Source organism: Lepisma saccharinum, chromosome 9, assembly GCF_977018435.1.
Source record: "Lepisma saccharinum chromosome 9, izLepSacc3.1, whole genome shotgun sequence".
NCBI classification, from domain to species: Eukaryota; Metazoa; Arthropoda; class Insecta; order Zygentoma; family Lepismatidae; genus Lepisma; species Lepisma saccharinum.
In genome coordinates, this window is record NC_139237.1 from 73936553 (window position 1) to 74224910 (window position 288358).

The 288358-nt window shown below is 39.0% G+C and overlaps 3 protein-coding genes across 3 annotated transcripts; 2 read left to right on the forward strand and 1 right to left on the reverse strand.

Moving 5' to 3' along the window:
• The first annotated feature begins 2029 nt into the window (after positions 1–2029).
• LOC145992147 (uncharacterized) lies at positions 2030–16834 on the forward strand. Its single transcript, XM_083128417.1, has 5 exons — positions 2030–2272; positions 4471–4541; positions 6314–6617; positions 14237–14382; positions 15537–16834. Exons 2-5 carry the CDS (start codon positions 4494–4496, stop codon positions 15615–15617), a joined length of 579 nt encoding a protein of 192 aa, XP_082984543.1. The 5' UTR covers positions 2030–2272; positions 4471–4493; the 3' UTR covers positions 15618–16834.
• Positions 16835–20600: 3766 nt separating this feature from the next.
• On the forward strand, positions 20601–28378 carry LOC145992731 (uncharacterized). The gene is made up of 4 exons (XM_083129116.1): positions 20601–20713; positions 23352–23427; positions 26633–26927; positions 28112–28378. The coding sequence occupies exons 2-4, from the start codon at positions 23368–23370 to the stop codon at positions 28204–28206; spliced, it is 450 nt and encodes a 149-aa protein (XP_082985242.1). The 5' UTR covers positions 20601–20713; positions 23352–23367; the 3' UTR covers positions 28207–28378.
• A 428-nt stretch (positions 28379–28806) lies between these two features.
• On the reverse strand, positions 28807–160832 carry stw (laccase). The gene is made up of 11 exons (XM_083128418.1): positions 160671–160832; positions 57451–57787; positions 51313–51433; positions 49309–49519; positions 48429–48649; positions 42736–42940; positions 41455–41639; positions 40107–40302; positions 38274–38486; positions 32549–32779; positions 28807–30601 (listed from the first exon to the last, which is right to left on the reverse strand). Exons 1-11 carry the CDS (start codon positions 160783–160785, stop codon positions 30462–30464), a joined length of 2175 nt encoding a protein of 724 aa, XP_082984544.1. The 5' UTR covers positions 160786–160832; the 3' UTR covers positions 28807–30461.
• Between the last annotated feature and the right edge of the window lie 127526 nt (positions 160833–288358).

The window sequence follows — 288358 nt, forward strand, 5'->3', positions numbered from 1 at the left end:
GACGTTAGGGGAGACCATACACTGTACTAGAGGAGAGTTGCTTTAGTGTTTGTGTCTGTTTTTGTGCTTTTTTTGTGCTGTTCTACTGATGCTCTAATTGTCATATCGCGTCACATGTTATTAATGTCATTAACATTAGGTATCATGACAGCATATCTTGCTGTAACTAATCTCAGAATGAAATAAAGGATCTGGTATTAGTATGCTTACATAAGTTTTGATATCTGGTCTGATCCCCACGATGGGCGAAACACCACGAGTAGCTAGCGACAGCTATATCAGGTATTCATGGTCTGCTGTGCGAAATATGCTAACAGCACTCACTATACCTAACCTATTCACTTGTTCATTTCTGCAGTTAGGCGAGTAGGTTAGGCGGATCAGGCTTGGTGCTGTCAGCATAGACTATAAGTTGCTATGGCCAGGATTGTTAAAGGTCCAGGATCCCATAAATTCTAGTGGATTCTATTGGGTTACGTAATAGGACCGGAACTTTATTTTGTCGCAAAATTTAAATTCGGTCCAAGTTCGGAACTTGGACAATATTTAAACCGATCCGGAAAGCAGGTTCCTGGAGCACATTTACATTTACCTGGAAAAAAAAGTTCCTCGACCGTATTTAGATTCATCCGGAAAAAAAAGCTTCCTCGACCGAATTAAAATACTTTACACATAAAAAGGTTCTTCACGGTCCAAAACAATTTACGCTTGCTGATTTTATCTTCTGGACCGGAATTGAATGTATTTAAAATTCCTGTACCTTTAATAACCCTGGCTATAACTGTCGCTAGCCACTAGTCGAAATACATACAGGGTAACAGTTTCATGCATCGGAGACATATTTCTTCAATTTTACACAAGAAACTACTTACGGAAATGAGTTTCTCCAAGGTTTATAACCTCCGTCGATATATATTCTTCCTAAAACTTCATCCTACAATGCAGCAGAACAATAAATAATCACTTTTCATGTAATAATATTGCGCATTTTGTGAAAATCGACAACATCATGCCGTTGTTTCCAAGATGTACCTGCAGATGGCTCTAGCGTCGGAAGTCACGCGATTTCGCTAGTGGAATCAGGGTTTCCAAACGTGTGATTTTTTTCGAGAAACGCGAGATTTTTTTCTTCGAGAAACGGGCGGTTTTTTGTCGAGAAAGGAGAATGGTTTTTCAATGAATTTAGGGGTGAATTGAGTGCTAATGGAACCTAACCTAACACGCCTAACCTAACCTCGTGTGAATGGTTCGTGGGGCTACCCGTGGATGGTTATTGGGGCTAACGTCAATGGTTTGTGGGGCTACCCGTGGATGGTTTTTGGGGCTAACGTCAATGGTTTGTGGGGCTACCCGTGGATGGTTTTTGGGGCTAACGTCAATGGTTTGTGGGGCTACCCGTGGATGGTTTTTGGGGCTAACGTCAATGGTTTGTGGGGCTACCCGTGGATGGTTTTTGGGGCTACCCGTGGATGGTTTTTGGGGCTAACGTCAATGGTTTGTGGGGCTACCCGTGGATGGTTTTTGGGGCTAACGAACAATGTTTCAACGAAATGTACAATTTCCAGACGTGATCCCCGGTTTTTACAACTTTCATGCACAATAGAGTTGGAAACATTGATATTCGAAAACAAAAGAAACGTTACAATTCGCAAAGCAAGCGATATCGCACCGTGACGTGCTTTCCGTAGCATTAAGGAAAATGGTTTATTTTAGCAGAAAAAGTGTTTGTTTTCGTGCAAAAAGCATATTGGCACCTTCCACTATGTTCCGCAATACATAATTGGTAAGTACAAACCGCGAGAAAGACAAAATATCCGATTTAAATGTGTCTCCGATGCATGAAACTGTTAATTACATACAGTTCATGCGAGAAGCATTAGTTGGTTAGCGACAACATATCAGTCGAAAGATTTATCAAGAATTATTCCGGAACCTGCGTCAGAAATGCACCGTTAAACGAGGTACTAAAACGAAACTGGAAAAAATACCACACAATGGTAGTGATGCCGGAATAGCATTCCACAACATCGTCAGAACTCTACATTGTTATCGGATATTATGTCTTGGCCTTTGTGAGCGAGATTTTTCATACTAGTTATGCACTCTCAGTTCTTATATTTTCACAAGTTGAATGTTGAAGGTTGCCAGGTCCAATACGTCAAGACCGTCCTTGCGCGGGTTGAACAAGAGGAAAGCATATGGCTACAGTGCATACGCTTGTTGAATTTGCTAATTTACGATTGTGAATCTTTATAATCGAGGAGTTTTGAAGGTAAGTCTGTTATAGTTGTTTTGCAGGTTCTGAAGTTAGGTTAAGTTAGCATGGCGTTGCCACTAGGGGGAGAGGGTGGTTTCTAGGCCAGCGTTAAATAATTTTAAATACCCTTTTGATATCAGAATCATTTAGCAGGGAAGGAATCTCAGGTAAGGATGAAATAAAGAACGAGAGGCAGAAAAATAGCGAGAAAGAAATTAGTGAAACAGAGGAATAAACAACCAAGATAAAAGAAAGAACAGAAAGTGGAGAAAGAAATAGGAAGAAAGAAAGGAGAAAGGAAGAGTAAAGGAAAGTAAGTGAGAAAAATAGTGATAACCTTACCAGCTATAATCAACATAGAGCCCGATACCCGGTTGAGGCACATGGCATGGCACACCAGTTCAGATCTCACTTTAAACTGTACGTCCAGTCCCGATTAGCCTATCTGTACATAAAGCGGACCTTAAAAACCAACAATTCAATACGGCGCTCACTTGAAAATGATCCGTCCGGCCAACTCTCTGTCTTTTCTTTTAATCATCTTTATTTAAGAAGTGTAGGTGATTGGCCTGCAGCTTCCTAGCATAGTGAAGGGGCTGCCTTCTTGTTGCTGCTATGCCAGCAATGGGGTTTGGATGTTTCTCCCCTTTTTCTTTTGTGGGCTCTATGCTCCAACCTCCACTTCCTTGGAGGACCTGGGATTTTCTGATAGGGGTTTACTCCCCTTAGAAGGATCGGCTTCTCTATGCCTAAGAGTTCCTTCCACCCTTTGGTTTTCTGTAGGGGTGACCTTCCCCTAGCCTTTGGAGATCCCTCTCCTCCCTGCAAGGCAGTAGTGGCAGTGCTTATTTAATGGCGGAACTTTCTCGCCATGTCGTAGTGCTGTTATGGGGCTTTTCTAGGATTTTATGAGGATGATCAAGTATCTTGGAGTAATTATAAACAGTCAAGGAAAAGAAGAGGAAGAAATAAGAGATAGAATCATGAAGACAGGAAAGCTATATCAAATGATAAACCGAGGATTTATAGGCAAAAAAGAAATATCTACCCAAACAAAATTCACTGTATATAAAACAATTTATATACCAACACTTACATATAGCAGTGAAAATTGGACAATGACTGGAAAACACCTGCAAAATGTACAAACAATGGAAATGAGGTACCTTCGAAGAATAAGTGGGAAAACCAGGAAAGATCGGATAAGGAATCAAACTATCCGGCAATCTTTAAATGCTCAGCCACTACAAGAAACAGTTGAACATAATCAACTCAGATGGTTTGGCCATTTGAGCAGAATGAGTGAGACGAGACTGCCAAAGCAGATATGGGAAGCACGTCCACAAGGAGCAAGACCAAAAGGAAGACCAAGAAAGACATGGAATATGAGTGTCAAAGAGATTTTGGAGAAACGAAGCATAAGATGGAAAGAGGCACAGGAAAAGGCGATGGACAGAAACGTCTGGAGAACTCTGTGTAACCCCTCGACACCGGCAGGTAGAAGAGGATGCGACTAAGTAAGTAAGTAAGTAAGCTCACTTGAAAATACTCCGTCCACCCTTGAGCCTACCCGAACTGAATTATCCGACGTGAACACCATAAGTTAGAATTCAGTGTTCAAAGGGTTTTTTGTATCCACGTGTGGTCTAATGAACTCAAGTTATCAGAAAAATTTAATACCTTTAGTTTATTGGTATGAAACAAGGAAAGAGAGAGAGAGGAAAGGAGAGAGAGAGAGGGAGGGAAGGAGAGAGAGAGGAACAGAGAGTATATAATTAGAGAGGGGGAGAGAGAAAAGGGAAGAGAAAGGAGAGAGAGAAGGAGAGAGAGGAACAGAGAGTAGATAATTAGAAAGAGGGAGAGAGAAAAGGGAAGATAAAGAGGAGAGAGAGAGAGAGAGAGAGAGAGAGAGAGAGAGAGAGAGAGAGAGAGAGAAGACTTAAAATGAAGTGAGCTCCTCAGACAATGAAAACTAACATTATTCTCATAGATCATTAATGGATATCATTTTTGTGCAATAAACCGGAATTTACACATGGTTTGTTTCGGCACTCATGTTATCAACAAGCCTTGTAACAATTCATTAGCAGGTGAAAACTATGGAAATTTCAAAATTATATTTTTCCTTGCAAATGTTATTATGATACTCATTTTATTGTCTTGTCGGAGGTACTATTACGTTCAACTGAAATTAGTTTCTTCCTTCCCCTCAGGTGTTCCAATGATATAGTAATTGATGGACTCGGTACTTCTTGGAATATTACTTGTTTCAATTGCATTTGCGGTAAGTTATGTTACTTAATTATCTATAGAATTCTTATTTTATTATTTTGTTTAAAATTTTGATTATATTTTATTATTATTATTGTATCTCCAACTTCAACAGTGTTCGGGATGTTGGTGGGGGGTATTCCTCTCTTTTTCGAAGAACAACCTTGATATTCAAATTCTGAAAATTACATCCGTTTAGAATACCTTTTAGACCATTAAAGTAATTTTTTGTGAGGGTTGCTTTCGTCGATATAAGCATACGTTCAATCAGAGATATCCAGATTATTGGCGTATCCAGCAAGGTGCAAGGGGGGGGAGGGTAAAGTTGCAATAAACTAAAATAATTTCGACAAATATAAAATAATTAAAACTTTTTAAATGTGTATTAACTAGCGGCTACATATCTTTCTATGGCAAAATTTATAAACCGTATACATCTAAACACTAGAGTACTGTATGGGACCACTTTCGCTCTCCCGTACCCGTTCGAGCCTCCCACGCTCGAGCGTTTACAATGGAATATCATTTTAATGTGGCATTGTATACACACATATCTATATGTAAAATATCCGTTCTGGCAGTTTCAGTCCGCAATCGTCTATTTAATTTTCATGTAGCACCATATTGGTAAGATAGACAAAACTACATTTTAACATGGAGATGATGACTATGTTCACTTAAGTTTCAGTTTCACTGCACGATACATATTTGAGGGCCCATTACCACAGGCAAATTACGGTTATACGTGTACTACAGGGGCGTGTCAAGTATCTGAGCGCTCAGCGAGCAACGTGATTGCTCAGCTACTTGACGGCCAAATAGGCGTTGCTCCGCGAGCGCTGCTCACTTGATCGCTGAGCGAACTTGAACCTTGCTCGCCTCAGATTTGAGCCACAGAATATAGCGTTTTTGTATTTCGATCTCGTGAGACAAAGGGAAGAAGAGGAAAACTGTAAGAGGATGGCTGGGTGGCGAACTAACGATCAACGAGAAAATATTCATGATGAACGGCTTGCGATATAGCAATTACAGATCAAGTTCAAGTAACAGAAGATGATGTAATATTTCAGTTTTTGTAATTATTTTAAAATGAAGTGTTGTTTATTCCAAATAATAAATATTAAATACACGCCGTATTGTTGGAAAGTTGTGCAAGGGTGTGAAAATAAAAATTGTGATAGTGTTGTTTACATCAACTATTCTACTTCTATAATTAACAGCTTTTCAAACACCGAAATCTTGTCCACTCGACGCAGCCACATTGATCACAGACTATTCAAAGGCACTGATATTATGATCAATGAGCATAGAGCGTCAAGTAAATGTCTGCTCAACGAGCGAATATCTTGCTCAGCGAGCATCGCTCAGATACTTGACGGGCTCCTGGGCTTCGAGCGTATTCCGCTCGTTTTACCTGTTCGAGAGTTATTCCTGGAGCGAAGAAGCTGTCGATTCCGTACGCGTGCGTGTCAAATCTCCTGCATATGGCGATATCCAATAGAAGCGCACCTCAGCGGTGCCATGTCGAAATCTCACACGGAGAAGAGACAGCGTGGTTGAGCGAAACGCTTTGTCACGGAACTAGGCAACGCCGCACGTCTGTGATTCGTTGGTTTTGTTCAGCCTTTCAAGGCCATATGCAGGAGATTTGAGGCGCACTCTAGCGTCGACTGTGCGAACTATTTGGCACTCGAGCGAAATCGTCTCGCTGCATCACTCTACTGTAGACAGTATACAGTTTCCTTTTAAGAGCTAGGATAAACTTTAAAAATCACCTCGTTCTAGGTTGAGAAGAACTACAATGTGTTGAAACTTGGTACCATAGGACTTGAGGACGTCCTGCTCCACGAGTCCAGAGTGCTGGTTCCTTGGGGATACGTGCAAGCGGCCAGAAGACGGTTCATTTATCCAGAGAATGGAACCTCCAAGGAGAAAATTTCTGGAGTCAGGTTGTACAATCATGTGGGACATAACAGTCTTTGCTATGGCGGGATAAACGTGACTGAGGACCGTGTGGATATGGTGCTCACAGGGAGATTTCACTACGGACTTCGATTCACGATTCAAGTGTACGGACGACCAGATGATGGTGAGTCATTTCTTGCTCAATTGTTGAAGTTGTTCTGTTGCAATTGCGGAGCTTGAAAACGGAACAAGAGCACATATACAAGCGAGAGTCTAATGAAAACCTTAATCCTTAAACAGAAACATCGGTCTGTGAGACCTTTAGTGTTTTGTAGTTCTACAGTGTGGCAACACTGATTGAGCTGTCTCTCTCCCTCCACAGTACCTTTTTATCAACCACTTGCCTACACTCTGCACATGTTACTGCTCAGTTTGTGACTGTTTGTTACGAGAGATTTATTGTTGTTTGAAAACATGCAGGTCTAACGGACCGACTTTTTCGCATTACGTATTCAATGCCAAGGTTGGAAGTGATTTTCTTAGTTTTGTTTCTGTGTAATTTTAGTTTTCAATAAGTTTGAGTTCTTAGTCATGATATTGCTCTTTTATTGTCTAAAAAACTTTAAAAAAATGTAATAATAAATATTAAAAAATAAGGTCTCTCAGACCGGATGTTTCTAAACGTAAACACCTATGTTTCTGTTTAAGAGTTGTTCTTGTTTCTTATTTAGTAGGTTTCTGCATGTAGGGTTGCACAAGTTTGCTGCACATTAGCACAAACTCAGGTTGGAAGAGAGGGGGCAGTTGCCCCTCACTTTCCCCAAGTTTTTGAACCTTGCCCCCCGGTTTTGGTACCCAATCGCCGCCACTGCTGTTCTACTTATTATTGTAACTTTGAGTTGGTGCCTGTATACACACAGAAAATGCATCATATCGATTGATGCCACTAAAGTGTGTTTTATGGCTTCTTGAAAGAATGAGATTCACATTTGATGCATTTGGGTGCATTTTGAAAGAAACACCAAAGCGCATCATTTAATTCAAGCAAGGATATATTTCAGTCGAGATGCACTTCAACGCATCAGTTGATGTTCCTTGATGCACCTTCCTGCATGTTTTTGGATGATGCACTTAAACGTTTGGTCTGAGCTACAAAGTTTATGTAGGTTTAAGTGCATCATCAAAAAATATGCATTCTGGTGCATCAAGACGCATGAAGGTGCATCAAAACTCATCAACTGATGCATTGAAGTGCATCTCGACTGAAATATATCCTCACTTGAAACAAATGATGCACTTTGGTGTTTATTTCACGACAAAAAAAATGCACCCAAATGCATCAAATGGGAATCTGATTCTTTGAAGAAGCCATAAAACACACTTTAGTGCACCAATCGATGCATTCGGGAGCATCAATCAATATGATTAATTTAGTTCTCTGAGTGTACCTCGAGAAGAACAAGAACAAGTCACTTCGAAGGGCTTTCCGCCCATCTGCCTGCGAACTGAGGCCATTGTCGAACTCTCTCGTCCATTAGTAAACTTGCTGGTGTGGTAAGCATGCACAGAGATATTGAATTTTCATTTGTCGATACATTTCTGTAAGTTTTAAGCTGGCAGAGGGCAAGAAACCATTCCCCTTCACTGGTGCAAGTATGTAGAGGAGACACCATCTCTAAAATGACAAAAATGGCGTATTGAAGCTTACTTGATCAGTGTTGCCGCCTTGAGGTTGTTTTGCAAATTAACAGTTGATACCTCATGTAAATTTGAGCTGTATACAGTCTGCCCTAAACTTTTTATTGGACTTGTAAGGTTTATAAGAATTTAAAAGTTTATAATGTTTTAGATGGCCAGGAAGAGTGGATAAGAAGGTTTTTCAATCATTTCTCTTGTGTGCGAGATCAAGTAATGGAATCTATTCTGCAAAATACCCATTGATGCACTGATCAGTTTTCAATAATAGAAATTTTTGTGTCCACTTCACTGATAAACTAGGTCAACGTTGGTCCCTGTGTATCGCACAGTGCATATGGGGCTTGTACCGAAGCTGCAACATCTCACTCTCAATCGTATGTGTGCCTGATGTTTCGGCTTCTGTAGTCAAGCAGTCAGCTCTCGAATTGCAATTCTGAGATAGAGTGAGAGAGAGAACAAGAGAGAGCGTATGGGCATGAAAGAGCGGTTTTTTAAAAAGTGCCAGCCTTTCGTGGATGAATAATTAGCGTAGGAAAGGTAAAGTTCCCTGTCCATGTAGCATGTCCTCGGACATTTTGGAGGTGATGTGGTGAGCACCACGCTCCAGCCTCCTTTACCCCCCCCCCAGTTGGCCCCAGGTCCCATTGATATAATTTGGTGAGCTAGAGAGCCGCTTTATGCAGGGACAGTCAGAGTCAGATGCCCTACCGACCTTTTATTATACTATTATATTATAAAAAGAAATAAGCGGTAGTACTGTCTGTTTTTTTTTATGTTTTATTCACTACTACCAGTACTACAAATAACAAATATATTATGGTATATATCGCAATGCACACCGGAGCTGCTTTTGCATAAAACGTCCGAGCAGCCACACTGTTCGCGAGCTCTCGCCTGACTGGCGCAACGTTCTTACTGGCGTGCGTATAAAGAAAACAAATGCATGTTGCTATGCGCGCTAAACGCTGTGTTCTTGATGTGACATTTCAATGAAAATAACACATGATTATCATACATTCTCCCCCCTCTTGGTCGTACAATAGACCAAAATAATATACTGTACTTCTCTGTGACGTGATTACACTTAATCACGTTATAACTGCAAATTGTTATATTGACACTGAACTGCACTAAACACTAAACTATTGTTCAAAATTATCTTCGATGGGAAGTGGTACAATCTTGACGACTGGTCTTCTGTATACACCTCCTTTAGTCTTGACGTCGACGACGCGAACAAGTCCATCCTTACCAGGATATACTGCTTCGATGATGCCGAGATTCCAAACAAAGGGAGGAAGTCTTTCATCCTTCAGTATCACAACGGTACCTGCTTGAATCTTCTGCTGACGAGTCCACTTGGATCTCTGTTGTAATCCATGTAAATATTCTTTCGACCAACGATGCCACAATTGTTGGTGAAACTGCTGAATTCTCTGCCATCTTGTCAGTCTGTTGACTGGTAATTCGGAGATGTCTGGCTCGGGTAACGAGGATAAAGGATGACCTATGAGGAAGTGACCAGGTGTAAGTGGGGTTGGATCTGTTGGATCTTGTGAGATTACAGAAATGGGTCTTGAATTTAAACACGCTTCTATCTGGCACAATAACGTTGTCAATTCTTCAAATGTTATCGATGACTTGGTTACTATTCTTATCAAATGATGTTTCATCGATTTGACTGCTGCCTCAGCGAGTCCTGAAAAATGTGGTGATCCAGGTGGCATAAAGTGCCATTGTAGACCTTCTAGCGATAAGTAGTCCTGTAATTTCTTATTAAATGCTTCTGATTGAAATAGTCGTAAAAGTTCTTGTAACTCTTTGTTCGCGCCAACAAAGTTGGTTCCATTGTCACTGTATATATTACTACTCTTCGTGATGTGAAACGTCTAAGTGTAGCAATAAAAGCCTCGGAGGTGAGATTGCTGACTGCTTCTAAATGTATCGCCCTTGTTGATAAACAAATGAATACGGCATTTGGTAACTGTTTTGCTTCTTACGGTTCCTGTTTTGACATGTATTGGACCAGCGTAATCTACAGCCACATTGGTAAATGGTCTTGATGGTTGAACGCGAGCTGCGGGTAATTGTTCCATCAATTGCGACGAAGTTGTGCTTTTTAGCTTAAAACAGATTATGCATTTATGTAGTATTTTCTTAACTACCTGTTTGCCACGTGGAATCCAATATTTGTCTCTTAAAGAGCTTAATAATAGCTGTGGTCCTGCATGTAGAAGTCTTTTGTGCTATGCTTCGACAATCAATTTTGTAAGGTTACTTTTTGGTGGTAATATCATCTGATGCTTGCTGTCAAATGATGATAATTGACTGTTATCCAGACGTTCTCCAACTCTTAGCATCTGATCTTTGTCTAAGAATGGATACAATGTTTTCAAAGAACTTTTATTTGAAAGTTCGTGGTTCGAGTTGAGTTCTTCGATTTCCCTTGAATAGAACGCTTATTGTGCAATTTTTATACATGTGTGTAATGCACGTTGCACTTCATTGTGTTTGAGATGGCCAATCAGCCTCTCATGAGAGATCTTGAGATTGTAAATAAACCGTTGACAATATGCCACGACTCTTAATAATTTAGACAATTTTGAAAATTTGTCAATGATGTGAGTCTCTTTGCTCTGTATGAACAATGACAATGTCGATATTCGTCTCATTTCTGGCGCTTCATTTTCAAGCTTTATTGATGAATGAGGCCACGAATTTGAATTCTCTTTCAACCATTCGGGTCCTTGCCACCATAATGGACACTGTTTCATGATGTTTGCATCAACACCTCTTGATATTAAATCAGCTGGATTATCGTTTGAAGGTACATGTCTCCAATTACTGATTTCTGTTAAATCCTGAATTCTAGAAACTCTGTTTCCTACGAATGTTTTCCATTTTGCAGGTGAGGCTAATATCCAGGACAGAACAATTTGAGAATCTGTCCATAAATGTATGCTTTCAATTTGCAAATGCAATGCGGGCATTGCCTTATGCACGAGTTCTGCTAAAAGTACTGCTGCACAAAGTTCTAGTCTGGGTAATGTTACTTTCTTTATTGGAGCTACGCGTGACTTCGAACATAGAAGTTTTACTGAAACTTGGCCTTGCTGATTGATGGAACGAATATATAAGCATGCACCATATGCTTTTTCACTTGCATCTGAAAAGCCATGCAATTGTATTTGTGTCACGTTACCTTCTTGTAGTACAAATCTTTCGACGTTTATTTCATTGATGAGTGGAAGTTGCACTTGCAGTTTCTGCCATTCAGTAATTAATTCTGGTGACAGCTGTTGATCCCAATCAACTTCTTTCTGCCAAAGACGTTGAAGAAACATTTTGTATTTGATGACTATTGGACTAACAAGCCCTAATGGATCGAAAATGGATGAAATGACGTCTGTTATTTGGCGCTTAGTGGAAATGCTGACTGTTGTAGAACTAGAGGTAAATTTACTGCTAACGATGAATTTGTCTTCTACAGGATTCCAAGAAATTCCTAGCGTGTTTACTCCTTTTTGCGAATGTAATTGGACTGGAAAGTTATCTTCTCTGTATTCTGGTGGAATTGATCTTAATAACTCAGCGTTATTACAACACCATTTGCGTAATACGAAGCCTCCTTTAGCTAGTAACTTGATGAGTTCGGCTTGCAATTGTGCCGCTTGTTGTACGTTTTGAGATCCACTAGCTAAATTGTCAACATAAAAGCTCTCTGCTAAAATGTTCGTTGCTTGAGGATAATTAAAACTTTCTTCTTGTGCTAGCTGCTGCATACAGCGTGTTGCTAAAAATGATGCTGGCGCTGTCCCATACGTGAGAGTTTGTAATTCAAATATTTTGATCTCTTCGTTTAGCGTGTCTCTCCATAGGATTCTCTGCAACTGAGTATCATCTTGATGTACTTGTATCATTCGATACATTTTTTCGATGTCTGCCGTGAAAGCGATTGGATATGTTCTAAATCTTAAGACTATGGACATCAAATCAGGTTGAATGGTTGGTCCAATCCTGAGAATATCATTCAATGATTTTCCGTTGTCTGTCTTCGCGGACGCGTTGAATACGACACGTACCCTTGATGTAGAATTGCTAGGTTTTACTACAGCGTGATGAGGCATGTAATACGTGACTCCTTCTCTGAGGTGTGACGTTCCTCTTCAACTTGGTTCATGTGTCCAAGTTCTTCATATTCATGCATAAATTTTACGTAATCTTGACGTAATTCTGGTTCACGTTGCAATTTCGCTTCAAGTTGATGAAACCTGATTGAAGCTAGGTTGTATGATTGTCCTAACGTTTCTTTAGCTTCCTTGAATGGCAAATGTACCGTAAAAGGTCCTGTATGGTCACGAGTGGTGTGGTTTACAAAGTGCTGCTCGCATGCCATTTCTTCTCTTGTTGTCACCGATGTTCCTAATTCTTCAAGCTCCCAAAAAGCTCTTATCTGCCTATTTAGATTGTCATCTGTCATTGTGAAACATGAAGTAATCGATGTGCTGGAGTTACATTGTTGTGGGATGCGTCCTGATAGAATGAAGCCCAATTGCGTGTCTTGAAGTACTGGGAAGTTCTTTGGGTGAGTCATACGTTCTGGCTTCAATATTTGAAAGAAAACATCTGCACCTAACAATAACTGTATTTTGCCTGGGATAGCAAACGTAGGATCTGCTAATGCGATATTTTTTGGAATGTTCCATTCTTCATACGGAACCTTTTCTGTAGGTAAATTGCCAGTGATGGTTGGCAACACTGCACATTCTATGGTTGTAGAAAAATCGTTTATTGTGGATTTCAAACATACTTCAACACTTGATCTGGTTTCTGATGTGACACCATTTATTCCTCTTATTGGAACGACCCTTCTTTGTTTCGCGAGCCCCAGTTGTTGAACCATATCTGAAGTTACGAAATTCGATTGAGAGGCACTGTCTAGTAACCCTCTACATTTTATCCATCTTCCTGTTCGATCTTTCAGTTTAACTAACACCGTTGCTAGCAAAACTTGTGACTCCTCCCATCTCATCCTGGGTGCCAAGGGAGCAGATTATATTAACGCCGGAATTACAAAAAAAAGGGGGGGGGGTTCACATAACATTTATATTTTTTAGTCCCTGGTTCGTTACACATGTACAGAAAGTGAATAAATATTTGATTTAAAATAGACAGTACTGTAGTTCTTGGAGTTAATTCGTAAATCAGAACATTCCTTGTAGGATTATATATATGGGTTTTATTATACATTGTTTTATATACAAATTTACGTAGCGTTTCCATGTGTGCATTGACCAAAACAACAAACTCTTAAATCAACAAAATTGCGCACCTATGGCTTACACCATCGGCACTTCCTTTACCGCAGGGTTAGCAAAACTATCTCAGCGGGCCTACCCTCAGCTTAAATTATATTCCGTTCATTACAATGCGTTTCCTTACGCCTTTACTCTTTTCTTTTGGGCATCAATTTTCGATACGGAAATATTCAAATTCAAAGCTTTTCTAAAGGAGACTCTGGGACAGCAACAGGGGTTGGCTTACACCAAATGCTACATTCTTATAATCAGTCTAGCCACTAAAGCCCAACTGGCCTTTTTTATAGTCGGGGTAAACGCCCGAGAAGTATTTATTTTACACGAGAGCGCTGAACTAAGCTTATATTAAATTTCTTGGATCTGAAGTGACGCATGCATCAATTGTGGGAAAAGAATTATTACTTTCTTTCACTTTAGATCCAAGAAATGTAATATAAGCTTAGTTCAGCGCTCTCGTGTAAAATAAATACTTCTCCTACGTATATGAAGAAATCAGAATGTAGAAATGCTCATGAATGTCATCGCAGAGCAAGCTGTCCTTTTTCCCACAAAAGACGCATGCGTTCACGAGACACCTCTGCTTACATGTAATAATAACATAAAAGTACACTCATGGAAACATATTACTTAACCCTACACCCTGTAGCTGGCCAGCAATTAATTAACACAATAACACAAAACCAGTAATTGTCAATCCGACCATTACTTGTTATGGATTGTAAATGATAGCAAAGTATACATTTTATAGTCAATGGTAGACTACCTAATTTAATTTGTCTTATTTCAGACAACATTCTCAACTGCACGTTCCTTCAGAGCAAGATAGATGTCGCTAACGCAACCAGCAAAAACAGCAGAAGGTCGAACGCCCGTCACTCCACCTACCGAGGCTTCAGCAGGAAGAACTTTGGAGGCATTGAGGGAAGAAGCGACGTGAGTTGAAATGTTCTATGATATATAAGGAGTGTCGAAAAGTACATTGCAAGGTTATTGATACTGACTAAAGTTTAAGGTTCTGAATTAGATATTACTTGATAGGAGTAATAGAAAAAGATACCAACCTCTGTGGCGGAGTGGTTAGCACACAGTGCTATGGCGACAGGGGTCTCGGGTTCGGATCTCGGTCTTGACGTGGATGCTCTTTGTGGGTGTCACTTCATCAATTTCGTCATATCATCACTCATCCTCATCTTCGCGATTCGCCAAAAGTGGTAGAAAAGTGAAGTAAAATAAACAAAATCAGTTTCTATGACAAAAGAGACCTTCTCGAGGGCGTAGTGTTAATTCCATTGCCTTGTCATCAAGGTGTCTCAGATTCGATCCCCGGTGGAAGCACATAGTGGTTCGGATCTCACTTCAAACTACAGATCCTGTCCCGATTAACCCATTCGTTAACTTAAAGAAGACTTTATCGCAAGACCGAGCAGCAAGATCTATTTCGCAACTGATTCAAAAAATATTTATATCTTTCTCGGTCTTGTTAACTGACATGGAATAATATAATGCCGTCGCCTTGTAATTAAGCACTCCAGGATCTGAAGTTTGTCTGAAGAATAGTTTTATTCCGTAAAATAACAATATTTCTGCACATCAAAATACATCGTTATTGTTAAGACGAATGGATGTATTTTAAAAATTGAGACAAGTTTATCAGGGCGTCATCTATAAGCTGACGAAGCTACATATCTCAGATCTCAACGGTTATAAAGACAGATTTCATGTAACTCAAAGTTATTTATGAGACTCAAGACAAATAAAAAGTACATGAACAATCAAAACAAGAAACGTATGATTTTCCTTGACACGGTAGAATTAAATAACCCAACCTCTCTTATCTCCTAGCTTAAACATATCCTACATATACCTTATGTTACTTAACCTAAGGCTGGTTTATTATATAGATATAACTAAATATTTCATGCTTGTGTGTGTGTCCTATGTGAGATTTATAAGTTAGCCTTAAGTAAAAATGAATGTAAATTACTTCAATCAAATGTATTGTTGCAGCTTTGCCTGACCTTGTAATTAATTTCATGCTTCATTTTAGTAACGGTGAACGTTGAAAGTAAAGAATGCTTTTCTTTCAGAACCCAGATGACGAGGCAGAGGACGTGGAAGATGAAGAAGAAGAAGAGGAGGAAGAAGAAGACAGCCAATTTTCTTCTTGATCTTTATTGAACAATAATGATATGTTTCTGTATGTGTGTTTTTTTGCGCTTTGAATATCCGAAGTTCCTGCAACAACTCGATCTACTTCTACTTTCTGCAAGTACTTGTGGCTTAGAGGAGAAATGGAAGGAACTGGATGTACAGAGAAAGAAAAACTTCAATTTTGGGATTGTCCAGGTGGACAGAATTAAGGCGGTACAAGAATTCACTTCACTGCAGAGGTTCTATCTGTTACTGTTACATTATTTTATGTTGGGTAACGTGTGCCTTATGTAAAATTATAGAGGACCATCGCAGCGTGCTGAAGTCCCAAACGTTTCAGAGGGTATACGGCAAGTTTCGTGAAACGTCAAGTGCAGTCCATGTTTCCATTAAATATATGTCATTCATGGTCGAATATTGATAACGATGACGAACCCATAATTGGCATAAAAGAGGCACAATACAATAGAGAATGCATTGTTAAAATAAAAACAAATAAGAAACGCTCATTTTAATGATCGTATTTAAGCAAGAGGCTGCAGCCAGTGATGTGCCAGACTATAAGTTTACGTCTACATGCGTTGTTTACACGTAATCTACGCGTAGATTACATTGGGTTGTAGTTTACATAGACTACGTAGACTATATAAAGTGCATTGAAATTAATTATCAAGGGTTTCATGAAAGGAAAGTGACACTTTCAACTATATTGGTTCCTAACGAAATGAAAAGAATCCCATTTACAACAAAATTTCTCTTCTCTTCTATTATCAACTATGGAAGAGGTTAAATAGTATGCAAAAAACAACAACAGATGGCAGTCGTTAGGCAAAAGTGGTCTTTTTCTCATAAAATACTAGAATATTTCCTATCTATTAGGTCTCTTCCTAGGTGAGAAGTTGTTCGAATTTGGAAGAAAGAGTATGAAAAATTCTCCTCACACATCGGCAACTGATAGGCAGTATAATTTTCTTTTAATTCCACGGCTCCCTTTGCTAAGTTATCACCTTTCGCCATGTTGTTTACATAGATTACGTAATCTACGTGTATAAAATAGTCTACGTGTAGAATGTAGACTATCGTTGTTTACGCGTAGAAGCCCATCACTAGCTACAGCACAGCATTTTAGTATAGGCTATTTTATTTTTCTTGACATTTCTTTGTGAATTGTTAGTTGGTATACTGTTAATAACTTTAATATAACTTACAGTGAGCAATAAAATCTTCTTCTGGAGTTGTTACTGTATGTCTACCCGAAAACACTCCAAAGTGCTTCATTTGACACGTCATAACTAGGACTAGGATTTTTATGACTTAGCATAATTTTTTTTGTAAGTGTGATGTGTTCCCCAAACATATAGAAATTCATATTGTGAAGAAACTAATTAAGTTAAGGCGCTTCTTAAGGGCATATTTTGGCATATTTGGCCATTTTATGCGTGATATAGCATATATTGATGGATTTTTGGTCATATTCAGCATATTTTTACATTTTCGAAGTGCATCTTACTCCCATAGTCACTCGAGGGTTTATTTTTTAACTGCAGCAAAATCTTTTTCATTTTTATTTGAAAATTTAGAGAAAGCATTCATTGTGCATTTCAACTCAGGGCCCATAAAGTGAACTAAACATAGTACGTATGTGAAAATATCTCAGCATTTAGATATTGATGTTTGAAACAGTCCAGTTGTAAGGGCATATTTTTTCAAATTATGGTGCATATTTTGTAAACTTTTTGGTCATAAGAGCATATCTTATTTTGTATATTTTGGTGATTTTTAGGTCATAAAAATTCTTGCCCTAGTCATAACACTTGTCACTAGAACGTCTTGCACAGACTCTTGAATTAGTGTCATTTGGAGCATCGTAGTTCTTCAGGTAGTGATTCTGCTACAATCTTTTCAAGCATTCTCATTGGCTGGTAGCATTTTGGGGTAGTAAATATGGTAAGGTTAGGCTAGTTGGGTTTGGTTCTCTTAGAAGAAGAAGAAGAAGAAGAAGAAGACGAAAATGGTTGTAGCAGCAATACCGACCTTCCAAGAATATATTCACGTATATCTGATTCTCAAACTGATTAACTATCAACATCATGTTTCCAATCACTTCAAATCTTAAGAATTTGACGGTAATAAGCTCACTGAAGTGATGGCCAGGCGCCCGAGACTCGTTAGCCTTCAACACTGCTGTACTAGGCGGCCCGGATTTCCCAATAGACCTCATAGGCCCGGGCCTAGAGCGGTACTTTGGTAGGGGCGGCACGATTATTTGTTTTAAATTTATAAGGAATACCTAATTCTCGGATTGCCTCTTTTTTTCTTCGGACACACGAATGGAATGACTTAATGTAGTTGTATTGTAAATATAAGTTAACGAAGAATATTTCTTAAGAGAGATAGGGTAGCAGGGCTCGGAACTAGTTTACTAATTTGTTGTTTTAATTACAGACTTTGTTGTTTCGAATGTACAGTATTGTGCTGAGCCGGGTCGGCGATTGAGGCAAGAACGTGGAGCCTGCCGCTTGCTTTTGAAAGACAACACCAGCTTGGCTGCATTCCAGGAACGCCGTTCCTTGTTACTGCCGGCATTGGCCGCATATCGAAAGCATGATTCGCATTGAATTGTTGAGAATTAAACTGTCGGCGCAAGCATTATTAAAGAGGTTTCGGATTGTGCTATTCTACTGTTAGTTGCTCGAGAATATTATTCAAGAAGTAGGTGGTGTGTCGCGTCTCGCGTGTGTCAGTGTACGACGTGCGTTTGTTGGGGGTAAGTTTAAAACGTCATTACGCTCATTATGACTGATCAAAGAGTAAGAGTCGGTGGGTCGCAATACAAAAATAGAAATGCGGAGAAAGATGAAAGCATTTCTGAAGAAGGTTCCGAAAATCAGTTATTTTTTTATACAGAAATGCAATCAGGAAAATGTGAGGAAAGTGCCGTTGATGAGCCCAGTGTATGTTCTGTCCTATCACTTAAATGAAGTAAAAATAAAAGTCTTCTCTGAAAAACAAGGTAAATGTTAAAATGTAATTTATATAATTAATGTCATATCGTTTTGTTACATTTTTTGTATGTAACTATCATTTAATTAATACTGCATGCCGTTAATAGTAAAAATAGTAATACAGAAAATAGTGATTTTCTTTTCATTCTTGATAAACGGTATGGGGGCGACAGAGCTTGTTTGGCCTAGGGGCGGCAAAGACGTAAATCCGGCCTTGGTACAAGGTGGAAGAGAAGTTGACTCATGGGGGTGTCTTCTCAAAAGATCACCAACATATCAAATATCGCCTAACCAGTGCTAGGCAAAAAAAACAACAACAAAAAAACATGTTTGTGTAGTATAACTTCTGTGATGAATCAATTGCTATACAGTGGGATGTATAAGTATTACCAAGAAAATTGTCCACCACCATGTTTATTCACTTAGTTCTACACAATGCGAGGTTCTAGTATTGATATAAAACTTCCAGAAAACAGCCGGCAACCTCCGTATCAGAATCAGTAAATTCCATTCGTTCAAAACAGTCGTAGAATATAAGAGAAAAAGGAACGAAAATATCGATGGACTAATTTCCTTGTAATATTTATGCACCCCAGTGTACCACCTACTACAACGCAATGTATGTAATTTCCACAGTTTAAATCTATGAGCCATAAGTCGTGTGTTATTATTATTGGAAGTCCATTTAATAACTAACAATATGGAATTAAAACAAGGGCGTGCCGAGAAGGGGTTTGGGGGACCAGCCCTGCAAAACACCTTTCTAGTAGTGTTGGTGTACTAAAATAAAGTAACGCAATGTTTATATCCCGGTGCTCACAATTTCATGTCTATAAATGGAGTGGAATTGTATTTCGAATCTGTACATGAACTTCCAATTGTACAATTTTGAATACATTAGATACTTGAGGACTAAAAGTGGTAAACGTTGTAAGTGTCAAAAGCGAAAGTGTTGGGAAATCTCATCGTCCCGCACATCAGCCCGTAAGAACGTACACACTAGTGACATCTTTACACGCCCTTTGAACTACTTAGAGGGCTACCAGCCACATTTACCACATTATAAAGCATGGCACATTTCACAGTTTAATGTGGAAATTGGTGTTTGAATTATTGTGGCACTTACAGCGTTTACCAATTTTAGTCTTCACTTCTTTAGCATGTGAACCTGTACAACAATTGGTGAGATACCGCATCATGGTTGTGACACATGTAGGATACTATAGAATGAATATATTTTCTTCATTCACCAGACATGTTGACAAACATAACTGCATGGTCTGTTTCAGAAACACAAGAAAGTGATACTATTCATAATGTACCGTATAAAATATAAATGTATATACGAATTGTGCCAAACAGCGCTTGACAGCAAGAGAAGATATGTAAAAGATGTTTAGAATAAGAGAGAGAGAGAGAGAGAGAGAAAGAGAAAGAAATCAGACAATCAGAAAGAAAAGAGACAGATGGACAGAAATAAAGACGTGGCAGAAAGAGCGAGGGAGAAATAAAGAAGCAACAGAGAAGGAACAAAATAGAAATATAGACTCAACAATAAAGGTAGAAAAAAATAAATAGAAGGAAACAAAGAGAGATGTAGAAGCAAGGCACAAACAAACACACACACACACACACACACACACACACACACATATATATATATATATATATATATATATAAATATATAAATATATATATATATATATATATATATATATATATATATACATATATATATATATAACAAAAGAAGGGAGACAGCATAAGTAAGCAATTTAATTTTTATTACACTATCCACCGCATTAATGTTTTGTCCCGAAAAGGTTGGAGAAAATGCAATAATTGCACACCTTCCTGTCATTTAGGCTTAAAACATAAGGTAACCAATGGTGCATGGTTGAATTCAAAAGAGCAGGATGTCCCAGAAGCCATTTGGTCAGTATTAACTGGGTAATAATAATAAAAAAAAAACACAAACTTTCAGGATATTTTGAATCAATTTCACTGTGATTGGTTTACTAACTACAGACCATCACGGTTTCTGTCCAAGGAAGAAATCAGCTGCACATAGTTCTGTTCATTAGGACAGTTCAAAGTGCAGTTTCAGGTTTGTTCGTACGACATAGAATATACTAAGCAAATTGTAACACTTTTTTCATTGTTTTTTATTCTACATTCTGTGTTGTTTTAAGGGACGAAATTATGTTGATTCCAAGTTGATGTTGTTCTCTGCCAATGGACATATTTATTTCAAATCTTGATCATTATATTGTGGAAAACAGATTGTGTGAAAATTATGGACAATTCTCATACTATTTAATTTGCAGCTACATACACAATCTTACATACAATGAGCCAAGAGTCTGTTAACATTTTTCTAGCCTCTTCATATTGGCTAAGTGCATATATAACCACAGATTTATTTTCTTCATCTTTAGATTTTTACAATTTTATAAATATTATAGCTCTGTGAAGAATGTTTTGTCTCTCAGAAAAAATTGGACTAAAAGTGGTAAACATTGTAAGTGCCAAAAGCGAAAGTGTTGGGAAATCGCAACCTCTTTAGACGCCCTTCGAACTACTTAGAGGGCTACCAACCTCATTTCACGTTTACCACATTATAAAGCATGGCACATTTCACAGTTTAACGTGGAAATCGGTGTTTGAATTATTGTGGCACTTACAGCGTTTATAAATTTTAGTCTTCAAATATGTAATTTTATTCTGCTGTGGTCACATATTAACTAATTATTTATTATCTCAGATTTCAAACGTTTAGAAAGTATATCATCATGCCATTGATCTTACAAATAAGTTAATTTTTGTAATGTAACTATAAAAGTAATTCCATATTGTAATTTGTAATTACGTGTAATTTATCTACTTTCTGTTAAATTGCCCTGCATAACATAGAAAGATTACACTGGGGAACAGTGAAATTGCGGCACAGTGTTTGAGAGCTAATTTAGGGCAATTTCATGCTGCTGCATAATGATATATTTCCTGAATTGGCTCTAATTTATGAAATAAATGCAACTAAACCAAAATGGCGGACACATAAAGACATACATATAAATGAACTTCCAAGAACAATTTAATATTTCTTTTTGTGATTACAATCTTTGTACCATTAAGAAACTTATTTATTTATTTGTAAATTGTTGCTAGGCCTGTACAAGGTTGATTGTATTTGTAATACGACAATGGAAGATGCAATTCACTCTTCACTATTCGGTTTCCACCACATATGCAGCTATTACATGGCTGTTGATTTTAGTCCCCATAGTAACGCAAAATTCTTTATTTTATGTTACACATTTTCACTAAGCACTGTATACATTACGTAAAATTGAGAATTTTGAACAATTTCAGCCCATTATCAAATTTTGATATTATCAAGAAAAGCGTGGAGTAATTTTACCTCCTACATTTTCCATGGTGTGTTTATTTTTATAACTGGAGTCAATTCAACTGAACCAATACAATTGGCAATCACAGCTGTTTTGTGTGCTGAAACTGTTATTAAACTTTATGCCACAAAATAAAATATTTTTTTGTTCCCCAGTGTTATCCATTCAGTACAAATTAATGTCGTGTAGGAAATAATCGCCACTAAAATCTATAAATTAAGGATTCTTTTGTTTTTGTATAAAATTTCAATTCTATTAGGCAAAATTTAGGGAGGGACTATGCCTGGCTACGTCAATAGTGTGGGAAGGGTAAGACAAGCGAGAGTATAATGTAGCAACGTTTAACATGCAGTGTTGCCTTGCTGAACCGTCAATTCTGACTTTAAAGGAAAATAGTCCGTAATCCTTCTCAATGTTTCTAACAATTATTGATGTCATGTTTTCATCACGCCTATTGCAAAGACGGGCTGCAAAACGAAGACATGTATTGTCCAAGAAATAGCCAATACTAACAATATTTAAAAATGGTATTATTGATTGATTGATTTGATTTATTTTACTTCGCTTTTCGGCCACTTTTGGCTAATCGCGAAGATGAGTGATGATATTATGAATTGATGAAGGGACAATTACAAATAACACCTAAGCCCACGCCAAGATGGAACCCGGCTAACCACTCCGCCACGAAAGTTGGCCCTACTAATGTCGACAATCAGTTTTGAAATGCATACACAATTTATCATCAATGTAAGTGCACACATGTACACAAGATGTAGTACATGTATGATCGTTCAAAAAACAATTACATAATTTGTTGAAAAATAGAAATAAAAGATAACAAAATGTGAATACTAAGAATAAGATAATTATACGATTACTTACTCACATTTAATGTTAAATTAGGAATCAATAACTACGATAATGATTTATTTAAAATGCTAATATATTTGAACCAGTGCAAGGTGAACACTTATAACTGTTGGCCACAGAATGCTACTCTAAATATGCCCCCCCCCCAAAAAAAACTTAAGTTGTGCCTTGAACTGCATTACCTAAAAGATTTTGTATGTTAGCAATACATCAAATCTCTCAATAGATTCAATACCAACTTCATTATTGTTAGTACCAAAACTGGGGAGGCAAGGGAAGTTTACCTTCTCTTGGTAGACAGGTCTTAGTATTAAGAGGCCATATTGCGGGGCAAGGATTGGCAAAATTTGGGAGGTCACCTGCCCTCCTAATCGCCGCCACTGACTATTGTCTATTTCAAAACTACTTTTTTTTTTAACTTGCCTTTACGTATGAACATTATTAATTTATGTTTTTCACTTACAGATTAACCTCTGCCACAATGTTCAAACTTTTGCTTGCTCTGGCGTGCGTCCTTTTTGCAGCAGATCAGATTTCTAGTGTAAGTGCAAGTGTAGTCCTCGAATCCTATTGTGCAATGAGGAGAATAGTTATTAGTAAGTTAACAAGTAAGTCATAAGTTACCATTCCGTCAGCCTGCCCCCGTGGTTCGAATCCCGACCTGGGCATGGATGTTAGGAGAGTGTCCATTCATCAATTTCATCACCCATTCCCATCTTCGCAAATTAGTCAAAAGTGGCAAAAAAGGCGAAGTAAAATAAAGCAAGTCAATCAACCATTCCGTTAGGTCATGTTTCAGAATTTATTATGGAAGAATGTAGGCCCTATTAGGCTATAATTGGTAATAATTACTTTATGCAGCTTCAAAAAGTGAAAATGCACACATATTTGATAGATGTTTTTCAAAAGTTGAAAACAGAAACATAAATAAACAATAGAATTATTGATAAATTGTTAACAGCTTAATGATGACGATATTAATAATTATAATAACTCTTTAACAAAAATAATCATTAACAACAAGCAGTTAATACAAGTGGCCAGTAATGAATCAATCAAAGCAACTTATATGATAAGTAATACCTCGTCAACAGTAGAGGTCCTGGTTAGTGGATGAGAGGCGTCGGCCTCCGTGGCGGAGTGGTCAGCGCAGCGTGCTACGAAGCCAGGGGTCCCAGGTTCGGATCCCGGCTAGGACATGGTAGTTTCTGTTTTTCCATAATGAGAAAAACCGAGAATATAGTAAAATAAAGTTATATGTGTGAAAGTTGAGAAAATGGGTGAATGACGGGGAATACTACCGCATAAGGGAAATTTTAATTTTAAAAAAATAGTAGTTTGTGTTACACGTTCACGTTCTATGTGATGTGGTTAGAAAAAAAAGCCTTCTTTTTTGACAGTGTAACTTTAAAAAATCCATAACTATGTAGATTCTCCAATAAATAGGATGTGGAAAATGTGCGGCATGCATTTTCAATCAATGATTTCACAGGCTAATTTCGGAAAACATTTCTCATTTACTTCTTACAATATCTTTTTACGACTGCGGACCAAACATGGAGCTATAAGACCATACCTACCTTAAGTGCGAGTATTATTATATATGCATTTACAATCTCTATATTTTTAAACTAGAGATAATTTCGAGTTTGGTGGCACAATTGCTACTTCTTAGCATGCTTAGATTAGGTTAGGTTAGGTTAGGTTATAAAGATATATTAGCATTAGAATTGTTCTGGAAACCCAGAGTAGGAATGAATCAAACATTTATCATTTAACACATCTTATGAATACTATTAATGTAAATCTAAACGATAATGATTGACCAAAACGATGTGCTGAAGGTGGTCTTAACTAGTAACAGCGTTTCACTATTCTTGCGCATGATTTTACAACAAAATGTCAATGTTAACATCGGGACCACTTCGGTCGACTTATACAACATAATATGTCCCTACCAATTATATGTTTCAATTTGTTTTCTAAAACACCGGAATATATACAGTGTAAGTTCTATTCATAACTTAATCAATTGTTTTTCAACAAGAGCTCCAGTTTTGACGTGGTTAAGAATTTTTACATTAACGTTCAGTCAGATGGCCTACCATTTCTATTTTATTTAAGTTTCCTCTGTCAATCTATTTCTCTATTGGTCTTATATCAGTTATACTCATTTTCTATTTTTACGTTCAGGACAAACATCCATCTCTTATTTTCCTGTAGTTTACGGTTATTACAAGCATAAGAAAACAGTTTTTCGTTGTGAGGTTTCAGGAGAACACACGCTCCCTTCATCAGACATTTATTTTCATTTTGACTAAAGATACAGTTATAACAATGGTTAGCCATATTTTAAACAAAAAGAATCCGTTATATAATGGATGTTGTCAATGTTACATTGTTGTAATGTAGCAACTTAACTGTGAAAAGAAGCAGTCTGTTTTATTTTTATTTCAGATAAAAACATTTTGATCACATTATTTTTTTATTTAAAATAATGAATCCTAAATATCATCAGGTAATTCAAAGTCATCATTATTTTCACGAAGTCCCTTGATGTTTTCTGTTACATTAAATTTTAAAAATGGTGGCTTACTCCATTTGTGAAAAAGAAAACTCTCTCTTGATGTTTTCTGTTACATTAAATTTTAAAGATGGTGGCTTACTCCATTTGTGAAAAAGAAAACTCTCTCTTGATGTTTTCTGTTACATTAAATTTTAAAGATGGTGGCTTACTCCATTTGTGAAAAAGAAAACTCACATTAAATTTTAAAGATAGTGGCTTACTCCATTTTTGAAAAAGAAAAACTCTTACATTAAATTTTAAAGATGGTGGCTTACTCCATTTGTGAAAAAGAAAACTCTTACATTAAATTTTAAAGATGGTGGCTTACTCCATTTGTGAAAAAGAAAACTCTTGGAATAACCGTAAACTACAGGAAAATAATTCTACAATGCAAGAAATGCGTACATACAAGGAAAACTATCCTCCATCTCTTACCCAGGATTCGAACCCGGCCCCCCCAGTGCCTAGCGGGGTGATTACCACTTCGCCACAGAGGTCGACACGACTGGACCACAGAGGTTCCGCATTTAAGAATAAAGTGGACTTAAATTTTGTCATCGTTTGTCCTCATATTTATTTACACTTCGCGGTTCTGCCACTTTGGGTTAGTTAAGAAGATGAGGATGGATGGTGATAAGTTGAAATAGTTGAAAGGGCAATCAGAAACACATGACAGCACATAACCCAGGCCATACAGAGGATTATCCTGGCTGCAGGTACATGCGCCAGGACCTCGTTAGTCTGCAAATGCAGTCACGTTGAAGTGAGGTTTACATTTGGGTGTCTATCTCCCAGTAGCTTCAGTGGTAGCCTCGTCGTGGTGGTCAAGGAGTCCCGTGTTCGATTACCGGTGGAGACACATAGTGGTTCGGATCTCACTTTAAACTGTTGGCCCAGTCTGCAAAGAGGGTCACCCTTCACAGTTACGATTAACGAAAAGTGACAGAAAAGCCACGTAAGATATATACAGGTTATAGCAAAACACCACACAAGACCAGGGCCGAACTGGCCCACCGTGACACTGGGCAATATCCCAGTGCGCCCTCTCAGTCCCCTTCCGAAAAGAAACATATTTTTTCTCCAACTGCTCGCAATCGCCGACCTGTCCAGGAAAATTTGCCCCCGCCTTCTTGGTAGTTCCAGTCCGGCCCTGCACGTAACGTCACTTCTCATGTTACAGACCAAGAACTTCAACGTCCTGAGATACGGGGAGAACGACGCGGAAGATGAGGTTCTGGACCAAAGGGCGGAAGTGGAAAACTTCAAAGGTGCCTTCAAGCACTACAGGTACCCGGAGAGTGGGAAGTCCACGAAGCTGATAAGGTCTGTTCGTGTCTACAACCACGTGGCAGAGGATTCCGTCACTTACAACCTCGTCAGGATCAGCAAGCGCTCAGTGGAGATAAATCTTCAGGCGAGGGAGGATCATCTCCTCAACTGCACCATCCATGTGTATGGATACGAGGAGGACTCGGGTACTGTATGCCAAGATATTATTATTTTGAACGTTTATACTACCGTGAACAGTATTGCTACATAATTACTGCAGTTTTACATAAATACACTGCTCCACAAAACTTTTGGAACACCAAGGGAACAGAAGGAAGCATTTGGTGCCGAGTTCCTGTTTATGGATGACAATGCTCGCCCGCACCGCGCACATATTGTGTCAGAATTCCTGGAAACAGAAGACATCACCCGTATTGAGTGGCCTGCATTCTCGCCGGACCTCAATCCTTTCGAGCATGTTTGGGATGCTCTTGGGCGATGACTTGCGCATCGTAACCCACCACCACGGACCCTTCCTTACCTGAGGAACGCCTTCTTACAGGAGTGGAACCGTATCCCTCCAGCTTTGATGACCAATCTGATCCAAAGCATGGAGGCCAGATGTTGTGCCTGTTCGAGGCGGCCACACACCATCTGAGCGCTCTATACTCCAGTTCCATCTGCTGGGGTGTCGTGCTTCTCCAATTTGTGGACACCCTGTATACCATTCAGCAATGTTGCATGTTGCATCTGTACCTTATTGGTGTTCATAAACCCTGGTGAAACCTGTTTTTGTGTGTGTTTTCTTCTGTTCGCTTGGTGTTCCTTAAGTTTTGTGGAGCAGTGTATATTACATACAAATGCAGATTATAAAGACACAATATATTTGATAAGACATACGGTAACATGAGTAATCAGTGGCGGCGATGGGGGCAATTGGCCCCCAACATTTCGCCATTTTTGCCCCCACACTATGCAAACGGATATATACTGCCTTTGCCCCCCCCCCCCCCAGTTTTTGCACCTTGCCCCCCGGTTTTATAACCCAATCGCCGCCACTGAGTAAAATAGTTTACAACTGAACCTAAACTAACCTAAAGGTAATAGAATACGATTGAATATAAATATTGACACCTTTCAAAAGATATACAGAAGCAACATATTTACTTATAAACATACAAAACAGTAATTTTCCCTGTAGTATTTGGCGGCTCTTTTGCATAGGACGTGTGAGTGGTGAAGGTTTAGAACTGCACAATTTATATTCATGTCCATATATTATTAGAATAATTAAATCAAGAAGAAGTTAGTAGTTGAGTGTACCATACATATATATTTTGGTTGTTAATAAGTTCGTGCTGAATGTACTCATCTTTCTCGTATTCTACAGAAAGCAAAGGTGATACTGATCCAAAAGCATGCAAACTGAGTGATGAAGATAACGACAGTCCCGGACAAAGGTTCTTCTTCGAATTCTGGAAATGATAGCTCCAAGAAGAAAGATATGCGAATCAGGCGATTAAGCATAAGTGCATGTAAGAAGACAGTAGAGAGATTTCCTCTTTAATAATAACGTTAGTTTACTGGTTGCATTTTTGTCTTATTAATTAACAGTAAAATAAATCTTGTTTCATTGAATAAAATAGATTTAATTTATCGTTCAGCTTTTCATTTCTTCTCCAGTTGAATTTGTCTTAATTCTGCATTACTTTTCTGTATCTTTAGGATAATCGCGACGATGATGATTAAAAATTAATGGGCACCCGCGCTCAGGAACCGGAGATGGTAAGATCGTGAGTGGACCATTTAGCCACTGAGACGGCTAAATTTTCTTCATAGTCACTTATAAGAAACGTTTAGTTATCATTTAGAGATCTAAGATGAATCTTTGAATAGTAAACACTTTAAACTGTACATACACTCACACCTGTCTGGCGAAACAAATTCTGGGCATAAATTCCACTTCCTTCTTGCATTCATATCTGTAATATTCGCAGTCACTAGAAATTAGTGAACTAACGTGAAGATCATATGCACTACATATATACTTACATGGTACCTATATTAAGAAATAAACTAAACAGAAAATTTCAACAAGTTTATTGTCTCGCAAGATTCGGATACAAAAAAACAACAAATCATACAACCATTTATCACAACCCTTCTGACATAGATTTACATAAGGCAATTCGGTTGCATATTCATCCTATAAACCTGGTTGTTGATATAGTTGTTTAACTGGTGCCGGCTTTTTCCCCTTTAAGAACTAACACAACAGCAAGACTAGTTTGGTGACACCAGAGAGCTTTTCAATCATGGGTTCCTTTCCATGTCAATGCAATATTTTAACATAATCATAATGTCCAAACAGTCAAAGAAAATTTACCACGTGATGTGACAGGTTGTGTGACATACTGTACAAATATATATATTTACAAAATAATCTGAAACGTGTGTTGATTTTATTATAACTGCATCTTTCTGTAGGAAAAGAGTTGTGCATCTATTAACGCAAGATGCACCATTTCCCTAAATTACCGAGTTTAGTCGTTAGTATAGTGATTGAGAGGATTTTTATTATAAATCATGTTAGGAGTTTAGTTTAATATATACTTTCACACACTCACAAACAGTTATAGAATATGAAAAAATAAACCATCTATAATCAGTAAAAACAAGCACAATACTGCATTGGTGTGTAAATTTTGGTTTAAACATTTCTATTTTAAAAAAATATAGCAGGAACAATGCTTAATATGCGTGTGTTACAGCTTCCTTTTTCGAGTTTATTTCTAGGATGATGTTTTCAGTAGAGAATAGTAACATTTACGTCGATTAATGGATTTTCCAATAGGTCTTCCTGCGTATGATCCAATGGGATTATCAAATTAGTTTAAATTGTTTAATTAGGAATGAATTGAACTCTTTTGCAAATTTGCATAATTATTGTCTTATTACCTGTGTAGTCTACAGTTGCTTGTAACGATCTTCTTCTCCAAAGATATCAACAATGTTTCGTTCAAGAAAAATATAGTAGTCTTTTTGCAACTTCCTGAGACAATTACTATATATTGCATTAAATTTGTACATCATTCAACTGGTAAGAAGAAATTAACTGACATATTGACATTATAAACAATATTTTTAACATGTACAGCATATCCTTGTTACAACAATAAAACATCTAAATAATGAACTACTATATTAAAATATGCAAAACTGCCACTTTGTATTATGAGCAAAATAAAACATTTTTATCTACAATATGTAACAAATGTTTATAGGTTTGAGAAAATTTCAGGGAATGACCTCGAAGTTCAGATTGGCTGTGAAATATCACACAACACTTTTTTCTTTAAAGTCGCAAGTGCGTTTGATTCTTAAGCAAGATATCAAAATGACACATAAGATATATCACGCATAAATACACACACAATAATATATTTACACATACAACAAAGTCAGATATGCAATGTTATACAATTAGGGATATTCGGTTTCTAGAAAGACTAAAAAATGCAGGCATATAATAAATAAGTATAAACCTTTTCTTTGCTACAACGAAACAGATCTTACTCGTTGATGCTTCTGTCTTCTTCAATTCATGGAAGCTCTGTTTGGTTGTGAAAGAACGTGACCGGCCCAGTGCTCAACCTTGGTTCTCGAGAAGAAATAGTATATTCTGTTCAAACAGATAACAGACGAAACTGTACAAAAAACGCAAAAATGATTCTTAGGATCTAGATAGGTGGTAAGAAGTCTCCGCATGTTGGAAAGCCATGTGGTACAGGAGGCAAATCAGCTTGTTCTCCTACATGTACTACCAGACTCATGCCAATAACTATATGGAACAAGAAGTGACAGTGGAAAAACCAGTATCCTGAAATAAATAAAAGAAAAATGTTGTATTTACCTTAACTGTTTATCTGTTTGCAAATATATTACAATTTTAGCACTACACAAAGAAATCATACTTTTTTAAAACCATTTTAGGAATGTTCCCCGATTCCCCCGCTTAGGTCGTCCATTGGAGTATGCAACCATCTGGATGACATGGTTCCTTGCTCAAAAACCCTGTCTTGTTTACAGCGTATCACTAGGCTATCTGTGTTACCTCCTTGCCCTTCATAGCAGAAGTTCCTAAAATTGCACCCTAAAGCTCACAAACACATTAAGACACCGTGTTACTTAACTTTTAACACACTTTTTGCTTGGAGAGTGATTATACCGTACATTGAGATTCAGAAGAATACAAGCACACAAAATGAGTATACAAATACATGTTATTATTATTATTATTACTAATACTAGCTGTAACAACAAATTAAAATATTTAAAACCACATAATGACTCAACATATTCATTTCTTCATACAAATATTTTTCCTGGAGGTTCACTACCAATGTTGGTCCTTACATACGTTTTTTTTAACAAATTGTTATTGCTTCTTGCAACGCATTTCTTGTTCTGCGTCAATGTTTTGGAAACAATTTTAAATTACATTAACATATTTTGAGCTCTTCCTTATTAGTGGAATACAGAAAAGAGTTCAACTATGTCCTCTTGTGCCAGAATTTAAAATTAGCATTATAAAATGAGAAGCTTTGCAATGGTGAAGACTTTCCCGTCACACAAACCCATTTACATTACATTTTACTTTCTTATTTTGGTCCACATTAACTAATATTTAAAACATTGTTGAGAAAAATTAATGAAATTTTATACATCTCCCTATACTAGTAAATACGTGTTTGTTTCTTAAAATGTCTATCGTAGGAAGAAAAGAGAATAAATACTAATACTAATTATGCATTCTCGGTCTGAATTTTAGTAAAGTAAATTATTTATAAAGTTCGTGTTAAGAATTTTCACCCGCCAGAGTTGTCCTGTAAAAGAAAATTTACGGTTTGAATAAAATGAACAAATGCGATAAGACTGGTCCTGTCATTGCTTCAGGCCATGATTAAATTATGTCGTAAATCGTGTTTTATGCTTTGCATCTGTCTTGATTAAATAATCACGCTGGTTGTTTAAAATTAGCCCCGAACCTCGTACTGCGGTTATGTGGATGCTTTACAGCTACGCCCGGAAACACAATATCGTAATGTAAACAACTAGAAACCAAGTCACAAAACTTTGTAATACCATAGAGGCAGAAAGGGTAACAACATGCAATAAGAGACATTGTATTTTATAATCTCTTAAAGAAGAAAACGAACATATCAACTGATGTTTCGGAACATGCATATAAATCCAGTATTCTGCACCGTTGGTCAGATATCGCTAATAGGCGGTGTGAGCCAATTTTAAGACGACGGCGATGTTTAGATTTATCCCGTACGGAAGTGTCAAGCGATAAAACCAGTTACAGCTGAAAAAACTAGATAGATATTTAATTTATCAAAGGAGATTTAATATAATTTACACTCCTAGTTGCAAATACATAAACCAAATCATATAACGTACAATTTAAATTAGTGCTAAAGTACGTACAGCACTGAAATCCCTGTGGTACGGGTAAATTTGCAATAGTATCTGTTCAGTATTAATCGTGTATTTTTGTATTGTGTTTTGCTGTAACATTTTAAAATCCATTAAACATTATGTTAAATCATCCTTATTAAAACGACATCAAAGGCTCGGAAGCAACTGCATTGGTAAGTAGTAATTATAATTTTAATATGCGGTACAGAAAGAAGTAAATCCGTTGCATTAGAGTGTTACGTTGTTACCTGAAATTGATTATGCTGCACAATTCAAGCATTATAAATAAGCAAATTTTTCGAGTTTTTACTTAGTAAAATTGTAACTAGCATAATACACTTACCTGGATTATCAGCTCTAAATCGTAACACAACGTATCCATTGTTAGGTACTGCGATGGTATCCTTTGCAGGTGGTAGATTGAACTGACGATTCAGTAAACCTCTACGATCGAGATCAATGGCGTGTGCAAGGTTGATCTTCTGTACATTGGCGTCAGGCGACCGACCAATACCAATTACCTTGAATGCATATCCATGTAAGTGGAATGGATGACTCAAGTTTGGTTGTTGTACTGGAAAGAAATGATTTAATGTGATTATTTTTTGTGCACCCACTTGCACGCTGCAAGTTATAAGATTACGTTCACTAGTTGTAGCTAAAAAAAACGTACAAGGGCAAACAACCTGACCCACCTTTTTGTGAAGTCTACAGATTTAGGTCAGTATAGATAAGATCTTTGGAAGCTCACAGTAGCGTGGTGTAAAATTGTAGTATTTCAAAATTACATGCGTATTGCCAGTGGCGGCAATTAGGTGGGGCAAGGAGGCAGTTACCCCCCACTTTTTGCTACTTAAACTGTCCTTGCCAACCCAGTTTTGGCATCTTGCTACCCTAGTTTTGGAACCCGAGCGCCACCACTGCGGATTGCTTGTGTTACAGTACAAAGTGATAAGATTTTCTCAAGTACAGAGGATCAGGATTGCTTAATTGACTGTAATCCCTCGAGAATTATGTCGAATTCCTTTTTAATTTATATATTTCGATGTTTTATGTGACATAAAATATGTTTCAGGGCGTATAAACTTCAAATAACAGATATATTCAATCCCAAAATGTGGCTCGCGTAAGTAATAAACGGTGCTTGTGATCCCGCTAGAAGGTGAAAAATTTTACGTGGTTTATGAAGAATGTGCTTGTAAATAATATCTACTGTTGTTTTCAGCTCGCGGATATGCCTTCCCGATAGCGCAGTGGTAGCACGGTCGCCTTGTAATCAAGGGGTCTCGGGTTCGATTCCCGGTGGAATCACATAATGGTTCGGATCCCATTTTAAACTGTAGGTCCAGTCCCGATTAGCCATTCTGTGCATAAAGTGGACTTAAAACATGAACTCAAGTTCGCGGAGATGCGTTATAATCCAGTAATTGGTGATTTTATGTAGTATAATTTGTGACGTCTTGACGTCGTTACCAACTGGGCGTGATACGAACTGTAGGCTATATGAGAAGTTACTTGTTATTTTATTTCATGTTGTGCATAATATTAAAGAATAGCAAATGTATTGGAAAACAAGGTGCACGTGATTAAGTTGTTTCATTGTAATATCGTATTCATGAGTATAAGGCTTTGAAAGTTGGTATGAGTCAACGACCCAGCTGTAGCTCGTTATCTTCCAGTGAAGCTCGCAAGAACGACAGTGTCAGATTGTTCAGTAGTTTTGAAATCTACGAATTGGGTGTTAAGTTTGATACCGATAGTAATTTTACCTTCTTGGTAGGTTAGGAATGTTAGGTTTGATGCTCATTGTAGTTTTACTTTATTCTTCGAATTTGCACGTACTTTGTGTTTGTAGAATGAAATGTGAATTTCAAAAAGGGGTCCACGATACAAGAATTGGACGTACGTAGGTCACACTTCGGGACTAAATCTGTCTCTTTTTTGTGGTTTCCGCATCTTGAATTAAATTTCTGGCTTTGAAAAACGTTGAAATCTGTAGATTAAATTTTAAAAAGTCGAAATTTTCGAGGGTCTACGGTCGGTGATGGGCCCTCCTAACCTAACAAAAACGTCGAAAATTGATATGAGGGTCAAACCTAACACTCCTAACCTAACAACGTAATACACCCAGTGGCGGCGATTGGGTTCCAAAACCGGGGCGCAAGGTGCCAAAACTGGGGGGGGGGGGCAAAGACAGTGTATTTCCCTTTGCAGATAAGGTTTAGCATAGTGCGGGGGCAAGACCAGTGACCAATAAATGTATCAGGAGTTTGTGCAAACTTTTAGAGAAATTTTGTGGCTTAGATAAATCATTACAATTATAGTAACCCACATGAAATATCAACTTTCTAATTATTTCAAAACGCAACTAGATAGTAAAGAAAATATATGACTAGCCTACTGATCAAAAAGTTTGTATATAGAGGGCATGGGTGTCGCCCGCCTGGATATTGGCATCGTTCATTTTATGTTACACACGAGCAGAAAGCTTGTACTGTTATTGTAAGTAGAAAAGTTCAGTTTGTTACTATTCGAACAGAATAACCAAAGTAAAGTCTGCGTTAGATCGTAAAAAAAAAATGAGTGAAGAAATACAAGAACCAATTATATTTTCCTATTCTACCATTTAATCCAAAGCTTAAAAATTACAGATTCATGTGAGATGTCAAAGGACAGTAACTTTATGACCAATATTACCCTAACTTTTAAAGGTTATTTTTGAATGAAATAATAACACAATAGAATAACCATGCATTTCAGTACACTGAAATGTAAAAATATAATTTAAAACAAAAACAGTTGTGGATCCACTCATCGGTGGCTCGAGTAGAAAAAACCTCCCAAGAATATAATCATAATACATTTGGAATAAAATAGATTTATTTTTATTAGATGTTATTTTAGTTATTTCATAATAGTAATAATAATCAACCATGATAATAATACTTAGGATTAATATTTCTACTAAATTGGCCAGACACCCGTACAAAAATTTCTGGCGACGCCTATGGTAGAGGGTAAATAGCACACACAATATATGATTGATTTCTTATTATATTTTACTTTCATGAAATGAGTGAGGATGTTGAAAATGCGTGTGACGCGTAATAACATACATGCAGAGACTTCCCCAGCACTGATCCTCACGGGAAATCTAATGGTAGAAATAGATATAGAAATAATCTTATATAACACTTTCGCCTTTCAATCTAGGTTTATTGGGTTTGATTCCCAGTGATGGACATTCTTCACGGGCTCGAATGCTGTTAGACCTAAATAGCCTATACTATGTAAAGCATAAAAACAAGAAACAAAAAATCTAAAATTATTTTAGTACTGCCGTGAACAATAGGTCTTTTGTACTAGCTCTTTAAATGTAATTTGACTCGAAGTATTATTCTGATATTCATATGCACACCCATGTTTTTTTAATGGGGGAGGGAGGAGGCAGATTAAATTGACGCCAGGGGTCACGAGTTCGAATTCAGATCTGGGCATGGATGTTCTTTGTGAGTGTCCTTTCATCAATTTAATTTAATCATCACTCATCCCCATCGTCGCGATTAGCCAAAAGTGACAGGAAAGCGGCGTAAAATAACCTAATTCAATCAATCAATGCAATATTGAGTGTGAAAATTGGGCGAGTCATTTAAATTACCACACTTTCTTCAGGACTTCCATAACCGGCATTTGAGTGTGGGGAGGGAAATGAGCAAGCACTAAACACTCTTGAGTGATCGCCGCAGATTCCATGTTTGACTGGAGGACTGTACATATATGTTATTTTGTGCGTATGTGTATATTAATTTCCTCTAATCATGCCGTGGAGCCTGAAGAGGCACACGCCAAATATGAAAAAATTAAAGAAAGTAATAGAAATAAAAATTTAACAACAAGGAAGTGGACGAAGGTGGTCTAACGTAGTAGTTCAAGGAAACACCACAAGAGTGCACTAACAGTATGTTGCTTCCACCATCTAGCGGCAAAAGTAAGAACTACATGAAGTGACGAAAATGCATCGTTTGTAATGGAGTGGTGCATATGCAAAAGCCGTATTGACCAGTGATGTTTGGTTTGGTTCGAGTTGATTTTTTTAAGTCCACTTTGTGCACAGTAAAGCTAATCGGGACTGGAACCAGTGATGTATATATAGATAATACAAGATAGCCTTTACAGAAAAGCGACGAAATATTTCTAAGATACCATAAATAGGAATACTGAATTCATGTGTGGTAATCCTATTGTAATAGAATTAGATAATTATTAGCCTATCGAGAATATTCATTTCGTTACAGTGAGAATTATATTTTAAAATTATACCAATTATGTGCCAAACTATTTCAGTAGTTGTGACTTTAAGGTCACAATTTAAATATTACAGGGATATTATTGATGTATAATTTACTTATTTGAAAATAATTTCGTTAATAGTAGGTACTTTGGATCTTTGACCAATGCCAGCAAGGGCCATTTTCAAGAATTCCTCTCTTTTTGAAAAACAGATGTGTTATTAAAATTCTGAAAAATTGCATCTCTCTAGAGTTTCTTCTAGAGCATTCAAGTGAATATTAGAGTCATTTGCTTTCGTCATGGTCTGGGTATCTGTGATAGAAAATAGACCTGCAGTGTCCCTAAATCGTAAATAGTTTTCCAGGGGTGGGGAAGCAAACGAGGCATATTTTATCCCATAATAGCACACTATACTCAAAAACTGTCTTTTAGTTTGAAGTTATCATGGTCCTGCAACACCCTTCAATAATTTCTCTAAATTAGTCCGAGTGAAGTGAAATTATGTATGTGAAATATATTAATTTAGGTTGACATTCATTTTCCAGGGAGGACACTGTCCCCCTTGCCCTCCCCCCCCCTTTCCGGACGCCAATATCTTCATGGACTCTTGCTCGTGTAAGAACAAGGGAAGAGCTGGAGCAAGCATCAAGAAACGGGACCGGAATCAGTGGTGCCAACTTATATGGGCGCCTTGGCGCTAAGTCCACCCAATAATTTATCGCGTTATTATTGTTGTTATATTTCTTATCGTGTTTCGTGGTGGAGTGCTTTTTTGAAATCGTTAACAGATTTAAAGATGCATTCTTGGTGTGGATTATTATAATGATACAAGAAGGCAGGATATTTTTTGTGAACTTATAACCAGTGATGTGCCGTAGACTATAAGTTTACGTCTACATGCGTTGTCTACACGTAATCTACGCGTAGATTACATTGGGTTGTAGTTTACATAAACTACGTAGGCAATCTAAAGTGCATTAAAATTAATTCTCAAGGGTTTCATGAAAGGAAAGTGACATTTTCAACTATATTGGTTCCTAACGAAATGAAAAGAATCCTATTTATACCAAAATTTCTCTCCTCTTCTATTATCAACTATGGAAGAAGTTAAATAGTATGCAAAAAACAACAACAGATGGCAGTCGTGAGGCAAGAGTGGTCTTTCCCCATAAAACACTAGAATATTTCCTATATTAGATTTCTTCCTAGGTGAGAAATTGTTCGAATTTGGAAGAAAGAGTATGAAAATTTCTCTTCACACATCGACAACTGATACGCAGTATAATTTTCTTTTAATTCCACGGCGCCCTTTGCTAAGTTATCACCTTTCGCCATGTTGTTTACACAGATTACGTAATCTACGTGTATAAAATAGTCTACGTGTAGAATGTAGACTATCATTGTTTACACGTAGACGTACATCACTGCTTATAACTCAAGTGTTTTGAGGTCGTCCAATATTTTTGAAAAGAGAGAATAGAGGAGGAAAGAAAACCCAATCAGTTCTTGGAGGCAAGGCCAGAATGAAGAAGGGTCAGCGGTGAACCAAGGAAGTCATATGAGCACATGATAGAAGAAACAGAAAGAAAAGGAGATGACATTCCATGATGATGGCCAAGAACATAGAAGACTGGAATTGGAAATAGTGGGTCGCGACATCCCCAACGCTGTAAAGGCATAAGGAGTAGAGAAACAAGAAGATTAGATAATGAATGCAACCTGTTTACTAGCAACGGGAGAGAATCCGTTTAACCTTAAATATGGGTAAACTTCCTTACCTTCATCAACGAGTACAACCTCCACGATGGAGTTGAGAGGGATATCCACCTTGTGGGTGCACTCGCAGCCTCCCTCGCAGTTGGCCGGCCTGTTGTCTCCGTTGCAGAACTGTGTTGGTGAGAGGTCGTGCAGCTGGCTGATTGGTGGAGAAGGCGGTGACACGTATGAGATTTCGTCGATCAAACTCACCACGTGATCGCCAGTTGGAGCCACTGAAAAAACATGAAAATGTTATATTTTGTTACTTAATTTAATTAATTAAGTAATTATTTAATCCATACAAAAATATCCAAGCCAATCATTTAGCCGACGGAGTAAATAACTGTTTTGATTTTATGAATAGTTGGGTTGCGTACATCCTTAGTGTAGGCCTAATTGGACCCATTATAATATATATATATATATACAATTCGAAACGCAAGATAATTCCACTCTGCTTTAAGCAAAACTTTATATATATACACATTTGGACCTATTATATATATATATATATATATATATATATATATATATATATATATATATATCGAATTTTTGTAGTTATGAACAATTTTCTACCAAGCATTAGACGCAAAACGCTATGTATAAAACATTCTTGTGGATTTATAAGCATGCCACATATTTTTCTACTGTACTTTGCTTTTCGCAACAGTTTTGTAAAAGATTCACCCAACACATGAACGAGATGTTTTAATAAAGGTTCTCTTTCTGCGGTCTGTCTACCAAGAAACACCCCCGCCCCCAATACAACACACACACACACACACACACACACACTCTCTCTCTCTCTCTCTCTCTTTCTTTCTTCTCCTGCTCTATCTCCCTTTTTCTTTCCATCTATTGCTTTTTCTCTTTCTTTTTCTCGGGTGTTCTCTCTACCTCATTTCCCTGTTTCTCGTCATCTTCCTCTCGCCTCCATCGCGTAACCTCTCTATCCCTATCATTTTGTAGGCATTAAATGAATACACAACTACTTAACAGTAACACTTCAAGCATTTAAAAATAAGACTATTATTTTTACTTGTTGATACCGTAAATATACAGCATGGCCATATTTTATATTGAACGGTTGTGCTACCAAGATAGAAGGTTAGGAAAGTTCCGGTAGAAAGTAGATGGGAGCGCTAAAAATCCACCTCGCACAAGTAAAACTTATTTTATCTTGAGCTTGCCCCTATGTGTTGTGTCCTGGCCATAGTATTTGTAACTGTCCTTTCATCAGTTTCATATGACTGTTCATTCTTATTTTCGCGATAGCCAAAAGTGGCTGAAAAGCGAAGTACAAGAGAGCAAGTCAATAAATAAATCTCCCTTCAATACCTCTCTGTACGTGTTACACATAGCTCTGCTGTAAATTACTGACATTTTGCTCGTGGGTTAATGCGGGCAGGACAATGATATCACCGTTTGCTACACTTCACCCATAGAGGCGCCCCTGAATAGGATTCTTTCAGTATGATATCTGGCATTTTTTTAAAATATATATTCCCTCCAAAACGTTGCTTTGTGGTTTCCATTGTCTACGTTAGACGTGATTTCCGGCACGTACACGTCCAAGCAGATATAATCACACATTGGATAATAAACATTTTCTCGAGCAGGCCTCATCTCGAGGAAAATATCAACTCGGGGCAAGCCACGACACCTATTGACCTGTTGGGTGAGATGAGTCAAGGCAAATGGATAATAAACCTTTTCCTACTCTCATAAAAATTGGCAATAGTTAGGCTGGAGAGTTCAGTGAATTAACCCATCTCTAACTAGGCACTGATAATGATCATGATAATGACACATTTTAAAATTAATCGGGAATCATGCGATTCGTTACGTACCCAAATATCTCTGATAGTTGTGTGGACGGAAGAGCTGATCCTCTTGGAAGAACTGGAATCTGAAGGGAAGGAAGATTTTGACGTCAGCGTGTTGCTGGAGAACGCCTGGATCGACGTGTTCGGCGTTTTTCAACTGTGACACACAGATGGCATCAGTTCTGTCCGTATTGCAGATTGCATCTAGTGGATTCAATACCTAATAATGAAAACATATCAATTAAGTTTTATCTCACGAAAACATAATTACAATAAAAATATTAAACAAATGGCACACGAAATAGAAATTATAGAAAAAAGAATCTTTGATTTTCAAATACCGCGGAAAATATTGTTTAAAATAAGTACATGATTCTATTGAAAATAGTGTGTTTATGTAGCACGTACTGCTTCGAATTTTCATAACTTGCTATATTAGCACAAGATAATGGTGCTCAAGTATATAGAGGTGCAATATTCTCGTGCAAATATAGCAAGTTATGAAAATTCGAAGTAGTATTTGCTACTTAAACAAACACTATAGAGCTTGTTGTCGAACTTTGAACCGTAAGAGAGCGGAGGGAGCGTGGGCGATGCAATTAGCTACTTACCTTATAATCCTGCCCCTGTGTTGCCAAAATGTGCGGCATTCTTTAACGCATGTATTCAGTGCCAAGTGTTTTTATTATAAAGGGGGAATACTTTACTCGGTGAAAGCAGAGATGTTATACATTACATTGTTGAAGTTGTTGAGAACGAAGCAAGAGAAGGAAATAATGTATATGGCGGCAACACAGGGCAGAAGAGAAAGGAAAGCGAAAGGAGAAAACAAATGACTGTTCACTTTAGTTCATGAATATGCTAGAGTTTTCCTTATCTTTGTTGAGCTGTACGTCTTGATTTTGCAACGTCCGCATTGTTATTTGTAGTGCCGAGAGCGCTACGACGCCAGGGGTCCCGGGTTCGAATCCCAGCTTGGGCAAGGCTGTTCTTTCTGAGTGCCCCTTCATCAATTTCATGATATCATTCATCTTCATCTTCGCGATTAGCCAAAAGTGGCAGAAAAGCGAAGTAAAATAAACGAAATCAAGCAATTAAAACATGCCTTTGTAAAAATACCATGAGAGTAGAAACGTCACTAGTTTTAGTAATGTAGTGGTTGTGACAAAAATCAGGGTTAACTTTATCCCAGAATGTCACTGTTGGGTGAGGAACTATCGAAGGGTTATAATTAGACTATGATGACCGATGCTATGTTAATCTGTGATTTGCAACGAACAAATATGCAGCGCTTGATGAGTTTGGGTGACGTATCGCCTTAACTGGCAACACTATCAGGTCGAAAGATTGTCAACAGAGGCAGCCAACTTACCACGCCCTGTGGCAGACCGAAGTCATAAGATGGCATAGCGGTGAGTGGAGTGTAAGGTCCTCTTGCGTAACGCAGCACTGCGAGCTGCTGGGCTCTAGTGATTCCGCATTCGCCGAGTCCACGAGCCTGGATCCAGTAGGCTCCAACGGGTTGGTCGGCTTCGATGACGAAATCGTAACGTTCACCTAGAAAGATAAAAAGATAACGCAAATCAAGACAAGCGTTTTCGAGACACATATTTGCGAATCACCCTGTAGGTGATCTCGTACATCATGAGCGGGGGCAAAATTTGTGATCCAGCCGAAGGGGGCGTGGTGTGTAGTTCATTCGAAACACAGCACGACCACGATGTCTGGTTCAGGGTCCCTTAATAAATTTAGTGGTATCATCGCTCACACTCATGGTTGCGATTAGCCAGAAGTGGTAGAGAAGCTACGCTAAATAACAAATATACAAAATACACTCGCCTCACTACGTAGCATTGTTGTCCAAGGTGCAGTGCGATCGACACTATCATTTGTTTTATCGTGTATTAGTAAAAGTTGTTTTTTTCAGTTAATTTTACAAAATGCTATACTCCATGAGGCCTTAAAAATATCGCTCCGCGGGCTTGCAGCAGGCGACAATATTGGGGGGTGTCTGCGAGAACCAATCAGATCCGCGAATGAGCGAGCCCGGTTGCCACAGCTAGTCGCTGCACCCTTCTGGAAGGGTGAGTGGCCTCTGCCTGTTGCTACCTCGGCCTGTTTGTTCGCTGAGGAGCAGAAAGTATCGGCAACAGTGTGCGAGCGACTTCTGCTGTTAGCCCGCGAAGCGCTCTTTCTAAGGCTTCCCGCAGTATAATATGAGTACATGAAAATTGCGCTGCACAAATTACATAGTACTACCAAATTCGTTTATTATAGTGCAGTACTTGATTATTCAAAATGATTATCCTTATTGATATTTAAAATGAGCATATGTTTTGCGCTCACAGCGCCTCCTACGATGTGCACCTATAAGTGGTAATGATTTAATTTGTATGAATTACATAGCAACGCATTCTGCTTGCTGACTTGAATTGTTGTCCTTCGTACATTGACACGTCTATATAGTATGCATTGGCCGCTAATAGAAGGGTTCTGGGTTCGAACCATCTAGGATGGTGTTCTCTCCGATAAATAAGGTTTTAAACTAATGATCCAGAGGCAAGACCCTTGTGAAAGAACATTGTTTACCTCTTTTTCGGAAACTGATTTGAACAAGGTCGAAATTATTTTCCCCGGAGTCCCGGAAACTCACCTGTGAAGAAGATGATGGTGTCGACCGGAGTCGGCTGCACGGACTCTCCGTCTGAAGCAATGACCAGCATCCGGTGGTTCTGGATCGTCACCTGGAAGGGGCACACGGTGCTTCCGGAGTTGATCATTCTGAACCTGTACCTCCTGCCCGGAGTCACCTGGAAGACCTCCATCGGGGTGTTGGTGGTGAATCCTGTGTTGGCGTCCTGGGAATGTAACGACATTACATTTTAAATAATTAAAGTTTCGAGTTAGTGACAATTTCAGAAGTAATGTAAGAACTTGAAGACTATCATTAACTTTAATAATCAGAACGTATGATGATATCTTACAATAAAGGGGTCATCCAACTATGAAGAACCTACTATTCCTGTTGTGACTGTTTAGCTTGTTATGTACTGTTTATTTCTTGCTTAACATACATGACCTATAATACATTTCTTGTCATTAATTTCAATTTTGTTATAATTCGTGAAAATATTATGTTGAAATAATATGATGTATAATAATGATCACTGTTCACGTAGTATACATCCTGGTAACTCTTTCATGCAGGTCAACGAGGCTCTGGCGCCTGGAACCACGGCCAGGATAACCCTTTGTGTGATTGTGTTATCTCGTGTTTGTCCCCTGTGTTGAATGCCCCTTTACAGCCTCAACTTTCAACCTACTTACGGTGATTTTATATTTTACTATGCAGAGATAGTATAGTTTTAGTTTTTGCTAGGTAATGAATGAATTAGTTTGAGTAAGGAAGTTTTTAAGAAACATATTTTATTGTCAGGGGCCTGTCCTCAATTTCATTTTAGTTAAGAGGCTTATCCTCATATTGAGTGACGGGCAAAAATAGCCTATGTGCTGATGTACCCATTCTATAAAAATCAATCAATCAGCAGGATTTATTCCAATGAGGAGCAAGAAAGATAATTTCTTTCCAGGCGGGCAAAGGACGAATATTTTCCCCCAAAATAGTGATGCCCCCTCAAAAAACACTATTTCAGTCTGAAATTATATCATGTTTCTTCAACGAATTTATAATAATTAACATAAATTACTGTGACTGACATGAATTATGTGTGAAATATATAATTTTTAGGTACACATTCATTTTTCAGGGGGGGGCGTGCCCCCCCCTTGCCCCTCTTCCGAACACACATGTCAATCAGTCACATTACTGTTAATGTAAAATTTAGCTGCATAAATTCTGTACATGACAAATTAATTAAAGTAAATAAATAAGTGTGTTAATATGTGTAAGATTTATAAAATTGGCATCCAAGTTTTTGTTGAAGTTTAACAAAATGTAAGCAACTATTTGATATCTAAGATGGCTGCCAGAGTGTAGACACGTAACAAATCGTGCTCTGAGTTTTGCTCCAGTGTATGAAGTATATACAGTATTTACGTACGTTGTGTGGCGAAATAACAACTAAGCGAAATCATATGTTATGGTTTCATTGTAACGTTTGCAGTGTAATTCTCTGTGTATTTGGAAGTGGGACGTAACGTGAGTTTTTGTTATTTTGATAGCATGACGCGTACTCTCTCTGGCAAGACAACTCACGTGATCAGTTCCCCAGGAACAACAACAACGGCAATAAGCAGCAAGAACTCGTACAACAGGTATGTGAAGATGTTAGAGCAAGAACTCGTACAACAGGTATGTGAAGGTGTTAGAGCAAGAACTCGTACAACAGGTATGTGAAGATGTTAGAGCAAGAACTTGTACAACAGGTATGTGAAGATGTTAGAGCAATAGTACAAACCTCAGAGATTTTATCGTCGATTATATCATAGAGTCGGTGACTAAGGTAGTGGTAAATAGGTAATGAAATTTAATGTAGTTGAAATGAATGACCTAAGGAAGAAACTGAAAAGTAGAGACGTGCTGATTTAATAATTACAGGATTAGATCGTTGAGTTGGAACAGTATCCAAGGACAGATGACCTTCGTATTTTTGGTATAAGTGAAACACAACAACAGGAGGATACTGATAGTCGAGGAATGACTAAGTATAGTAGTAAACCCAAATGAAATCAGCCAAAACCACAGAATAGGTGCCGATCCCCATCGCGGAGTGGCTATCACATCGCGCTACGACGCCAGGGCTCCCGGGTTCGAATCCCGCCTTGGATGTTTCTGAATGTCCAGTCATCAATTTCATCATATCATCACTCATCCCCATCTTCGCAATTAGCCAAAAGTGGCAGAAAAGCTAAGTAAAATAAAGCAAATCACAGAATAGGTCACAAGCTACCTGGTGAAACCCGTCCCATAATTGTCATGTACATGTTACGTACGAGAGCTAATGTATTCAATAACAGTTTAAAGTGCGAATGCGTTTCCACCGGGAGGTCTGATGCGGGTCACATCCAGCTGCTGGCAGTAATTAAATATTAATTACTTAGAGATCTAAACCTGGTCTTCCTACCATAACAACATGTGCATTATTAGAACTAAACGGAATTGTAGGTTAGAAGCGCTAGGTTCAGACTCTTAGCAGTTAGTTTTAGTGGCTATTAGCAGGTAGATCGACTCCGAGACCACTTGATTACAATGCGAAAGCGTTACAACTCCTTATTACAATGTTGAGATCAGTTCTCTTTAGCTCTGGTTAAGAGCGATATCGCTGATTAACTTGCTAACTCAATTAATCGGTGAGCCTAAAACGACCTAGAATATCACTCAAGTCGCCGCGTGGGCAGGCTTTCTGCTTCCTTTCTTTTATTTTCGGTTTCCGTTAGCTTTCACCGCGAATGAATTTACAAACTAATATTTCTTGTTTTTTTCGCGATCAGCAGCTGCAACCCACACTTTCATTTCCTTTAGCATTATTTTTCCTCTCTCTCATATCTAAGCGTGGCGTCCACGTGGAGATATATTTTATGAGGGAAAGAATTCAGGTATTTGATAATTGCCTGCCAATAATCGAAGCTTCCTCCTGCTGAAATTTTGCGTCACATTGCTTTTGTCTCGGTCGAGATAGCGCATAAGTTATTGCCCCATCAATTTAGATCCAATTAGATTTAATTACTTAAGCTAAGGAACGTGGTTATTAGGTTATTTAATTTTATTGATTCCGTTTCGCATAAAATGACTTATGTTATTTCACGGTGTTGCAGCTTAATGTGGTTTCCCGATGCCCGAGTACGTTGTCTTTATAGAATTTATTGATTATTTTTCCTTTTCTGAAGAATGTTCTTTATATAGGTTTTCTTTACGCAAGTCACGACGATAACCTCCAACACAATTAAAAATTGTGATACTTGTAACATAATATTGGATATTTACAACAATGACACCAGCAGAGCTGGGTTACAGACAACTTATATCTTGATCAGACTGCCTTTATTTACCTCCACTGGCGAAAAAATGAAATGAGAGAAATAAATGTTATTTTGCTCAAAAACATTTTATTTGAATGTCGCTTCGGAATACATTAAATGTGACTCATTTAGCTGCAAAATATTTCTGCTCCCTATGTATTTCAATTCATTACTGATATTTAATGCCGATTGTGGAGAAATTTCCGACAATGCCTACGGAATGTTACAAGATAGGATACCGCGCATTCACAATCTGCGTCATTGGTGGAGGTGATGTGATCATCACCACCTTCCAGCCACCCTTACCCCGAGGCTGGAAGGGGTCCAGGGGTCCCGGGTTCGATACCCGGTGGAGGCACAAGTGGTTCGGATCCCACTTTAAACTGTAGGTCCAGTCCCGATTAGTCTTACTGTGCATAAAATGGACTTAAAACACCAAATCAATCCAATCCCGAGGCTGGATAATCCGCAGAGCCTCTACTTTCAGGAAAAAATAAATTCCACCAAATCACCCATCTTGGGATATCGAAACCGAGATTATTCAATTTTTCAAACAAATATGTATGACTTATCCAGGATTCGAACCTGAGACCACTGGCGTCGTAGCAGGCTGTGCTAACCACTACACCACGGAGTTGGACAGCCAACTGGACCACAGCGGACCTTATTAAAGTAATATTATGTCCGAGCCAAACTAACTTCAGACATCCATTTACATCGCAGAACGGTTATGTTGACACAATTCTGTTTCCCTCCTGGCTGCTTCAGGGAGAAAGGATTCTAAGGCTTGTTGGTAGGTAAACGCGGCAACAGCGGGTCACTGCCATAAAGGCATGTACCTCTAGCTTGGCTAGACTCTATGCTATAAAGTAGATACGTGAAGTTTTCCAATGAGGTATATTTCACTTTTTTCCTCCAATGGAGGACAATTTTACAAGTATGTAAACCGAGGGTTCAATATTTTTGAAGATATTATTGACTGTTCAACATTGTTAGTAGTATTATTTCAATAAAAGAGACCTAGACCTCCAGATAAGTCGGGAATAAGGAAGGAAGGAAGCAAGAGAGGGATTAGTATGGCTGAGACTGGGGGGTGAATACACAGTGCGGTGAAAAGATAGGGAAGTACATATGAATGTATAATATGTAAGGGGAATGACGGGACGGATCATCTGTTTGCAAGCCCGGGAACGCGCGCCCTGCAGGACAAATGGCTGGAGGGTGTTGGAAGAGAAGAAGCACTCAAATTAGTTGTGGAACAGGGTGCAGCTAGTGTGGAAAAGAGAAGTGAGGCGAGGAAGATGGAAGAAAGACTAGAAGAAGAACAAGTGGAGTGAATGAGCTGTTAGGGGAGGGGAAAGAATGTGTACATAGGGGAGAAACTAAGAGACAGCATATAAGATAAACTAAATGCAATATATATATATATATATATATATATATATATGGTTGGCACATGAAAATATAAATCTAAATAAAAGATGAATATTGTAATAAATTTTATTGTATAAAGGCAATGAAAATTCTTGATAAGGAACTGTAAACATACGTATAATGGGGGCATTCCTTTGTCACGGGTGGGGTGCCCAGACTACATTTTTGACATTAAATTAACTATTCTACTGATAGTTAAGCAACATTTTCTTACAGTTTCTGTGCAGTGAATTGTGAAACTAAACACTGTTCATTAAACATAGCTACTCTTAGAATATTTTCCCAGATGTATAGCTACAAGTTAACAATATTGTGTCACGGGTGGACAGAAAAAAGCTGCTGTCTCTTTACTTAATAATACCCGGTGGAGTATTTTTTCCGTCTTGCTGGAAAATTGTTCCTTCTGGAAGTTGAGGCACAGCGTATTGCTGTAGCATGTCCATATAAATTCTGCAAGTGCCAAAACACAAAACACCTTCTGTTGTGGCGTCCACATGGCGAATGATGATGCCTTCGCGGTAGTTTGAACGAGCCTATAGCTTCTGCGCTAGCGCGATCTGCCACAGCACGCTACATTTAAAACTTTTTAATTTACTCTTCACAGTGTTGCCAACTATCCGTCATTCCAACTATTTGTTACAATTTTAGGAATTTTTCTTTTATTATACTCCTAAACCTAGCAAAGATAGCCGATACCTCACGTTATGAAATCTCTAAAGAAACTGAATTGGCAACATCGCATTTACTCCACGTGGACTTGACAAGTACTATCAGTTCCTTAAACGGACGCTATTGGTGGGAAAGGTTTGAGGGGAGGATTTACTGGGCTCCACGCGGTACTCCTGTAACAGAGGGAACCGATTTCTCGGAACTTTCTTTGAAGTAAAGTGTCGTTCCAATCAGGACTTCAACATTATGCAGAATGTTACTCACCCTGTACACTCCTTTCCCATTGATGAGCAGGCTGTCAGCCATTTGTCCAGGGAGCTTCCTCAATCTTCCGGGGAACCTCTCCTGGGAATCCTCGTGGAACCAATCGCTGATCAGGATAACGTGTGACGTCAAATCGTAGTCGTACAAGTGGCTGTTCGGGTCGCGATTTGGGGTCTGTCGTACGATCAGGCTGCCGTACAGGCCGTCGATTTTTTGAACACCTACAAGCAAATTAAAGAGGACTGTAAAGTGTCGGCGAATTCAAAGAAAAGACTAGGTCTATAGCAGATTACCGGTAGAATTTTCCTCAATTTCTGTGCACAAAATTATCCACATTTCCAGAATTTGCCTCACTTACGCAATAACTCAGAAAGTTTATAAAATTTTGAAATTGTAATTGAAAACAGTGAAAATGTGACAGCCAAATGGAAAGTTAAAATGCAAATTCTGAAAGTTCATAACCAAACAAAAAATATATAAATAAATATGAAATTGAATTTCAAGATGCTGAACTCTTTTTTTGCAGAATATAGAAAGTTTGTTTAATTAAATAGAAACTTTTCTATTAAAGTTTAATAGCGAAATGAAAAATGTTGTAGCTTTGTGAAAGAAAAAATCAAGCACAGCAGCACAGCAGCAAATGATACATGATATTTTATATCTATTATTATATTATCTCAAAACAATTCCCTTTAAAATGTATAAATAACCAAAACGCTTTGTCGAAAAGCCAAGACGTATGTGGAAAAAAAAGTAAACGTTATCTCTAAACTGTATCTCTTGTACCAGAAGAAAACTATTTTTTTAAGCAGCAAAATTGGAAATTCTGTGACAACAGTGGGACATTCATTTATGTTGGAAACATACTGAAGGTACTCACCTGAGTGGGAATGCCAGAAGTGTGTTCCTGCGTTGGCTGCTTTGTACTTATACCTGAAGGTCTCCCCCTGCGAGATGGGGCACTGGGTGACGTAAGGGACGCCGTCGTAGTACTGCGAGCCCTTCTGCCACACCCCGTGCCAGTGGATGGTGGTCTCCAACCCTTCCATTCGGTTCACCACGTCCACCACGACTTTGTCGTTCTCGCAAACCTAGAAAGAGGAGCGGCATTATTTTTCTTGTTTTCATTTGGACATTACTTCAGCAACCGTCTATAAGGCAGGAGCGTATATTCTATAGGCTAGCTAGGCTATCTACGAAGCCTAAAGTCTACAGAGTAAAATATAGAAGATAAGATCAATTAGCAATTGTGAATAAACTTACTCATTTCAATAAGAGGATAATGGCAATTCTGAATTTGGCAACCTGAATTCTTATGAGTTGGCAACCTGCATTCTTAGAAGTTGGCAACCTGAATTCTTAGAAGTTGGCAACCTGAATTCTTAGAAGTTGGCAACCTGAAATTTTAGGAGTTGGCAACCAGAATTCTTAGGAGTTGGCAACCTGATTTCTTAGAAGTTTGCAACCTGGCAGCCTTTGGGATGGCAACGTGACTTCCTTGAAGACGTCAGCAAAATTGATGTGTCTAAGCACTTATACCGGGGGTTTAGGCGAACCTAGTCTTCTCCATTCATCCATAGCCTAGGACCACGTGTCATAGTGAGGTAATCCAGGTCTTGGACTCAGCATACGCCACTGCTATAAGACTATCAATAAGATGAAGGTAAAGTGAGCAATTAGTCGCACCTTTGAGGAAGGCTTGTTATATATTCGTCAGGTTAAATATACCTAGTCGAACCTTTGAGGAAAGCTCGTTATACATGCGTTGGTTTAGGCTTACTTAGTTGCACCTTTGAATAAGGTTCGCTCTACATTTGTTGGTTTAAAATAGCTTGAGGAAGGGTAATTATACTTTAAAGGGTTTAAACTAACTTAGTCCCACATTTGAGGAAGGCTGCTTATGCATTCGTTGGTTTAAACTTACTTAGTCACACATTTGAGGAAGGTTTGTCATACATTCGTTGGTTTAAACTTACTTAGTTGCACGTTTGAGGAAGGTTTGCTATACATTCGTGGGTTTAAACTTACTTAGTTGCAGATTTGAGGAATGTTTGTTATACATTCGTGCGTTTAAACTTACTTAGTTACACATTTGAGGAATGTTTGTTATACATTCGTGGATTTAAACTTACTTACTTAGTTGCACATTTGAGGAATGTTTGTTATACATTCGTGGGTTTAAACTTACTTACTAAGTTGCACATTTGAGGAATGTTTGTTGTACATTCGTGGGTTTAAACTTACTTACTAAGTTACACATTTGAGGAATGTTTGTTGTACATTCGTGTGTTTAAACTTACTTATTTGCACATTTGAATAATGTTTGTTACACATTCGTGGGTTTAAACTTGCTTAGTTGCACATTTGAGGAATGTTTGTTATGCGTTCGTGGGTTTAAACTTACTTAGTCGCACCTTTGAGAAAGGCTGGTTATACATTCGTGGTTTTAAACGTACCCAGTCACAAATGGTGACCTAATATACTCTGAACGCTAAACAAGCTAAGAAGGAAATAGTAAACATAAATCAATAGCTGGATGGCCAACATAAAGAGAGCAAGATATGGTGAAAACTGAATCCAAAAAAAAAAAACTGATATAATAAGTAATCTGAGACAATAGAAGGGCCAGATAATACGATTCCTCCAGTGCCTTGTGAGAGAGGGAGTTAATTCCCGACACATGCAAGTTTCAACATTTATCGTCCAGAGACAGAGTCTCATAGTGTATCAGAAAGCATGTCGGGATGTTCTTTCAGCCTTCAACACTTCTACAAAATCACCAGTATCAATTTATTACAGTATTAAAGCACCACAGTTACGTGTTTCAGTTACCATTCTTGAGGATCGCCCTGCATTTGATGTTAACAAGCGAATAGCGACTTACCTGTATGCTAGGACCGGGTATCATTCTGTTGGCTGTGAGGATTCCTCGTTCGATGCCATCCCCTGTCACGCACTGGCAGTGCTGTGTTTGAGTGGTGTTAGGTAGACAATATTGGCACGCTCTACAAGGTAAGAGAAACAGAATTGTAAGCACAGCTCAATGATCTTGAATTGAAGCAGGCAATAACTCTTGATAACTAAATGAAGCTAAGAAATCATTTGCTTGAATGATTGAAATAAAAATGAACCAGGCTTCCACTCTATACGTGGAGCTGCGTTGTTGCTGCAAGGGGACTTAGCAGATCATGCTGGCATGTATGTTGCGTTCATGTCTTGTGCCTTGTGATTCTATTTTTACTTTCATGTATTTGTCATGTCTTGTGAATTTGATTGTTTTCTGGCAGAGATATTCTCCTGCACAAGATCTTTACAGAGATTCGGGTTCTCTTTTTATGATCACTTATTTTTGTTAGGCTGAGCTGCCAACGCTCTGAAAAATGAATCCAATCCTTGGTCATACGCAAAATAACAACAAGGAAAAATCGTTCATTTGCACGAATTGATTCTTTTAGTAAGCATTATTGAGACAACGTATTAAGCATACGTACACTGTACATGAGTTTTAAAAAAATCCTGTTGGGCGAACTAACTACCATACACGATTTCAGTGTTTAAATGTTTAAATGGGAAGATAATTCCAGAATACTTGTGTCCAATGTTTTTTTAATGTTATTTCATGTTTATGTAAATATTTTAATATTAACTTTTATTAATTGCAATACAGGGCGTTATTTTACTAGTCGTTAATCTCGTCGCTGCAATAGCCGGCCTGCGTGGCGGAGTGGTTAGCACATGGCGCTGCGAGTTCCGGGTTCGAATCCCGGCCTGGACTTGGGTGTTTGTGAGTGTCCAGGACTTCCCTGTTGGCGCAGTGGTAGCGTCGCCGCCTTGTAATTAAATTGTCCCGGGTTCGATACCCGGTGGTTCGGATCCCACTCTAACCTGTAGTCCAGTCCCATTTAGCCTTACTGTGCATAAAGTGGACTTAAAACACCAACTCCATCAATCAATCAATCAATTTGTAAGTGTCCATTCATCAGTTTCATCATATTATCATTCCTCATCTATCTTCGCAATTACCCAAAAGTGGCACAAAGGCGAACTAAAATAAACGAAATCAATAAGTTAATCAATGTCGCTGAAGTAGTCAGAGACAAAAGAAAGACAACACCATGCTACAGCCCCTTGAATAACGTAGTGTGGAAAACGACCCAAGAAACTGGTTCCCCAGACGAATGAGAAACATAGATGGCAGTGCGATCGGACCAGGTGCTAATTTTGTTATGAAGGTAATGCGGCTTTGTAAGTTTTTGGAATATATTATGTAGATTTGTTTGTCTTGAAAGGCGGTACGTGAATTGATAGAAACAGTTATATTTGTGGAGTGATTTGCAGTCACGAAATGACATTAATTTGGAAAGAAAAGTAAAATAATATTAATAAATAAATAAATAGCATGCGTAACACAAGAAAAAACATCGCAAAGTGATTCCGGACGTCAGGTGTTGGAGTGTGTACTAGAGTTTTATTTTTCTATGTTATTAGAATATAAATAGTATCCTGAGAGATATTTCATACCCAGGCGACAAACCACAAGTGTCGCTTGGAAGCGAGCAGTCCGTAATCAATGCAGCCTTTCGAACCGTAGGGACTCAAGCTCTGACTGCACCTTTTCCTCAAGGAGATTTTACACCAAAGCGACAAACGATACGAGGATTTCACACCAAAGCGACACCGGTCATTCGGTCCAAGGCAACTTTCACACCGAAGCGACACATGTTGCTTGGAAACGAGCCAATCAAGAGCAACATTTCACATCGTAGCGGCATGACGGGAAGCACAGGCCAGCGTGCGATTGGTGAAATCCTCAAGCGATAAGTGTCGCGTGCCCCTTGTCGCTTTGGTGCGCAATCTCCCTAAAGTAAGACACTCATTGCATCGCGTATGCGCGAACAACAAACCACGGCAACATGTTGCAAGCTATTGAGGAAATGGCCCAGTTTGAGCGACGCAGAAGCGACAAAGCGACACGTGTGGCTTATCGTGTCGCCTAGATCTGTTGTTGTAATGTGCAGTTTTTCGTGTCGCCTATCTGTTGTTCGCACAATTAGCAGCGAACGCTTGCCAATAGACTGAAGGCACCATGTCGCTTGTCACTTAGTTTGGAACTCCTCCTGTAGCGCGTCGGTTCGGTCTGAGCACCCTTCCTTTAAGGAGCTTCCCGACCGAAGTAACAAGTAGCACGCGAATACGTCATATGAACGTGTCGTTTGCTGTTTGGACCCTCATGTGCAATGAATGCTATTTTACAGTCTGGAAGTGTGTGTCACTAGTGTGACAGTGTGAACATCCCGTGTCGCTTGTCCCATTGGTTTGAAAGTTTCCTTACACTCATGTCGATGGCACTAAGAAAGTTTTGTGGGGTTCCCCTTGTCGTTTCATGGAATCATCATTATCATCATCGCCGCGATTAGTTTAAAGCGGAAGAAAAGAGACAGTAAATATCCAAAATATAAATGCTTCAGTGTGTATATCTTTAAAAGAAATTATGATGATGATAATAATAATAATAATGAACCTAATTCATACACAAAAATTTAGTTGCCAAGAGCATTCCACGCGTATTTTTTCTCCCGTATTATTAACGAAAGTATGACGATAACAGGACGTGGTCGACTGTCTAGAATGTTCGTTAATATCTTCGCGACCACTGTACCAAATATCATAGCAATTATCAAATTCATAGAAAGGCTTCATGTAAAAGAATCAGACGCTGCAGCGAAAACTCCATTTACTTCCATTATAAGCAGACGAATACCAAGCACCGGGTTCAACACCAGCGCCTCTAGCGGATCATTCTCGAGTGGAACCAGCCAGAGCGAGCAGAACTGTGCGTTTTCCACACTACGTTATTCAAGGCGCTGTAACCATGCTAACAAAGGTAAAGCGTTCTGTATCAAGAAAATTTCCATTCCGAGCTCTGAATCTATCGGTTTAAAATGAGATGCTGGAACTATTATACGAGTGATGCATTGTGTATCATATCGAAAACATGATGCACTTGTATCTCTACATGCAAAAAGAGTCTATTGAAAACCCATTTACATAGTATAATTAGTATCCACTTTAATTCTTTGCTTGCCGTTAACAATCACGCATTACTGTAATAGATCTGCTGAAAGTGTATTCTACATAACTCGCATGCACATGTACATGCAATCACACTAATTACCTCCGTCGCTAAATAGCAAATTGCATGGTTCACAGTCAGACTGGCAGATTGACAATAATGACAAGAAAGCATCGTGCTGGCAGAATTGCACGTAAGGATGGACGTCCTCTGTCAACCAAGTGTGCCAAATTCATATTGTCGCGAATTTTCCGCCGCATGCCCTTGGGAACTTTCACCGTCATCAGAAAAATGTTGAAAGAGAAGCTGAGCCAAGTGTTTGGAATTCACTTGCTCTCTTTAGGAAAGAGCAAAGTTCCGGTAAATCCCGAAAAACTACCGGAAAAATTGAAAGAAAAAGCATCGATTACTCGCAAACAGGAAGGAAATTAAACACACCGAAATTAAGGCTGGAATGCACGCGAATTGTATCCTACAGTACTATAGTTAAGAGTGCTTTCAACTTATGTTCATTCACTAACAACCAGTTAACGGTAATGCAGTAGGAGTAGAAATATGTAAAAATTTATCCTCTTTAATTTTGGTTAATTTCAATTTCCTATAATAAAGCTATTGCTCTTTTTTCAAATTTTGCCGGATATTCTTGGTGATTTTCCGGCAATTTCCGTGGCCGGATTTTGGTGAATTTTTGACATTTTATTCTACTGACTTTTCTGTGAAAACTGATGCATAATATCACTGATGTCTTCCCATTTCAACCTGAATATTTACTTTTAGTATATTCTGTTATATATTCGAGTATTTGCTTTAATTCCATTTTATGCACGGATAGGCTAATCGGAACTGGAACTACAGTTTAAAGTGGAATCCGAACCACTATGTGCCTCCACCGGGTATCGAACCCGGGACACCTTGGTTACATGGCGACGACATAACCACCACGCCATCGGAGGGGTTCTTAGGTACATGTTATCCACAAAGGAATTGTTAAATTCAAGGATGTTATGTATCGACAATAAAATTATATATTCTTAGATAAGACTTGCTAATGACAATAATAATACGTTCTAGTGTGATGTTTAGAGTTTTAAACAATGCCGCAAGGGAACTTGACACAGAGAGAAGAATCACGTGAGGCGTGCATTGTTGCGCAACAATTATACTATTCCAGTGTTGCATAACCCGATAAATTTGGATTCGATGGTAGACGTAATTGTTCCCAGGTCTGGATTTTTTTACACACGCGCGTGTGTGTGAGCAAGATTGCAATTATGGAAATCAAGCTTAATTGGTTGCAGCAGAAATTGACTCAGAAAGTGAATGTTGGGTATGCGATTACCAACCACCCGTTACCTTAACGTGCGAAAAAGTTCACCTGTCTTCCGTTCCATATTTTAGACGTTGCTAGAGGTCATCTTACAAGGGAATGGTTGACTGACGTTCACATGGTGCTTTGCGAAACGCAGGAAGTTATTCTAAAGTGCATAACCTTTCACCGATCATAATTATGAATTTGGCTGCGAAATCTTAAAACCAATGAGCGAGAAGTGAGCCATGGCATAGGTGTAGTATGTCTCCACATTGAATCACGGCACATTTTTTCTCGATACGTCATGGTGAACCACGGTAAGTTAGGTTAGGTTAGGTTAAGTTAGGTAAATGAAACAGAAATCTTGTTTTTGTGTTTCCTTTACCTAACCTTATCTAACCTAACCTAACCTAACCTTACCTAACGTGGTCAACAAGAAAGTAAAGTGGAGAAAATATATACAAATAAAGAACTTGAAACATACATACATATAACACCTACATTCTTCCAATGTGTCCATACTACACCTATTCTGTGAGCATGTTGCTCACCACATGTGTTTTATTCTAACTTGTTTTCAACATAGCCCCATAGAAACCAGAAGCTTAACTATGAATTACATTATACTGTCTCATCCTTTTCTTTTCACACCCATTGCTACATTTTTTTCGATTTTTTTGCAAATATCTCTATATGCTAGTGGCAAAGCTGGGCAAAGAAGTAGAAAGTACCATCCTTGTATTACGAATATTGTTAGGCAAAATCGCAATGAAATTTGCAATAGAATCAGAATTAAGGAAGTTACTGAAAAAGTAACAGTAACTTTCCTTTCAAAAGTAACGTGTTGCCGTTACCCATAACTTTGTCTTACAATAAGAACATTTCACTCTATTCATAATTATCACATACTGTGTATATTCTCTGTAAGGCATGTTATCAATATGTAACTTTACATGAACAAGTATGAGTTGAGTTGAGTTGGTGTTTTAAGTCCACTTTATGCACAGTAAGGCTAATCGGGAAACCTACTGAACCTACAGTTTAAAGTGGGATCCGAACCACTTGTGCCTCCACCGGGTATCGAACCCGGGACCCCTTGATTACAAGGCGGCGATGCTACCACTGCGCCATCGGGGAGGCCCCATAAACAAGTTTGAAACACAACAAAGCTTGTTTCTCTGTGGCAAATAAATCCTCCAGTATGGAATTTACAAGGTAGCGCTAAGTAAAAATGTATCGTTTCACTTACTCACGTAATTTGTGTAACGCGTTACTAACGTAAGTAAGAAAAACTAACACGTTACTAACGGAAGTACCGGAAAAGTAACGCAAATACAGAAGAAATAACGCAATACTAACGGAAGTATAGAAAAGTGACGTGTTACTAACGGAACTATCGAAGAAGTAACACGATACTAAGGGAAGTATGGAAAGTTAAAGCCTTACTAACGGAAGTATCGAAGATATATCACGATAGTAACGGAAACATGGAAAAGTAATGCGTTACTAACGAAAGTATCGAATTAGTAACGCGTTACTAACAAAAGTATGGAAAAGTAGCTTGTCACTTGCGATACGTTACTTACCAACTATGAATAAAATATAGATTATTTTTTAACAACGTAATAGACAATACTTACGCTCCCAGGGTGTTGTAGTTCTCCAGCACGAAGCGGTAGTAGCAGGTACGTGGGGGATCCCCGTCTCGGCACGCCCTCGCACATTCATCCGCCGTGGAGAGCTTTGGGTTCCCCAGGAAATCGGGCCCGTCGAAGCCCAGAGGGGTGAAGAACCTCTTGGAAGTGCCCCCGCTGGACCCCACCAGGGGCCCGTTGCCTTGTCCCAACGGGTGCGTCTGCACGAGGCCGTGGCCCGAGGAGAAGTAGTTGGCGTCGTAGTTGTTGGAGCCCAACGACGCCGGCTGGAAGAAGTCCGTATCTTGCCTCCACCACGTTTCTGCTGGAGTTAGGTCGGAAGCTGGAAGCAGAAAAAAAGGGCAAGGTTAGTTGTCGCACTATTTATTCAGTTTCCGTTTATAATACACTTACAATACAAACGTCAAACAAGACAAGGCATTTAGGTATCATTTAGCGTAAATTATGTAGTAAATTACCTTTCCAGGGATTATAATACAGGGCAATTCAAAATGACTAATCCAATTTAAACTGGCTACATGTATGTGAGTTTACAACGTCAAAGTGTTAAATTATACACCAACATAAAGGAAAACTCATAAAATTTCGTATGACGACGCGAGTTCTTATTATCTGTTCTGTTCAAATTATATTGTATTTTCCGAATTACTGGAATTTGAAACCAACATTCACGCGTATTGTCTACAAGTAGCAGACGACTTTCATGGAGCAAACCTATCTTCCAACCGGTATGTTTTGTGCGAGAACTGAACTTCACCCATCGCACGGAAAGTGACTTTGGGGAACGTCAAAATGAATCACAGTCTTCACTGTAGGACGTAAGGAACGGCCGGTTGTCAAATCGTTCGACTTTTCGGAACGCGTCCTATATGTGAGGTTTGTACGGTGCGATGCCAGACGATCAGACATACTTCTGTGTGAGGCATGGTCACATACGCACCGGGTAGGATAGAGATTTGACTTTTGGCTAATCGCGAAGATGAGGATAAGTGATGATGCGGTGAAATTCATGAAGGGAGATTTACAAAGGACACCCAGACCGAGGTTTGAACCTGGGGACATTGACGTCGTAGCACGCTGTGCTAACCACTCCGCTCTGGAGGGCGGCAGGGGAGATATTTATCGGGTTTACTCAGTACTACGAAAATAGTGCCTCATCTTCAGTTCCAACTTCCAGCCTCCTCGGTTGGCGAGTACTTTGATTAATCAACGCACAGCACCGTAGGTTGCAGGTTCGAATCCCACCATGGTCGAAAGCTTTCTATTGTATACTTCATTAATTTTATCTACCCATCTTTTATCCTCATCGTCGCGATCAAAGATGACAGAAAGGGGGCGCACAGTAAGTAAAGGAATACAAAAGAATTAAGCTTCCTTCCTTCAGTTTCTAGCCTACCAGGATCAAGCCAACAGCGTGCACAATCCTTTATCAAGGCACTCGAGTCGGTAAGAGTAATGTTCATGCTGTTTAATGAATCAGCACCATCTGCCGTCAGAATCGGTAATGAACCAGAACTAATTTGCCGCGAGAGAAAACGTTATGGATTCCGCCACCTGCTTTCCCGCCTCGAGTAAAGAGAAAGACGAGATGAACTGCAAGTCACGTAGCGGAGAAAACCTTTAAAAAGAAGAACGTCACAGGGACAGGACATCTTCCGGCTGTCCAGCAAGGCTATCCATAATGCCCAATTTGCTGTTGACAGCTGTAGATGCACCCAGCGTGATATCTGCACGGATGCAGCACCATTAGAATTCGTCGGGTTTTCTCTTTTGCATCCCCGGGATACCTTTTTTGTACTCCAATTATCTTAATCGCATCTCTAGCTTGTGACAGGAGCAGGTGGATGCTTCATTAATCCGCATCGCTCTCCATCATCTTCATCATGATGGTTCTGCATTCGGGCAGGTCGTTTGGGCTACTTCATTCTATCTTGTGTCGTTTTCGGAACTTCTGTTTTTCAAAGAACCGTTCAGGTTCCTTCCCTGCCAAACAAATGTGTTTCTATTTAATTTTTGTTCCCGCCAGCTCGGTGGTCGACCGTGTTCGCGGGTTCAACTCCCGACATGCGTATTCTTGCAAGTGTCTTTTCATCAATTTCATCTCATCATCACTCATCCTCATCGTCGCGATTAGCCAAAAGTTACAGGAGAGCGACGAGAAAGAACTAAAATACAAATGTTTCTTTTACGGAGTTTTTCTACCTCTTAGGATAGTCGCGACGACGAGGACAAACTGGTGATGGGACGAACACAATAATGACTGAATAGGATTCGAACATGGGACTATCATTATTTATTTATTTTAATTTATTTTTATTAACCAGTCGCCTATAACAGAGCGAATGCTCCAATTAAAATAGGCATTACAATTTGCTATATACAATATAATTTACATAAATATATAATACATGATACAAACACATAGTAATTATTACACAAAACCTTAGATAAATACGAATACAAAAAGTTATACAAATACAAAAGTTACAGGAATAATCAATACAAAGCAAAAGTTCAAATTTGAATTCGTTTATATGTATACAAAATTTGAAAAGCTGTAAATTGTATTTGAGACTATAAATATATCACTCTAGAATTGGATCTGTTTTATTTGTATATCTAATATATTATTTAAACTATATAGAAAGTTTTTAATATTAAATATTTATATTAATATTAATATCATAGTGTGTTACATGTGATCACTCCACCAAGGAGACATTCACCAAGGCTTTGAAGGGGGTGGGGTCAATATTACACATTACGGAAGAAGAATAAATTAACGTGTAGCATAGGACCATGAACGTATAGTAAAACGAAGTTACAACTTGCATTTTTGGAAAGACACCGCAACTAATGCGCTTGTAACTTTACTCCACTTTGGTTCTATGACGTAATGAAATGGGGAAATGAACTTTTAGGTTGAGAAGCCAGAAGGCAAACTACGCTTGATTGGGCAAAAGAAATTCCTTAAATCCGTTCAGAGGTGAAGAAAAAGCTGGAGAAATTCGCAGATGCAACTGCGTTCACCTGCAGAAAGATGCAACGTGAAAGTTGTGCGGAAACCGAACAACAGAAATGACAATTATATTAACAACTGCAACACCAAATTAATAATTATATGTAGCTACGAGCGGATCACCATTGCTCTCAAGGATATCAGTCGGAAAAAAGTATCATCCGTGACTCATTGTTTCCGATAGTGCTACCTGGAACGTAAGCATGGTTGCCAGGACATAATTTTTGAAAGTTAGGGAAGGGAAATTGTTGCAACACAGGATATTACCAAATAATAAATATGGATGCTGCTCCTTACAATGCAAACATAAATTATACTACAAAAAATGCGATTTTATTTTAACTCTATGCTGATTTGTTACTTTTTGTTCATTTGATTATTTTTACGCCACTTTTCTGTCCCTTTTGGCTAAGGAAATCCCCAAAAACTTCACGACATCTTCAAAGTATCAATTGAACAATCAATATTACTTTTATTCATTAAAAGACAAACCATTTACTAAGAATGTAGCATGTAAACATCATTGAGCACAGTGTGTTATAATTAATAAAGTTGAAATTATTCGGAAAAGTTATTATTATTATTAAAGAGTTATATACTTTTAACATTCCGAATTATTCTGTTTCATTCTTGTTATTATTATTATTACGTTACAAATATATTTCTCGGCAATAGTTTTGCAATTTTTATGAAAACATTTTCGAGCAGGCCTCATCTCCAGGAAGGTATAGCCTATAAGTGGCCTCCCCGATGGCGCAGTGTTAGCGTCGTCGCCTTGTAATCAAGGGGTCCCGGGTTCGATTTCCGGTGGAAGCACATGCTGGTTCGGATCCCTCTTTAAACTGTAGGTCCAGTCCCGATTAGCCTTACTGTGCATAAAGTGGACTTAAAACAACAAATCAATCAATCAATCCAGGAAGGTATGAACTCGGGCAACCATGGCACAGTGAATGCTTTTATAGTTTACAAGAATTTACTTCAACATGCAAAATTGGTTTATTTCCCTATTTGTAAATAGTGCTCCAATATTGAATAGGGTCTCCAGTGTATGTCCTCATGTGGCCGTTGCAAGCAGTTACGTCGATTGTAAAGGGTCGACTGGGCCTGACGCCAGCCATTCTCGATATTTCCTCTCTTTTCGAAAAACAGCTTTGATTCAAATTCTGAAATATTGCATCTGCTTAGAATCCCTTCAAGCGCATGAATCCTCAAGTGGTTTGCTTTCATTGCTACGTCAGCCTATTTAACTATTGAGAATATTTAGACAACAGCGAATGTAAACTGCACGAAGGTTTACATGAATGCTGTAGTAGGAATTAAGCAGATGTAATTTTTGAGAATTTGATGTATACACACAACGGTTTTTCGGAAGGAAAGGAAGTTACGAAAACTGATTCCCTGCCTTCGGCGAAAGGTAACTGTGTCTCAGAAACGTCTGAAATCAACATTCTGGATATTTGAAATATAAAAATGTAAGGATCTGGTACTTTCGTGTATTCGATTGTCCCTTGTTTTTGATCACGTTATGTTCTATGGTCGGGGAGAGAAGGCTCCGTTGCACATGTATAAGGTTGGTTGGTCTATGTCACTAGTGTTAATTTATAGGATACAAGTAGTAGTTGCAATGTTATTTAATTATACTTATACCTTGGTTGTCTATTTATAAATAATGCCCATGCTTTGTAATTGCATTGTAATGAATGTAAATGAGAATAGATTCAAGAATTTATTGAACGTTTATGTAATAAGTAAGATTATTGGCAGTACTTCAATACATCTTTTAATCATTAAGACAACAACAGCTCTGATTAACGGGCCTTCTGCTATACTTAGTGTAGTTACAGATTATAGTATTTTAAAGGTGGCTACAGAGTAGACGGGATAATATGGCAGAAGCCACATTCTCCACCTTATCCAATTGTTGACATGTACTGAAATGTAAATGGCATATTGGTTTCAGGGTTCATCTGACGCCAACCTTAATTCCTCTAAGTGTGCTACGGAAGCAGCGTTCTTGCAGACCTTCAATGTTCTGGTGAGTACACCCACATCAAGAGGATTTGGGTTTCTATCTCGTTTTGATCATATTGCATTCATTGTTTATTTCCTCGTAAGTGTTGCTTTAACACTTGTAGCTCATCGTTAGCAGAAAAGTGTAGCTAATTAGAATAAATATAACACAAATAAGATCTCTATGCCTTGCCTAGAGGTTCGACCCTAGAACCACGTGCTCAGTGTCTACTCCAGAAGCAAATTAGTAAGGAGAAGAAAGCACATGTAGAATGGGGTCTAGCCAACGAGCCTACCAACGGTGTACAACATGATAAAGACCGTTAGCGATTGGTGGTGGGTTGAGATGACGTCAGCGTCTCGCTTGTTGATTGGAGACTTCGGAAGTTATGACTCGCTTCAATGCTGCAAATACATGTTCGCGATCTTTTGAATTTTTGAATTTTGTTCTCAAGGATTCGTTTATTAATGCCTATCATTTCAATGTCAATTTCACATTATTTGTACAATTTTCTAGTAATGTATACTGTTTGCTGTGGATGATTGCATCCTACATTTTGACAGTCGACCTCCGTGACGGAATGATTAGCACAGCGCGCTACGACGCCAAAGGTCCTGTGTTCGAGTCCCATCCAGGGCATGGGTGTTCTTTGTGAATGTCCCTTCATCAGTTTCATCACTTATCCTCATCTTCGCAATTATTTAAAAGTGGAAGTAAAGCGAAGTGAAATAAAGCAAATCAGCAACAATAACCTACATTTTGACAAACTGGTAAATGAAGTGACTAGATCTCGAAGGTAAGCGTACGAAAACAAGTCTGTACGCAGGTAGTGACGCGAGACGGCCCCGCCAATGAACACGTGAGATGGAATGGGATTGCATGGAGGGGGAACGCGACTGTGGTTACCAGCCTTCGCGGTAGCGTGTACTGCTTCGCTCTGCCTACTCGATCCCCCTTTTCTGCCGTTATGTGCGGCCTTGCTCCAGAGATACCCTGAACAGAGTATATCAATTTCAGTAGAGTTGTTGCGGAGGCCAGTGGCGGCGATTAGGTGGGGCGAGGGGGGCAACTGCCCGCCTATCTTTTGCCACTTTTGCCCCTGCACTATGCTAAACCTTATCTAGAAAGGGAAATAAATTGTCCTTGCACCCTCCCCCCCAGTTTTGGCAGCTTGCCCCCCCCCCCCCCGGTTTTGTATCCAAATCGTCGCCACTGTGCGGAGCTGTGTTGCCTGGTTTGCCTCTTACAATGTAACGTATGCCAATGTGACGTGTGACGTTTATCTTGACAGACCCGTAAATATTTATCAACACGTTTTTGGATGGTGGATGGCAGTTTCACGATAACAATGCACCTGGCAACACTGAACGGAGCTGACGTCTCTGATGGTTCCATATCACGCCGTCAGATGGAACCGCAGATGCCTTCAAGGTTTATCGAATGGCGCTCAACCCGGTGGATGGTTCCACCAGGATCCGATATTCACCTTGCAAGATCCGTTTCCGCGCAGCCTGCTTGGATGAAAGGGAAAGGGTTATAAATTTCATTTCGACACACCATCTCGTTCGGCTGAGCGAACGGATCTCGGTAGGAAACGTCTTGGAGCAGCGACAGGTCGCTGGCACCGAAGGAACTAAGCTGACGTAACAGTTTGGATCGTGCAAAATTGTGAACCGGAGCTGACACTTGAAGGTGAAGAGGGTGGGTGTTGCTTCGTCTGAACTAAAGGCTCCAGTGCTGTCGTTGCGTCATGCTATAGCGAATTACTAGATCGGGCCAACACCAATGCTATGAAGATCATATGCGTCGAGTGTAATCATTGGCAAATTCAGATAACGGATATATCTGCAAAGGCATCGAGAGAGGCGAACAGGTCTACCGCCCCCTCCTGCAAATTGACATCGTTCATATGAAGCAAAAAATCAGAAACCATTTTTTGTGTGTGTGTGCACGGTGGCGGATAATGTTTCGCGGATGATGAAGATGTTTAACGTGAGGTGCAACAGTTTACAGGGGACTTCTTATCCACCAGATTTTGTGGGACTGTAAAGCGATAGGATAAGTGTATCAATGTTGGTGGAGATTATGTTGAAAAATAAAAACTGTTTCCAAGTCAGCATCTTACCTAGTATTTTTTTCTTTTTAATGAACGTTTGTGACATACTTACTGACTTAACTATGTTTTTAGCTTTTCTGCCACTTTTGGCTAATTGCGAAGATGAGGATGAGTGACGATATGATGATAGGAACACCCATCTCAGGCCCGGAATCGAATCCATAACAAGTGCCGTCGTAGCGCGCTGCCCGGTTCGGAGGTTGGCTCCAGTTTGTCAGTAGGGCGTCCCCGATGGCGCAGTGGTAGCGTCGTCGCCTTGTAATCAACGGGTCCCGGGTTCGATACCCGGTGGAGGCTCATAGTGGTTCGGGTCCCACTTGAAACTGTAGGTCCAATCCCGATTAGCCTTACTGTGCATAAAATGGACTTAAAACACCAAATCAATCAATCAATCAAGTTGGTTAGTGTTCGAATAGAATGAGAGAGTAAAAAAAAATCAATATTAAATTTCAGGGGTCCCAGGTTCGAATCCTGGCCTGGGCATGGATGTTTGTGAGTGTCCATTCATCAATTTCATCATATAATCACTCATCCCCCATCTTAGCAAATTAGCCAAAAGTTGCACAAAAAGCGAAGTAAAATAAAGCAAATCAATCAATCAATCATTATTAAATCAAGAGAAATGAGTGAAAAATCTAGGAACCAGGTTACCCTTCCATATTCTACCATTTAATCTGCAATATAAATAGTTCCAAAGTTTTCAAAATTCCAAAAAAAAAAAAGAGTTTTCATGTGAGAGGTCACAACATAAAATTGTGACCAAAATTCACCTAACGTTTAAAGCCTATCTTGAAAGATGTGTGTGTAAGAGTAAATAACGATCTTGCATTTCAGTACAGTAACAGTATGGAATGTTAAAAAATAATAAAATATGGTTGTGCTCGATATCCACTCATCTGCTAGATAGAGTTAAAAAATCTCCCCAAGGATATACCTAATAATAATAATAATAATAATAATAATAATAATAATAATAATAATAATAAATTTGGAATAAAATAGGTTTATTCTTAATACCTTATAGTAGTTATTATTCTATAATAATAATAAAAATATAATAATTATTGTTGTTATTATTTCTACTATTCAAATTTTGTCAGTGATCTGGCGCCCCTACAAATATTTCTGGCAACATCCATGCCTGTATGCACGATCCGAATCAAGATTATCTGGATACTTTCATATCCGAATAATTGGGATTATCCGTTGCCATGAAGTTTAAATCCACTTTATGCTCACATAGGCTAACCGAGACTGGACCTGCAGTTTAAAATGGGATCCGAACCCGGGACTCCTAGATTACAATGCGAAAGCGCTATTACTCAACGCAGTCAAGACAATGATTGTATTTAATTTGTGGAAGTATCATCCAATTCCGATTTGGTGTCAAGCGATTTGTCCCTGCGTTCAGTGAAGAGTCAATTTCCCTAAATGCTGACGCACTCTATGCTCATTTTAAATTCAATTAATCAAACCTCACTGCGATTGGATAATTTATCATTGTTGGCTATCAGTATAATGACCATAAAAATAAGCACAGATCAACAAGCAAGAAACTAAACAGCCGAATGGGTTTGCATCAGCTGCTGTGTAACAAAGACTCCATCGCGTGCTGTAGGGGAGAAAGTAGATGAGTCCATTTTCTTCATACACCGATTAGACCAAGACGACACCAAACGAAAGCTGCCCGTAAAAAAATCCTCGGGGCAAAAGAAAGAAGAAAAATGACGAACGGCTTTGGTCATTGGGTCAAGGCCACGACCACTTTCACCAATTATAATGCTCTGCAGACATCAATTTTTTCGTCTTTGAAATTCATATTAAAGCTATCTTTTAATCCACTTCTAAATACGATGTATACATTATATGATCCGGATACCCTCTTCTCGAGAGGGGCACGTGCGTGTGAAAGCGGTTTGGACTCATTTTAGCTTCTCTAATTATCCCTTTCCTGTGAAATCGAACGTCATATTTTTTTTCTTTTTTATCGGCGAATGTGCAAACGTTTTTCCACGAGCCTCTTCCTCGCTCCAGTGCTGTTTCCAGAAGCTCCCATTTCACACTACGTCGGCCGATATTACTGGAGTTTTACTTTTCGTATCGGTTGGCAACCGGCTGGAGTTCCTTCCAGCCAATGCAGAGCGTGTAGACGTTCGCGTGCCGTGTGAGAGATGCTTGAACCTTGTTAAGTAGAATTGAAAATACTTGGCGGACATTAATTTATTCATAACGACGCTCGGCTATTGTTATTCTGTCATTTTTAATTATGATTAATGTTTTTTTAATTCAGTATCGAGGGTGACGCTATTGTTATTTAATCAAGTGCCACGTGTCGTGGGTGGAGGAGGAGATGAGTCATCGATGACTCATGCACACGTGTGAGTTTGAAATTAATGGTTTTCCATTAGTGCACAAAAGACACTATTGTGGAGTTCGTTTTCGGACTATTCTAACACTATTGTTGTATTTTATTAATGCGTTTCTGCCGGATATGAGTCATGGGTGCTTTAGGCACACGTGGGAACTTGGAATTAATGGTTTTTCCATTAATGTACAAAAGACACTATTGTGGAGTTCGTTTTCGGACTATTCTAACACTATTGTTGTATATTATATATGCGTTTCTGCCGGATATGAGTCAGGGGTGCTTTATGCACACGTGGGAACTTGGAATTAATGGTTTTTCCATTAATGTACAAAACACATTTTCGGCCTATTCTAAGGCGTTACGTCCGGCCATTTTGGCGTCGGTGGTGAGTCATATTTGGTATAATTAAGGATCCGGATTTACCCGAATTCAACCGGTGTCGACGCGTCCGATCGGAGGTAGAAGATATTATAACACATGTTCGCTTTAAGGGCGAAGAAATTGAACGATGTATCCTATATGCAAACGAAGTATGCGAGCGGAATCCATGTTAATAATATTAACCTGTTACGGAAGAACCTGTTATGTGGTTGCATTCATCGGCACCCCCAAACCGCGCGCGTTCATGGATACGCGTGGGGAAGAAAGGGTCGCCATTGTTACGGTCCCCTTCGCTTGGTCTTCTTCCGAAGTTGAATGGAAGGCAAGTGTCGCCAAATTTTTACACACGAGTATTGATTTTCTTTGAGGTTCCAATTTTATTTGGTGGAAGTAATCTACGCGGTATTTCTGCCGCCTTTCGTAACATTGCAAAGACTATTTGACCAAAACCGTAAGGAATTTGGCTGAACTAAGAACATTCAGTTCCAGTATCTACAAGTTAAAGTGGATGCCAGCCACTATTTGCCCTTATTTCGGGGTTGCGAACCACGGACCATTTGATTATTGCCTTATATACATCAGGATTCACGTAAAATTGACCAGATGTTTTTACTGTTAGGGACAATATTTCCCTTTTTTTGTGTATTTTTACTCAGAAAACGCTATTTGAACGATTCAAGCAAGAGTTCGCATGGCAATTTAGACACACAAACTGTGTTTCTTCAACTTTAGCTGAAATTTAGGTTTATTTTTTACTCTAATATCACAATTTCTTCTATTCAGACAACATTTTTTATTAAATTTTGGACTCACAAAGACATTTTTCAACTTTTAACTTGTTATTTTAAAAGTTTATTTCCATTTTTTACTCTAATATCACAATTTCTTCTATTCAGGCAACATTTTTTATTAAATTTTGGACTCACAAAGACATTTTTCAACTTTTAACTTGTTATTTTAAAAGTTTATTTCCATTTTTACTCTAATATCACAATTTCATCTATTCTGGCAGGAGTGTTTATTCCAGTTTAGACTTGCAAAGATAATTTTTTCAACTTCTTTTATTAATTTTTCTATTTATTGCCTTTTGTATCTTATATTTATTAATTCTTAACTTTGAGTTTTGTTCTTTATTTAAAGAATTTCTCTAATCACTAAGGAAGAAGTACTTTTAAGTAAAACTGTACCCACAAACTTTATTATTACTATTATTATTATTATTATTATTATTATTATTATTATTATTATTATTGTTGTTTTTTGTTTTGATGTAGTTGTTGAATCTTGTTGTTGTTGTTAGGGTTTATTGACTTCCACTACGGTATTTTTGGTTTGCTTCGTAGGAAAGTTTGTTTATTTTAGAGTTTCCTCGGTATTTTCTTACTGTTAGGGTAGGTAAAGTTTCCTACATATATGAGTAGGGTTCCATATATTCTTGTTCTTGCATGTTTTTCATATGATGTGATCACCACAACTCTCCAAGTGCTTTTACTGCATGTTTCCATTTTTATTGAGGCTTAGTGATTCCTAGAGCCACTTTATGCATGAGAGAAAGCTTGAAAATTTTGATCTCAGATAGCCGTCAACCTTATGTCAGAGTATTTTCGAGTATATTTTAGTCTTATTATGGCCCACTAGAATATCACGGCTTGCTTATTTTTTAAGTATGTTGCGCAGTTATTGTATTTTTGCTTTTGCTTTCTAGATAAACTGTATGAAATGTTTAATATTTGTACTTTTTGCACTTATAAGAGGCCAAACTTTTACTGTAACTAAAATTATTATGTCTCTAGGCACTGAAACCCCTTTACCAAGAGTACTATAACTGCATGTTTATTAATATTGTTTCTTTCATCCCTCAAATATAACAATTTAACAATATAATGACTAATCACAGGACAAGTCGATGTTAGCAGATGACTACGTGGCTCTTAAGTCCACCTGCCAAACTTTTCTTACCATGCTATTTACTCTTATAGTTTTTTATTCGGGGTACATTTCAAGTACTACTTGACTTTTTGAGTGTTTGATTAACACCAGGGGTTATTTGTATCTGTTATGCTGTATTATTTGAGGCTTATAATTTTTATTCTACAATCACTATATGTCCATGAGAACTAAATTCCACTGACTGAAGCTTAAAGCTTAGGCTCTGCAGCATGTTGAATGGTTAAGCACTGGGCAATATGAATTTTACAGAGGCTAGTAGGAGGCATAGGAACACACGCCAGAGCATTATTAGCGTGCAAGAAGCACTTTCAGGGAGTACTACGAGGAAACGAAGTTGATTTTTTTTAGGGCTTTACCAGTTACACAGCCAATATTTGCTATTTCAAGTAACTACATGTACCAGAACATTTTACAGCCCATCACTAACTAGACTTCAATTTATACTATATTAGGGACTAAATGTAGCAAGAACACTGATTGTACATACTTTTGAAAAACCAAACTATATCAGGATTTTTTCTATGTAAGTATATTTTTATTGATTACTAACTTTAACAGACCATTCAGGAAGACAACAAAATTCACTAAACTTAGTACTATAGTGTAGGTGATTGCATGAAAAGTAGAAATTATAACATCCACAAGATTTCGCTTTTTTTTTTTTGCTTTTGTGACTAATCGTGACGCTGAGGATGAATGGATGGCCAAAAATCTTAAGGACTGGATGTATTTTACCACTACAGACGCCTATGTAGAAACACTAGAGTACTGTTAGCTTTCAAAATTGAGGATATACTGTACTGTTTCTTAAATATTTTGTACTTGGCACGTTACAGTTATATCCATTTCAGGACAAATATTGCTAAAACTCTCAAATTTACTGGTACAAGTTGATATTTCTGCTATCAGAGGAATTAACAACCCTATTTTACAAACAAATGGTATTGTTTACACTTTATTTACTTCAATCTGAGACTAATATTTTACAGTAATTGAATCATTCAACCCTAGTCAATACTTTACTGCATCAGAAAGTTTGTTATTAATCTAATAAGTATGCTATTTTGTGATATTCTAATGCAAACGTTGTTTAATTCACTGGTTATAATGCAAACTTTTGCACAAATTCGATATATTCACTACCTTCAAACCAAACAATTGTACTTATTTAGTGCATTTCATTTATATTTCTTGTAATTAACTTATGTTTCTTATAATTAACAAACTAAACTAATTACTTTGGCATGTTAAAAACCTTATTTTTTACTATTTCCTATTCTATCAGGTTCTATATTGCTGTTTTTATCAATTATGTAAGACCACACTCTGGTAAATGCACATAGAGTATTAGTAATCCCAAAGTGGTGTTTTTGGTGTCCAAGTTCTGATGAGAGTCTGCTATGTGCCTTTTGCAGGGGATTGCATGTGAAGTGTATGCATATTGAGCATTATTGAGTGTGTAGGCTTCGAAGTTTTGCTGTTATTTTCCTATAATTCTGCGAGACTGTAGAGAGTTCTCCCTTTTCAACCAGTTTTCTTTCATTGATTGGATACTTTTTGGGAACTTAGCAGTTTTTTATGTTATGAAGCAGATTGTTGTAGAATATTTTGCATGGTCTTTTGTGATATTGAGTGCCTGCTGTAACGGAAGTAAGTATCTTTCCTTCTTGTGTTGATGTTCTCGTGTAGGTTTCCTATTTTCGGTCAAGTTGCAGTAGGGAACTTAACAGTTTTTTATGTTATGAACCAGATTGTTGTAGAATATTTTGCATGGTCTTTTGTGATATTGAGTGGGTGCTGTAATGGTAGTAAGTATCTTTCCTTTTTGTGTTGATGTTCTTGTGTAGGTTTCCTATTTTCTGTCAAGTTGCAGTACTTAGAATAATCGCTATTGTCTTATTGATCTACGAAGCTCCTTTGAATAATCATTTGCAGGTGACCCTATACTCCACGCTGTACTTTGTTCTGGGAGCTATCTTTTGAAGCCTTGGCATTCTGCTAGTACAGTATTATTATCGTAGAGGTAAATTAGTTCGTGAAAATATGTATTTTTCTGATTAACTATAGTCGCTTAGTTGTTCTAGCAGGTATAAGTAGTTACTGCTGATGTTGTTAATTTTCTATTCGCAGGGGCTATGTATGATGTAGCGTATTTGTGTTGGCTGTCCCTTTTATTCCTATGTTGTTGAGTTTCTCCATAAGCATGTCCTGTTTTACTCTATTCTATGCCTTGTTGCTGCTAGATATCTGAGGTATGTTGCTGGTTCATATCTGAGGTAGCTTGTTTGACTATCTATTATTTTTGCTATGGCTGTGGCTATTGATGTCCCTTTCTGAATTCCATGTTGGTTTCTGTTTATCCTTGTTGCTGCTTGTTATCTGAGTTAGGTTGTTTGACTTCAGGACTATCCTTTTTTAACTTTATTGTTGATTGCTGTTTTGTTTATTTCCTTATTTGTTTTTATTTGTTTACTGAATCTATTTGTTTTGTGTCTTGTAATATTATTTACTATAGTAACAAAATTATTTTTCTTCCATCCAACATTTATTATTCTGAAGAACAGAACTTCTCCTTCTTTCCCATATATTTGATTATTTCTGGTGTAAAAGTACAATTTTTACAAAGTTAATGTTTAAAAGTACAATTTTTTCAAAGTTAATGTTTTAAAAGTACAATTTTTTCAAAGTTAATAATTTAAAAGTACAATTTTTTCAAAGTGAATGTTTTAAAAGTACAATTTTTACAAAGTTAATGTTTTAAAAATACTATTCTTTCAAAGTTAATAATTTAAAAGTACAATTTTTACAAAGTTAATGTTTTAAAAATACTATTCTTTCAAAGTTAATAATTTAAAAGTACAATTTTTTCAAAGTGAATGTTTTAAAAGTACAATTTTTTCAAAGTTAATAATTTAAAAGTACAATTTTTTCAAAGTTAATAATTTAAGAGTACAATTCTTCTGCTATTTGAACTTTTGTACAATTTTGTTATTGTTGTTAAAATAAATATGTTAGTTGATATAAAATTACAGTAAATTTTCATGAATTTATATATTAAATTTCAAAATAGTGTTACTTGCTAAAGATAGCGGACAAAATAAATTAAACTTTGACAAATACCGAACAAGAAATATACAAGTATGTTGATAAATATCAATTTTTAAAAATAATTTTGTTACTATAGTAAATAATATTACAAGACACAAAACAAATAGATTCAGTAAACAAATAAAAACAAATAAGGAAATAAACAAAACACCAATCAACAATAAAGTTAAAAAAGGATAGTCCTGAAGTCAAACAACCTAACTCAGATAACAAGCAGCAACAAGGATAAACAGAAACCAACATGGAATTCAGAAAGGGACATCAATAGCCACAGCCATAGCAAAAATAATAGATAGTCAAACAAGCTACCTCAGATATGAACCAGCAACATACCTCAGATATCTAGCAGCAACAAGGCATAGAATAGAGTAAAACAGGACATGCTTATGGAGAAACTCAACAACATAGGAATAAAAGGGACAGCCAACACAAATACGCTACATCATACATAGCCCCTGCGAATAGAAAATTAACAACATCAGCAGTAACTACTTATACCTGCTAGAACAACTAAGCGACTATAGTTAATCAGAAAAATACATATTTTCACGAACTAATTTACCTCTACGATAATAATACTGTACTAGCAGAATGCCAAGGCTTCAAAAGATAGCTCCCAGAACAAAGTACAGCGTGGAGTATAGGGTCACCTGCAAATGATTATTCAAAGGAGCTTCGTAGATCAATAAGACAATAGCGATTATTCTAAGTACTGCAACTTGACAGAAAATAGGAAACCTACACAAGAACATCAACACAAAAAGGAAAGATACTTACTACCATTACAGCACCCACTCAATATCACAAAAGACCATGCAAAATATTCTACAACAATCTGGTTCATAACATAAAAAACTGTTAAGTTCCCTACTGCAACTTGACCGAAAATAGGAAACCTACACGAGAACATCAACACAAGAAGGAAAGATACTTACTTCCGTTACAGCAGGCACTCAATATCACAAAAGACCATGCAAAATATTCTACAACAATCTGCTTCATAACATAAAAAACTGCTAAGTTCCCAAAAAGTATCCAATCAATGAAAGAAAACTGGTTGAAAAGGGAGAACTCTCTACAGTCTCGCAGAATTATAGGAAAATAACAGCAAAACTTCGAAGCCTACACACTCAATAATGCTCAATATGCATACACTTCACATGCAATCCCCTGCAAAAGGCACATAGCAGACTCTCATCAGAACTTGGACACCAAAAACACCACTTTGGGATTACTAATACTCTATGTGCATTTACCAGAGTGTGGTCTTACATAATTGATAAAAACAGCAATATAGAACCTGATAGAATAGGAAATAGTAAAAAATAAGGTTTTTAACATGCCAAAGTAATTAGTTTAGTTTGTTAATTATAAGAAACATAAGTTAATTACAAGAAATATAAATGAAATGCACTAAATAAGTACAATTGTTTGGTTTGAAGGTAGTGAATATATCGAATTTGTGCAAAAGTTTGCATTATAACCAGTGAATTAAACAACGTTTGCATTAGAATATCACAAAATAGCATACTTATTAGATTAATAACAAACTTTCTGATGCAGTAAAGTATTGACTAGGGTTGAATGATTCAATTACTGTAAAATATTAGTCTCAGATTGAAGTAAATAAAGTGTAAACAATACCATTTGTTTGTAAAATAGGGTTGTTAATTCCTCTGATAGCAGAAATATCAACTTGTACCAGTAAATTTGAGAGTTTTAGCAATATTTGTCCTGAAATGGATATAACTGTAACGTGCCAAGTACAAAATATTTAAGAAACAGTACAGTATATCCTCAATTTTGAAAGCTAACAGTACTCTAGTGTTTCTACATAGGCGTCTGTAGTGGTAAAATACATCCAGTCCTTAAGATTTTTGGCCATCCATTCATCCTCAGCGTCACGATTAGTCACAAAAGCAAAAAAAAAAAGCGAAATCTTGTGGATGTTATAATTTCTACTTTTCATGCAATCACCTACACTATAGTACTAAGTTTAGTGAATTTTGTTGTCTTCCTGAATGGTCTGTTAAAGTTAGTAATCAATAAAAATATACTTACATAGAAAAAATCCTGATATAGTTTGGTTTTTCAAAAGTATGTACAATCAGTGTTCTTGCTACATTTAGCCCCTAATATAGTATAAATTGAAGTCTAGTTAGTGATGGGCTGTAAAATGTTCTGGTACATGTAGTTACTTGAAATAGCAAATATTGGCTGTGTAACTGGTAAAGCCCTAAAAAAAATCAACTTCGTTTCCTCGTAGTACTCCCTGAAAGTGCTTCTTGCACGCTAATAATGCTCTGGCGTGTGTTCCTATGCCTCCTACTAGCCTCTGTAAAATTCATATTGCCCAGTGCTTAACCATTCAACATGCTGCAGAGCCTAAGCTTTAAGCTTCAGTCAGTGGAATTTAGTTCTCATGGACATATAGTGATTGTAGAATAAAAATTATAAGCCTCAAATAATACAGCATAACAGATACAAATAACCCCTGGTGTTAATCAAACACTCAAAAAGTCAAGTAGTACTTGAAATGTACCCCGAATAAAAAACTATAAGAGTAAATAGCATGGTAAGAAAAGTTTGGCAGGTGGACTTAAGAGCCACGTAGTCATCTGCTAACATCGACTTGTCCTGTGATTAGTCATTATATTGTTAAATTGTTATATTTGAGGGATGAAAGAAACAATATTAATAAACATGCAGTTATAGTACTCTTGGTAAAGGGGTTTCAGTGCCTAGAGACATAATAATTTTAGTTACAGTAAAAGTTTGGCCTCTTATAAGTGCAAAAAGTACAAATATTAAACATTTCATACAGTTTATCTAGAAAGCAAAAGCAAAAATACAATAACTGCGCAACATACTTAAAAAATAAGCAAGCCGTGATATTCTAGTGGGCCATAATAAGACTAAAATATACTCGAAAATACTCTGACATAAGGTTGACGGCTATCTGAGATCAAAATTTTCAAGCTTTCTCTCATGCATAAAGTGGCTCTAGGAATCACTAAGCCTCAATAAAAATGGAAACATGCAGTAAAAGCACTTGGAGAGTTGTGGTGATCACATCATATGAAAAACATGCAAGAACAAGAATATATGGAACCCTACTCATATATGTAGGAAACTTTACCTACCCTAACAGTAAGAAAATACCGAGGAAACTCTAAAATAAACAAACTTTCCTACGAAGCAAACCAAAAATACCGTAGTGGAAGTCAATAAACCCTAACAACAACAACAAGATTCAACAACTACATCAAAACAAAAAAAAAAGGTAAAGGTAAAAAAAAAGGTAAAGTGTTCCCCTGTGCATAGCACCACGCCATGAAGGCGTATAGGGGGTGTGGGGGTAACGCCCCACACTTTCTTGATCCGGTCGTGAGTGGGGGGTGATGTGATCAGCATCACGCCCCTGACCGCCTTTACCCCCCAGGGTTTCCCCCAGGTACCCATGTTATTCGACGCTGGGTAGGCGCCGGGGCCGCTTCCACCGTTAGAAAAGTTCCCGGATTTGAACCGGCCGGGGATCGAACCCGGGACCTTTAGCATGGTAGTCAGACGCGTTACCGACTGAGCCACCGCGGCCACTTGTACATCAAAACAAAAAACAACAACAATAATAATAATAATAATAATAATAATAGTAATAATAAAGTTTGTGGGTACAGTTTTACTTAAAAGTACTTCTTCCTTAGTGATTAGAGAAATTCTTTAAATAAAGAACAAAACTCAAAGTTAAGAATTAATAAATATAAGATACAAAAGGCAATAAATAGAAAAATTAATAAAAGAAGTTGAAAAAATTATCTTTGCAAGTCTAAACTGGAATAAACACTCCTGCCAGAATAGATGAAATTGTGATATTAGAGTAAAAATGGAAATAAACTTTTAAAATAGCAAGTTAAAAGTTGAAAAATGTCTTTGTGAGTCCAAAATTTAATAAAAAATGTTGCCTGAATAGAAGAAATTGTGATATTAGAGTTAAAAAATGGAAATAAACTTTTAAAATAACAAGTTAAAAGTTGAAAAATGTCTTTGTGAGTCCAAAATTTAATAAAAAATGTTGTCTGAATAGAAGAAATTGTGATATTAGAGTAAAAAATAAACCTAAATTTCAGCTAAAGTTGAAGAAACACAGTTTGTGTGTCTAAATTGCCATGCGAACTCTTGCTTGAATCGTTCAAATAGCGTTTTCTGAGTAAAAATACACAAAAAAAGGGAAATATTGTCCCTAACAGTAAAAACATCTGGTCAATTTTACGTGAATCCTGATGTATATAAGGCAATAATCAAATGGTCCGTGGTTCGCAACCCCGAAATAAGGGCAAATAGTGGCTGGCATCCACTTTAACTTGTAGATACTGGAACTGAATGTTCTTAGTTCAGCCAAATTCCTTACGGTTTTGGTCAAATAGTCTTTGCAATGTTACGAAAGGCGGCAGAAATACCGCGTAGATTACTTCCACCAAATAAAATTGGAACCTCAAAGAAAATCAATACTCGTGTGTAAAAATTTGGCGACACTTGCCTTCCATTCAACTTCGGAAGAAGACCAAGCGAAGGGGACCGTAACAATGGCGACCCTTTCTTCCCCACGCGTATCCATGAACGCGCGCGGTTTGGGGGTGCCGATGAATGCAACCACATAACAGGTTCTTCCGTAACAGGTTAATATTATTAACATGGATTCCGCTCGCATACTTCGTTTGCATATAGGATACATCGTTCAATTTCTTCGCCCTTAAAGCGAACATGTGTTATAATATCTTCTACCTCCGATCGAACGCGTCGACACCGGTTGAATTCGGGTAAATCCGGATCCTTAATTATACCAAATATGACTCACCACCGACGCCAAAATGGCCGGACGTAACGCCTTAGAATAGGCCGAAAATGTGTTTTGTACATTAATGGAAAAACCATTAATTCCAAGTTCCCACGTGTGCATAAAGCACCCCTGACTCATATCCGGCAGAAACGCATATATAATATACAACAATAGTGTTAGAATAGTCCGAAAACGAACTCCACAATAGTGTCTTTTGTACATTAATGGAAAAACCATTAATTCCAAGTTCCCACGTGTGCCTAAAGCACCCATGACTCATATCCGGCAGAAACGCATTAATAAAATACAACAATAGTGTTAGAATAGTCCGAAAACGAACTCCACAATAGTGTCTTTTGTGCACTAATGGAAAACCATTAATTTCAAACTCACACGTGTGCATGAGTCATCGATGACTCATCTCCTCCTCCACCCACGACACGTGGCACTTGATTAAATAACAATAGCGTCACCCTCGATACTGAATTAAAAAAACATTAATCATAATTAAAAATGACAGAATAACAATAGCCGAGCGTCGTTATGAATAAATTAATGTCCGCCAAGTATTTTCAATTCTACTTTGTTAGACTGGGACAATTTTAGAAAATTCTGACTGTAGGAAGCATTTTTGAGGAAAAGCGGGCAAACAACATTTTCTGAATGTATTTGATGTGCTGATTACGAATATTTTGTTTGCCACTCTCGATTTTGGTGTTACATGCTTCAAATCGCTAAAAAACAAAATGGCGGCAATACGAAATGAGTTCCTATTAACTTTTGAAGGAGCAGAAAGAAAATAGTGATCTTGGTGTCAAACATTATGTTTTTTGGCATGCTGAATCCAAATATTATGTTTTCTAATCTGAAATTTTAAGCTATGTGCTCCAAATCGCTAAAAAAACAAAATGGCGGCAATACGAAATGAGTTCCTATTAACTTTTGAAGGAGCAGAAAGAAAATAGTGATCTTGGTGTCAAACATTATGTTTTTGGGTATGCTGAATCCAAATATTATGTTTATGTGTAGATATAAACGAGCCAAAAGATCAGGACTGGTATTGGTACTACTGCTCAAGGTCGATTGTCTTACCAAGATTTAAATCAGGTGATTTTTTTAGGAAAATCACTTTAAATAAATAATTTATAGAATAATGTACGTACATATATGTACCGATGGTGTGAAGCTCATACGCTTAAATTTATCTTGATTTAAAATTCAATAATTTTTATAGGCAAAAATAGCAAACATCTTGTTAAACCGTAATAGTGTCATTATCCTTAAACTATAAATATACATGGCAGCTGATATTTTGTAAATACCATTACAACAATCACTAAAATTCAGCTACAAAGATTGTAAAAAATATTTTAAGTTACAATTACATAGTAGACATCCAGAAAGTTACACTGTAAGAAAAGTTACTGAAATTTTTATAGTTTCTTTACCACATAAACAGATATATTTATATTTACACATTTTTTTTATTTATTTTAATCAAAGTGTTGAAATATTTTACAGGACCGTTTACCACAAAAAGCTTTTCTGCAAGAAACATGTACCTCTATGTATGGTGCCAAAAACCATTCAAGCAATTTTAAGCCTGTTCAAAAAAATCTATTTAAATAAAAATAATCAGATTTAGATAAAAAATAATGAAAAATTATTTTTTAAATAAAAATCATGTTTTTTATCCATCCGGCTACTGAGGAAAGTAAATTGGCACACAACTTTTTCAGTTCTTACTTCAATAGTACGTTACCACTAACTTCTTTTGTTCAGTCCGAATGCATCCAGATGACGTAGTGTCTCCCCTATGGTGATGTTGTAACGCAGTGGCCTTATATTCGAGCAGTCTAGAATTTTCAACCCTGCTGTTGCAGACAGCCATGTGCTGGCCCACCGTCTAGCCAAGGACCTTCAGAATGTGTTTCATTCCTTCCTTTCAATATCTGGCAGGAAGAGTGGCATGATGTGATGGGAAACAAACTTCCCACCATTGGTGTGTGACGTTCCTCGAACGGTACCTCCGGTCGAGAGGCTATTTTGACTGGGCTGCGTATTGGACACAGCTATCTCACCCATACCGTGTATGTAATGTTATTTTAAAGGGTGTTTGGCATATTCTTACCGAATGTGCCGTTTTTACTGTTCTCAGATATACTTTTCACCTTCCTAACTCCTTATCAATCATGTTAAGGGGTCCCGGGTTCGATACCTGGTGGAGGCACATAGTGGTTCGGATCCCACTTTAAACTGCAGGTCAAGTCCCGATTAGCCTTACTGTACACCAAATCAATCAATCAAACCATGTTGAGATGTTACGACAATGTTTTACCTGTCTGTCTCTGAGGACGTTTATTAGTATCTCCTTACTTTTTTAATGTGTTATGTATGTCCTGTGGAGGTACCTTTACAACCATGCTTTTTAATCTATCTCAAAAGTGTTTTCACACATCTTTTTAAATTTTAAGATAAGGATTTTAGATAAGAGGATTTTTCTTCGTATAATTTTGAAGGGTGCAAAATGACATTAGCCGGCGCACTCAAAATTTTTTAACTCGTTCATTTATTCATTCCACCTGGGTGGAGTGTAAGTTCGTATTTAGAGGGTGCAAGGGTAAATTTAGAGTCAAAAATACCATACATTAGGCCTTTGTGAAAAATGAAATTTGTGAGTGGTGTTATGGGAGTGTGTAGATACAGCACTGGCTTCCAACTGGAGGCACATAGTGGTTCGGATCCCACTTTAAGCTGTAATTCAGCAACGATTAGCCTATCTGTGCATAAAGTGGACTTAAACAAACATAAAACATGGCACTAGCTAACCAGTTGCTAATCCAGCGAACATGTACAGTCACGTACACTGCGGGGTTGTAACGATTGCATTGAAAGTCAATGTATTGACTAGTCAGTCACTGTACACTTCATTCACTTCAGGGGACAACAATTTATCACCCTGTCTTAGCCTTCAATTTAAGAAAAAATACGACAATAGGACAATTCCTTCAATTGCAAAGGTGCATGTCTTTCTTCAATTTATAGGGAAGAAACTGTAACGATATCTTAACAAAATATCCACTTTCTGCTCGTCAAATCTGGTAAAGTTAACAATTCCTTTCATTTTCCTAGCAAAAACCTTAACCGATAGAAATTTAGTTCATTTTTGACTACTAAAGTGAAAGTTCAGTTGATTTGAAGCAATCATTTTACGATCTGCTGCAGTTTTTCTTCTACTTCCGTGACTGTTAAAGTGTGAGATAATGAGTTGAAAATGAACATAATGACAGCAATTTCTTTCAGACCTCACTCCTTGCTCCTGAACCCGTGCGATCACTTTGACCTGGATTGTTACGTCACCGTGAAACGTCACAGCAAACAGTAACGTTTTGTAACGGATCGATTTATTTTATTTCCTTCTAGAATCAACCTCTTTTGCCTCCGAAAGCGTCAACAATGCGTCTCCGATTGAAAGGTAATGTTGTTTTTCGTGACTCTCTGAAGGTCGGTGGCTTTTATAATAACTTTGTTCAGTGTTGCAGCACGTTGGAAAATTTCACCAGATGATGCGAGCCAAGTTTGAGGGGTACAATTTCTATTTCAGTCACTTTAGGAAGCTGCTGAAAACGGTTTGGCCAGTTTGTCCGTATGTGTTACATAATTTTACTAAGGAACACATTATCTTAAACGAAATGTCTCACCGATGTCCGTGGCGGAGTGGTTAGCACAGCACGCTACGATGTCAGTGGTCCCGGTCTGAGCATGGGTGTTCTTTGTGAGTGTCCTTTACCATTTTCCATCATCTCATTACTTATCCTCATCGCCGCGATTAGCCAAAAGTGGCAGAAAAGCGACGCTAAATAGCAACAATCAATTCAAGCCTATATTTGTGCTTGTATTCTCACCTACTTCATCATTGCTGGTCGTAATTTCCGTCGCCACGATGATACTAAAGACTGAAATATGCAGCGCGGAGTTCTTAATCTGCCATTATAACTTACAGGGATTAATTTGGGATGGTGCTATGTAGAAAAAATGTTATAATTGTGCAATGTATCGAATATATTGAGCCAGAATTAATCAGTCGAAAGTACTTCCGTCTCTGAGTGGTTAGCGCAATGCACCAAGAAGTTACGAGCTGTAAGCGGTGATGTGTTGCATAGGATAAGAGGTATAACTATGTTGCCTTCCCGCCACAGATGCAGACGGGACTGTGCCAGCGAAAACCAATCACGTCGGCGAACCGGCTACCGCTGTTGCCAAAGCTTATCGTACATACACCTGTAGATAGGGTCAATGACCTTTCCCGTCAATGGCACATCAGAGCTTTCTTGTTTACTTCTGCGGTGAGGCAGGCAGCGCGAGTGAATCGGCAATAGCGCTCTAGTGACGTAGCACCCAGTGGCGGGAAGCCAAGGAGTTATGTCTAATGTGGGTAAGGCTTTCCCCTATTAAGCAGAGGTTCGAATTGGTGTGGGTGGGGACATGTAATGATCCGTTGACCGCTCTATGTCTACTTCAGATTATCTTATCGAGGTTAACCTTATTAAGCCTTGTTTTCGTGTTTAAAAAGCTGACCAAGGCAGAATTTATTACTCCCTCTGTCCCATAAGTATAGTCCGGTATGCCAAAATGGTAGTACAGGAATGACAGACGAAGAGGCAGATGGAAAGCACAATTTGTACTGATCCTTGAGTAGTAAAGTTGTTTGACTCATTCCCTTGTTTCATGATCATCTTCTGTATACACCAATGTCACAGTTTGAATATCGGGCAATTATTATGAGACAACAAACAAAGGTGTACCGGACAATAATTATGGGACAGAGGGAGTACAAAATAGCACACTGTAAACGTGACGTTTCAACCTTACAGCAAGGTTTTTCCTCAGACTCTGAACCAAATGAAAATGGGGGAAAATATCTATGCATGAAGAGGGCATAAAAACTTTGCTTTCGGCATAATTACCATTGATCATTCATCGTAGGGCCGCGTGGTCCTGGGTTCGATCCCCGGTCAGATCGATCTTAAAGCAAACATTGACAATTTTTTATCAAATTCGTACAGTTCTTTGGAGACATCCTGCACCACAGCTATTACAAGTTCTTCCTTCCGTAATCTTTATGGCATGGGAAGGCAATGATTCATTCCAGGAGCACGCGAAAGAAAAATAATAATAATAAAAAAAAAGTACGGAAGATATTATCAAGGAATGAAACTAAGTCAGATCACACGAGCTAGAACGTCGCTTCGTGGTCGAACGCATAAACACGTACGCTCCATGTACGGTCTTGCGAATACGGAAAGTGTGTGGCTGCTTTTAATTGGGTGCTTTTGCAAGGAAAAGCCTTGCAGAGGTAATAAATGCCCCCGCCATGGGAGAGCGAGTCTTGATTTGTGAGAGAATTGTCTCAGAAATCCCGCAGAAGTAGCCCCATTAGCCTTGTAGGTTTGGCTGTAGCTGGTGAGCGGATACAATTCGCTGAAGGCGCAATAAAGGGGCGTTTTCACTCAATGCAACCAATATTGCCATCTTGAGACAATTTTTATCTCTTAACTTTATCTTCGCTTCTCTTCCACTTTTTGGATGATCGCGACGACGATGCTGATAGATGATAATACGAAATTTTGTGAGCACCGCGTCTTTTTACGAAAATATGAAAATTAAGAGAAGCACTAATTTCGAAAAATATGCCATAACAACGTTATCAATTTCCAAGTAATAAAATGATTTATCATCATCGGGCGAACTATTTATGTAAGAGTTATAAACGAAAAACAGAAGAGAAGCCAGTGAAAATTATGGAATTTGATTAGCGCTATTTATTTCATTCCAAATCAATACCATGCTATGGTTGGATATTTTCCCACACATCTTGTTGGTTGGTTTTAAGAGCCCGGAATGTAATGTATGTACAGTGACTATTTTTGTGTAAATTTTCAAATGTAAACTACAGAATGTTGTCAGTCACCAAAGACTTAGAAAAGCTTCTTTCTGCTATGCCAGACACAAGAGGAGCAATAATAATAATAATAATAATAATAATAATAATAATAATAATAATACCTAATAATAAAGGAATCACTTAAGGAAACAGGAATACAGTGCTATTTACAAAAGCTACAAGTAAGGGAGCTACTTTCCAGTCAGCCTGTAGATAAGCTAATAAGCTGAGAGCGAACCACTAGATGACCCCACCCATAGCCATTCGAACCTAACACAACTTCGATTAGCAGGTGAAAGCACATTTCTTAGTTATTATATAATTTTTTTTAGTTTTATCCTCACCTATAAAAAGGTATGAGCTTACTTTTATGTCCACTATGTGCCATGTGTTGTTTAGATGAATAGGCAATATTTTTCTTTCCCTAATAGGGTGTAATAATACTTAATATGACAGAGTAGGTTTGTTTACAAAGCCCCTACCAAAGGAAAGCTCCAAAGAAATGGCTAATAACAGGCAACAATTAAGTCCGCCTAATTAACGATGACAGTCAAAAGAACCTGCCGCGTTAGTGTAAAATCCCACCGCGCCAGTTTTGCCGCTGTAGAACGAGTTTCCGAACTCGGTCCGCTTGAGTTGGCACAAGGTGGCAAAACACACTGACCAATTACTCACCTCGCCACACTGAACGCGATCGCATTACATATTCCACACACTGTAATGGCCTACCGGGTACGCAATCTTAAGGATTTATTAACGCTGCTCTGCTCGCAAATCAAGATTTTTAAGCGATTTAAGCGTCAAGCGTGCGCGGTATTTCCCTTTCTTCCGAACTGACGGCACGCTTCTCGACCACCTTTCTTGGTCAAGCCCCGCTCTTCGTCTTCTGACGTCATGCTAAATGATGTCGTTGTTAGGTTTCGGGCTCTTAGCATTAATAATTTTTATGACGTCACAAGTCGAAGGGCGGGGCTTGACCAAGAAGGTGTTTCAGAAGTGTGCTATAAGCGAGACCCTCCCGAGTTCCGAGGTATCGTTCTTTCTTGTCGTAGCAAGGTCTAGATTAGAAATACGATAATGTCGGTTCTAAACAATTACACGGAGTAATCTGCCAACGATTTTGTCCCACTAAGAAAGATATTTTCAGAATTGACTCACAGTGTAGCCGGTACAGCATGAATGCTAAAATTCTCACCACCCTTCCCCTTTAGACTATTTCTGTGGCGGAGTGGTTAGCACAGCGCGCTACGACGCCGGTGGTCAGGGGTTCGAATCCCAGCTTGGACATGGATGTTCAGGCATCACTCATACGAGGGAAGTCAGTAAATAGGCCACAAACTCATGTGAGATAGCTGAAAATAGTAGTTTCTAAAGGTGTCATTAGGTGGCAGCACAATCCAGCTTGATGATATTTAGTTAGGAGTCGCCAGATAGCAGACGTGCGTGGGCAGCTCGGTTTACAAATGGCGACCGTATTCGAGCACTGTACGTGGTGGACATGATTCGAGCTAACAAGCGAGTGACGATAGACAGCATAGCAACTGCAATAGGATGTTAGCCTACAGAATAATGCATGATGATTTGAATTCCCGAAAAGTGTGCGCACAGTGGCGGCAAACTTTTCGCGGATGATGAAGATGCTGAACGTGAGGTGCGATTGTGGCTGGGTCAGCCGACCAGTCTTTAATGCAGCAGGTTTTGGGGGACTGATAAGACGATGGAAAAAGTTGGTGGAGATGTTGGTGGAGATTATGCTGAAAAATGAAAACGGTTTTCAAGTCAATATGTGACAGTATTTTTTCTTATAAACGTTTCTGACCTACTTACTGACTCATCTATTTCTTTGTTTTTGATTTGATTTATTTCACTTCGCCTTTTGTGCCACTTTTGGCTAATAAGATGGAGATGAGTGATGATATGATGAAATTGATCAATGGACACTCACAAACATCCATGCCCAGGCCAGGATTCGAACCAGGGACCACTGGTGTCGTAGAGCGATGTGATAACCACTCCGCCACGGGGGCCGGCTGACTCATATATGTATCAATCTTCTCGATTACACAAAAGTGGCAGAAAAGCGAAGTAAAATAAACTAAATCAATTTTAAATGCCCCCACTTTCTTGGTTTTAATAGATTGATTTAGTATTTAAGTCCACTTTATGCACGGCAAGGCTAATCGGGCCGGGACAGTTTAAAGTTGGATCCGAACCACTATGTGCCTACATCAGGAATCGAACCCGGGACCCCTTGATTACAAGGCGACGACGATACCACTACGCCATCGGGGAGCCCCCACCCTTTCTTGGTGCACTAGATAAGGTAGTCTATATGCTAGCAGAAGCACGGTGACCAATGCCTTCATGGTCACCTCGGGTCGACCGAACCCATCCTGCGATGTCCACTTTCTTCTTCGTGTCCACTTTCCTCGGTCTTGACCTGCGGATCTCTGTTCCTGTCCTTTGGTGACGACAGAATGGAGCTCCTCTGGAGGAATCCAGGCCATGGAGACCGGGAGAAAAGAACGACCAAAGCAGACGCCGAGGAGAGTGAAACTGCTGCGTGCAGAACGAGACAAAAACGGCGCCTACGGTAGAAAGTGGCGGCGACGTAAAAAAAAAATCTGGAGCACTTTTATCTTCACCGCTTGTCATTCTCGCGGTTGCAGTTTCTTGCATCTGTCTTTTTCTCCAGCGGTCGCGTTGCTAGAGGCGCTCTCCTAACTGGTGCAGTATCGATCTCGTTCTTGAATCACGCAGCTATATTGGTGCTCGTTGTGGTTATTTAGTGTACCAACCAGTAATTCTGCACTGTAGCTTGCAGCATTGGGAATGACACATGGTTAGGGTTCTTAGCTTTGGTGTAAACGGCCCCAGATTCGATCCACGTATTGTCCTACATTTTTTTTGGCGTTGATACGACGTATTCAAGAGTAATTCACATTGTTGTTTTTCTGAATTGTTGAAATAGATATGCAGGGACAGAAATGTACTCATGGTTCTAACCAGTGCACTGGTGTGCGCAGAAATTTCGTAAGGGAAAATTTCCATATTTTTTTTTTTTTGGAAAACTTAGTACATTACTCAGTTAGGTTTATGCATTTAATAAGAACTGGAGGGGGTCTCCCAGATTGCGCAGTGGTAGCGTCTTCGCCTTGTAATCAAGGGATCTCGGGTTCGATACCCGGTGGAAGCACATAGTGGTTCGGATCCCACTTTAAACTGTAGGTCCAGTCCCAATTAGCCTTACTGTGCATAAAGTGGACTTAAAACACCAAATTAATCCAATCCAATAAGGACAGGAGACAAAAATAGCATTTTCGATGGGGCATTTCCCCCCATTTTTGTCGATTTTGCGAGACTTTGCATTTTTACGTAGTTTCGTGGAATTTTAGTGCATTTTTGCAATTTTTGCAAAACATTATCTTGCTTTTCACGAGATAGGATATATTTCTTAACATTTTAGTTCGTTTTCTTAAAAATGCACAACGGCTTTGGTTCCAGCAAATGTGGTAAATTCTTCCTTCTGGAACAGAGATTGATTTGGTTTATTTTACTTTGCTTTTCTGCCACTTTTGGCCAATCGTGAAGATGAGGATGTGTGATGATATTATGATGGAATTGATGTAGGGGCATTCACAAAGAACACCCATGCTAAGGCCGAGATTCGAACTGGGGTCCCTGGCGTTGTAGCACGGAGAGCGGTTCTGCTACAGAGGAAAAAGTGAGAAATGACTCAGTAAAAACCTAATCAGAAAGCCAAAAAATGACTCTGGTATTGAACAAAAATAAATGGTTTGGTATAGTCGACACGCTAGATACTTTACCGACCGGCTGGCTTTGAAGTTCACGGAGCGCGCCCACCAGCTGCAACATACACTCTCAACCCACAGTGTTGCCTCACATCTACTCTCCACATCCATTCTACACCACCTTGTCCCTCCGCCTTTTCACGGTCTCCACATTGAAGTTGCAAAGTACGGCAACAGCGTATCCGCAGTCATGTGACTGAGACTCCACGTGGAGTAGACGAGCAGAATGACAGCTGCGCCCATTGGCTGAAGTGTGAGTGTGATTGAACGAAAACAACTCGCCCGCTGTTTATCCCCACCCACGTTCGTGGCGGCAGCTCTCTTCAGATCTTGGACGTTAAGCAAGTAAACGCGTCATCTACACGCTATGTTCAATTGCTGATGTTTTGTCTCGAGAACATTTGTCTACTGGAGAACTATCAAGGGATTTGCAAGCTGGTGACTGTAGTTTACTTCAAGTATGCTCCTGTAGTATCCGTAGAGCTGGAAAGGAGTTTTTTCAATATTTAAGTTTCGATAAGAGACAATTGGCAGCCATTTTACTTTTACAACATACACATATCATTAGCAGTTCATTGCAATGCTGGACTGGTGAAATGAACAAGTACGTTTGATGTAGAAGAGCATTTTGATATTTTAATAGAATAATTTTTTGTTGTTTTTTTACGGCATTATTGCATTTTAAAGCACTGTGCATTAAAATTCTAGTACGAGCCGACTTCCGTGGAGGAGTGGTTAGCACAGTCCGCTACGACGCCGGATTAGAATCCTGGTTCTATGTGAGTGTCCCTTCAACAATTTCATCCTCATCTTCGCAATTATCCAAAAGTGGCAGAAAAGCGAAATAAAATAAGCGAAATCAATCAATCTTAGTTCGAATGATCACAATAAAGGTAGAAAAATACGGCTTTCTTGTCCTCCACCATGTGCTTGGATCCAATATGGCGGCCAAGATTCATTTTTTGAACGATAATTGCCAAATAGGTGTTGGCAACACTTGTCTTCGAGGAAGCAGCATCATGGGTGCATGACGTTGTTGTGTTCGTGCATATTTATCCCTTGTCATCTGTGCAACAGGGAATGTTTTTATGTATCCAGGTATACGTTTGTGTTATTAAACATGTGTTCTTCATAAGGTGAGTGGTTCCATAGTTTCACACCTTACCCAGCCACCGAAAGTTTGGATACAAACTGGAACGGGGCTCGCTCCCCGTCAGCCTTCTTAAAAAATGTCGGCATTACCGGTGTAGGTAAGGCCAGTCAGTGTTGCCACAATATGAGGGCACAATTTCCCTTTTTGCAGCAATTTTTCCCTTCACCTAAGTCAATTATATGTAATAATAATAATAATTAGTAGTAGTAGTAGTAGTAGTAGCAGGAGCATTATTAGTGGTGGAGGTGGAAGCAGTAGTAGTACGTAGTTAAGTATTCCTTTGAATAAAAAAATATTTAAAATTTGTTTCGCATTTCAGTTTCATCACTTCCTGACCAGATGTCCCAGGTTTGAATCCTGGTCAGGAATCCATTAAAATCGTTAATCAACATGACCTCATCGTTACTATTTATCCAAAGATGCATAAAAGCAACGAGCAAAATAAGAGAATGACATAAAAATGTGGACATGAAATTCGAAAAGAACATAAACTGTAATAATGTTGTCAGATGACCTTAAAATTTTCCTGCAATTGTGATATTTTTCATCAAAATTCCCTTTTGCCTTTTCGCTAAACTTTCGGTCCGAATTTCCCACAAAAAGGGAAATTTCTCTTCATGTGGCAACACCTGGATGGCGACGCAGCCTTCTTTTAAACCGAAGCCTATACTAAAGTTCTCGCTAATCTACTTCCAATGGTTTTCAGCGTCCTTTAACTTACAAGAAACACACAACAGTAGAAAGTTATCACAATGGTACAAATCGCAGTGGACCAACTCTCTCGCTCAACAGAGGAATGTGCACACATTTTCACCAAGCCCTCATTCATCTGTCCGTCGAGTGGACATGGAAAAACCTACAATGCAGCTACCGACATGGCGAGATAATAACAGGCTTTCGGTTCAACAAAGGTTGGTGGTCAAGGCACTCACTAGTTAGGTCGGCTATCTCAAGGCTTCCGGTTGACGTCCACCTCGGCCGGTGAATATTCCGTGAGCAGTGTTGCCCAGTCTGGTTCTTCTTTTTTAGATTTGCTGCTTAAAAAGGTATTGCACCGTCTCAAGCCATGAGTAGTGTTGGGCGATATACATCCAAACGATATATCGCGATATTGAAAAAAAATATCGCCGAAGCGATATCAACTGTCACGATATTTTCACGATATATCGTCATGGTATTTTGGCGTTACATATCGTGGAGACGATATATCGCCGATATCACGATACGGAAAAAATATTGTATCGTCTGTGACGAGGTTTTCTTGGCGATATATCGCGATATAAAATATCCGATATCGTCCATCCCTAGTCACAACAAGTGACGGCGATTAAGAAGTGTGTGTGAGGGCAGTTGTTTCTCCACTTTTTGCCACTTTTGATCCCCGCACTAAGGGCTCTTAATGCTAAGCCTTGTGTTCCAAGGAAAATAAACTGTCCTTACCCCCCAGTTTTAGCCCCCATCGCCGCTACTGGTAGCAACTGATTAGCTATGAAAATTGAGAGCAATCTTTTATTAGTGTGTTGAAAGAGCATGGGTTTTCGATACCTCCAAACTGCTATACATGAGAGCAAAATTTTGCAACTATATGAAGTTTGTTTTGCATAGATAAGCTGATCGGGACTAGACCTAGAGTTTAAAGTCGGATCTCAACCGTTATGTGCGCCTTCCCGATGACGCAGTGGTAACGTCGTCACCTTGTAATCAAGGGATCTCGTGTTCGATACCCGGTGGAGGCACATAGTGGTTCATATCCCACTTTAAACAGTACGTCCAGTCCCGATTACCCTATATATGCATAAAGTGGACAAAGTAAAAATAATTAAAATTCAACCATTATGTGCCTCCACCTGGTTTCGAACCCAGAACTTCTTCATTTCAAGGCGACAGCGGCATCACTATGGCATCGGGGAGGTCCATTCTCCAACTGTAACTATACTTAATATATGGTAAATAATTCCAAGTTTGTGTTGTTTGCAACCACTTTCAGTGCGAGCGATTCTTTTTCACCTTTCTGAATTTATAAGTAATATCTGCTTTGTGAGTGTCCTTTCATCAATTTCATCATATCATCACTCATCCCCATCTTCGCGTTTATCCACAAGTGGCATAAAGCATAAGTAAAATGAACCAATCAATCAACGAATCAAATAAGTAATAGCTGATTAGTTTACAAATGACTCCTGGCAACTCTGTTTCAGAAGTGGTGTAGACGTTAGTACCATACATTCGAAATAAGGTTGACACCCTCCCTATTTCCCCCTCCTGGCAGTTAAGTGCCTGATTATACTGATAAAATGGTGTCGGGATGTATGATGGATATGGAAAGCGTATGCATTCTTCATTGGAAGCCTTAACGAATCCCTTTGCCGTCGCAACAATAGACGTTATTTGACGCATGCGAGTGGGGCCAATCTGTTGCTCACGGGGTGATTTGGAGACGTGAGCTCACGCTTTCACCACTCCAGTCTCCACGTCAGTTCCATTCATTTGTTCCTTGATAACAGGGCTAACGTTGCGATGAATACATGTTGCAAAACAAATGATGATTCGCTATTTCTTTGATTCCACACTGATGCCGACTTTAGTGCAGGAGGGAGTACTGATATAATATAAACTGTAGGTCCAATCTAGGACAGGACCTTGACTAGTCTAGGTTTATCACGACATTCTAGACAGAACCTAGGCCACAATTTTAAAAGTATTTGCAAGTTTTCTTCGGATCACAACATTGTCCTTCCTACAACCTACTTCTTACCGCACCTTGTAATGAAGGGGTCCAATGTTTGATACCTGGTGGAGGAACATGGTTCGGATCCCACTTTAAAACTGTAGGTCCAGTACCGATTAGCCTTTCTGTGCATAAAGTGTACTTAAAGCAAACTCAATAACAACGACCTCTTACCGCCTGGATTCTCTATAAATATCATCTAAACTTATTTCTTAATGCGTACCACCTTCCCTTCCAGTTTCTGAACTTGAGAAATTATGTTCTGCTGTTCTTTAAGTGGCCTTCAGAATTTGAAGGAGTGCATCACACATGTTCTCAGGTCAAGAACAATTACTGTCTATTTGCACATTTTATTTTCTTTGGAAGCATTTGAAAAGTAACATTTGATTATAAAATGCAAATTAATCTTCCTAAAAGGACTCCAAAACTTAGTACATATTCCATGGTAACGACTATTTTTAATATAGGATAACCATTACTGATTGAAGCGCCATCTGTACTCTACTAAATAAATCAATTACCTAGTCATAATGTTGGATTGGTTGCTGGACACACTAGCGTACATAGGGAGGGGACTGAAGGTGCTACAGATCCTCCCGAAATTTTGAGAAAATAGAAATTTTCAAATGAAAGCAGCAAAGAATCTCAAGGAAAACGAAAGCGGAAAATGCAAGCCCCCTTAAAATGATACCAGTGTGACATTTTTGCTTTTTGAAACGAAGGTTACAAATGGTAATTACCAAATGCTTTGTTGTGTGTCCTACGTATGCTAGTGGCTGGACCAGAACGAGCCTCAAACATACTGATGCACATTTGTCAGACTGGATTTTAGATTACATGGTTCTTCAGGAAAGTGTGCCTTACAAACTTTAGCTTCGGTAAGTGTGTGTGTGCATGATGGGTGCCGAAGATGACAAAGGGACACAAAGTGATACTGCAGTACAGTGCGTTGGCCATCCTGACACAATACAGTGAACGATACATGAGTGTCGTACGCAACCCCTTAATTCTTCATTGCTGGCCGATCGGAGCTTACTTTCTGGATGATCCTCGTATATGAAAGAGATATAAGCAAATGGTAAAGACACGGATAAGTTTGGGGGTAAAGAAAACCAGCAGTACGCTACGGTTTGCATTGTTTGTCCATGACCTCTTGACAGTTGACATCTTGTAATAAAGAGGTTCCGGGTGCGATCACTGGTGGAGGCACGGTGGTTCGCATCCTACTTTAAGTTTGTTTGAGTTAGTTTGAGCTAGATTTTAGGTCCACTTTATGCACAGAAAGGCTAATCGGGACTAGACCTACAGTTTAAAGTATGACCGAACCATTATGGACCTCTACCGTGCATCTAACTCGGAACCCCTTCATTTAAGGTGACGATGTTACCACTACACCATCGGGAAGGCACATCCTACTTTGAGCTATAAGTCCAGTCTTGATTAGCTTTTGAGTATAATGATGAAGGGACACTCACAAGGAACACCAATGACCAGGCCGGAATTCGAACCCGGGACCCCTGACATCGTAGCGCATTGCGATAGCCACTCCGGCTTGGCTTGGCAACATGAGGCTTTTCCACTTCTGTAGGTTGATCACAACAATGAGGAGGATGTCAACCAATCAATCAATCAATGAAATATCCAAAGAAGTAAATACCTGACGTAACGTACACGCACTGGGAAGACACACTTAACACAAAATTTGTCAGGAAAACGGGATCGAACCAGTGCTGTCATCTTGTTACCACCTTAACAATTGGGCCCTAATCGACTTCCGGTGTTGACGAAGAATGGCTAAAAATTTGGATCTGCGGATTAAGTAACATGCCTCTTTGCCATGCAATCACACGTAGGAGTGCAACGGAAAAAGCACTTCAAGCAGGGAGAGAAAGTACATCAAAGCGCCTAAGGTGCCAATCACACATGACCTGCTAACGAAAAAGAGCCCTTCGCTAATTGAAAGTGTCGCAGATTCTAATTCCTCACGTAATGCTCATACCCGACCGCCTCTTTCCCTTTCATTTGAGCTGGCGGCAATTCCTTTCTTTTCCAAAGGGGAAAAAATCGACTTAATTGCTCCTTGGCACTCCGCCTTTTTCTTTCGGCAGCCTTTCTCTTCGAAATGTTTCTTTCTCTCTCCTTGTTTTCTGTTGAACCCGTGAGAGGACACCGCTGTCGCTGTTTGTCGTTCTCAGCTCCAGTACTTTAATTGAACAAGGAGTTGTAAATAAAAGTTGACGGTTTTTGTCGCATTGAAGCTCTACAGAGCGGTCGTGCAGCGTAGTGACAAAAAAGCTAACTTTTCCGTTCTGAAAAACTACCAGCATGTTGTTTCATTCTGATAGAAATCTGATTTAATCTAAAGTAAGCATGGATTTCTTAGCAGATGTATGTGGTGTGCATTACATCATTGTTAATTTGTAGCATCATAAAGTACGTACTATTGTCACTCCGGGAACGCCCACATGTACATTCATCGGCGTAGCAAAGGGTGGGCAAATGGGCGACCGCCCGGGGCATTGTTCCTGAAGGGAATGCGTCTCTCCTCCCATAGGACTTATAGAAGTTAGAAAAAATATAGAAAAGGCAATACATTTGGCGCATTAAGATTAAAACATCTTGTCTTTATCTGGCTTTAAATTCTAGTTTAATTCTAATTTAATATGTCAAAACGGGCGTAACAAACAGGCATGAGGACCCAAAGCTTAAGGGGCCCGAAATAAGTAAAAATTATTGTCTTATTTCTCATGTGAAACATTTACTAAAAATTTACGATAGCTTGCTTGGATATTTACCCTTTTATTCTTTTCTTGAATAAAAAGCCCTTTGTCTCGTCTGTTCATCTTTTCCTTGACCTTCCATTCCCGATTTTAATACGTTAACAATAAAACACTACCAACTGCCACGAATCAAGTGTGAGGCATTTAAATGCTTGCGTTATTTTCAACTCAAGGAGGGCATTGATAATATTAAAGAGGAAATAAAATAAAAAGTAGGCTTAATTCAGGAAATGCATGTTACTTCTCTCTAAGAAACTAAAAGTTAAAATATACAAAACAGTAATTCTGCCTGTAGAATTATATGGATGTGAAACTTGGTCTATTATATTAAAAGAGGAACATAAATTGAGAGTATTTGAAAATAAAATTGTTAGGAAAATATTTGAACCTAAAAGGGATGAGAAAATAGGTTAGTGGAGAAGGTTACATAATTTAGAATTACATAATTTATATTTATGTCCAGATATTATTAGAACAATTAAATAAAGAAGACTTAAGTGGACAGACTATGTGATACAAAACCCGAATGGGAGAAGAAAGAGGAATTTACAAGATTCTTGTTGGGAGACCTGATTGTAAGAGGAGACCTAGACGAAGATGGAAGGACAATATTGAGATGGATTTACAGCTTCAGATTTCAGCTCCCGGAAAACAGAGAAATACGTTTTTAAAGTGAGAAAAATTATTAAATATAATTTTCGTCAGTAATTTATTATTATTATTTAAATATGATAATTTGCTGGCGTATCCCTGAAGATTTTGTATCGATTCACATTAAGATTTCAAATTTAAAGAACGAATGGGGGCCTCGCATACTAATCTTGCCCAGTGCCTCGCGATATGTTGCTCCGCCACTGTGTACATTATTAGAACTAGGTGGTATTTCTTGTTGCAGGTTAGGAGAGCTAGGTTTAAAACATTTAGTAATAGTTTTAGTGACTGTCAGCAGCTGGATGTGCCCCGCACCAGATCCGAGCACCACACTCTAGCAGTGCGACCTATTGAAAGCTACCAACTGCAGCGCTACACATAAAAAAACTGGCACGATTGTAGGTTACATGTTCAGCACTTTCTCACCCCTGAGTAACGATGGATGAGTCTATTGGAACACCTCACGACTATCTTACAAGACAAATAGACGTTTTGTTGACTTACCGAAAAATTAACAGTGATTTCTTGCATGACTGTTCTACATCACCGCTATGTGTCTCACTGCGATCTTCGTGTCACAAGACCAGTTGGTGTTCGTGCAGACGAGATCCTTTCAGCACTTGCTGTTGATAGTGATCTGCCTAGCGTCTCTCCTCACTTGGGAATTCCCTGCATCTTTACATGAAATGCCTCTACCTACCCTCCCAAAGGCAGAAACACCAAAGGTCGAATACTAGCAGAGAATTTTAGAACATCGGTCCAAGTACCGCAATTTTGCTGTCTTTTAAATGCAGATGGGTGGTCGAGTCAGTTGGTTGTGAAAGCCACAGTTACGCTTTACATCCTGCCTGTTCCATATACACAGAACTATGTGCCCTAAAAGCACGGGACTTTGCCGACGTTCACCCGTTGAACAGAGTCCTTGGAGTGATTCGATCACTGTGCTCCAGAATCTGGAATCGCTTACTTCCAGACATTCTGTAGTGCAGCGCAACCATCAACGGCTCCTGTCTTTATCTGCCAGTGCTGAGGTCCGGTTCTGCTGAGTTCTCAGTTATGGGAATCAAGGAGAACGAAGCTTCCAATGCTGCGGCCAAGTCTGCTTCAGAAGGGCGATGTTCTTGTCCACCTTCTGGCAGCTAGGGACCTACAGAACGTTTTTCGTTGTCCCTTTCTTTACGCTTGGCAGGAAGAGTGGGATGAGGCCAACATTGGTGCATGACGCTCCTCGTACCACCTCTCTCGTTGAGAGGAAGCCATTTTAACTCGGCTTCTAATTGGACACAGCCGTCTTAGGCCCGCTTTAGACGAAAGCATTTTCCTTAGCATTTTCTTAACTTTTATGCCATGACCAAAAAGCTACCGTGTAAAGTGAGAAATGTTATGGCATTTCAGATGCCATGGCATTTATCAAGGATAGAATCAGATTTATTTCCGTAGCATTTTTCGTAGCATAACCAATCAGAAGCGACCTCATTGTCACGAGTGCAAATGTAAATGGCGGTCGCATGAGATGTAAACAACGTATCACTTCACATTTTTAAAATACGATAACTATTCAACCGAGAGGAATATCGCATCATATTAAATAGTTTTAGGTAGAGAAGAATGGCGCTGATAAAATACATACTTTACAACGTTTACTGTACACGCATGGAAGAATATTTTAGCTTTTTCAATTGTAAGCACCGTGCACACAGCATTGACGGTGTAACTCGACATCCCTTTCGGGTTCAACAATTATTGTCCCTAACATAGAAGGAATGATCCGAAACAACTGAAGTTTTTGTGTGTCATGTATAAATCTTTGAATGATTACACACAAAATTTGAGCCATGTAGGGTCTATAATGTTAATGTTTATGTTTTTCAGGAGAATGTGAGCCCGGACTGAGAAAATGGAAAAATCGGAAGTGACAGTTTCAGCCTTGGGAACAAGTGAAAGTCACCCAGGGCAAGATCGATTAGTTCAAATCCAGCACCAGCAACAGCGGCGGCTGTAAGATGACTTCTGTGGGGTGGAGCATTGTTCTACAGCAGCAGCACTTTCCTGTGACAGATCCCTCTGCGTTTATCCTTGATTGCATCCCTCACTTTTGGAATCAATTGCGAATAATAGTCACCTGTGATCGTCTTTTGGCGCTTGAGGTAGTCAATGAACAATACTACCTTGGCATCCTAAAAAATGGTGGTCATAAGCGTGCCAGCTGATGGGATTTCTTGGGGGGGGGGGCGGAGAATCATGGTGCCGCCACTGCATGCTCTGTTGTTTTGATTCAGGGTCATAATGGTGTACCCAGATTTCATTTACGGTCACATTTACGGAAATTTATTCAGGTTTATCTTAAACAAGGCCAAATTTGTCTCTGAACAACGGTACTTAATGACAACTCTCACTTACGATTTTGCAATTTCTTCAGTCAGGGCTCACCTTGTCCTGAAAAACATAACATGACATTAACATTATAGACCCTACATGGCTGAAATTTTGTGTGTAATCATTCAAAGAGTTATACATGACACATATAACATTTCAGTTGTATCGGATCTTTCCTTCTATGTTAGGGACAATAATTGTTGAACTCCCCTCGTATGTATTGTATATTGCAATTGAAACAGGTAACCGAAATGTTCCATACAATGCTTTCGTGTAAAGTGCTATCTGATATAAAATTTTTGGAAGCATTTACGTAGCATTTATGCTAGCAGAAGTGTTAAAGGAACTGCTTTCGTCGAATGCCGGCTTTACACATTATCATTTGCTGCAAGGGTTAGACCTTCCGATGTGCCTGGTCTGTAATGTCGTTTCAAATGTTCGGCATATCCTTCTCGAATACCAAAATAAATAAATAAAAGTTAAGTTTGTCATCATTTGAGGTAGAAAAGCTCTATAAAAGTAAATTTTCAAGAAAATAGGGAGAAAGTTGAAAGAATTCCTTGCAAGACAGGAATGAAAGTTACATCAAGACAAGCAAGAAAAAAACAAATGAAACCTGCCGTTCAATTTAAAATAAACAATAAAAATGTATTAGGAAATATGGAGAATTAATAGGCACGTTGCACTTGTATCTTGTTTATATCTATATAATTAGGATCTTATCAAATCTCGTTAACTTTACACGCCGAGTGACTGCATACAACAATGACCACTCTTGCGACTAACAAGGACACGGTGTGGGTACGCTTTGTGTTGCGCATCTTTCAATTGTTTCTTTGTTATCACTTGGCTGTTGGTTCCAAGGACAATCGTACCGTATGTAAATTGTTCAATCATGAACAAAAATTACTGTAATAAACATGTGGCTGGAAGCACGTGCAGCTTTCGCATGCTTTCATGTTACGAGCTTACTACGTCTATAATTATTCAGATTTCATCATTGATTGGTATGTCTTTTGAGAGTTTGTTTGCTTGGAGATGTTCCACCGCGTGAGATTGTACTGCTAGGTCCACCGTGACCAGTATTTGGAGCGGGTCAAGTAGGTACGGAATCTGGTTCGATTTCCGAGTTAAGTAATACATTAGAGTACACTCAGAGAGCTAAATGCATCATGTCCATTGATGCAGCAGAATCCATCGATTGATGCACTAAAGTGTGTTTTATGGCTTCTTCAAAGAATCAAATTCACATTTGATAAATTTGGGTGCATTTTTGTATGTCGTGAAAGAAACACCAAAGTGCATAATTTGATTGAAGTGAGGATTTATTTCAGTCGAGATGCACTTCAATACATCAGTTGATGCGTTTTGATTCACCTTGATGCGTTTTGATGCACCAGAATGCATCTCTTTTATGATGCACTTAAACGCTTCGCCTGAGCTACACGAACTCAGTAGCTCAGACCAAACGTTTAAGTGCATCATCCAAAAAGATGCAGGAAGGTGCATCAAGGAACATCAACTGATGCATTGAAGTGCATTTCGACTGAAATAAATCCTCACTTGAATAAAATCACGAATAGAAAAATGCACCCAAATGCATCAAATGTGAATTTGATTCTTTGAAGAAGCCATAAAACAAACTTTAATGCATCAATCGGTGCATTCTGGTGCATCAATCGATATGATGCATTTAGTTTGCTGTGTGTACTGCATGAGATCACTTTTGCTCGATCATACGCTCGAGTGTATGGAATCAAATTTAATTTCAATGTGACAATAATCGTAGAAATCCGCGTTAGTAGTTTCAGCCCATAATCATCTATTTCATTTGTCGTTATGTATTGGTAAGGTAGATTGAACTACATTTTAACACGTGGAGATGATGACTTTGTTCACTTAAGTTTCAATCTTACTGCGTCTTTCACTACACGATCCATATTTCGAGCTGATACCGACCGTTTTGCCTGTTCGAGCGTTATTCGCTCGAGCGAAGATGCTGGCAATTCCGTACGCTATCTAGCGTCTTCCGTGCGAACTATTTGCCGCTCGAGCGGAAAACGCTCATTGCAGCACTTCGTATCTGTACGATGTCTGTGGTCATTAGCTCTGCTCTATAAAACAGCTCTGGTGCTCACCCAGCCTCAATCAACAGATACCTATATAGGCAACCGTGAGGAATATAGCTGGCCGGAGCGCAATGAGTGACTATTAGAAACAGTTAACTTTCTGGGGTCTTGTCTTAAATAAGACGCAATGAGCTGATTCTCGTTTTCGGTTTCGGCGCTCTCAAGACCAACTTGGCATAATTCGTGCTTCAGTTATAGAACCATAAAACGATCCTGTTCATTGAGAAAAAGCTTCATTGATTTCTTTTTATTTTACTTCACTTTTCTGCCACTTTAGGCTAATCTCGAAGAGGATGATGAGTGATGATATTATGAATCGCGCTGCGCTAACCACTCCGCCACGGAGGTCGGCTATGATGATGAAAGAATGCCACGTCAGCCGACAAGGGCGGATTTGAAAAGGCGTGCCAACAATCCATTGCTGGGGGGAGAAAGTCGATGTGATAAGAGATTGGTCGGATCGACAAATGCGGAAGGGAACAAGGAAACCTGTCACATTCACAGCGGAAATAAGAAAATAAAAATTTCTTCCCTTTTCTTTCCCACGAGGGTGGAATAAAAACCTCCCAGCGGAGACCTAATGTCGGAGACGCTGCACGGAGAAAGGCGAGGCAAGGTGTCCACGAGGGCGGACAGTTTCTGATCGTCTTGCTCCACTGCACAATCGGACTAGGAAGTGGTAGAGGGTGCGACAGGCATGGGTGGACAATCTTTGGGAAGTTCCTGTGTACCTTAAGTTCGGGAATGTTTTCTTAGATACTTTCAGGCGTGGGAAAATACTGCCAGGAAGAAAAATCGTGAAAAAATGTTCGTTCTGGAGATGGCAACCTTTCTTTCCAACTAACTAACTATAGTGGAACCACGAGCAAAACAACCTGCGCAGACCCGCGACTCCTGTACACCGTACTCCCGCTAGTAGTGGAGGGGGAGAGTTGGCCATGCTTCCTTATGGCCCGAGGTGGAGGGAAGAAGGGAAAGCTGCGCGGGGACTTTTCGTCCCAAGGTTTTTTTCCTTGTGGTCGATCTATAACTCTCTAGCCTTCTTAAACCCGAAGGTTCATGGCTGCAGCAACACAGGCCTTCCATCTGTCCCTGTCTTGAGCAAGATCTATATACTCTTTTCCATCCCTACAGATTTCCTTTAAATCCATCTCAACGTTGTCCCTCCATCTTCGTCTTGGCCTTCCTAAGTCTCTTACCATCAGGTTTCCCAACAAGAATCCTTTAAGCTCCTCTTTTCTCTCCCAATCTTTCTTTCCAGTTCCATTCTTTTACGTCGCTTGTACGTACCTCTAAGGGTAATCACGACGATGAACTGATGGAATGGACTACCGGACACGCACAATCATCCAACCATGCGTTATCCAGGTGTGGGACCTGGGGCCTCTGACTTTGGTGGCTACTCCGACGCGGAGACCGGTTCTAGTGATGATACTGGGAAGAGACCAAAACCACCAAATTCGAGACGAGAATGAGGCCTTTCTTGAGATTTGTCGAGACGAGACCAAGACAAAATAGTGATTGAATGATTTGATTTATTTTACGTCGCTTTTCTGCCACTTTTTGCTAATCGCTAAGATGAGTTTAAGTGATTATACGTATGCTTGTTGATTGATTGATTGATTTTGGTGTTTTAAGTCCACTTTATGCACAGTAAGGCTAATCGGGACTGGACCTACAGTTTAAAGTGGGATCCGAATCACTATGTGCCACCACCGGGTATCGAACCCGCGACCTCTTGATTACAAGGCGATCAATCAATAAAATTATTGTGTAGCTCTGTCGTGTCAAGGATGTTACATTTGAGTATTGTAGCGGAATGCCTTTTAAGTGAAACATGTCTGGCCTACTTTCAATGTTGAAATTTGAGCCTTAAACACAGTGTTTAATTAATTCCAGATTTCGTGTTTTAAAAACGCAGTAAATTCTGCAGAAATTCATGAAAATGTCTTCCATCGGACCATCTTTGAGACACATTTGATCAATTACTACAGAAACTAATATCATTATCAAACAGAAACCTGATATTATTGTAGGACACGTTAAGTCTCTAATTTTAGCAGAGTAAAACAGACGTGCGTCATTCACAACTTATCTACTAAAAGGCCTATATCTAACATCCATGAGAGGCCAGAGTGAATACTAGTAATAATGTTAGAACTAGGGATTATCCAATTACATTTTCGCGCCTTGTTGCTGTCTACATTCGAAAATACCTGGCTAAAATCGTGGGTTCGGGGCATAATATAATTAGTAAGTACATAGATTCTAATAATCACTCGCTGAACTGAACCGATTGTCTCCGAATCCACGTGTAGCCTCGAAACTTTTCCCAGTTACACAATGGCAAAATATTCGCTGGAAGCAACCTAACCAACCAATAATTACGGACTATTACCAAATGCGGTTCCGTTAACTGCCCGTTGAGAAACCAAGGGGATATTTTTTTAAGGATAATTATCCTAAAGTAAGTGGGGTAACTCGTGATGTTTTTCAGACAATCGCCCCCATAATAACAAGTTAGAGCTGCTTTTGTGGCACCTTGTGTATGCAAGATCATAATATCGTTCATATTGAACAGTAACCTGATATGTGTGGAATGAAGGAGCAGGCTTGTCTTTAGGTGTCCCCATGTAAGGGTATCAATTTTCGGTTTGATTCTTAACCACTGTCCAGTCACAGTTTGAAATGGCCTGACTTATTGTGTACACAGACGATACTCTTGCTATTTCTTGTCGTAGCTATCATTTACGAAAGGTCGGTGCTAGTCTTGCGGAAGTTAATTTTCACCTTTATGCACTTTTTACCTTGTCCTTAAGTGATGTTAAGAAGCAAAATGCAATCAGCTTCGACCTGAATAAATTGGTATTATAGATTACCCTTACTTGCTTAACTGAAGCCAAAGGAAGGCGCCATATTAATGTTAATAATGAAATTAGGATTAACTCCTCAGTTAAGGGAGTATATTATTAAGAAGTGGCTGGTAACTTCTGTAAAAGGTCCCAGGAATTGTAAATAAATTCAATTCCCGTTCGGGTGAGAAATCAGCAAGCGTAAATGGATTTCAGACCGTAAAGAACCTTTCTATCCATAAAGTACCAGGTGGTTATAATTAAAGTGACGGTGTTCAGAGTGGTACAGCACGGGCTGTAATGAGAGTAGCAGTCTGAAACTTCGTAGATATGCTAATGAAGCAATGCGCTCGCGAATTATGAAAAAAAAAAAAAAAAAAAAGTTCCAATTCTCGCCACCAGGGTAAAAAACGGCGCTGTAAGCAGTCAAAACGTGGAATTTTCCATAACTCTGACGTCAAAGTCGGTGAAATTGCCTAACCATTGTGTCAGCTCCCTGGTTGTTGTTGGTGACGCTTGTTGTTTTTCCTTTAGTAATGTTCATGTAATTCGAATAGTGAAATTGTAGCGATATTTTATTACAAAGAGTATTGTTTTCTGCGATTTATAGTGTTTTTCCTGTAACTATACCAAGTTTTGACTGCTTACAGCGCCATTTTTTTACCCTGGTGGCGAGAATTTGAACTATTTTTTTTTTTTCATAATTCGCGAGCGCATTGCTTCATTAGCATATCTACGAAGTTTCAGACTGCTACTCTCATTACAGCCCGTGCTGTACCACTCTGAACACCGTCACTTTAATTATAACCACCTGATATTTAAATTCTGTCCAGGAAACTTTTTTCCCGAATGAACTTAAATACGGCCCAGGAACCTTTTTTTCGGATCATTTTAATACGGTCCAGAAACCTTCTTTCAATGAAACAATACGCAACTTGGACCGAATTTAAATTGTGCGAGAAAAAAGATTCCGGTCCTGTTGCGGGACCCAATGGACCTATTAGGATTTATATGTTCCTGGACCTTATAACAACACTTGGTTACAGATACTGTATACAGGGAGACGCGTCCGAATAGAGGTAAAGTACACAAGGCACTTTTAGCTACATATGTATATGAAGTTTCCTCACAATAGGTATGACGTGCAAGAAACAGAAAGCCTATTGAGAAGATGCGAGTTGGATGTCCCCGGAGAAACACCAAGTATCCATTAAGTTTCACTTTTCTGTACATAGCTGTTTCACCGATAGTTGAAGTTAAGCACGTTGTCTCACTGTGATTTCACTCTGCAGACGAGGTAGGTTCAATCTTGGATTCAAAATTGAGTTGTCACTGTCCGTTGCGTGTTTTAGTTTATTAGTCTTCTTGAATTTCCCTGGTGGATGACTTTGGTATTCGGTACCACGGCGGTAATATTACGTTTTCTCACTTCCCTAGCTGCTGGCTGCTCTTCTTGCTAACTTCTTCATTCCTTCATCTTTCTAGCTGTTGTTTTACTAATTTCTGGATACTTGAACCTTCCTAGCTGTTGTTTTACTAATTTCTGGATACTTGAATCTTCCTAGCTGTTGTTGTTACTAACTTCTGGATACTCGAATCTTCCTAGCTGTTGTTTTTACTAACTTTTGGATACTGGAATCTTCCTAGCTGTTGTTGTTACTAACTTTTCAAAACTTAAATCTTCCTAGCTGTTGATTTTACTAACTTCTGGATACCCGAATCTTCCTAGCTGTTGTTTTTACTAACTTCTGGATACTCGAATCTTCCTAGCTGTTGTTTTTACTAACTTTTGGATACTGGAATCTTCCTAGCTGTTGTTGTTACTAACTTTTGAAAACTTAAATCTTCCTAGCTGTTGATTTTACTAACTTCTGGATACCCGAATCTTCCTAGCTGTTGTTTTTACTAACTTCTGGATACTCGAATCTTCCTAGATGTTGCTTTTACTAACTTCTGGATACTCGAATCTTCCTAGCTGTTGTTTTTACTAACTTTTGGATACTGGAATCTTCCTAGCTGTTGTTGTTACTAACTTTTGGATACTTAAATCTTTCTATCTTTTGGTTTTACTAATTTCTGGATATTCGAATCTTCCCAGCTGTTGTTTTTGCTTACTTCTGGATACTTGAACCTTCCTAGCTGTTGTTTTTACCAACTTCTGGATACTTGAATATTTCAACTGTTGTTGATCCTGGAGCCTGGATAGTTGAATCTTTCTATCTGCTCTTGTTCACAACTGCTCAATATTTCTATCTTTCAATATGCTCTAGCTCCTATCTACTCGATATTTGCAACTTCGAATTGTAGTCGGTCGTCTGTTATATTTACTCCAAGGACCTTGGAGATTATAAAGCAGATCTACGGCGCTGAACGATTTGAAGAACAAGCCTTCAACACGTTCCACTCTACCAAGTTTACAATGTCCCCAACTCCATAAGCACCTACCGTTGAAGAGTACATAATTACCGTAAGCCGTAAACAGAAGAAACACCAAAAAATGAAGGATTATTTACGTCGGTGCATCCTAAACCGTTATAACAGATGACCACGATGCGTGAAGGCCGGGAAGCAGCTCGTCCGAGATTTTGTCCTTGACCATCGCAAAGCCCGAAGAGTAAGAGCAATTATCACACCGTATGAAGACGCAGCAACAAGTGATTCACACCCCTTTGTTGCGAAGACAAAAGACTCGTCGTGGGAATCGAGCGAAGCAAAAGCACTTTGCCGTTGAGGGATGACAAAGGGAATCGGTGGCAAAGACCTTCTTCTTGCAACCTGATGCAACTAGGCCAGCATGTTCTAGGGCAATTATAAGGTCGTGACGGCAGGGCTGTGGGGACAAAATGTGACAAATTGCTTCAATTGCGGTTCGTCGTTGGGATGAAGGTTGCGACAGCGAATCGTCTGTCGTGGGACTTTCACTTTCCCTGTGCTCGATACTCAATAATATCCATTATTGTCGTTTCTTTGGTCTTTTCCGAATAAATGTGGAGGACGTATTTAGCACAGTCTGACCATAAAAAAATTCGCGCTGAGCCACCTGTAGAAACACAATAGGTAAATTTAGTGATAGAAAGATGTGACAATACATAGAATGTTAGGAATCCTCAGAGGATTCGAACCCATGATTTCTGCTTTCCGAGCACGCTCTACTAACCGTTGTAGCATGGAGATCTAAAATTAAAATTTAACACATTTGCAAGGCAAAATTTTAATTTGTACAATTTGCTTTAACTCTATTATTGCACAATAAACCTTTGCTTGGATTGCCTAATAACCAGAAAACGGATTTATATGTAAAATACATGTCATCAATTATTTTACCTCGCTTTTATGTCATTTTTGGATAATCGCGACGATAAGAATGGGTGATAATATGATGAAGTTGATGAAGGAACATTTACAAAGACCCATGCCCAGGAACCGCGGTAGCTCAATCAAATCGGAGTGGTCATCGCATCGCGCTACGAAGCCACGGGTTCGAATCCCGTCTAGGACATGGATGCTTGTGTTTGTCCACATGACAAATATAGTAAAAATTGACATGAGTGAAAGTTGAGAAAATGTGTGAATGACGGGGATAGTATCGTATAGGGGTATTCCTTAAAAAAACGTTTTAAGGACGATTCCCGGTGGGAGAGAACCGGGATTTTTTCCACCTGTTCAAGCGGATCCGGCGACCACTCAGCGTCGTATAAAGTGGGTACTAGAGGAAACTTTGGGGGGTAAAGGCGGCCAGGGGCGTGGTACCGATCACATCACCCCCACCTTCGGCCGTGATCAAGGTAGAGGACCCTAATTCCACACCCCCTATACGCCTACATGACGTAGTGCAAAGCACAGAGGAGCCACTTCGTAGTTACTCTTCACTTTTTCTATGGATTACGAAAGTGGTAAATGTGCTGAATGCTCATTTTTATTTTTTGCTCTTGTGTGGCTTATCGATAGCATGCCGTTTTCCAAATCTTGGTGTTGACAGTAGCTGTATACCGCATGGTTTCTGCTAGGAAGGTCAAGGTCAAAGACGGAAACAGCAACAGTTTAGAGACCAAACAACCTCTCTCTCTTCTTTCCTATATGTCATTCTACTACCCCTATTCCTTTTTCTTTGCCTTTTTATTCTCTTTATCTCTGTTTATCTAATCTATTATTTCTTCTCTCTCCCTCACACACTTTAACATTTGCTCTATCTTCTTTCTCTGTCTTCTTTTTCTCATCTTCTACCATTTCTTTCCTCTCTCTCTCTCTCTCTCTCTCTCTCTCTCTCTCTCTCTCTCTCTCTCTCTCTCTGTGTGTGTGTGGGGTTTTCATTTATATCTACCTTCCTCTTCCTCTTTATCCATATTTCTTTATTCTCCTGGTACTATATATACTTCTTTCCTTCTTTCTACCTATGCGGGGAAGCACACCGCTGGCGTTCCTCTTCCCGCCCCTTGCACAGAGAAAAAGTCATACAAATGCGGCTTCGAATTGGACACAGTCGTCTCACCCATGGCCATTTGCTGCAAAGGCTGGACCCTCTCTTCTGCTATGCCTGTTTTAAGTGGTCAGCATATTCTTCTCGAATGTGCCCTTTTTTTATTACATCGGTCAGGTTTTAAACCTTGCCAACGATTTGAAAGCTATCTTGGGAGATTATGAAAGTGTTTTAGCCAATCTTTTTAGCTTTTTGAGAAGAACGGCCCCTTTCCACTGTTTCTGAGTTAGTTTTTACACTATACCCACCTTTTTTATGTGTTTGTCCCATGCAGGACCCTTTACAACTTCCATTTTTAACCCTTATGCCGAGGCACTCAATTTTTTAAAATCAATCAACCATTAACTTACAGCTACGGATAGCAACACTGCAAGCCGAAATCATTTATATATTTCACATTGTCTTTCTTAGCGTAGGCTTTATTGCCAAGACATGAACCACCAGTCGACGTATGAAACAAACGAGAACAAGAGGTTGTTGCAGCCACCGTTCACTGCCCAAACTGCTTGTTTTTACGATGTACAGAAATAATAAAGTACTAACAAGAAAGGTCATATTCGCTGAGATTGTACCCAAGTTTCGAAAAGCCTTGTGCGTGTCAGACATGAGAATTAGGTTACGAAATATGCCATGTCACTCATAAAGTGCTCTTCTATTATATTGCTGTCTTTCTAACCGCACTCGGGAAGAAGTGGCAGACAACAATAGCGGTGGTGTTCACGGGATTTTCATAAAGCAGGAAAGGGGGGGGGGGGATGTTTGACTTTCTTTATTTACTCGTACATTCAATAATTATTTTTTCCTTCCAACTTATTTGCCTGCAACAGTGTGGCCTCCCCGATGGCGCAGTAGTAGCGTCGTCGCCTTGTAATGATGGGGTCCCGGGTTTAATACCCGGTGGAAGCAATTCATACTGTAGGTCCTGTCCCGATTACCTATTTGCGCATAAAGTAGATTTAAACAACTCAAACATTTTTTACAGAAATTTGATATGAAATGTAGTGAACTGAAGGACTAGCATGAATATTATCTATAGTCTTTACGTCTGTCTGTATATTCGAACAACATACATCAAGCAGTAACATTTCAACATCGGGAACCTTAACCCATAGGTAGGTGTGAGATGACTTGTACTAAATATCTTTAATGGTACAGCGCAACTAAAGTCAATTGTCTGTCATGTAGAAATGTCTCCAAAAGAGATGTCCAAGCTATGACCCACATCCGGGGAGCCAAAGTTTATTTCTACCTCCCAGTACTTATATAACCTCTAATTTCATTTTGAGACATTAGTTTTATTCAAATAAAAAGTGTGACATGGCCGACAACCAATCGCTCAAGTAACCACTGCTACATTAACAGTTTAAACACAGGTGGAACAAAGAACTACTTAGAATATAAATTTTCTGGGTAAGAAATGCTTTTGTTCACTATTTATTTTATTTAATTCCCATCGCTTGCCTCCTGTCTGGTCTCCTGTATTGATTGATTTATTGATTTGCCGGGATTCGAACCCGGGACTGTGCTAATGTATTCTATTCAAGCCCATATTCACGACACTTCTCTATGAGTAAACTCTGAAGTTAGATAATAGTAAATTAATAGAAGGTTTAGAGATAGATAAGCTTGCTAATGTTCTTGATATATACTGGCACTGTCTACCTTTCTATCCATTTACAATAGAAGATATTTTAACTGATAGTGAATATTTTGGGGGAGAGGGTACTTTGCGGGGACAGAAAGGGCCTTATGCGCCCCACCACCAAATCTCAGCGCATATGTGCAATCACCATTATTTTATACTCTGTAATGCGTAACTGCAGACAAGAAAATTATGCATTATTTGTCTCAATTGACATACTTGGTTTTGTAGGCATGATTTCACACAGTCCAGGGTTATGGCCAATATTTAAGCACATGTTGCGTGCGTCTGTTGACAAAATTTCGACCTGCTTGTGTTGCCAGTTACGGAGATATGTCTCAAAATGGCACTTTTTTCACTCAACCCATTAAATCGCCAGTCATAAATCCATCAAATGCTGCACATAATCATTATTGGTTGCAAACGACAGACTGACATGGCATGAGTCATCAGACGTCTAATTATGACCCTCCGATAATTTCGTATATATTTTTCTCACTAAAAAGTGCATTTCTGGAAAAAAAAATTAACGCTCCCTTCCGGCAGTTATTAATTTATCTGATTTTCTGTTTGGAGTAAAGTGACAATAAATATCTCTTACGGTTTCCATAAATTTTCAAAGTTTGGTTTGCGCAATTTTTGAAACACTCTGTATAAGGGCATGTTATGCCAATCTATAACTTTGTCTGCAAAATAGCAGCTACAGAACCAGAGTCTCTGTTGTCTACTTTAGTCAAAAAATGGTGTCAAAGTCTAAAAACCAGATGACCTGTTGTGGGATTGACAAGTGGCGTGTATTGCAACCAGTATATTGATGACACTTAACCAAAACAGATAAAATACATTAGTAATCCATATACTAGCTTCTGCCCATCAGAAAAGCCTTCAGGATTTATGTCCAATATACCGGCCACAACAAGCTGACCTGAAATCGTTGAATATTAATGAAGTATACACTTGCACTTATCCTACGAGCAGTGGATTATGGGAAATTACTCTTGGATAAGGATTAGTGTGTCTTAGAGAGCTAACCAGTTTCCATTAGTACAGATGAAAGAATTATCTAAACAGTTTTGGCCGAGTCAGACCTGCAGTGACCTACTAAAGGGTAAATGGCGAAGCGTGTTTTAGTGTAGTTGTGTCTTGAGTTAAAAGCACGAAATTCAGAATTGTGTCACCGGAGAGACACTTGAAATAACAGTGATTATGTGAAGCTGAATAATTCTACCATTTAGCTAAGCGCGAACAGTGGAACCCAATTTGTAAATCTGAAGAAATCTCTGTTGTAATGATGAATTTTAATATTTCTTAATCTCCTTCCAAACCAAATAACTATGGGTCTACTAAGCAAGGGTGTCCCACATACGCTGTATCAGTGGCGTCGATTAGGTTCCAAAACCGGGGGGAAAGGTGTCAAAACTGGTGAGGTAAGGACAGTTTACTTTCCCTTCGTAGATAAGGTTTAGCATAGTGCGGGGAGTTTGTGGGGGGCAACTGCCTCCCTACGCTCCCGACCCCCCCCCCCAATCGCAGTCACTGCTCTGTATGTACCGTGTCACGTTGGTTATCCAACCTCTGTGTGTGTTGAAAAGTTTGTTCGTTTCGATGAACAGCAGTTGTTTATATCGGGAACCACATCAGCTGTTGCGAACTTTCCTTGGAAAAATCGGAAATCCAGCAGAAAATTATGAAATAATGCCCAAGTATAATTTTGAGTTAGTTCCCCAAATAATTGAATTCTCTTCACGAATAGTGTGTGAAGCGTGTGTAAATTAGTTCTCATAAAGCGTTCCAGATGGCAGCACAAATGCAAAAGTGTGTAAAATCTGCCAGAAAATGTGTATTCCAGGCTCATTACGAAATCCCAAAGTTCGTACATGGTCAAAAACATACTGCAGAAGAAAGAACTCCCAGAAATGCGGTGCCCTGTCAGATTCACGGATTTCAGAATCTTGCAAACCACGTTACATGTATGGTCTGATGGGTAATATCTATATTTCCACTTAAAATAAAATAAATAAAATTAAGAACAGAAAAGTACTAGGTTATGTTTGTTTGAGGTGAAGTTATCCGTATGTGTGTGTTTGTGGAGGGGGGGGGGGGGTCCTAATTCTTTTAAAACCGGCGCCTATATGTTTAGACGACCATTCTAATGGTTTCCAAGATACCAAGTACGATATGTGAGCCTGCTCGTTTTGCTGAAAATAGATCAAAAAAAGGGGGGCAAACTCGAGCATTGGGCCGCGACCGTTGCCAATTCTTTTCCGCCTTTTGTTTCTCATTTCTTTCCCGCGCAAAAGGACCTCTATGACCCAGAAACCTTTTGCACGGTCCCCTACGTCGAAAGTTACCACACTCCGGAGTTTTCGGTCAGGACACGCGATTGTTGCGCTTGCCCCTTGTTGGTTCGCGGTCCACACCCAGGGGTGTGAAAATCGGGATACGCCTACGTTTTTCCTTACTTTCCCTTTCGCGGGCCCATTTTTTTCTCTCTTGTCTCTCTTTAGCATCAACTTTAGAAGATCAGGTCAGCGGGAGACGAAGATCAAGGGACATCCTTTGACCTCTTCCTTTCAATTTACGTCAAGGAGTGAGTGAGAGGCAGTCAGTCAGAACCTTCCAGGCGACCTGTGACTCTTTTGTTCTCTCCTGCTTGTTGATTAAGCGTTACACTTACATTGTTTTGTCGCCAATGACTTTTACACGACCACGTACACAAGCACGGAAATTTCGCAAGCAATTAATTAAAAATTGCAAAAAGTATTCTTCACTTATAATTTTAGAAAGAATTGAGTGCACATCTCTATATTATGTCAACAATTTTCTTGGTAAAATTTCACTAAATGCTTGCCTATATTTAGCAGTTACATTATTGTAGAAAATAAAAAATAAAATAAAATAGTAGTAGTCATGAATTTGACTACCAGGTGGCATGTTTTACCTATTTTTTTCACGTACAGTCACCGGCAATAAAATGGGACTCGCTTCTCTGCAAAACGTTATGTGTGTTGCCTAGCTGTACGTTGATAAGTGCATCTTAATAGCAAATTTCCATTAGCAACTTCTACCAACGCCGTGGACTGTATGTTTAGGACGTTGATATTATCAGTAATATTTTATGAAGAGTGGTTCAATTAAGAGATTTGAAAAATTCTCTTTTCTAGTCCCCTCACCTTCATTTTTATGCTCTTCTCTTTCCCTCTTCCCCTCCTCGGTGCGGGAGTGGTTAGCACAGCCCTCTGCGAGTCAGGGTCCCGGGTTGGAATCCGGGCCTGGGCATGATAGTTCTTCGTATGTGTTCCTTCGTTAATTACAAAATATCATCACTCATCCTTACCGTCGCGATTAGCCGAAAGAGGTAGAACAGCAAAGCAAAATGAACTAAATCAATCAACCAGCGCAGGAGATTAATGAGTGTCTAATCCACCCTGAAGCCCGCTTTAGACGAAAGCATTTTTCTTAACATTTGTGCCATAACCAAAATGCTACCATGTAAAGTGAAACATCTTATGGCATTTCAGATGCCATGGCATATTTCATGGCATTTCTCGAGGATAGGCTCGGTCCGTAGCATTTTTCGTAGCGTAACCAATCAGAAGCGACCTGTAGATCAAGAGCGCAGTTGTAATGGCGGTCGCGTGGGATGTAAACAATGCATCACTTCACATTTTTAAAAGATGATAACTATTCAACCGAGAGGAATAACGTTTCGTATAAAACGTTATTAGGTACAAGACAATGGCGCTGCTCAAATACATACTTTACAACGTTTACTGTACACATGTGGAAGAATATTTTAGTTATTTCAAATGTAAACACCGTGCACTCAGCATAGATGGTGTAACTCGACGTGCCTTTTATGCTGTATATGTTATACATTGTAATCGCAAAAGCTAGCCGAAAGGTTACGTGTAACCTTGCGTGTAAAGAACTATCTGCTATAATATTTCTGGAAGCATTTATATAGCATTTATGCTAGCATAAATGTTAAAGGAAATGCTTCCGTCTAAAACCGGCTTTAGTCCCGGCTATACAATGTAATAAAAACGTCTAATGCTTGAAAAAAAAAATGGAAATTATATGTCCCTCTCCAACTGAAGATAGAAGTGATATTCCCTTGATATAAAATCCCTGTACACATTACTTTTGCTTTCGATTGATTGATTGATTTGTTTTATTTTACATCGCTTTTCCGCCACTTTTGGCTAATCGCGAAGATGAGCATGAATTATGTTAAGATGGATGGAGAGAAAATCACAAACATATACGGGCGGCACAACACAAGCTCTACTGGCTGTGGATCCAGACACCAGAGCCTAACTAGTTTACAAAATGCAGTCCAGGGTATGGAGGTGAGGTTAACATCTGGTGTGTTCAAAAAGGGCAACACAACAATTTACACCCACATTAGTGTTGCAGACACGATCGTGTTGTAAATATTATTTGTAGGTGGCACCTACTCGTGTCCTTGCTGTTTAAGTGCCCCAAGAGCTTGTAGGAGACAAATCCTTTAACAATGCACGAACGAGAATTAACATGGCGTCCGCATAGTGCGTTCCTGACCCGTGCCGACCGCAGCGCCACTCCATGTTTTCCTCAAGGAATGTCGAGTGGGGGAAGGCAACGCGATTTTAATGTGCTGAAACAACACTGAAAATTACAGACTTAAAAAGGCCTCCTTCGGGCTGGTGAACGTGCAAACATGCACCCTGAACACCTCGAGAAAACCACAATTAGGTCCATTGCGTCAGGGTTGCCAACTCATTTGAATTTCGACCACACAATGTTGAATCCAGCTACCTTCCTCCGAGGGGGACATCAAACTTCATGAGGGGATATATCATAGGCATCAAATTATAATATAAGTAAAACAATACTAATATTTTTAAATTAAGTGTAATTAGGTGTAAATAACTATCATTTTAAGAATGAGATTATGAGAATCAATAAAATAAAAATATTATAGCATGCAATAATTTACATTTACAGCAATCTCACTCGTCTAGGCTTTCTACAGCATATCTGAGAGTGATATCACGGGTTCCTTGCCCCCCCCCCTTCCCCCTCTGTGTCAAATTTTCGATTGCCAATTCAAAGCTTACCTTTCTTCAGCCAGTTTTATTATTAATTGGTTCAGTTCCTTACCTGCAAAGAGAAAAGTAGGTATTAGGTAATGTGCAAAAAGATACAAGATAAAGTACATACACATGGTAGAAAATATGTAACGATAAATGTTACTGTATATATATATATATATATATATATATATATATATATATATATTACTTTCAGGATTATAATAATTCAAGCAATAAGTAAGTGTGCTATTCTCTCGTCTCGATTTGGAAGTTTCTGGCTTTGAATATCAACCAAGGGCATTTTCTAACACACTTTATGATTTGATTATGACACCAGGGACGGTTTAAGGGCAGGCGACCTGATTTTTCGGGACCTTGACGCCCTTGAGTAGCGCCAAAGATATGTTTTAACAGTGTTGGGATTTATTAAATATATGAAATATTAATTTTTATTATAGGAGATGTGAATAATCGTACCTTTTATATCGAGTTTGATTTGTGTAGACAAAAATTAATTCAAGTTATTACAGCGTGGGGCAGTTGCTCCAAACTTTTTACCACTTTTGCACCCGCGCTATGCTGAATCTTGTGTACCAAGGGAAAGCAAACTGTCCTTGGCCCCCACCCCAGTTTTGGCACTTTACACCCCCCTCAGATTGGAACTCAATCGACGCCACTGCATATAGGTATTAAATAAATACATACCTGCAATAAAAAAAATATGTAACAGTAACACTTAAAGTATTTAGAAAATGAGGCTATTATTTTTCTTAATAAAACCCGAAAAGACACGGTCAAGTTTTTTATTGGGGGAAGTTGTAAAATAGGTGAGGGGGACCAGGGTGGAAAGTTTTAAACAATATCTTGAGCCCACATTATGTGGCACGCATTATGTCTTGATTTGACTTGATTTGAAGCGTAACATGAACAGAAACATGGTGGACATTATTCATATCTGGTGTTGTCGAGAGTCTTTGCCACTCTCAATAAGTCAAGTAGAATTGGGTCCGTGATGGTTGGTTTAAGTAGTCGCAAATTCCGTCGCTCATATTTGAAGAATTGTAGCGTACATATAATGTACGGAAAGGAGGTGAAGTGAAGGGAACACGTCCCAGGAGAAACTTAATGTGCGGTAACACTTCTTTCCCCCCAATATCCCATCTGTCCAAGTTTCACCGCGTCGCTCCACTGAGCAACCAGAATATGCATGTTATTAATTTCGCGAGGAGATCTCCCCACCCCTTCCGATCATTATGATCGAGCAGCCAACCAACCTGCTACATATTCTTCCTTCCGCAACAATGGTCAGGAAGATGTTCGCCGAGGCATTGTTGACTAGCAACAATGGTGCGGAAGTAATCACTCTTTGGTTCTGGTTCCACCGGTACAGCCAGTAACATTTAGTGTTAATGCTCTCGTTGTATGAGCACGAGTTACCGATTGAGCTGAGGATCATTTGAGCACAATTAGAGTCTCTTTAATTACCGTATTTGACGGCGTGTAAGACGCACCTAATTTTTGGTACACATTTTTGAGGAAAAAGCTTTATCACTGACTATTATAATTAATTTAGAGCATTTATAATATAAACTAATATGTAGTTCTACTTTCAACAAATAACTTAACTAAACTATCTAGGAAAGAATACATTTTAATCTCAGGAGAGTATACTCTACGAGGCTACCTGCGAAGCCTGAAGTCTAGATAAAAAAATGCAGGAGAAAAATCTATCAGAAATTGTAAATAAAATTATTCATATCAGTGAGATGGTGATGATTGTGATTCTGGGGTTGGCAACATGATTTCCTATGAGTTGGCAACCTCATTTCTTATGAGTTGGTAATCTAATTTTTATTCATAGCCTAGAACCACGTGACGTAGTGAGAAAGCTCAGATCTTGGACTTAGTATACGCCACTGTTTAATCCCTTTCATCAAAACCCAGACGTTCATCTCCAGAGCTGAATGATGAATCACTTGAAACCTCTTCTAAATCAGAATCTAAAGTCCTCGTACAACAAATAATGCCGCACTTTTAAAATAATTTAATCACTGTCCTAGTTTTCACAGCATCCCATTAAGCTTTGACCCATTCACAAACTTGTGAACTGCAGTGATGTGCCGTAGACTATAGGTTTACGTCTACATGCGTTGTCTACACGTAATCTACGGGTAGATTACATTGGGTTGTAGTTTACATAGACTACGTAGACAATCTAAAGTGCATTAAAATTAATTTTCAAGGGTTTCATGAAAGGAAAGTGACATTTTCAACTATATTGGTTCCTAAGGATATGAAAAGAATCTTATTTACAACAAAATTTCTCTTCTCTTCTATTATCAACTATGCAAGAAGATAAATAGTATGCAAAAAACAACAACAGATGGCAGTCGTGAGGCAAGAGTGGTCTTTTTCCCATAAAACACTAGAATATTTCTTATATTAGGTTTCTTCCTAGGTGAGAAATTGTTCGAATTTGGAAGAAAGAGTATGAAAAGGTATCCTTACACATCAGCAACTGATACGCAGTATAATTTTCTTTTAATTCCATGGCGTCCTTTTCTAAGTTATCACGTTTCGCCATGTTATTTACATACATTACGTAATGTATGTGTATAAAATAGTCTACGTGTAGAGTGTAGACTATCGTTGTTTACGCGTAGATGCACATCACTGGTGAACTGCTAGACCCCTTCCTTCTTTGTGAGCATCGGCGTATAAGACGCACCCTATTTTTAAAGGAAGAAGTGCATCTTATACGCAGCCAAATACGGTAATTAGGGCTGCCTTGGTCTTACTGTAGGTTATTGAATCATTTCTCCCCAGAGATTACAGCACAGCATCCAAAAAGGAAACACATCTCTACTTTATGCTAAGTTCTTTACACAGTTACCTCTCATTGGGCCGAAAATAAGTCGCTTTTTATCCAGATTTCAACTGTGAAAAGTTAAGGTGCGGCTTATATTGCCGATTTTGACTTTTACATTTCATTATATGCTCATTTCTCATTCGCTTATTTCTCACACGGGACCCCATAGTTACAAGGCGACGATGTCACCACTACGCCACTGGAGAGGTATAAATTGACGATGTTATACAGTATTTCACCAGTGAACTTTTTTCAGTGCACCATACACCTTACTGAATGGGCTTTCATAAACTATGAACTCGTGACGGAATGGTTAGCACAGCGCGCTACGACACCAGGAGTCACGGGTTCGAATCCCGGCCTGGGCATGGTTGTTCATTGTGAGTGTCCCTTCATCAGTTTCATCATCTCATCCTCATCGTCTCGATTAGTGAAAGTGGCAGAAAAGCAAAGTAAAAATTAACCAAATCAATCAATAATTTACACACTTCCATTTCCTTCTATACGCGTGTGTGTTTTCACTGCTCTATCGCTAATTTTCCATTCCACAACTTCCTTAAATCTCCATCCGTTACTCTAATATCAAACCAAAGAAACAGTCACATACTTATTAGAAGCTTTCCAACGGTATTCAATGCTAAGTCTCCCAGAACCTTTAGCTTTCGCAAAGTCCTCAGAAACGACAATGACGTCTTCGGCTCCGATCTTCCAGTTTTTCCTTTAATTCTCGATCTCTTTCAGGAGACCACCACGACTTAATAATAGCCATTAGTCTCCCAATAGGACCTAATTTGGAGAAGGGAGGGAGACAGGGGAGCAGATCGAAAGTCCTTCCCTGTTTATTTTCTCCCTTTTTTCTCCCGACTTGGGAGATCTGAGTTCACGCTGTTTGGACATGCTGGCTGCGAGCTCTGAGGGACCAGCCGAGTGTGAAATGGAGGAAGCACAGAGAACGGTGACAGCCGGGGATATCTTTGCCATGCTGCGATGACGTCGGCTTCAAGAATGAAAGTACTCAGAGTCTCTGCTGACAAGTGAGCAATAAATGTCCTTTTCCTTGTATCAGATCGGCTAGCTTTGAAGTTTATGTTCTTCAGCCACTTTTCTGGCAGAGTTTGGTCCTTGAGGAGCACCATTCTCTATCCACTAGACCAGTGGGACACCCCAACACCTCCGTAACACCTCCAAAATTTCCTCAACATCCCCTACATTTATCACAAAGGCCTAACTCTTGTTGTTCATTTGGGCTCTAAACGTACCCTTACACCCTACCAGGTGGAACATTGTGGATAAATCCCTGTACCCTACTATCTTCGCTGTCGACTCTAGCGAGACGAGATTTCATACAGTCTCTTCTTTCTCGTGAATGAAAACACTTGCCTCGTTCTCGGTATCGAGTTCCAAATGCCTGTCTCGTTCTAGGTCTTTTCTCGGTATATAAATTCCAATCTCGTTCTTCTCTCGGTTTCGTCCGAAGTGTCTAAGTGATAGATAAAGAAATGTTAAAAGAAAAGTTTTGCACTTGTAACCAATAATAGCCACCTCCTTTTCATGCTTGAATGAGTTGAATGTGAAAACATTTTGTGATATGGGGTAGTCCAAACGAGACCAGACTTTTGGATAACATAACTCGAATAAAGACGAGACGCAGCTACCGACTGAATGACTTTCGTGAGTTAAAATTAATACTGAAGAGTTGGCGAAACGAACAGTTGCCAAAACTGAACGAATTTTGCTGTATATTCATACAACCAAAATATCTACTTGAAACAAAATAACAAGCATCAGTAGCGTAATGATTTGTTTATAACATAGTGTCAAATCCCACCATGTCATAGACGTACATTTGATTTATGGGCTAGCAGGCATTAGTTTTGAAATCTCTCTTCATGGTAACGTAAATGAAACAAAATGTAACAGTAAGCTATAACATTGTGAAAATCAGGCACGAAAAGGTTAATTGGGTCTTGATCTACAGTCAAAACTAAGTTTCACCGGGATTCGGGCTTCCGATGAAGCATTGTAATCAAGGCGTCCGAGGTTCGATACCATGTAAAAGCACATATTGGTTCCGATCACACAAACTATAGGTCAATTTCGATTAGGTTATCTGTGCATGAAAGCCTCAAATAATTGGAATTCGAATTCTGACTCCAGTAACTATGTACCATTGGTGAGTACCGCTTTGCCGGTTGTATTCTCAATGTTGTCTAGTTTAAGCCACTCCAAGGTTAAGTCAGTTTTATGATAGATGTGTGTTGTGCATCAACGTAAAAGCCTAGTGAAAGATGCGGCTGTCAGAGCGTGTGCTTGATCCATCCACTACAGTGAGCAGAACTTAGGAGTGTCCTCTCATGGCAGAATGCCAAAGCTCATGGGAGTTCTTGACCTTCAGCCTTGCCCTGAGATGTGTGAGTATGTGTGAAACATATTGAGGTGACCTCCTCAAAGCGTGGTCCATCCACTTTTGTTTTCCTCTGAGAGGTGAAACTCCTTCATGATCTTGTCCGCCATTTGGAGTCCACCAGTGTCAGAGTGGGCTCGTCGGGCTGCCCCGGTTCCGAAAGGGAAATACCTCGGAACAGGATTCACTTTTTTTCCCCGGAGAGAAGTTAGGGCACGTACCGAAAATTTTCACTTTTCTTGCTTTCTTTTGCATGGAATTTTCTCTTTGGAGCTCCATGAACTTGTTGGTGCGCCTGGTTCTTCCGAATATGTCCTTCGCCCGGAAGATTGCAGCATTCCAGAGGAAGAGACCTTCGATAGGAATGTTGAATCTTCTCGATTCCTGCTGCCATATGTCAAGGCATTGGGACTGTTTTCGAAGCAGCAACCTCAATCAGCAATGACTCTTTCGGTTGGTGAGAATGCATTGAAGGAAAGTTGTTCGGCAAGATGATAATAGAAGAGAGAAAATACAATTAAAGACAAGTCGACGGGTCTAAAACATTTTTTTTTTATCACTTGACTCTTTTCTTCTGCCAGCATCTTCGGTCCGTTGATTATAAAATATTAAGTCACATACAGGAACCAATGGGACAAAATGAGGTGATTCTTGAGTGTAAAAGTATTCGTGGTGCTGACCACTATGACTGAAGTCTCAGAATGTGCTTAATCCCGTCTTCCGTGTGTCTTCATGACAGGATGCAACACATAGGTCTCCTCAGTGGTAATGAAAGGAATTGATTGATTGATTTGATTTATTTTACTTCGCTTTTCTGCCACTTTTGGCTAATCGCGAAGATAAGTTTGGGGTATGGTATAATTAAATTAATGAAGGGACACATAAAGAACGCCCATGCCCAGGTGCGCTGTGCTAACCACTCCGCCACGGAGGTCAGCGCAACAACGAGTGTTCCTCCATCAATTCATTTAATCATCGTTAATCTTCATCGTCGCAATTAACCTAGAGATGTAGGAGAGCAATTTAAAACAACAAAAAATTTAAGAAAAGCTTTTCTTTTACCTTTATAATTCAAGTTTTCGATTGTGTTGAAATTGGATGTTCTTGCGTTTTACGTAAATAACTTTCGTTCAAGTCTTCAAGTCTTCAGGCGGTGCTTGGAGTAAGAAGCTCTGGGTAATACCCTGCGAAACCTTGTCGGGTGAAACATGTCCAATTCTCACGTTTCCGGTCAGGCAATTTCCTTTTGGATACTTCCATGTACCTTTGTTAAGTCTTAACTCCACGACAAGGAGTGACTTTCATACCCCGTGGAGGAACATATCTGTTGCTCCAAACTACACCGCCGGACTCTCTCATCCAGGGAGAAACCTGATATCATTCTCTCAGGCGAAAATAGAAACATGCAAAGGAACCTATGACCGATTACTAGATTTCCGCTAAGGAGTTGCCGCCAGCCCCAATGTTCGAGGGCCTTACCAGAAGCAATGCTTATATCACACGTGCAAAAAAGCTACTTTACAACACCATGTACCATTGTTATCTGCACCCCAAGCAATTTGCATGTCTCGTGATTCTACACTTTCACAAGACATTGGCTGTGTTAGTCATCGGGAACGAGTAAGCTGGTCGATGACCTAGACCAGTGGTTCTCAACCTTCATAAGACCGCTGTCCTGTAAATTCTTTTTGAAAAGTCGATGCCCAGATTCCAAATATTTAACTCATACTGTTCTGTTTATTTAACCTTTTATTTAACTTTTCAATAGAGTATATGGAAAGGGGGGTCTCCCATATATTCTATTGAAATGTCTTGACGTGCAGATTCCGCATCTGCAATCGCTTTCACTCTAGCTCAATGAGGGGCAGAGCGTCTCTTTGAAAATATTTTGAGTTTTATGAAATTTTCGCGTGTTTTTTTTCCTTCTTCTTCTTCGAAAATTTAAAATGGCCATATCTCCGTTCGTAATTGAGCTAGAAGAATGGTTCATAGCTCGTTGGACTCGTAATGAAGTCCTCTTTCGGATTCTACAATACAAAATGGTGGTTTATATTTAAAATTTCACAGTTGCCACCTCCCTACCTTCAGGAGGCCGGGGTGGGGAATCAAGTGTGATATCCCTGAATAGCTTTCTTTCACTTATTCAACACGTATTTTTTCGTTTTCCGATTCGATGTGTATTTCTCATGATATGTGACCGTTCCGGGACTTTTGGACCACCCGGTATGTATCCTTCAAACTAAATATTAATAAAGAAATTATGGTGCAGCCATAAAGAAAAGAGCAATACTTCGAGTTTGTCTGGGCTTATTGACAAATATAAAATTAGTTTTAAATGGGTTGTCAATCACATGATCCAATTAAATCTTCTTGTTCCCTCGGACCAGCATTAAACTAGCTTGTAAAATGCTAATATTCAGTGCAACGTTCCATTTTGAACACCTACAAATTACAGTTAATGCTAATTGTGGAACCTACGACTATATTATTACACTATGATAACTGTAAGGTTCTTGTTTCAACTAAGGTCCGGCTCCTAATAACGCCCACCTCCCCTCCTGACGTTATCATTGGAATAATCCCCAAAGTTTCCGGTAATTCTGTTAGCTCCTTACACCTGAAGGGCCTGGCAGTAGCAATGTCAAGTGTCTGTCCCACATGAGCCAGTGTGCAGCTTATTAGGCGACGATGAGGTAGTAAATGTATTATTATTTGGAGGTACGCGTATTTGCTTTCAAATGCATGCGAAATGTAATTATAACTAGACTAATGAAGTCCTTCTCTCTCTCTCTCTCTCTCTCTCAACATTCTTCTCTCCTTCCCAATTTCTCTCATTATCTTTCTTCTTTTTCAAAATTAAATCTTAGCCTGCCTCTTCCTCTCCATCGATGATTGTGCCATACTTTATTTAATAATATTTAATTTCTAAAGTGCATAACAATTAATGTATTTACCAGTAAAATTGTTGGGATCCGTGCATCGACTTTTTCGAATTTACCGAACCGCGGTCTTTCGAAAGATTAGAACCACTGGTCTTGAAGCTAAAAGTAAGTTTGAACAGAATAGAATAGAGGTTTATTTATCATATGAGACTTTGCGGCTGTGGTGGGATGGGTGGGAGGGAATAATTTAATGTAAAGCAATTCGTACAGGAGGGTACTTAATTGCAAAAAAAAAAGGGCCTGAAGCAACTCCACCATGTTGTAAGCCCGTTTACCTGGGCTTTGAGAGGTACAGGGTAGTTTCATTTAAACATTTTAGGTAGAGCTTAATAATGTTTGATGGCTGAACCTGCTCCGTAGGAGGGTAGAGATATGGAAAGTTGGTGTAAAAGGTTATTCACGCTTGTTCATACCTGGTAGATGTGTATGATGTCTTGTCCTAATGCTTCTCGCAGACCGAATCGTGAAAGTTCCAAGGTTCTATCCAGCGATCCTCAGATCACCAAGCCAAGCGATCCCTTGCGCCTTGTAGCATGCTGGGCAGCGGTAACTCCGTGTTCCATCGTCGTAGTTAGCAGTGTAAAGTGTTGTTTAAGTAATCGGACTAGTTATCCATGTAGCGTTGATGAGTGTCAGAATCAAAAGCGAGCTAGCTCCGGGTAGGAGCTTGCTTTTATCATTCTAGGCTTCGAAAGGTTGTTAAACCTTTCAAACGCGGTAGATCCTGTTTAGATCCACGCGTTTGCCTTTCCAGTTCCTGGTTTTTACGGAAGTTACAAGCTAGCGCATTCTTGGGATCGCTCGCTGGTCGGACAAGTTCAGGAAATAAACAAGTGTGAATATTAACATGACGAGGTTTTCTCGGTCTAATGGTCTCCATATCTCTACAATACATTACCATACACCTAGAGGTTTTTACATATCCCCCTCTTCATATCCTTATACAGGGTGAGTCAAAAGTAAGGTTACATAGTAAGTTTTTGAATCCTTTCTTTCTCTTGTTTTCCTGTCCCTGTGTGTGATTTCCTGGTGCATGAATCGGTCGCCGTGGTCCCGTTGAGTGGCCACTGCGGTCTCCAGATCTAACACCAATGGATTTTGTCATTTGGGGTCATTTAGGCGCTCGTTTACTGAGTTAAGATTCAGAACATCCAGGATCTGAAGCAACGCATTGTGTAATGTGCAGACATGATTATGCTGGACGTTCTGCAAAAGGTTCTGGAGAACTGAAAATGTCGCGTGCACAAACGCTTCAAGGTGCACACATTGAAGATATACTATAAATCCCTATGCAACCTGACTTATGACTCACCCTGTATATTTGACTGTTCTGTTTGTGTTAATTTTCTGTTCCTCTGCAAGTACAATCTATCCTCCCCGTTCTGTTTCTACACTTTACACACTGATGAAAGTAGGAACACGTGTGACACAGTTACACCAGTAGCGTATACTGGGTACAGAATCTCAATACATCATAGTACATCATAATGTTCGAATGGACAAAAACTTGTTTGTGGGGAGGGGACTCTTTTTTTGTTAATTTTTTGCGATTTTGAAGTAATGTGATATTGTGAAATATTTATGTAGGTCTAGACGCAAGAATAAAATAATAAACATCTTACCCTGTATACTTCCTTTGGAGCGTCTGAGACCTACCTATCTTCACGATTTGAAGCTTGGGGCCTCCTCATTAGCGTAGTGGCAACGTCGTATTTTTATGTGCGGTCATAAGCATAACCATACCCATACAGCGGCATCTCCCTTTTGTCCTAATTGTTCTTGGACCACAAGGAGAATTTCCGTGTCATAAGCAACCCATTTCCCCTTTCCTCGCTCCAAAAATGCCCGTTCCTGTGAAGATTCCACGCGGGGAACAGAGGGATCGCAACACTGACGGCATTCATGCTAGATGACCGCCATGCTAAACTCATGGGACTCCATCCGTGCTTTTCTACGTTTCGCGAATTTCAAAGAAAGCGGGAAAGATTGCCAACTCGTAAGAAATAAGTGTAACAACTTGTAAGTGTTCCAACTCCTGAAACGCCACCATCTTCTTATTAAAATGATCAATTTTAGGCACATTTTTCGATCGATTTTTCTTCTCTTCTGAGCCTGGGCTTTGCAGGTAGCCTTGTTAGCCTAGAATATACGCCTCTGAGTTACACTTCGTGGAAACAGAGGACCATCTGCAATCATGAAGCTGCCTGGGTTGCAAGAATCAACAACAATCACTCATTATTGCGTTATTGTCGCCGCGCCTCGCGACTCCAGCTTCCCTCAGATCAACAACCTGGCAGGGTCAGCTCAACAATGCCGATCTCGCATGTGGCCTTAACCTTGGCCATTGAAACATCCGCCGCAGGGTACTCAGTGCAGGAACCGGCTCTCGGACCGCCAGACAACGACCGTGTTTGCGTACGTGAGTGGAATCTCCGTTGGTGGCTGCGACCTAGACCCCGAGGCGTCATGATGCGTGGACTCTGCCGAGATGTGGGTGGAGTGGACACGCATGTGGCTTTCCAAAGGCTCTCGCGGAACGGAAGCTGTAGCTGTGGGATGCTCCAGCCCATTACAATATCCCCACCTCCCCTTCAGGAGATTTCTACAGAGGTAACCACAGAGTTGTAAGACCACCGTCGAAACGCCATCAAAAGGGTTGCTCAAACGTAACTTACACGGTTTCATTTGATTTTAAAACTACGGACGTTGCATCACCACTTAGCTTATTTGTTCCTTCACACAATATATACCAGTAAAGTAACTTTCCCCCAAATTTTAACAAATCAGCAAGCCAACTTATCAACAACCAACGGTGAAAGTTGCCATAGTTATAAAAGCACTACATATGCTAACCAAGGCAGTCTATATTTCATAAATAAAAGGTTATTTGCAGACTTTAAAGACTTAAGTTTGAGGATGACCCTGATACAGGGTTGAAACGTCACATAGTTATTTTTTTTTTAATGAAATATAGACTGCCTTAGTCAGCATATTTGGTGTTTTTTCCCTTCTGTCATGGAAACAAGGCTTAATCGTGTTACCATTGTAAACAAATCGAGATATTTTGGCTGTGGTCTATTTAGGATGCAATTGTTTCACCTCTGCTATCGTCTGATATCTACATACAACCAATAGTGATAAATTGAGAGTGTTTTTGGTTCATCTACAAAATTGACAGCAGCAAACTTCAACAGCAAATTAAACCTCACCACAATTTCTCTCAACCAACTACAAGTGCCATCTGAGTATGAGATAAACCACTTGCATTCTAACCGGGTTCGATACCCAGTGGAGGCACATAGCGGTTTGGATCCCACTTAAACTGTAGGTCCAGTCCCAATTAGCCTATCTGTGAATAAAAGTGGACTTAAAAACACAACAAACTTGCATTCTAACTTCAGTCTCTTGTGGGAGAAGCTTAGAAGTAATAGAGCTGCTGGCATCGTGGACGTCAGTTCTTACTTTTGCTTTTAACAGATACAAATTTTGATTGATTGATTGATTTAGTTTATCTTACTTCGCGTTTTGTGCCTCTTGGCTAATTTGCGAAGATGGGGATGAGTGATGAAATGATGAAATTGATGAATGGACATTCACAAACAACCACGCCCGAGCGGGATTAGAACCCAGGACCGTTGGGCAAATTTTGAATAAGAGTCGAATCAAAGTAGTTGATTGATAGATTTATTTATTTTACTTTGCTACCGAATGACAAATTTATAACGAAATTGTTTCATCTCCATTACAGAACACTAAAATGCAGTGTTCTATCTGGTAGATAGAACACTTGAACTCTCAAATCAAAGTTAGTGTTTCGTGAGGTTGTTTTATCTGAAATTTCAATAATTAATTACAGCATAAACACCTAACGAAACAACTACTCATTTTTAGAGGCCCTTCAACGTATCATCCTTTGCAATGATACACATTTTCAGCGCAATAGTGACAATGGTACAACAAATATTCCATGTCAAACTTTAAAGGTCTTTGCTGAAAAAATTAGACAAAGAACATTAACATTCTCGGTGAACGAAATGCCTCTTCCTACAAGGCTTATCATGAATTCACAAGTATGAGCCTAGATAGGGGACTTTTTTTCTCATAATTTGACCTTTTCAATGCCTTACATACAATCTACCTGTCCTTCCTGAAAATCTATGATGATTATTAATGTTTCCTGCTTTCCAGTTATTCCTACCTTTCTCCCCCAACCAATAAAGGAAGGGAAGTCAAGTTATCCAACTTTTCCTTGTCTGACATCTCTTAACTACCATGACTTAACACAAGGTGCACAAAGTGGCATTCAAATGTGACAGCAACAGTTACAGAAGAATATTCAGCAATTTCCTCCTTTGCAGTGTTGACAGTTCAGTTATTGAAATGTTTGTTCTTTTCTACCACGAGAGGAGCGTAATAGAATGGGGAGAAGAACTTGCGAGAAAAGGGATGAAGATTAATATTAAGAAAAGTAAAGTTATGCAGGTGGCAAAAGGAGAAAAAGATCATGAAATAGCAATTAGATATGGAAACGAGAACTTGGAGGAAGTAGATGAATATGAATATTTAGGAACCATCATAACAAGTGATGGTAGGTGTGATGAAGAAATCCTAAATAGGAAAAGAAAAGCAAATACAGTATATTATCAGTTCAGTAAAACAATAATGGGAAAGAAAGAAGTGGCAGTAAAGACAAAAATGCAGCTATACAAATCAGTATTGGTCCCTACATTAACATATGGAATGGAAAGTTTACCACTTCAAGATAAACATCTGAGTAAAATTCAGGCTAGTGAAATGAAATACCTGAGAAGAGCTGTTAATAAGACTATGAGAGATAAAGTGAAGAATGAAAGAATAAGAAGAGAAGTGGAACAGGAGTCGCTAGAGAAAACAATTGAAAAGAGACAGCTAAAGTGGTGGGGACATGTATTTAGAATGAATGAAGACAAAAAGGTAAAGCAAATTCTAGAAGTAAAGGTGCAAGGTAGGAGAGGTAAAGGAAGACCAAGGATAATGTTTGAAGACAGAATGGAAAAGATTGGAAGAGGAAGGAATAAGACAATAAATATGATGAAGAGAATGATGAGAAACAGACAGGAATGTAGGAGATGGATCGAGGCAACCAACCCTACGCTATGATGGCAGAAGGGGACCAGAGGAAGTAAGGAAGTAAGTAAGTAAGTTTCTACCACGCAAAGCCTGGAAAGGCCTTACCATGTGAATACGTATTTCCTGATTGAAATTGTGGAATAATTTTAGTGGTAGGTGAGAACATATTTATTGCAGTAGTAGATTCCTCTATGTTTACTAGGATGACCAACTCTCCCGTATTTCCGGGGAACTCCCGTATTTGAGCTAGTTTGTTTGTGATCCTCCCCGCTCCCGTATCAACATTCTATTTCTCCCGTGTATTTAATTAATAACAAGGATCGCGAAATTTCAACTAATTGCGAGTTCGGCGAGCATTACCAAAACTTCAAGTCGACTGCAAGATCTTGCACGTTTAACCTTTCGCAGGCGGAAGTGACGTCATAGTTGATTGATGCTTATTTCTGCAGTGGAAAATATATATGGGTTAGGCAAATTTGTAAACTTTTATTATCTATTTTGATCTGTGTATTATACAATGTGTGAATCAATTATTTTCTTTAGTATTATCCATTCCATAAAAATTTGCTGCGCCGCTAAAAATGCGCAAAATTTGTCGCGACTAAATCTCCCGTAAATTCATGGCCGAAAGTTTGTCACTCTAACGTTTACGAAATTTATTAGAAATTACCAGGAAATGCTGATAAATCTTTAGATCTTGCAACACTGAATTCCATTTCAAAGATGAAACTTGTTAGAAAGGATATGGCGGTGTCTGACGGAAATGATGCACACGCATGTAATAGAGATGCGTTGCACCCAGTTGCACATTATAATCCTCCTTCCTCTCTAATCTCTATCTAGATCTAAATAGAGTTAGGAATCTCCTCGTTGCAACATCCGGGTTTCGGTGTTCCTCGTAGAAATTCCTGAGCCCAAAGTTCGCCACTTTTATTTTCACTCCAGCGTATCCGGCGACAGCTTTTCTGCATTCTTAACTTCCCTGACAGATCCTTGTCTGGAGGAAGCAGTGTCATTTAGTTTCTTAATCTGCCACGGTCCAAGGGGGACAAAGGCGTATCCGACAAACAGAGCGTCTCTTGTGCTTACGTAAGAGTTTGCCTTGGTCGTTTTGTGTTTTCGTTACTGTGCATCGTTGGGATTGGTATGAACGTCCGCAGGCTTTTTTCCCCGGGAAGGAGCGAGCAAGTTTTTGCAAGTGGGCTCATATTCGTTCGTGATAGTGTTTTCCCATGATAAACATTGCGAGGAAACAACAGAAACATTGCTTCATTTTGAAGTCATCGCCTCCCGATGGCGCAGTGGTAGCGTCGTCGCCTTGTAATCAAGGGGTCCCGGGTTCGATACCTGATGGATGCATAATGGCTCGGATCCCACTTTAAACTGTAGGTCCAGTCCCGATTAGGCTTACTGTGCATAAAGTGGACTCAAAACACCAACTCAGTTTGAAGGTTTCATGTTTCTGCAATGTCCTTTCAATAATGAAATTATACTGTATGTGTGTGAAATATATAATTTTTATTTCACTTTCATTCTTCAGGGGGGTATGAATTAAATTTAATTATAACCTTTACTTCAATTATCACTTTTGTAACTTACCTATCTCTATTACTCTGTTGAATTTGAGTTTTCGTTTCAAGTTCACTTTATGCACAGAAAGACTAGTCGTGACTGGGCATACAGTTTAAAGTGCGATCCCAGCAACTATGTGCCTGCACCAGGTATCGAACTCGGAATCCCTTGATTACAGGGCGACGACTCTGCCAATTCGCCATCGGGGAGGCCCTCTGTTGTAATTCTCTTTCTTTCTCACCATTTTGCTTTTCCCTTGTTTACTTGTATTTCTCTTGTCTGAAGTTTGAATTGGGGTTTGAGTCGGGACTGTACTAGAGTTTAAACTGAGATCCGAACCATAATGTTCCTCTACCGGGTATCGAACCAAGGATCCCTTGATTACAAGGCCTATAGTTTGACTTTTATACACCCTAAAATATATGCAACTGAGAGTTGCCGATAAAAGTGGTGATAACAGAATACTCCTTTTGGTGAATGCAGAAATGCCATTCTTTAGCACCATTTTTGGTGCCTTGTTCCAACCTTTGCTGTCACCAAGTATGGAGGCCTTTAACACTCGATTAGGTGCTCTGTTGCAGTAAATATATTGTTGTATATTTTTTAGAGTATATGTTAAATCAACTTCTTTATACTTTGTCCCGGGAATATGTGGAGCAAGGCCGCGCATAGCGGTAGAGAAGCAGTAACAGATGGTAGTTGCAGCCGCATTTTCATCTGCATGCACTCACTTCCTCTCTCGTGCGTTCATTGGTCGATGCCTCTTGGGCAGAGACTTGTTTTGGTTCGCTCACTTAACAGATTCCCTGGATAGATTGATTGTTTCAAGTGCACTTTATACACACTAAGGTTAATCGGGACTACAGTTTAATGTGGGATCCGAACCACCATGTACCTCTACCGGGTATCGAACCTGCGACCCCTTAATTACAAGGCAACGACGTTACCATCCCCGATAGAGTATAGGAACATGTCACGTATTCAAAAACAAGGAGAATTGGAGTAATTGCTAATGTAATTGTCACCATGAACAAATCAATGCTTCATATCTTAAATCTTGTATCTGAAATACTTGCACATTCGGCAAACAACTTCTGGTTGGAAATTAAATTGCGATACAAGGCTTCAATGAATGTCTTGGGCGTTTCCCCACAATGAGATTCGAGAAGCCGTGTAGTATCATGCAAAAGGCAGATGGGATCTGACGTTGGCAGGGAGATTGATTTATTTATGGTCCATAATTCAGTTTCGCCCCATACTGCCCTTTCTTCATGCACCTTGTCGTAAAACGCGTTGATGGAAGAATTGGTTTCTTAATGGAGATGTCCTAATGCGCTATCCTTGTTGTGGTACACGCCAGTAGTCAGGGTGTTGCCCGCTTTGACTGCGAGCGCTATACCGCTGTCGATGATTACGAAGAACCGTTTGCGGATATCATCAATGCTGAAACCGGATTGTTGAGCTTCCTGGCACGAGGCTAATGCAAGAGGTCTAATGTGTTCTAAATAGATAAACGGAACTGAAAAGGCTGCTGAAAACGAGAATAGAATTTGCCGAGGGGTGCCGGGTTCGAATCCCGACCTGGGTGTGTGTGTTATTTGCGGTTGTCCTGTTATCAAATCCACCATTACTCATCTTCGCGATTAGCCAAAAGTGACATAAAGGCTAGGTAAAATATACCACATCAGTCAATCAATGATATCTTTTTTTTAACAATGAGGTAAAATAGAAGGCTGAGAATATGCGACAGCAAAAACATCGTAAGAATTTTATGACCAACAAATGTTGGTAACATTTCGAGAAACGCTTGTGAATTTGTTATCAAAATCTTATGTTTGGAAAAGATTTCCCGCGTTGGCAACAGAAATTTTGTTATCCACAAGAAGTCGCTTTAGATCAAAGAATGTTAGCAACAAATGTTACCAACACATGTAAACAGACCCTTTTCGATGTTAGCAACATTTCCCCCGCCGCTTCCCCTCCCGCCACCAGTGACAGCCATCCAGCGAGTGCGAGGGCATCGTTTCGTGCGAGGTGTGTTTTGTTTTGTAATTTATTTATCGTGGAAAATCTCTTGAGTGAGATGGATTGGTCAAAGGATCAAGTGCTGAACTTAGTAGAATTGTTCAGCGAGAAGCCTGTCCTTTTGGACCAAACTTGCCCCAAAATTTAAAAACCAAAACCAACAGGCCACTTCCGCTAGAATTAGCTCTTGCGCGGAGTAAAGGTCTCACCCAGAATCTTCTTGGTCTTTTCTGTTGCGCCAAAATGACACATGCTGCCGAAGCGAGTACAATTTCCTCCACATTCGACATTTTGCAGCCAACTGAGGTCATGCAGCCAAAATTTTAAGAAAAGTTATTAACAAAAATAAAGTCAAACTAGTGTTCTGGTTACCAACATTTGTTGACAACATCTGTTGTTAACTGTGTTGGTAACAAAAAGTTAATAACATTTGTTGGTAACAAGAGAAGAGCAACACAACATGCATGTACCAAGACAGAACAGAGATGATTCATAGAATAAACCCAGACGTATGAAACGCAAGCGTAATGGATAAGAGTTTGTCAACCTTCAAATAGAGGAAGAAATTAGGGAAAACATGTTTTCACCTAGAAAACAAAGCATGATACGGAAAGAATAAAGGACACCAACGAAGAAATACACGCTAAAAGTATTTGGAAATAAATAACTAACAAAGAAATCGGGCTTTGAATGAAAAGGAACTGTAAAAATCAAAGGAATATTAGAATTAAGAGCAGAGGAATACTTAGAGGCAAGAGACAGAGTGGAAAGTGAAATTTAAATGAAAGTGATCCGGGCATAGGAGAAAGAACGCAACAAATAAAGATAACAGGGCAGAAGAAAAATATATACATAACAGCTCTAGTTGTTCCGTATTTGAAGCTTGGGAGTTTGAAGCATCGAATCAACAATTGAGCTGCTGACATCGACTGTCATGTCTATACCGGAGCCAAATGCTTATTATTTTTCATGTGCCTCGACACCGTGGAACAGCTCACACAGAAAATGAAAATGAGAGAAAGTTCTCCATAACAAGGATTCTGATAAATCCTTAAAACAACACCCAGATCGCAAGGATATTAGAAAGAACTTCAACGGTTGGTTAAATTACAGGAAAATGAGTCAAAGCTGCAAGATTACGTATGGATCATGCATGCATGTGAATAATTACTTCCCCCCCTGGCGTTCATAAATAATGAACTACTGAAATTTTGCAGCTAAATTACTAATTCCACTTCACGAGTTACTCAACACAGGATGCCCTTAGAGAAATGAGGGCGGAAGGGGCAGTATTTAAACTTCGTGACGTGGAAATGAGACGCAGTATTAACGAGAGTGGGCGTTCTGAAGTAAAATTAATATCGTCCAGGTGCATTACGTGAAAGGCGCTAAAAACGCATCGAAAAAAAGCACGCTAAGACCAAGCATGAGTAATTTCCTAATTTCCTGAAAGAACGGAAAAAGTTGAATGCAGGAGTTAATTACGAGAGGTTATCCCATAGTCACTCGGCGTGCAAAAACGAAGAAGGAAAAAGTGAACACGTCATGTAAACCTGCTCTTTTTTAGAATGTTGCGATTCTTTACATGAGCATGTATGAGTGTGCGTTACGCAATGCAGTCTTGTTCCCAAGGTAGCGTTTGCTCTCTTTCTACCGCCTCCCCCTTGTTTTTTTTCATGTTATTCCCACGATGACTTCCTGATTTTTCAGCTCCTTCAATGTTTTGTAACTATACCTTACGTGTTCCAATTTTTTCTTTCACTTTTACAGCGGAGTTTGTCTCTTTCTGTTGAGTGTTGCTTGAGAACGACTCGTTAAATTCGCTGTTAATGAAAAATATATGTACAAATGATATAATGTATAACCACTAATTCTTGCGTGTGTCCTTCAATGACACTTGTATTGCATTGCGTCCTTGTGTTTATATTACGGTATTAGAAAGTTCCACGTGTGTGTCATTAAGTTCGAGTATTCTTGCAGCAACATGCTGATTCACAAAGTTTCGTCAAACTTTGTTTTGAGAACACTTTCATGGCCAGATAAGCTAATCGGGATTTGACCTATACTGTTCGAAGTTACCTCTACCCTTAAAATTTAACAGACTGTTAGTTTACAAATTTGCAACTATTTTTCTATCGCCTACATTCTCCATTTCGGGGCATATGTTTTCGAATTTTAGTGCATAGTCTCCCTTATTTTCTGTCTGTTTTTTCCAATTCAGTACACTATCTGAAATTTATGTCAATGCGTTCTTTGATTTTGTTCCTGTTTTTCTCTAATGCAGTGATTTCCCTGATTTTGGAATATTTTCTCCAATTCAGTGAGCACTTTCCCTGATTGTATACCAGTTTTCTCCAATGCAATGCATTCCCTGTTTTTATTAATATTTTATGCAATTCAGTGAGTACTTTCCCTGATTTTGTGCCTGTTTTTTTTTCAGTGCAATGCTTTCCCTGATTTTGTGCCTGTTTCAATGCAATGCTTTACCTGATTTTGTGAATATTATCTCGTATTCATTGAGTACTTTCCTTCATAATGTGCTTGTTTTCTCCAGTGCAATGCTTTCTCTGGCTTTGTGAATATTTTCTCGTGTTCAATGAATGCTTAAATCAATAAAAGTATTCATTGAATATCATGATATTGTGCTGTTTTCTCCAGCGTAATGATTTTCCTGATTTTGTGAGTATTTTCTCTATTTTAGAGAGCATTTCCCTTAATTTTCTGCTTGATTTGTCCAATTGAATGCATAGCTTTTTACATCTATGTGAAAATTATGATTTTATGTCTGTTTTCTCCGATGCAATATTTTTCCTGTTTTTTCTTGGATTTCCTCCAGTTTAAATTAAAAAGAGAGGCACAATTTATTACATAAAATTGATTCTACTAAACTAACTTATAATTAGAAACAATATCACGAACCTCCCCCCCCCCCAAGAAATTCAGTGCATTATTTTCATTTAGACATGCTTTTCCTGATTTTGTCCCTTTTTTACTATACTTAAGTTACTTTTAAAGTACTATCCTTTCTTTGATTTTGTGCCTGTTTTGTCTAATCCAATACTTGCCCTGATTTTGTGAATATTTGTCTCCAATTGAATTTGTGCCTGTTTTCTTCAGTGCAATGCTTTTTCTGATTTTGTGAACATTTTCTCCTACGCTGTATGTATATGCTCTCGTAACATTGATAGTTGGAACAGTCTGTGTGTGGATTTTGCTTGTGCAGGAACTGGCCTCTTTCCCGTGGGATGAGACGTGCCTTGGTCGTGTACCTCAGACGCTGCTCCCTTCTTCCACTTCTCGCCTCCCGCTGGGCGTTTCAATGCAACGGAGAAATTGACTTATGAGGTCGAACTGGATACCGGACCAAAGATACAGGTGAAAGGAGGTAAGGATGGAAGCGTGTGTGGACGAGGAAAGCGGAACTGCTTTTGAAATGTTGATAATCTCTTCTTAGTTTGAGTCTTGCTTAGCAAGGAAATCCTTTAAAAGTAAGCCCATCTTTCACTTCGGTAACTTAAAGAGCACTGAAGGCAAGTCCTAAGCCCAACCTCTAACCAATATTAGAGTGAGTGAGTTTTTTAAGTCACTTTATGCACAGAAAGCTTAATCGGTACTGAACCTACAGTCTGAAGTGGAATCCGAACTACTATGTGCTTCCATCGTGTATCGAACCCTGGACCCCTTGATTACAAGGCGCTGTGTTTCCAATTATGCCGTAGACAATTGTTAGAATATCTTTGACGTTATTTGAAAATCTCTCATACAGGCTATATATTCTGGAGGATTTCTTTCCAGGAGTGGATATGGCCTACTCTTTCCCCCCAGTGGCTACACCATGCTCGGAAATTTCACATTTTTATTGTAAATGCAATACAACACATTGACATTGAGAGTTTTGGAAAATGTATTTAATGAAGATAGTATTTAATTTAAAATATTATGTACACATCTACGAGAGGAGGCTGAAAAGTTCTGAGCCGACCAAGATGAAAATGATCTAGAACCATGAAAGTTCCCTGCTATTCCACATATTCGCCCCGAAGTTCAACATACTTGGCAAATCGTGTCACAAGCTTTCTTCCCTTTCAAAAAGACCTACAAATTGCTATGTTGTAGATATCAGATTTGAATCCTTGCAAAATCTCTGTTCTTTTTGTATCTTTTGAGATTTGAGGTAATGGCCAGACGGAGCAAGATCTGGTAAGTAGGGTGGATGGTCAATGCAGTGGAATATGTGAGGGAGCATTGTCCTGCAAAACAAAATACGTTTCCACATTCTTCTCCGTCATGGTTCCTTCAGTGACTTAAAACAAATGTAAAAATCGTGTCACGATCCAGCAAATTGGAACATTTCGCTATGTAACAACATTGCTTACAGTGGCAGTGACAAATTTACACGTGTAATTTGGGAAGGGGTCGCACCGAGGACTTCGTAGCCTTTCCTCGTAAAAAAAATATCTACATGCTTTAAACGTTGAAAATGGTGTTTAAAAAATCTTTAAAAGAACATAGTTTTGTTTTAAACATGTCGATCTCGTTATAAAGCGACCACTAATGAAGAATGAAATTTCGTCGACTTTTTGGTCGTCTCGTCAGGATACTGCATAATTGCGTTGCATTGTCTGGTTATGCAAACTAGCCTCAGTACTGGGAACCTTACGTGAATCTCCCAAGATTGGTGTTACGCGGGACTCTATACGCACGGAACAATGAGAACGTAAGGAATGATCGTGACGATAATATGATAATAAATTTACACTCAAAGGCCCAAAGTACCGCCGAGTCTCAAACGTTACATACCTGGTCTTATCTGCCCGCCATATTAAGGGAAAACGACGAACTGATTCCCATATCTGCGACGTTCTCATTGTGCAAGTCCATCCCACGTGGGAACCTGCTTGCATTTAATATTCCTAACCGATCGTATGCAAAAACGTTATGAAAGCATTGGCTTAAGAAAAATCCTTGCATTGGGAGAAAATGGAAGATTTTTTTTTTAAAACGAATGTTTTCAGTACGGCTGATCCGATACCTCTTTTGGAAGACCAAAATGTCGAAAAAGTTTCGGCTGGTATCGGTAAATACATTCCAACCGATACTTACCGATAGTGATACCACTGGTATCAGCCGATATCGATACATCGGCATCGGAATCATATCAGTTTTAGTTCTTAGGCTTTTCCACTTTTTCTGCGGAAGCTTTTAGTGTATCCTCATCTTTTAAATTTGTTTTGCATGTTCAGTTTAGGCTTCTTTACAATCTTGCACTCCAGGGTGCGAAATCGCTGCAGATTGGTGGTGGTGGTGGGGGGAGGGAAGGAGCACACACACACACACACACACTATATATAGGCTTACCATACGTCTGGGATTAGCTCGGACAGTCCTGGTTTTTTAGTGCTGTCCGGGATTGCAAAATGTCCGGGGTTTTGAGAATCTGAACATGAAAATAGCTACCGGTATTGAATATTCACGACCAGAATTTAAAACAAACAAGCCATTTCTGAAAAACAGTCATGTCTAGTGAAAAGTGCAGCTGAGTCAACTAACAGATAATGCTACCTAGAACAGACAGGTTTCCCAAACATCAGAAAATGTATTATTCAATTAAATATTTAAAAATTAATTGATTGATTTTAGAAAATAATGTTAATATTTTTCTTGTACAATTTATAGTTTAATGTTCCTATAAAATATTAAGGTTTTTAAGTAATTTCAATGTTTTTCTTTTAAAAAAAATGAAATTCAGCAGTAACGAGTTGATCGTCAATATGTCCTGGTGTCCTGGATTGGACCCAGAACAATATGGTAACCATAACTATATATATATATATATATATATATATATAACGTCATTAAATATGTGTGAATTATTAAATAATTAATTAATTTTATAAAACATACAATATATTATATCGACTGCCCATTTAAAATTCGATTGCAAATTTTATATTATAATATACTACCAATGCAATGAACAATGCTTTGCGTGACTAAGTGGTAAAAATTCAGAGACATTATGAAGATAATTGTTTCCTGTATAAAATTCACATCTAAATGCTATTATGTGTTTTGTTAATATATATATATATATATATATATATATATATATATATATATATATATATATATATATATATATACTTTACGATAGCTGACGAATGGCGATGAGAAATGGAGAAGAAATAACAAGTCGTACTAATTTCTGTGTTCCAGGAATTGCTGGGTTCGGAAGTGCCCTTAGAGATGAGGCTCTTTGTTGTCCGTTCTTTACGTCTTTTAGATATTATTCCAGTACAGTATTCGACTCCAAAACTAATTATTTATGTTTGTTGTTACAACCAAAACTCTCTCCCCCTTGAAAAGTTTGATGGGGGAAAATTTCAGGACAAGTCCGTTGGTGAGGGTGAATTCCCCCCTGCCCCCCAGGATTTCGCACCCTGCTTTTAACTTTTTTCAAGGGTCTTTTTACATCTTTCAGGTAACTGGTTTACATAAAGGGGATTTTCCTCGTATAATATGAAGGGTGCAAAATGGTTATATGTGCCGAAGTACCATACAATTTTAATTCATTCATTCATTCATTAACACCGCTGTTTTTTTAAACTTAAAATCTGTTTAATTGTTGCCGATGCGCATCTAATTGTCGTGCATCTCCATTGTTACCTCACGCAATGCACGATGCACACGTTCTTCGTTGTGCTACTGAGAAGCATCTTGTAAAGAAAAAAGTTACAGAACTCGATGTGATGTAGTAGCACAGACATGCGACACGCAATATATACACGCAACTTAACGAAAATGATGTTTTTGTTCAAGTCAACTTTATGCTCAGATAGGTTAATCGGGACTAGACCTGCATTTTCAACTGGAATTCGAACGGCTGTGCATTGTTCCTCCAACGGAACCTTCTCACCATCGAAATTTACGGGTTCAACTCCCCGCATGGCTGTTCTTTGTAATTCTCCCTTCATCGGTTATATCCAATATTTACTCATTCTCATCGACGTGATTAGCCAAAAGTGGCAGAAAAGCGACGTCGAATAACAGAAAAGACAATGCAGTGTGTCTGGTAGAATTACTACTAATAAGGATTAGATATAATTATGAAATTAATAATGATACACTAATAGGATTTCGATTTTCTGTTAAGAAAACTCATTCAGAAGATCTCCACGTGTGCGCCTTTGATGGCCCGACAAATAATTTATCAAGACGGTACTCTTATCTCCTTCCAAGTGGTATGCAGCATTTGTGGCGTACACACAGAAAACTAAATGCATTATACCGATTGATGCACCAAAACGCGTCGATTGATTCACTAAAGTGTGTTTTATGGCATCTGCAAAGAATCAGATTCACATTTGATGCATTTTAGTGCATTTTTGTATGTCGTAAAAGAAACACCAAAGTGCATCATGTGATGCAAGTGAGGATTTGTTTCAGTCGAGATGCAATATAATGCATCATTTGATGCATTTTGATGCACCTTCATGCATTTTAGTGCACCTTCCTGCATCTTTTTCGATGATCCACTTAGACGTTTCATCTGAGCTAAATAAAATCTGTAGCTCAGACGAAACGTTTAAGTGCATCATTGAAAAAGATGCAGGAAGGTCCATCTCCCATTATAATGCATCTCGTCTGAAATAAATCCTCGCTTGAATCAGGTGATACACTTTCGTGTTTCTTTCAGGACATACAAAAATGCACTAAAATGCATCACATGTGAATCTGATTCTTCGCAGATGGCATAGAACACACTTTAGTGCATCAATCGACGCGTTCTGGTGCATTAATCGGTATGATGCATTTAGTTCTCTGTGTGTAACGTATTAACAAGTATGGATTATTCGCTATCGAAGATCACGTAACCCTAGTTGTTTGCGTATTTGGGATGTTTTTGTGATCTAGGTAGTATGACCTCACAAGTTTAGAACACTGAGACACTCTAATCGAAGATGCAAATTCAACAAACAGAAAGCCCCCAGTTTAGTCCATATGTTTACCATACGTGGCAAATATATTTTATGGGTAATGGTAAAACTTGAAGAGTTCTTCCCAAAAAGAAACGACAGTCACTATTCCAGCATTAATGGTTCAGGAGATATTTTCAATTGTTAATGGTTGTAATTGTACCGGACACGATGTATGTAACCGATTGATTTGAAAACTTTGGAGTGCGTCAACAGTTAGGCTATTTTCATTTGGCACACCATACGTCCTAGCTCTTGACCAGAACTAAAAGCAACACGTGTCTTCGAAGACTAAAATATCCTTACCTAGTTAAAAGCTGAGGCTGTAAAAGAGCGTTCAGCACATACAGTAAACCCTCGTTAACACGAATCCCAAGGGACCGAAAAATCAAGAGTTCGTGTTAAAAAAAAAGTCGTGCTAACCGGAAACTCAAATTTTATTGTTGCAATACAGTTCTTTCTACAATACGTATTATGTATGTCATCATAGAAAACACTACTACAGTAATTAACTTTTAAAAAAAAGTACTCACAGATCATTTTCTGGTTAAAAACAGTTCTGTGTGTGTTGTGATGACACACATTCTCAGGATTCGGCGTGCATCAAGCACACTCCAACTTGGGGTTTCTGTCTTCTACGTTTTAAATAATAGAAAAACACATCTGAACACACAACTGAATTTGTTGGTTAAATACGTATAAGCTCATTGTTGACACTATGATCGCGATTGTCGAGCAATTGCACCCAACTTTAATCTTGATGTTACTCATACTGGCTATGTTTCAAAGAATAGAAAAACACATTTGAACACATTGTTGATCTGAATCTGTAGGTTACAATACTGTATAGACTGTTGACAAGATGATATAGATTGTTGGGCGATTTCTTACATACCTAGCAGAGGAGCAACAGAAAAAAAATGTGAAAAACTTTGAAAGTTCTTGTTAAATGAGATCTAATGACGCAACGGACTAAAAAGCACTTCGTAATTCGTGGTAACCAAAATTCGCGTTAACCAATAAAACTTTCTATAAGATATAATACATCCCTGCCGGGACCAACATTTTGTTCATGTTAACCAAGTGTTCGTCTTAAGCGAGTTTGTGTTAACAAGGGTTTACTGTATAAGGACAATAAACAGGACAACCTAAAACAAATCATTTCATTGTATAACTGAAGAATTGAAAGATTTTTTTGTGGTTTATTTATAATGGATAGTCACATAGACTTCAATTGCAATAATGTAATTTTCTTCGCAAGCTGAGAATGCTTCAGAATTTGTTATGGAAAACATTACACTCTAATTGGCTATTATGAATTGTGTGCATTCTCAAAAAGTGAAAATTCAGACATTATTTGACTGATTTTTGAAAACTTAAAAATCGAAATATTAATGCACTCCTACGACAAACATAATGAATAATAATAATGTTGATGTTAGAGGAGAACATCTATACAATAACATTGTTTGAAAGGAAAAATATTTTCGGTTAGTTGTAAACTGTTTAATGATGATTATAATAATAATAATAATAATAATAATAATAATAATAATAATAATGATAATAATAATAATAATAATTAGTAGCCCTTTTACAAATATAATGTGCCGGACTCCGTGGCGGAGTGATTAGCACATTGTGCTACTACGCCAGGGGTACCGGGTTCGAATCCCGACCTGGACATGGGGTGTTCTTTGTGTCCCTTCTTCATCAGTTTCATCATATCATCACTCATCCTCATCTCCGCGATTAGCCAAAAGTGGCAGAAATGCCAAGTAAAATAAACCCAATCTAACAAACAAATAAATATAATGATTGACATGAAACGGTAATTATTACTTTTTACACACCACCATGTCTGTAGAAATTTCCAACACGTGCAGCGTCACCTATGCTTTCATTGTTTCCGAGGTGAGCACACGCCATAATGCAAAACCATATCTCTTAAAGAACAAGAAAACTGCTCGAAGGGTGTCGCTTTTTAGGTCAATCGCTCTGAATTATTACCAAAGTCTCTTATTTCCTTGGCATTATGGTTTTCCATGCTCTGCACCACGAGGAGAGCCTCCGGAAGAAATGATGTGGAAACACTGTGGGAAGCCCACATTCCCTGCCTATACATTCTCTAGGTCTAGATAATGCAAAAAAAAATATTCACACGACTGTCTGTGCGTGCGTTCGGGTCTGTGGTTGCGAAAGTGAGGCTTTGGAATCAAGGTTGTATGAACTTTTCGCATGTCCTTGCTACATTTTTTTTCTTTCTGTTGTAGTGGTGCTCTGTGCACGAGTAATATTCACGCTAACTGTAAGATTTCCAGTGTGCTGAATACCGCACCTGCCTCATTTCATATAGCAGTGGGTTCGACTCCTGGCTTGGGAGTTGTTTACTGTTGTCCCTTCAACAATCCTCGCAATTAGCCAAAAGTGGAAGAAAAGCGAAGAAATATAACGAAATCAACCAGTCAGACATACTGTGCATATAAACAACAATAATAGGGCATTTCAGTGATTTCAAGATATAACATGAACAGCAAATTGTGGTGTCACGGGCCAGTCTTTATTCAATAAAAAATTACTCTTTGACAATTCTTCAAGAGGAGCATTATACTTCCATATATCGCGATATGTTCAACTTCTAAGAAAGATTAAACTCACTGTGTATGCGAAATTTTATATATATATCATTTGGAGGATTTTCTAAAATATCAAAGTAAAATATCCTCTAAGACGGGGGTAATTTTAGTGGTAGGGAGGTACGTGAAAGTTTCGGAGGGGCAGTTCCCTCGGCCCCTCCTTAACGACGTCACTGAGTTACACTCTTTCAAGTATTTCATCTGTTCACCATTCATTCTCCTCCTCGCAATGGAAAGTACATAGCTCCCACTACCTTTTCATGAACATGTACGTACACAAAGTCTCCACACAGTGTGTTAAGTAATGTTGCCAGATACTGCATGTAATAATAATTAGACTTCGGATTTTTTGGTTCTAAAAAGTGTGCTTTTGTGTTCCTAAAATAGGTTCCAAAAATCCTAAAATAGGTTCTAAATATCTTAAATTGGGCTAAAAAAATCCTGAAGTAGCTTCCAAAAAACTTAAAATAGTTCAAAACTCTTAAAAAATACTCATTAGCTACAATCGTTAAAAATGAATTTTCAAAAGAACCTTATGAAATTTTAATTGTTGTATATAGCAACCAAATATTAATTTTCTGACATAATTTTCATTTGCATACATCATTTTCAAAATTATCCACAAATTATTGCAATACTATACTAGTGCTGTTAGCCAAAGTCCCTTGTTGATATGAACAATGAATTACATGTGTATAATTTGCTGCACATAATAATCCTTTTCATGTTGTAATATCCACAGTCCTTTCTTTCTACGAGAATCATCTTATATGTTGAAAATGGTCTTTCGATAGAAATACAGTCAATTGTGCAAATTTGAATGCTCAGTCGCAAGACGTGAATGCCACAAAGCAATGACGCAAAATTGAGTAAGACCACACGGATCAGAAGTTTGATCTTTAAGGTTTGGACTGTGCTGGTAACAGTGACGCCAGACATTTTGCTTCGTTTAGAGCTTTGAGAAAATCATCATGGACTTGGAGGGATGGAAATCGACAGAAAGTATGTTTCAACAGGTTAGTCTTTGAATTTTTTCGTCACTTAAATACCTCTGTGCGATATAAAAATCCTGTAAAAACCTTAAAAATATATATATAAAGATAAAAAGATGTCCAATTTAGGCGCATAAACCCAAAATAGGTTCTAACAAGCAAAATAGGTTAATATCTATTTACCTGTAAAGGAAATAATAGGTTAAAAGAACTAAGATCCGAGGTTTAGTAATAGCAGAATTATTTGCTGTAATAATACAAAGCCTTAGTTAACTGCCAAGAATATATATCATAATTAGCACTTGTCATTATATTCAGAATTTTCTAAAGTAGTGATGACTAACAACAGTAAGAATATATTAATTTCATCCACAATACCATATGAATTTTAAGGCTACATTATGCAAACTTTCTAAGAAACCCTCATGATTTTCTGCACGGATAAGTACCCTCAAAGTACTCTTAATTAAATTAATTAAGAGTATTGTAATTGTTACACATGTCAGCTTTCGAATTGGGTGATTGTATGTGATGAACAATAGTTACATATTCTTTCGTAACAGTTGTTGCGTAATACAGCGTATGAGAATGGTTGGTTTGTTTTCAGTCCGCTGTGTTCAGATACGGTAATGCGGACTTTATCAACAGTTTAAAGTGGGATCCAATCCACTCTCAAATGTGGCTCCATCGAGGATCGAATACGGTACCATTTACCAGATGTCAGCGTTACCTGCTAATGCGTCATAGAAGAGCCCCGAGAACGCTTAGGGCACTTGCCTTCTTCCAGTTCTTCAAAATGAAATTGTAGCGAACTGCCTTCTATACTCTGTCCCGGGAATGTATGGAGCGAGAGAACGAAAGCAAGGCTCAGAGCAAGTAGTGACTCAAGAGGGATGCCAATAAACACGTGCAAGGCAAAGGGATCGAGGGGACGACGACGACTGCAGCTACCAGGCTTTGCAGTAGCGTGTAATGCTTCGCTCTGCCCACTCGCTTTCTCCCCTGCTCTACCTTTATGCGCGGCCTTGCTCCAGATATTCCCGGGATTCAGTATAAGATGCTAGATATCAATCGTGAATCCCCGTTTCACCAAATTTGCTAATCAAAAACTGGCCTCAATCTAGTTGAAAGGGATACATTTTAAATTAAGTAAATTCTGGTCAGTAACAGAGAATAAGTATAATTTGTCTTGTAACGATAGCATCTTCTATTCCTTTTAGTCGATTTAAATTGTTAGATTGGCGTCGGTTTTAACACTAAATAATGACAAAAAGGAATAAACATTCCCTTCTTCTCGTACTGACGAAGGGATACCGGGTTCGATTACCGGTGGAGGCACATAGTGGTTCGGATTCAACTTCAAACTGTAGGTCCAGTCCCGATGAGCCTTACAGTGCATAAAGTGGACTTAAAAAACCAAATCATCAATTAATCGTACTGACGAGAATTTTCCTCGTTTGAAAATGTTTCCCTTTAAAATGTATTACGTGGAACGAGGATTCCCTAATATTGCACCCCCCCTCCCCCCGTGGCGGAGTGGTTAGCACATCGCGCTACGACGCCAGGCGTCCCGGATTCGAATCCTGGCCTGGGCATGGATGTTTGTGTGTGTTCATTCATCAATATCATCATATCATCACTCATTCCCATCTTTGCAAATTAGCCAAAAGTGGCACAAAAGACGAAGAAAATAAAGCAAATAAAAAGAATTAGGGACACTTGTCAAATTTGATTAGATTGTGCTGATAGGACCACTAGTCAACCAAGGAAAAGTCGCTTGTCAAACCTTTTCTTTCTCCAGCAGCTGTCACGTCACGGAATTTAGAGCTTAGTCCAATGCACTAACCTAATGCAAGATGTTTATTTATACCACTTTCAATTTTGCTCCTAATAAACTGTGTAAATTCATATGTATATTGTTGTATCGAGTATACATATTGATGACGCTTGTGAATTTACAAGTACCTTGATGTATAATAGATGAGGTGTTGTACGCTTTATATTTCCAGCTATTTTAGGTCGAGGAATCTCGAAAGTTTATGACGTTTGGAGGAACAGATGGGAAGCACTGAGTTCACATTTAGATAATTATCTGCTTCCAGACTGAAGAAAGCGATGTAACAGAACGCACAAATTGCAAAGCGATGGAAAGCGGCGAAAGCAGAAACCGGAATCCACCCTAAATAACGCCTAAGATGATAAATATTCAGAGCTAGGAAGGAAGGAGTGGTCGCCACTTTAAAATTTGCAGCAGTGATTGACATTAATTAGGAACCTTTTCACTCCCATTGTCCGAGCGAGTGTGGCCTTCCCTCTTTTGTTCTGTCCCTAATTTGGTCTTCCAGCTTCATTACCTGGATCCTTCCTCCTCTTTTCCACACAAAAGGTTCCGCTGGCCGGTCAGCTTCCTCAAAGCTTTTCTCGCTTGGAATTCCTTGGGGTGCATCACCTTCACTTTCACTTGTTTCGATTGAAATCCAATTAGGAAGCCAGGAGGAGTGAGGTTTTGCATTTTGCACGAAAGCTCAAGCCAACAAACTGTCTGAAAAACCTTTCTCTGGTCTGGTGTTTTTTGATCCGGTTAACTGACAAGTTCTCGAGCTGCAAGACAAGGTATTCGGCAGACGCATGGATCTCAGGAAAGCCTTTGGTAATGTAGGTGTACATGACGGTTGAGAGAACTGCTAATAGTGAATCACCAAACCAAACGGACCGTTACAGCTTGCACTGTCTGCAACGGGTACTTACTTGGCGGTAGTGAAATTGGAACAAGAAATATCAAGTTTGTCTGACCATTGCCATTACGTTTTTGTGTGTGTTAATTTCATGAGTTGGAAACACAATGTCGAGGAACTAAATCAGAAAACTCTCCACCAAGAGTCTGCCCTTAATTATAAGACGATACTCAGTCAGTAGTTCATTGCAAAGAGGCTTACCTCGACAGTTGCTTTATTTGGGATTGGATTTCTTAGGGTTTACTCGGATTTGATCCAATGTCAATTCAAACTTTAAAATATGTAATGAAAATGTTGCTTTCAGTCCACATGTGAGATGAATAAGTTGAGCTAACGATACATACACAAATAAATAAATAAATAAATAAATATACACACACATCTAAAGGCCGCGTTCTATTCCCGTAGTGAGTGTTCTCACTCTGCTCTGAGGCACAACCTAACCTCTAATAATAGGTATCTGGGGCCAGGCATGAAATAGCCTTGGTATTAATCACATCACTTCTACGATGCCGTAGATCGAGAATATGTGCAGCCCTACGTCCACATCCCCTATATGCCTTCATGGTACGGTGTAATATACAGGCGTGAGCTTTATGAATATATGTGTACAGTTATGTGTGTGTGTATTATTTTTAAAAAACTTGTCCTTTCGGTATTCATCTGCTGCAAGTATATTATTTTTGCCTTTTCTGGAAAAAATTCAACCTCCTTTTGTTAAAGCAAAAGTCACTCAGTCAATAATCAGTGTTTAAAAATCAAATAATTTCTTGACAGTATTGATATGTTGCATGTAACAATTGTAAAGGGTCTACCAATTTGAACGTCAGAACTTTGAAAGAGTGTTGTGGCAACACTGACTGCAATGACGAGATGGAACTGTGACATCTGTGTGCAGTAGTCTGTGGCAAGTTATCACGGAGAGATACACAATGCAACATATAACACCATTAAGCCTTGTTTCCATGATTATGAAAAACTATGCCTTGGTCAGCATATTTAGTTTTCACAATGCAGCAACGCATCAAAATTCGTGTTCATTTCGACAGACATTTCGTGCATTGAGAGGAATTTATGGTCAACATAATCGACCGACAGAACAAACAAAACTGTAGGATTTGGGCAGATGAAAATTCACAAGTGATTCTGGACGTAGAATCCTAAGAAAGTGACTGTGTGGTGTGTTTTTGGGGCCAATGGCGTGATCGGGCCTTATTTTTTTGAGGACCAATATGGAAATCACGTGACTGCCAATGGGGAACGATACAGGAATATGGTGGTGCAGTTTTTGTGGCCTAAACTGGCAAATCTTGACATCAACAAGGTGCTTTTTCCAACAGGACGGTGCAACGTGCCACACAGCTCGCCAAACAATGGAATTATTGCAGGAAAAGTTCCCCGGACGAGTTCTGTCCAGAAAGGGTGATGTGAACTGGCCACCAAGATCATGTGACCTAACCCCCCTGTATTATTTTCTTGGGGTTATGTCAAATCTAAGGTCTATGAGACTAAGCCACGCACAGTTCGTGACCTGAAACGGAACATCGAACGAACCATTGAGGCTATACCGCTTAATATGTGTGCAGTCGTGCTGGAAAATTGGACATTCAGTATCCATTCCACCCACCGAAGCAGAGGAGGACATTTGAACGACATATTGTTCGAAACATAATGCCATTGTTTGCTCTTCAAAATAGAAAAATATATATGTCATTATCACTTGTGGTTTTCATTCTATCTAATTTTAAAGATCTGACGTTCAAATTGGTAGACCCTACCATTGTATATGCATGTATGCACATTGGCTTTCGCTTCGCTATTAGAATATTTACAAAATTCGTATGTCCAACAAGAACTGGAGATGGATATTTCAGTATGGGGTATATGGAATGGGTGACCCTTTCTCAAGACACCTAAATGTCAATTTAACTTTTACGTAGTACACCCTGGACTGCATTTTGCAGACTAATGAGGCTCTGGTGTTTGGACCCATGGCTTCTATAGGACTTGTGATGTGTGCTGTCTACATGTGTTTGTGATTGTTTCTTCATGTAGTTCATCTTTACCAATCATCCTCATATTCACAAGTAGTCAAAGTGGTAGAAACGCGAAGTAACATAAATAAATCAAATCAATCAAGATATTTGAATGTATTTAACATAATCGCAGTCATATTGTACTATATCCCTTCTATTTTTACCCTATTATGTGTTAATCTCCTCTTTCAATTTTTTCAGCATTTATGATCCTACCTATGATCTTTGCTTGTATTTAAAATCTCCTCAAGTCATCCAATTCTTCTTTCTAAATAATACTGCAGGTATTACATAATTTTCTCACCATTGTTTGGATATCCAGCTAAATTGCACACACCAAACCTTACACCAAATTCAATTACTGGCACTTCACCTTCACAAAACCCTGAGTGCGAACATGTGTCAGTGTAATTAATAGCTCACACCCATTGTTAGAAAGGTCATTTACCAATTACGAGACCAATTATCAACAGATCATACCGGAGAGTAAAGATCGTCGATTTTCCGCAAAACTGTTGGCTTTGTTGTCCGAATTATCCACAGAGAAGTCAGCAAGGACAGTCCTTTTTATTCCTTTCGGCAAGGTTCTCGTGAATAACGGTTGATTGTCTAAGCTGGGTTAGTAGTGGGAGGGTGTGGTCATTCACTGAAATACAAGTAAATTGCACGTTTCGATGTTTCTGTGCATGCCTCGGAATGTGGAAAGGAGCTTTCTGTCCCCAAAAGTCGTGTTGGCATTGGTGGGTAGGTCAGAGTCAATCGGATTCGCTTAATTCGCGTGAAACAGGAATCTTTTTTTTGTTGTTATTGTCATTGCTGTTTATGAATGGAGTTCCTTTCTCTATGTTTCCAATAGCAGCGTTTCGAAACATTCTTTCAGAAACGCAGACAGGCACTTAATGCATTGGTGGAAGAAAAATGTCCGCCTCCGTGAGCATATTGGTTATTCTAACACGCAATGGAGACAGAGGATTCAGGTTCGAACCCTGGCCAGGCATGGATAAATGAATGAATTGATTTACATTACATCGCATTTCCCACCGAGGATTATACACTGGCTGTGAGTCCAGATCCCAGAGCCTCCCTAGTCTGCAAAATGCAGTCCAGAAGAAGAGAAGTTGACATTTGTGTGTCTTCCAAAAGGATCACCCCTTATACCCCAGAAGACATGAATGTATCATGTCAGATCACCAAGTTCATCATTTTATCTCATGGTCAAAAAGATCTGCTTTCTATCTTCTCTTCATCGTCGCCTTGTAAACAAGGGGTCCCGGGTTCGATACCTGGTGGAGGCACAAGTGGTTCGGATCCCACTTTAAACTGTAGGTCCAGTCCCGATTAGCCTTACTGTGCATAAAGTGGACTTAAAACAGCAACTCAAACTCTATCTTCTCTTGTGTGTTTTCAGAAATACTTGCAGGTTTACAAGAGCTTTTTATTGTTTTTTTGCCCATATCATGCATAGAAAGGCTAATCTGGACTGGACCTACAGTTTACTGAACGCTGGTTCGTATCCCACTTTAAACTGTAGGTTCAGTCCCAATTAGCCTATCTGTGCATAAAGTGGACTTAAAAAACAATTCAAATAAACAAACAAAGCCAAACATTATTTCCGTAATTTTAAGGCTAAGGATTTATGACACCAGATGAGAAACTACCGCTTTGAATATTTTAGAATTCAAGTGATGAAAAAATCAATAATAACTTAGTAATATCGAAATATTGCCAACGTTTTGTGCAGCTAGACTTTTTTGTACCGTAAAGTAACTTATTTTCATAACAGCTCTGGTTGTTCTACATTTGCAGCTTGGAGGCGAGTCACAACTTCTGAATCCTCTAATCAACAAGCGAGCCGCTGACGTCATCTCAGCCTAGCACCTATCGCTAACCCTCTTGCTCACGCTTTACGTTGCTGGTAGGCTCGTTAACTATACTGGAGGTGTTCCGAAAATACTCAGCCTGTTTGAAAGTAAATTTGAACACTACCTCCCAAATACTAAGCACGCAAAATATTGCATACATGTACTATGAGTGGTTTTATTTCTGTTGTCATGCCTCCCTCCCTTGCTAAAATGCTACTAGTGCCATTTTAGTGCACTAATCCAAAATGTTTCGAGCGTTTTCACTTTATGAGACAACCTCCACGCGCAAGAAGCATTTATTTACCCAAGACAAAGCCAGAATGATCGAAGAGAGTTGGCGAAAATTTTGTTTTTTCTTCTTTGCTTCATCCACCCTTTATAATAGTTGCCATGTCATTCAATTTTATGACTCCCTTCTACAAGTCTTCACCCGTGCACCAAGGCAAGCGATCTTATCAACGATCAATTTACCAGCTCTCTCAGCTTTTCACTTTTTTTTTTACACTCCAGCACAAACACAGAGCTACGTGTCAGCCACTCTCTTGTTCGCACCTATCAGATCCGTGGAAAAGATCGGCTTCAAAAAATGTTTTTCAGTTGGAATGCGATAACGTGCATTGAATAGACATATAGATATATCTTACGTATTGTCACACTTAATGGGCTGCGAGCAATGTAAAGCCGGCGTTCTAGAGCGTGGCGGAGGGGGGAAGTGAAGAGGAGGGGGGATGCTTAAGCTGCAGCCAAGCAAAAACAGTTGAAAGTGTTTTTTTTTTCTGCCCCTACGTTCGATTCGTTAGAAAGGGACTTATTCTTCCTAAAACCTGGTTGCACGCTATGTTGGGAATGGAAGGGTCGGGCGGCTTCTCGAATTGAAGAGCTTTCTTTCAACCATAGATCCACTTTATGCCTGCTTAGATAAACGCCTGAGGGCCCTAAAACTTAATTGCTTTAGTGCACTAATCGGCAATATTTAATGTGGTCTCGTCCGCCCACCAGACCTTGTCAAAATCCATATTTCACGAATTGGAACATGAATAACGAGATTCTCAACGAAGATAGCCTGTATGTGTGTGTATATATATATATATATATATATATATATATATATATATATATATATACACACACACACACACACACATACGTTCTCCTCGGTGATCGTGCGGTTTAAGGCACCTTGCTTTGGACGGCGTCTGCGGGACGGCATGAGTTCGAACCCGGGTTCAGTCTCCGGGAATTCATCGTGAGGAAATTGGGGAGCTCCGAGTGAGTGAACGTAATCCGGTCGCGAAGTCCTACAACGGCTGGGGGTTGGTCGGGCCGACCACCTGTCCCCCTAGTCTGGCTGCAGATCTCCACGCCCCACTGGTGTCCCGCGTGGGAGGGAGGCCAGCAGTCGGTAGGTAAGCCATGGCCCAATATTGGGCTGTAGCGCTATAGGGTTACTTTATATATATATACACACACACAAATACACATATGTATACACACATATAAGTTATATAGGGTAGTGCTCCCCGATGGCGTAGTGGTAACGTCGTCGCCTTGTATTCAAGGAACCGACCTTCGTAGCGGAGTGGTTAGAACAGCCAGGGGTTCGAGATTCGAATCCCGACCTGGGCATGGGTGTTCTTTGTGAGTGTCAGTTCATCAATTTCATCTGAATATCTCTGATCCTCATCGTCACAATTAGCCAAAAGCAGAAGAAAAGTGACGCTAAATAATAAAAACTCAAAACTTAGAAAAAAAGTCATTGATTGGTTGATTGATTTGGTTTATTTTACTACGCTTTTCCGCCACTTTTGGCTAATCACGAAAATGAGATTAGTGATGATGCTATGAAATTGATGAAGAGACACTCACAAACACCCATGCCCAGCCGGGATTCGAACCCGGGACTCCTGGTGTCGTAGTGTGCTGTGTTCCGTCACTGATGTCGAAAAAAGTCATTGTGTCCCAAGGGCCGCGGGTTCGATATCCGGTGGAGTCATATTGGTCCGGACACATTTTTAAACTGTAGGTCCAGTCCCGATTAGCCTATCTGTGCGTAAAGTGAACTTAAAACAGACTTAAAGTAGTCGACTTTCGATCTCGCCACTACGTACAAGTTCCCAGTTCGATTGATTGATTGATTGAATTAGAAGTTTTGTGTGCGTCGGCACATCAGGCCATCTTGCACCCTTCAATGAATACGGGGAAGATCTTCTTATCTAAAACCCTTACCTTAAACTTAAAAATAAAGAAAAGGGGTGTAAAAAGCCCCTCAAAAAGGTCCCGGTTCGAGTATGGACCTGTCACTTGATCAATTTTATCTATTTATTACTCATCCTCACCGTCGCGAACAGCCAAAACTGGCAGAAAAGTGACGCTAAATAAAAAAATAGTGATACGAAATTCCACTTGTTTACCATCTTGCTGCAGGAGTCCCTATCGGTTGAAATATCACCCTAAGAGCGACAAGATGAAAGGTGGCACAAATCATCCTTGCTCTGAATACTCAATGCTGCAATACGGTGCTCACTTCCGTGAAGAAGAGCAGCCTTCTTATGGCTGTGTCCGTCTGCGAGAAATTCTAAAAACCTGAGTTGCCTCTTATAGTTCTTACTTATCTAAGCACCACCTGCAGGTAAAGTGGTTGGAAGCAAAACTTCCAAAAGCAGGCCAAGATACATACATCTCGGATATTCACAAACCAGATCCCAGGATGCAAATATCAGAAAACGAATGTGTGGAAATTTAGTGCATCTGATCTCTCACACGTGCCTTACCGTAATCTCGACTATAATGATTTCCTACTGTAACTTCCTTCAGAAGAATGCTGGTTGTGCTTGTTCCAAGAAGGTCACTGGCATGTTTTTCATTTTATTTCTAGGTGCACTCATTGTCTTCTGACGCTTCAAGTCTGCTGCGACGAAGATTATAATGAAGAGCGATTTAAAATAACGGTAAGAAATATGTGACCTTTTTCTTTTGTAATGCATTGATCATATTTGATCATTGATCAGTCGGGTGCAAAAGTACATTCTAACTATGCAAATGAGTTATCATCATCACTCATCCACTATCTTCGAGCTCTTACATACGACAGGAACAGCACATTCCCTGCATTGATCTTGTCAAACGCGACCGGAAGATAATATTTCAACCAGCATTTGCTTTTGACTGCAGATATGCACACTTTTACAAATGTACACGTACATTTAAATAGCTGTTATCTAAATTTAAATTGTAGCTCGATTAGATTATCTGTGAACATAGTCGATTTATACAAGCTTTGATAATATTTGGTTGGTATCCACGAATGCAGAGGTCACAGATTGGTAACAGTTTCATACATCGGAGACACATTTCTTCAATTTTTACACAAGAAACTACTTACGGAAATGAGTTTCTCCAAGGTTTACAACGTTCGCCGAGGTATTTTCTTTCATCGTGGAATATATTTAACAGGAAAATCATGTATTTTTCAAGATAAATATCTCACCGATGCACAATTCCCATTGCTTTCATTTGCTTGCTCTACGACAACCGGATGCTGCGTCGTTTGATAACGTAAGCCCCTGTCAGTATTTGAAACCCCCTTTTTTTTACTATGCTTGCCTAACGTAACCAAACCTAACCTAACCTTATCGGAAATGGTTCGTGGGGCTATCCGTGAATGGAAACACTGCATGCCCACTACGGTAGTCAAGATTTGCCCGCCATATTCTGTGTTATGGAAGTGAGAAACGGAGTCAAAGAAATTTCTCTCTATGTGAAAAATTGTGTTTTTTTTTCGTGTAAAAAGCATAATGGCACCTTGAACTATGTTCCGCAATACACAATTGGTAAGTACGAACCATGCGAAACACAAAATATCCGATTTTAATGTGTCTCCGATCTATGAAACTGTTACCCACAGATTTGCACTCTGTGCAATTAGGGTATTACTAAAGACTTTCCTACGTGATTCTCCACGTGGAGTTACTCAAGGGGAACTTAACGAACCTTGACGCTATTACACTCATCAACTTCCACATCATCTTCCTTATCATTGTGGTCTATACTGTTTCAAGCTTTAAAACGAAGTAGGTATGGCCAGTAAGTTACCGAAGTTTGTATTAATGCGCCCGATGCCCATTTTCTATTCGCCACCACTTGCTCCTCCCTCCCAGTGCACGTGTTAGCTTCAGTGTCAGTATTTTCCACAACGTGTCAAAACCAGAGGTGCCCATCCCTCTAAGGCCTATGACGCACTCTCCCCCAAAAGGTAGATTATTTTCCCTGCCCCCCCCCCCCCCCCATGCCGAATTATTTACTCAAATTATTTTGGACAGACAAAATTTGCGGAGCAATATAATGCGACATATTTAAGCAATATAAAAACGTACAAAACTGCAATTTTATCTCGGCTTGTTCTTAACAGTTCGTCTGCTTGACTAACCTTGTATTAACCCTAGCAATACCATAGGGGGGGCTATTACATGTATATCCATCAATGTAAAAATTCATAAAAAAATAGTAATTGTTCTTTGCAATATTTAGAATGACATCGCGTGATTTTTCCCAAAAATGTTCATTAAAAAGTTACTTTATTTCGTTGATATTTTTTATGGGCCTCAAAGGTCCACCCTTTGGTAATTCTAAGGAAAGATTTCGCAATGATGCTTTAAAGGTATTTCAATACATGAGAGGATATATTCAATTGCTAAACTATAGTAACAATTTGAAATAATGAATGTATGGGTAGAAAAAGAAAGATAACTTTGCTAGAATTTTGCACAGTTTAAGCATTGTTCCAAGTATCAACATTGTAATTGAAGAAAAGTAATGAATGTTACAGTGATTTACTATAATTACTTAAAAATCATTATGCAATTTATCTTTCATATATAATCCATAACAAGACATGAAAGTAGTGTCTAATTTGTTAACTCTTGTGTACAAATGACAGAAAACACACACATCAGTCCAGTTCAATTGAACTTTCATTCATGGGCCTCTGAGGCTCCACCCTTGGTAATCCGTGTAACAAAAAATACCTTGGCATTGCTAGGGTTAATGCGAACAGAACGCCCCCATTCCTTCCAAACCGATTTTAAAGGTATAAGAGGTGGTGTTTCATTTCAAACCTATCGCCGCGACAACCCACATGTAGGTAGGTACATAATACCCAAAACTAAAAAATCAATAACAAGTCAATCAAAGAAACGATTCCCCATTTTTGTGTGAAGATATATGGAATTGGTATAAAATTTTGTCCCCCCAAAATTCCCATGTCCCCCTGTGGGCACCCCTGGTCAAAACTAGTGACTTTTTAAAATGCAAATATTAGTTTTAAAATGAACAATGAAGAAAATATAATAAAATAGAGATAAACACTTACCAACGACCTCAATTCTCGTCAATGGTAATATACCATATAAGAAGAATTCACACAGCTGGCCGTTGTAGCGGAGTGGTTATCACTACGCGCTACGGCGCCAGGAGTCCCGAGTTTGAATCCTGGCCTGGGCATGGAAGTTCTTTGTGAGTGTTCCTTCATCAATTTCACCATATCATCACTCATCCTCATCTTCGTGGTTAGCCAAGTGTGGCAACTCACTTGGAGTTTCCCAAGTAGATTTAGTGTTACTGGTCGTGCTGCTTGGAACTCCCATGCGAGGAAGTCGTTACGTGAAATAGGTGCTTAAGGCATAAATATCAAAGTCCGAGTGAAGTATTTCATCAATTCATCATTCATCATAAGCGTCTCCGATTGCGCAATGATAATCAAGGCCAGGGGACCCGTGTTCCTGTGTAGGCACATTGCACAGTTAGTAGAGGAAATGAACGATTCCATATGGAAATAATTTCAACACAAATGGTTTTGCACTATTTTGTGTGAAATGGTGTAGTGAATAATACGAGGGGGGATCAAAAAGTTTTGCCTGTTGAGATATAATTTGTTAAATAATGGAAAGATTGAAACAATGACCACACATATAGTTTGCCTGTGGTGTCCTCTGCTCAGAGTTACCCTTATACATAGTTCCCATCACGTTCGATGCATTTGTGCCAGCGTTTTATCCAGCCCTCAAAACCAGTTTGGAAAAATTCCACAAAACTCTCCCTGCCCCACTGTTCAGAGTTGTTTTAATCTCCTGTAGGTCCTCAAATCTCATGCCACGAAACACAGACTTAGATCAGACTTTAGTAGTTAAGTTCAAAGTGGGAGAAACCGAAAGTGTGGACATCAACGTCGTTGACCGACGACAACCGCCACAGGGATGATTAGCTGATTCGAGAGGATAGACGCATCACCATCCAGGAAATTTCTGATGCAGTGCACATGTCCTATGGGTCAGCACATGCAATGATTGAGAGTTTGGGATACCATAAAGTCAGAGCTAAGTCTGTGCTTCGTGGCATGAGATTCGAGGATCTACAGGAGATTAAAACAGCTCTGAACAGTGGGGCAGGGAGAGTTCTGTAAGGACATTACAGACAAACTATATGTATGATCATTGTTTCAATGTTTCCATTATTAAACAAATTATACCTCAACAGGCAAAACTTTTTGATACCTTCACGTATATTAAAAATCCGCCATCCAAATGTTTGGAGAAAATCTACAATATTGAAATATGGCGGCAAAGGAAAAGCTTTTCATAAATTATTTGGAAACCGTCGACCGGACCCACAAATGCTTTTATAATGACTATTAGCAGAGGCAATGGACACGAAATAATGCCAAGTAGAACGTAAATGGGTTTTGTGCTACATTGTGTGAAATGGTACAGTGAATGATGCGAAAGATTAATATCTTCTGCTACATCTTTTTTACATTAGGATTCCACTTTGAACTGTAGGTTCACTCCCAATTAGCGTAGCTAAGCCTAAGTTGTCTTAAGCAAATCCTCATCGGCACGATTATCCCAAGAGGTAGAAAAGCGGCTTGAATTAACCGAATTACAAAGAGAGAAATTACTTTATTTCAACTTTGCGAACAACTTTGAACGTGCCTCCACGAAACACGATACCCGCACGCTGACAGGAAAGGAGAGTGAATCCGCGTGTTTCATGTCGAACACCGACCGAATTGAGGCGAATTTGACCCAAATTTCATGCTTTTTTAAACCACTCTCGCGAGGCAACACTTGCGGACCTCAACACCGAAAACACACTTTCTCCAAGAATTACTCGCCTTCCCCCCCCCTCTCTTTCTCTCTGTCTAAGCCCGAAAGTGAGAAATTCACGTTTTAGGGATTGGCGTGGGGAGACGTCCGCAATGTCCGCAATGCTCCGATGGACAAGGAAGTACACACTAGGACGACGATAAGAGCAGCCATTGACTCGACAACAACATAACCCTCTTTTTCCAGAAACAAGGGCATCGTTGATTTCTTGCCCGACTCGAAAGTCGAGTTGTTTTTCAGCGACCACTTTCCATCTTGTATCGGTGAGCTCACGGCCGCTCGTATGAGGAGGATCCTGCCAACTTTCGTTGAACTGAACAATTTCCATAGGAACACCCAATGGCGTGCCCATGATTTTCGAAAGGGGGGTTACGTATACTTTTCTTAGTAGTCAGCCCTCATTTTGCCATCTTTTCCTGCCTTTATTTTTTTTCTTCTACTTTCAAGAAATACTGACCTAAAGGGGGCTTAGGACCCCCACCATTGGGCACCCTCTATTCTTTCCATGAGATGCAGGTTCCTTTGGAAAATTGGCTGATTCAGAATGGGAATTTTCGATAAGTTTGTATTAACCTTTTTATATTTTGGTTACTTGAACTCCCGACCTTGATGCAAGCGGTCCTGTGTTCGATTCCCGGGGGAATCTACAAAGTTTCGGTATTGACCAAGAATCGTGAAGACAATTGCGTCTCACCATATAATATCGGCGATGAGACTTGACTTTACGTCACCCAATGAAAAATCTGCTTGGCGGACATTGTTCCCCAAAGATATGTTTCATCACGAAGCCATTTGGTTGTTTAACATTAAACCTCGTTACGTTAAACGCGAAGATGAGGATGACTGATGATATGTTGGAATCGATGAAGGGACTCTTACAAAGAACACTCATTCCCATGCCGAGATTCGAACACGGGACCACTGGCAGCGTATAGCGTGGTGTTCTAACCACTCCGTTGCAGGGGTTGGTAAATGAAAGGACAAACGCAATGAAACCCTGATCAGGATTCGAACCCAAAATATTCGGTGGAGAAATAGTTGCACACTCAACGACCTCGCCCACCGAGGCGGCATCCGACCATCTTTCGGAGCTCTCTCTATCTGTATCTATCAATTTTCACATTTATACACCATAATCTCTAACAGTTTCATACATGTATGTTTTACGGAGCAGCAGGTGGACTAATACACAAAACTAGCACAGTCCCTTTGAGCTCCATGTGCGCATCGAGTTTCATGTTTTTGCACATTGTAACTGCTGACACTTCAATTTCATTTGCTATTACGAGGGGAGGAAGAGAAAACATGTCCAGAAGATTGAAGTTAATGCTCGGTTGACCTTCAATGACACTGACAAACATGTCTCATTCATAATGATGCTGAGCAGTGCTCGAGGTGATAATTGTAGCTGGGAGATGCTTTGCATAGATTTTCCAGCCTACAGAGAATAGTATCCCCTCTGCATTCCCCTCCACTTCGAGCGCTCTATTCTCAAATATTCTAAATAAAAATAATAGTTGTGGTTGGAATTAGAATTCCTTCGAGTAATTTAGGGAACTCTATTTATTGTTTGCTGCATACTATTTGCATATACCAGAATATTACATTCCCGTACTACAATTGACCTCCAAGTGGGCTCCCACAACTATTTTACAGTTCATGAGCACGATATGAAGATGGTTATATGTGTGAGTGTATTTATTGATCTACATGTATGTAGCTTAAGTAATTATTTTTCCACTAAATATTATTAGTTTTCTATTATATCCCTCTTCTCCACGTATTGCCCCTGATAATCATTTTTACTCAAACAATTTAAGAAAATAATATTAGATTTCTGTAAAGTTTACGACACGGGAGACCCGGGTTCGATTCCCGGGGTGGATGTTTTCAGGCGGGAATTTCTTCAGCGGCTCTGGTTCACCCAGTCCTCTAATAAATTGGCACCTGTGGTGAAGCTTGTGGAGCACAGGTGGCATGAGCGTAGTGCTAATCACTTCACCTCCAAAAATTGCCCAGATAGTGAATGTGTGGTGGCTCTAACTTCAAATCCATTCCCTCTATATCTTCATGCAAGTTGCAATGTGCAAGCAGTAACAACAATTTACACGAATTTTATGAATGTCTTTAATTTCACAAAGACGTCGGGAGATCGGGGGATCGACCCTTCCACTTCTGTTATCTGTGGTGCATAAGTCTTTTGATTATTTCGATAGAAATAATTATTTGCTCTATCAATAAAGAGAAAATCTAACATTTCTTGTCTTTACTCTCCCCTTCCTCTACCATTCCTTCGTTCTTTAAATATGGAATGCAATGACGATGCCAGAAAGGTGGCAAGCGGGTGGGGAAGCCCATTCCCTTTCGACAAGTCTAATACCATAATAAACAAGTAAAACTAGGTAAATACATTCTTTTACGTTTTTCCTGGCGTTTTGGATTGAGGACAATTATGGTACTTAGAAGATGAAAAGCAAAAGACAAGCCAAGTCGGCCTAGCTTCCTCTGCCCCTAGGAAATAAACTTACGCCACCAGGAAACTATTCCACACGAATAATAGGTTGGCGTATACAACACATATAAGCTATGGAAACCGTCCACAGGACATTAGCACCTGCCTTGTAAGAAGCACGTTGGCAATTATCGGCTCTTGGAGTGGCCACTTGAGCCTTGCGGTATAGGAAAAGTGGCTTTGTCATAGGCGGAAGATTGCGGGATGGTATTTGGGTCGTGTTTATCGGAGTGCGGCTGCGGACACTCCACTGGAGAATCGTCTTCGGAGACCGAGAAGTTCCTTGCATGTAGTCCCTGCGGTTGTTACGGGAACGTCCTGGAGGGTTGTCGCTCGGGTGGCCTCAACAACAGTGGCCCTTTCCTGCAACCACGGCAGGTCAAGAATTGCTTGTTGCCAATAGCTTTCCAGTAGCAATGTGCAAAGATGAATGATGACATGGTGGACACTTCTTGGAGTGTCCACTTTCGCGAGTACCAGTAATGGCCTTGGTTTTTGTTGTGTTCTGTGTGGCTTGAGTTGGAGTTATAAGGCGACTTTATGCATAGATAGGCTAATCGAGACTTTATTTTATGGGGGGGGGACCCCCGAAGTAAGCCTGCCTCCACCCGCATACATTCGAGGGTATGCGCTTATTGTCCTGGTTCCTAAAAAGATACCAGGACGTCAGTTTCCTGAATTTAACGGTTCGCCGGGCTCTATTTTCTCTATTTATTACAATTTGATTGCTAATCGAGACTGGACCTACAGTTTAGAGTGCGATAAGAACCACTATGTGCCTCCACCGGGACCCTTTGATTACAAGGACACGACGTTATCACTACGCCATCTGCTAGGCACCTATTCTTTGTGGCATATCTTTATAAAGATCGCATGAAGTCCCTGTCACGAATATATCCCGAGTTATATTGCAGAAAGCCTATTGATTCAAATGGCCCATTAGGAAGCAAATCAAATAGGGCGGAATGGTCACTGACCACTCAGACATGGAGGTTGCGGCTATCGAACCCGAGACAATCACGCCATCGGGGAGGGTCCGAAAGGCGAAGAGCTGAGGCATTGCTTTCTACGTGCTTATAGTGTATTTTATCTTAGTTTCTGCATTGAGTTTATTATTATAATTATTTTGGTGAACAACTGCAACAATGCAGAAATTGCAGGATAAAGATCTCGTTTTCTCAGTTCTGAACAGGCAACTTCCCATATATGTGTCCCAATTCCAGAAATGACAATTATGTAGCTCGCCTGGTATTATCTAATTTTCTACTTATTACATCCTGGACTATAAAGTTTTTTCTATCTTCTTTTAACGTTTCAGAAGCCCTAAACAGACCCAAAGATTTATTACTACTGTGATAATGGCTCGCCATATGCCACCCTACTAGACAATAATAAAAACAAGACAATCACATCATTGTTGATGTCTTCAATAAATTATATTTTGAGTTCATCCATATAAATCGCACCCATCAAATTACTAGAAAGCTAACTCCTAGACCAAAATATTTTGTTGTAGCTGTTAAATAGCACGAGTTTCTAACTTTCTAAGATCGTGAACACTGGGGTGTTCATTTAAGGGGATGTAGGGTAAATTTGGAGCTAAAATTTTAGGGGTTGTTCAGAAAATCTTGGGGAATGTTAGGGTAGTTGGTGGTGTGTGGATACATGAGTGCAAATCATGAAATACAGACCTAGAGCTTCATAATGTAGGTTTCAAGTCCACTTTTGCTTTGCGCAGATGGGCTATTTATTCAACCCAAGACTTGAAACATCCAAAAATCAAGGTCTTCTGAACTAGACTTCGAGACAACTATTCCGAAGTGATGTTTTTGCGAAATGTCGTAGACAAAATGCAACGTTCTCCTGGTAATGGAGGGAATCATTGACTTTCCTGGAGACAATTGTAAGGCAAGGGCAGGGGTTTATGCATAATGTTCCATCTGAGTGGGTCCAAGAGTAAATTTTGTCCCAAAATTATCATTATTTGAATATAAATGGGGGGGGGGGCGGGGTGTTAGGGATGTGTATTATGAATTGTATCAAGGATTGCATTTCTCAAGAAATCCAAATGACAACCTTGCATCTTCCTAAAAATTCAGCCTAAACACTTGAAAAAGAAAAGGGAATGCTAACGCTGTTCTGGCTATTGGATTTGTGGCCAGTATAATATTCTATTCTAGCATCTCCTATCAAAGGAGTTTCTGCAAACATATCTTTCTTCGTTTTCTTTATGTGCACATTTAATTCCTAACTACAGTCCTAGCTCTTAAAATACCTTATTGCCGTAGACTGTTTGTAAATATATAATTTTGATACTGAACATAGAAAAACAACGTCCAATTTATAGTTCGGTAGGATCTGCTTGTATTCGTTTTTTGTGATGGGTGCAAATTACCTTGTAGTTGACGCACCCATAAAATATTTTCAATGAGAAACAAACATCTTGACTATGATCGTAGCCTATGAACTGTTTGTAGAGTTGCTAATCATGTATACCTAACTTTTTCTTAGAACTGAATCTAAGATGCTATTAGATTTGTTGGAGTTTTCCTCGCTAACCCATTCGATTTTTGATGTGTATTTTTCTGCATTTTTAATTTAATGAAATTGTTCGTTTTATCAGTAACGTACGTTGTCTTTTTTGTTGGAGGATGCACATTTTGAGGTTTAGCCTCTGTAACCCCCATCCCCTCTTTGACACAGTTTGTAATGGAAATATCCATGGTAAAATTAATTATCACTGGAATATCACACTGGAGTAACGTGCGACACTTGGCATGCACTCTTATCCAGAGAATTGGCACTGTCACTGAAAGGGTTGCAGCAGACGGCTGGGTCCATCATCGACAAAGCTATTGGCACCCATCACAAAAACCGCGCACCACAAGGAAAAAATCACTTCTTGGAGTCGACATAAAAGACAACGATCACAGCACACAACACTTCTTTTTTGGCACACTCACCTTTCTTCTTTTTCGCATTGCTGGTGCTGGATGTCCTGTTGCGTTGTCCAGCGCGTTCTGCCTGGAGGCCTAGGACGAGCACTGCGAACACGAGTAGCCACTGTGAGAACTCCATGCCTTCTGCCTCACTCTTGCCACACTGAGAACAGTCCAAAGCTCAAATTTCACCTGTCCCGCTTCGCCGGCAGCTTTGTAGTGTATATAAAAGTCATGCTCCACCTAGCGCTTTCCATTGGCCACTTCTCGCACGATGCAGCCAATCGCGGAGCCGTAAAAACTATACTCTCCCCGGAGGGGTGAGGACATTTCTGTGAGGGAGAGTAAGTGAAAGACTATATCATAAGCGCCGTTACCTTTATTGGTGAGGTGGTGCATAATACACCATTATCTTACCCGTACGGTATTGACCGTGGAAACTTATCCAGATGATTACGCATCTTTCTTTAGACTTCTTCCCCCATTATGGGTCAACCCCTTTTGCTTAGCCGCCCACGAAGGTCGTTTTCCTGCTGGGAATCTTCAGCGGTGACCTTGAGGGTGGTTATGGTACAACGGTATTCCCCAGCGTCACTGCTGGACTCGTCAGCGTATTGCGTGCTTTGCCGCTTCTTTTGTTCTGGGGTCATCTTCCTCTGCCGCACGTAAATGTGTCAGTGGGAAAATTCGGAACCAGAAATGTGTCAGCGGCGGTTAGTGACTTGTTCTGCTCGCCGCGCTGTGTTCCTACAATAACAACGGAGGACAATCGGCGTTTGCCTGACGATATTCACTTATTTGAATAGCACAGGACCGAAGTATATGAAGCCCGTACAAGAACATACACCGTGACAATAAACGGTTAGAGTATATTAGAGTTGCAACCTGTTGTAAAATTGATCTCAAAGAAAGTTTGCGGTCGTATGCAGGGATTTATCCACACACCCAATATTTCTTCAACGCCCCCTAAAAATTTTCATGAAGGCCCAATTTTTGCTGACTTTGGCTGCAAATATATCCTTACACCTTCTTAAATACGAACTTACACCACCTCAGATGGAAATTTCTGTATAAACCCCTCAATAGGCGTAACTTAGCGGGGGCAGGGGGTAATTACCTCCTAAAATTTACAGCTTCATTAAACTCTACAAGTTAATAGTACTTTTGTTAACCTCCTCAGACTTGAGGAGAAAAGTAATGACATTTTTTTTACGATTTTACAAATTAAATCATTATTATTAGCAAAATAGTCTTGGACGCTATTTTTACAGGAAAGAAAACTTTTTGACCTTCCCACAGAAAGTTATACCTCAAGTTCGATTCTGACCCCCCCTCCTAAAGTTAGTGGTCCAAGTTACGCTTCCCTGACTGTCTGATTCCTTAATAAATTAAACATTTGCAAAATTTTGCGCCTAATAGCACTACCTACGTATATTGCATGAAATAGATGTGCAAATAATGTAACAATGAGGGTTCAATAAAAGATTGTTGCATTCTTATAATTGGAGAGTTTCTATGTGTATTCGATATGGAGAATGGTGTGTAAAAATATGTTCTATTCCTTGCTTCGCTAGAGAATTTCATTCGGGTAGGCTCAAGGGTGAACATTTTCAGAAGGGTTCTTTATCATTGGTAATGAATACAAAGATTTTCTATTTCTTGCCACACACGAATTGACTGGTCTCTAGTTATTGAACTGATAGCTACAACAATTCGATGTGTATTGAATGGAACTAATAGGCAGGATTATAAAACTTGGAACCTTCCTCTATCCATTGATGTATGGCACGTGTTCCTTTCTTTTTTAGTTTGTGAGAAATAAACATTTGAAATCTGCTCGTTCTTTTTTAATAACCCTGTATATTTCCCTACATTTCAAATTTCTTTCTTTTACTTAGAATATATTTCTCATTGCTTACGTTTCCTCTTGATTAAAATTTCTTTCAAAACTGCTTAATTTTCCTTTTCATATCTTGTTTTTAATTTTATTCTCCTTTCCTCTGTCTTGTTTCTTCTACATTTCTCTCTCTCTCTCTCTTTCTTTCTCTTTCTCTCCTCTCCAATTTCTGTCGTTTCCTTTTCTTTTCCCTCCCTTCTATTCTCTCTCTTTTTCTTTCCTTCTCTCTCTGCCTCTCTCTATCTCTCACACACATTCATTTATTTATTGTGTTTCTTTTTCTCACTTTTTGTCTCCTCCGCTTTAGTGGTAACGCTATCGACCTTGTAATCAAGAAATCCCGGGATAAATATCTGGTGGAGGCACATAGTACATACAGAAAACCGGGCCTCCCCGATGTCGTAGTGTAAACGTCATCGCCTTGTAATCAAGCTGTCCCGGGTTCGATAGCCGGTGGAGGCACATGGCACAGTTGTTCGGATCCCACTTTTAAACTGTAGACCCAGTCCCGATTAGCATTTCTGTGCATTAAGTGGACTTAAAACAACATTTCAAACACAGAAAACCAAATGCGTCAAATCTATTTTTGCATTCAGTGTGTTTTTTCGGGCCTTTGCCAAGAATCAGATTTACAGTTAGATACATTTTTGTATGTCGTTTGTAAAGGTAACGCCAAAATGCATCATATTATCCAAGTGAGTATTTCTATCCATGCCGTACCGTAGTTTAATGAATCAACTTATGCGTTTTTTGATGTGTGTGTTCCATGATCCAAATATTGATTCTCATCTTGGCGATTAATTTAAATAGATAGAAGAACGACGTCACTTATCTAAAATGCAATTAGCAGTTTGATCTATCAAAGCATAAATCGGACATATTGAAAACATAGAAGTACAATGGTAAGGTTACAAAACGTCCCGTATTAGCCGATCTGTCCCGATTTCTAAAATGTAGAACGGGACGCTAAAATGTATCTTTCTATGACAATTACTTACTGGTAGGGACCTGAAGTTTTAGTTTTAATTTCCCATTAATTTCGATGTTATTTTTTACTGCCATTCGGTTTTATTTTTCGCAAAATTCGGTGTTATTTTAACATGCATTTTTATGTTTTAGTTCTGGTAATTAGAAGCAAATTTTAGTTTTGATGACAAAACAAAATATGGCTTACCTTTTTGAGAAAGTCCATATTCCTTCCATTTGGAAAATATTTCATCTCATCAGCCAGTAAGTATGAAATGTTTATTGAATGATAACACCGAAATCATTGAACACAATCATACACATCACATTTCCCTAACAATGCCAAAAAAAATCCCTCTGGAACAGTTTTGTGTACACACACACACACATACACGCCCCCCCCCCCCTCCTCCAAAATACAAGTGTTTCTCTCTGAAAATTTTCCCGTTCCCTTGTGGGAAGATCACTCTGAGCGAATTATATTTCAGGACAAGGTTAAACACTGTTAGTCATGTCTGCGCCAAACTGTAATAAATGAAGTCTGATGATATCTTTTGAATCGAACTATCACCAACTACACTACAAATGACAGAATAGCGCTTCGGGTAGTTCTTTTTTTAACAGGAGAGGTGTTATACCCAGTTTATGTTGCATACTTAACGGCGTTTTTCGCGTTAAAGTGTAAAATTAGGTGTTATGCTGGAAAATGGCATAATTCGCTTTATTTCGTAATTCCGAAACACTGAAAACTTGCCTCGTTTACATACCCAAATATATTTTAAACACTTACTTTACTTTCCTCAATTTTTCGTTGTTATCGTTAAAACGAAAAGTTCGTCCCTACTTATTGGTATAGAATTACTGCAACAATACACTTTCTGCAATATTACCATTGAACAATGACTAATACTATGAACTATGTCATTGTTAATTAGAAATTATTTCACATTCCAATGACAACAATATTCCAATTTTCTTAAAATATTGGAGTATCTTCTCTGTTTACCTGGAACTAATGCCCCCACTGAATGAGTATTTTCGTACATAAATGGTTTGTGAACAAGTGACACGAACGCTCTTTCAGTACAAACTTTGAAAGTTATGTTGATCAATAAAGTGTATAAACTTTCACAAGATATTATTTGAAAAGAATGATGTACTGAAGAAGTTTCATTCATGGGCAATCAATGATTGACTTCTAATTCTAAAGAACTGATTGGTTGGAGTTCAGTGCATATCACCGTTTTATGTAAGTTATTGACATTTTATTTTTATTTATTCATTATTGACGAAATGGTTTTTATATTAAAATCTGCATATTTCACCGTCCCGTTTTTCCTTCAGGAAAATGTGAAGAATGTCCCGTTTTGTTGTTTTAAGAATCTGGTCATCTCATACTAGGGGAAACCCGAAAATTTCCAAAGAGGTTCGCAAATCTCCAGCGCACAAAACAAGATTGACGCACGGACTGGAAAATACACTCTGGAAGGTCACCGAACCACAAAACTGGAAAATAGGATGAAAGATCTGACCGTCTTCCAGTTTTTCCTCAAAATCCCCGCTCTTTATATTTAACATCATTGCTTTGTTCTGTCTCTTGTTACCCGATTTCCGCTTAAAGGTCATTGCCGTGGCTGACTGATATAAACTTACATGATTTCTTAATCCAAGCCAGTGTTGCCACACGTAGGGAAATTTCCCTCGACAGAGGGAAATTCGGGCAGAATTTAAGATGAAATGGGAAGAAGAAAATTCACAACACATATGAAAATTGCAGGGAAGTTTGAGAAATATCCTGTTCATATATTAAATTAGAACTCATTAATGTGTGTAATACATTTTCCTTAATTTATTCCCTCAAAAAAGGCAAATTATAATTGTAATTTTAAATGGCTTCGAAATAATATCTTCCCATTATCATGTGACTATTAAAATTGTTGCAGTAACACAGCCAGTTTATAACGAATGTTTGTGAAACCATTCATGTTTCGTATCGTTTATTCAAATTATAAAACTTGCTGTCAATACCCTCATTGATTTATTTGGTTTATTTTACTTCGCATTTCTGCCATACTTGGATAATCGTGAAGATGAGGATGAATGATGATAAGATGAAACTGGTGAAAAGACGATTACCAAGAACACCCATGCCCAGGCCGGGATTCGAACCCGGGATCCCTTGCGTCGTAGCTCGCCACGGAGGCGAATACCCTCCTGTTATTTCCTCTTGATTTTCATCTATCTATCAACCATAATATTTCTGTGTATTATGATTTTCCATAAGCGATAAGCCAATGGGAATAATTATTCATAACTTCTAATGATAGTAATAACAACAACAGTAATAATTCTTGACAATTTATGATTGTGATTTCATTAATTTTTTTACGATGAAGTGAAAATGTATACGTGGAAAAAAAGTAATGTAAACCTAATGTTTGTGACGTGAAACTTCCTCGGATTTTCCTCCCGTTTCCTTCCTTAAAAATCGCGCATGGGGTGTTGTGGGTAAGTGACAGAAAGTAACGAATATCGAAATAACTTCCATTCTAATGTTCGATCTGCACCAAGAGGACTCAAAATGCTCAGGACAATCCTTCCTAAGCGATTCCAGCAAGGATAGTTTATAAAATGAATGTATTACTATTATTTCGTGACGTTGCAATAAATGAAAATAACAGTATCATGGTAACGTAGTAATTTTAGGTGAATAGCGTTAAGGAAAATGTTTGAAGCTGAACATTTGTGGAGTGTTGTTTTGATTTTTGTTATTTAGCGTAGCTTTTCTGCCACTTTTGGCTAATCGCGACGATGAGATTAGAATGATACAGTGGAACCGTGATAACTCGAACCTCAACATCTCGAATTCCTTGATAAGTCGATTTTTTGTAATCTCCTTGAATTGTCCATAACACTCAATAAAACCTTGAAAAACGAATTTTTGTACAATTTATGGGATGCCGTTCGAGCTCAATAACTCGAAGGTAGAGTATGAAAAACCTTTACGAGTCGAAGTTAAATTCTAATCACCTCTATAAGTCGAAGTTTTAGTCGCAAGGACCTCAACAAGTCAAAGTGTAGGGTGCGTACGTACAATGTCAGGTGATCAACAATCGTGTCGTGACTTGAACTCCCCCACCCTGGCGTGTATGTAACCATCAATGTTAATGTGCTTAGGGTGCGTTGTTGAAGTGATGATAAAAGTTGCAGGTAGGTTATGAGCCTGTGAAACGAAGTTGTAAGACATTAGTCATTAAGTGTTGAAGAGAAACGGAAGCTTTTAAAAGCGGTTGACGAAGGCATTAAGTAAAAGAGTGAAATTGAGAAAGATTTTAAAATTCCACCAAATACTTTATCGACAATTCTTAAAACAGAGCTAAGTACGAAGACGGGAGCGGGCTATCCAAATTAGGCAAGAGGGCAAAAGGTAGCGATTTTGAGGATGTTGACAATTGAAGCCGCCCACCGAATTACGCTGTATGGCACATTTGGGAATGTGCTGCGTTACCAGTGGAATCATACTGCTGCCCTGCATCTACAGGCTCCAAGCCGGCCAGTCATATGGTCGGATGTTGCCTAAAGGTTGATACTGTGTTTGCATAAGGTTTTATGTTTTTTTCTACTGTAGGCCAGTAACATACCACAGGTTGTATCCGGCGTTCTCGCATTCGCTGAAATGTACCATACAGCGTTATTCGACGAGCGGTTAAAATGGTTGAAGCAGTGCCGGGATATAAACATCTCTAGTAGCGGGCATGTTCTTCAAGAAAAAGCGGTTGAATTTGCTGAAATGTTAGGATTTCGAGCTTCCAACGGGTGGCTACAAAACTTCAAAAGAAAACATGAAATCGTGTTAAAAAAAAGTTTGTGAAGAAAGCGCTAGCGTTGGTAACGCTGTGTGAAACGAGTGGGTTAGAAGAAAACCTCCATATACTAACTGACGGCTGTACATCTATAAACATTTACAATGCAGACGAAACTTTAGATCTCTATAACTCGAAGTCTGAGATTTTGGCCCTCAATAACTCGAACCTTGGTAAGTCGAAATCCTTGATACCTTGAATTTTTTCTTTTTCCCTTCAAGTTCGAGTTATCAAGGTTCCACTGTATCATGAAATTGATTAATAAACACTCACAAAAAAGGTCAGAGAGAGAGTTACTTTCCTGAATAATATACTAAAAGTTTGGAGAAATCCCATGTTTATGTCACCTCAAAATGACGTATTCAAAATGGTGGCAAGCACCACTTGTTGTCTTATGGTTGTATAATAGTTTTCATCGAAGGCATTGTTTCAATTTCTGACTGATTTTCTTACTCTTTGCATAAATTACGTTACGTTTGTTTAAGTAAACAATAATGATTGAAAACTACTTTACAGTAATATGTCAAGTCACGCGCGAAACGCGTCAGGAATTGAAAATAGCAAGACAGCTAATTCACAGTTAAAAATCAAGACAACCGTCTGACAGACCCTTCCATAGTACTTGGTACAGTCAAATGAAAAATCTTTAATTTGTTTTCGTTTTTTACCTATTACATTTCTGCATGTAGAGTTGCACAAGTTTGCTGCTTCTACCAAGTTTTAAGTTAGTGCCTTTATATCTCAGGAAGCGGAATGTTTGGGATGTACTCGCAGTCACTTATGGCTTACTACGAAGGTCTTTCCACCCGAACTGAAGCCATTGTCGTACTTCTCCCTCCATTCGTAAACTTGCTGGCGTGGTAATCATGCATAGAGGTATTGAATTTTCATTTTCCAGAGAATTTCTACAAGTTTAAGGCTTCCAGAGGGCAAGAAACCATTGCTCTTCGCTTGTGGAAGTGTGTGAAGGAGGTGCCATCTTTAAAAATGACCAAAATGTTGTTGTGAAGCTCACCTGATCAGTGTGGCAACCTTGAGGTCGTTTTCTAAATAACAGTTGATACCTGATGAAAATGTGACCAGTCCGTCATATAATTTTTATTGGACTTTTTAATGTTTTTATTTGATTCTCCCTCGTCAACGTCCATAGTTGTTAAGTTAAGGGGTCCAGGGGGGTCTGCTCCCCCGAAAGACTTACTAATAACAAAAATTAAATAATGAAAATAATAAAATAATAAAATAACTAAAATTAAATAACGAAAATATACTTGTTGTTTAATCGATGTGTATTTATTTCCGCCAAACTTATTGGAAGGCAAGGATTGTATTGTCATCATACTACTTTGAATGACAGTGCCAAAGTATAGATTTATGCAAGGTTTATTAATACTTATAACGTAACATTCATAAAATATCACCAGCAACTTTAATTTTCGTCAACGGATCTAACAAACTCTTTTTATATTTAATAAATATTCAATTCTGTATATTTTTGCCCCGATGGCACAGTGGTAGCGCCATTTCCTTGTCATCAAGCGGCCCGGGTTTGATACCCGGCAAAGGCACATGATGGTTCAGATCTCACTTTAAACTGTAGGTCCAGTACCGATTAGCCTACATGTGCATAAAGTGTTCTTAAAACAACAATTCACCTCACAACAATTTATCTATTTGACATTAATTTTCTTGCCTGGGCAGTTTTTTTTGTACAAATTTTACCGACCTTAAGTAAAGCTAGATAATGAATACGTGCTGATCACTATTCTTATATCGTCCTATTACCTATTCATGTAATAAAAATGTGATACTAATTAATTTGAATATTTTAATTAATGTAATATAAATGTGATACTAATTAATTTGAATATTTTAATTAATCTAATATAATATTTTTTTGTTTAAACATTATTATTATTTTTACTATTCTGAGACACTTGGTTCGGACGTCCCCGAAAAGTAGAATAATCAAAGATACATTAATTATAGTTAATACTTTATAAACGGCCATCATAATCTTTTTTTTTTACGGTATTTGGATGACAACCGGTTTTCGTCCGTCATTTCTCGAGCCAACTTTCTGCGTGCAGACATTCCACGCCTGAGCACAGAACGGAAACGCGCGATCACAATAAAATAATTCGGATCACCTTGAAAGCGCTCAGGTTTGTAGAAAAGAAACAGATGCTGTTAGCTGCTGAACATGCTCGGGGAGAAAGTGTTCGGTAGAGGCTTGAGGCCGTGTGCTTCAGCTGTCATTTTTCTGGGGAAAAAAAATAAGAGCTTACGTGAAAGTTCCACTACTACCCTCGCGCGAAAGCAATATCCGGTAAACGGAATGGAGGAACTTGCATCAAAAAGAGGGAAGGAAGAACTGAGTGAAAAACTGGAACAAACAAACAGACCGGTTACACAACATGCGTGGAAATGGTGGCGTCTGTCTGGGATTACAGGTACAAAAAAACAAGTTGAAACTGGCTGTAGGTTTTCACTGATCACAATGGGTTGTTGCTTGATTGATTAAGTTAGTATTGCACTTCGCTTTTTTGCCAATTTTGGCTATTCGCGAATATGAGGGTGAATGGTGATAAGATGAGATCGCATACATATATGGACTATACAACAGGAGCCCCACAGAGTACGAGGGTTGCTATTTATGTATCCGGAATAACAAACAAACAAAAAAAAAAAGTATTATTGAAAATGGTTTTATTGTTTTTCAAAATATTCTCCATGATGATCGATGTACTTTTGCATACGTTTGAACCAATTCCCATAGCACTTTGTCATTCCGATTGAGGTATCTCGAAAACATGCATTTTCAACGCATCAATCGCTTCTTCTGGCGTCGAAAATCGTTGACCACGCAGCTAATTCTTCACGTACGGGAACAAAAATAAATCATTGGGTGCTAAATCAGGGCTATACGTCGGATGACCCATCAATTCCATGTTTTCACCGGTCAAATACTGAGTTGTGTGGACCGATGTGTGACAACTCACATTGTCATGGTGAAGAATGATCCTGCGTCGCTGGTTGTTTTTTCTGATTTCCTAAAAGACTTCTGGCAAACAAATGGTTGCGTACCATTCAGAATTGACGGTTCTACGATTCTCTAGTGGCACTGTAGCCACATGTCCATTTTTCTCAACAAAAAAAAAACAACAAAACAGGCGACCATTTGCTTCAAAGTGCTTCTTGCACGAACAACCTTTGTTGGGTTTGGCTCATCTTGGAACACCCACACCGTCTACTGCTGTTTGCTTTCGGGCTCATATGCATAGATCCAAGATTCGTCACCTGTGTAGAGGTTATACACGGCTTTTGAAGCACCACGATTGTATTTTGTGAGTATTTGTTTGCCCCAATTGACACGACCCTTTTTTTGAGCGATTGTCAAAATATGCGTGATCCAACGCGAACAAATCTTCTTCACGGCTAAATATCCATGCAATATCTTATGTATGCTAGTCATACTAATGCCCAGGGATGCCTCAATCTTACGACATGCCACACGACTATCTTGCATTATCAGTTCTAGCACAGCATCAATGTTTTCTGGCACAACAACCGATTTTGGACGGCCTTCTTTAGATTCGTTCGTGAGCGAACGACGGCCACGATTGAATTCACTAAACCAGTGATATACAGTGCTTTTAGATGGTGCTTCATCGCACCAAAAGTCGAAGTGAGTTTATCGATGCACTGTTGTTGAGATAATCGACGTCGAAAGTCGTAGAAAATCATTGTTCGAAAATGTTCTCGAGTTAATTCCATTGTTGGCCTCCGATGAAATTTTCAAGTCCCTGTAACAAACAAAAATAGCATCCGTAAGCACAACGTTCTGGGTACATATACCATGGAAATGTCCAACTTTACAATGGATATATTAGATGTTATCTAGCAACATTAGTGTTGCCAGTTCCGGATACATAAATAAGAACCTATGTATTATCCTGGTTTCAGGTACAGACGAAAGAGCCTCGTTAGTCTCCAAAAGCAATGACTTGTATCTAGCAATATTGTTCTTATTATTTACATATCAATTACAGCTAAATTTTATGATAATTCTCAGTAAACATTACACATAAATATTGACTTGATATAGTACAGTCACGGACACTGCTGGGTTGTATTGATTCCATTAAAAGTCAATGTATTCATTACAATCCAGAAGTGTCCGAGACTGTACAAAACGATGAAAATACGATATATATTACAACACTGAACATTTAGCAAACTAATACATCTTATTAAGCATAGAAATTCTTCAAAAGAAATTCTTGCAACACAGGTTGTGTAGACATATAGCCTAACTGAACCTGCAGTGTAAAGTGGGAGTAGCTGAACTGAACTATCCCACCCGCTCCACATCGAGATTCGAACACAGGACCTCTTGATTTCATTTTTGTCCATGCCCAGGCCAGGATTCGAACCCGGGACGTCTGACGTCGTAGCCCAGATCTCTTCATCAATTGGCAATAATGTTAGCCATTGAACCGTCGGAAAGGCCACGGGATTGTACGGGTTGTAACAATCCCATGTCATAATTACAACCCAGTAGTGTCAGTTTTCTTCAGTTACAACTCAACATTGTTCTTTCACCTTCATCTTTGCCTTCCGAGAGGTATCTTACCACCACGTTTCCCAACACACATCCTGTAAACATTTCTCTCCTCTCCAATACATGGTGCATAACCAGCTCACCCAAGTCTTTTTGATTCATTATTCTCCTAATATTGGGAGATGGATGTGGATTATGCAGTGACTTTTTCTAGACATTTATGCAGATATTTTGCATTAACCTCCGAGTCTTAGTTATGACACTCGCCTTTTATTTGTTAATAAAAATCGATTTATGTGTAGACGTTAGCGTACGCAGGATTATTTTTTCGGAGGGGGCTGGAGTTTTTAAGGAGCATATTATATATCTAAAATATATAAAATATTTTGTAATTGCCATTTTTTATTCTTCGTTTTAAATGTTGTTCATAGACAAGAATGATCATCATGGTTCATTTTAAGGGTGGTTTGGTTGCTTTAATTTGAAAATTTAGATTATCTTAATATTTCGGAAGGGGCTGTAGCCCCATCAGCTTCCCTGCTTACGCCAGTGTGTGTACAGTAACGGAAAAATACTTCCCCCCGTACAGTCCCGTACAGCCTTAATACCAATAGTCTTTTGGGGGATGTATTTCTTTCCATGACTGTACGTCCATCCAGGAATTAACGTGGATAATCTGTACGCTCCTTTTCATTACATGACTTGAAATACAGGGTGAGTCAAAAGTCAGGTTACATAGGAAGTTGTCTCGTTGATTGTCCGTTAACGATTGAATGTCAGTTTCCTGGTGCATGTATCCGTCGCCGTGGTCCCATTGAGTGGCCACTGCGGTCTCCAGACCTGACACCAATGTTTTCTTTTTCGTTTGGGGTCATTTAAAGGCGCTCTCGCATACTCAGTTAAGATTCAGAACATCCAGTATCTGAAGGAACGCATTACGTAATGTACAGACATGATTATACCGGACGCTCTGTAAAAGGTTCTGAAAACGTCGCGTGCACAAATGCATTGATGTTCAAGGAGAACACATTGAATATATACAGGGTTTTACAAAAAATTCCCGGTACAATTACAAAAAAACATAGCTCGGAAACTACATGCAATAGACCAATGCTGTTGATTGCAAAATATACTACAACTCTCCACGTTTATATGCCATACACCTCAATGTGCGCCCCTCTAGTTCTCTCAGAACATCAAGGCAGAAATCCACTTCTGCACATACACGCCCCAGCATATCACCAGTAACAGTTACGATACTCTCTGTTATTCTTCTTCGAAGAGTAGCAACATCTGGAAAAAGAGTGCGGTAAACACAATCTTTGACATACCCCCAGAAGATGAAATCCAAGGGTGTGATATCAGGAGAGCGCGGTGGCCAGGGAAGAGGTCCATCACGACCTATCCACCTGCCAGGGAAATGCCTATGCAGAAGACCTCGAACATCCTTTGACCAATGAGGGGGTATCCCATCTTGTTGAAAAATTATGCTTCGCATATAAACATGGAGAGTTGTAGCTCATTTTGCAATCAACAGCATTGTTCTATTGCATGAAGTTTCCTAGCTATGTTACTTGTAATGGTACCGGGACTTTATGAACACCCTGTACTATAAATCCCTATGTAACCTGACTTTTGACTCACCCTGTACTATATCTTCACATTAGTGTTTTTCTGGAGAAACGCTGTTCATTACGAATCGTGAAGCGAATAATACTACGTGCTCATCCAGGCCATAGCGTGATCGTGCAATTAAACTGCGAATTCCGTGCAGAGAAAAAAAATATATTGGCTGCTAAATTCCAGCGGCCACTCTCCATTGGTTTCCTTCGCAATCTTTGGCCAATCGGCAGACAGGATGTTTGCAATATCCTCGTGCTTAGGAAGGGAAATCGTGTTAGACAAGAATTTCCCCTAACGAATAGAAACGGGCAATTGTTATGTAAAAAGCCTTGTCGAACGCGTGCCGTACTTTGAAAACAGCGTCTTCTGCTCTCGGCTATGGACGACACTCGAAGGTTTCGTGTGTGCGAATCGAAGAAGTCGGTCAAGAGCAAAAAAATAATGCACCTCTCATTTCCTGGCCTGTTGCTCAGCGCCTGACTTTTTTGCAATTCTTGCTGATTTTGCAACCCAAGTGGGTTTCCGGATTGCAAACAAGAGGTGGAAAGTTTTGCCAAGCGCGGCATGATTCTCTGGCGTGTGAAATGCTGGAAATTCTTCTTCGTCATTCTCCCTCTGTTTCGCATTTTAGTAGCTATATTGGTAACAAATATAGTAATTTATAGTAATGTCCATGTTTGCCGATGTGTAAGACGCAGTCCCATTTTCGTACACATTTTTTAAGGAAAAAATCTTTATCACTAAATTTATAATTAATTTGCAGTATTTCAAATACAAAATAATATGTAGGTCTACTTTCAACAACAAAAATAACCTAAGCTAGGAGTCCTCCTCCGTGGCCGTGCGCTCTAAGGCGCTGTGCTTTGGACTCCGATTGCGATACGACATGGGTTCGAGTCTTCAGCCTCTGGGTATTCGGCCTGTGTATAGGACTCCCCATAGTGAGAAAATTGGGAAGCTACGAGTGAGTAGCGTAACACGATCTGGGAAATCTATAACGGCTGAGGGTTCGACGTGCTGACTCCACGTCATCCCATTACCGGTTGTAGATCTCCACACCTCTAGGTAGGATTGTGGGAGGGAGATAGCCCAAGGGCTGTAGAGCCACGTGTTATGTAATCTAAATAGGAAAGAATACATTTTTATCTTCTTCGTCACACACCGCAAGGAAGCAAGAAAGAAATCGTGTATACCCTGTCCCAGCTAACTGTGGAGTTGTCCCGCGCATAGCGTCAGAGGAGGAGGAGTGAAAGCACAGCGTTGCCAACCGTACGATCCTGATCGTACAAGTATGGAAATTCCATGGCATGTACGATCCAGACCTTAGTCAGTACGCTAAAGGTAAGGCTTGTAAAATTTGCACTTGATGTTTTATCCCTTATATTTTCCTAAGAAATTCTTAAACCAAGCGTAGGAAACTGGAGACAAGAATACGGTCCTTTTGCCATGTGCGTACGGTATTATAATTTTCAAAAGTTTGCAACGCTGACAGAGCGAAGCAGTTAAAGCGGTAACTCCCGTCGCCCATTACGCAATCTCGTTTCTCTCACTGTTCATTGGTGGAGCCGTCTCGTGTCACTACTTGCGCAGAGACTTGTTCTCGTTCTCCTGGTCTACAGTTAGCTGGTACAGTGTATAACTCAGAACAGAGGAAATTTCCAGAAATGAAGGTAATAAAAACTGAGTATCGGCGTATAAGACGCACCCTGTTTTTCAGACCTATTTTTAAAGGGTAAAAGTGCGTCTTATACGCCGGTAAATACGATATATAGCTGAGACCAACCACTTTGAAACGATATCCAACCCGATTCCGATGTATGAAAACTGTAATAATTAAAAAAAAATGTTCAAAATATTGACTAAGTGGGCCATGGAAATGTTTTTTTTTTTTTTGCTAGTATGCAGCAACCGGAAAAAAAAAAATCGAAATATGCAAACGGAAGAGGATACTGCGCGGAACTGAAGAATGTCTGAACAATGCAGGTCATGTGTACCAGGGGTTGGTAGGGAAGTAGAAAATCATTTGATTCATTGATTGATTGACTTCATTTATTTAACTTTGCTTTTCTGCCACTATTGGCTAAACGCGGAGATGGGGATGAATGATGAGATGAAGGGATAATCAAAAACATTTCTACAGTGCTCGGAAAAAAGCACTTAAGTAAAAAGAAAATGCAATTTTACAGCTGGAAGTTTTTCATGTTTATTTCCCTTAATAGCAAACATTACTTATAGCTGTCCTGTACATGGTGGATTATTACTGTTTAGAATCTTTACACATGTCAAACATAAAACTATACTTATAATATTTTATTTAATGGTTAATTTAATGTCAAATCAAGCGATAAAAATAATTTTTGAACCTTTGGCATTCAGATTTTGTAGATTTTTTGTCTATACATTGTATAAATTTTCGCAGACATTACAATACAAAAATAATATATTTCCATAAGAACCCATTGCCGTCCAATTATGAAATTTTGCACACAAATAGTAAATTGATGTCTTGAAGACATATATTTTTCTAAAAAAATATAAGAAATTGTGTTTTTGAGATTGATTTAAAAAAAAAAAACTTTTTTTCGAGTTTCTTAAAAATTACAAAATTCAAATACGCAGTCATGTTGTATTTCTAATAAAAGCTCATTAAAACAAAAGAGAATAACACCAATTTGAGCTCTCTACGTCAAATAGTTTTTGATCTATAGTTGTTTAAAGATTTCAAAATGTCTTCAAATCTTGGGATTTTTTTTTTTTAATAAAAATTGAAATTTGGCAGTATCTTTCTTTCATATCACCACTCATCTACATCGTCGCGATTAATAGGCAGAAAAGCGACATAAAGTAACAAAAATGCTGAATTTAAACTAAAGATAGTCTGAACCTAATTTTCCAGCGAACAACGGTCAATAGCGAAAAATTTGATCAAGACAGAAGCGTGTTGTTTGCCATTTACGCTGAATGATTTTTACCACGCAACGAAGTTACAGCACATAAACTTCACTTTCTGCCTTCCCAGAACATGCCGAAGAAGGGAAAGGCAATTAACGACGTCCATTCCTTAATTATAAATAGACTTATCGAGGCTAACACCGGCAGAATTAACTGCTCCGAAAGGTGGAATCGCTTGTTCGACGCTGTACCCGGTGGAATTGCGTGATCCTCGGGGAAAATCTTGTTGCGTGCGTGTTTGGGATGGCACGGTGGTAACGCGTGAAGCGAAACTTCGCAGTTTTTTGATAAAGCCGAGAATTGCTGTGCGTATCTATGTATCAACGTAATTGTTCGCTCCCAAACAATCGGTCGAAATATGTAGACCGTGAAGACCGTCGAAATTCGGACGGAAATTTGGGAAAAGAAACTTTCATAAGGGATATTGACAGAGCCGCGGTAGCTCCATGTCCACCTCCGTGGCGGAGTGGTTAGCACAGCGCGCTGCAACGCCAGGGGTCCTGGGTTCGAATCCTTGGTAAGACATGAATATTTGTGTTTGTCCCAATGAGAAATACCGAAAAATGTAAAAATTGAGAAAAATGTTAAAAACGGGGTATACTACCGCTCAGGTGTACTCATTTTAATAAGAAAAAGTCGTTAGGGCGTCTTACTACCATGCGAGAGACCCGGTTCGATCCCCGACGGGAAGGAACCGGAATTTTTTCTAACTATTCAAGCGGCTCCGGCACCCACCCAGCGTCGTATAAAGTGGTGACACTCTGGTTGGTAAAAGCGGTCAGGGGCGTGGTGCTGATCACGTCAATCCCACCTTCGGCCGTGTACAAGAAAGTGTGGACCCAACTGCACCCATACGCCCCTGACCCCTAAGCATATGGGGCTATCCAGCCTTACTTGAGTGACATTTCACACACAAAATTTAAGGTTCTAGACATGAGATTGGATTAAAATATTCAAAATGAACTGATTTCATATAGTTGTGAAGTACTTTTTGGTGTCTGCTAACAAATGTAAGAAACTGGAGCATATCGATATATGCTGAATGCATGAGCACCATTAACGAAAGTGTGTAACGTGTGTGACGCTTTAAAAATGTAGCAAAGTTTGACTTTATTTGTCTGTGAAGCATGTAGTCTACATATGCTAGTAATTTTTGTTGGTGAAATGTGCAAATTAAATGCATTCACAATTAAATTAAAAGCAATAATAATTTCCAGATTAATTAATTTTGTTCTTTACATAGAGTAGGGCCACTCTTGCGAAATGCCCCATGTGTGTTCTTTGTGAGTGTCCCTTCATCAATTTCATTATATCATCATCGCTTATCCTCATCGTCGCGTTTAGCCAAAAGTGGCAGAAAAGAAACGCTAAATAGCAAAAATCCAATCAAATTATTCCTTGAACGTTTACACTTCGATTCCAATGTTCCTTTCTATTGATTCTTCTTCCATGACGAAAGATAATGTCCTGTTTCCTCTTCCACTCTTTGAATGCTACACATCATGTAGGTGAACGTGTAAACGCAGTACCCAGACTCCGAAAGATGTAATTTAATTTCTATGGCTCAAGACGTGGAAACAGCATACCACACGTTATCTGAAAACAATATGATCGTCGTACAATGAGGGATATAAAGCACAAAACACTTTCAATTGTTTTCCCCTCGCATACAAATTACCTCATGGAATTGCTGCCTGGAACGGCGGACACAGGCTCGAAGCGGCATGAGTGAATTCAGATTTATACGGCTCGAACGTAAAACAGGTGCTTGAGTCTCAACTTATCTCCAGAACTGCAGCGAAGACATTCTTCCCCCCGCCACGGGGAAACTATTTTGCATGCGAAATCCCAGTCATTTTCCATTTGACGGTTCTGGAAAAGAAAACGAAGTCTTGTGAGTTCTCTGGGCTTCTCGGTGTAAACTGTGAATTCTGCAACTGCATCCATGGTGCTGTGTGCGTCCCATGTCTTGTCCTTGTGGGTGCTGAGTTTCCTTATATGCACTAAACTGAGTTAAACGTGTAATTTCGGTTTATTTCATGTCTCGAAATAACATTACTGTATAAGTATTGTATTTGTAGGCGTAGAAGACGCACTTTTCTCCCTTAAGAATAGGCGTGTAAAGCAGAATGCGTCTTGTACGGACACGGCTGGGTTGTAACGATTCAATTGAAAAGTCAATGTATTAATTACAACCCGGCAGTGTCTGTGACTGTACGCCGATACTCAGTTTCTGATTGCCTTCATTTCTGGAAACTTTCTCTGTTCTGAATTGGGATGCTGTGAAAACTAAGACAGCGGCTAAATCATTTACGAAGTATGTCATTAGGAATGCACTGAATGGTACAAAAAACAATTTGTTGGATGAGGACTCAAGATTCTCAGATGTAGAAGAGGTTTCAAGTCATTCTTCATTTATCTCTGGAGATAAATGTCTGGGTTTTGACGGAGATTACAATGTATTATTTCTGTAGATTACGAAAGTTATTTGTTGAAAGTATACCTAGTTATTACTTTGTATTTGAAATATTGTAAATTAATTACACTATTCAGTGATAAAACTCTTTCCTTTAAAAAAAAAAAAAAAAAAGGTGTGCGTTTTGTATGCCGGCGCGTCTTATACGATGAAAAATACGGAAATTTCCGTACGAAGTCAGGCCACATGTAAAACATTTGGGGGCCGATTGTGGGTAGGCTTCCCGGAAAGGCCGGGTGTCCCCCGGAATCAATCTCACTCTCCCGGTGTTTCGGACAGATTTTGTTATCTCCTGGTATTGCAGTGGACTCTTTTTAATTCGAACTCCAAGGGGCTAAGAAAAAAATCGAATTATCCAAAATTCGAATTAACCAGAATATAATTTTAAAAAAACACACCAATGAAATAACACACTGTATTAAACATAAAACTGGATTAATACGCAAACAGTACACCTTACCTTACAACTGCTACTTTTTTCCATATCTCCATCCAGGAACAGTACACTACGCTGTATTAACTAAGTTAAATGTAACATAGGCTAATTGCAGTTAAATTAACAACACACGTGCTGTATTTCATATGAAACATAAAATCACTACCAGAAGTACTGACGGATCAAGTTTCCACTTGAAGAATTTTGTTATTTCTGTTTGTTTCGGTTTTGTAAATGATACATGATACACAAAATCTTCAGTCATTTAGAGCGTTTAACAAACCATCATTAACATTTTCCTGGGCCTCAACAAATCACAAAACAACCTTTTCAAGAACAAAAGGGAGACGAGTCATCTGTTGGAATTTCTTATGTAGCAACCGCTTTGGTCTTTCTTGGAAAGATTTATGTTAAATTATTGGAAACCTGATTTCCAATTATCCAAATTTAACCTTCAAAATTCGAATTAAGTTGTCATTTTCAACATTGTTTTAGATAGGGGTTTCAAGGGGAATGTGCTTTTGTTCGAATAAAAGAGAGCACATATTATATTTTTATTATTATCTTTATATTGTCTTTGGTATGCATTTCCCGAGAGAAGAAATTTGTTATTGCAAACTAAACCATAAAAACCGCACAATATTATTTTGAAAAGTCTTCATTTTTGAAGATTATTTTTACAGTATTACGGCTTCAGAAGAGTCTGTGTATCTCTATATTGATTTTGTCTTGTTTACAAATTGTGGTTGCTAGATCCTTTTGATAAAGTTGGTTCAAGTTTGTAGTCACAGTAGCAAGATCACAAACAGATAACAGATGATATTCAGGACATTAATCTTCCAGAGCATTTTAATCTAAAAGGTTAGAAGGTTGTAAAGAAATCTTCCGGAAATATATTCTTTAAAGTTGTGGGCCGCAGACTATAGTTTGGACAGCCCTGGTCTAAAACATCCTCAAATTATATTCCTAAAATTCCCGAGTTTCGTTCATCATGTTCCAAAAATGGTTTGTACAGAAAAGTTGTGAAAAATGTTCAAAAGGGGTAAAAGGTTGGAATATCATCACCGCGAATATTTCGAACACTTTATGTCACATTCGCGTATCACGGGTTCAGATTTCACCACGTAGGATAACGAAATAGAACATTTTCTCTTCGAAACTACTAACATTACGAAACTTCCTACGTTCTGCACGTATCACTGTAAACAAAATATATGTATTTCCGTTCACACTCTGGCTACGCTTCTCCTTACACATGACGGACTCAAAAGTCATTCAGAGTAGAAAACACGGATCTCGAGTCGGTCGGTTCATAGTAACGTAACTTCCTGTGTCTGAGCTGTGACAATGTGTTGCGACAGAAGACTTCGCGTCGCTGCTTCTGTGAGAATTCTGTCTTCCTAATTCGTTCATACGAATGTTTCTTATAGAAAAAACGTAACCTGTTTTTTTTTCGACCAGCTCCAGCAAAACCTTCTTAGAATTTTCGTCTCCTTTCCAAAACCTTAAAAAATCCACGTAGGGTGTCTACCAAAATGACAAATCCGAAATTCTTGACTGTTTCATGACCTTTCTTGAGCTTTATTTCCTTTTTATTGACCTTTTCCACCCTTTTTCTAAACCTTTATTTAATCGCCCCCTACTTAGGGATTGGTCCTCACCGTGGCGCAGTGGTAGCGTCGTCGCCTTGTAATCAAGGGGTCCCGGGTTCGATACCCGGTGGAGGCACATAGTTGTTCGGATCTCAATTTAAACTGTAGGTCCAGTCCCGATTAGCCTTTCTGTACATAAAGTGGACTTCAAACAACAATTCAATCAACATACTTATGGATATTAAAATTAAGAAAATATCTTTATTCAATGAAAAACCGCTACCACAAGGTCGGTTAAGATGAAAACTGAAGCTGTACTTTAACAAAGGATTAAGGCTTGCTTTAATTATGTAAAAATTAATGCTTCAAACCCCATAGTGCATCATACACCAAAATTAATAAAAAAGGTAAGCAAATTAAGCTAGAGGGCTCATACCCCACATATGAAGGTTCATAATCAATCCTTCCCTTTTTAATGCTTACAACCCCTAAAAAAAATAATATTCCTATTGACCCTCACAATAGGAACCCTCCTTTCCATTTCTTCCACCTCATGATATGGAGCCTGAATAGGCTTAGAAATTAATCTAACATCTTTTATTCCATCAACGTTACTTAGATATGTAGTTGATAACTTAAACATAATTTTAACTATCACAATCGGGATAGCAGCAATCATTGGAGCAATTGGAGGGTTAAATCAAAATTCGTTACGAAAAGTTACAGCCTTTTCATCAAATAACCACATATCGTGAATCATCCTGAGAATAACATCAGAAGATAACACCTGACTAACATACTTACTCCTATACATCCATATAACCTCCTCCGCTATCATGCTATTTTCAATAAACAAATCATATTATCATATTCATCCTGGATGAGGAATGGTCACATCACTTTATTTAATATACTATTTACAAAACTTACGCACACAAGAATGTAACTCTACAAATTTTAACCACAACTCAATTCAATTTTAGATTTCGAAATTTTCAATCTTATCAAATCCCAGTGCAGGTATACATAACAATGTAAGTTAACTATACTGTAAAAAATAGAAAAAAAATATTGGCCAAAAGGATAATTTCTTGACTTTATTTTAACTTTCTTGACCGATTTGTTGATTTCTTGACTTTTTCTTGACTGCATATGTTTAGAATTCCTTCCAAAGCATTCCTGCGAATCCTTGTGTAGTTTGCTTTCACTGGTGCGTAAATATAGTTTCGTGTCTACGTCAGCCTATTAATCTATAGTTAACATCTAGACAATACGTAGTGTAAGAAAACCAAGCGAAGATTCACGGTATTGCCGTAAAGGAATTCTAAGTAGATGTCATTTTTCAGATTTTGGAAACACCACGGTTTTTTCGAAAGGCGGAAATTGACGGTCAGAGAGATCAATTTCTACTGCCATCCGATTACCGTAAAAAATTCCCATGACCGTTTCTGAAGTATTCACGGCCATTACACAGTTGCCCTAAGTAATGCACTTTTATTGATTCCAGGCCCAGGGCTCTTTGTGAGTGTACCTTCATTAATTTCATCATATAATCACTCATCCTCATCGTCACAATTAGCCAAAGGTGGCAGAAAAGTGACGACAAATGCCTGCCTTCGTGGCAGAGTGGTTGGCACAGCACGCTACGAAACCAGGAGTCTCGGTTTCGAATCCCGGCCTTGGCATGCGTGTTCTCTGTGACTGTCTCTTCATCAATTTCATTACGTCATCACTCATCCACGTTTTCGCGAATAGCCGAAAGTGGCATAAAAGGGAAGTAAAATAAACCAATTCAATAAATCACTCTACTGACGTTAAATAAAAATCAAATCAAAGGATCCTGGGTTCGATACCCGGTGGAGGTTCAGATCCAACTTTAACTTGCAATCCCGATTAGCTTGCCTGTGAAAAACGTGGACTCAAACTTTGAGAAAATTTCGTTCACGAAAATCCTGAAAATTGACTTGAATTTTATCTTAGTAGATTTGCCTTTGCGAACCACGCTTCGCAATCTTACATGAATGGTGCAAGAGGTGTCACGTGGAATTCATTTTTCTCCTTTCTGCACTTCAATCAGAGTTGCTAATATTTCTTGATGACTTTGCGAAGGACAATCTTTTATTCAGAAAGGAAAGGGGGACAAGAAATTGCCCGTTCCTTAGTATAGGAAACGGTCGGACTATTACATAACTCGCAACGACGAAATTCCTCCTCCCCCACTAAAAATGAATGCATTGTTCGTATCCACGATCAGCCTTGTGATTATCCATTTAAAAAAAAAAGTATTTGCCTTCTTACTTGTTCTAGGGTTTGAATAGCCTTGTCTCTGTCGAACCTATTTGTTTTCCGCTTATCGTGTTCGCTTCTTTAAGCCGTTTGTTTGCCGTTTGCGCACCTTTCTGCGTTTGCTCTGATTCAAGTGCCTGACTGAAACTGGGCTATACGTTTTCCTATTGTTTATCCAATTAGGGCGACCTTTGAACGAAAGTAATCCTTCACGAGAATTTCGACGGATTTCTGCTTAAAGTCACACTCAACAGTTGAGCAGATTTTTAGAACAACAAAACGGAAAAACTTTATATTTTCACATTTTAATATAACAACCCTTTTGCCGTGAATACTTACACACAGAACCCAAAACGTGTCAATTGACACATATATATATTTTGATTTCAATAACACGTTAACGTGCATAAACTGCAAATGATGCACCTTTTATTGTGTCAAAATATACATAGGAATGTATTAAAGGGTATTTTTATGAGATGAAGTCCCGTGTGATGCACTAAAATGCATCAATTTGGAAGAACAGACAAGATCATTTCAAAAATAACAAAATTATACATTTAGCTGTGTCAATTGATGCATTGGGTTCTGTGTATATGTTTGAAAACGAATAAAACAAATATTCACCATTCACGTACGAAATCACTATTTCAGGGGGACATTAGTTCCAGGTAAACAGAGAAGAAACTCCAATAGTTTAAGAAAATTATAATATGGCACATTGTTGACATTGAAGTGTGAAATAATTACTACGCAACAATTTCTACGCCATGTTCTATCCAGCTTCCATTTTCGCAATATATCGGGCGTTAAGTAGTCATTCTATGCCGATAAGTCATTATCACAAAAGGGGATATTTTGCCGTCCCGTTTTACGTTAATAAAATCGGGACAGAAACACAAAATAAGGGACTGACCCGGATAATATAAGACGTCGGGTACATTTGGTTGATACGTTGGTATTTTGTGATTTATCGCTGTTATCATGATTTCCATGATTATTTCCAGGAAAGGGCAAGCAAATTTTTCCAGGGGATTTTACAGTATTAATATTTTACTGTATTTAAGATTTTGGGCAATCATGGTTTTCGTGGACATCGGTTTCTCAGACCAAGAGAAATTTGATTTCAATTCTTTCAATCTGAACACTTTTGTCGCCGGTATTATATGTTTTCAATCCAAGAGCTTGCCAAGAGAAGGGGTTTTTGGCGTCAGACACGCCCTCCTCCAAAATATTATCGAAATGGTCCCTCAATGAGTCGGTTCTGATTCTGGTACTCTTACCTCAGGAAGCATTTATAGTCAGACAGTTCCCTGTTCGGTCATTCTGGTCGCTTCAATGCGCTACATTAGTAATTTTTTTGGCTACCTATCTATCCACTGCACCAAATCTTCCATGAAAATAAATGCATTCGCTTTCAGTTTAAATTAAATTTAGTAAATGACGCTGTGAAGTCCGATTAGAAAGTTATCCTTTACCGCAATTTTTCTCCGTCAAACGCTCAAGTTATTTATATCATTTCGCGTAATTTCAAGGGTAGATGATTATCAAGTTCAAGTTCAGAACCGTCGGTTTTCCTGAGGGTTTTTCTTTCATCGTTTCGATATGGTTTTCTGCCTGCTTTCCTCCGATTGCGAAATTGAATTATCACTCCATGCACAGAGCGAGGAAAACCATGTTTCGGTGAGGGCAGAGGCGAAACCTCGACTCACCTTTTGAATTCTGCACATCAGGGTTGCAGGCGAGGTTATTTTATTGTGAAAAATCTCATAGCTCTCTCTATATCTGGACACTCGTTGTCTGAAAATCTATTAGAATTTTCCAGTGTACATCTCAGTCCTGTCTCTTGTGCGGTTTCTTGGTTTCAGTAGATATTTTAACAATTGTTGTCGCATCAGATTTAGACTTTGTGATTGGTTGTCTATTAACATTTGTTTATCAGATTTGAGTTGTTATTTCACCATATCCAGGAATCAAACCTTGGTCCCCTTTTTTAAGACTAATAGACTCATAGAACGTCCCACCAAAAGGTTAAGAATGCTTATGTACAAGTTAAACATGTGCAGACACAATGAAACACATTCTGTATATAAAACACACACAACGAGGTGTAATAATCATTCAACATGTGTACAACATGGCACCTGAGGAATATAAACTAACTACAGTAAAACCTCGTTAATCCGGACCAATGGAGGGATAAGTAGACCGATTTAACGAAAGTTCGGATTAGCTGAAATAACCTGAAAGAACAGAGAAAGTACATTAAAACTCCGTTTATAGCAATAAAACACGTTTATTATGGTGTATTTAAAGGGCATAGGCCTAAATACACTATACAGTACAGTAAAATGTAAAGCAATACTGTACATACAACGCAGTATGTACTAGAAAAGCGATACCCATATTATGATGATGTGCCCGACGTACCTGGTTCTGCATCACTCGAAAATCTTGCTGTGGCGATTGTTGACTTCTATCAACATTTAAAACCTTGCATTCTGCTTTTTAATTATTTTTTTGCCTTTTGCCTGTCCGGATTAAGCGATGTCCGGCTTATCGGGGTCCGAATTAACGAGGTTTTACTGTATATCGTGATAAACAACAGACTATTGAACATATCTGCTTTTCTTCCTCGTAACTTGATAATACAGCTCAATCACAACAACTCAACTGATGTCATCTTTAATTTTCTGTGTGTGTCGTCGTATAAGAACCAGAGGATTGTAACTTTAAAAATGCGGTTTTCAGTTTTGTGTAAATATCCTCCTCTGAAGAGCTCTATTTGAAGATGGAATCACGTATTTCCGGCAGACATACTCCTAAGAATACATTATTTCCTCTCTTTTGTAAATTTGATAAATTAGAGTTAGTTACGTTCCTCTGCTTCACACACGACGAGCGCGCGTGTGAATGTTTTCAATTTTTTCATGGCGTGTAAGTGGTGACTCATTCTCAAGACAAAAATTTTAACCTTCCTTGCACGCAATACACCCTGGACTGCAGTTTGTAGACTAGCGAGGCTCTGGCGTCTAGCCAGTGTAATCTCATGTGGGGCTCGTGTTGTGACCTCCCTATATATTTGTGATTGTCTCTTCCAACATTCATCCTCATCTTCGCAGAAAAGCGAAGTAAAATAAACTAAATCAATCCATCAAATTTTTCATATCTCATAAAATGTATTCAGTTCATTATTCGCGTTTCGTCACACAAACTCTCACACATACACAGGATCGATCCTAAAACCCTTGGGGCCGAAATGCTACATTAACCACTCCACCACCGAGGACCACCGATATTTAATATTTCATTTCTGTACACTAGAAATTAAATTGCGATTTATTTTTAAACAGTGTTTGCTGGTGCAATATGCGATTTTGAGCTGCGACAAGAACCGACATAGTGTACCAGAAGGTTTTCAAGAATTGGCAATGTGCCTTGAAAGACAGGGAAGTATAGTAATGAAAGAAGGAATTGCGAAACGCCACGAAAATCTCCCAAAGGCAATTCTTGAGACTAAATCATGAGCCGCTTTCCCAGCACCAGCTAAAGCAAGGTAAGTGTAATGTATACACCACGATAATCGCTCATGAGTAAAGAAACTGTCCAATTTCTACATCGCTGGAGGCAGCAAGCAATTCCTCGAGCAGATATCACGAGCAGCCTGGGTACAATCTCTGAGACCAGCGTCGCAATATCCCAATATTGTCTGCTTCCCGTACAGAGAATGATTAATTATGCATTCATGAGAGGTTTTCCCAAGCCATTTTTTGTAATAGAAATCTACCAGAAGAACTTGCTCAACAATACGCACAGCTTACCCACGCTTTACTCTGGAACAGTCGCCTTTTGCGGTTCTTTTTTGCATTGCGTTTGATTTTTCCGGTCCCAAGCGTGCGTTTCCCCTCTCCTTTTATTGCCTATTATTCTATACTTATTATTAAAGCGCGTGAGCCTAACGTTTACACCATGTACATTTTTCTACTTCCTTTTCAATCGAGAAAGGCATTACAGACGAGACGAATTTGTATGAGATGAATAATGAGTCACTGGTTGATCACAAGCCTTATCCAGAGTCTGTCTTTGTTTGTGTACATACAAACATCACAATATTATATGCATAAAAATGCACACACGCACACTCACATACTCGCGGCCGATTGGTGATCTCGTTTCACGTTACATCACAAACTGAGCACATCCTCACTGTTTAAACATATTCTCATTCTCAGCCTTTTTATTCATACAAAATGGAGTAGGGGTTCAAAAAAGTTCAGAAGTCGGTAAGTGCTTCAAAAAGCTGAGAAGTGAGAAGATGCTCTAAAAAGTTGTGAAGTTAGTAGATGCTCTAAGAAGGTGAGGAATGAGTATAGGTGCTCAGAGAAGTTGAGAAGTAAGCAGATACTATAAAATATTGAGAAATTAATTGATGCTCTAGATAGGTGAGGAATGATTGTGTGCTCTAAAAATATGAGAAATGAGAAGATGTTCTAAAAAGTTGAGAAATTAGTAGATGCTCTAAGAAGGTGGAGTATAGGTGCTCAGAAAAGTTGAGAAGAAAGCAGAGACTCTAAAAAGTTGAGAAATTTGTAGGTGCTCAGAAAGTTGAGAAGTGTACAGATGCTCAGCTGTAATCATAAGATCGTTATGTCGAGCAATGCAATTTGATTAAAGATGATGTGGCCCTCCCCCGACGATGTAGTGGTAACGCTGTAGGCTTGTACTCAAAGGGTCCCGGGTTCCATTCCCAGTTGCCGATCTCACTTTAAACTGTAGGTTTAGTCCAGAGTAGCCTATCTGACCAGTCCATATAGTCAGCGACTGCATCATAATTGTGCAGCCAGGCGCAGGAGTAAATTATCTTTAAGATACACACTAAAATTGTTATTATTTAATACTTTATTCATTTGTTTATTTATTATTTTTGGCAGACAATCCAGATAGTCGTAAAAACCAAGAGGAAATACCCAATACAAAGAATGTTTTCTTTTAGAATAGGGTGCAAGTTGAAGTAATTCCAGCGTGTTTTGGCACAGACCAATACATGTCATAGTACCCTGAGTTCACTACAGCAAGGCAGTACGTCCCTGCCACAAGCATTTGACAAACGGAACATTTATGGAGGGAGATAATATATTAAATAATGGATGATTTATGCGTTACTTATTATTCCTACTTTCTTTCTGAGGCAGCAGAGGAGTTCCGGAAGCATCCAAGCGGGAAAAATCAAATTTCACTTTTTCCCTTTGCAACGCGTGCGAGCATAATTAACCGAGATGGAAATCGGTGATAATGGCTACTGACTGTTAAGGGGGGAAAATTAGAATTTAATGAAGAGCAATGAATTAATTGACTTTCGTAACCATGCGTGAAGACCTTTATTACGAAGTTTTATTCGCTTGTTTATTGTTGCAAATTCCCCTCCCCTCCCTTTTTTTTGCAATCAGAGACGTTCTTTCATATGAATTTAATCATTTCCCTCACCTCCCCCCTGGATTTGATATTCCGCCTATGTCTTACCGGCTTTCACGCTGCCATTCCAGCATATATGGCTTCCATTTACAGCTCCGTATTAAACTAATCCCAGTTACATATTTATATCAGCAAAATCACGATTTTTCTTCTCTCCTCGTGCAGAATGCATTATCGTGTTGTATTCAGGGATATAAATTTATCGCGTTCACTTTTCATTCGCACTTTTATTCTTATCACATTACCAGTTATTTTCACCCAAAATTCGTGTTTTCAAATAAACAGGATGCGTAAATATTGCTCAGTATATTGTCCGTTAACTTCTCTCTTGCACAGACATTTAGCTAGTTATTTTACGTTGTCTTATAACCTGATATGACATATCATAAGTTCTCGAGTTGTAAAACGTTGTATAAAAATTAATGGTATACGAGTTCAATCACACTGTACAAATTATAACTTTGCAAACAATGTAATGAAATGCCATATTGGCAATCACGTTGTATAAAAGAGATGAATGGAAGTGTTGAGATATTCTGTGGCTTGGCTGATGGAAGCCATTGTTATAAGTTTTTGGATGCATGTGAATCCGATTGTTTTTCAATGAATTTCAAGCATGTTCGCATGTGAAACCAAATAAGAAAATGGAAATCACTAACTACAGACTTGTTTTTGGAAATTTGTGTGAGTTAGCGTACGTTGTTTAAAGCCTGAGAGGTTAAAACCCAAGTAAGGAAGTTGATCCCCTGCTATTCTCCAGCTCGTAGCAGTGCTACGAGGATGGATAGGTGGTCACACTGACCTGCTGTAATACGGACGTACACTACTTTTTGAATTTTGCGCCAAAGTAGCGCGCTGACGTAATGTGGCGTTCAGCTTCGACTTTACTGCCATCTGTCAACCACACGTTGGAACTTCGTTCTCCATTTAATTTTGTTTTGTACAGTGCTATTCTTTCTTTTATATAAGCTTGTTCTCCGATCTGTAGCGCACATGAAGAATAAAAAAAATATGAGTTAGTACCATTTTTATTATTCATGTTAATAATATTAGTTAATACTTCCTCTGTCCCATAATTATTGTCCGGTACACCTTTGTTTGTTGTCTCATAATAATTGACCGATATTCAAACTGTGACATTGTTGTATACAGAAGAAGAACATGAAACAAGGAATGAGTCATACAACTGTACTACTCAAGGATCAGTACAAATTGTTCTTTCCATCTGCCTCTTCGTCTGTCATTATTGTACTACCATTTTGGCATACCGGACTATAATTATGGGACAGAGGGAGTAGTTAAAATAATTAAGAAAAAATAAAATGCTTATAATCCAATTTTGAATTTATGTTTATTGTACTCGTACAAAATTTCATTAAATATTTTACACCCTTTAAACGTAATGGGAGAAAAAAATATAACAGTATCATTTTCTTTATTCACGATAAAATAATAGACACTAGTTATAATAATAGTTACAAAAAAAAGCCGGACCCTGTGGCTGAGTGGTTATCACATCGCGCTGCGACGCCAAGGGTCCCGGGTTCGAATGCCGCTCGGGCATGGTTGTTTGTGAATGTCCATTCATCAATTTCATCATTTCATCACCCATCCCCATCTTCGCAAATTAGCCAAGAGGCACAAAACGCGAAGTAAAATAAAATATATCAAATAAAAAAACAAAAAAAAAAATAGTTACAAAAAGTAAAATAAAATGCTTGATTTCAAGGTGACGGCATTACCTTCCGCAAAACTAAGATTGCTTGATATGATTTATTATTACTTGGCATTTCTGCCACTTTTGGCAAATCGCGAAGATGAGGTTGAGCTGATGATACGATAAAATTGATGAAAAATCTCGAATATCCGAGAACTACTTTGCTTCCGTAAACTCAGATCCAACGGACTCTCCCGGCAGTTTCCTAATTACGAGGAGGAATTAATGAATGTGGGTGAATCAGTGGCGATGCCTTTCGTGTCTGCCACCAGCATGTCTTAGCTTGTCATCGAGGGACGGTCGTGCCAATGGGTGCCGACCGACGGACTGGGATGTCTGAGAATATATTTCACAACGCGCAGAATCGCGGACACCCACGTGAGTGTGTGTGTGTCTGCGGTTTTGGCACTTTCACCAAAGTGCAGTGGGAGTCGATGATCGTTCTTGCTCTTTCCTTGATTGGCTATGCTGTTTTGCGTCCCAGACATGAGCGTGTAGTTTGTATTACTACAGCTGACCTCAGTGGCGGAGTGGTTAGCACATCGCGCTACGACGCCAGGGGTCCCGGGTTCGAATCCCAGCCTGGGCTTGGGTGTTCTTTGCGAATGTCCCTTCATCAATATATATACCGGGTAGTCCAAAAGTCCCGGAACAGTCACATATCGTGAGAAATACACATCGAATCGGAAAACGAAAAAAATACGTGTTGAATAAGTGAAAGAAAGCTATTCAATTATATCACACCTGATTCCCCACTCTCGCAACTGACATTTTAAACGGAAACCTCCATTTTGTATTGTAGAATCGGAAAGAGGACATCATCCCGAGTCCAACGAGCTATCAACCATCCTCCTAGCTCAATTAGAAACGGAGATATGGCGATGTTTTTTAAAAAAGGTGTAAATTTGAAAATTTCATAAAACGAAAAAAAAATCAAAGGGACGTATCTCTGCCCCAAATTGAGCTACAGTGAAAGCGATTACAGATTCGGAATCTACACGTCAAGACTTTTCAATAGAGTATATGGAAGGGGGAAGGGGGTGTCTACGGTCACATGCAGATTCCGAATCTACAATCGCTCTCACTGGTGCTCAATTAGGGGCAGAGATACGTACGTCCATTTAAAATTTCACAATTTGCCCCCCGCCCCACCCGGGGGTGGGGAATCAAGTGTGATATCATTGAATAGCTTTCTTTTACTTATTAAGCACGTATTTTTTTGTTTTCCGATTCGATGTGCATTTCTCACGATATGTGACAGTTCCGGGACTTTTGGACCACCCGGTATATGTACGTATGTATGTATAAATAAAAATGATATAGTATATTTCAAAATATTTTCCAGAACAAACTGTAATCCTAGCCTGTCCTGGAAACCCAGAATAGGCGAGATGCTCCAATCTTGTAACTTGTTTATGTAATATGTTGACTACCAATATTCATGTCACATGTAATATGTATTTTAATCGTGTAATTCAATTATCTATTGCATATGCTGTACTTTAGGTTAGGTAATAATCAAAATCTAATTATTGATAACAACTCGTTTGAACCAGTTTCCAAATTCAAATACTTAGGAGTAATATTAACAAATGAAAATTATATTAAAGAGGAAATAAAAAGTAGGCTTAATTCAGGAAATGCATGTTACTTCTCTCTTCATAAACTTTTGTCTTCTCGTTTAATATCTAAGAAACTAAAAGTTAAAATATACAAAACGGTAATTTTGCCTGTAGTATTATATGGATGTGAAACTTGGTCCCTTACATTGAAAGAGGAACATAAATTGAGAGTATTTGAAAATAACATCCTTAGGAAAATCTTTGGACCTAAAAGGGATGAGGAGACAGATGAGTGGAGAAGGTTACATAATTTAGAACTACATAATTTGTATTCATGTCCAGATATTATTAGAATAATTAAATCAAGAAGACTTAGGTGGGCAGGCCATGTGGCACGAATTGGAGAGGAAAGAGGAGTTTACAGGATTCTTGTTGGGAAACCTGATGGTAAGAGACCTGTAGGAAGGCCAAGACGAAGATGGAGAGACAACGTTGAGATGGACCTAAGGGAAATCGGTAGGGATGGAAAAGAGTATATAGAACTTGCTCAAGATAGGGAAAGATGGAAGGCCTGTGTTGCTGCAGCCATGAACCTTCGGGTTTAAGAAGGCTAGAGAGTTAGTTAGTTAGTTAGTTATATGCTGTACTTTAATACCAAGAGTTGTAGCAATATGTGTATACACGTATGTATAAAGACGCTAGAAGATACACGAATAAACTGTAAACCTTTCCTGTCATGGAAACTAGAACAGGAAAGGTATTCTAACACCAAATCCTGAAATGTAACAATAACGGGCAACAAAAATGGGGGAACAATTATTCGACAAACAGTACCAGGGTAAAAGCGAATACCCCCGAAAGTATGCGGGTGGAGGCGGGATCTTTCCAGGGGTTTCCCCCATTTTTTTATGCCCTATCCGATAACTTATTATTAACATATGTGTTCTTTGTATTAAGTAGACATTCCCCCCCCCCACCCGTATTTTCGTCCATTTTCTTTTGGGTTACAAGAATTATAAAATTATAATTCCTGTAAATAAGAAAGCCCTGGAGGTTACGAGACGTGAAACAGAATATAAAATATATTTTTTTCATCAATTCCATCCTATCATCATTCATCCTCATCTTCGCAAATTAGCTAAAAGTGGCACAAAAGCCGAATTAAAATTAAGCAAATCAATCAATCAAACGTCGCTATTAACCACAGGGACAGAAAAGAGATGCTAAATAACAAGAATCAAAATTAATTCGTATTACTACAGAAGTATCAGATCATCCACTAACGTACAGTATTTGGGTGGTGGTGGGGTCTCTGACGGCAGAATGGTTAGCGCAATATCCGTTGGTGCTCATAAGTCAGTTGGCACTAGCAGTTATGAGACGCTACAATAAATTGCCAACTGAGTTATGGGCCACCCGGTAGACTAATCTGAACTGGACCTACAGTTTATTAAAGGCTATGAACAGATAGGCTAAGTGGGATCCTATCCACTGTAAAACGTACAGCCAAAGGTAAAGGTAATAGTAGCCAATTTGTCCATCACTATCTTCATTCTTTGGTTTAGCCGATCTCCGTGGCTGAACGGTTAACACAGCACACCATGATTGCAGGGTCCGTTCATCAATTTCATCACATCATCACTCATCCTCATCTTCGCGATTAGCCAAAATTGGCAGCAAAGAGAAATAAAAATATACCAAATGAATCAATTAGTTATGTCTTCTACAGAATATTGGAAAACCCGCAAAACGTTGCTCTTGATTTAAAAGAAAAATAATTTCTCGGCACCAAAGATTCCCTCACGGGTTATATTGCGAAATCTGAAACCTGATATCTCGTGTTTACCGCTACAATCGTGCTGAGTACTGTACTTGACAATGGGTAAGGGCGGGCTATTGCACGAATGCAAGCAAGTGGGATGTCAGTAAAATAAGCAGCATGGAAAAAGAGCTGTGAGTCACATCTCTTCTGTGAAACAGCAGAGTGCATAACCAACGGGGAGAAAACGCTGTGCGAAAGACTCTTTGGCTACAATGTGCAAGCATGGTACTCTATGATTACGGCACATAACTTGTCTGGGTGATAGAAATGTCTGCTGTTAGATCGGCGAGCAGGTATTGTTGCTGTCGTAAAAACAAATGCAAGGCTGCGATTGTTCTCTACACTCTATTTCAGATGGCTTTAATTCATGCCTAGGTATATCAGGCGCCTTCTTAGCTGGTGAGGAATCAGCGATCGGTTCGAGTGTGATCGGCTGTCATCGCTTTCTGTCGTGTCTCAAGGTGCCGAACGCCGCTCGCGGTACTAAACAAACGAGGATCGGAGATCTACTGTAAGTGCGTCGTTTTCTCGAAAATCCATAACTCACTCTACTTTCTTTTAAGGAGCAAGCACGTTAGCCTATAAAGCAACGCTTGGCATCGTTGTTTCAAAGCAGCCGACGCTCACGTCGTAAATGAGCTTATCACTCTATCCAAAACACACCCCTCGAAGATAATTGGCAGATAGAAATAGCTTCCAAGGTCAGCCGGTGCTAGATTTGGCATTTAGTGTAGCAATTCTGTACCACAACAAGCTTTGTTTGTTTGTTTGAATTGAGTTTTACGTCCAACTTTATGCACATATAGCCTAATCGGCACCGGATCTACAATTTAAAGTGGGATCCGTACCACTGCCGTGCAGTGTGCCTCCATCGGGTATCGAACCCGAGATCTCTTGGTTAGAAAGCGAGAAAAAGAAAAATATTAAAAGAAAAAAGTGTTCCCCTGTGCATAGCACCACGCCATGAAGGCGTATAGGGGGTGTGGGGGTAACGCCCCACACTTTCTTGATCCGGTCGTGAGTGGGGGTGATGTGATCAGCATCACGCCCCTGACCGCCTTTACCCCCCAGGGTTTCCCCCAGGTATCCATGTTATTCGACGCTGGGTAGGCGCCGGGGCCGCTTCCACCGTTAGAAAAGTTCCCGGATTTGAACCGGCCGGGGATCGAACCCGGGACCTTGAGCATGGTAGTCAGACGCGTTACCGACTGAGCCACCGCGGCCACAAAGAAAAATATTCCTGGACCGAATTGAAAGACTTTACATTGATTGATTGATTGATTTAGTTTATTTTACTTCGCGTTTTGTGCCTCTTGGCTAATTTGCGAAGATGGGGATGAGTGATGAAATGATGAAATTGATGAATGGACATTCACAAACAACCAAGCCCGACCGGGATTCGAACCCGGGACCCTTGGTGTGAAAGACTTTACAGTCGAAAACATTCGGTAACAGTTAGATATAGTGAAAACACATTTCTTCAAATTTACAGGAGAAATGACGGGAAAGTACTTACGGAATTGAGTTCCTGTGGATTTTTGGAACTGGGAATAGTGTTTTTTTTTCATTCGTGCAACTTATTCGGCCGGTAAATAATGTAATTTTCGACATTAATGTATCTCCGTTGCACGAAAGCTCTTGCCACCATTACCGTCGACTACGTGAATCAAATGTTCCGTGCGTTCGAATATGTAACCCCCTGTCAGTGTAGCAACCCCGCGGTAGTTTTACAAGATGACGCGTGAGCGGTTTTTTCTTTCCCAATTTAATTTTCTGTTTGCCTAACCTAACTGAACCTAACCTAACCTTCCGTGAATGGTTTGTGGATCAATTTTCGCTTAAAAACCTTTTGTGAATAGTTTGTGCGGCATTTTTGGGTTCATAAGTTTGGAAACACTGCATATCAGCTGACGATAGACAACGTGAGTGAAGATTTGCCCGCCATATTGTGTGTAACGAAAGCGAATTAGCAACGAACAGTGAAAAAAAAACATAATCCCAAGTTGAAAAATGTTCCGCTATGCATATAAGGTAAGCACAAATGAAAATAATTCGGAAATAAACTAGTTAAATGTATTTTCACTATACCTAACTGATACCAAAGGTACTCTACGTCCAGAACCTATTTAGGTTTCCTGATTTTCTCTCCAGGACCTTCAACAACCTTGGCTTAGAGTGGGATCCGAACCACTACGTGCATTCACTGGGTATCTAAGCACCTCAACGGGGCACTTTGATTACAACGCGATGACGTTTGCACTACACCATCGGGGAGACCCTGCTTAAACTGTAGGTCCTGTCCTGATTAACCTTTCTGTTCATCACCTGAATTCTCTAAACGATATTCTGAATAAATGCATCCTTTTTTCAGAATTGGAAATATCATAGCGGTTCTTCGAAAGGATGGTAATTTACGGAAAAAGTCTCGAGGACCGCAGAGATGAGTGTCAGCTTTCAAAGTAAAGTTACAAGTTACTTTTTGTATGTTGCAACGATAACGACAAGTTACTTTTGGAAGGGAGTGAAGTAAAGTCAACCTGTAGCGCGTTACTGTTTTGCATTCAGTAACTCCCCGCTAGCCCCGCCTTCAATTTGAATCTGGGCAGTAGACGATAGGGCGTCTGGTGCAGTGCGTGAGGTTCTCAGGAAGTTGTCTGGTGTCGAACTAGGCCAGTGGGTCTCTGAAGAGCAATCTCTTTCTCTCCCCCCCCCCCACTGCGACCGTGCACATCCTCCAGGTGTCGCTGTGCTCGTGTACGTGTCGCTTCAAGCTCGTTTTCTATCAAGCATTTTCACTTTTTGGAGCTTGTATACACAATGGCATTTCACCGCGCCATCTGACAGGGACTTGGGTAACTACTTCTTATACGTTTTGGACTCTGTGGAGATATCTTCGTTGTTGCTGTTGACTTATTTTATACATTGCATAGGCACCGGCCCTCCCTGAAAGTACCTCAAGGCGGGAAAAGCACACACACACAGTGCCGTTCCCAAAGGGAGTTGGTGGGTGTCATAACTCCTTCTTTTGGCCAAAATTTAAAAAAATACAACGTTAAGGGTAGGAGGAAATGATGGCAAAATTAGGGTTGATTACTAAAAAATTACGTTACCCCTCCGTTTCGAAAATCCCGGACACACCCTACACACACACATACTAGGGACGTTCAATATATAAGTTTCCCTGTGCTATAAAATATTGTATAAAGCAATGCCATTAAAAAGAAGCACATGGTTGACAAGCGCCATCCTTCGTCTACAAGGAACAACAATCGATTCGTTATCAGACGTGAAGGCGCATGCGCTCAAGGGCGAAAAGTAAATGCTTGTTCGGAAAACGCGGGCTCGCGTCATAAGGAGTTCAGAAGCATCGATGCTAAGGGCGTTCTGCTTATGAACTTTCTGGAACGAGGAAGAACAATTAATTGCTGACCGTTATTGTCAAACATTGGATAAACTGAAAAACGCAATTGGACATAAGCGACCAGGTCTCCTGTCAGCTGGTGTCATTCTTCTTGACGATGACGCTCGCCCCCACTCAGCAGTGCAAACACAACACAAAATTGAAGAATTGGGGGTGGGAACGGCTGCCCCACCCTCCACACAGCCCCGATTTAGCGCAGAGTGATTTCCATCGTTTTCCGGTGTTAAAGTCTGAATTGCAAGGTTACCGTTTCGAAACAGATGAAGAAGTGACGCGGAATGTGAGAATAGTGCCCAATAGCCAGAGCCCTGATTTTCTTGCAAAGGGTATGGACAAATTGGTGCAAAGGTGAAACAAATGCCTGAATCTCTATGGGGATTATGTGGAGAAGTGAGGAAGGATCCTCCTACACATGTATGTATAGTTTTCTAATGTATCTTAAAAATATTTTTTTTTACAGCATACGGAAACTTATATATTGAACGACCCACGTACATAGAAGAAGTAACCAAGTTACTGTTAGATTCATTGATTGAGTGATTTGGTTTATTATAATAATAATAAAAAAGAAACCCGTGGTGCAACAGCCCGTGAGGGTAAGGGCAGGGCTTACCTACCGACTGCCAGTCCCACTCCCCCCTGCCGACGTGGAAGATCATTCAACCAGTTACGGAGGAATGTGTGGTTAGCACGACGAACCCCTAGTCTTTGTTGTAGGTTTCCATGACGGGTTACGCTACTCATTCGTAGCTCTCCAATTTCATCTCGATGGTGGATGGCACCAGTCCCATGCACAGGCCGAAATCTCAGAGGAAAAGTTGTTACACTTCTCCCCGGAGGCTCGAACCAGTGCGCGTCCAGTAGCTCGAGCCGAAAGCTTGACGCCTTAGACCGCACGGTTACGGGGCTGGTCGATTTGGTTTATTTTAGTTCAGATTTATACCACTTTTGCCTAATCACGAAGATGAGGATGAATGATGATGCAATTAATGAAGGGACACTCATAAAGAACGCCCATGGCCAGACCGGGATTAGAACCCGGGACCCCATGCGTCGTAGCGCGGTATGCTAGCATTTGGCTATATTATACTGTTGGAGACAGTGGCGGCGATTGGGTTCCAAAACCGGGGGGGGGGGAGTTGCCAAAACTGTGGGTGGGGCAAAGACAGTATATTTCCCTTTGTAGATAAGGTTTAGCATAGTGCGGGGGCCAAAGTGGGGGGCAACTGCCCCCCTCGTCCCCCCTTAATCGCTGCCACTGGTTGCAGATTTACAGACCGAAGCGAGAAGCTTGTGTAACTTAAAACCAACCCTCAGTAAAATTGCACCAATTTGTACCGAAGTACACATGTCGACGGACCCTGTGGCCGAGTGGTTAGCCTGCGACGCCAAGGGTTCCGGGTTCGAATCCATCTCGGGCTTGGTTGTTTGTGAATGTCCATTCATCAGTTTCATAATTTCAGCTCTCATCCCCATCTTCGCAAATTAGCCAAGAGGCACAAAACGCGAAGTAAAATATACTAAATCAATCGAATCAAGTTGCACATGTCGATTGTCCCTTCCGTGTCGCTCCGTCCGAGCAATGTTCTCAATAGTGTCGCCTCGGTCCGCTTGTTGCGCATAAATAGTGAATGGTATAAACCCCTCGTGTCGCGGGTCACTTGTTGCTTGTCACTTCGTTCTCAAACTCGCTAAGAGTTCTCTATCCTCTAAAAATGCTTCATGGACGAACTGTTCAGGATGAGTGTTGGAGATGTACAGCTCGCCGCTCACGAGAAGATCCCCAAATGAGGGATGAGGACTTGCGGAGGGACAGTGGGAGACCGGTCTATTTGCAGATTTTGGGGGTAGCAGGAAGTCTTCCGCTGCGATCATTGTTGTTGTGGAAGGGCTTGTACGTGGGTGTTTAGTTTAATTGCGATTTTGGGCGGATTTTTCGTGGTGTTTTAAGAGATATGGCAGATGTAAGGAGGAAAGGTGCTACTGTGTATAGTGAAGTGCGTGAGATTGTCAGCAAAGTTATTGATTTCTGCGATCGTGAATCTGAAGAAAAGCAATATTTGCTGCTAATTACACAGAGCACCAAGCGTGCGTCTGCAGCAACAGGTTTGTCGGAGCCGACAATCAAGAGTATTCAGAAAGACTCGCTTGAACGGAATCCGGAATGATTAGGAAAAGACTACCTCACCGTAATGTGACTCTCGATGATTTTGACATGAATGTCATCAGGAATTCAATTCGTTTTGAATTATGAATTTGTTTATTTCTCATTGGTTGCTGTTTTGTTTTTCAGTCTACAGAATATTTTTGTATTGCCTATACTGCACACTATTTAGCCTTGTTGTGTCGGAAACGTTCGAATAAAAGAAATGATCAACAATGTCGATATGAAACAATCAGCCAAACGTCGACCGACAAAGCAATGTTTACCATTGTTGACATTTGTAGCTTTGCACATTGTAAGTGAAAAAAACGTTTTCCGCTTTAGCCATTCTTTTTTTCTTTGCCATTTTCTTCGAACGCTAGTACTGTAACAGCCCCATCGTTAAAAATATAAACATTGTAGTTAGTACAATCGGCAGGCTCTTTATTTAAAAAGAAAAACAGTAATCAGTGTACCCAAGAAATCAACACCAGATTGACGATGATCATACCTTGACCGTTAATGTAGATACCCCCTGAGCGTGTGCGGACAGTGATTTGAGCGTTGCTTGAGCGTAGATGTGAATCAAGCCTTTCAGCTTACAGCGAGACCACAGCGCTTGTTTCTGACCCAGGGTGCACTCCCCCAACCCTAATAGTGGGGTCGTCTGCCGCTACGTCACTTGACTTCCGGCAGGGATCTTTTCCTGAAAGGTGAGCTGTACGTATATGCTGCAGTGGCGGCGATTGGGTTCCAAAACTGAAAGGGGGGGAAGGACAGTTTACTTTACCTAGGTAGGTAAGGTTTAGCATAGTTCGGGAACCAAAGGAGCGAAAAGTGGGAGGGGGCAACTGCCTCCCTCGCTCCCCCTAATCGCCGCCACTGCGTATGTTTATGACAGTGGCGTATGCTGAGTCTAAGACCTGGGTTATCTCACTATGACACTTTAGTCTTAGGCAGTGGAGCAAGGGAGAATAGCTTGACGTCTTCGAGGAAGCCACGTTGCCATCCCAACGGTAGTCGGGTTGCAATCTTATTAAAATTCAGGTTGCCAACTCCTAAGAATTCAGGTTGCCAACTCCTAAGAATTCAGGTTGCCAACTCCTGAGAATTCATGTTGCCAACTCCTAAGAATTCAGGTTGCCAACTCCTGAGAATTCAGGTTGCCAACTCCTAAGAATTCAGGTTGCCAACTCCTAAGAATTCAGGTTGCCAACTCCTGAGAATTCAGGTTGCCAACTTCTAAGAATTCAGGTTGCCAACTCCTAAGAATTCAGGTTGCCAACTTCTAAGAATTCAGGTTGCCAACTCCTAAGAATTCAGGTTGCCAACTTTTGAGAATTCAGGTTGCCAACTCCTAAGAATTCAGGTTGCCAACTTCAGAATCACCATTATCTTATTTTTCAAGTCAGCTTAATTCACACAGTTTCTAAGAGATTTCTTTTCAGTATTTTACTTTCTAGGCTTGAGGCTTCGCAGATAGCCTGGAAGATACGCTCCTGGTATATGAATATATGTATATATTCTTACATCCCAGGCGGTGTAATATATATATACACCTAGTCTACATGCAGTGGTGATTTTGGCGAAAAAAAGATTATATTTTTCTTTGAATTTTAATAAGTATCAACTCGCCCATTCTTTTCGACGACCATTTGATTCAACATATTGCCAATATTCTCGCTGAGGGCTATTTCCTTTCGTGCGAAGACGTAAAGCGAAACGACTGTAAAAGTAACTTAATTTCTTTACTAGTTACTCCAAACAGTAATCGAGTTGCAGTTACTAAATCCAAAAGTAACTAGTTGCTATTATCTTTATTCTAAAACAGTAACTGTTGCTACTAGCTGCGTTACTAGTAACGTGTTTCTATGAAAGACTGTTCATCATGAGCATGAGATATCTTACATTAACCCCAAAGCCCATGGATTTCTATAGGCTACTCGAAGAGGGAAAGTTGCACAAAAGGCTAATGAACAATAGTTTCAATTGCCATCACTTTATTACAAAACAACCGGGCAATAAAACTACATTAATCTTTTTCACCCCTTGCGTTAATCGGTTGCACAACCATCGTTAAATACCGCACAGGAAAAAAAAAAAAACATCCTCGCTTGAACATTGTTCAAGTGAATCTGAGGGAAGTAGATATATTGCAGCTTTCGTTTTAATGGAGTAATCTTGTATATGCTTAACTCCCCCCCCCCCTTCGTCTGTTTATAATATTAATCAACCCTGCCAAGGTGAAACTGACTGTAGTAATCAGTGTGATACTTTGACAAAGGTGTAACTGGGTCAGCTTCTTTTTCAACTGAGGGGAAAAAAGATGTTACTATCATCTGTACGAGTCAGATGGCACAGTGAAAGGGACGTCGTTTTTGTTGACTAGGCATTATTACTGGTGGAAATGGTGAGATAATCTGTGTTCTTGGGGTTTGTGTTACAATTACGATGTTTTTCTGTCTTGAGCTTAATTGATACGATGATAAAGACAAATTTATGGCTTTTTACCGCTAGTGGTCAAGAAGTTCGTTTTAAGGTTTGGCTGAAACTTTTTCAAAAGTTTATCCTCTCGAAAAACCGCGCTAAGATATTACTGAAAGTCGTGATCAACATGTTACAAGAAGGAAGTAAACTGTACAAAAAAGAATCTAATATATGCCTGTTAAAGTACATACCTTTATTAGTCTTCAACATAATCACCATCTAAATCGACACATTTTTGCCAACGTTCTGGAAGTTTGAAAATTCCTCTGTTGTAGAACTCCGTTCGGGCACGTCTGAGTATTCTCCTAACGGCAAGTTCCACTTCCTTGTTGGTGTCATATCTGTTTTCCCGCATGTGTTCTTTCAGAAAAGAAAACAAGTGAAAGTCAGAAGGAGCCAGATCTGGACTGTAGGGAGGATGTCGAAGGAGTTCCCACCCAAATATGGCAACTTCATCCCTCGTTAGCTGTGCTGTGTGCGGCTTGACATTGTCGTGTTGGAGGATAACACTATCCCTGCCAGGACGTTTTTCACGAATAGCACGACGAAGTTTTCTCAAAGTTCCCTAACCCAAACACGCCTGTTTCCCTGGATGATTTCCTGGACGCGAGCCACGTTCCTGTTGTTCGAGGCAGTTCTCGGGCGGCCTGTGCGAGGGAGATTACTGATGTCTGTGTTTCCACCTCTAAAATGTTTTATCCATCGCCTGATGCTACTGGCAGCCATACACTGATCACCATACACTTCCTGCAATCGGCGGTGGATATCTGATGCCGATGCACCTTCCTTCAACAGAAATTCAATTACTGCACGCTGGCGAAACGACGTGTCAAACGGAGCCATTAGTCGCTACTCGCTAATGCGCATACGTACTGCGCCGATCACCCCACTTTTAAGTGTATGTTGTCACAATAGATGGTTCTACTGTCTTATACAGCGCATCGCTCTACGTGAACATTTACGTCTGAAATAAAAAGTTGATCACGACTTTCAGTACGCACAGTACATCTGCTTTGAATTCCTTCTAGAGCATTCACGTGAATGTTCAACTGCTTTCGCTGTGGTCTATATACAGGGTGTACGATAAGTAATAGCGCAAACTGACACAGTTGATAGTACACGGCAATAGAAGCAAAAAAGTCTCAGTAAACATGTCTGCAAACGAGCCGTTTTCGAGATAATTGCGAATGTGTGGTTACAAGCCGCCACTGACTTCATTGTTTGTAAACGTCGTCCTCGTTGGCACAATGTACTCTTAGTTGCTGTAAGGTTCCATTTTCACTAGACAGTACAGCCCAACTGACGTGACTCCCACAGTGCGATTAGACTGTGTACTGATTGTATCCATCCTGTTTGATTACAGCGCCACCCCTCGGAAATGTTCTGTCTTGTAAACAAAGAGCAAACCTCGGAACGCGCAAGGAGTAAAGCACTCGGTGTTTACAAACAATGAAGTCAGTGGCGTTTTGTAACCACACATTCGCAATTATCTCGGAAACGGCTCGTTCGCAGACCCATGTTTACTGAGACTTTTTTGCTTCTATTGACGTGTACTATCAACTGTGTCAGTTTGCTCTATTACTTATGACACACCCTCTATTCGCAGTAGTTTAATAAGCTTACATAGCTACGAAACTATTGCAAATATCTAGACAACAGTAAGAGCAAACCAGTTGAAGATTCCCATGCATGCTCTAGAAGGAATTTTAAGCAGGTGTAGTTTTTCAGATTTTGAAATATCATAGCGGTTTTTCGAAAAGAGGGAGAAGATTCTGAAACGGTTTCGCTGGTGTCGGGCGAAGGCCCAGCCGAAACTTAAGTTCACTTTGTGCTAAGCTAGGCCAAGTAAGAGTGAACCTTCGGCTTAAGTGAAATACGAACACGGAGTCTTTAGCACAACGCTAGGACGCCAGGGGTCCGGGTACGAATCCAGCCCTGGGCGTTCTTTGTAAGTTTCCCTTCATCAATTTAATCACATCATCATTCATCCTCATCGTCGCGATTAAATAACAAAAATCAATAAATGAAATACATGCAATTGTGCAATGTCTCCATCGGGACAAAACCCTAGACACCTTGATTTCAAGGCGACAAATTACGTCTACGTCATCGTAGAAGCCCACCAGCGGACGTGGTGATGTCAGACTTCAGTTACAGTGTTTGTTCCAAGCCCACTTTATGCACACATAGAGTAATCGGAACTGGGTCTACAGTTTAAATCGGAAAATGAACCACTGTGCAATCCACAGGGTATCAAACCCGGGGTTTCTGGATTACAACGAAACAGTGCTAGGTCAGTCTGGCATTTAGGTGCGGGGAATGGGGCTCATAAAATTGCTGGAAATTATTTACAAAGGCTGCGTAGTTACCATTTTTCAACAGCGAGCCTCTATGCTTTTTCAATGGAAATTTATAATTATTGTAACATTTGTCAATAATTGAATACATTTCCATACTGGCACACTTTGTACCTACGTATAAACAATACAATATTTTTTTTAAATAAAATACAACGTAAGTACTGCAAGATACGAGCTTTTATTTCCATGTCGAGCTTGTGATTCGAACTCCGAACTTCTGGTATTGGGACGTGCTGTGTATTTTAAATGCATCAGAGGGAACAGCGGCTGAGAAAAGTGCCCTTTCATGTATTTCTCTGTGTATTTTAATGCAACAAAAATGCAGCATTAGCATTTTATATGCACTTTAATATGCAGTGTGTGAATTGACCCGGGGGAGGCGGGTGCTGGGGATTTCCCCCTCCACACAAAAATGTTATCCTACGCAAAAGAAAATTCATTTTTATCACTGCCAGGGATGCTTTTTAAAGAAAATGGAACTGAAAGCATGTAGTGTACCATTTGTTAACTATGTAACAAAGACAATGTAAAAGTCATTCGGTCCATTAATGGTCCAGTTATCAAAGATTTCCCTGCCAAAAAAGTATGCAGCCGTGTGGATTAAAGAAGGACGCCATTCTGCAACTGACCAACCTCACCGAGCCGAAACAACACTCAACTGTTTTCCACTTAAGTTTCATGGCACAGTGCTGATATTTTACATGCATGAAACTTGTGAACTTGAAACTTGTGAACTTGAAACTCGTGAACTTGAAACTTGTGAACTTGAAACTCGTGAACTTGAAACTTGTGAACTTGAAACTTGTGAACTTGAAACTTGTGAACTTGAAACTCGTGAACTTGAAACTTGTGAACTTCAAACTTGTAAGTAGGTTAGATGGAGATTAAGTTTGAACTCGACATTAGACATTTGGTCAAGTTTTCGGCGTTATTAGTTCGATATCTCTTTGTGTGTAGGAATTTAGGTTTTCTTAGAATATAAAATATTCTAAGTGTTTCTAAATTTCGTGTAAATGTTATCATATGATTAAATAACCTACATTACAACTAATATTCTAAGGTACCGGAACTTAGAACCTTAAAGGCAATAGTGTAGTTTACTGACTGGTAACATACCCGAAAAGCCTACCCGCCGAAATCAGATCACAAATACGCCACTGAGTGGCTATTCCCTCACCCCCCCCCCAAAGCAAGAAACTTAAATCTTACAGTGTAAATGTGTGACTGGAGTTAGCATATTTGTGTCAATTTACGCATTTTGAGTTCTGTATATCAGGGGCGGCTTAAGGGCTGGGCGACTGGCCGGGACGCAGCTCGCGGCCGCCAAACCGGGAAGTCCTTGAGTAGCTACAAAACTTTTATTTTGATTATATGGGCGGTTTAAAGTTACATTTTTTAAAAAATGACTTAGACACAGAAACCAGATCTTTATAAGTCAATCTGCTAACATAAAACGTGAAGTAAATCAGAGATTCATTCAACTGTCAACAGATAAAGGATAAGGTCAATTGATAAAGGAAACAGCTGTTGTGTTGATCAGCAAAGTACTATGAGTCAGACTTATTTTTCTTTTTAAGAAAGTGATTTACACCACTGTAATTTTAACCCGTCCATATAAGCGTGGTGGCTATTTATTTCAAAAATAATTGTTAAAAGATAACACTAGGTGGAAAGAACGGAGTTTCGAAAAAAAAAAAACATAGATGGCAGCACAAATTAGAAGAATATAAATAAATTATTCTGAGACAAGTATTGATTTAATGAAAGGTAAAATATGAAAATAAGACGTAGAAAAGAGAAGGAAATGTATAAGAAATAGATAATAGATGAAGTGGAAAATAGAATTGGTTTTCGTATTCAAGAAGTTGAAACTTATAGTTAATTGTCAGGCAGGCATAAAGAAATATTGAACGAAGTGTAAAGTTCAGGACTCCAAAAGCATCATCATAACCAATTTTTTTCCGAGGAAATTTTTAACAGACTGCTGCATAACATAACACATACATTGCAAAATGATATAAGAGATGACTATCATTTTGATATCATTGTGTAGGTATTAAATAAATGCATACCTACAATAAACGTATTCTTTAACAGTAATGCTTAAAGTATTTCAAAATAAGGCTATTATTTTTCTTATTTAAAACCGTAAATGTGTAACGTGGTCATGGTTTTATTGGAAGTGAAACGTGGTGGGACCAGGCTGTTAAGTTGAGAGGGGGGGGGGGTGAAAATTTTATACTATTATACTATTTTGAACTTTATGTAAGAGGACAGGAACTTAAAAATGAGCCCGGAAATATACATGTTTTCCAAGATGAAACTGTATTTCCTCCTTGAATGTAATGCCACGTGAGTTAATGCAGTCAAGTAGGTAAGTACAATTGCTTTTGTTTTCTCACAAGAGGGACGCATCTGCATGCTCCACGCGTGGAGAAAGGGGATTTCCCTTTGCGGGACCAATTCTCCCCGTACGCAGACGATACGCACGTGCCGCGATCCCAAAAGACGGGAAGTGCACAGGTTTCGAGTTACGGCGCTGTATCACCGGGGGCGGAAGTGCGTCATTTTCACTTTCACGGGTGCATCGGTGTCGACAATAACATCTGAGAAGGCGCCGTTCACGGTTTTCGATTTCCACATTAGGATTTCCCGCCCCCGGGGCAAGGAAGCGGGAAATTTCCTCCGGAACTCTTTGTTGCTGCTCGTGATATGATTGTCAGAACCGAGCAGCGTTTGTCACTTAATTTTGCTGTTAACGTTGTCGACTAACTTAACGTGCTATGACGTTTCCGATAAGAGGTCGTGAGCGTGGATGCGCCCAGATCTTTTTTTCCGGGGGGAGGAGGTCTTTTCCAGGCTTGACAAGGAAGCCTCTCCTGGGGGATCCAGCAAACTTTTTTTGTCAGGAGGGTAAATAACACTTTCTCCAGCGGACAAAACAGTGGTTTATCCACACACACCCCTAACATTCCCTACAATTTCCTCAACACCCCATATTTTATTTTCAAAGAGGCCCAATTTATGGTCATTTGGCTCTTAATTTGTACAATCACCGGCAATAAAAAATATAACACCTAGATCCTGATATACTTGGTTCCCTGCAAGGAGTTATGTGTGTTGCATAACTCTACGGCGCTAAAATGATTTTAATAGCAAATTTTCAATGCCAACTTCTACCACTGCCTTAGACGTTTCCCAGAGTTTCACTTCAGTCATCTCAGATTTCAAAATTCCCCTCATGGCAAAAGTCCTTTTGGTTGAGGCCAGGTGATCGTGCTGCCCATTCCACAGAATCTCCAAATGAAGCATCCGGGAAAAAATTCAACCTGCTAGTCTTGTATGGTTTCTCCTTTGGTCCCGTACTTTATGGCCACCCTGTATAGTGGTTCGACCCATGCTCCGTGATTATTATAGGCCTCCCCGATGGCGTAGTGGTAACGTCGCCGCCTTGTAATCAAAGGGTCTCGGGTTCGATACCCGGTGGAGGCACATAGTGGTTCGGATCCCACTGTACAAACTGTAGGTCCAGTCCAGATAAACCTTACTGTGCATAAAGTGGACTTAAGCACCATATCAACAATTCAACCGTGATTATTGTTGTTGCTTGTTATGCCGCATGCCACACACGCTGCATGTTACCCCAGTGAACCATAACCTCTGCAGACTCTCCCAAACAATCCTCCAATTAGGATAGAGAAACATTTCGGTCTGTAACGTTGAAACGGCAAAGGTCGTCGTTTCACTTTTTCTTTTCCTCGCTCTCGCTAGGTGGCACTGCTATCGTGGAATATGGCCAGGCGTTATTTCTTTTCTCTCCCCCCCACCAACCATGCTATTGATTCTCCTCGTGACTAATTCTCTCATTAGCCTTCCTTGTTAGCAGAAAGAATGGCAATTGCAGGAATTAATTGCTGATGCAGAGACCAGATAGCGGGAAAACTACAGCGGAAATTGGGACGAGTCTCCGAGGTGCACCTCTACACTGAAAACAGATAAGTCACACCTAATTGAATTGGAGGCAGGAATAGCAAAAGGCTATCGAGAAGACTAGATCTTTCCATCTAGATCTAGGATTACGCAATCTAGAACTACACAGGGTGATTCAAAAGTCCCTTAACAACCCCTATGAAATGTAAAGGAGTTAGGCTGTGTATAATTGGTCAACCATATTGGTGTGTTCCAAGTGGACATCCGCCATATTGGTGGTCGCCATATTTAATTGAACTAAAAAAAATTGGAAGGGAGTGATGTGATATATCAAATCAGGCTAGAATTTCACGAGAAATGCAATGATGAAAGTTTTCGATGTATCTATAACCAGTAAAAGGTTATGACTGCATGATTGTATCAAATGTCTCACTTTCCACGTGTGAAAAAACATTGCCAGAATGCAGCCTAACTCTTTTACATTTTATGGGGGGTTTTAAGGGACTTTTGAATCACCCTGTAGTACGGACAGGCACTGGAACAGTAGTGGGAGAATTTTTTAACCCTTAATTAGCGACACTCGATTTTCTAACGTGTTTGGAGTCTTAGGGTTCCTTACGACCCTGCATATAACAACACTTCAAGATGGAAAAATCAAACTATAAATGCTTCTTGCACTTTATTAATTATATTAAAATAACTTGGTTTAACATGTTTGTATGTGTCATTTCACAAGAAATTTGTAACGGCCGCCATGTTAGGCAGGTTTCAGTCGTATATTGGCATATATCTTATTCGTATACTTTCAAGTAAAGAACTTGGATTAAATTACTTATACTTAATTGTTTTAATAATTCATGTATATATTTACGTTTTATCTTCTGTTATATTATTATTCGCGTATTTTTGCAACATTTATTCAGAATTTATAGGCTAATAATTATCCCAAATAATATATTCAACGTTTTCATTGTTTTTCAAATCCAAAATCGCTGGGTTTATTTCTATCTTTCACGCAAATTTTGTTGTTTAAGCACAAGTTAAATACATTTCTTCTTAATATCGATTTTTGTTCAACAATGTACGAGATTGAAGTAATTTGTCTTCGTTATAAACTAAATCTTTATTTAATCATTTTTTATGTACAAGGGCAAATATGAATTATTTGATAAAATCAGTTTAGTTATTTCTATATAGTTTAATATTGTAATATTATACCAAAGTATTTCTCCCTCGTTTTCAATGAAATATCGTTTTCCTATTGGCTGTTTATGCTAGGAGCTACATGTTTTTGGCGATGTAAAAACTTCGACGTTGGCATTTTTAATTGTTGCCAACCTGAACTTTAGCTTACTATCGCTAATTAACATTGATGTGTTATATAAATGATCAGTTTTTCTTGTGTTATTTTATGTTATGAGTTTATTGTAAGATAGAACAATCTGTTATGCTGCGCCTCGCGCTTGAGGTAGGCAGGCACTTGAGGGCTTGCTATTAACTGTGAAGGCGGTGCGCGGACTCTCGTGTTAAATAGGTTGCTTATCACTGCCTACGAGCGTGCATGACCCAACAAAATATAATTTTAGTTTGTGCGAATCAGTATGTACGCGCGCGATTCGTGATTAAAGATTTTGGACATTTTAATTATAAAGTATTTGAATTTTATTTACTGTCACGTGTCGCAATTCGGTGGTTTCCTTCCTGGAGGAATGTGGGTCGTCTTAATCCCGATCCCTGGGTGAGAACTGTTGCTTCCAACTGACCAGCCGGAGCAAGGAGCGGTGTGTTGCCAATTCGGATCTCCATACCCCGGAGTTACGAGTGGTGGCAAGTTGCAAGTTGTCCTACTCCATGTAAATAACAAAATGAATTAATATGGAAATTATTATTGTTTTTCATTGCATTTAGGTTTAAATCTTTGTGAATGCATATAATTTGCATATTTCACCAACAAAAATTATTAGCATCTGTAGCCTACATGCTTCACAGACACATGAAGTAAAACTTTGATACAGTTTTAAAGCGTCACACACATAACAAATTGTCGGTAATGCTTTTCATGCATTCAGGCTATATCATATCAATCTTTCTTTTCATTTGTTAGCAGCAACCACATGAGTACTTCAAGATTCTATGAAATCAATTCATTATGAATATAATCCAGTCTCATGTCTAGGACCTTGCATTTTGTGTGTGAAATGTCACACACGTAACGTTGGAATGCCCCGTATGCAATGATGGCGAGCAAAATAAGGCAGTGAAAACTTTGTTTTACAAGTCTACGAAAAATCTTCTCATGTGCAAATTCCAGCCTACATCCGTATCGAAGTAGTTGGTGTGGCATGTAGCCTGGCGGTTTTGTGTTCCAATCCTGGGTAAGATACGGATGTTTGTCTGTATCATCAGATTGTAAAAAGAGAGTAAGCTACATAAAATAACGAAAATAGAAATATACAGGGTGATCACAATTAAAGTTGCCTTACTTAGAGCCCTCTGGAGTACTGTCGAAGCAACGGATTGCGGTGAAACTTGGTAGAGATCCTATGGAGACAATAGGGAAGCGAATGCTGACGAGAGAAATGTTCAAATGTTCAACACCAGGTTGAAATGTGACTCTGAAATCTGTGGCAAAGTGAACAATATCACGGGAAGCTCTTAGTGAGACCATTGATCACATTGTCTTATGCTTCCAAAGGGTCGTTCACCTTGACAGGGTGCATATTGAACACTGCTGTATAAACATAAACTCAAATAACTGGTGGTTGTTACTTTAGCGCCACATTGCAGCTGGTGGTGAAAATTTGAACTATTTTTCCCACCAGCATTCGCTTCCCCATGGTCTCCATAGCCTGTATACAAAGTTAAGAGGCAACGCGGTACTTACCCACAGAGGGGCCACACATTCAAATCGCGACCATTTGATGGAGTGATGTGATGAATATCACGCTCCGGTCGCCTTTATCACCCTGGGTTGCCGGCAAATGAACTCGTGCAGACACCTTACCAACTTTAAATTTGTTTTCTAAACTCCCATTTTTCGTTTTTCTAACTTTCTACTTATCACTCATTTTTAATTGATTGGTTGATTTGGCCTTATTTTACTTCGCTTTTCTGCCACTTTTGGCTAATTACGAAGATGAGGATGAGTGATGGTATGATGACTCTGATGAAGCGACACTCACAAAGGACACCCACGCCCAGACCAGGATTCGAACCCGGGACTCCTGGTGCCACTCGTTTTTATTCTTCAATTTTAACCAGGACATACGAGCGCACACACCCATGTCTTGCCCGGGTATCGAACCCGGGGCCACTGATGTCGTGGAGCGTTTCGCTACCCACTACTCCCACGGAGGTCGACTACTGGTTCATTAGATATAAAACGACTTTCATGAGGCGAAAGGGAGTAAAACAATTGTGCAAATAAAGGGAAAAGGGTTACGTAAAGATACTGTTGAAATGCAAGGAATTGAGACTCAAAATGATAACCGTAATCGACCGAGTTTTGATTCATAAAGTTACGCAACTAGAAAACCTCTTACGTAGGTGTGTATATTAGTACGTGCGTTGGAAATCTTCCGCTTCGTCGGATTTCAGAAATTGTAATGTAGCAGAGGTGAAATGTCAGTAATGCTAGTTAGTGCCAGGAGCACTCTGCCTTCCGCTCTGTTTTTTTTTCCTCATTCCATTCGGCATCCTGCACGTCTTGGATTACTTCTTTATGTCTGTACGCTCTTTCTGAGAGAATAGATTTCCAAGAAATGTGCAGCATTTTTTTCCTGCATTTATTCTTTTCTTAAGGTCCAACCCATAACTACTAAAATAATGATTTACGATTGTGGTAATAGTAATAATAAAGCTTCCTCGATTGCCGAGGTCGTTAAGTGGTGGACTTTTGGTCTCGTAATCTAAGTTTCTGGGTTCGACTCCGAGCCTGTGTGCTCCATTGTGAACCGATCCCCCTGGCGGAGTGGTTAGCACAACGTGCTACGACACCAACGAGTCGCGAGTTCGAGCCCTTGGCATGTGTGTTCTTTGTGAGTGTGCCTTCATCAGTTTCATCATATCATCATTCATTCTCATCGTGGCGATTAGCCATAAGTGGCAGAAAAGCGACGCTGAATAACAAGAATCAAAAATAAAATCATCACTCATCCTCGCGTTTGATACCTGGTGGAGTCCCGATTAGCCTTTCTGTGCATAATGTGGACTTAAGAACCAAAACAAACAATCCATTACTCGTTTTTGTCGTTGCAATTAGTCGAAAGTGACAGGAAAGCGACGTGAAACAAGCAAGAATACAAATAATGATAATAATAATAGTAATAGCCACCTCGGTGTCCGAGCTGAGGTGAGTGCTAGACTGACCTTCTCACCAGCGATGGTTCCGGGTTCATGTCCTGGTCTGGGCGCGGCTGAGAGCGTCTCTACAATCTGGCATCCGCGACGTCAGAGGTCGAAGTTTGATAACTGGTCAAAGCATGTGATGGATTGTTTCTTTGTGCTTGACCCAACAAGGGGGTTGAGGTTATCCCCGGTGGAGGCACATTACGCAGTGGGATTCTACTTCAAACTGAAGGTACAGTCCTGGAGTAGCTTGTCAAACATTTGCGATCAACCCGGGAAGAAGGAATACGACGTAAAATCACCTAAAATAGATGCAGAGTGCCCCTTCATCAATTTCATATCATCGTCGTCCATCGTCAGATTGTTATTAACCAAAAGTAGCGGAAACGAGATAAAAAAGAATGCGATGTTATGTTATTACCCTGGACCTCGAAATACGTATATAAATCCTAGTTTTCATACACTTGGTACCGAAAGAACAAAAACGTATTAAGAACCCTCAGCAGAGATGATCACCAGTAACGGTCACGAGTCTCCAAAAAGAAGATGAAAATGAGCCACTACTCAAGTCATAGTTACGGAAAACGTCCCCTTTTGTCTTCGAGACTATTTTTGCAGTAGACACTCAAGTACTTGGAAGCGAGAAAATCTGAGAAACAGAAATAATTGCTTCCAGGAAAGCCTAACCTAAACAGAAGGGAAAGTCCACGCTGGGATCACTCGCTTGGGGAAACTGAACATCGCACACCGTGTCTTCCTCTTCTCCAGTAAAATCCACAACAGAGTAATTAGCGGATGATTCACCGAATTTCGAACTTGCCTTCCCAAAAGACCCAAGGCCAAAACAATATTTTCTGCTAATCGCCTGACCACAATGGCTTGTGAAACTACCTGAAAATAACAGTTAGAAGTCATTGCACGGGGCAGGTCTATGGGGAGTGACAGGGGAGGATACTTGACCTATCCTCCATTTAGCGTCGCTTTTCTGCCACTTTCGGCTAATCGCAACGATTTGCGAATGAGTGATGTTAGGAGGAAATTGATCACTCACGAATGAATACCCATGTCCAGGGTGGCATTCGAAACTTGGCGTCGTAACGCGCTGTAACCAATACGCCACAGAGGTTGGCAGACTGAGCTGGACAGAGGCTGGCCTCTCTGTAGTTGACTTCTTAAATGCATTCTATGCTCAGATAGGCTTATCGAGACTGTAGTACCAGTTCAAAGTGAAATCTAATACACCGTTCGATAAATCCATCAGTAGTACCGTATGAGTATTTATTTTTCAGTCTTTTGCATCTGTCATGTATCACGTACATAATCACTTTCTTGGCAACAAATTATTCACCGTAATTGAGTTGCATTTCAAAATTAGTTACTGTAAGTATAATTCAGTTACATTTTGAGTGAATTAAGTGTAACTTAATTACTTTAACAAGTAACTTTTCAAAGACTACGTTAATTGAAAATTTCAAGTGCAATAGACCTATATATAGTGGGAAGAGTTACTAAATTATTACGAATTTTTCTTATTTGTAGTCTGGATATTTTTTTAGAACATCTCCAGGTAGCGAGCCTAGTGGGCGTGTAGAGCGTGAGCGGGAAAGTTAGCGATAGGTACTGTTTGAGATGACGTCAGCAACTCACTTGTTGTTTGGAGTATTCGGGAGTGAATGACTCGTTCTCAAGCTGCATATGGAGAACAACCAGAAATGTTACGAATATAATCTCACTCTACTGAACTCAGTCAAAAGCTATTAATAATTGAAGGGCTCGGTGCAATAAGGAGCTAACCCTCACTTCTGTCAAAATTGAGATACACCGTGCAGTACGTGCGGCATGAACGTCTGCTGCATTACCAAGATGTGGTGCTGGTGCTGTGTCACGTTCGCGCGCAATCACGTGGTACCCTTCTTCGAAAGGAACGTACGAACGGAAAGTTCTGTGCAACTAGGTGTCAAGCCACAGGAAAATGTCGGATAACGAGGAAGGTCTGCAGAGCACCTCCTCATATATTTGTGATTCTGATGAGGAAAATGACCCTCTGTGCGGTGACAACAGCTTTGATGACCCAGACTATGTGTGTGGAGTGTCGAGCAGCGAAAGCACCGACTCTGAGGTAAGAAAGAAGTTTTTATTTTTGGTATTTTTTGAAAATGTTGGTTAACACCTTATTGTCTCAGACTTGGGCACGGTGAAAACGGTTGGTAAGTGTGCGTCGTGATGTGCATGTTAATGCGCAAATCAGCTCACTATGCATTCGTCAGGCCTCTTGCAAGTTGGTACAGTAAAAGCATGAACTTATTCTGATGACAACTGCTGCTAACATAATGAATGTAGGTTAGCACCATATTGCTGAAATGATTAATCACGAAGAAATCGACATGACACACGTACATGGTTCCCTAATAATGACAAATTCTGACAACGTACCATCAAGGACATTGCGATAAATCGTATAGAATAGGAAAGGTGGCCTTCCGGATGGCGCAGTGGTAGCGTAGTCGCCTTGTAATCAAGGGGTCCCGGGTGCAATTCCCGGTGGAGGCACATAGTGGTTCGGATTCCACTTTAAACTGTAGGTCCAGTCCCGATTAGCCTTACTGTGCATAAAGTAGACTTAAACAACAAATCAATCAGTCAATCAACAGGAAAGGTATTGTAGAAATAATGTAAAGATAAATAATCAGAATTGTTTTGTCATTTGCAAAGATGATGTGTTCCGGAAATTTCTGTTTGTCGAGTAGATTGGAAAGTTATTGCTTAGTCCTAGTTTACATTTTCAAATAAATTTGTTACTCTCATCCATTTCAGAATGACCTTCACATCACAAGGACGACAGAGCGATCTCCTGTGAAACATCCTTCAGCCAGAAAGAGACGATGCGACCAAGAGAACTGGGAGAGAGTGAAACGTAAGAGAAGAAGAAATAAAGGGGAGCAGTACACATCCGGGCACGCAAAGGATGTTATTCCAGCCAGGAAGATAGGTGAGCCATGTACTTGTCCAAAGAAATGCTGGAACAAAATTAAGGGGGATGCAAAGTTCATTTTTCACACATTCTAGGACTTGGCTGATTATGCAACACAGAACACATACCTCATGCAAAATATTAGAATTCAGAATACGAAACGTTCCTACACAAAGGGACAATCTTTCAGGAGGTCATTCACATTTTCCTATAATATACAATATACAACAGATGAATGGGGAGATATGATCAGCAGTGCAAAAAGAAACAAGAAATTTCATGTAACACGCATGCAGCAAACCGACTTCAAGGATCTCACACCACTTGGGGCATCAATTTCCAAGAAAACCACCACAGATGGTAAGGAGCCCCTCAAGTTTAAAGAGGCTGCGGTGTTCATGATGGAATCCACTACTCTCCATATTTTGCACGAGAGTTATTCATACCAGAAAGAAGCGCCAGTATGGGCTAGGTGCACCCTAAAGAAAAGAGACCGTCCACTGCCAGATATACCCCTAAGTGATTTGCCATGCAAGTACAAGGAACAGATTCCCATAGATGTCCGGAAATATTCAGACATAATGTCCCTGTTGGAATTCATCCCTCCAATATACCATAATTTTTATCTCAGCCTTGTTCCGACGGAAGTAGCTGCCGAGGATAGTGCAGAAATTCTGGATGGACTTGATGACTGATACATGAGGAGGGTCTGGATCAGTTGAATTCAGAATAGTTTGTGCTACCTGCATTCATATGCCACTATTTGGTGTCAGTGCTGAGAATATTTCGGCTGACACTGAATATGAATTAAACTTGTATGTCATTTTCTACTACCTACAAAATTAACTTTGATTTTTCATTCTTATGTATATTTTATTTGTTCACAATATAATGGTCATGCATTCCTGTTTGTTGTTATTCCACAGAACTCCCACCGAAGATTGTGATGCAATAAGGATCTAACCAACAATAGGAAACAATGAACTGAAAATAACCTAATTTAATCATCTTTGCAATAATTGTACCACATTTGAATGTGTCCATGTAAACTCGGAACTTCAGACATGCTTTTGGAATCAACTATACGACAATACAAACAAAACTCAGATTTATGGATTTTTTCAAACTTTCAAATGCTAATATCTCGAAAACAACTTTTTTGAGGGTTAGTTCCTTCTTGCACCGAGCCCTTCAATTATTCAGTTTTCAGGAAATCGTTTTAACCCTATCTTATCCGAGGGGGTGAGAGGGGCTGTCATGACCACCACCTATTTTTTGTATTTTTCAACTGCAATTTTTTTATTAAAAAGTGGGAAAGAATTACATTGTTCACTAGGGTGTTCCCAATATTTTTGTATTACTTTTGTTCAATGTAAATAGGAGCCAGGGTGGTTAAAGGTCCAGGAATTTAAAATAAATTCAATTCCGGTCCAGAAGAGGAAATCAGTAAGCGTAAATGGGTTCTGAACCGTAAGAAACCTTTTTATCTGTAAACTATTTCAATTTGGTCCAGGAACCTTTTAACCAGATCAATTTATATACGGTTCAGGAACCTTTTTTTCTGGATCAATTTAAATACGGTCGAGAAACATCTTACCGGATCAATTCAAATTCGGTCCAGGACCCTTTTTTAAATGGAACAATACGCAACTTGGACTGAATTTAAATTTTGCGAGAAAAAGGTTCCGGTCCTGCTGGACCTTTAACAACCCTGCTTTGTGGGCCTATCAGGCGCCATCTTTGAATGCGTGTTATTCGAGACACTCATGACAGTGTACAATTGGTTGGTAATATTGGCAATTATTGTAATTATTATAATTAATAAACAATTGCATCTCTCTAAACAAAAAAAAAACACTAATGAAAAATATTAGGGTTTTTGTGAGTTTTAGCGAATGGTAGAACATGAGTGTGACATTCATGCAATAATTGGTTATTATTTTTTATTTATGATGGTAATTTTTGTAATTATTATAATTAATAAATAACTGCACATATATAATCAACAAAGAAAGCAGTGAATCAATAACAAAATGGTTTCTTGAATTTTAGGGTTAAAAATAATTAAATTCGGTCCAAGTTGCGTATTATTTCATTGAGAATAGGTTCCTGGACCGTATTTAAATTGAGCCGGAAAAAAAGGTTCCTGGACCGAGTTGAAATAATTTACAGATAAAAAGGTTCTTTACGGTCCAGAACCCATTTACGCCTGCTGATTTTCTCTCCTGGACCGGAATTCAATTTTTTTAAAATTCCTGGACTTTTATTTCAACCTGGTTCAAAGGTTTGCTACTCACGAACTTCAATTTTTCTAATTACAGAAACATTAGGAGATGCAGTGGTTTCAAGTTTCAAATGCTGACGGATAGCTTTTGAGGTCGGGCGGTCATATTTTTCTGCCACGAAGAAAAAGGAACAATTAAATCTCGAAGTAAATTACAGGGTCGACTAACAGGAGAGAAACGGGTAACCCGAGGAACGCACAAAAAAAAGGTAAGGCTTAATCTTAATTTGTTAACCTATACACGCAAGCCCTTTGATGTGCTTCCCGGAAGGTTCCTTTCGGAGAGCACGGCGAGAATTTTTTCACTGGAAAAAACACTGCTAATAATTAATCTTAATTTTTGGTTCTTGTCAAAGCTAACAAATGAATTTATTTCCTTGTCCCTTTTCTCTCGCCCGAAACCAATTTCAGGCACGCTTAGCTTCCAGATTGTTGCGTGGACTTTTCGATACGCAGAGATGCGTTTCCATCCAGGTCCAGGTGTTCTGGAACCCAGGAATCGAATTTCATCTCGACGTGCACGTCCATGATGCCATTTCTCATATGTAGCCTCAACGTTTCTCGGTTAGTGATTTATTTGTTCTTAACAAAATGACAAGGAGGAAACAGAGTTGACGATTTTAGAGAAGATCAAGAACAAAGAGCATCGATTGTATTTATTTGGAAACTCAAAATTGTGTCCTTGTCTCTGCTCTCTGCAGATAAAATAGATACAATCAGGATTATCGTATAAATGCAATATGTGCTGAATGAATACGGATATGTGGGGATAAGGCTCCACATATGTATAATTGCGGTCATTTTTGGAGCTGATGTGATCAGCACCACGCTCCGATAACATTCCTACAAAGTACTTACCATCAGAAAAGGGTACAAACCTCCCTTCTCCTTACGATCATATGCTTCCCTTTCGAAAACCTTGGGAACACCACTTTCAAGGATCAAAGTAGTCGGCTCTTGTTTTTCGATCTCGTCACCGACGGGAGAAGGGTTGTTTAGCTTTCCCGATGGTGTAGTGTTATTTTGTCGCCTTGTAAGAAAAAAGTTCCGGGTTCGCTACCCGGTGGAGGCACATACTAGTTCGGATCCCACTTTATTGTATGCTCCAGTCCCTATATCTGTGCATAACGTGGAGTAAAAACAAAAACTCGCTCACTAACTCATCAATTTCATCTAATTATCATCCATCCCCATTTTCGTGATTAGACAGAGAATCAATGTTAAATAACAAAAATGCAAATACAGGAAGCAAGAATTAAGTACTGTCAACTCCCGTGGCGCGCGGCGTGGTTAGCACAGCCCGCTACGACGACAGGGGTTCCGGGTTCGAATCGCGTCCTGGGCATGGACGTCCTACGTGATGTAGTGTCCCTTCATCAATTTTATCACTGATCAAGGGGTGACCTTCTGGTTAGGTCACCGAAAGTCATGCTCACTTCCGTACACACTGCTTCCTGCAAGCCAACGAGGATCTGGCGCCTGGACCCACGGCTCTGTGGAGTCGTGTTGTCCTGTGTCCTTGTGTGTTGCTGACTGTCCCTTTACAGCGTCAGCTTTTAATATGTCAGGAGATTTCGTCCTCAGAAACAGTATTGTTAAGTAATGAATGAATGTATTAGTTTTAGAAATTGAGCGAGGATGTTTTTAATAGACATATTTCATTTGTTATTTGGGACCTGCCCTCAACTTTGTTTTAGTTAACGGACTTAGCCTCTTATCGTGTGACGGGCAAAACTAGCCCATGTGCTGATATGCCCATAACATAAAAAATCAATCAATCATCACTGATCCTCAACTTGGCGATTAGCCAAAAGTAGCAGAAAAGGAATGTAAAAAAAATCAATCAAGAAGCCAATACTAACACGGTGCATGAAGTAGGATATGCGTAGTACAGTAAAACCTCGTTAACACGAATCCCAAGGGACCGAAAAATCAAGAGTTCTTGTTAAAAAAAATCGTGCTAACCGGGACTCAAATTTTATTCTTGCAATATAGTTCTTTCTACAATACGTGCTCGTATTATGTATGTCATCATAGAAACCACTACTACAGTACTACAGTAATTAACTTAAAATAAAAGTATTCACAGATCATTTTCTGCTGAAAAATAAGTTCTGTATGTGTTGTGATGACACACATTCCCAGGATTCAGCGATAGCTTTTATTGCATCAAGCACACTCCAACTTGGGGTTTCCGTCTGTCTTCTACGTTTTAAATAATATAACAACACACCTGAACACACAACTAAATATGTTGGTTAAATACGGATAAGCTCATTGTTGACACGATTGTCGAGCAATTGCACCCAAGTTTTAATCTTGATGTTACTCGTACTGGCTATGTTTTAAAGAATAGAAAAACACATTTGAACACATTGTTGATCTGAATCTGTTGGTTACAATACTGTATAAGTTGATTGTTGACAAGATGATAGAGATTGTTGAGCGATTTCTTACATTCTTAGCAGAGGAACGGCAGAGGAACAACAAAAAATAATATGAAACACTTTGAAAGTTCGTGTTAAATGAGATCTAATGACGCAACGGACTAAAAAAACAGTTCGTAATTCGTGGTAACCGAAATTTGCGTTAACCGATAAAACTTTCTATAAGATATAATACATCCCTGCCGGGACCAACATTTTGTTCATGTTAACCGAGTGTTCGTCTTAAGCGAGTTTGTGTTAACGAGGGTTTACTGTAGATAGATAAAGAATAGGAAGCAATGGGAACAGAGAACTATGGAAATACTAAACCGAAGGAGATGAACAAGGCATATTAAGCGAAGTCGAGGCAACAGCACAGGTACAGTCAGCGGCAATAAAAAAGGGCCACCTAGAACTTGAAATACCACCTTGCCTGCAATGCTCAACACTACGGCAAAGAGCCAAATTCGATTGTAACTTTTGAAGAGCAAGTTCTGCTATCGCTGCAGAGTTATGCAACACACACAACACATTCCAGGGAAGCGAGTATTTGAGGATCTATTATGTATTGCCGGTGACTGTACACAGAAAAAGAGAAGTAAAAATGCCTGAAGAGATAAATAAAGATCGGCAGAAGTTAAGTCAAGAGAAAAATGTGAAACACTATGAGCAATTTTTACTATTGTGCGAGACATAAAGGAAGGAACGACATGACTTTGCATTTACGGAGGCATTAAAGTTTCCGCTGCTAAACAGTAACGAGTGCATCTTCCTCCTACGTCTCACGCATAACAATCACGATAATGTAACTTTACTTCCTTCCTGAAATTCGTTGGAACACTCTTGTTGATATTCGCACACGGCGGCAGGAAACATTTAAATTTACGCGCAATAAAAAGGTGCGAGTACAATGTAAAAAGCCCGTTTTTTTTCCTTCCCCTGTTTGTCTTCTGCGGTGACGAATGTGTTGCACACTTCCTTCCGGTGGGTAGACGGGTGTACTTCCTTTTCCTCACGTAATCCGCAACTTCTGGATGCGGACGAAAGTAAAACTTGAGTCGTTAAATGCTTTTCCTTGACGACAACACCATTTTTTTTATCGGTTTGAAAAGGTATCTAATTCGAGAGACCCGATTAGATGCGACACTGGAGGAAAATACACACAACATCTACGCTAGGCTTTATACGTATACGTGGAGGCCCGGGACTAACATTGAGAGGTTTCTCTCATATACAGGTTGAATTGTAAGGTCTTCCCGATAGAGTTGTGGTAACGTCGTCGTCTTGTTAGCAAGGGGTTCCGGGTTCGATACCTGAATTCATAAAGTCTACTTTTAAGAAACAAATTCGAAAATTTCAGTTGCAACTTTATGTTATGTTAGATGGTTAGTTATACCCTTACCTCATTCTTAAAATTTTGTGAGCATTTAATATTTCATTCTGTGGAGGTCCGAGCTGCCCCCACCCCACACAACCAAGCCTGATTGGTTTGGTTTATTTTACTTCGCTTTTCTTTTTTTACAACTTTTGGCTAATCGTGAAGATCAGATGAGTAATTGTTTATCGGTTTGGTTTATATCACTTCGCATTCTTCCATTTTTGGCAAATCTCAAAGATGAGGATGAGTGATGATATAATGAGATTGATGAATAACCAAGCCCAGTACGGAATTCGAACCCGGGACCCCTGACGTTCGTAGCGCGAGATGAGTAATGATATGATGAAACTGAAGACTAAAATTGGTAAACGCTGTAAGTGCCACAATAATTCAAACACCGTTTTCCACGTGAAACTATGAAATGTGCCATACTTTATAATGTGGTAAACGTGAAAAGTGGCTGGTAGCCCTCTAAGTAGTTCAAAGGGTGTGTAAAGATGTTACTAGTGTGCACGTTCTTACGGGCTGATGTGCGGAACGAGGCGATTTCCCAACACTTTCGCTTTTGGCACTTACAACGTTTACCACTTTTAGTCCTCAACTCATAAACAGCCTTTCCCAGACTGGGAACCGAACCCGAGCTGAAGTTGTAGGACACTATGTTCACGCATTGTGTCATATAATGTCAGCATATTAATTTGCAGCATTTTCGGTAGGAAAAGGTCTCAATAAATTCAAATTCAAAGTAGACATGACGCTAATAACCTGATTCGCTCATTAAATTTTCATGGCAGCCAATCATTCAACCTAGGTGAGGAATGGAACTTGTTGAGATTCAGATTATCACTGCACGAACTTCCATTATCATTCACGGCAACACTATATCCATAAAAAATAAAATAGTATATAACTGTAACGGAACTAGAAATCCTGTGTAAATGGCCGGTAGTAAACAAGACTGAGTTAATTGTTTTAATTGAGTGAAAAGAGGAAATTCTTCCATTAGTATGAAAGAGTTAACACATAAAATGATTCTCTATATTTTTTCCTGCTTCGGGGAATTCCTTTGTGAAATCAGCTGGAAACATGTGTTTTTAAGCCGATTCTAGATAAGGCACTTTCCCTTGTAATGCAGGAATGCAAGGACGTAGGCGTGTTAAATCGAATGCAGCTCATACTTATCTAAATATTGGTTATGCAAATGCAATTATTTCAAGTGAAACACGACACTACATACGTGCCAGGTACATAGCAGCGATGGTTTGGGGGCAATAATCAGTAACATGTGTAGAAACAGAAGTTCAGATCATCATGTTCTAAACGTGCGGGAAAATAGCATTATACAAGTCGTAACAAAGGAAAAAAAGTCAAAATCTAAGAACATCTTTAGCTCGTGCATTAAGGATGAATTTCAAAAATTTTGCCATTTATATTAATTTTCAAATTTTCCTTCTTGTATAATTAATTTCATTAACTTCTTCCATCGCAAATCGTTTCTTTGGCTTCATAATAAACAAATATTAACAAGAAATACACATGAAGCAAGCACTAATTAATCTACTTGCCTTATTTAATTCTTAAACTGTGTCAAAATGTAAGAAAATTACTTAAATTACAATACTTCGGGTACCGTAGGTCCAGTCTCGATTAGCCTGTCTGTACATAAAGTAGAGTCAACTCACAACTCAGTTGTCACGAGTTCGTTTTAATGCTGAGGGAAATGGACAGAGAGAAAAAGGAAATTGAACGACTCCAGATAAGAAGGAGAGAATGTGGGAAGAGAGAAAAAGGAAATTGAACGACACAAGATAAGAAAGAGAGAATGTGGGAAGAGAGAAAAAGGAAATTGAACGACTCAAGATAAGAAAGAGAGAATGTGGGAAGAGAGAAAAAGGAAATTGAACGACTCACGATAAGAAAGAGAGAATGTGGGAAGAGAGAAAAAGGAAATTGAACGACAGAAAGATAAGAAAGAGAGAATGTGGGAAGAGAGAAAAAGGAAATTGAACGACAGAAAGATAAGAAAGAGAGAATGTGGGAAGAGAGAAAAAGGAAATTGAAAGACACAAAGATAAGAAAGAGAGAATGTGGGAAGAGAGAAAAAGAAAATTGAACGACACAATGATAAGAAAGAGAGAATGTGGGGAGAAAACATAAGGGACAGAGAAAAACGGGAAAAGGAGAAAGAGAGAAAAAGCCAAACGGAAGGAAAGAGAGAGGGAGAGAGAGAGGGAGAGAGAGAGAAAAAATAAAAGTTAGACATGGAGATAAAAAGACGACAGGACAGACATACGAAGAAAGAGAGGAGACACGAAGAACCAGTTTGATGTATCCCAATAGTAGATTATATAACTCCTGTTTACAGAATCAGGTGAATAAATAATTCATGCACATAATGATTATATTCCTACATTTTTCAAATGTTGATGTAGTATTTTGGATGAATGGGTGAGCTGTTACATTTAAAGTCACATTGATAATCCCCAATGATTTCATTAGCATATACCATGCATTTTGTTTAAAAAAATATCACTTAGTAATTAATATGCTGTTGAAAGGATGCAAATTCCAGAGTAATTATTACAATAACTTTTTTTCCCTTATCGGAACAACAATAGATTCCCTTCGATGTTGAGGAATCCTCTTCCTCTCATTTGGTAAATTCACTTGTATAGGTACATGAGAGAAGTGATTAATTTTCAATATTTCCGTTTACAATAACCATCTTTTTCATTATTGCAGCTGCATTTTACTACGTAAACGCGATACGCTCCAGTTTATTTGTTATGTAATTTTAACGGATTGGTACTGAGGATAATTTATATCATAATTAATTAGCATTTAAATCTCAATTAAATATACAAATTTCATCCTTGTAACATTTATGGTTTCCCAAATTACTAAATCAATATAACTGATGTTTTATTAAAATTACTCTTATCCGCATTTTACCCACAATATATATTTCTACTATTATTGAAAACAATTGGCATTAATAGCTTTTGATAAGGCCATGAGTGCTTTCTTCCATCATCTTGATCACTGGCGTACGCAGGATTTTTCTTTCGGGAGGGGCTCGAATTGTAAACTGACTAGAGGGTCAGTATACACAATAAGATACTTCGTACATTTACAACTTTCTACTCTCAAAAATGGCACTCGGTGGTCATTTTAAAGGGGGTTTACATTTACCCCTTCGGTTTTTCCCGAGTTGTTCGTTGCTTTCATTTGAAAATTATTTTCTCAAAATTTGGAGGGGGTTGTAGCCCCATCAGCAACCCTTCTGCGTACGCCAGTGGTCTTGATTCATCTTCCACCTTTGGTCCTCTTATTTTTCAGGTCACAAAGAAAACAAAAAAGGAACGTTATGTATGTCAACTAAGAAACAATTCTGTTATTTCAGTATTTCAATATTAACATTGTGATCTGAATCATGAAAGTGTGATTTAAAGGTTTTCAGTTCGATTTTACATCTGCCAGATCCGAACTAAGATTGCATTAATAAAAACTATAAAAAACATAGATTTTCATCAATATCTTCGGGAAGGGGGTACTTTCTCTCCATACACGGAGAAAGTTCATAGAGTTTGTAACATGCTGCCAGAATACACTCTCACATTGTTCAGTTTAAATAGACAGTCCATACGGATCAATATAGCCTCATAATAACAGTGATTTGCAATGCCATAAATATTGACTCCTCAAGTCTCGCATGAATGCTTTGAGAATGAACTGTCAATTATGTTTATGCATATAACCCCCTCTTTTTACATGACTTTCCATTTGTGTGACGTAATGGACTTTGATTACAAAGCTCCTCTTGTCAGTGAAAATAACTTTCGCGAAATACAGGTTATTAAAGTGAGATCCTGTGTTGTTAAACATGTAGTATTTTTTCTATTTTTTTTATTTTTGTTTCGTTTCTCTTACATCTTCCCCTTCACCTTTGTTTCATCCTATTTTAAAACGTAAAATATTTTTGTTCTTTGTTTATTTTTAGCTTTCGGTTAGCAATGGAACTAGTACCACTGTTGGTTTAATATCAAAGTTTCTTTTCAGTGCACCTTAAACAGAAAACAGATAGGCAAATAGGGACTCGGCCCTACAGTTTCAAGTGGGACCCCCCCCCAGAAAGACTTACCAAGTACTAAAATTACAAAATATTCTTGTTTAGCATTTTTTTTCTATAATCGAGGGATATTTATTTCTGCCGAACTTACAAGAAAGCAAGCATTACATTGGAATCATACGGCTTTGAAATGAATATTATTTTTTGAAATTTCTTTAAAATGTTAAAGAAATGTAAATTGCTTTCCAGGACAATTGTTCTTATGCAGATTTTAGCTACCTTAACTACACGTAAGGCTAGATAATGAATATGTGCTATTAGTATCTCTATTCTTATTCTGTTTTTTTTTGGGGGGGGGGCTATTCACGTAATACAGTAAAACCCGTTAATCCGGACCGGACTTCGCTAAATTATGACAGGCGGCAAAATAAAAAAAAACAAGAGTGCTTTCGGAAGAAGCCGCATTCACACAGAAATACCCTGGTACTGCATTGTATTGTGTATTTAGGCCTATGTCCTTTAAATACACCTTAATAAACGTGTTTTGTTGCTATAAACGGAGTTTTAATGCACTTTCTACTGTTGCTTTAGTTTATTTCAGTTAATCCGGACTTTCGTTAAACCGGTCAACTTATCCCCCCCATTGGTCTTGATTAACGAGGTTTTACTATAATAACAATGACAACATTAATACAGTTATAATCATTTTGGTGCCGGGCTCGATACCTAGTGGAGGTACATTGTACAGTGGTTCGGTTCCCATTTTAAACTGTAGGTCCAGTCCCGATTAGCCTATCTGTGCATAAAGTGGACTTAAAGGAACATATCAATTACATGTAATACAGTATTAGGATAGGCTGTGTGAATACTGGCAGAAATAAACAATGAATATAAACACTAAACAAAATATGAAGATTTTCACATGCACCTACATTAAAGCATATACCCTTGTAATAGTAAAAATAATTCATTATATAATACTAACAATAGTTTCAAGAATAACATAGAAATGTGTATAAATATATGAGTAGAGAGAACTCTAAAGGAAAAAAAAATATGCATAGCTTTGGGTAAATAAGTGTTAAGTCGTGTTGTTTCCTCTCTCATTGACACTATTCTTGAAGCATTGAAATAAACATGAGGCATGCCTTATGAATAAGAGCAATAAAAATTACAGCACTATAGACTCGTTATGCATTACTATATCATGTACTGCATGCGCAAATTTTATGCAGTGCACGCAGATCTGCTTTGGCTTTGCACTGCAAGCACAAAGTGAATCCAGAAGCAATGGAAAGTGTTCATGCACTATAAATTATTACATCCAAATAAAAAGGGAAATTATTCTGAGGGCTGTTGCTTTAGGAATGCGCTCAGACTGCTGGATGATGAGTAATGCCATAGTTTATATGCGTTAAAGATGTTAAACGGGTATGTAAAGCATAGGTTGTAGAACTTTCTCCGCATAAAGTGTCGTTAGTATTTGCATTTTTGCTTGTTTTACATCTCGCTCCCTCCTCCCTCTGTAAATTAATAGCGGCGAAGAGGCTGAGTGGGCATTTAATTACTGTAAATATATGATGATGATGAATATTGTTAATGTTAATTTTTAAATGAATTAGTCCTTACTCACTGATCACAGAGCGCTACAACGCTAGGGGTCTCGGGTTAGAACTCCGGCCTGAGAGCGCCCTTCATCAATTTCATCACTCATCCTCATCTTCGCGATTAGTCCAAAGTAGCAGAAAAGCGAAGTAAGGTAAACCAAATCAATCAGTCTTCAAGGAAGAGCCCAATCCCCTAGACCTAGGAACGTTAAGATTTAGATATGTCCTCCTCTCATGACGTAAGCATCCACTAAGAAAGGATATTCAACCCCTAAGGGAGGAGAAGGGGTGTCTTATGACGTAAATACTCGCTAAGAAGGGATTTTCCGACTTTAAGCTAAGTGGGTGGGTGGGGAGGAGTGTTATAAAATGTTCATTACTTTGATATGATTGTACAGTCACGGACACTGCCGGCTTGTAACGATTCCATTGACAGTCAATGTATTCATTACAAGCCGGCAGTGTCCGTGACTGTACCTGAACCCGCTGAACCTAGAAACCTAAAGTTTAGGAGTGTCCTTTTCTCATGACGTAAGCACGTTTAACTGTGCATTTCGACTTCTGTGTGCAATTGGGCTGACTTATCTTAACGAAGCTTCCAGACTATAGCGATAGCTATATATCACTTAATTGATTGATTGAGTTGATGTTTTAAGCCCACTTTATGCACAGTAAGGCTAATCGGGACTGGACCTACAGTTTAAAGTGGAAACCGAATCACTATGTGCCTCCACCGGGTATCGCTCCCGGGACAGGCGACGACGATACCACTACACCATCGGCGAGGCCCCACATATCACTTAAAAATATCATTCAGAAATTAATGCAGCCTTTCATACCGGATTGGAATAGCATTCAGGGGCCACTAGGCTACCCTAGACTATATTCTATAGACTATAAGAGCCGTAAGTCCAAGGGGCAAATAAAAATGAGAAGCTGAAGTTGCTGAAGTGTCAAAAACCATCGATTATTAATTTTGTTGTGATAATAGCAAAATAAGACAACATGCCAATTCCTTCTACTTGCTTATTTCATGATAAGAAGGTAGATAGGAATGAGTTTCTAACGTTTACATAACTTCCTACATCATAACTCTATTTTCAGTGGAGTGCAAGTGTGCATGGCAGACTGCAGGCAGAGGAATTAAAACTGCTCTCCAAAATTCAGCGTCGGATAGCAGTTTTTCTACTTTCGCATCCTTCACAGCGAATGCTGATGTCCTGCAAGAAATTGACGTTGAGTCTCATTAATCAGTTGGCTGCCATGAAAGCCAGAAGGAAGCATTTTTAAGTGAGTGTTCTATTGTTAAATCTAAGTGCATTCTCTTATCAAAGTTCAATTAATAATTATATCATCAGATGTGTCTATATTTCAAAGTTTGCTAGTGTTATTAACATAATATAATAATAATAATTATTATTATTGTAATGTCGGATGGGCCCAAAGTAAAGGATAGTGTAGGGACCCAAATTTTATACCCCCCCTGATAATATGCATCCTGTCGCCTAGATCTGTTGGTCGGGCTGGATGGTCCCCGCGGAAATCCCCGTGCCGCGTGTCGCATCGGCCTGAAAGCTCCCAGAAGCTACTTTTACGAGCTATCAAATCCCCTTTGATCCTTTGATTGCAAATGTACTGGAATTCAAGGACTTTGAGGGGGAAAAAAATGCGATTCCAACGTTAGGAAATTTCCTGGGAACAGCACGGAGCTCCTCTGTACTTCAGCTTGGCAAGATGATAAAAGAAGCCGGGTGATACGTGACTACAATGGCTGGATCGGAGCCGAAAGAAACACCAATTGGAAAACAAGAGGGGGGGAGGTGGAAAATCACAGAATCAGGTGATCAAGAACCGTGCAGCGCTTTCACCGCAAAAATGAGAGGTTCTTTAAAAAAAGAGGTGTCAAAAATCCGCTGCGTCACGGGAAATGTCCCAACTAGAGGATAGGTATCGGCTAAAAATTCTCAACTGGTTTAATGGCATAATCAAAAATGCTGAGTACGTGTTGGATTTGGTCAACAGAGAGAGGCATTGGTTTGAAAGATATCACTCTCTTTCATGGAGTATGTATGCACTGGGTATTCATTTTTGACATCTTTCTTAGATTGGAATAAGTTACATAATATTCAATTTTACCAGTATATTAATCTATTATTTTTAATTAGTCTTAATAATGATGGCATTATAGGGAAAACCGGAGTATTGCCGAACATTTAAGCTTTGATAATAATTTATGAAATTATTTGAAAATATTTTACATACTGCATAGATTCTGAGGAAACCTTAGTACCTTCTCTTCAAAATCAACTCTGTAACAATGTCCCCAAACTTGTTTTACACAAGAAACTAAGGAAAGGACACAGCTGTCATGTTCAGCATTACCCTGATATTTCTGGGTAGAGCCGAACATCGTGTTCGCCATTACACCTTGTGAAAAATAGCTACTACGAGGGTGAATCAAATATAAAAGGGAATTTCTTTTGCACGGCCAGGGAAAGTGTGGTATAGCCCTGTAGCCTTGAAGTGATGATGGTGGGGGTGTGTAGAGTCTGTTCCCTCCTTGGAGTTGGCAAAGCTCTCCACATCAGTCAGTAGCGATGAGTGAGCAAGAGGTACACCTGTCCGTTGCCCAACGTAATATTATACAATTTCTTAAAAGAGAAGGGGTACAAACGGCTGAAATTTTGACGAGCCTTCGAGCTCAGTTTGAGGAGTCCACCCTTTCAAAGACCCATGTTTATGAATGGCACAACATTTCTTGGAGGAGGTGGACGGAGAGACTGTGGCAAATGAAAGACAACGACTGTCAAGGACAAGCTTTACCCAGGAAAACATTCAGGCTGTTCAGGATCTTATTGAAAGTGACCGTCGCTTAACGGTGAGTTAAATTTCTTTTGCAGTGGACATACGCTATGGTAATGCTCAAGGGATCATTCATGACAATTTCGGCTACCGAGAAATCTCCTGGAGGTGGGTTCCACGCCTCCTCACAGAAAAATATTTGACTGGAAATCTCCGAAAGGCTCCTTGCTCGTTATGAGAGAGGAGGAGATGAGTCCAGACTTACTTCTCTGTGACTACCATTTGTTTGGGCCACAGAAAGAAGCACTGGGAGGTAAGCGTTTTGAGGATGATGCTGGAATGGAGAAGTTCATGTGCAACTGACTGCGCACACGTCCGTCGACTTTCTGGGAAAATGGGATTGCCAAACTCCCTATCCGCTGGCAAAAGTTCATTTCAGTTGCAGGGAACTATGTAGAAAAGCAATTTATTTTGTATTTTGTTTCAATAAATTATGAAAAATAAATTCCCGTTTATATATGATTCACCCTCGTATAAAGACAAATGAAATAAGAAATAAGGAATATACCTATGGGCCCTGTTTTTAAGTACATTTATTCCAAAGAAATAGATAAAGAATTACACATACAATTTCTCAGGTCACAATATAGTGAAGATTGTTCTATTTAATTTCATGAACAAAAGTCACAAAAATGTGCTTTTGATTTTGTTTCACATGAACTACGGTCTTTATGAGTCCAATTCTTACATCTTTTATTTCAGCATTTATACCACAATTCCTTATCCCTTACAAATTCTCCACACACATTTCACACCTCTGCGGAAGAATTATCTGATTCAGCTTCCAAATCACTGTAGGATACAATATCGAAGTAATGAGTTAATTCATCTGTTTGGTCAGAAATCTCATCTTGGGAAGAAAACTCTTCGCCCAACTTTTTACTACATGAAGGCTTTTTGGTAGTAGGTCTCTTCATTATTAACTTCTGCATATCATTTGTGCAAGATTGTGCTTTTCAAGAGTTGGAGCCTAATATAGAAGCAAGACACTATAATTCTGATTTGTTTCTTGGATTTGTATAAAACAAGCCGATTTTAAATTATAAGCTAACATGCTGGGGTACCAAGTACCAAGTGTTAGATAATAATCAAAATGTAATTATTGATAAGAACTCGTTTCAACCAGTTTCCAAATTCAAGTACTTAGGCGTAATACTAACAAATGAAAATTATATTAAAGAGGAAATAAAAAGCAGACTTCATTCAGAAAATGCATGTTACTTTTCTCTTCATAAACTTTTGTCTTTTCGTTTAATATCTAAGAAGCTAAAGTCAAAATATACAGACAGTAATTTTGCCTTGCTATATTATATGAATTCGAAACTTGTTTCCTTACATTGAAAGAGGAACATAAATTGAGAGTATTTGAAAATAAGATCCTTAGGAAAATATTTGGGCCTAAAAGGGATGAGGAGACAGGTGAGTGGAGAAGGTTACATAATTTAGAACTACATATTTTGTATTCATGTCGAGATATTATTAGAATGATTAAATCAAGAAGACTTAGGTGGGCAGGCCATGTGGCACGAATGGTTGAGGAAAGAAGAGTTTACAGGATTCGTGTTGGGAAACCTGAAATTCTGATTTCATACATTGTCGTGACATTTTCGTATATTAACCAGTAGTGGCAAAGCTCTGATTACATTGACAGATGTTACCGTAACATTTCCAATATTCTGTCATTCTAAAATACAGTGCTCTGTTTTGAATTTATTTGAAACGGGAATAACATTTATTTTTACTTTCCAATTTAAAGGGCAAGTGCCCCTATGCTCCCCGCTGGATACGCCCGTGCATGTTAGTACAGAACCGGAACACGTGTCGTTTGAGGATTTCACCAATCAAACGCAAGCTTGTGCGACCTGTCATGCCGCTACGATGTGAAACGTGGCTGCTGATTGGCCCGTTCTGAAGCGACACGAGTAGCTTGTAGCTTTGGTCTGAAATCTCTCTCAGGAGAATGATTCAAGTATAAATTTGAATATATGTGTTGCATAATTATTGTAAAATGCAGTTGCGTGCATCATAATATATTTTTATAAACAGAATCGCTAAAATTATACTAATTACTGTTACTATGTAATAGCGTTTAATACTTTAAAAACAGTTGTCATTGGTCGGTGGCGGAAATTGATAGGCTTAGATCATAATTTTCTCAGTCAACTTTCCATAACATACTTAAAAAGTAATGATACACCTTTGACACTATATTCTTCCTTCACTAATTTGCATGCGTTCCCAAATTATTTTCACCCTCCTTTCGCGCCAAAAATTGCATCGACCTTGTAAATTCTCGCATACGAAAGGGATAGAAATGGACAATCGGACCTATATGTTTACGCAAACATATGAATTTAATGAGAGCATATCGAACTTAACCTTGAAATCATCAAGGTTTTTGTCCCGTTCACTTCAATTCTGGGAGTGCAACAAACAACATACACTTCCTGTACTAATTTATATATTTTTCTCTCGAAAGCAACTGCACAAGAAGTGCAATACAAAAAGGACTTTATTGCACTTCTACATACATGTAGTTCTGCAATTTTCTTGCATTATCTGCATTCGACGTTTTACCTCATTAGCGTCATATTTCGAAAGTGTTAGTTGTTGGTGTAATTATTAAGTATGCGGAAGTAATACAGTTTGTGCATTTTTGCATATAATGTGTAAAGGTAGAGTGGAATCTGACTAGCGAGCCTAGTGGGCGTGTAGAACGTGAGCAACGGGCTTAGCGATAGGTTCTGGGTTGAGATGACGTCAGCTGCTCGCTTGGTTAATTGGCTGCTTCGAGTGTGACTCGTTCCGATGCTTCAAATGCATAAGAGTCAAAGATGTTACGGAAATAATCTTCCTCTAACGTTTGTATGATGCAAGTGAGTATTTCTTTCTATGTGGAGATGCACTCTAATGCATCAATTGAAGATGCACTTCCTGCATCTTTCTCGATGATGCACTTAAACGTTTGGTCTGTGCTACAGACTTTATGTATTTTTTTGTTGTGTGTAGATGACCAACAGTCCTCAAGCTCAGGAAGACCAATAGCCTAAAGCCAGATCGACCAACTTGAAATTCTATTTCTATCTTTTCCGTCGAAAGCCAGGAGGGTCACGTGAACCCTTGAACCAATCGGCTTCGTCCAGTTGCCGTGGAGAGGGGAAATTATGATGGTACTCTGCGTTGCCAAACTTATGCCTCACAGCAAATAAATTCGAAAACAGGTGGCAAAGGCACCTCCACCTAACGGTTGCCGTCAGATGGAAAGTGAATGGGTATCCAGCATTCTCTTCCTCTCCCTGAACTGCGAACGAAGGGAGCATGTTGACAGGAGACGGTGTCATTTACGACTGGATGAAAATCAGGCGCGTGTCAACACCGCTTTTCCTCCCTTGAAACTCCCATATCTGGAGGCGAAAAGACTTCTTGCAGGCTAAATGTCGTTAAGTATTGATGTTGCATATGCGGCATATGTGGATCAGCCATACAGCATACGACAAAAATCGACGTGCAGGAAAATATGTATGAATGCTTCCTTGAGAATTATGGATGACAGGACAGAATTCTTGAGTAAATTTCGTGTCACAGCTGCAAGAAAAAGCATCAATTCCTTCCCATGCTCCTTCAGAACCCACGATAAACGAAAGTGTCTCAGTCTTGTCTTTTTTGTGATTTATGTAACGTAAGAGCAAGTGATAATTAATTCATTAATCGATCCAATTAATTAAGTGGAAAGGTGTAAAAAAAAATGTGGTTTCCACATAGCACAACACAGCTTCCGGGAGGCTCCAGTGAATACTTAATGGGGCGTACGTGCGTGTGCGTGCAATGTATTTCTCCTTTCCACAAGGAAGGAAAAAAATAAGCGACAGTGCTTCCACCTATCCGCCGCGAAACAAACCAGTCGGACGAGAGCGACCCTCTTAAGATGCGAAAGTGAGAACGACACCCAGATTTATCTCGCGCTGCTCCAACAAGGTGAACATCCGAAGAATTATATCTCCACCTTCTCGTTTTCTACTTTTTTTCCCCCTTCAAGCCAGGTTTCCTGTTCTCGCTGCTGAAACGACGGCTTAATTATACAGAAGGCTGGATTGACAGCTGTCAAGTAGCCAAATGGCCTGGAGCAAGTCTTTCAGAAGCTGCCTCATACGCATAACAGGCCCAGCCGTGGAGAATTTTCTTTTTTTCTTCCGGAAAGACAAATTTCCCACTTGTTAGCTAAAAATCTCCCTTTCACCTTCAAATAATCATTAATTTCCAAGTTTTATTGCATTAAATTGCAGGTTTCGCGTTACAACATTGTAAGTGCTTCATTTGCTAGCATCGAAATTGCTCCGTTCCGACCTTGAAAAATCATATGGTTTCAAAATTTATCACTTGAAGGTTTTCTTCTAAATGTAATAAATTTACCAATTGCTAGCTCGCAGATTCTCGTTTCAAATTTTTGAACCTAGTTTGCCAGCTTAGAAATTATATCCTAATTTCAAAATGTGATAAATTTAGTTTTAAGTTGAAGCTTACGTAGTGACCATCTCTCAGGTTAATGATCAAGGGAGCTCTTGGATATTTTCCAAATTTTTCGAGAGATAGCGCCACTCTCGTATTCTCTGATTGAATGCCGCAAAGGACACTACCCTCAAGAGGTCCCAGGGATACCCGCTGGTGGCATAGATATCCGCAACTATGTTTTTTATTTGGGAGCACAACATTTTCTAAAACATGCACGTAAGCCTAAAACACAGATATGTTGTATTTCACTGCATTTTTCGTTTCTTAAACATTGATGCCACAATTCGCATTTGATGCCAAATACGCGTTATTTCCTGATTTTGAATGTACGAAAAATGTCTTTAGAGCATGCCACTTCACATACAAAAACACTTTCTGCAACAATTAACATTATTCGGTGTTATGGCGTTTGCGAATTATCAAGCTCCCTAGTCATTGCTGATCTATATATATATTTTCAAACCTGAGTTAGTTCCTCTTTACCTTTAAACTTTGGGATGCACGTGCAGTCACTTGAGCCACTGGGAAGGTCTTTCCACCCATCTGCATAAGAACTGAGGTCATTTTTCGAACTTTCTCCTCTATTTGTAAACTTGCTGGTGTAGTAAGCATGCATAGATGTTGAGTTTTCATTTGCCGGATAATTTCTGTAAGTTTTAGGTTTGCAAAGGGGATGGCCATATTTAAACTGGGGAGTGTATGGTTCAACCCGCACCCCCCCCCCCCCCACCAGAATCTTCTGGTATGTTTGATTAATGGATGGTCAGAAACCAAAATCTAACTAATTTTCAACAATTTATTCAAAGATTTACAAAAATACAACAGGGAGTCAATGCTGAGACAATGGAACTAGAATTTTGAAACTTATAGAATTCCAGAAACAGATTTCATTCTCCGAATCGTAGCCCACCCACTGACCCCTCCATTTTCACTTCTGCTGCCCTCCTTCCAGGCCCGTAGCCAGGCTCAGCCCCCCTGGCACTGCAATCAGCCCCCTTTACATTAGGTAAAGTATTTTGCATAATTTGTTTGCAGTGAAGAGGGAAAATGTAGACAACTCACAACTTTAAGGATAAATCCACAGAACATGAACAGTATCTATTACATTCGCTCATTTTGTTTATGAGCAGAAGTAGCTGCAAGTATTTAGAATATTTTCTAGACTTCAGAAAGTCCTTTCATAGGGGAGCTTCTTTATCTGTACCTTCACTGTCCCTGTTGCAACCTCCCGTTTAGACAGAAATCTGGGACTTTGATGTCATCATGCAAGTTCCCTCCGCATCTGCGTCAAAGGTCAACAACAACTCCCAAGTTTTGGGAAGGAAAGGGAGTTCAATTGCTTCGGCCGGGGGTGGAATATACTGTAGGCACTGTGATTAAATATTGTGCGTTTTTTGTGTGTGATATACATATCTGTATCATCTAAAATAGTATGTGGTGTGTAAGGGATAATTTCAGTATCAGTCAATTAACACTTCAAGAGATGTTTTAAAACATGTAGAAAAATGTAGTATTTGTGTAGTATATGATATTTATAAATGATTGAGCCCCCCACACGAACACAATTTACCTTCATTTTTTTAATGGACTTGGTTTACAAAGACCCCCCCCCCCTGATAACCCGTGAACCACCCCCTGGAGATCAATTCTACCTACCTCCTTGCAATGTTGTTCCTGGTTCTGATTGAAAAGTCCCTTGTTCCAAAAGTCCCTTTCCGATCTTTAAATTCCTGTTTCAGAAGTTTTTAATCCCTCTCGACGGGAGCTGAAACTAGGACCTCCAGCTTCGTAGCGTATTACATTGACCATTTTCCACCCAATGGCCGGAGTAGTGTATGCGGTCCCAAGAAACACATACTGTACTTGTATAGTGCGTAGTGACTTGCTGGTTTGTAAGTATATGTGAGTGTAGATCAATTATGGGGGACATGGAACAAGTCCATAATCCCCCCCCCCCCGGAATTGGCATCGTTTATTTCAAGTTACAATATAGCAGAAATTTTGTTACTTTCATAGCTAATAATTAATATTTGAAAATAATTACTGGATAGATACATTAGATCGATACAATGAGTGTACAATACAGGTTATGTTGTTTCCATACTTAGGTATTTTAACATTTAATACAGAGAATACATGGTTCCATAGTATTTCATTTTCAAAAATTAAGTTTTATGTGAGAGGTCAGACAATATAATCTTCATGACTATAATTTCCTCATAACTTTTAAAGTTTTTTTCTTGAACAAGTTATCTAAAAGTTAATAACAAAATAGAATAAGTAGGCATTTCAGTACACTAACTGTATGAAATGTAAAAAGACACTAAAACTAGTATGCTGAATATTTACTTATCTGAGAGATCTACGCAATAGGCTGAAACCATTTCAACTATTTTGTCATTTATTGACATTTGTAACCAGTAGATAAAGGATTTAGTTTGCTAGTTTAGTTTATATATATATATATATAAATTATAATAATGCATACACACACACACGCGCACACATATATGTTTGTGTGTCTGTTGAAAGGGGATGTAACTTAAGATCTTCCTTCCCCACCAGTCATCAATGACTTCGCACCCTACTCGATATCACACATTTTAAAAACATATTTTAATGATTTTTTCACATATTTATGTATGTATTACATGTTATGGCTACATAAGATCCGAATGGTACTTATAACCGGTACAATCGTCATGAACGTGATAAACAGGAGAGAATGCTTCGCGTAAAACATGGTGAGATAACTCCGGGAGAGACAATCGCCATGGCAACACGAGATAATAACAAGGAAGCATAAACGGAAGCACCGCGGATCTCGGGAAGCTCGTATAGAGAGCTTCAACCGGGCAGGTGGTAGCTTCAAGAGGCAGCCATCTTCCTTTGTTCGCGTCACGCCATCTTGAACCAACGGAACGATAAGATGGCGGATCGAAGGGGGAAAGAAAGGAAAATTATAGGAAGCATATTTGGAATTCATCCGTGCAGACGCACTTCCCAATGCTTTCGGTTAAGTTTACTTCCACTGTTCGCAGTGGATTGAACAATTACTGCGATACAGCGAGGTGAACGTGAAAGAATGCGCTTCTGGCAGCACGGAAGTGTGGCAGAAAGTAAAAACTGCACGGATACTCAGAGAGGGAGAGGAGTACTCTAACAAAAAAATAGTTCTTTGCTTGGAGTGTCACTGCCCGTGACTATCGGTAGCTTTCATCATCATGTACTACACATGTTGCTTAACGAAGCAAGCAGACGCTGTTACCTCCTCGAAATGAAAGGAATTCGTGAGTATGAAACTCGGGTAGAGGATGAATAGTTGAACGCCAACAATGGTACTGCTTGAGAATGCATTCTCGCATTCCGAATATTGAAGGTGCATAAAAAAAGAGAGAAATCAGTGATTCAGATTAGATTGGTTTTCATCCATCAATCAGATGTATACAGTGGCATCCGCAAGGAATATCATTCGGGGGTGTCAAGTGTGGACAAGGTATTTTCTGACTGCTGAGTGTATCTCTCACCTACTCACGGGCTTTATTTTTTACTGTTTGTTTATTTATTTTCTATCATTCATTCTGTCTTCTCTCCTCTGTTCCTCTATCTCTTTCTCTTCTATCTCTATTCCTGTCTTGCTCTTTTTCATTTTCTATCTCTGTTTCTTTCTCGCTTCCTACTTCTGTATTTCTATTTTATTCTCCTTTCCTTTCTTTGTTTATAACGCTCTCTTTACATTTATTTCTTACTTCTCCATCTTTCTCTATCTGCTTTTATCACTTGCTCTTGCTCTGTCTCACTCATTTTCCAGTTTTATTTTCCATGTTTCTCTATTTCCTTTCTCTCGCTCGTTCTCTCGTCTTTCCTGTATCTCTTTATTACTTACTATTTTTCTTTCTCCATCGTTCTCTTTCATCCTCTGTGTTTCTAATGCTTTGTCTCTTTCTTACTTTCCTTTTTTCTTTCATCCTTAATCTTTTTTCTGTTTATCACTTTCCTTCACATCTTTACCTGTTCCTGTGGTTGTCTTCTTTTATTCATTCTCCGTCTTTATCTTCTTTTATCACTTTTCCTCCCTATTTATTTCACTTTCCACCTTCATTTTTGCCCTTTTCCCTGCCTTTTCTATTTCATTCATTCATTCAGCCTTCCTCTGTGTCTGTATCTTTTTCTCTCCTTCTTTTCATGACCCTTTTTTTACTTCTCTCCCTTTTTGCCACATATTTCGGTTTCTCTTTCTTCCTCCCATTCTCTCTCTTCTTTTATTTCTGATTGTCACTTTTAATTATCTTTATTTCTGTATCTAATTCCAGTTTCGCCTAAAATATTCAGACCTGTAAGATGTGACTCTCCCTTACTGATAATGCATTGGGTGATATGTAAAAAGGTAAAGAAGGATTAAGATAGGATAAAAATTCTCATCATTTAACATCCAGGAATAAAACACCTGCTTGATTCGAATATTAGTAGTGAGGTTGTCGACATGCCACATAACTTATTACCTGGTCTAGTACAATTACTATGAAAGAGATTATAACATTATTCAAGAATTACGGATGACAATATAATATTTTTTTCCACACTGTCAACTACAGTTAATAAATTCATTCAATATACGTAAAATGTAAACATTTCCTTCATTAAGCGTTCCTGAACAGGCAGCAATGGTAATGCTACCAGAACAAAATCAGGAAATATTCGGAACTTTTTCCATTAATAAAATACAAGAGTTGAAAACTTGGTTCGAAAGTTATGGCCGGACATTATCTTTTTACAGTGCTCAAGTTAAGAAAATCCAGGAAATGGCACTATTTTCTACACTTATTGTAATGGAGGAAACGCAATTACCCGCGCAGTTAAATAACAACAATATATTGATGTTATCCTGCAGTTAAGTGTAGGAAATTTTACTTCTGCCTTTCGTCAATAAACATTGCAATACAAATACTTTCTATAAGCCATAAATTGATGAAATGGCCAAATATAGTACACCTTATATTCAACGTTCTTTCGCCCAAAAACCTTAAGTTTCGAATCCATGAAATAATTTTATTTGTTATATGGGACCATATTACATCCAAGTTTGGAAAACACTGTTCCCATCCATTCCATATTTTTGTCTCTTGTATAAAATGGTCGTCAAACCAAGAAACTTAGGTTTGAATTCCGAAGTGAATGTTTGGGTTTGCTTGAGCCGTATCGTCAATTTTCAACCATATCATCCATTCTTATATCTTTCTCTTCCTTTTCGTGCTCTCTGCCTTTCTTTGATTTCTTCCTCTGCTTTCTTTCTCTGTTTCTGTTTCTTTCAATTTATTCTTTACTCATTCCTGTTTCTCTACCTTTCTTACTTCCTGTCTCTTCGTATATTTATTTCTCTTTTTCCTCTTTTCTTCTCTTTTCTCCTGTTCTTCTTTGTTTTCTCTCCCTTCCTCTCTTTATATATCAGTTTTCCTCGCATTGTGTGTGTGTATATATATATATATATATATATATAATTCTATCCATGAACTATGACGCAAGAAATGCCTTCAAATTCGGGTAAGACATGGATGTTTTTGTTGTTCGCGATGAAAGCTGAATAGAACGTGAGAAGTTAAGAACTATATATTAAGGTGATCTTCTAACCTGGCACATTTCCCTCGTCAATCCCGTGTAACCTTATGGGGTAACTTTGGTCACGATTATCTCGAGAACTGGTCGATACATAATTTTCAAAGTTTACCTGAGAGCTCAGAAAGGATGTTTCTAGAGAACCACTTTTTGATATTTTCATTTACTGCACCAAAATTCTCAAAATTAATTAATTAATTTTACTCCTTAAATATCGTGTTAAAAATGTTAACTTTTGATCCTTAATAACGCGTAGGAAAGGAACTGTTTCTCAGAAGTCATGTGGCTTTGTTTGTATTTTATCTTCGTTCTTCAGTGGGTGTAGAATAGAAAGAAATACAGGCGTACACCAAACATGTAGTTATGAACATAGCTTGATGGAATAAGAAAATTTTACGTCGTTTCTCTTCCATTCTTTTTCTACTCGCGACGGTGGACATGTGGACAACACAACAATGGCTGTGAATCTCGACACCAGAGCCTCGGTAGTCTGCAAAATGCAGTCCAGGGTGACGTTCACAATTGGGTGACTTCAAAAGGAAAACGAGTAGTGACGTAAATGCATATGAGAGGAACAGAGACACTGGGACAACGCCCAAAAGAGATGTTACGATACACTAAAACATTTTCGTTTTCTGAGCAAGAAACCTGAAACATGGAGAAATGTATAGGCAGCTTAAGGGTGACCTCATTTCGCCTATATTTGTCCGGGAAAGACGTAAATAATTAACATGTTCGCAAAAATGGCCGATAATTTGGGACCGCCTCCTTGTCGATGACATCAACCCAAGAATGCAAGAAATCAAATCGTTAATAGTTGGGTTCTTTGATTATCGCGAACTTCATCGCGAGTCGCGTTTAGCTAAAACTACTTTCTCCGCAGGCGAATCCTTCTCCCTTCCTGATTCAATATCGCATTTATGCATGACTTCATTCTCGGACTCGGGTCGGGAGAGGCATGGCAGACATCGAGTTACGCCCAGAACGAACCCGGCAGCCTAGTGGTTAGTGCCCTCTCTCTCCTTGTAATCAAAGTAGCCCACACGCAGAGGAAGCAGACGCGTCAAATGCATCTTGGGAAAATTATATGCATCAGCTGGTGCAATCATGCACGTGATTACTGCGTTAGGAAATGTGGTAGAATGAACTACATTGTCGAAGGCTTCCTTCATTTCAGTTCCAAACTTACGTACACGCAGAAAACTAAATGCATTATATCAATTGATGCACCAGAATGCATCGATTGATGCACTAAAGTGTGTTTTGTGGCTTCAAAGAATCAGATTCGCATTTGATGCATTTGGATGCATTTCTGTATGTCGTGAAAGAAACACCAATGTGAATCATTTGATTCAAGTGAGGATTTATTTCAGTCGAAATGCACTTTAATGCATCAGTTGATGTTCCTTGATGCACCTTGCTGCATCTTTTTGGATGATGCACTTAAACGTTTGGTCTGAGCTACAGAGTTTAAGTGCATCATCAAAAAAGATGCATTCTGGTGCATGAAGGTGCATCAAAACGCATCAACTGATGCATTGAAGTGCATCTCGACTGAAATAAATCCTCACTTGAATCAAATTATGCACTTTGGTGTTTCTTTCACGACATACAAAAATGCACCCAAATGCATGAAATGTGAATCTAATTCTTTGAAGAAGTCATGAAACACACATTAGTACATCAATCGATGCATTATGGCGCATCAATCGATATGATGCATTTAGTTTTCTGTGTGCGGGTTCGATATCCAATGGAGGCACATAATGGATTCGAGCCTCTTTTCAAAATGTATGAGTCTGGAGTGCCCTATCTGCGCATAAAGTGGACTTAAAAGAAACTAAAATTTTATGTCATTTACGGGCAGGAAGGTGGGCTTGAAGCCTTGAACCATCCCTAGCCCAATAAATGGCATCGGTCCTATGTGAGTGTAGCACTCAACACGGTCGGCTAATGAGATCACTTATTCAGTTTCCTCATTGGCAGAATCTTCTCCAAATAAGAATTCGTCGTCTTATCACGCCCCCTTAAGAGATGTTCAAGTAAAAATGTTAATCCGGGTTCCTCAAACTTTCAATTCCCTCTCAAACAGCAACTCAAGGCCACGTCATCTTCCCAGACATCGACAGCCCTCAAAGCAGTGTTGCTACATGAAGGGAAATTTCCCTTCTACGGGGAAAGTAGTATCAAATTGTAAAGTCAAAGGGGTAAAATGAGAAATTTGTTGAGAAATATCCAAACGACAAGGACATTTTAAGACAAGACTCAATCTTAATACGTATATATTACATTAGGTTCCAGTTAAGTATCCAATCTTCTTAGTTGTTACTTCTTATTTCCACTACCTTGATATTCGGTTAAGCGATGAAGATGAAATATAAAGAAATCGGCAATATAACAATCACAGCTGTCCATTCATGCCTGATCAGAGTTCGAACCTAGGGTATCTGGCCAGTAGCGACAATGTTGGCTTCAGCATTTATGGGATTAATTTATTTAAGATTTCTATTAATACAAACACGGCCAAACGAAAATAATAGTACAGGAGGAACTCCTTCTTCTTCTACTACTACTACTACTACAACTAATTATTATTATTATTGATATATCGTTTTTTTTTTTTAGATAAAGGGAAATATTGAATGAAAAAGTGAATAGTTGTCCCCTGGAAAGGGAAAATGTGCCCTCAGATTGTGGCAACACTGCATCAAAGTGCAACAGGAGGAAGGGAAGAGGAGTTAGGGGAGAACGAAAGCGAAACGGAAAGGATTAATGCATCGTCTCACCTTGACTTTTCCCCTAAAAATGTGGAAGTGAGCTGAAGAGCTGTGAATGTAGTCTTCCTTCAGGTCGTTTTTCAATTGTTCTCTTCGTGTTTCACCACAGCGCCATCTAACGAGGTGGATGAAAAGTGTGGAGATAAAGATCAACTTGAGGAAAGGAGGCTGCTGCAATGGTTGTGTTCGTCTTATAACCCTTTCCTTTATAACTGGTGTCATTGTCTCTGCGTATCGTGTGAAATGGAAGGAAATGGTTATTCCATTGTTTTGCCACTGTAGTCTCTTTGTTATGATTTACCCCTCTAAGTTGAGTGCCCGCCTCTTAATTTTAAGGTCACGGGTTCGATACTCGGTGGAGGCACATTGAGCAGTGGTTCTGAACCCACTTTACACCGTAACTCCAGTCACGATTAGCCTATCTGAGCGTAAAGTGAACTTAAAACAGAAACAAACAAATTAATTAATAATTAAATAAACTCAAAACCTGATCTATGCTGGAACAAAACCACCCACTGTGTTCCAACCCTCTTTGTATCAGCTCAATTGGCGACACTGAGGTTTTTGTGGTGAGTCTGCCAACTTGAAAAAAAAAAATACATTTCAAGAGTAAAATGGATTCATTAATTTTCGAGACGTTGACGCAGTAAGTGAAAAGATCAAAAAGTCAACTTCTAGAAACATCGTTTCTCATTACACAGATTAAATTAGATTTTTTTTTTGTCTCCTGGTTTCAGAGATAATTGTGACCAAGATTATCCCATAAGCTTACACAGGCTTGACTATGAAAATACTAATTTTCGCAGGGTATAAGATAGGCACTACGGTCCATAATGATCGCCTTAATGCCGTTTTCTTGTTATTCTCAGCACAACTGCTTCTTACCCAAACTCGTTTTGGTTGTCGTAATACGTGGATAGGAGATTTAATATTGGCAACACTGCTGCACATACGCCATGAAACGGAATCGGTGCATCTCGCTTATACCACACGTTAGTTTGATACCTAAACTACCTCTCAGTAAATGGACTCTTCCTTCCAACATTAAGCGCATGCACAGTGACGAGAGGAAAAGAGTATCGTTGGAGTTGGCGGTCTAATTTTGTGTAGTCATGCATGGCCGGACTGGCCCACCGGAACACCGGGCAAAATCCCGGTGCGCCCCCTCGGTGCCCTTCCAAAAACGATGTTGCTTAACCGAAAACATATTTGGTTAACTTGCTTGTTTACCCCACCAAACTTCTTTTGGTTTGACACTTAACCGAAAAACATTTCTAGCTTCCTGAGCAACGTTTGTTGAGTGCCTTCTGAAAATATATCCTTACTCTTCATGCATTATTCAAGATTAGGAAAGCCGGCCCCCGTGGCGGAGTGGTTAGCACATCCCGCTACGACGCTAGTGGCCTCGGGTTCGAATCCCGGCCTGGGCATGGGTGTTTGTGAGTGTCCATTCATCAATTTCATCATGTCATCACTCATCCCCATCTTCGCAAATTAGCCAAAAGTGACATAAAAAGCGAAGTAGAATGAACTAAATCAATCAGTCAAGTTTAGTAGATTTTAGATTAGCACATTTTCGCTTCAGTTCTCCCGGAATTTCTAGTCCTCGTCTGTCACGATGATGCTCGTTTTCCCGTGGTTGTTCCCATTGGGCAGTCTTCGTCATCGGCTAAGTCATTCATCGCTAAGAGGAAGACATGAAGTTGGATTTCACAGTTACCTACGACTGAATTCGGCAGAGTAGCGAAACTGTTTCAGTTTGTCACCGTGATTAGCAAAGGTGGAACCAGTCCAGATTTTAAAGAACGTTGCATTTTTACTTTTTTTTCCAGAAATGTGCTGAAAATGAGTAGTCTCTGTCCATTGTAAGAACAATGTAAGAAGTGGCTTGTGAAAAATACTATTGGCTGCTCCTTGCTAGCTGTGCAGGAATGGTGCGTCTGAAGCCATTGAGGTTTTGCAGTGGTAACGTCGTCGCCTTGTCGTCAAGGGGTCTCGGATTCGATACCCGGTGGAGGCACATTGCATAGTGGTTCGGATCCCACTTTAAACTGCTGACCCAGTCCCGATTACCCTTACTGTGCATAAATTGGACTTAAAACACCAAATCAAATAAATTCAATTCAAACAGTAACTCAGTTTCATTTTAAATGAACAACTGTTACTGTAAGTCAGCACAGCATGCGTCGTACCTGGTAGGGGTCGTGGGTTCGAATTCCAGAATGTCAATTCTCAATTCCATCACTTATCCTCATCTTCGCGATTAGCCAAAAGCGGCAGAGAAACAAAGTAAAATAAAACAAATCAATAACCACTAAACAATTAAAAAGTAACTTTTCGAATGCTGATACTTTAGTTAATACAGGGTATCCGAAAAGTCACGTACGTAACTTTTGTACAAAAAGCGATAAAAACATGGAATTTGCACTGGGTATTAACTTTGTCTATTTAGATGTTTTTAAAACATTATAGCCGCGGTGGCTCAATCGGATGTCGACCTCCGTGGCGAAGTGGTTAGCAGAGCGCGCTACAACGCCAGGGGTTCTGGGTTCGAGTCCCGGGTAAGGCATGGGTATTTGTGTTCGTCCAGTTGATAGGAAACAAAGAAAAATGTAAGAATTGAAAAGCGTAAAAGTGATAAAAAGAGTGAATGGTGGGGGATACCTCCGTGTAGGGGGTATTTCCTTTTAAAAAAAAAAAATCGGTAACGCGTCTGACTACCATGCTAAAGGTCCCGAGTTCGATCCCCGGCCGGTTTATATCCGGGAACTTTTCTAACGATGGAAGCGGCCCCGGCGCCCACCCAGCGTCGAATAACATGGGTACCTGAGGGAAACCCTGGGGGGGTAAAGGCGGCCAGGGGCGTGATGCTGATCACATCACCCCCACTCACGACCGGATCAAGAAAATGTGGGGCGTTAGCCCCACATCCCCTATACGCCTTCATGGCGTGGTGGTATGCACAGGGGAGCACTTTACCTTTTTTTATAGAAGAAAATCATGTTCTACATGAAAGTTCAGTATACGGAAACAGTTACTAAGGTGTAAAAAAGTATTTGTACGAAGTGAAAACAAACATAGATAAAAGGCAACTGTGGAGTCTCTTGCGAAATTTTCGATGTGTATCAATGATATGTGTGAGTATTTTTCGAACTGATGAAAGAAAGATAATTTTTTACTCATTTTATGGGGTTAATTATGGCATATTCATAAAACAAGTATGTTTTTCGAAATTACGAGGTGTACTGGCAACATTGGTCGTGTCAGAGGACATTACCAGGTGTACTTGACATCCCACAATATTCAATCAATGCCCAGGTGAAATAAATGATTTGAAATTTATCGTACAAAAGATGGGTAGTTAGGTAGGCTACGTTTTTGTTGGAAAATATTGTATGTTTGTAAATAGAGTACCACAAAGTGTTTGTGCATAGACGCACATCGGTGGTTCATACTGACAGACCGGTTTCGCACCCAAGCAGCCAGCCAGCATCTGCAGGGAAAGAGAAAATGAGCTGAAATTGCACACTCAGATTAGATTTATTAAACGGGAAGGGAAATGAGGCATGAAATGCAACGAACGAAAGTGGACACGGACTGAGAAAAGTTGCCAGCGCTCTCAGCCAAACAATTAGCTTTGCTCTTCCTTTTCTTTTATTTTACATTTTCCACTTGTCTACCGCCAGGCTGCTCGTAGAACAGGTCCCCTTCATGCAAGGAATGAAAGCTGTGGAAGTGAACATGACGTTCTGGAGAACTGATTCTTTGGAATCCTGAAATGATCCGTTCAGTCGGACTGCTTCCTGATCCGTTCTTCACGGTACGGTTCGCTATCTTCTCCTTGTTGGTGGTCCTTTGGAGTCTTCACGTTCTGAAGAACGAGATCAGCTCGAATGGCTTCTTGAACCGAACTGATTCATAATCCGTTTATAGGATTCAAATTCATTGTGACCCACCCTGGCAAAATATAGGCAAATTTCATTGTAAAAACAAAATTAAAATTCAGTATTTGGAAGTTACTAGTTACAAATAGCATTTACTATTTTGACTAGTAAGTAGCTACTTTTAAGGATAAGGAACAGAGTTACTTCTTTCGCAATACGTAGAAGTAAATTAGGGCCAAAGTTTGGGAGGGAGGGCAGAATCGAAACATAGAACTTAGCTTGGGATGGGTGGGTGCAGAATCGAAATAAATTCCATTCCGTAAAACTAGCATCCAGAACTAACTACATAGCTGCTACATTTGAGATATTGTAGAAATTGCTTTTTATTTCTTCGATCATCACATCCCAGGAGGTTAACTGGGGTGTAAGGGGTACCTTCCACATAGGTGCCCAAAAGTCAACCTCACTTCCACGCAGTACACCCTGGACTGCATTTTGCAGACGAGCGAGGCTCTGGCGACTGGCACTATGGCCAGTATAATTTTGTGTGTGTTGTCCTGTTTTTTGTCCTTGTGCATGCTGAGTGCCCGTATACAGCCTCAGCTTTTAACAGAAGTCAGAATATTGTAAGATTTTTAGTTATGCAACGTTAGAGTTGTTATTTGTAATGGTAAGGAGCTGGCCCCCGTATAATGTGACGGGTGCAAAATAGCCTAAGTGCTGACACATTTTTTAAAGGTTTTAAATTCAAATTCAAAAATTCAAATTCTCTTTCTGGCCTCAAGTTTTCTAACCGTAATTGAAAATTTGATGGCGTTGTTTAGCCAACGGAGTGTGTTTTCGTTAATTGACGAGATGAAAATGCACCGACCTCCGTAGCGGAGTGGTTATAAGTGCGTGCTAGGACGCCAGGGGTCCCGGCTTCGAATCCCGGCCTGGGAATGAGTAGGTCTATTCTTTGATTCTTTGTGAGTCCCCCTTCATCAATGTCATCATATCATCACCCATCTCCGTCGCGATTAGCCAAAAGTGGCAGGAGAGCAACGTATAATAACCAAACGCGCTACATGAAGGGGTTCGTTCCTAAATGGAATCGATCAGGCAATTCGATTATAGATGGCGGGGAAAGAACTTCCGGTTTGGGCAATCTTCCAATGTAAACAAATGGAATACAGATCGTCACCGAGCTTATTTTCTTATAAGAGATCGGATACAAAATGGATCACTTGAAATTTTTGAGTGCTATAAAGAGACGAAGGTACCTAGAAAACATTGGCAATTTTCCTCATCCTTTGGATGAAGATTTACGGAAAAATAGTAATCTTTTCCAAGACAATGTTGATCTTCTACCAACAGTTTCGTGTTAAGACTTATGCAGGTTGAAATAAAGCTTACATAAATTATAAACATTGAAATACATAAATTTTACAACAGTAAAATGTATAATTTTCGACATTGTGTAATCAAACACAGCCCCTTTAATTTTATCATATGGCATAGAGAGAGCGTCGTCAGAATTTTTTGTAGGGGGTAAAGGCCAGTAATAAAAGTAGAATAGTAGAAATAATAATAATTACAACTGTTATAAATGTTACACAATAAACAATTACTAAAGTAATGAAATAACAAATTTTATTCGAAATTTATTATTATTATTTATTTATTAATGCTATTCGAGTGCATATCCAGCACAACAGTTACAAAAGTGAAATGCACGGTTATTGTATTTTATTATTAACTTTTGCAAGTGTCATCAAGAAAAGAATTTATTTTACTAATAAAGTTTACATTGATTACATTAAATTATAAAATTATAATTTTTGGAATTCTGGATGATTATAAACAGTTTCAATTTTTAAATATAGTCAACACATGTGCGTTAGACGATTATGATTTTCGAAACACATTAAACATTTTCATTTGAATTACTCCAGTGATGTAGTGTTAACTTATATAGCCTATTCGCTCGTGTTTGTGTCCAATCTTTTCGCTTTACTGCCTGAATTCACTGATTTTTCCGTATCGGATCTGTCTGAAAACTATGTATAGATACCCGAAAAAAAAAATGTTCCCAACCTCGTGTTGTAACCACAAGCCACACAATGATTGTCGCCTTTTCTTAAGACACTGCCTTTACACCTTTGAACTCCATGTTATTCTATTCAAAACCGGAAGTGAAGTTCCCGTCCGCGCCAAGGAAGGACAGAAATGTAAACATCCAGTGAATATGCCCCATAGGCAAAACTGTTTTGACTGTTCGTTCTTTGCCTGCTACTGTTTGAGATAACTCTTGGCTGCAAGAACAGCTTGCAGAAAAAGAAAAGCGTGAACACCACCCTCTAGTTGCATGTTGCATTGTTTTGTATTCTCACACCACCATAATTTCGCCTTTCAAGCGAAAGCAACGAGATTCCCTTTTCCTTCCCATAAGAACTTTTTTTTAATGAAACTTTTGAGAATAGAAATGCGGCAGCGATTTTCTGCTTAATTAGATATACCATACATTACGTTCTCTGTAGCATTATAACTCGTCCATTGTTTATGTGGGAGCATATTCCCCAATGTTGAGAGATGTAACAATTTTCCTACAAACCTGGAAAATAAAAGTGATCACACAGGACTTCTGGTGTTGAGACTAATGAAGCGTGGGGATCACAGTTCCCTTTCCTGTTATCCACTCTAGTACGTTGTGTGCGTGATATTTGAAGTTGTTCCTTGTAATTTGTAGGCTGTACGCAGTGCTATAGTCCCAAAATTTTCAGAGGCTATAAGCTAAGTTTCGTGAACTTTAATTAGAGACTTTGTTCCATTGAGTTTGGATTATATTTCCATTAAATATATGGATAAAATTATTTCACTTCTACCAAACATTGCCATTGATGGTAAAATACTGATGATTTGCTCATAATTGGTATCGTATCAATCCCTAAGATTGTATGTTTATTTTTATTAAAGTCTCTCTGAACGCTTCATGTTGACCAGGGCATTCACTTGTTGTTTTTCTCAGCTGTCTCAAGCCTCTTAGGCATGTTTACAATGCATTGTGTTGTGCCATGCAAACCTCCTGAGCATTCAGGAAACAGGTAACACTTCTGGTTTTGGTGTCAGCGGTTTGCATGGTAGCAATTATGATAATAAACACGATTCGGCGATTCGGCATCGAGGAAGAGCTCGATGGCCAGGGAATATAGAGGTGAGACAAGCTGGGAAGTGACTGGACTTTGGGAATTGAGTTGGGAGAGAGAGGAGGTCAGCAAGACAGGAGGTCGATAGTGGAAGCACGCTTTGGTCAACAAGTTAGAAGCTTACAGAGGACTTCGCTATTTTCATTCAGCTCAGAGACTTCAGTTAGACAGGTAATTATCCTACACCCAGCCATGATACAGGTTCAACGGTTCACAAAATCCAACGAGTTGCCATTGTCTTTTCAGTAGTTTAATTCCCTTGTGTAAATTGTACCTTTCGCATGCCAAGCAATAACTCGTCATGTCAATGACGAGTGGTCTCATCAAGAGGATGAATGATGAGTAGTTTACATCACCCCATCAGTTAACTGGTTCAGATCCCTTCATTCTATAGAATGACACGTGGTAGAGTTGCGGGCCTTTTCATTTTTCTTTCCCAGAAAATGAAAAGAGTTGCAGTTAAATTTTAACCAGTTTAAATTCAACCCCACCCCAAATTTTGTTACATGGTTTTAAAGTCAAACCCACCCTCAAATTTTGCTCATTTGTTTAGTTTTTTTGGTATGTCCTTGCCAAAATTAATTTTGAAAATACATAGGGCTTAAAGCTTTTGCATTTATGGGGGGAGAAGACTTTACTTGGGCCATGATAGATGTCGAGCTTTCACCTTGCTGATGAACTCGACGAAACATTAGACCAATTATTAGATATAGCACGAGGGACTACAAGTTTTCATTTAGATGTCAGCGGTCCAGCTGCAAGTTCCACCCCCAAGTTTAAACGTAGCCCAATTTTAACTAGACGCCTTCAGCGAGAATTATTGGAAAAACAGAAATGTGAACCACAATTAGAGCTACAAGATCAGGATTTTAGAGATTTAGACCAAACACAATTCGCAACAATGGCTCAGTCGCAGTTTGTTCCCCCAACTATTTTAGAGGGTATCCCATTTCAGGGGATAGCCGGGGAGGACGTTTCAAAATTTTTAGATAAAGTGGATAGCCTTGCCATATTAAATGGATGGAATAATGCCCGTAAACAGGAATTATTTCCAGCCCTTCTGGCCGGGCCAGCATTACGATGGTACCAGACCTGGAAAGATGGTACAGAAAATCAGGAAGTTACTTATGAGGAGATACAGAAGAAATTTAAAGACGAATTTACAGGGTCCTTGGATCAACTCCAGATCGAGGAGCAAATTCGATATAGATTACACAAAGAAACTGAGCCAGTTACGAATTATGTTCGGGACAAACAATTACTTCTACTCAAGGCAGACCCTAAAATGAGTATTCAACAACAGATCAAACAGATCATATTGGGTTTACAGGTGGATTACATGAAGGATATCCACCATAAGGAGTATGAGTCCGTGCATGGGTTGCTTAAAGATTTAAAATCCTTTGAGAAACTCCAATTTTTGATGAGACAGCGCAAGCTGAAGGAATTGAGGTACGAAGATCAAAGAGAGAGTTTATTCTCTCCTTTGCATAATCCATCAGCACTTTCGCAACAGCAGCAGATTTTACTGCAGAGTAACAATCTGGCTACTGCTGAGTCAGCGCAAGCGCGACCCACTTCAGACTTTGAGGCAAAATTCAAAGCATTGCAAAAGGAGGTTGAGCAACTAAAATTATTTAACAATCCTCACAATACCAAAGCTCAAGTCCAGGCTCAGGAAACTGGTCTGGAAGCGAGATTAGCCAGTCTCACTTTGAGATTGGATAGCATGGAGGATCAAAAGCAGAACCCTGGCACCGACTCATCTACTCCAAAACAATTTAGAGAACATTATAATAAGAATAATTATCAGTCAAGTAACAATTATAGAGGCTCCTATCGGGGTAGTAATAATAATAGACGACAATTCAATAGGGGGTACAGGAATGGACGCAATAATAATGGCAACAACCCAGATCGCAATAGGCGATATGGTAATACCCAACAATGGCGGGGACGTGGAAACTTCCGCGGACAGAACTCGCGGGGTTCCTCGTCTTCAGCAGGACGAGACCAGGAAAACAGGGAAGAGCAACGGGGGAGACCACGCTGCTCAATTTGTAATTACCCTAATCACACAGCAGCCACTTGTTTTCAGAACACGGAGGCTTTAAACGAACAATGACTGCCCATAGAAGAGACGTATGCGCAGATTTCGTTGGCAAACAGATATCAGTCTCTACTTTCCCCTATGAGGAATTAATTTATATTAACGCAGTATTAGGGGGACAACGTCAGAGGTTTCTCGTGGATTCCGGAAGCCAAGTATCCGTCACCAGTGATCGAGGCATTCCTTCAACCGCCAAACGATTTAAAATTCATACGGCCATAAGGGGAGTAGCAAAAGAACAAATTGAAATTAAAGAGATTGTCCTATTAACTTTTGCAATAAACGGCAGCAATTTTACCCATCCTTTTCGGATGATTCCAAATTTTGAACATGGGACAATCCTAGGAAATGATTTTTTAAGAGGTCATAAAGCAAATTTGGATTTTGATCAAAATCGACTTACATTGAGGAGATTTGGTACTCCTCCGCGAAACCAGTTAAGGACGGAACACCGAAAGACCTTTGACGTTTCCATAAAAGTTGCTAGTCTGATCAGGGATTTATATGTGCCGGAATTTGTAACTTCCAGACAAATTAGAATCAAACCTAGATCTCATTTGTGTATTCCTGTCAAATTGACAAATTCTAGTAATCAAAACTTAACTTATTTGGAACCAGATTTACAGTTTCAAATGGACACAGGCTTAATGGTGCCTCGAGCCATTGTAAATCCGGAGTCATTTTTAATTTGGATTACTAATCCAAATTCATACAAAATTAAAATTAGGAAAGGGGCACGCTTAGGTACCGCAGAGGCATGGCAAAATCCAGTACCAGCTTCGCGTCATATTGCAGACGACGAAGGACCTAACGTCATGGTGACCAAGGAGACTGGCACCGTGACAAAACCAGTGCACGACATTACTAAATTTGATATTAATCCAGCATTGGAACCCGATCAGAAATTGCAACTTAGACAATTATTAGAGAAATATGTAGATGTATTTTCTTGGTCTGAGCAAGACATCGGTTGCGCCACTAATTATACGCATCGTATAAAGTTAAAGGACGATTCGGAATTTCACGTCCCAGCCTACCCTATACCAGTTCACCTGCGTAAGGAAATTAACCAGCAAATTGACAACTTGCTAGAAGCAGGGGTCATCAGTCCTACGACATCACCGTACAATTCACCAGTTTTTCTTGTCAAGAAGAAATCAGGAGCTTATCGCATGGTGCAGGATTTCCGATTACTAAATGCTAGGTCTGTTTTCGATGCAGTTTCTATAGGAAACATCTCAGAGATATTGCACAATATGGCCGGTAAGAGCTACTACTGTAGTGCTGACTTGAAACAAGGATTTTTTCAAATACCTTTAGAAGAACAATCGAAAAAGTACACTGCCTTTACTATACCAGCCAGGGGACAATTTGCGATGAACTTTACACCTATGGGACATGTAACTTCTCCCGCGGCAATGACCCGATGTGTTCAGCTCGCTACAGCGGGGATGAACGACAATAATTTCGCCTTTTATATCGATGACATGTTTGTTTTTGCCAATACATTTAAGGATATGTTGGTCAATTTAGAGAAAATGTTTCAATGTTTACGATCTGCCGGATTGAAATTGGCTGTACCTAAATGTTCATTTGGATACTATGAGACAATTGCCTTGGGCCACAATGTGGGCAAATATGGCTATCGTATAAGTGATAGAATACTGTCATCCATTAAGAATTATAAGGTTCCCACCACCACGAAGAAGGTTAAAATGTTTTTAGGTCTTTGCAGCTACGTGAGGAAATATGTCAAGAATTTTTCTGATATTGCATCACCATTACAGGGTTTAATTCGTAAGGGCAAGAAATTTACATGGGGTCCTGAACAACAATCAGCATTTGAGAAATTAAAGGAAGCTCTAATTACTGCACCTGTTTTGTTACCGTACGATCCAGCGAAGAACACCAAAGTTTTCACCGATGCTTCATCTCATGCGGTCAGTGGCGTATTAATGCAGCCCAATGCAGAAGGAAAGTACTTGCCATGTGCGTACTGCAGTAGAACGTTGACCGACACTGAAAAAAGATTGAGTGTTATTGAGCAAGAATTAACAGCAATTTTATATGCTTTCAAATCATTTAGATTTTATCTTGTTGGCCGCCATTTTGATTTATATACGGACAACAAAGCAATTACGTACATTAGGACATCCCGTAATTTGAGCTCAAAGCTTCTTCGATGGAGCAACCTTTTGGAGGATTTTTCATTTACACCGATCCATGTTAAAACTACGGAGAATATCGCCGATCCCCTCAGCAGAGAATGTGGAGAAAACATAGAGGATGGCAACACTGAAGAGGACATTCCCGAACCCAGGACACTTACTTTATTTGATGCAAGCACAGATGTCGCGGAACATCAGAGACAGGATTCATTTTTTGGCCCAATTATTAAAGTTTTGGAGGACCCAGACAGGGACGATGGAACATTACCTCTATACATCCAGAGGCAGGTCTATCATCATGTGTTGGAAGATGGATTATTGTATAGACAACAGAAATTAGGAGCTACTACCAAGAAATTATTATGCATTCCCATGACATTACGTGATTCGGTCATTGAGACACTCCATGCTTCACCCATAGGAGGTTCTCATCTTGGATTTACCAAGTGTTACAATGTGGCCTTACCAAGAATTTATTTTCCAAATATGAAGTTGTTTATACAGAGGAAAATTAGGGAATGTATAACATGCCAGCAGAATAAACGCCGTCCAGGTCTACCAGCAGGGGAACTGTGCACTTTTCCCGCACAGAAGCCATTTCAGCGGATTTGTCTGGACTTTTCAGGTCCATATCCTCCTTCATCCAATCTTCGTCATCGATACATAATCGCTGCTACAGATTTTGGGACGCGCTATTTAATAGCCAAACCAGTTGCAGATTGCACGGCCAGTACAGCAGCAGAATTTGTGTACGAAGAGATAGTGTTACGCTACGGAGTCCCACAGGATATTTACACGGATCGCGGATCAGCATTTAAATCTAAGCTTTTCCAGGAACTTGGCAATAAATTGGGAATCAACATCAAGTTTTCACCAGTCGGTCTTCATAATTTGATAGGTCTTTCGGAACGTAACCACGGGGTCTTACAGAGTATAATGAAGTGTTATGTCAATTCAAAACACACAGATTGGGTCCAATATTTACAGCCAAGTGTATTTAGTTACAATACTACCAGGAATCAGAATTTGCGGTATAGCCCATTCTTTTTAGTACATGGATTCCAACCTACTTTGCCCTGGGAGCTTGCATTACACACACCAAGCTGTGAAAATGTAGAGAATGATGTACGGTTCCGAGTATTGGAGAAAGCAAGAACCAATGCTACGGATAACTTAGCAAAACGACATGTTGAAGTGAAGAAATATTATGATCAGAAGAGGAAACAGATCAAGTTTCAACCAGGCGATCAAGTATTGATTTTTGACAGCACCCAGAAAATTGGAACCGCACGGTGCTTTTCAGGTATTTATAAAGGCCCAGCCACAGTTATTCGAGAAGAGAATCCGAATACATACCTGGTGGAATTCCAAAACAAGCGCGGAAAGACAGTAGTGGACTCTATTGCCGTCCAGAGACTCAAAAAATATTATGCGCCAGATGACGGTGAAGGCGAAGAGAATTTGGCAGGTGAAGATGAAGATCATCAAGAGGACAACGCGGACTCACGCACGGATAATGGTCACTAAAATTGAAAATTCATATAAGTAACAGGTTTAACATTTTAATTTCACTTGCATGACATAATAATAATAATAATTTATCATAGAATAGCACTAATAATAATATTAAAGATTAAAAGCAGACTTATTATTTAATAATGTGCTTAGGCACAAAAGTTTTGCAGTAGTAATAATACTAGCTCAGCGAATACATCACTAGAATTTTTTTTAGGTACTCTTCAGAAGAAGGTATATGATTTATTAGCAAAGTTTATTTTTAAGCGCCAAGTATGAGAATATTTATATTATATGAATATGTAGACGTCGACGTCAAGATTTTATTGCGCTACACTAACAAGTATTTTCCTTCGGATATTGGATAGCTACCGATAATCCTGGAAATCCATTCTGCCATCGCAGAATGATTATGAGTAAACCACAACGGTTTTAGTTTAAAGCTTTGCCACAATAATATGCTAAGCATATTTTAGAATGAGTAGAGAGAATTAAATATTATTCAAGTTTTAGTGATGTTAGTATTTTTAATGCATTTAAAGATCGCATAAATAATATTTTATTTCAGGTAGTCAGGAGTAAATCAGACTCAATTTTTTCCTTTACCTTGTACCTTAGTACGGTTCGATTGATTTTAAAGTACTTAAACATAAAATTAACACCTGAAAGTAGATAAGAGAAGTTTGCAGTAAAATTTAAAATAAGATAAGTTAACCAGTGCTAATAAATTTAAGAGAATAAATAAATTATATTAAATAAATAAATCACGCAGATAAATTGAGCCTAGAGTCAGAAATAATTAAAAGTCGAGTTAAAATATCTACTACTTAGACTAGGCAAGCTTAAAGTACGTATTAGCTTTGAAGAACTGTTTGTTTTGATTGCCTAAGCAACATGAAAATCATTATGATTTTAGTTATTTTAAACGGATTTCTTCCATACGTAAAAGCTTATAATTTTATTTATCTGTTGAACAAGTCTTTTGACTATCCTTATAATATAATTACAATTTTATTATTAACAACATTTATTATTAGTATTTTTATAATTTTCATAATCTGTTATTTTCAATGTCAGCGCAAGAAATCTATTACTTACGACCATGAGTGTACCAACGCATTACCGTTAAGCAAACTTAATGATTCACCGCCCATTGATCAGATTTACGACGATGTTGCACCGATTATTGAAGTGGTACCATTAAAAACGAGTCACCCGCCAATTCCCCCTCCACTCCCTCAGTCCATTATTATTCAACCTAGGGTACAACAAGAAGTTCAAGACGTATCCAGAAATAGTTCAGTTACTAAAGACGACAGTATAGATTTGCCGAAGAATATTTTATCCGTTAAAGATAGAGTTCAGAAATTTGCCGTAAGCAAGGGTCCTAATTTTGATCAAAACAGTTGCAAAATGGAAAGTGAATTGCCTATTTCACCCTGTGTTCAGCCAGTTGTACAAGTTAAAGAGTTATTTGCGAATCAGTCACCAGTAAAAATCGAGAAAGTTTCAAGTGTTACTTTAAAAGCAGAAAGTAAGCCAAATCTTCAGGTTCCCGAACCTGTTGTATCGTTTACAGACCATATTTTCTATGACTTCATGTTCACCTAGAATTTTATATTAATTACGATTCAAATTTTAAGTATCATTCATTTTTTACGTTTGATTGTACCTTATGCAATGTTTATTAGTCATTTAGTTTGCTAACAGCTTCCCAACTGTTGTTATTTTACCAGCACGAAAGTGTTCAAGTGAACACGCTGTCGCAAGCACAACGAAGTTTTCTCTCTTTCCATCCAATTTATTACGTCATTTCAAAGACCTTGACTTTATTTCGAACTCCCGCAGCGCTTACTAGACTTTGTTCGTAGTAAGTTAAAGTTTTGTAAACAGTTACGCGTCATTCCATGTATCAGCGAACCATCGCCTTGCATTTTTCTTTCTCCGTTCCTATGCCCGCTGCTCGAAGCAGCGACCTTTTCCCCTCCACCTCTCCGACGGCACCCGAACGTACCCGAAGTCGCCGATCACGGCAGCGCACTTGCCTGAGCTCTCGTTGTCGCCATAGAGAAATTTTCAGTTACGTCCAGCGACCACAAATGCAACCTTGCACAATTTAGAATGTCTGGTATCAGCGAATTCCTTTTCTGCACTCAAGCGCTCTCCCGAGTACTTTGAACACGCTAGAAGCTCAGAAACACTTACCACAGGCTTTGCATATTTTTTTTTGAATTAGTGGCGGTCGTCCATTACAATTTTATGGGATCAGTTTAGTTACGCATATAGCCATTAGAACTCGAATTTTACGATAGAAGTTCATGTAAACAATGTTAGGGATATTTTGTTTTATATAGATAAATTTTTCCGTAAAACGTCGCATTTATGCACTTCAGACTAATCACGACCAATAATTTTCAAAGGAACAACAAGACGAATTTTTTTTTTTGCGTTTTTCTCGCAAAATTTTCCCGTTTTTCATAGAGATATTTATAGTGAGTAAATTTTTAGGGAAATCGACGTACATTTGGATTAAATTACGATAAAGTCAAACGAAATTTTGATAAAATCAGGGAAATTTCTACAAAAGGGCAATTTTAGCACTTAGAGTAATCACGATTATTAGCAACATGCCAGGCTAAGCCTCGGTGATTGGCACAGGCATGTGCAGCAAAAGTCGCCATGGCATCGTTAGCCTTTCCAAATTTAAACAGAGTGGTTTACCACAAATGTTATAATTTGGGAATTTATTATTATTATTAATATTTATTATTAGGAAATTTAGCTCACTTACCCAATTTGCACCTTATTCGACAATGCAGCAATAAATTCATTACTTCTCACTGATTAACTTCGTGTTAATGTTAGTACAGTAGGTAATAACTAGTAATTTCTATTTATATTGTAATATATTGCACAACTATTCTCTATTTGTTTTGTTTAAACATACCTAAGGGATTGACACACCATTCTTATATGGGTCAAGTATACCTTTCCGCGGCGGGTCTGTTTACACGACCAAGTGATTTGAGGTATACGGCGGACTCAAGAAGTCTTGAGTGGTTAAATTTCTTTTGTTTAAAGAAAATTTGAAATTGAGAAAGTTTTATTATTTTTATTGTGTTTCAAATTTGAATTTCACCTTTTTAATTCCCTGATGTTACATTTTGTTACCACCTGGAGTTTCAACGAAACTCAGAAGTAGCATTTACTGAAATTTTGTCTTACATTGCATATTCATGAACCACGGCAAATTGCACCGGCCTATCGTTTATTAGGAGGCCATTAGAGGTTTGTCAAAGCAACTTTTAGCACTCTAATAGCCTGCTTTGCGCAACTCACATTTTATATATTTATTTTTAGGGTTCACACCATAATAATTTTTTTGAATTTCAACAGAATTTAGAACATGCTTGCAACACTTACTTTTGTTTATTAATTTTACATTTTGTAATTTTGAAGTGAAGTCTATTACTGACAATAAATTATTTCAGTTTATTAGAACACGTAATGGTATTTTAATATCAGGTTCAGGTCAATTTATTGTTATTCAGAATTTGAATAATAATTTGAATACGCACAGATCAATTCAGCTTAACGAAGGGGAATCTTTATTTTTTAATTATCAGGATTTTTCGCAAATTATTGTGGATCAACAAATTTTACACACAAGAATTTTAGCTTTCGAACAAGTCAAAATGCAGGAAATTGAGTTATTACTTAATATTCCCAAGAATTTATCTGATTTCACTATTCCCCAATGGACTTCGCTTGAACTTGCTTTAAAACAACTTAATCAATCAATTAGTAAGAACATTTCATTTCAAGAATTAGTCCTAAACCCTTTGCCCATGTCTATATTAGTTTTTGTTATTTGGAATGTGCTATTAACCGCAACCTTAGGATATTATTTTTATAAGCATCATCAGCTTGCGAAACAGATTATTTCAGAGCAGCACAGTAATAATTAATAGGTTAAGGCAACACATTAATCATGGACATTAATATTTTCATTACGGTTGGATATTTTATTTAAATTTTCCTTATTTATTTTCAAAGAGTTATGGCAATTATTTTATTAATTTATTTTAATCATATTTTATTTTGATGAGACAATTTAATTTGATTTTAAAGAAAAGGCAGTGGAAATTAGTTGGTTTTGTGTACATGCATACTTGAATTATATATACCCATCCTATTGCAATTTCCTTTCTTTGTCATAATTTTTCCTTTTAACCTAACCTGTCTATACGGAGCACCATGGACAAGCAATGCCTACACCATCCATGGGCATTTTTCGTGACGGACATCCGCAGGCAGTCTATTACCAGGCAGAAAGACTGATTACCATTCTACGAGGGAGACATGCAGACATTTTAAGTACTATTTCAAGAAGAGACTCGTCATCACCATTCTACGAGGGAGACATGCAGACATTTCTAACTACTACACGGAGACTACCTTTTACAGGAAGGATGTAGTCAACCATACATTTCCCAGTACAACAGACTACACATTATCAACAACAGCTAGTGATGGAGCTAGATAAAATTTCCCTCCACACTGCAGTTCAAACAACAACTTTTCCCCATCTCCCAAGTTCTACGGGTAATTTACTACATTTTTACTTTGCCCAATGCAGTCAAGACGACAAGCGATCCAGAAAGAAGAGAAGCAGAGAAAAACATACATTCTACAAACAGCAGTTCTGGTCACAAACAATTATTACAGAATTGTGCTACAGTGTTTCTACATATACACATGCGAGCTTCTATCATGTGTATCTATTTGGTCATTTAACATGCATTATGGGAAACAATACTTTTCCATAGATCTTATATACATTTTCAGTTTTGTGCCATGCATGAGAGCCAGTTTTATATGCATTCAAGTTTACAGTATACTACAAGGAAGCGACAAGCACCCGTGGTGTCAATTGACCAGTGTATCAATTAGTGCATAATTTTTTTTAAGATGAAATTTTGCACTTTGAATAAATAAACAGACATGCAAGCATTAAAAAACATAATTACAGCACTTTCGAACATTTTAGAAAGCATGCTTTAGTGACAATATTTTATGCATATGTTTATAGCATGCAGTTATTATTGTGATATATTTTTATCTCTTTCTTTTCACCAACATGGAATATTGAAAGCGACATATTTATTCGCAAAACATTTTTGATATTTATAACTTAAGCACATAGTTTTGTCACTTGGAAGATTATTAATTTTGTGTGCAGTCATACAAAGGTATTCACCACGCCATAGTTGTGTATACAGTGTACAGTTTAAACGTAGAAAAGAAAATTGAACGCTATACTTAAGTTTTACCAGCGACAGTTTTCAGTGTAACTCACTATATGCATTTGAATATTGTATAATAATACATTGGAATGTGCAACACAGCCATGCAAGTTTATATATTTGGCGATGTTAGGAGTACAATGCTACGTTGTTCGTAAAACATACGCATTTTGATATAATCAGGCTTTCACACGGACAAAACAGTGAGATGTGACAATGTTTTACATGCTTACTTACGTGTACTTACTTGTGCACCTTGTTAAGGTTTTCTATCTATTTGAAGAGTCTATATCGAGCGGCAATATAAACAAACATTGTGAATTACGTTCCATCTTGCAAGACGTTCCCTCCAGCCGTTAGCCTCGCGGGAGACACAGAGTCTTTACCGCGTGGCGAGGCATCACAGACTCTTGACTAGGAGCAAATGGATGAGCAATTATACATAAAAAACAGTACGTACGCACAAAATGTGGTACATTAAGAGTTTTTCGCTTAACGACACGAACTTTTGTGATTTCTAGTCCTATAATAGTATATATTATTGTTTTTTACATCGTATAAACATACGAATTTGTTAGTATTAAGGGTATTATTCATTATAGAGTTTAGGGAATAAAAATTTTTCTTTCCTTCAGGCTACGGCAAACAAGGGAAGGTATGTTTTGGTGGATTTTCTTTTGTATATTTGGTTTTTTAAGAAAATATATGGAATTGGCGAACCTGAGTCATGTCAAGCTTTGCGATTTTTAAATTTTCAAAGGAGAAAATTTTTCCTAGAGGGCGCGAACGTATCAATCCCTAAGATTGTATGTTTATTTTTATTAAAGTCTCTCTGAACGCTTCATGTTGACCAGGGCATTCACTTGTTGTTTTTCTCAGCTGTCTCAAGCCTCTTAGGCATGTTTACAATGCATTGTGTTGTGCCATGCAAACCTCCTGAGCATTCAGGAAACAGGTAACACTTCTGGTTTTGGTGTCAGCGGTTTGCATGGTAGCAATTATGATAATAAACACGATTCGGCGATTCGGCATCGAGGAAGAGCTCGATGGCCAGGGAATATAGAGGTGAGACAAGCTGGGAAGTGACTGGACTTTGGGAATTGAGTTGGGAGAGAGAGGAGGTCAGCAAGACAGGAGGTCGATAGTGGAAGCACGCTTTGGTCAACAAGTTAGAAGCTTACAGAGGACTTCGCTATTTTCATTCAGCTCAGAGACTTCAGTTAGACAGGTAATTATCCTACACCCAGCCATGATACAGGTTCAACGGTTCACAAAATCCAACGAGTTGCCATTGTCTTTTCAGTAGTTTAATTCCCTTGTGTAAATTGTACCTTTCGCATGCCAAGCAATAACTCGTCATGTCAATGACGAGTGGTCTCATCAAGAGGATGAATGATGAGTAGTTTACATCACCCCATCAGTTAACTGGTTCAGATCCCTTCATTCTATAGAATGACACGGTATAAACATATCGTCCCCTCAGAATGTAAATGTTTTATGTCCATTTTTTCAGGAGAGCCCTTCAAAGTTTGACTTGATATATTTATTGAACCTTTGTCACTATTGCGCTGAAAGTTTGTAGCTTTGCAAAGGCTAGTATATTGAGGCCTGTCTAAGAAGAAATAGTTGTTTGGTTAGGTATTTATGCTCTAATTAATTGAAATTTCAGATAGAACAATTGCACGCAACACTAGCTTTGATTTGAGAGTGCAAGTGTTATATCTACCACTGCATTCTGGAAATGGGATGGATATGAAATAATTTCATTATAGATTTGTCATTCGGTAGCAAAGTAAACTAAATAAATCATATCTTGGGAAAATCAACCAACTACTTTGATTCCACTATTACCCAAAAAAATTTGTCTGTTAACAACAAAAGTAAGAACCGAAGAGAACTACTATTGCTAAGCAGCTCCCACAATGTGACTGAGCTCAGAATGGAAGTGGTTTATCTCATATTCGGATAGAGCTTTTGGCTGGTTGAGAAAATTGTCGTAAGATTTCATTGGCTGTTGGAGTTTGCATTCTCGTAGCTCCTTCGAAATTCTGTACATGGACCAAAACGACTCTATATATCAATATTGACGATTGCAGGGATGAAACAATTGCATCCTAAATACACCACAGCAAAAATATCTCGGTTTGTTTACAATTTGTAGATAGAACATTTGCATTCTCAATGGACGATATTATAAGGAATTTTTAAAATAAAGAAATATGAAACTGGTATTTTAATAATTGCATTTAAATATAAATAGGCTACAATACAGCATGTTATTTATTGTGCTTTGTAGTATACAATCAATAACTTCTAAAATACTGCTAATAACACTAAAATGAAAAGTTTGGGTATTGAGCAATACAGTCTTCTGCTATTTCTATAAAAATCTACTCAAAAACACACTTTCGATACGTCACCACACTTGTCACTAGAACGTATTGCACAAACTTTTGAATTAGTGTCACATGCAGCATGGCAGTTTTCAATCATATTTTCACATACTTCTTAGGCTGAAACTTAACAGACGGTGGAGCTTCTCAACATTATGTCCTCCTCACATGAGTATTTGAGCTCACTAGGGCAATGACCAAATTACATAAATGAAACGAGAGTAGAGTGTATACGCATTGTAGGAGAAGGTATACTGTAATGAGTCAGGTTACCCAGAGGGCATACGGTGTATACCGCCCTATATTCTCGACTACAGCCCTGGCTGTACGCACTAACATTGCAAACAGTAGACTGAGGGAGTGGTGGTCTTAGATTGTCAGTTCTCGCTGACATCCAACTGTCGTAGAGAAAGGCCCATGGCTTTTTTAAAGATTAACTGTCATTAAATAATTAACCTAACAACTATCGGATTGAAAACTATAGATACTTGAGTTTGGAATCCAATTAAAAATTAACCAGCATTAGCCAATTGCGAAACTGATGTTATACATATTTTTCTTCAGCAGAGTAAAGCTGTTCGCGGAACATGGCATCACGGCACACAGCGATGTCAGTTGAACCGCGGAAACTACCGGTGGACGCTGCGAGTCAAAGCTTGCGGTGTTGCCACGTCCCACGTACATCTTTACTCTGCTGAATAAAAATCTGTATAAAATCGGTTTCGCGATGTGAATTGACAATGATTAAAACAGATGCAAAGAGCTTCAAGACAAGACCAATATTGTATTTGTAGGACTACCCAATACCAAGAAAAAGCTGTTTGGCAAAATTAAAAGTAACTGTTTTTTGAGGAATTTTGAAAACCTGAATAAATGATTGTGTTTAAAACCTTTCTGCCTGCACCCTGCTAAAATTTCATAACAATCGGACAACCCGTTATTGATTTACAGAATTTCGAAGATAGAAATCGTTTGTAAAACAAAAAAACGCCCCTTTTTGTTCTCACGACGATATAAAATAGAAGGCTTACTCACAAAAATATGGCTAGCATAGATTAACGCAGAATTGAATAAGTTAAATTTTGATGTAACTCGGTTTTATGTAGGTCTACTGGTTAATTTTTAATTGGAGTCCTAACTCGAGTATCTATAACTTTTAATCTGATAGTAGTGTTATTTTTTAAAGGTTTCAATGTTTAATGTTGAAATGTTTGTTGATGAAACTGTCTGGATGTGCAGACTTTCTTGTCATGGTGTAGAAGAAGGAAATTGTCTTTTGTTCTTAATACTCCTGATCGCCTCCAACACCCTTATCTGAAAGTCAAGTGTCTCATCGTCATTAAAATCTCTAATGTTAGGCAGAATGCCTTTGAAAAACGATAGTTGGGGATTCTCGGTCTCTTCTGTCACTCTCAGTGTCCTCTGCTCCATTTCTTCGACATTCTTCCTTTTCCTACCAAGTGAGGTGCTTAGTGGGGTAACAGATATCAGTGTAGTAGGCAAAGGGCTGGTTGCTGCTGAAACTGGTGTCTGCGTAGAGGGCAAAACTGCTGAAACTGGTGTCGCAAGGGGCAAAGGGATAGATGCAGCGAAGTCTGGTGTCTCTTCAGCAGTGAAGGAGGTGCTTGGTGTTGACACTGATGTCTCTTCAGCGGGAATGAAAGTGGTTGGTGTTGAGAGTGACGTCTCTTCAGCAGAGAAATCATCCACGTCTTCCTGTTGTTCCTTGATCATCATTACAGGAGTGATATTATCTTCAGTTGGCACTGCAGGAAATACCTTCCTGAGGAACTGCAGCTCTTTGCAATATACATATTGCTTCACTCGAGCGCCGGGTCCTTTTTCTCGTAGATGATGTAAGTACTTTCGGAAAGAGTCTCGAATATTATTCCATCTTTTCATAATCTCTCTCCCTGTTAAAAAAAGAAGAAGAAGAAACAAATTAGATTATGCGTAGAACACTGCAATTGTAAGATAGATGATTTTTAAGAGTTAAGATGGGTATTACCATACGGCAGACGTTTATCCCGGTACCGCTTCCGCCACTCGGTCGTTTGTTAGAAAATCTTGGCTGCCATCACGTGATTCCTTCCACCAATCAAGAGAAGCGCTGGAGACAGCACGAGCTTCGTTCTCCACCAAACATGCTCGCCGTTCCCTTTGGGAGGGGAATTTGAATTCTTGTTTGCCACATTCGCAGCGGAGGGAGGGGTAGGCAACTCACATATAGGGGACAGATATTTCAGATGGCAAAAGGATAAGAATTTGCCTTCTGAAGGCTTGAATAGATCTCTGATATAATTTGCTTGCTCTTTCGAAGGACTCGTGCAACAGCACGCAGAACCACCAAGTTTGCACCAAACATAGGTTTGGCAACAATAATCCGCAGACGACAGACCTTCAGTGGCGGGAACTGTACTAGGTTAATCCTTCTGACCTGCAATAATAAAGTTCAGATTTCTAGGCACAAAAAACTGAACAAAAGTTAGGAAAAATTACATTAAAAATTGCAAAAAATAAACCACCAAGGGTACTACAATATTCATTCATATGGATGTTATGAATGATGAAAAACCTTAATCGAAATTGCTAGGCAAAATAGCATTAATGCCTACTCATTTCGTAGGCAGGATACTGCAAAATTTTGGACAAGATCAGTAAATACCATATATTTAAATACTGTTTATTTGTTCACAAATTTGTAAAATTTTGAAAACAGTAAAAGTTTCTGGAAGTTGCTTTGCATTAAAATATTTGTATTTTTTGCAGAAAAATAATTTTCTAATCGTAAGAAAATTTTTGTGAACTTTCCAAAAAGATACTGTGACAATTTAATGCAGACATTATTAATTTGACGTGTTATTCTTCATATTTTTCTGCCGTCTTCTTTCTCCCTTGAATCATCTTATTTGTTCTGAATATAATTTACGTGCATTTCACTTACCTTTATTTCGTGAAAACTTGCATTTGTCCGCCATTTTTTCAATATGGAGGACTTAGCGTACGGGTGATCGCCGGGGACTTTTGGTATGTTGTTATTAACGCTATAAAGACGCTACATACCAAATTTCAGCTTGTTATGAATTAGTTCCTTTATTTTTCCTATTTTGATTGCACTTAATCGTGACTCATGGTCGGACACGGTAAACTGTCTTGTAGGAGCAGCCCGACGTGGTTAACATTATCATAGGACAACTCCATATAGTGTTAGTTATAACTTTTAGGATAAGTGATGTCAGGTGGCTTATTATACAATGCAGATGTATATTTGACACATTTTAAATATCTTATTTCTTCGCATATTGTGGCGTTTTTCAAAGTAGTTGTTTGCACTCAACAAAGGAGGCTGTGATGATGTGAAACGTTGCTGTTGGTTGGTTCGTTTCTATCTGGCATGTGTTGATTTGCATGCCACTTCGCTTCCCTTAACACAAGCTTACCCGAGGGGTGGGGTCAGGCCCACCACCTCTATTTTTTCGACTCTTCTACTGTGGATTTTTTGGTAAAAAGTTGAAAAATAATTACGTTGTTTCTTAGGGTGATCTCAATATTTCTGCATTGCTTTTGTTCATAAAAACATAAATGTAAATAGGAGGCAAAATGCACTTGGTGGGCCTACCAGGCGCCAACTTTGAAATCATGTTATTCGAGACACTCATGGCAGTGACAGTGTACAATTGGTTAGTAATGATGGTAAATTTTGTAATTATTTGCCCCTCTACAAACAATAAAGCATTAATAAAAAAAAATATTATGATTTTTGTAAGTCTTAGTGAATGATAAAATACGTGTCACACTCATGTAATAATTGGTTATTATTTTTTATTAATGATAGTATTTTTGTAATTATTATAATTAATACAGAACTGAATATATATATATACATATAAAATCAACAAAGGCGGGAATGAATCAATAACAAAATGGTTTATTGAATTTTAGTGATTAAAAAATGTGGGTCTGTGAGGCCCAGCTAGGGTTAAATTTTAGCAGTCCTATGCCTATGCAAATTTACCTTGATTCAGCATCAGGGGGTTCGATAGGCGGTGGAGGAAGATGGTTCGGATTCGACTTTAACTGTAGGTCCAGAACCTATTAGTGCATGAAATGGAGTTAAAACAAAAACTGAAACCAATTATCATCACAAGGGAGGCAAGCAGTGATTTATCCACCCCCTCCTAAAATGTTTCACAAAGGCCCAAATTTTAGTTATTTTGACATTAAATGTAATATTACATCCCCCCTCCCTCGCGAGGGAAATTCTGGATAAAGCCCTTGAGGCAAGAGCTACTTCAAGAAAGTGTATTTCCCTGATCTTCCCTAGTTTACTTGGTTGCAGTGTTGCAAAATCTACGTTCCTGTACGTTGATGCATAACATACAAATGTCGCATTGGCTTTATTTGTTAACAAAATAACAAGAAAAAATCTACTAGAATTTCCACGATTTGAAGTGAGATGCATTTGTGCAGTCGCTGTTACGATAAATGATAAGAATACTGAAACTTTCGTTTAGTGGGCAACACTGTTGTCTTCTGTCGGGGGACGAAACGGTTTCTGTCAGCTGCGTAGATCTTACCCTGCTGAAACGCGGAAAAAGTACGTAAGTCCACGAGCATTGAACACCTTGGAAACAGTAAAACGGGAAGCACAAAAAGTGCCAGATTAACAGAAATTACCCTCAGCGTAAGAAAATCCTGGCAAAATTTTACGTGAGAAGAGTGGAAAATACTGGATAAAAATGCACGGAGATTTGAATATCCACAGCTGACATTAAACTCGAGATATTTAATATGAGAAATACTTTTTCCTTTATCTCAATACGTAATTTATTCTACCCTCAAAAACAACATACCAGAGGAAGAGGAAGGGATAATATATGAGGTTAAGTGCAAGGAATGTGAGAGTGTGTACATAGGGGAAACAAAAAAGAGACTGAAAGACAAGTTGAAGCAACATAAGGATGACGTAAGTTAGAGAGGGAGAAAAATGCTATATTCAAGCACACAAGAGAAACGGGACACGACACAGAATGGGATAAGGCTAGGAAGATAGGGAGGGAGAAGTGAGGAAGTGGGAAGTAGCCAAGGAAATAGAGAAGAAAGGAGAAGAAGAAATGATGAACTGGAATGGGGGCTGAAAATGAACAAAGAATGGAAAGGAGTGCTAGAAAGAGTGGAAAGGATGTGAGAAAGGAAGGAGGAAAGAATAAGGAAGAAAAGAAGTAGGAAGGAGTCCAGGAGATAAGGAATCTGTCTAGGTCCATTACTGGAGGTATTGATAAGGCCGACCTTTACCAGGTACCTGTCAATCATCTGTCAGGTAGTGTCAATTGCCTGTCAGAAGATTCCACACTCAGGAATTCCTGAAATGAAATGTTCTTAGATAAGGACTGGTGCCTTCGTGTTGTTTTGTGTATGGACCCTGTCTGGGAGTGTATATATAAGATGATGTTTTGTAACTTTCATTTATTTGTTGTGAAGTTTCGTCTGAAGAAGACCCTGCTGGAGGGTTGAAACGTTACGTTTTTATATATATTCTTATACTATAAAAGTTTGTCTTGGTCAGCATTTTCATGTTTTATTAACATACCATAATTAAAATATAAATTTGGTTTGAGAACAGTTAATAACTTTCCATTATTATATAATTTTTTAGTTACAGTAGAGCGTCGATTATCCGAAGTAATTGGGGGACATGGGTGTTCGGAAAACTGGTTTGTTCGGATAATCGAAAAGTACAGGTTTATTTGCCAAAAAGAAGTACTGTACAGTAAATTTATTCATAAAAACAGGCATCTCTTTAAGTATGTATTACAAAGTAACGTACAAAGGCAACTTTAGTAGGAATATATAGTATGTGGTACAGTTTATTAAACAAAAATATGTACATATTACATACGCATTTTGCATGAACAATACACACAGTACACAAAATTAACGTTTAAAAAAATCCTTTATTTTGGTCTGTCTAAGCAAGCCTACACGCTTACGAGCAGCTAAGTCACGTACTTTTTTCATTACAGATATCTGAAAGTGAGCGAGTACACAGTTCGGTTAAGCGGTCGTTCGGTTGACCGACGTTCGGATAATCGACGCTCTACTGTATTTGTAATAACGTAAGTGATATAAACATAATGTGTATTAAAGTTTTATATCCTCTACATTTTTCTAAGTAATTGAATCGTAATATTTCTGTGAAGTAATGTTTTCGGTTTGTTCAAGGAAAACGTAATTATTCTTTTACCGCCATCACTAATAAAATTAATAACGATTGATCAAATTTTGCTATGGCGATTTTAATTTTTCAAGATGTAGGGAAGATTTGGATGAAAAGGGAATTTTTTACACCTTTAGAAGGGAAACACATATATATGCTCATTCGCCGACTTTCAACCTCGCCATCAAAATTCCCAGGTTGGAGTCCCGTCCTAAGCACGGGGGATAGATGCAAGTTCAAATTTAGGTGTGTTTAAGGGCAAATTTAGCACCACGGTGGCCTTTGCGATCATTTTTATGGGGTATGTTCTAAAAATTTGAGAAGTTGTATGGGGTGCGATGTGTGTGTTTAGGCATGGGTGTTCGTTATAAAGGTTTCCTCATCAATTTCATCACTCATCCAGTCATCCTCATCGTTGCATCAAGCCAAAAGTGGCAGAAAAGCTACAGTAAATAACAAAAATACAAAAGCTTGTGTGTGCGTTGTACTTAAAATATTTCAATATTACTTGAATGATGTACTTACTGAACATGGCTCTGTCCTGGTCAGGTAGTTTCTGGAAATCATCTTTCATAAGAGAGCAAACCTCTCTCCATCCTGCGTCTGTTTTCGGCTTATTCTTGTAGTCATCGCAAGTTTTGTCCCAAAGACACCGCTGGCTCTCAACGGACGAAATCAACAGTCCCATGTCGACATGCATTTTGGACAATATTCAAATGCGAAACACACTCCACTAGCTACGATATCTGGAAGAAGACTAAAAACCTGCCAGGAAAAACCGGATGGCGTGAATAGACTCGTTTCTTACTTCATACCTCCCCTCTCCCTTAGCTTCCCCCGGACGGCGTCAGGGAGCCTGATAGCAGTGGCGCTAGTGTCGCTAGGCTAAGTTACGGGGAAGCCTGTAGTTCGCATATTTTCCGAGGTTTCAGAAAGCTTGGTGCTACCGGTTCGGCTGGGATCTGGTGCCTGACCTTCGGACGGATTCGATCCGAAAACAGTGTTGCCAGATGAAATTACATTTTCCTTGGCGCACGGGAATGGATGACATGCGGCGAACAACTTCCCCCACAATTCATTGTGCGAAGTCACGCCAGCTGCCATGATTCCGGCAAGCGTTTCGGAGCATGTTGTAAACATAGCTGATAAGCATTGCAGTTACAGTGTTTGTGGCAGCGATTTAAGATACAAAATTTAACGATATGCTAAATGTAGTCCTTCGCATTTTGCTTAGTCTCATAACTATGACGAAAGTACCTAAAAAGAAGTTATTTGCCTCAATACAACGCTGTATAAAGGTATCTAACATCCTAAAGAAATACAGGACTAGGGACCCCGTTTCTCATGGAACTAATCGGGCCTATCTGATAGCGTAGCGGCTAATGCTGTCCCCTTGTAATAGAAGGATCCAAAATGCGATTCCCGGTGGAGGCGCATTTTTAACGATACTAGTCCATCTGAGCATAAAGTGAATTAAAAACATACTTTGTCTCGTGAAAATGGTAATTTATAGATACGTATGTTCCGAAGTGCAAAACTGTGTACTATTTTTTAAAGGCAGTAACACTATCATTGTTACTTTTTATATGTGTATTGATACAGGCATAGAAGGTATGCTGAAAAGTGTACGTACACACATATTGCAAACGCATTGATAAACAACATTTCAACTTCTTTTGTGTGAACATTATTAGAGATCGTACAGCTGTGGAAAGTTTATTTGTGGGGAAGTGAGTTTGATATGAAAGGTCTAATATGTTGACAAGGCAAATAGCACTACTGTAATTGGTTTTATTTAAACCTTCAAATTTGAATGAAAATGAAGAAGTGCAATTGGCCTTAACACTGTCACAGCCATTACATTTGCAATAATTCCCTAATATTGGTAAATTCCTTTACTGACGATGGCACTGCCATCTGGCGGAACGTTCCAAACGAATTGAGTATTAGATCTATTTATCCACACAACATGGATGCAGAAGGAAATTAGCTTTCCCCTTGGTCAACAGGAACAAACAAAATTCTTTCATTCGCAGAAGGGTGTAATCTTACACTCTAAGTTGCTTTAAGTAAAATAACTAATTTTGCTGTTTGTCGCTTACTAGCGCCATCTTTCAAGAGGATACGTAAGAGGTAGGTCATAATTATTATGCGATGGCCTAGGACAGGTAGCCTCGCTTCGTTTTAATATGACCAGGAACAAGTCTGTGCTTGTATAGTTGAAATGTGTATTGTCACTGGACGTTCTGTTTAATATTTAATCTAGATATTCTTAGCAGATACTGCAGCATAGGTAAGCATTTATGTACAAATATTGTAGTTGTTACCATTTTGAACAAAAATGATATAACATTTGTGTTCAAAATTGTGATTATCGTTCAATCTACAGTTGAATTGTTATTTTATGACATATAGCCTCCAACAAGGAGGTCACGTTCTGATCGGTGAACGAATATATTTATCATAAACGTAAGCAATAAATGTCAATTCCGAGGGAAGAGAGGAGGGTTTACTTGAGGCTAATTTGCACACATTAACATTGTAAAGCAGACACAGTGCAAGGGGAAAGCTCTCACGTAATTTTGGGACTCCCAAGTTCTCATTTCATTTCATGCTACTGGAACGATCTCTGTGACCTGCTATTTAGCAAACCCACTAAGCAATTCGCAAGGCGCAAAAACGTGTCGAATGAAGAGAACTAGTGGCTATACTACACAATCGACCCTTGTGTTTGACCATTTCGGTGTAAAAAGAAAATATGTTCACTCGTAGTACTTAATTCTAGCTTCAATTTGGCACTGCGCATTTTTCAATTAGATGTTCCTGTTCTGTGAAATAATACAAACTTTCTTACTTATCATAGCTTCTTTCCTGCATCCACATTCATGTTGTAAACACACAGTATTCTCAGGTCGAACTTTGTTTTTTAACGTGGATGTAGATGCTAATTTCGACTAGGAATCAAATTTCTTTATTTCGTGTTTTCATCCGTAGGTAAATTTTCAGTAACCACCAAACGTCTCTAATTCCCTTATTTTCGTATTTTTCACATTAATACTTACGTATTCTGCATTCTTAAGGATTCTTCAAGGTGGCGTTTCGTTTTTTCCACGCAAATAATGTCAATTTTAGAAATATCGAGTATTTTTATTTTGTTCGATTTCGCTTGCGTTACATGCGATATGGCGGAGAAATCTTGACTAGCGTTGTCCATGATCAGTGGTTATGCAGTGTTGCAACCTTCTTCATAGAAAAATACCTAGTTTGGTGTTACTGATTTTGAATTTCTTTCCAGATTCGAAAAACGCACGAACCATGCACGGATAACCCCACGAACGATTGATAAATAGCCCCACGAAGCATGCACGGCAAGGTTACGTTAGGTTGTGTTAGGTTAGGCAAACATAGTTAAATTTGTTTTTTTAAAATTAGAAAAATATTTTTTTTTCGCGTTCGAAAATTCCACGAACCATGCACGGAAAGCCCCACGAACCATTCATAAATAGCCCCACGAACCATGCACGGCAAGGTTACGTTAGGTTGTGTTAGGTTAGGCAAACATAGTTAAATTTGTTTTTTAAAATTTAAATTAGAAAGAAAAAAAATTTCGTGTTCGAGAACCCCACGAACCATGCACGGATAGCCCCATGAATCATTCATAAATAGCCCCACGAACCATGCACGGCAAGGTTACGTTAGGTTCTGTTAGGTTAGGCAAACATAGTTAAATTTGTTTTTAAAATTAGAAAAATATTTCTTTTTCGGGTTCGAAAACCCAACGAACCATTCATAAATAGCCCCACGAACCATTCACGGATAGCCCTACGAACCATTCATAAATAGCCCCACGAACCATTCACGGATAGCCCCACGAACCATTCACGGATAGCCCCACGAACCATTCATAAATAGCCCAACGAACCATTCACGGATAGCCCCACGAACCATTCATAAATAGCCCCACGAACCATTCACGGATAGCCACACGAACCATTCACGGATAGCCCCACGAACCATTCATAAATAGCCCAACGAACAATTCACTGATAGCCCCACGAACCATTCTTTGGCTAGGCAAAATAAGCCACAGTATAGAAAATTGTATTATGTAAAATGTGCAGTTTACATGGACTCTTACATTTTGGACATTCCAATTCCTTCAAAATACCATGGTGAATTACATATTATACAGGATCTTCAACGCCGTGCAATTTCACCACGCATCCTGTGCACGTCATGTTGTCGCAAGTTCGTAATGACAAATGATGAACAGTAACGCACGTTTATTTACGTTCTACAACTGTTACACAGTTACAAAACCGCGTATTTGGAAACACTGACCGGTTGTGACGTCATGAAACGCTCGCAAATATTTGGTTCACGTAGTAGACGGACAGCAAGGGAACAGCTTTCGTGCATCGGAGTGAAATTAATGTCGAGAATTACATGATTTTCCGGCAAAAAAAATTCAAAAAGGGAAAAACACACTTCCAAGACCTTCCTAAAGTATAAATAAACTCATTTCGGTAAGTACTTTCTCCGGTAAAATTGAAGAAATACGTTTTGCGGATACGAAAATTTTACCTCAACTGTAAATGTATTATTTATGCTAATAACTAAACCCAACACCCTTTACATAATAAATTAGGCATTTAACTTACTTCTTCGCGCAAATTAGGCTCATTACGTTTCATTTTTAATGGAGGTTCCTCAAACTTAAAACTATGTTTTTTTCCACTTCCAATTGTTTCCTCACCATAAATCCTACATTTCTGGAATCCTTGATTCATACTCTTTCCAACGAAGTATCATACATATTTGTATTAGGAAGGGTCGAATCGACATCCTTACCGCAGAATTACAAAAGGAACGCTCAAACATCGGAAAAAACCGAATATTGGTTGTGATATGAAACAGTATACACTGTTAGAAGTATCCGTAAATTTTACAATATTCTACCGTTGAAATTGAACAGTGTGTTAATTTACAAAAACGGGATACAACCGTCTTTATTTAAATTTGAATATTTTATCATGTAGTACACTCAACAGCAAATGAATTAGGAGAAAAAAAAAATTCTCGACGAAAAATGAGTTGGAAATGCTGTGAACACCGAGGCATTTGCGATAAGACGCTTGAGGAGCCTCAAGCAAAGTTTTCTCAACGCACAACTTCAGTACCGAAGGTCATGTCGATTGGCAACATTCGGGAGCATGTTGTCTGTCTACCTCTACACAGTTCTCCCCAAATGCCTGTTTGAAAATGATCTGGTGTTCACTTTTTTTGCCAACGTAGTTCTGACATTGCAGTAATGTTACAATATTTTTTTCTTATTTTGCTTGGTTTTTACCATGACACATTTATAATTTGTCGCAACTATGAGGATGGATGATAATTACATTAAATTGATAAGGAAACACTGCAGAGATAGAACTCCATGCTGAGACCAGGAAATGACAATTTTTCCATTCCATGAATAATCTATAGCGTCCCTGGGCTAGTGTGCTGCATGATTTCTACATTTAATTTGAGAAATCATTTTAAAAGATCTACATTTTTGTTCCTCAGGTCCCTGGGGCTTAACAAAAATATCCTTAACTAGTAAATGTTAACAAACCTGAAACTTTTGGGGCCAAGTGTCCCTCTTTCAGATGCCAGGATTTGAACCCAAAAATAATAATTCTGAATTTACGAATAGTAGCGTGTTGAATGGCAGTGGGTAATTAGAGGTGCTGTGCGTATTATTGCTTTACGAATTCATTTTCGTTCTGAAGAAAGTTGCCATTCCGATACAGACAGAATATTTCGAAAAGTCTTTAATCATTCTGAGTCTGAGTTTTATGCACAAATAGGCAAACCGGGACGAGATCTACAGTTTAAACTAGAATTCGAATCACTATGTGCCTCCACCGGGCATCGAACCGAGAACTCCTTGATTACAATGCGGCGACGATTTCCTTGCGCCATCGTGGAGGCTCTCTTAATCAGTTGCATATGCATAAATTAGTATAAATTAAAGTATATTTCTCATACTACATAGAATTCATTATCACCACAGTCGGGGAAAATAGTTTTAGAGAAAATTGAAAATAGAGGAATATCTATCGCTCTTCCCGTTTTACTATTTCTTATAAAATCAGAAGTATTTCACATCACTGTCACAATCTAGAGCCGCTATTGAATGCAAAAACAGCAATACTTCAAACTTTGAAATCGACACCGAGGGTGATATTTTTGTTATTTCACGTCACTGTTCTACCAGTCTCGGATAATAGCAATGATGAAGGTTGAAGATGTGATAGATGGAAGTGGGATGCAGACAATGACACATCTTCACCTTACTTCGAAGCGCGTGCGCTAACCAATTAGCCACGGGGTTGGCTTTTTTGTGTTTGTCAGTTCACCAAATTAATTTATTCGTCATTCAAGATCCAGAGGTAGAAAAGCAACGTAAAATAACGAAAACAGAAAAAATACCATTCACTTATCACCACCCAACAATTTCATGCTGACCAAATCCACACACGAACCTCTTTTGGCATTCGTTTTGCAGAATGGCCTTGGGGATTAAACATCGCCCATTTACTGGTTCAGCTTGAGACAATCCAGGTGACCATGTTATCGAAGAAGCTTATCTTCAATCCTTCACACAACTTCGCTATTTGCTTCTTACAGGTTTGACATCTTAACAGAACTTCTATCGAACATCGCTCATAGAGTATATTTTATCTATCAGCTCTTAATTAACCTTCTAATTTTCACATATATTTTTTTATTTTTATTTAGAGTCGCTTTTCTTCCACTTTTGGGCAATCGCGACGACGAAGATGAGTGAAGATAAAATAAATAGAACATTCAGAAACAACACCAATGCCCAGACCGGTATTCGAACCTAGGATCCTTGTATAACACCATTAAGCCTTGTTTCCATTATTATGAAAAAATATAAATATGCTGACCAAGGCAGTAATTTATTTTATTAAAAACATAAACTAAATGTAACGTTTCAACCTTCTAGCAAGGTCTTCATCAGACTCTGTATCAAGTACAAAAGTTGCATGAATTAAATTTTGTACTTGATACAGAGTCTGATGAAGACCTTGCTAGAAGGTTGAAACGTTACGTTTAGTTTATGTTTTTAATAAAATAAATTACTGCCTTGGTCAGCATATTTATATTTTTTCTAGGATCCTTGACGTAAAACCGTCTAGTGCTACCACTCAGTCAATTTTCACATAGAAACTTACACTTACACACCTCTTCCTTACATATGTGTTTTGTTTTACCTGCTGCACTTCTCTTATGGTGAATTCTAACCGCTCATTTCAGGTTTATCTCATGTTTATAGCTATTGCTTTGTAGTGAATGATAATCCTATCACGCCATGTGAATCTTACTCCAACAAAAACCCTGTTAGAGGATGGAAACGTTACGTGTGTAATGTTGTTAAATGTCTGCTTTGGTTAGCTTTTTTAGTGTATTGAATGAATATTGCATTTTCATTTCGTGTTGAGGCATATTTTCGTCACCTAGATTTTGCATTTAAAATATGTAGGTCCAGTATATATTAGTCATTGTGAATTCGAGTCAATTAAAACATTTTGCGTTGTTGCGAGATTATCTATGAGGCATAATGAATAAGTAGAGAAAATGCAACTTGTATATCAAAATTGCTATGTCCAACTGATCTCTGAAAGTATTGTTTAGCACGTCACATTTCAAGTATAGTCCATGATTGTATCTAGTATATGAACGAGATGTGTCCCTCCTCTCAAACAATAGGTGGCTTGTCCCCACCGAACGAAGTGTGTCACTTATAAATTAAATGTCCGAAAGCAGGTATTAGTCATGAACAGAACAAAAAATACTCCTGAGCAATTACAAATGTTATACTACAGTTCATGGCCGGGAGTTATTGACGGTCACCCCACCTTATCCGCTTTAGGTTCCGGGTTCGAGTCCTGGTCTGGCAATCTCTTTTTTAAGTGTCTCTTCATCAATTTAATCTCATTATCATCCATCTTCATAGTTTCGATTAATTGTAAAGGTGACATAAAAGCAAAGCAAAATAAGAACAAATACAAATAATTGTAAAATTACTACAACGTCAGAACTACATTTGAAAAATAAAATGCGAGCAGAAGGTTGATCTTCAAACAGGCATTTTGGGAGAATTGTGTAGACAGACAGCATGCTCCCGAAAGTTGCCAATCCACATGTAGCATGACCTTCGATACTGGAGTTGAGTTTTCAGGAAAGTTTGCTCGACGCTCCTCAAGCCTCTTATCAAGATTGCCTCGGTGTTCGCAGCATTGCCAACTCATTTTCCGTTGAGAAAATCTTTTTTCTCCTAATTCATTTGCTGTTGATTGTACAAAGATAGATGGTGGTTATAAATTGCAGTTACGTCCACCATAGATATATATTTTTAAAAAATTGAATCATTAAAGTTGCATTAATTAGGTTAAAAATGTGACGGTGATGGCAGCTTTTTACGATAGTTGGATAGAAGCAGCAATTGACTGTCTGAGACCCATTCTTCAGTCAATTTTTACAATGTACAGTCACTGGCAATAAAAATGGGACACCTTGCTCCCTTAAATACTCGCTACCCTGTAAGGCGTTATGTGTGTTCCGCAACTCCGCTGCGATAAGTGGATTTTAATAGCGAATTTTCAATGGCAACTTCTACCACCGCCGTACACTTAGGCAACACCCGTAACGCCTTGCAGGTCCCATTTTTTTGCCGGTGACTGTACATAAGCAAATCAAACAATGGAAATATATACCAGCGGAGGATGGTGGCTCTGAATTCGGAGAAGTGCTAGTAGGTAAAAATTACAGAAAATTAGATCAATAGTACCACATATTTTTTAGAAAATTGGGTTTCTAATATGCATGTGTTACTGTTGATCTAATTTTCTCTATTACCCCATTTTCCCTAGTGGCTCTTTACCTAATTCAGAGCCTCCATCAGCCACCGCTGAAATATGCAGATCGTGAATGTAATGAGTATGAAAAACGTACTTAATTTGTTTTACACAGCTATTCACCAAACAAAATGCATGTAGTTAAAATTTAAATTACATATTCTGTAGTTTTCCAACGAATAGAAGGTTTTGTGAAGCTGATGTAAAAACGAGTAAAGAAAACGATTGTACATACGCAGTAAAGTTTGATTCATAGACGCTTGGGTTCTAAGTGAATGGCACTAACGCCTGAAGTGATCGATACCTCATTTAAATCACAAGTAAAAGGATCGTTACGACAATCATCGACTCCATAAATCAGTAATGAGGTGCACTTAATTTCTGTCATTAACATTACGCATTGGGGGCCTGCTGCAAATTGCACGGTCCTTTTCCTTTTCAAACTTTCCTCCGACCTCTCTCCCTCCTCCACCATTTTCTGCAACGGACGTAACCGTTGGCCATTATTGGTCAACGGGAATCTGGAGTCCCTTGCAGCCAATTATCACCGAAAGTATTTGGACGGAAAAGTGAAGGTTGGTTTTACGTAATGCTGTTCGTCGTGTGAGCCTTTCCTTCTCTGCTTGTGGTCATACCTTTCGCTCCGAATGATGTTGCTCTTCGGGAGGGGTCAGAGTGGATGACAGGTGTGCGTGTAGTGAATAAAGGGGCGGTTTCGTAAGCGAAATAAGCCGAAGCATGAATCAAGGGAAATGTGCAGCAAGGCATTTCTTGTTGTCCATTCAGCGTTGTTGGGTCGTACGAATGAAACAGAGCACCTAATCATTTATCATCTCCCTGAAGTCCGTACACTAGTATGAATTAAAATAACTGACGATCTGTTCACACGGTGAGGACTTACTCCATTGATGAATGCCTGCTTCACTGGCGAGCATACTCGCAATTAGGTAAGAATAAAGAATTCTCAGCAAATGAGCAGGTGCGTGTGTGCATGTTTGACTCTGCTTCTGACTTCAGGCTGCGAATCCGATCCTGTAATGTAGAGGGACTTGCAAAAAGCGTGCGTGATGAGGCTTCAGGGAGTACATTGATCAGTCATTCAGTGGAAGGTCCGCTTTGGCAGACTTTCCTTCGCATGTTCCTTAACATTTTTGCTACGATGGAATTCTACCGTGTAAAGTGAATATATTGTATAGCATTTTGACACCATAGCACATTCCACTGTACCCACACTAGCCCAGAGGGCATAATCAAGAGGCAGTGTTGAATAGGTTTTGCACGAACAAAGAATTTACTTGTCTCATCAGGATATTTGCCACTTCAGAGGTCTTCATTCGTCAACATTTATTCCGCTTTAGCAGTGACGGCACCAGCCCTATATATGTGTGTGTGTGGGGAGGGGGGAAGTAATACTAGATAAAATGTATTTATACTTGATACTTTACTACGGTATAACTTTACCAGTGACGTATTTTACAGTCAGATCCAATGATAAATCACTGAGATGTTGCATTTTGTTCCATCATCTACAAAGTACGTTTAGACACGAATCTTTTATGTCAATTAAAATGCAATAATTATATTGTTTTCTCTTCCTGCACTATTATTGAGTGGAATAATATCACAGACTTACTATTCATATGAACAGTAGAAACTACACCAAAAAGCTACATTCATTATCAACGTGTGTGTGTAGGCTGATTTTGTACCCCCTTCCCAAATCAAAAACGTTCCAGCGCTACTGTATGCACATAAGACGTGAGGGACGTTTCTAAGACAATCCAGCTCTTCTGGACGACTGCCGCCTCAAAAAAAGGTATCTCGCTCAGGAAGTTGAGAGCCATTGTTATGTTACATAGAACACTGGGTCGTGACGGCTGTGATTGACTTGTAAAGGCAAAGTAAGACACTGGAACAAAAACTGTTATTGCACTGAAGGAGGAAAACGTAAAAATTTTCGTTCATGTTTATTGCGCACCCTCGGGGAGCACTTGTCTTGAACTCAGAGTGCTATTCCTGCAATGAATGAAGTTTACGATCAACATTTGCCTTGAGGATTTTGTTAGGCCACTTCCATTTCTTGCGGAATTCTAAAAGGCATTAATAAACTCCGAGGTGTGCCAAATTTCTCCCTACTCCGACAAAATTGGAAGACGGATGGAATGGAAAGTATGTGGAATTGATAGAATGGTACTCACGTGCACACAACGCGCAGGGTGTGGGCGGTTATTCATAGCGAGCGGATTTTTAGGTAAAACATTTTTGTTGCTTCGGAAGTTGACCATACTCGGTAGGACTGCCGGCCAGACGACTGCAATGTAACCTGTGAAGTCTTATTTCACATAAAAATTCATAATTTTACTTCTAGCACATAAAAGGAATTTTTAAGGAAATACGTAGCATAAAATATACATGTTTTAGACATTCCAGACAAAATAAAGTTTCCAAATTCTTTGTGTAAATACATATTTTGGAGTTAATGAATAAAATAAACAAAATGTGCGGTAAATTACTATCCTATTCGGGACTCCACAACACACCGGTCACTACTACTGGTGTTGTTATGTGGTAAGGCAATTCAGGCATAACAGCAGCCTTCTCAAGTAAACAGCATTTGTCAGGAAACAACCATTGCGATGCAGCTTTACATGTGCTTTCACGGTAAATGCTAGTAGGATCGCCAATATGTTCAAATGAAGGACGTTCTAAGTGTTCGCAATATTATTTATATTTAAGTAGAATATTTGTTGCAGTGGACATTCCACTGAAGAAAATAAACAATATGGTTCTGAAAAGCTTCCGGTTACATACAATTTGCGCCACCCGATGAATCCACGGTACGTTGACACTACCTCCCACAGCGTTACGAAGAAACCGTGCAAGAAATTAGATCTGTGTGTGAACATGAAAAAGTGTGCGTCCGTCGGTCATTTTGAATGATAATATTCTTTACCTTTAGCCACATATTTCCGCTGTTTTTAGAACATAAATAATAAATATTTTCATTCTTCTAGCACCAAACAATCCACTCCCTAGTTAATTAATATCTTACTTTGAAGACCCATGCCGTATCAATGTTAGGGGTTTCATTTTAAGAACTTCTTGTTTTGAAAAACGCTTGAGAATCCAAATGAGATGGATATAGAAGCTTCTGATATGATAGGCTTGCGCTTTTTCTGTATGTAGCGAGCACTTCATATTTCTCCTATCGATGGATCAACACTTGCTTGCAGGATCGGACTTCGTCGCACAATGGCGTCAGGATCAGCACAGTTGTGTGGAGGTGGAAGGAAGACATTTGTGGTCTTGTGGGTGATATTTTTTGTTTGATGGGTGCTAAACCGAATTGACAAAAATTATATATTTCACACATATAATTTCATTTCAGCCACAATAATGTGTGTTAATTATTGCACGAACATGATAAATTCAAATTTAAGCAATGTTTCTTAATGGAAGAACACTATTATTGGGGAAAATATTCCATGTTGCCCCCCTGGAGAAAAATACCTTCCTTGCCCCTCCCTGAAAAAAAATCCTGCAGGCGTCCATGAGGGTGTGGTAGAGTCGTGTATGAATGATGACAATTTGTATTAGTATTACACTCATATATCTATATTGTATTTAATATTACTGTTGTAATTTAAACTCTCTTTTTGTCTGTTTATTTACAACTTATTACTAGACCTCAGATTTTTAGGTCCTAAAAAATTTGCTATTAGGTTCGTAAAATAGGCTCTAAAAATCCTAAAATAGGTTCTAAAAACCTTAAATTAGGATCGAAAAATTTCATTTAATTTCTTTATATCATTTTCAAAATTATATACAAATTATTATAGTACTGCACTTGTGATGTTAGAAAAAGTTACTTGTTGATATGAAAAATGAATTACGTATAATTTGCTGCACAATATCAGGATGGCTACTCACTTGGAATTCCTTGAATTCCGGGAATTACACGTGAATTATTGGCTCTGGAAATTATTCATGAATTTTGGCAAGACATGAAATAAGGTACAAGCGGATGTTTCCTCTATTCCATTTTTTTCTTCGTAGACGTGAAGAATTGCAACTTTTTTATTCCATATCCCATTAAATTTATACATGTTTATAAATGCCCTGAGGCAAGTTTCTCTCAGTTTAGCTTTTATTTCATTCATTTTTTTGAGGATGAAAAAGAAAGCTTCACAGAAAATGAAACAAAATTTTCTCAATCCGTTTACTTTGTTAGTGTCTTTTACAGAACAATCTATCTGACAAACGGAAGATTATTGCGAAATAATATATCTGAAGTTGATTAGGTAAATTTGTTCTTACATTGGAATCATACAAACCCTTTATATTGTCAATATTTTTGTGTATGGAAGGGAGTGTGAGAGTCGGTAATACGTAAGGTTGGAATAGAGAAAACATCTGCTTGTATCCTTGAATTTTTGGGAAGTTCACCTTGAAAAACAGGAATTATACTTTAATTTTATCATGGTCCTAGTGACCACCATGAATCTTTTTGCGTTATCCACACTCAAACTCCGCCTTTTGTCTGTGAGGATTATTTCATGTGCTGAAAATTATCTTACAGAAACATAGTCAGTAGTGCTAATTTGAATGCTGAAATATTACTTCGCAAGGCGTGAATGCCAAAAAGGACCAAACTGACACGAGAGTGTGCAAGGCCACACAGATCAGAAGTTTGCACTTGGGACTGTGCAGGCAGTAGAGACGATTGGGTGCCAAAAGTGAGAATGGGGAGGAGGGGGGCAAGGACAGTTTACTTTATCTTAGTAGGTAAGGCTTAGCATTAAGAGGGGTAAAAAGTAGGGGGGAACTGTCCCCTTTCGCCGCCACTGTCTGCAGGCAATAGTGACGTCAGACATTTTTGTCTTGTTTAGAGCTTTGATAAACATCATATACTTGGAGGGAGGGAAATCGACAGAAAACATGTTTCAAACATGCCAGTCATTGAATTATTTCGCCACCAAACCTATAGGTTACGTTTGAGATATAAAAATCCTGTAAAACCTAAAAAAAACAACCTAAAAAAGGTTTAATTTAGGCACATAAACCTAAAATAGGTTCTAACAAGCAAAATAGGTTATTTTATGCACTATAAAACTTAGTTAGTTGTTTCGTTTTTTTATGAAGCGCCTATATAACTTGTTATTTCTTATTTACCTGCAAAGGGAAAAGCAGGTTAAAAACCTAAAACAGCTGCTTAATGAACAATTCCATTGTCACAACACAACGATTTCGGTTCATTGTTTAATGATTTGGTTTACTTTACTTCGCTTTTCTGCAACTTTTGGCCAAGAAGATGAAGATGAGTTATGAAGGAATTGGTGAAGGGGCACTCACAAAGAATACCCATGCCCAGGCCGGGATTCGAACCCAGAATCCCTGGCGTCGTACAGTGTTGTGATAACCACTCCGCCACGGAGATCGGCCACAACTGTTTTTGAAAAGGAAGTTTTAGGTGCATGCTCTTTGAGTAGCCAAACGTCACGCCCCTAAGGATGGATTAATGAACTGATGTCCCGATCTAACGACCGACCCTCGTATATTGTTAAGAAGATCTGATCTATTTCCCGATCACATCTACTTAATCAAGACTTCACACTGACACCAAACGTTCAAGTGTATCATTATCGTCCTGCATTTAAAGAGGAAACACCTTTTAAAAAGGGAGGGGGGAAAGTGCCATGCGCCGTTAATCACCATCACCATCATCCGTTCAATGAAGACCCGAACTATAAATCCAAGCGAAACTAGAGGGACGGACGAACCTGTGCGATTTCCACCTCGGCGTCTTATACGTGTCAGTAGCTTCCTGATCTTGACGGAAGAGCAAAATAGAAGAAAAACAAACGAAAGCGAATGAAAAAAAGCAAACACGTATGAGAAGTTGTGATGCAACTTTTAAAATATATTTTTTTGTACTGAAAGAAACGTGCAAGAACTTCAGGAAATCTATCATACGATCTACTTTTGGTTAATAAAACTGGAGCGCTCCTGGCTATGTGTGTGTGTGTGCATAAGGGAATATGACTGTTCCTTTTCTTGCATTGTCCGCATGGGCTTGGAGCAGAGAAAGGCATATGTTTAGTCTAGCCTTCTCGAGAAGGGATCCTCCCCCTACCTCCCCCCTCGAGGGAGATTAAGATAACGCAATCTCGAAAATACGGAAGGGAGAAAAACCAAACTTATTAACCTCTCGAGGAGGTTGAAGCCTATCAACACTGTGCAAGCAGGAACTTAACAACTCGCGTAAAAGAGAAAAGTGTGATGGAGTAAGATATCTTATTAACCTTTTCTGATCTCTCATGAATTAACCTAATTAGCAGAGTCATTGACTTAAAAGTCAAAATGAAACATTACTGATGACGTTTTTATTTTGCGTATTAGCATTTTGTGCAGGCAGTGACGTGCCCAGAAATTTCGTAATATAATTATTGCTTGTTATTTAGTAGTCATTGCATTATTTTGCTATCCCTTCACGTATGAGAAGCATATTACGACCCTCACGAACACCCTGAGGTCGCCACTGTGAGGTAAGAAATGAACTGAGCTAACATGAAGAAACACCTATGCATTAGTCCGGATTCTAATCTGGGGTCCCATTATGCTCATATGCTCAAGACATCTGTAATGTTTGCTATGCAATTACAAATACATTCGATTATTCTATTTTCCATGAATTATATTTTAATAAAAATACTTACTTTGAAAATCAATTCAATTTTGAATTACAATATTTTAAAAATAGCTACACGTACACGTACATATTCTATCACTGGATTGGCCAGCGTGGTCCTGGTGAATGGCCACCAAGATCTCCCGACATCACTCGGAGATGTGACTTTTTTTCTATGGGGTTATTTGAAACAGCTTGTGTACCGAGAAAATCCGCGACGCACACCACCGCTACCTCATCATGCTGTCCTGGGATCAAATACCCCACAGATGCTCATGCGGTCCATGCAGAAAGGATCTCATCCCTCGAAGAGTGTGTTCGGCACAATGGGAATCACATTGAGAACATCCTCTAGGACATGCCGTTTGCCAATTTTCAGTATCAATAACTTTTGTACCGTTACAGCTATCACAAAACTAATTACAGCATTGCATTTCTTAGAAATTTGACCTCGATCCAATATGGCGGACTTCAAGATGGAGGCCATGTCCCGGAAGCACACTCACACATGGGTTCCTTACTTCTATGTACCCAGGTCAAGTTGGATCTGCCATTACCGCATACATTTCAGAGAAAAAAGGGGTGTTCTGGGACTTTTGAATCACCCTGTATATATTGTATATACAAGATAGTGTAATAATGGACATTTGATTATTACATCCGAGGTGATGGTGCATTAATGAACATTTGTTTCTAACATACAGGGTGATACTCTAATAATGGACAGTATACAGGGTGATAGTTAATTTGTGGAAATGCATACAGGCTGATGGACGGAATAATGGACTTTCTGAGCGAATATGTCAACCTCAAGTTCTTCTTACTTGTATTAGCGTATTTATGTAAATGTGCAACCACGAAGTGGATGCCTAGAGCCGGCAGAACGTGGACAGAAAGGGAGGTCTTGAAATAGGAATGCAGGTGGGACTTCTGATCGGGCAATGTCATTGCTGAGTAATGGAAACTGAAAGACATTGGCCGGGAGGAAGTCGTGGCCGATATGGGGGTTGCGTTTGTGGAAGCGTGAGGAGAAGGTGGTGTTGAGGAGTAAGTGGCGTGCTGGAAGTGAGGAGGTGCCAGGACCGGAGAGAGAAAATATTAGGTGAGAGGGGTCTACTTCTAGTCCACATTCGAGTCCGCATGGTCAAGGTGTTTTAAATAAGTATTTGAAAATGAAATCCAAGCGAGTGTCCCTACTGTTACATCCCCGGGCTGTCAATGGGCAGTTCAACAATATAATTTTGGGCATGGAAAATTCCATTTTAGAAGAGCACACACGGATTTCCTGTTTCTTACATAAATATATTTTATTTCTTCATTTTTTTTTAGAATTTATGGTTATTTTAAAAACATTTTATTCCGAAAAATATAAATTTTTGGGCTCATTTGTAACGTGATGGAACGGAAAATAAGAATTTTGTCATTTGAAAGTAGCGAACAAACATGCATATATTCATTTTAATGCTAGGTGCGATTTGAAGGGGCAATAGGAGGAATTCTTCTCCCTCCCCCTTCCTGTTTTGAAACATCAAATCTCTGGTTATGAATGACACATTCCAACCGGAGAACCCACTTTTAAACTATATAGTACTTCTGGTGTTCCAGTTGAATTAAATTAAGTTTACCGCACCATAGCTACGTACAAAAAATTCGTTACGCAATTTATGGCGACTGCGTACAGTGGCGCCAATTTATATGGGACCGTGGGGCCCGAGCCCACACGTTGTTTTTGAAAAATTGGCGCCCATGGCTGTCTCTCTTTTAGATGTCATGTATTCGGTATTTTTTTCAGAATTCTGGTGTTTCACAAGTACCTTTATATCGAATAATAAAACTGGGCGGTTTCTGATGTTTGTTGGGTCGCTTCGTCGTTTAATCCTGTTCGAGAGCTTATCGAGATCTGTAGTGTTTTGTTGTGTCTTAAACAAATAACTGCGACGCCAAGGGTCCCGGGTACGAATCCCGCTCGGGCTTGGATGTTTCTGAATGTCTATTCGTCAATTTCATGATTTTATCACTCATCCCCATCTTCGCCAAGAGGCACAAAACGCGATGTAAAATAAACTAAATCAATCAATCAATCAATTAAACAAATAAGTCGAGATGGTCCCCCATCGACTCGTGGGAGGTTCAGGTTTGATGGATTGGCAAAACATTTGACGAGGTGGGATTTGCTATCCAAATGCTTCAGTTCTTAGAGCAAAGCTAGAAATTGACATGTCTTCTCTTAAAACATTAAAAACGATTAATTCACCGTGTAGTGAATTCACGGTAGTTCAGTAGTTAGAGGAAAACCATAAGTTCGAAAGCAATTTTTTTGATCTTTGGTACACAATATGAATAGCCGGTTTGAAGACTTAGATTTCTTTTCGTATATAGTCCTATTAAATGCACATACACACGGCATTTAGATGATTAAGAACGTGCGTTTTATGGAGACATGTCAGGTGAACTTTAATGTAAGCGAAAGCACTAGTAAAATATTTTCACATCTTCAAAGAAAATCCAAAACTCATTTCCACCTCATTCAAGGATTATGTAAATTCCATTCAAATTTAATATTTGCTTGGATCATAGAATGCATCGGCGTAAATCAATTTTAGTGATACCCCGTTGTTGGTGTTTTATTTTCATGAGATACGAGCTCCAATTACCATTTCAAACCTTCGTTTCAAACATTATGCAAACACAAAAATTGCTATCGGGGGTCATTATAAGTTTTTCCGACTTCATTACTCCCTTCATTTTGTTTTTTTCTAAAAATTGGATTGGATTGATTTGGTGTTTTAAGTCCACTTTATGCACAGTAAGGCTAATCGGGACTGGACCTACAGTTTAAAGTGGGATCCGAACCACTTGTGCCTCCACCGGGTATCGAACCCGGGACCCCTTAATTACAAGGCGACG

What these genes read in the sequence shown, in the direction of transcription:
- LOC145992731 (XM_083129116.1), top strand. Translation starts at nt 23,368, where the DNA reads ATGTTCAAACTTTTGCTTGCTCTGGCGTGCGTCCTTTTTGCAGCAGAT. An exon ending in CAGCAGATCAGATTTCTAGT is followed by an intron (nt 23,428 to 26,632) that starts GTAAGTGCAAGT and finishes CTCATGTTACAG; the next exon opens with ACCAAGAACTTCAACGTCCT. An exon ending in TGGATACGAGGAGGACTCGG is followed by an intron (nt 26,928 to 28,111) that starts GTACTGTATGCC and finishes CGTATTCTACAG; the next exon opens with AAAGCAAAGGTGATACTGAT.
- stw (XM_083128418.1), bottom strand. Translation starts at nt 160,785, where the DNA reads ATGGAGTTCTCACAGTGGCTACTCGTGTTCGCAGTGCTCGTCCTAGGC. An exon ending in TACCCGGTCCTAGCATACAG is followed by an intron (nt 49,520 to 51,312) that starts GTAAGTCGCTAT and finishes TCCTCTTTCTAG; the next exon opens with GTTTGCGAGAACGACAAAGT. An exon ending in CACCATCATCTTCTTCACAG is followed by an intron (nt 41,640 to 42,735) that starts GTGAGTTTCCGG and finishes TTATCTTTCTAG; the next exon opens with GTGAACGTTACGATTTCGTC.
- LOC145992147 (XM_083128417.1), top strand. Translation starts at nt 4,494, where the DNA reads ATGGACTCGGTACTTCTTGGAATATTACTTGTTTCAATTGCATTTGCG. An exon ending in TTGTTTCAATTGCATTTGCG is followed by an intron (nt 4,542 to 6,313) that starts GTAAGTTATGTT and finishes ACCTCGTTCTAG; the next exon opens with GTTGAGAAGAACTACAATGT. An exon ending in GCATTGAGGGAAGAAGCGAC is followed by an intron (nt 14,383 to 15,536) that starts GTGAGTTGAAAT and finishes CTTTTCTTTCAG; the next exon opens with AACCCAGATGACGAGGCAGA.